Raw genomic sequence first — 248107 nt, forward strand, 5'->3', positions numbered from 1 at the left:
TGTCATAGCATGACCTGGTCTTCCTTCATCCATAGCAGTCCTTCTTCACAGGCTAATCCTTCTGACTTACCACCTGCTGCTTCCCCCCCTGGCCAGAGATGAGTTCTGCTCTAGGCCTGTGAGCTTCCCTTCCCGGCCAATGCCAGTTCCACTCCCTCTAGGCTTGGTCTCTCCAAGGTTGGCAGCTTCTCCCTGGACCACAGTCCCCTGGGGTCTTTTGCAGCGCCTGAGCTCAGCACCTTCTGCTCATAGCTTTCTAACCAGATATCCCAAAGTTAACACTTGTTTCATGTCACGACTGTCAACACCAGCCTTGGCAGCCCCCCTCCAACATACCTCCACCTTGGACCCCGGCAGCTGCTCTCTTCTTTCATTTTCTGGAGCCTGGTACTCAGAAAGAACTAGCTCTGGCATCTCTGATCTGTCTCCCACACAGACCGAGGCATACACAGAAAGGCACTTTTTAAAGGACCCACTGAATCCATGATTACAACTCCAGTCCTAGCAAAGTCATCATTTCTGGCCCAGGGGTGGCCTGGGGAAGTGTTAACAATGACTCCTATTAAAAGCCCATGTCTGAGAGGTCCCAGGACCAGCTAAGAGCCTCTTCTTGCTCCTTTCCCTGCTTCTGTCCTCCCAAGAAAACCCCTCCAGCAACAATGATAGGGACGGCCAACAGGTGTGGATCCTTAGGTAGAAGGGAGGCTGCAGTCAGAGCTGCTGCCTGATTTGCTGCATCTCTCAGCCGCCTGCCAGCTGGGGCAGCGCGGGGGGAGGGCGCTGACCCCAGGAGGACTCACTCTCCAACACACATTTTTAATACGTCAGTTAAATAAATATTTCAGTCATTTAATAGCAACTAATACCCAACCACCCTCCACTGACACCCGCCCTTGAAAGATCTGACCTAAAGTTCAGGCTCTTTCCTCTCTGCCCCCACCTGGGGGTGCAATGGAGCCCCTGGCGGCCTAGCAGTCTTACCCTGAAGCTGCTGGGGTCTCAGGAGCGCCTCTGCGGGACTAGAAAAAGCCCCCCACCCCCAAGAAACCCCCGCTGGAATCCCAGTCTAGGCCACTCACTTGGCCTTCCTGAGAGTTAAGAAGTCAGACGCCACAGCCAAGTGGAATACAAAAATAGAGCCTCTCTTTTGTTTAAAAAAACAACAAAAAACCCAACAGCAAACAATTATCAACAACTAGGGCCCAGGGCTCCCCCAGCTCCTCCCCAGCCTTCAGTAGCGCAGACCTCATCCTGCACCAGAGGAAACCTCCGGCGCTGGGAGCGGCGGGGAGGGGCCGGGCAGGGCCTATCGGGGCTCGGGGGCCCAAGTCCTCTGGCTGCCGCGCAGACTGCGCGTGAAGGGCGGGTAGTTGAGGAACTCGAAGCGCAGGCTCTGCTCTGTGGTGTGATGGCCGCGGGGCAGTCGCTTCATGAAGTGGACCTCGCGCTGGTGCTGCCGAGTCTTGGAGCCCTTACGGGGCCGACCCTTGCGCGTGAAGGCCATGTACCAGCCCTCGTACTTGGCGTTCTGCAGGGCCGTGTAGTTGTTCTCCAGCACGATCTCCGTGAACACACAATCCTTGCCTTTGCCGTTGCTCTGCAGGTAGGGGGGGCCAGACATGGTGTCACCGGGCTCTGTTCAGAACCCGCCCCCATCAGAGGCAGAGGGGAGGCGGCCCCAGACAGCAGGTGGGCACCCCAGCAGATGGCAGGGTGGGCAGCCCCACCCCCTGCCCGGGCACCCGCTCTCTAATCCCTGACAACTCACAGCCCACCCGGCAACTTCCTGTCCTCCTGGGTAGCAGTGACACATGGCTGTCTACCGAGGGGCTGGGCCCCAACACAGAGAGGCAGAGAGGGGGCCCAGCCCCTGCCTACCCTGGCCTCCTGCCCACCAGTCTGGCCCAAGCTGCTAGCACCCGTTTCCCCACCTGCCCCCCTCAGCCCCTCAGGATGCCGGCCTGCAGCCCCAGGGCTGCCACCCTATGGGGGAAGGAAGGCCGGTGAGGAGATGCTGAGCCCCAAGCCCCAGAAGCCCAGGAAGCGGGGAGCTCGAGGCTGTAGAGGAGCCGTGACTAATGGGGCCATTTCAGAGCTCCGCCGAGGGGCTGGGCCTGCGGCTTACTGAACATTCCAAATGCTGGTACCATGTAATTGGACATAATAGCAAAGCAATTTGGCGATTTGTTAAAAAGATATATGGAATTTACCAACCACCCCCCCCCGCCCCTTCCCTAGCCTGCCTTCTTCCTCCTTTGCTTTTATAGCTTTTCATCTCTCAGCTTCCTCCTCCCTCACCTCCCCCACCATCCAATCATTAGGTAAGCCCAAGGTGGCCCTCTGTCTCTGCCCACCTTGTTGGAATCCTGGAGGAGCTCAGCCAGCCCAGCCTGCTCCCCAGGCCCCAGCCGCCCCCTCCCTTCCTTCTAAGACCTCACCTTGGCAATCAGCTTCCCCTTCTTGTTCATGCAGATGTAGAGGCCTGTCTCAGCTCCTCGGACTCGAACCCGGCTCCCAAAGGTGTCCGTCTCCACAATGAGCTTTGCTGTCAGGGAATGTGGGGGAAGAGTGGTTATGAGCAGCTCCATGACCCCCAGTGCTCCATGTCCCCATCCCACCTGGCCCTTCCCAGAAGCAACTGCTCCAAGAGCCAGGTTCCCAAGGCGTGGGCTCTAGCCACTAACATGCTGTGCAACCCTGGGAAAGTCAAGTCTCCTTTCTGGGCTTCAGACCGTCCCCTTACCTGGGTTTACAGAAGGGGGGTGAATGAGATCATGGCATATGAACTGGTTTCTGCAGAGGGGTCTTGGAGCCATCAAACTGAAAAGACCCTCTTTTAAAACCAGACTAATAACTTTTATGTCGAGGCTTCAAGTAAATTTTAATTTGACTAGAATTCTGCTTCTAATCAAAGATCTCTGAGGATTCTTCCAACTCAGAATATTATATGCACATGCCTCACAGATCATTACAAATGTCTGGGGTGCAGTGGTGACCTCCACTCCTGAGGTCAAACATAAAAGCACTCTCTCTTGTTTCTGGTGCCTCGGATTCTAACCCACAGCCTTGGCCACACCACCCTACCCCTGCTCTGCTGAGAAGCTGATAGGGATGAGACAGCTCTCCCTACACCCACAGCCCATGGCCAGCTGCTTTCCCAGAACCAGCTGGGAGGATGCTATCTCTTCCCCACGCTTCCCAGTCACCCCAGTCCCCAGCCCCAGTGTTCAGAAATCAACAACTCAATAATATTTTCTCTCACCCTCCAGCAGCACTGGGCTTCTCACCCCAGTGACCAAACACTTTCTGTAGGTGAGGAGGAGAGAAAATCAGGTGTGCTTGCCTCTCACTGAGAGCCAGGAGACAGGGAGCTGAATTCTGTGCCTTCTTCCCACTCCCCTCTCCCCTTAGACAGCCAGCTTGCCACAGAAGCCCTGGTCCCTGTCCACTCTCTGCACAACTCCTCCCTTTGAGGCTGTCACCAAGAAAGGAGTGGGGACCGACTTAGCTGTTTGGGATGGGACAGAAGGGGCTGGGTCTCCTGCCCTCCCTACTGCAGCCTTTTCCCTCCTTGAGAAAGAAGTTTGGGTACTCCCAGGTCTGCCTCCCAGCCTGTACTGACAAGGTGGCACCTTCTCTGTCCCTGAAACTAATGGGAGGTGATGGGCACAGGTCAGCAAGGCAGCCCTCACGGCCCAGCCTGTGACTACCTGCCCCCCTTCACAGAAGCACAGAGCTGGGACCCAGTAGCCAAGTCCCCAGTCTGGCTCCAAGTCAGCCAGGGAAATGCAGCTGTCACCTCCCCTCCCACCCACCTCCTCTTGGACCCAGCCAGTCTGCTCATCCCTCTCCTGGTCTGCCTTCCAGGGCAAGGAGCAACTATTTTTAAGGGCCAGGAAGGACACCGACTGGAGAAGATGGGAGGGGATTCCATTCTGAAATTCTGGCCAAACAGGGCAGATAGGGATGGAGCCCTCTGTCCCTTCCTGGGGCCCATAAGGAAGCAACTGGGACTTCTCTGCTGTTCTCCCCCAGATTCTTCCTGTCCTGGCTATACACCCTAAGCCTTTGCTCTTGGGCCCTCCAGCTCCTGCTCACCAGGCAGGGACCAGGGAAACTGGGAAGCCTCCTATAATTGTAAGGAGAGAAGTGGGCAACAGACCTCTGATGTCTGAAGAGGAATTCCCCCATGAGCAGCTTAGCCTCTTCTTCCCTCCCCAAAACCCAAGGATGCTGGACCATTTGTTCCAATGGGAGTAAACCCAGGAGGAGCCAGGCATTCATTCCCTTTCCTTGGAAGCTAAGAAGGGCAGCAAGTAGCCAGTTTGGAGGGACAAAGGGACGGTAGGCTGGCCCTGCCAGCCCAGCGGGGGAGCTCGGCCACCAGGCAGGCCACCCCCAGCCCCACCCCACCGCAGAAAGCCCCCACTCTCCTTCCTGGATGGATCTGGGGAGCTGGGGCCGAACTTTACGGCAGCTTTCCCGACTGGGCTTTTGGAAAGCTTAACATTTTCAAACCTATTCTTCCACCCCAGTGACAGATTTATCCCAGGAAAATTATGTCTCCTTCTCCAGCTTTGAAGGGAAGTCAGCTACGTCGATGCAGAAAAAATGCAGCGAGACATACTCGATCCCCCAAACTGGCTCGAGAAGAGGAGAAAGTATTCAGGAAATGTTAAAAAAGGTGAAAGTAAGAAGAGTTTTAATCGCTCTGCCAGACGCGGGGGTCTCTCCAGAGATTCATAGAGAACAATCTTGAACCTCTTTTTTAACATTTACAGACTTGCAACTCCTTTCAAACTCCACATCTGAAAAAAAGCCTCGTTCTTTTTCTGTTTTATATCATTCTTCATTTTTCTTCTTAGCTCTTAAAACGCCTCACCTTTTTATTACATTTTAATAGAGTCTTCCCCTCTCCTTTCATGCTTGTTTAACTTGGTCGTTATTTAAAGGTTTTTAAACTCACAATAATCGCTCTCTAAAAACAACACCAGCAGCCCAGAGGGCTTGCTTTTCTCTTGGTACATCCAGGACTCTGGAAATTGGCCTTGTTTCAAGGAAGGAATATTGAATGCTTTAGAAATCAATCAGTCCTCAGCCTCTCTACCTCGCAGTAGCTCCCTGTACTCACCACCCCACCGGCAGCCAGGAGCCCCACTCTGACTGACCGCCTGGGTTCCTGGACAAGTGCAGAGGGGAGGACCCTTTTCCTAGCCTAGTCCCCATGTGTAACTGACCCTTCTGATCAAAGTATTTAAAGGTTCACAGCAACACCCCCCCAAGCTGGGAGAGCTGAAGGGATTTCTCTCCCTTCTCTTTCCCACTCTCCTTTTGTGGGCCCTGGCGACATATCCTCTTTCAAGAACTTCCCTTAAACCTGGGCCCCCTCCCCCTGAACCCTCTGCCTCCACCTGCAGTGGGGAGGGGTATGAAAGGGGGAGGTGGAAAGGGAGATTCCTGGATTCATTCATCTGCTGGGCAGGGAAGGGGCACCTGTGGGCCGAGTACTCCCCGAGGTCCCTTCCCCAACCCTCTCTTCTCCAGCTGACCCCCAAGATACTTTTTCGCCTTAACTCCTTCCCTTCTGAGCTGGGGAGTGTGCAGGCCTCTGGCCAGCGCAGATGTGACTGGTAGGTCCAGTCATAGCAGGGCAGCCTGGGGAAGAGGGGCCCGTTCCACAGGCTACCTTTACCCCACTGCAGCGCAGCTCGCCTTACCAAAGGGGTCCCCGTCTTCTGCCATGGCGTTGATGCGCTTGTTGGCCAGGACCTGCACGTGCTTCCCGCTGGTGCGGCTGTAGAGTTGGTAGGTCCGGATGAGACGGCGGCTGAGCTGATCCGTCACCAGGCTCTGCTCCCTCACATGCTGTGTAAAATTAGGTGAGGACTGAACAGTTACCTTTAGGAAATTGAAAAATACACAACACGCCATTATAATGCTACTCTGCCCAGGGGCCCAAGTGGCCCCCATCACCCGGCACCTCCCTCCACTGCCCCAGGCAGCCGGCTGGGGTCCCCCCAACATACCAGCTCAGGCCACCCGCCCCCCACCCCCACCCAGGAAAGTCGGACAGACCAGTCCTAGCATGGATGAGCCCGGGATGGAGAAGGATCTGGACCCACCTGTTGGGAAACACCCTGGGACTCCCGGCCAGCTCGGAACAGGGAAGCGAGCTCCCTGCCCAGCGCAGGCCCCCCTCCCGGGCCTTCCTAGAAGAGCAGGGCGCTTTTAAGTCGGGAGGCAGCGCTGCCCGACCCCTGACATTTATAAAGACAAATTCACGGAGCAAATGTTGAGACCGCAGAGGACCTAGGCACCTGATCCTTCGGCCAGTCCCGCCGCAAGCCTCCCCAGAGAGCCGCGGAGAGGGTCCCTGAGACAGTCACCGTACCTCTGACAACGAACGCCCCCGGGCCCCGAATGCCTCCATCCTCGGCGGCCGGGTGTGGCTGCCCGCAGAGTTCCCCATCCACCCCCACCTGGCTGGGAGGCGTTGGAGACAGAGCTGGACTCCGAGACCTCGGGTTCTAGCCTCGCCACTCGCTGGCTGTGTGACCTTAGGCAGGCGCTACCTCTCTGTTCCTTAGTTCCCTCCTCGGGGTAGTTAGGGGTTGCATTTCTAAGGTGCCTTCCAGCCCGCCGCGCGGCCGCAGGGTCGGTCCTCTTGCCCCTGCCCGACCTTGCCCCCCGGCGTCCCCCGCCGGCTCCGGCCCCCGCCTCCGCGCAGCGCGCCTTACCTGGGCTTGGAGGCAGAGAACCAGCAAGTGCAACAGCCTGTGGGAGACAAAAGCGGGCGGGGAGAGAGGGGCGCAGGGTGAGCGGCGGGCGGGCGGGAGCGCGGCCGGGGGCGCGGGGCGGCGGTACTCACAGGCAGCTCAGCGCCGATCGGGGGCTGCCCATGGCGCGCGGCCGGGGAGCACGCACAGCCCCGGCGGGATCACGCCGGTGCGCGGGAGGCCGCGGACAGACGAGCCGAGGGCGGCGGCGGCGGCGGAGGAAGGCTCGAGGGCGGGAGCCCGGGCGATCCCGACGCGGCTCCTTAGGTCCCAGGGAATGTCGAGCTCGCCGCGCCGCGCCGAGTGCCTCTGCGCCGCAGCCGGAGCCGGTGGCCGCTGGCTGCTGAGGAGCCGGAGCGGGAGGGAGGGTAACGGGCCGGCAGGGGGGGGTGGGTAAGTGGGAAGGGAGGGGGAGGGGAGGGGAGGGTGGCGGCGGGGGGCGCCGCACCGGGCGTGAGGGGGGAGCGCGGGGCGGGCGGCCGGAGCCCGCAGCCCCCGGCTGGGAGCGGGGGCCGGGACCCAGCCCGGGGCGGGGGCGGGGCGGGCCGGGGCGGGGCGGCCGGCGGGTATGGGATTGGGGGTCTGGGCGAGGGGAGGGGTCTGGGGACCGTCTGGGGGGGGGCGGCCGGTGTGGGCGCCTCCCCCCAACCCCGGCCTGTCCCCTGGCGCGCTCTTGGGGTCCAGGCGGGCGGGGATGGGGGGCACCTCGGGCTTCCCACCCCGTGGAGTCCCGAGACCCTCGGCTGGAGCTTCCTGGACCGCCGGTGAGCCCGAGTGGGAAGGTGCCCGGTCTCCACCGTGGGACCCTGTCCACTTACGCCTCAGGCTATACGGCGGTTCTCTGAGCCGCCTACTGTGTGCTTCGCTTGGGCCCGCCGCCTGCAAGTGGCTGCTAACACTGGAGTGAACTGCTGTGCGCTCCTCTCTGTCAGTGCATGCTTGCGTCGGGGACCCGACACCCACTCCCATCTTTCGGCTGAGTACCCTGCCTTGCCGGTCTCCCCTGTCTCGCTCAGTCTCCAAGAAGGCCCTGAGATGGAGAAACATCTTCTCCTCCCCTTCCTGCCCCCATTATCACCATCACCCCTGCCCCGTACCCCCCCCGCCCCCATACACACTAGCCTGAAGCTTGAGAGGAACCACAGCCAACTATGGGAGAGCCCAGAGGTCCCTGGTAAGACGCAGAGTCACTGCCACCACCCTCAACCCCCCCACCAAAGAAGCAGGCAGAGGGCGCAAAAATAACTGCTCTCAGCTGCTTTTCCTGGGGAAGGGACTTAGATCCAGGTTGCCCAGCTTTTTCTCTCAGAGTCCCAATATTTGTGCATTGAACAGGTATTTACACACCTACTGTGTACTAGACATGAACTGCTGGCTTTGTGTCAACTGTGGGGGAGGGGGAGTATCAAGAAGGTAAGGAGTCGTCTAAGCCTTTCCCAGCCGCTCGTTTCTTCCCTCCAGGGGCTTTGAGAAACCCTGAGCCATGGTGCTTCTTTGAGAGCAGCCTGGGTGGGCAGAGGTGCCCTGGGACAGATACTTCTGAGGAGCAGGTGGAGTCACTGATGCTTTGCCCAGCTGCTGGCCTCACCCAAGACCTCCCCTGCCCTACTGCCCCGGCCACGTCCTTGGGGATTGGGCTGGAGGGGTTGGGGTGGTCCCAGGAAGCCGTTAGGCCAGAGGCAGTAGGCAGCACAGCAAAGTTCTGCCTACCTCCCCTTTCTCTGTGGCCTACCTTTCCTACTCCCAGCCATAATGCTAACACTGAGTGAGGTCTAGATGGGAAAACAGAGTCAGAAGACTTGTCCCAAGATCTCATCCCTCCCCAGAGAAGTAGACTTCCTGAGCCCACCTGTTACCCACCTCCAGGAGTCTGTTCCCTCAATTGGCTCTTGCCCACACAGACCGCCTGGCAAGGACCATGTCTTACTAGCTCAGAAGCTGCAGCTCATGGCAGAGAGCTGGGCAGGGGTTGTTCTGCAACTAGTATTCGATGAATGAATAATGGGGAAACTGGCTGAGCATTTAGACCTCAGTGCATGTGGGTCCTCTACGGGGAGGCTTGCTTTCACCACCCTCCCAACAGATAATAATCATAAGCACCACCATTTACTGAGCACTTGTATTTGCTAAGGGCTGGGTTTGCACCATCTTCTCTCAACCCCACTGGGAGGTGGGCCCACTGGGGGAAGACAGGTGCCGTGGCCTCCGGTGCCCACAGCCCAGACCAGCACATTTCCTTCATTTGAGCTCCTCTGTCTTAGAGGTTGCCAGCCACTTGTTGGGTGTCTAACTCCCCAGCTGCACTGCTTCAAGCAGGCAAGATGTTCACCATCTTAACCTCATGCCCTGCACATAGTAGGCCCTTGAAAATGTTTATTTGTATGCATTAAACAATGAGTGGAGAGATGGGGAGCAGAGCATGAGAAGGGCCTTCTCCTCACCAGGGACCCAGCCCTCTGAAAATAGTCTGATGAGAACAGCAGGGAGCAGGACCCAGACAGAGGTCAGGGCATCCAGCCCATCCTTAGTGTGCATAGTCCTGGAGTCACAACCTGAGTCACTCTGGGCACCTGTCCTTCCCCAGACTGGGGTGGAGACAGTCCAACCTGTCTCCACCAACCCTGGTTTGGAGCCCCAGAATGTTTTGAAGGAGCTGGGCTGAACCTCAATGATCTTAATCTACCCTCCTCCCTCTCCCCCAGAGGTGAGCAATCCAGGGCCTAAAAGTGTGGAGGTCAGAGTTTGAGTCCTACACCTTAACCTCCATCAAGGGGCCTGCACAAACCAGAATTCCTTTATATTTGGAGAATCTCCCCCAACTGGACCTTCGTCGATTTTGGGGGATTCTTCTCACCTCCCCAAAAGTCCCTGTCTCTAGAAGGAGGGGGGCAGCAATAAGGACACCTCCGCATCAGGCACCGGCTACTGCCAGGGCACACCCCCGTGAGTGACAGATGCAAATATTCCATCGGGGCCCCAGCAGGCCGCTCTCTCCTTCCTTGCTCTCTTACTCACCTCCCGGCCAGCTCGCTCCTTCCTTTATCTTATCAAAGCCCCGTAATTACAATTGCTATTTTGTTTCCTCGAATCTGCAATCAGAGCTCCCTGGCCCTGATGAGGGAGCGCCTGTCAACCTGATCGCTGAGTGACAGCCGGCCACCTTTCCCGGCTGCCTCCACACTCCGCAAACACAAATACACACACACACACACACAAACACACACACACAGTGTCCATCGCCTCCTGCAAGCACAAACACACACCTCTCGCCAACACAAATAGCCCCTCTAAACACACACCTTCAGCCTCTTTCCAAGTGCATCGGTCGCCCCCGCAGCACAACCCCAGGCCCCTCAAATCCACACCAACCAGCCGGGGCCGCCTGGATCGCCGCTCGCTCAAACGCGCGCCTCCTGCGCCCGGCGTTCAAAGCGCCGCAGACCCTCCGCCGACCGTTCAAATGTAAATCGCGGAGGCTGTGTTAAGCACTTTAGGCCCGGGTCTGGGAGTCGTCCCACTTCACCCCCCAAATACAGTCCTGCCCCTCCTCCAAGAGTCTGCAGACCCTGGCGTAAGCCTTCATCCCTCAGCTCTCAGGGGCCAAAGTGAATTGGCAACTCTCCTACTGTGCGCTGAGAGGGCAGAAAGGGGGATCGAGGAGAGGCGGGGGCGGGGAAGGAGAAAAAACAATTCCCAGCTCTGTCCGCCGGGCGCCCCGTCGGGCCGGGAAACTCCTGGACGAAGCAGATGTGGATTGGGCCCCCACCGCGGGCAGGAGAGCGCTCGGCGCCGGCCGGGGCCGCGGGAAAGACCCACCAAGAAACCAGCAAAGGCGTACAATGAGAGATCAGCCGCGTCGCGGGGGGTAAATATTTGGGCGGGGCCACGCACAGGGGGTAGATATGTCTGCTGGGGAGGCTTCCCACGAGGGATGACTCTTCGCTGCACTCAGCCAGGCTACTGCGCCTTCAACCATGCACGTGCCAAGGACTTTGGAGGCTATAGACGAGAGGAAGAAGGGAAGGGTTCTAACAGGAGCCCTTCCAATGCGTGAATGAACGAACGAATGAAGTCGGCCTTAGTCGCCCAGACCACTGCCGGGGCACGTAGGACCCTGCACCGCGGCGTACCCCTAAGAGCCCCTAGAGAGGCGGCGCGGGAAGCCGCACGGCCACAGGCGGTTTCAACCTCGCCCACCAGAGGGCGCCAGCTCCACCTTCCCCTCTACCTCCTGACCCCGTGCCGCGGGTAGGTGAATGGTTCCATTCTGGCTGCCCCCTCCACCCCGGTTCCTGGTGGAAGCACTTCAAGAAAGTCCTGGAGAAGAGAAAGGGGCCTGCGACCCTGATCACCGCAACAGAGAGAGGGATCATCTTCCTTTATCCTCAACTTGAGGAAAAAGCCAGGTTAAAAATCAGACCTGTTTGGTCCTCACCACGGGGAGAAGGGAAACTCCCCCAGGGATGTGTTGAGGAGGGAGTCCTTTTCAGTGTTGTGGGAAACACTCTCCAAAGTTTACCACACCTGCCCCAATACCAGCCTCTTCGGGTTATCTAGGGACCCCTCCCACTTGTTCACTCCTTTGCCCAGAGGCCAGTGTGGGAGAGAGTGGAGGGAGTGGGCCGGGTCCCACCAGGCACTGTTCTCTGTCCCTCCTCAGCATGTCTGGCCCCAGGCTGTCTCATGAGGTAACCCTTTGTTTGTTTGTTTGTTTATGGGGCACGGAGACCACCCCTCCCACCCCCCAACCGACACAGCTGCTGAACTGCTGACCTCAGACTTGGTCATATACACACTCATGCTCACACCAGGTACATCCCTTTCTCTTCCTGGCACAGCAGCAGCCAAGCCCTAGAACCACCTTATTTCAGGCACCAGAGACCGCCCCCCCCCCCCACACACACACACAGACCAGGCAGAGGGCTGGGGGGCAGGAACCCCTTAGCCCAGGAGGCTGAATCCCAGGGGCTCCTCTCTACCCCCATATGCCAGGCCACCCAGGTTCTGGTTTCCCTGTCACCCAATCTGGCCAGCCCCCTCCATCTGGCCCCTGGAATCAGGTTTCTAAGGGCCCAGGCTGGCTCAGAGATGGCCTGCATGCCTGCAAGGAGGAGCAAAGACTGGCCTCTACCCTACCCCTCACAGGCCCTCTCAGGGCTTGAGCCCCCTCATGGGGCTAGGGATGCACATTCCTCGTGCTGCTTAAGCCCCCTTATCTGTCCCCCTGCCCATCAGCCTGAGTGCTGACAGAGGCCCAGACCCCTTGTTTTGATGCTGATAACCTCCTGGGATGGCCCTCCCCCACCTTTAAGGACTGGGAACGAGCTTGGTGTTGGGAGGTCCTCTTCTAGGAAGGCATTTGGGGCCCAGGCCTGGGCTAGTCCCAGGGCCCTGGGAAGAGCAGGATCCCACATTTCCTCACCCTCCCCCAGGCCCAGGGCCACCCTTTGTGCTGCCACAGTGCCACCTGGTGGTCCCTAGGGGAATGCCACCCCAGCAGGGAAAGAAGCCACACAAATGAGCTGCAGAAAAAACTCCACACCACTTTATTTCAACCTTTATCCAAAAATGTAAAAAAATGTTAAAAATGTGTAGTCCTGAGCTTCAGATGCTGACCTCCAACCTCACAGGCAAGTGGGGAGAGAGGGTCAGGATGGAAGTTCAGAGTTCCTCCCACTCCTGAAGAAAAGGGAAGCTCTGGATGTGGTACAGAATTAGAACACCAGGGCACTATGGAGAATGGGACCCCCTCTCTCCTAGCACCAGACCAAACCCCACCCACCCCACCCCACCACTACCCATCCTCTTCAATGGAAAAGACACAAAATTCTTGAAACTTGTACAGGAACCTGGTGCATGGTGCATGTGGCAGGCAGCTAGCTGACCTGAAGAGAGCAAACAAGGGGTCAGCATCTAGGTCCAAATCTGCTCCTCCTGTCCCCTCCCAGGCCCTGGTGGGCATGCCTCCCACCCAACTCACCAGGGAGGGTTAGAACCTGCCCCCCTGCTTCTTGGCAGGCAGGATGGGGCACAACTCAGCTTCCTCCTCCTCACTGCCCTCTTCTTCGCTCTCTTCCTCAGAAACATCATTGCTTATAGTAACTGGTAGACACACAAGCAGTAAAGGGAGGAAGAGAAGTTAAAGCCATACCCCCTTCATACTACAGGTCATTTATTCATGCCCTGTGGCTCTAAGCTTGTAGGGACCCTGACCTCCCAGAACTTATGGTCTAGGTGGGAAAATCTCAGATACTAAACTAGATAACAAAGAGCCAACGGAGTCCACACCACTGGAGCTAAAAAAGCCGAGACAGGTTCCATGAAGAACGGCTTGAGTGGGACACTAAGTGGAGGGCACAGCATACAGAGTCTGTATAGGAACCGCACTGGGAGATAAGGCTGGGGTGGGGTAGGAGTCCTGATGGACAGTCTACTGGAGGCAAAGGAGAAGACTCTCACCAATCTGGTGCCGCCCAGTGATCCGCACAGGGCCAGAACCTGACTTCAGGCGGAAGGTTACAGGTGGTTGGAGCTGGAAGTCATCCAAACTGAGCTGGGAAGAAGACAAGGATGAAGGTCTGGCCCACCCCATCTTGTGAGAAATCCTGAAGTCCTCAATTCCTATCTCCCAATCCCCCAAGGGAACTCACCATGGGTTGGCAGGACAACTTGAGGTTGGCCACAGGGACTGCGATCTCCTGGTGGTCATGATTCCGGGCCACGACTTCTACCACATTACACTCATCTTTGGCCCCCTCAGTGAGGCAGAGCTGGGAAGGGTACACAGGGCCTCAGAGTCTCCCCAGTGAGGGTGGAGACCACAAACGGAGGCATCTACCCTACGACTTGCCCAGCCTCAGGGGTCCCTGGATCACCTGGCCAGGGGACCCCCATGTGGGGGTTAAGCAGAGGAGGTGACTCCCAGTAAAGCGGGGGAGGGGAAGAGACACGCGGGTAGAGGCCCGCTCAGGTCAACCTATTCCCCGCCACTCCCCTTACCCGCCCCTTACCATGGTCAAAGCCAGCACGTGCTCCGCATCATCCTCTTCCTCTACCTTGAAGGTGAAAGAGCGGGTATGGCCTGAGAGCTCACAGCCTGGAAGAGAGAACAGGGTGAGTGTGCGGGGGCGTTTCTCCGAATCCCGTTCACGTGCAGCCATGGGCTGACCGGCCATTCACACGCCCGCTCCTCAGGAAAACCTGGAGCGCTCGGCCCGGACCCCGCCCAGCACGACTAGGGCAGGGGCCTGGCTACCCCCTTCCGCTCCAACTGCCGCGTGTGAGGCCCCCTCCGCCCCCACCCACGTCCTGCACCCATCTGCTTTCCTGTTCTTCAGCCCTGCCTCTGCCCCCGCACCACCCTCAGCTCCTCCTTTCCTCAATACCGAAGAAAAAACTGTCCATAGTGACCGGGGCAGGGACTCGCAGACCGCCGAACCCCCCGGCCCGGGCTCGGCTCTCCTGACTCAGAAAGGCTAAGGCGGCGGCAGCGCCGGCGGCCATGCTGCAAGGGCCGTCTGCGGCTCCGCCCCCGACACGTACAAAGCCGGGGACTCGTTGGGGTTCCGGCCCCGCCTATTAAAGGAGACGCTCGCGAGGCGCCCCCGGTCAGGGGCTCCATCAGCCCAGTCTTGTTCAGGAGCCTCAGACCTGTTGCGTCTGTGAGACCGCAAAGAGAGCAAGTAGCATCACAAAAGCATCAACTTGGGACTAGCGTTAACGTCCTTGCTCACTTCAAGACTTTCTGAGGGCGGTTCCTGCCTCCATTTTCTCTAGTTCTGCACTCTGTCTAGTGTCCCCTCTCCCAATCCAGGGTAAGCTTTCGTTAAAGAAGTATCTGAGAATGGAAACCTTTCCAATTCCCCCAGCAAAGGCGAGATACAGTGCAGCGTTTTTCCTATAAAAGCGAATACGCTCAGATTTGCCTTCCCTTCAAGGGAACCGAGGAGCCTGAAGGAAGACTTTCAGCTCCGGGTACTTTGTATCCCCACCACTCCATCCTCTCCTGGATGTACTCCCTGCTCTTAACAACCCTTCAGCTCACTATCCAGATGGTGGCGTATCTTCACTGAACTTCAGATGCTGGCTGGATGCTGGTGCTTGCTAGCACAGGACGTTAGCTCAAGCGTGGGACTAATTGCTTATCCTGACAGAGGCTGGCTAGTCCAGGAACATCTTTCTTAGACTCCCGCCTCATAATTTGGGCTACGCCCCCAACTTTCACCTTCTGACCAAATTATCAGGCAACTGTGTTCCTTATTCTATTAGGTGGCAGGAACTCACTCAAACTAGCTGCCCTAATTTACCCCCAGGTTATAATTGTGGCAAGAGGGTGGCTTAGCCAAAGCCAGTCTTTTGTTTTGCCTTGAAGAAAATATGGAAAGCAATCTTTTAGTGGAGATGGAAGTGGGAGAGAACTGCCTTCAAGATCCAGTCCCTAACTTGGAACAGCTGTGGAAAGGAGGAACACTTGCTCGGGAATGCAAGGGCAGGAGAAAAGGTAAGAGGCAGAAACAGGAAGGAGGTTTACACAGTACACGACCACACACATTCACTTCAAGTTTTATTTTGCCTCTTGTATGGTCTTCAGATGGTTTTACAGTTCGTTTTCTACAGGAACTGAGCTGTGATCTAAACAATCAATGGAATACCACCCAACCGTAATAAATAGTCGTAACAACAGAAGATAGATAGCATAGCACTGAACAATCCTAGCGGCGTGGACATGTTTCATAGTTAGCTCTGTGACCAGAACACCAGCCAAACTTATTAAAAGCCAAGATAAAGCTGCAGCAAACTTGCTAAAAATCCTGATTCCACAGGATGACGACCATGGAATGAATCCTCCAGATAAAATGCTAGAACTGTCCACTAGTGTACAAAATGTACTTAAAAACCAAATGACAGTAAGCCGTTTTAAACAGTATCTTGTAGCGATCTTCCCTTCATCTCAGCCCTTGAAAACGCAAACTTGGTTCCCCTCGTCCAACATACCTTACATATCCTGCTATCAATTGCAGGTTTCTAACCCTGAATGTGAAGAGGCCTCCTTTGTTCATCTCACCCATTCACACTCACAGGCTTTGGTTGAAAGTCACTAAGTACAATGCTTTACAAGACTCTCTTTTCAAAGCCCACACTGATGGAAATCTATGAAAGAAAATATGTTTTAAATTTCCTTCTCCTTGACCCTCCCCGCTCTCAGCTCAAAGTTAAACTGCTGATACAAAACTGCAGGGAAGCAAGATAACAAAATACTGTTAACCATCTATGGAGAAGCCAGCCAGCCATGATTAAAAAAATGAATCCTGCAGAGATTACCTGCTAGCCTCATGCTCAGAACCCTTAAACACACCAAATCTAAATTAAAATACTTGAAAGCTTTCAGAACCTGTGGTTAAAGGAAAGAGAAAAGGGTAACCGTAAGTCATTGGTTAAAGTGTGCTCATTCTTTTAAATTTGATATAAACATGCAAGAACTAAAGACTCTGATTTAATAAAACCAGTAGTAACAGGTCTCGAAATTAAAGGACAACTGACCTGTGCGCAAATGGGATCAATCAGTCCCTGAACCCTACTTGCCAGAAGTCAAAACTAACATTTCACATGCTGACCTGAATTGAGGTTAATTTCCAGAAGTGACGGCACTTTGCAACAGACTGAGTCCCATGAAGTTAGACTCTGGTACCCAAAGTGGTCATGGCCTAGCCCTAGGTGGGAGGCACTTCGAAAATAATAAAACTTCTAAAAAAAACAAAGACAAAAGTAAAGAAAATACACTTTCCACTGATTTACATATTCAAAGTACCATCTTGAATCACACCCTTTCATTTTCAAAAGGAAAATTACAAAAACAGTAAACACAAAGGATAGTCAGGTTACAGCTAGTTTAGTTTATATACAAAATAATTTACAAGTTTGTCACTTTTAGGCTTTTGCCACAAACAACTGCACATTTGTCCCTACAAAGCACAATATGCCTGAACCAATAATGGTCACGAGACAACTGGCCAAGGCTTTACAAAAAGCAGAAAAACCGCCCAAATTGAAATCATTTATTCAGCTTAAACTATGCCATAACCATTCCACTCAGACTCTCCACCCTGAAGCCTCTGAAACCAAATCTTTCTCATCTTTGCCATGTCCCCAAAGAATGGGGTACATTTCATTTAATAAGCCAAGGAGGATGACAAATGATTTTGATTACTCTTAGGTAAGAAATGCAACCACACTGGATGCAGAAAACAGTGCTGACTACATTTATTGAAGACCCCCTCCCTATAAGCCCACGTAAGAGGTCTCAGCACCTAACACAAGACCAAATAAGGAGGCCCACATCTTTCATACAGGATTTACAGCAATACTATCTTTTTCCAACCAGCGAGTAGTCTCTAAGCATGATGAGTGAGTTTTACATAGTCCTCTTTGTTTCCAATCTGAATTAGCCGATCTGTTGCCGCTCCAGAGGCTGAGCTGTATGAAGACCCCAACCACCACCCACCAGGTGAAGTGAAGAGACTTCCCAACAGTTCATAGTGCCAACAAACGTCACAGGCTCCGACCAAGTATAACCACATCCTTTGGAAATCCTTCCATTTTTGCAATTTCAAAACAGCCTAACTTGCTGTAAAATTCCAAAATTCTTTTATCATCAGGTCTCACTTCACAGAAAGCCCCTCGAGAGCCTAGGGGGGAAAAAAAAAATCAAAATATAAATGTCACTTAATTCGTAGAATTATGAATATGAATTGTAATTAATCTCTAATATATTTCAAAAAGATCATAGTACTGGCTTATCTATACCAGCCTCTAAATTTCATACTTTTTAAAATTTATATCAAAAGTCAATATTTATATTCATCAATACTGCAGTGATAACTACCTTAAAGTGATGGATATGTTAACTAGCTTTAATATGGTGATTATTTCACAATGTATTTCAAGTCATCAAATTGTACACCTTTAAATATATACAATTCTTAATTGTCAAATATACTTCAAAAATTTTTTTTTTGCATGGTAACACTCTTCCCCAGAAAGAAAATCTTTTGGCACAGAGGTTGTAAGAAACCTCAAGGCAAAGGATACCTCTGTTGAATGTTATATTTATGTAAAGTATCTTTGAGGGACCCACAGGGCAGAGACTATTCCAGCCTATGTCGCAAGCCAATACAACCAGAATGTGTTTTATATGTTAAAGACATGCCTCATACACCTGCATGATTCAGTTCCAAGCACAACAGTGAGAATTATACTTTCATCGAACAGAGCTGTTTAAATTATCCCACAAAGGGGACACCACTGAATCAAATGATATAAAGATGCAACAAAAGTGCATCCTCACACATCAAGAACCCTCTAATTAGTGCTCAACAAGCTGCCCATTTTTGTATTGCCAAAGGCTAAAAAGTTGTTTTTGTTTTTTTTACAACTTTAAAAGGTTGTTTAAAAAAAGAACATGCAAGGCTTCCCTGGTGGCGCAGTGGTTGAGAGTCTGCCTGCCGATGCAGGGGACACGGGTTCGTGCCCCGGTCCGGGAAGATCCCACATGCCGCGGAGCAGCTAGGCCCGTGAGCCATGGCCACTGAGCCTGTGCGTCCGGAGCCTGTGCTCCGCAACGGGAGAGGCCACAACAGTGAGAGGCCCACGTACCGCAAAACAAACAAACAAAAAACATGCAATGGAACACTGTATGTTGCCTTTTTAAAGCCTAGAATACTCAATATCTGGCCCTTTACAGAAAAAGTTTTCATACCACTAAGGTACAGCAAAGTATTTTTGAAGGTTTAAGTAACAAACTCAAAAAACATCAGCAACTCTGCATTCCTAAATGAAGTCTTCCCGAGGTTCATTTAATTTTCAACTATCATTTATAAGTTTCCTAGCAAAATAAACGTACACTTCTCATTTAATTGGGGCTCAAAAATAAGCATTCATAGTGTAAAAGAGCAGTATTTTTCAATGATTAATACACATCCAATTCTTGCAGCACTAATAATTCAGAAGCAAAACCATAAATGGTGGAGAAGGGAATGTAAATTCACTTCTTTCTTTTTATCCTAAAATAGAGTCCTGTCCCCACATAACCCAAATACCAGCAACTCTACAAATATGTACTCACCATTAGCCTTCAGTGAAGACAGGAGGCAAGCCATCATGCTTTTGGCTACACTTGGATCAGTTACTTTTTTGTGAATATCCATCTTTATCAGAGAAGGGAAGTTGGCAAGGAAAGTTTCTGGCAACACTTCCTGCTCTTCATGGAAACTCAACATAATTTTCTGTAAAATTTAGGAAGAATCTCTTGACTTTCAGTAGCTACTCATTATGAATCCATATATCCCAACTACAGAACTCAGTAACAGGAAAAGGAAAGCAATATTCAATAACTCTTCTGGTAATTATAAAATTACCACATGCAGAATTAATTAGCTTATAATTCTAGCTGAAGCGTTTTTATTTTTTTAAAAGTTTGTTTAAATGTAATGTGGTATACTGGATTGGATCCTGGAACAGATAAAGGACATTAGTGGAAAAACTGGTAAGTAAGGTGAGGAGTTTATAGCAATGTACCAAAGCTGGTTTCTCAGACTTAGGACAAATGTAGAAAATGGGTGAAGGGTATACTGGAACTCTGTATTATCTTTGTAACTTCTGTACATCTAAAATTATTCTAAGTAAAAAATAAATAATTCAAAATAAAACAATTTTTTAAAAGTTTGTATTGCACAAAAATGTGAATGTATTTAACACTACTGAACTGTACACTAAAAAAATATGGTTAAAACAGTAAATTTTATGTTATGTATGCTTTACCACAATTTTTACAAAAAAGTTTATAAGAGACACACTGGTTTTTCTTCATAGGTTCCTATGCTGAGAACTGTCACATATGGAAAAGCAACACATCAACAGCTCAATCACTAGCATGCTGCAGTCATGTCGATGAAATCCCAAGTAAGGGAGCCTACTCCAACCCAGCCTCCTATTACATAGAGACAATGTCACAAATACGAGTCCAAGTATATTCTCTAAAAGTATTCATTGAAAATAAAAATTATCCTCAAGAAGAAACTATTTTTAAAGTTCATTCCTATTAGTTTTTAATTACCATGAGAAATGCATTATTGAGAAAGTAAGTTAGCTTCATTAGCACACAAATGAGAGATTTTTAATTACCTAAACTTGCCCTGAGTACCCAAAGAAGAGACCATAACATCCTTAAGTTTGGTGCTTCAAAACAGAAAGGGAGGGAGAAAGAAGGTTCTTTAATTGTCTATGTTGTGCTTTTACTTGAGAAAGTATTACAACAACGCTTCCAAATCAAAAACCGTAGAGAACAGTGGAAAATACCATGCTAATAAGAATAAGCCCTAAGAATTCTTCTCTGTTAAGAAATTTAGTAAGCACTGGGATTTTAAGATATATCTGCTTGCTTTTTTAATAAGTATTTTATTTTCTAAAAAACTACCATTGTATAATTCTAAATCTGTGTATTACCTCAGCCTCAGAGAGTTCTTTGTCACCATTTGGTTTGGTATACTTCTCCTGCATGAAGGGAATCCAGGAAATTTTACATTTTTTAATGAAGGGGGTCACATCTACAGTGCCCAGGGCATAACCACATATGCCATCTTCATCTTCTAGGACAAAACAGTAATCCAGGCTGAGGGAAAGCAGCCCTCCTACTAACCTGCTCACAAGAAAAGAGACCAGAGTGAGTTAAGTTACTAACACAAAACATTAGAATTCAGTGATGTAAGGCCCAATATACTCGAATGACAATGCGTGGAAACTACATTCGATGTAAATACAAACTGAAAATATACACATATTAATGCTCAGATTTTATTACAACTAAAGTAGGACTTCTAAAAAACTCTATTTCCAGTCAGCACCTCCCCTCAACCTGATAAACCTGGCTATGAAATGTCTACTCCCAAATCCAACAAATCAGAATACTTCATCACATACTTGTCTCCAATAAGGTCAGGCTGACTTTGAAAAGGTAAACCGACTCCATCGTCATACATTTCTCTGCAAATCTTGTACACGGAAGCCTGAAAATATAATCTAGTTAAGCAACACATCAAGAAAAATGGCAACAGAATTTAACAATATGACTCATAAGTCAGAATGGACTTCTAGAAGAGGGAGTAACAAAACGTTTGGCTTGTCATAAATATCACCTCTGCTTTGTTAAATAGGGATTTATTGAGTCATATTTGTAAAGCTAGTAGAAAACAGCATGGTTATAGTAAACAGTGAGAATTGCTTTGCAGGGGATAGTTTTAGACAGTAAGTAGTAGATTCAAAATCCAGCAAACTATGAGGCTGAGTCTCTCTCAGTTTTCTATACATCCCAAATGTTTAAAACATGTTATTGTCTTTAAGCAGGCATGCTTTTTATTTCTATAGCTGATTATCAAGCAGCCTGTAAGCACTTCACAACTGAAAACTGCAGAAAATATATAGGAGAGAATCAGCTGAGAACAACTGATCATTCAGACATCGTTCAGTAATTCCAACTGTGAATACATTTCATCCGTTTTTTGTTTTTTTTAAAGAACTGACACGAGATGTTGAGTCTAAACTCCTTCAGCTCTTCTTTAAACATCCCATGTTCAATGTTTTAGTTAAACTTTCTCCATCTAAAGTTTTAAGACACAAAACTGATTCTTTTAACCAGGGAGTTCAAAGGAAAGGATTAAGTGTTCACCATAACCATACACCAAGTTGACAGGTAGATGATTACCTCATCTTTAGGAAAGTATGGTCTGATAGTATAAACTTTGGAGGTCGGAGTCAGTGGGGGTGGTTGGAAAAAGAGGTCATTTGCCCCATCAATTGGCAGCAAACGCTGTGGGAAGAAAAAAAAGGGAGATGATCAGTGTTGGGAAGATATTTACTTTTAATGAGTGTGCACTGCAGATTACCAACTTAACATTAACTGGCTACTGCAGGCAGACCTAAAGAAGAGGGGTGTGCTATGCTTTACTAATAAAAACACCTCTTTGCTGGGGGAGGGGAGTGCTTCTGAATAGAAATTACCCAAACTGAGTTACATAGCTTTAGTGACATACTACTGGGGATTTAAATATACAGTAAAAAAAAAAATTCTATTCCAATTATGACAAATCTATCTTTTAAACCAATCTTATATAGACCATCTCTCACTAAAAGATGGCAGAACAGACTGTCAGGAGGAGAGGTTTGGTCTGAAGAGGGTTATCTGTCCAGGAGACGCTTTATCCCCAAAGCAATGCGCTTCAGTTTGCTGTGCGCAGCAGAGCACCTGTTGGGGGGAGAAAAGTAGAGCACCTGAAAGTCCATGAACAAATTCCAAAACCAAATAAACTTCATATTTTGTTCAAATTTTCATTCCTGGACTGTTCTTTCAAGTATTACTTATAAAATAATTGGGAAAATATCCAAAAGCCCTTTCACTGTTCATTTGCATAATCATTCATCCTTTTTGCTCATGGAGTTTCCACTGGCAGACAAGCATGCGCGCATTGTGCATTGCGGGCGCAGATTAAAATGCTGTGCGACCTGCAAAGAAACAATGTGAAGTGTATACCTAGAGCCGCTGCGCTTCGCAGGCGCGGGGGGGAATTGGCAGCATCTCCTTCAGAAATTACTGCGAAAGAGGAGGAAAATTTGATTTAAAATCCAGCTATGTAACTAATTGAATTTGGGACTAGAAAGCCTTCGGCAGACCAATCCTTCCAGCCATCTGATGCGCAACATAAGGTTTCTCATAAGACAAAGAAAACGTCAATTCAGTTGTGAATTCATATTGATACCTGGAACTCTCCTGCTAGACCACCTCTAAAGGCCCAGGGTTCTTGGTCTCCAATTAAGAACTGTGCTGAAGAATGACTACGACACCCTGTTGAGATCAGATCCAAGCGGAGAACGTTACGAGAAAGGGGATTTCCTGGGGTCTCAAACGTCCAACAAACTAACAAACACTTTGTGGAAACAGCTCTCTAACAATAATCCAGGGTTTCAGGACAAGGCTGTGATAATAATTTTTTTTAATTTGTAATGGAATTTCAATACTGATGTTCCTTCCTCTGATCAATGAATAATCATTCTTCTAGTGAAAGAGTTCTACCCTTTCTTAAATTATTGGAAGGAAAAAGTGTCAAGTTTGTCTGGGTCACACTTATATATTCCCTAGGTACAGCTGTAAAAATCAAGGCAGCTGCTTGCTCTGTAGCAAAATTACAGTAACTTTAAAGTTAAGTGAAGTGAGATTGATGAGACATTTTATTATCACAGCCCATGAAGGAATTAAACTTGTCTGAAGTCACATTTTACATTTTGAGGAAGGGTACAGGGAAGGGAAAAAGGGGGGAAAAGGGGTTAATCTTGTCAGAAAACTAAGGTCAGCAGAATAAGTAAAAGAAATTATTCAGTAAGTTGACAATGAAACACAATGAGTACTTTTTCTTTTTTTTCTGACAAGGACAATCCAAATTCAGACTTGGCTAGTAACAGTATCAGTCTGACAGATTCTGAGAACTAAGGAGAGCCAATTGATGCTCCTAATTTGTCCACAGCTAAAACATACTTTCCTTGAAAGTATGACAGTATCTGGCTCCTCTGATCAACCACTATCATCTTTGCAGTGCACTTAGCTCACACATGGAGTGGCAAGCTTTGAGGCCCAAAAGTCAGCATTTAAGGTCACCACTTAACCAACTCCACAGGCAATAAAGGAAGCTAATAATAAGAGATAATTAAAAGCAAATTATAATTGCCTTCCATAGGCAATAAAGGAAGCTAATAAGATAATTAAAAGATAATTTGGAGGCCAAATCAAAATCACCTGCCTAGTCTTCTGACAAGATAAAGCAGCGCAATATAGTTCTTTTCCAATTGAAGACAGCATTCTACCTCCTGTTCAAGTTAACAGTCTCATCAGTACAATACACAGTGTGCTAGTCAGACAGTCCCAAAGCAAACCAATTTTTTTGTTGACAATTCAGGCCCATTAAGAGATTATATCCAGGGTTGTCATTTTTCAGGGGTAGGGGTACTTAAAATATATATATATAATGTAATATTTGTAAAATAAATATGAAATAGGGGGTCAAAATTTAGGTTATGAAGAGAACCTGCCCCATTCCATAGCTCAGTGTAAACTTACACTGCAGGAAAAAACTACACGTCTCAAGCTTTAAGATGAGCCAATTTCCCCTACCCCCCACTTTGAGACTACAACATAACTAGCACTTCCAACTATTACAATAAAAAGCTGCATGTACGAAGAGCTGTATAAATGAAAACATGGTTAATGCCTCAGTCGCTGCGCAAACGTGACTTCAGTTCATGCCTACTGCCCTTAAATCTACCTGAGCTACCTCACAGAACCTTTTAAGTTAAACTAATTAATCATGACGCGCTGTGAACATCTGCCGCTGTCCATCCAATAGTAGTAGAACTTGTGCTGAGGATTCTCCCATCTGTACACAATGGGGAAGAAGATAATAGAAGTCGTTAGTAATCAAAAGTACTGCATAGCCACATTCTTTAAAGGACTGAATGCCAGCTGGACTGGAGACTAGAGGAAAAGAAAGGGTACTAATCAGTAACTCCCTGAAATTACTGTAGAACCATGAAAATACTCTCTTTGTCGTGAGCTGTTGTAAAGCTATGTGGATGCCTAGATGATTATTTAAAGCTTCTAAGATGCTCTGACCTTGAGACTGTACAACAGCTATATACAATCTGGGAAAGCTGCCCCCATAACTGCACAGTACAGAGGTAAAGCCTGAGAGGAAAAAGCAGCAATACTGTATATAATCAAGAATCTTTAGTAATTCTTGAATTAAAAGCTGAGTATCAAATGTTTTAAGCAACACTTTCTCAAACTTAATAATCCAGATTACAGGTTCGAAACTTAAGAACTTCAATCCCTATAAGGGTTAATTTTATCCTCTTGGCCAAAAGCCTGGAAGGCAAATGCCATCATCCAACAATCAATACAGAGGTTTTTCCTAAGCCTAAGGGCAGACGTGTATCATAGAGAAGAGGTATCTTGGAGCCTTTTAACAAGAGGAGGTCAAAATTCTCTTTTACCTGTTGTGCTACATATACAGGAACCCAAAATTCTCTATTTTCTTTTTCCCCAATTCATTTATTCATTTTTTATTTTTGGCCGTGCCTCATGGCTTGCGGGTAGTGCCAGGACTAGAGATCGAGCCCATGCCCCCTGCAATGGAAGCGTGGAATCCTAACCACTGGACAGTCAGGGAATTCCCTCTACTTTCAAATTAACAATGAGAGACTCTATTTTTAGCTGCTAATTAGTTGTATCACAGGAAAAATTTCTTTTTATATTTAAGAGTCCAAAAGTATATATGCAGAAAGTGAGAAATCTCTTTGCTACTACTCCTGAGTTACTCTAAGCTCACCGTGTTTCACACTTCTATCTCACAGCCAAGAGTATGTAACCCATCATAGTATTTGTGACTACTATGAAAACTATGACATGTCAGTTAGCCTTGCTGCCTGCTGTGTGCTATGCATAAGTCCATTAGATATTCCTTATAGCTGGATTGAAAACCTGGAAATGAAATGAGATCCCTGGAGAAACTTGGCCATGCTGGTGCTTTTTACCAAGTTTGAAAATTAAAAAAAATAAAAAATAAAAAAAAAAAATCACTGTTTTCCAAAGAGAAGTCCATTTAATGAAGCAGAGTTTTCAGGGCATTGCAATTTTTATCCCCTGCTAAAACCAATTACTTGGTAGAGACATAAAGAAAAAGCTCTGTGAAATAATACCAAGTAGCACCAGAATAGCCTACCACTAAAGCTCGCATGCGCACAGGGCTGGGAGGATGGCTTCCTCTTTCCAGGCCCCCTTAGGTCATTTCGGCAATTGTTCTGTTAAACACAGCATTGATGTCATCAAGACACAGCAAGCAGCAGAGAGCTTACAGAGTCACAATTCATAGTGTCTCATCTCCAAATCAGATAAAAGTGGTATACATGGTTCCATCCAGGAAGCATTCAGTCAGAGCAAGTTAAAGTCAGTACTTTCTAACACATTTTCAAGATATTTATGCTGAATTAGCCCAAGGGAGAAAAATCAACGTGCTCGGTATATTTACTGAGGCTTGCACCTCAAGTCTGTAACAATGGGTACACCTTTGAAATCTAGGCAAAGAATTTAAACTCCCTATATGTTTTTCTCCCTGTGGGATAATGTCTTTTTTTTTTTAAGGGACAATGTATCTGAGGAGAAGAGATTACTCCTGGAATACCTACCTAACCACTGTACAAAAGACTTCACCATAGACATTATACTCTTGATATCCCAAACATAGGAGTACATGTCATAAAGGATTGTCCTGTTGGCACAATTGGAGAGCCGAGTGAACATGCCCATCACTAGTCCGCACATCTCTTCAAACTTGGCTGCCCGCGACCGCCATTCTTCAATCTATTGAGGATCAATAAAAACACTCAAAAAATTGAAAGTTTAACAACAATCTAAAACACAGTTTATAAACTAAGCTGTTTATGTTATCAGGTACCTGCAAATTTATACTAAACATTAAAGAATCAATGGGCTTAAACTTTTAAAGACAAACAATAAAAGTTTGTCTCCCCAAACTGACAAATATTCCTAATATAATCAATTTTGACTTTCCTTCATTCTTAGCTACTATAAGGTCAAACTAAGAAACTGTATATATCAGATTCAGCAGAGTTCGTACCTACTTTACAGAACACATTCTAAGATGTGGTCAATTCTCATTTAAGACCTCCCCTGTATCAACAGCATGGGGACCATCCAGGCCAGAGAAACAGGTAAATTAAGCATACTCACTTTTTCAGAGTCTTTTCCTTTACAATTGACACTGACAACACTGCTATTTGCTCGAAGCCACTGGAACTCCCGTAACATCTGCGCTCCTTTGGGTCCATGCTCATAAGGAAGGTAGAATAGGTCAGCAAGTAACTGCAAATCCTCCAGAGTTACTGGTTCTGCAGTGTACAAAGGCTTCTCATTTGGACCAGGCACAAACTGCTCCTTGTTTGTCTGTTCATCAGTCTGCATCGGGGCAATATCACTAATGCAATCTTCCTGCATAGACATCTCTGGAGATTTTGATTCAGCTATGCTCTCTTTATCAGTGTCCATTGGTTTCAATTCCTCTGCCATTTTAGCTTCAACAATTTCAGTTAGTATTTGATTGTCATTCTTGTGGTCTGTCTCTTCCTGTTTTTCCACTACCATGTCCATGGGTTCCTCATCTGGCTGTTTCTTTTCTTCTTCCTTGGTCAGAGCTGTAGGCTCACCACTCAAGGCTGCTCCCTGGCTCATAATGGGCTCCTGGTAAACGGTTGTAACTACAGTTGTGGCATTTAAAGAGGGTGCTGCAACTAGAGGAGTCCCATCCACTACATTTGCTTTAGCCCCACTGTGTGCAACTTGCCTACCTATAAAAACAAATTGCCAGAGATAATCAGAATTAGAAACAGAACAAATTAGATCTAGAGAAATGTTTTCTTCTTACCATATCTCTAACTAAGAGCCTCAATTTGAGATTCCAAATAATTTGAGCCCCAAGAAAGTACAATTTCTCTAAACCACTGGGAGGTGGGGAAGGGAAGAGAGGAGGGGAAACACAGATCATAAACATGCCAACACCTATTACTTTCTTCTCTTTTGAAGCTCTGTATTTAAAAACTACTTCAAAAAAAGATATTTTAAAAACAAATTAGCAGGCTTCCCTAATGGCGCAGTGGTTGAGAATCCGCCTGCCAATGCAGGGGACACGGGTCCAATCCCTGGTCCGGGAAGATTCCACATGCTGCGGAGCAGCTAAAGCCCGTGCGCCACAACTACTGAGCCTGCGCTCTAGAGCCCGTGAGCCACAACTACTGAGCCCGCGTGCCACAACTACTGAAGCCCACGCGCCTAGAGCCCGTGCTCCCCAACAAGAGAAGCCACCGCAATGAGAAGCCCGCGCACTGCAACGAAGAGTAGCCCCCGCTCACCACAACTAGAGGAAGCCCACGCGCAGCAACAGAAACCCAACACAGCCAAAAATAAATAAATAAAATAAATTTATATATATATATATTAAAAAACAAATTAGCATTCCATCAAAATAAAAGCTATTTAAGACCAAAAGTAAAATTAAAAAAACCTTATCCTCTAGATTCCTAAATTTCATTTTGCTTGGCAGGCCTATAAGAAGACACATTACAAATGTCCTTTACTTTATGTCGCAAACAATGTGATCCAACCCCCTTACAAAGAAAGGCCAAACTCACTGCTGTACTGATGAGGTACGCCAAACTCCTGCAACCATTCTGTTAAAGCTAACTTTAGAGCCATCTGTGGACTATAGAGTACATCAGTTTCTATATCTTCATCACTGCCTTCATTTTCTAACTTTATCTGGATCGACACAGTACTGTCTTCACTATCAGCTGCAAAAAAGAGAGAAAGAGCACAAAAACAGTTTTCATTACAAAACACTAATTGTTACAGTAAACCCAGAGAAGCAAAGAACTGGAACAAGAACAAACCTTAAGCATAATATGCAAACACAACCAAGACCCTTCACTGAACCACTTCACCCAGAATAGTCATCTAAATGCATTGCTAAATGTAAAATTCCAATTGAAATATTAAACATTAACTTTAGAATCACTGGACAAGACAGTCATAAATGTCCACTTATTATCAATTATTGGGAATGCAAGGTTAAAGGCACTATACTTCCCATAAAGAAGATTCCCTACCCTTCAGGGGTTTATAACTTAAAAAGGCAAATAATTATGAAAAAATAATGGGCACATTAATAAATGCATTGAGGGGAGAAGAGAAAATTGATAGAGAGCCCACATATGAGCACAGATAATAAGCATATAAAAGAACCAGGATAGCGGTAGAAAAAATTAAGTCTGAACTCTCTTTGGCTTGGTATTCAAATCCCACTATTCTTAGCTTTCCTTCTTATTTCCCTGCACACAGGCCAGTCTGGCTAATGTCCACGAGTCGTTAACATGCTTCATGCTCTGCCTTAAAAGAGGTAGATACTAACAATCCTCTCTGTATAGAGAGGATTGAGATTATATCCCTAACTCTGTGTTTTTTACTGGGGAGAGGGGGTGACAATGACTGAGTCTTGAAGGGAAGCATTAATTCAATAAACAGAACTGAAGTAGGGGTACAGAACTGAGAAACAGAACACAACTTTCAACTACATACCACTAAGCACCATAATGTGACATTTCAATACCCCCCAATGGGCCAAAATTCAGGTAACTTGAAATTTTCAGAGTCTAGTATTTTCATCTCTAGCCCACCAACCCTTTAATGCCCTGCAGACTTTACTCATACTTCGACCCAGTGTAAGTAACTCCTCCTCTATGAAATCATTTACCAGCACTTTCGCTTAGCAGAAGTTATCACTGCCTCCTGTGTTCCCCCTAGCACTCTGTAGATAATTATCTCAGCACTTATCATTCTATAGTACAGTTGCCTATCTGCTTTATCTAGCACCAGACTAAATTCTTTCAAAGTAGGGACTATTTTAGTCTTTGCATCCTTAGTGTCTGATAAATAGGTGTTTAAATGTTAGTGAATAAACAACTAGTCAGCATTCTCCTACTTGGAACTCAATTAGGAATTTTTCATAAATAAAAATCAGTAAGCCAATGTCTAAAATGAGAAAATGTCTCATAAATGTAAGCTGAACTTAAATTATATATTAAGTAACTCAGAGAATATTTAGCCATCTAAAATACACCATTTAATAAAATCACCTGAAAACACAAATTCAATCAGAATTATTCAAGGGATAACAGGAACACTAAAAGACTACCTTGTCTAGTTACTCAGACTTGAAAGGCTAAGACACATTTTAAAAACAAAGAACTGAGGCCAAGAAGTTATTAAGTAACTTGTGCAAAGGCAGTCCAAGCAGCCCTTTTTCTATCATATACAACTCATTCACAGAACTAAACAACACCTTAAAAAAATCCTCTTAAATCTTGATGACAAAAGAATGCATACTTGCCAATGGTTCTACTTAATCCCAACTCTCCTCCCAAAGTCAAGAATTAAGTCATCTACTTACTCATCACTACATCTTTCCTCACTCCATTCATGTTTGACTTGTACCAGGTGGCAAGGGTGTGGATAGCAACATAGTTGGCTTCAAATTCACAATTTGGATTAGTCAAGACTCCTTTTAACCGCGGGATCAGTTCTGTAGATCTTCCTTTGTATGGGCCCAGAAATAGTCTCTTCTGATCATAATCATTAGCATGAATGTTATCCCAGATTACTGGAGCTCTCTTAATAATCTTAGAAACCTCTTCAATGGACTCTACTGGAATTTCTTTAGAAACAACTTTGGGACCTAGAAATAATGACCACCATTTATTAAAAGACTCTCACACAAGACAGTGGCATGGACATATATACACTACCAAACGTAAAATAGATAGCTAGCGGGAAGCAGCCGCATAGCACAGGGGAGATCACCTCGGTGCTTTGTGACCACCTAGAGGGGTGGGTAGGGAGGGTGGGAGGGAGGGAGAGGGAAGAGATATGGGGATATATGTATACATATAGCTGATTCACTTTGTTATAAAGCAGAAACTAACACACCATTGTAAAACAATTATACTCCAATAAAGATGTTTTAATAAATTAATAAATTAAATAAATAAATAAATCCTCAGAGGAAATTTTTTTAAAACAAAAACAACAACAAAAAGATTTTTTAATCTTTTAAACAAAAACAACAACAAAAAAAGCTGAGCCTTAACCAGAACATTTTGTTTTAATTCTCTTTCTTTTACAAAGTACACATTCTTCACTTAGTATTAAAAATATCTTTGAGGTTTTATAAAGCAGAAACTAACACACCATTGTAAAGCAATTATACTCCAATACAGATGTTAAAAAAAAAAACTTTGAGCATTTTTCAGTGAGTCTGAGTATCAGTTACTGGTAAACAATAGATCTGTAGAGATCTGGGCTAACAGGTATTGGTCTCAGCACTAGGAGAATGCTGTATTTTATAAAATGAAAGCTGTAATGCTGGATTGACAGTTAGTAATCGATGAGCTGTATTAGCTTTCATTCTAAGAATTAAGGGCAGAAATCCTCCCAGGGTTTAGGTTAATTAGACTTTGTCTAATTGAGGATATATTATAATGGTAAAAAATGGTTAACATGGAAATTTCTTTCTTACTGATGTATCACTTTGCAGAAAGTTACCCAAACCTTAAATATTCCTACCTTTTAACCACTAATTCTATTTCTGAGAATCTGACCTGAGGAAATGTAGGGCAAGGGGAATAAAGCTGAGTAAAAGGACATATTGCTGTGTTATTTTAAAAAGAAAAATTGTTATGAAATATAACAAAGGAAAATAATTATATGCAGCATATTTTGAAGAACCATGTATGAGAGTCTTTTTTTTTTTTTTTTTTTGCGGTACGTGGGCCTCTCACTGTTGTGGCCTCTCCTGTTGCGGAGCACAGGCTCCGGATGCGCAGGCTCAGCGGCCATGGCTCACGGGCCCAGCCGCTCCGGGGCATGTGGGATCTTCCCGGACCAGGGCACGAACCCATGTCCCCTGCATCGGCAGGCAGACTCAACCACTGCGCCACCAGGGAAGCCCAAGGCTCAGCTTTTTAAAAGTATCCAATTAGGGGCTTCCCTGGTGGCGCAGTGGTTGAGAATTCACCTGACAAAGCAGGTTTGAGCCCTGATCCGGGAAGATCCCACATGCCGCAGAGCAACTAAGCCCATGCGCCACAACTAATGAGCCTGCGCTCTAGAGCCCGAGAGCCACAACTACTGAAGCCCACGCACCTAGAGCCTGTGCTCCGCAACAACAGAAACCACCGTGAGAAGCCCGCACACTGCAACAAAGTGCAGCCCCCCCTTGCCGCAATTAGAGAAAGCCCGCGTGCAGCAACCAAGACCCAACATAGCCAAAAATAAAAAATAAAAATAAACTTTAAAAATAAATAAAAGTATCCAATTAACCAGAACAACCAACTCCCAAGGTCCTAGTTAATTAAAAGTTTTACTGTCTAAATCTTTTAAGACTTACCTGTCCACAGCACCTCAATTCCAGGTAGGAGCTTTTCACCCACAGTCCTTAAGTAAGGAGACTGAGACACATTTGGATAACAGAAAGTGCCACAATATTCTGAATGTAGGGGGAAAAATTAATCAGTAAAACAGTCAGGAGTGAAATGGTCATGAGTTTTTGAATAGGGATAAAAATGTCTACCAATTCTAAATTATTTTCATCCAAATGATAAAAGGCCTCCATGTTACGTCCCAAAAGAAGTAAACTCAAGTGGGTAGTTCATTTATGACTCAACTTAAAAAAAAAAAAAGAATCAAATCATAAAATCTGATATTCTTCCTCTAGTATTAGGACAGATCAATCCTTATGGTCCTATGGTCACCAGAAATACAAGTTTACTAAAGAAATAATTAGAATTTTTAGCATTTTCTACATAATTCTGAATTGCCTACATTTCTCAGTTACAATAAGAGGCCAAATAGACTGGATTCATAATATCATAATAGAAAGAATGCAATATTAGGCTCCTGGCTATTAGTACTCAACTACAATTGATTATAATTTGCAGTGAATTAAGTAATTACCAAGTATGATCTTATTAAACACTGAGTATTCACATAGTATCAGACCACTGAGATAAGGTTCATGGCTCACAATACTCTTAAGACAGACATATACACAGTTAAATAAATCAGTCTAAAATTTCTTAGAACTTTTTTAACTCTTCCTGAACAAGAAGTCAAAACTAGGGAAGTTTTCTTATAGGCTGAATTTTGAGAGGCAAAAAAAGAGAAAAAACATTTTCAATGGAAGGAACCAGGGAGAGATGAGAGGGGGAAAAAAAGAAAAAGGGAGAAAAAATTATTAAGCTTTCTATGCTGACTACTGGAAGTTAAGAGCCCAGATGGGAGTGGGAGGAATGAAAAGGGATACAGATATGCAAGGGCAGAAAAAAGGAACAAGTAGGAGGATATGAGAAGTGACTAAGTTAAAAGCAATGTAAATTTGATTTTTTCTAGCTTTCATTTTTATAATACTATCCCCTCCTCTAATCCTGAACATGTAATGTTCATATACTTCTAGTACCAAAAAAAACCATAAAATCTTTTGCCTATTCAGTTGTCATTTATTAATTCCTAAAATCTCTCCAATTTAAAATGTGCAGAAATATCTTCTAGAAAAAGAATTCCTACCTTTATATACCAAAGGGAGAGGGGACAACACAATAAAGCCCATACATGGTCTTTTGAAAGTTATATATTTCAAGAAGACTAGTTAAATATAAAGCTATTATATACAATACCTGTGGGACAGAAGAGGAAAGTTTCTGGCTCTCCTAGGTACTGATAAATTTCATTTGTGATGGAGACCTGGGCATGGGCAAAAGAACTGAATACCTCTTTGTCAGCTGCACACATATTATGGTCAATATCATCAAAAAGCAAGGCAAATGACCTGCATCCAAACTGAGAAACCTAGGAAAAGAAAAAAAAAAAATAAGATGCTTTACCAGCTCATCTTACAGAGTAAAAAACACAGGATTTCAAATATTAAAGTATATACTTAACAGTTATACTTAAAAGTCAAATATTTTCCTTAGTAGAATGTTCAATGCCAAGCCACTGCCTTTATATTTTCTATGTTAAACAGCTAGACAGTTTTGGGACCCATTTTTTCATTTGGGTTTGAATGCAATATGCCAGTATGTCTAACAAAGCTTCTATAATGCAGCTTATCCTTCTACCTCCTTCACTGCCAACTATAGAAAACCAAACAGAAAAAAAAAAAAACCCGTGAACAATAAATAAACTCTAAGACATGACAAACCCAAGTCACCTGTTCCAATCAAGATACACTGATGCTAATTAATTTCTTTGCACATTTGCACATAAATCTAGGCCATCAATCAGAAAGACCAACATAGTACAATATGATCAAATAGGTAAATAACCTTTTAAAAGCTTATTCACAGAAGTTTAACTACTTTAAATTTTTTTTTTTTTTGGCCGTACCACACGGCTTGTGGGATCTTAGTTCCCCGAAAAGAGACTGAACCTGGCCCCAGCAATGAAAGCACCAAGTCCTAATCCCTGGACCGCCAGGAACCTCCCAAACTACTTTAAATTTTTTACCAGCCATTTTAATGCCACCAATAATATATATATATATATATATATATATATATATATTTTTTTTTTTTTTTTTAAAGGCCGCACTGCGTGGCATGCGGGATTTCTTAGTTCCCTGACCAGGGATCGAACCTGCACCCCGTGCATTGGAAGCACAGAGTTGTCACCATTGGACCGCCAGGGAAATCCAATATAAACTTTTGCTTAAAGAAACATATATAGGGGACATCCCTAGCGGTCCAGTGGTGAAGACTCCGCACTTCCAATGCAGGGGGTGTGGGTTCGATCCCTGGTACGGAACTAAGATCTCGCATACCACATGGCCAAAAAAAAAGAAAAAAGAAACATATATATATTTTAAAAATCAGCACACTTACTTTACCAAAAAACATGTGCAGCTTTTATGTTAAGTAGAATTTAGACTCCAATCAGGTTCACCAACAGCTTACACGTTTACCTAGTTTTTCTTCTCATTTTGGGAAACTAGCCAACCATGTCCAAACTGAATTACATCTCTTGTCCATATAACTGAGTGAACCCCTATTTCTATAACCTCACTCAGAAATTGTCAGGCACCCAACAGAGTTTCTGGAAATGTGACTCTGGACCACTCAGAATTTCCTGGAATCTGAGGTAAGTCTCCACCTCAAGTCTATATTAAGAATCTCTGGGAATGGAGCCCATAGAACCCTTTTAAGCATCACTTCTAAGCACTGTTTTAAGGCAGTTCTTATGCAAACTTAAGTTTGAGACGCAATGGTACCTCCAGTAAAGCTCTTTTGACTCACTTTAGAAAATATTCCTCTTATCAAAAAAGTTAAAGTAAAAAAATTTGTACGGAAACAAAGAAGTACTATGAATTTGGTTTCCTTTTTACATCATAAAAGCAACTCAGAAAACTTTTAGTTTCATGTACTGATTCAGGGAAAAATAATGAAAAAGTAAGGAAATTACCTGGTCCAGTTTGCGTTTCAATGTAGATACTTCCTTGGGGTTAGAAAAGGTAATATCCAATCCAGGTGAGATAGCATAGATGAACTCTATCTCATATTCCCGTGCAGCAGAGATGAGAGTCATAAGTTGCTCTAAAGAATAGAGTCCATGATTTAAGAAAGCACCACAAAAACTAAAAGAGGCTTCACCTTCAAACTGAAGGTTATTTTCTCCAATTTTCAATGAGTCAAGGAAAAAAAAAAGTCCCTTAAGTTCTACAAAATTGTCAGGTCCAATGTGACAATACGTAATGGCACAAACCTGATGAGATTTAACGTCACCTTGAACTCAATAAAAGCATTGCCATTTCTCAAAAATACTGAATTAAGCATCAATTCTCTTACTGAATACAAAACATTTTTATTTCCTATAGTATTTCAGAGGTATGCTTTTGTTTTTGCTGTCTCTGTACAACTGGAATTCCTAAATAAATACATCTACATATGGCAACTTTATAATTTGGAAAAAAAGAAAAAATGTGTTCTTAAGAACCCGGGTTAAGTGATGGCCTTAACAATCTTGACATCTTTGTAACTACAAGAAAAATATTCATCACAGTTTTAAGTCTCTAAAATGTGAAAGACAATTTTCCTAAGTAAATTGACATTCCATAATGTCATAATTCCATAATTCCTAAGTAAATTGACTATTCCATACCACAGGATATATCTTTAAATAACTTTCAGTGGTATCTCAAAATAGTCATTTGACTATATTTTGATCATATTAAATTTCATTACCAGCATCACCACAAAATAATCAAGTTGAAGACACTTAAGTTATATAGAGTAGTAAACAACAACACTAGATCGAGTTTTAATTGCTCTTCATATTTTAAGAAAACTTTCTGCCTTCAGTGCCTTGACTGGGCTCTGTAACCAGATATCTTGTTAGCTACCATTTAATTCAAGGTATGAAAATGTTCCTCCATTCACTCAAGTCCCCAAAGAAAAGCACCACTTGTCTAATTTACTTCTCTTATTTATGAACTTTATGTAACTAACTCGACATAAGAACACATGTAACAAGGATAGTTCAGGATGGCTTTTCACTTCAGTATAGGCCCAGACTGAGGTGAGGCCCTTCTTCATTTTAAATAAAGACAGGACCAGTAACAGAAATCAAGTGGTCAAGACCAAGCCATACTTGAGCCTGAAGCAAAAGGATCAGTAGTACTAACCCTATCTTTATTTAAAATTTTGGTATTTTGTTCGTGGATTTTTTGCATTAGTTCTGGTTTAAAAAATGGATAATAAAGTATTATTTAACTTGATTACTGATTTTTGGAGTCCTTTAAAATTTGCACTGCCGGCAGGCCCCTCACTTGCCTTGCCCTAGGCCTAGCCCTGCTTCAGCACCTCTTTGTCTAATGGCCCACTGTTTAGTCCACTGGCAGAAGTTAAAAAGCACAATTTATGACCACAGAACAGGTGAAGTCAGACTGGCATACCTGTAAATCACACCATGGCTACACATTGTTAGAGTTACTCTTTCAATATGCACTAACACACAGAGTAACCATATAAAAGAAAACTACCTACAAAGTGAAAGTGGAATACTTAATTCTTGTACAACTACATTTAAAATTTAGCTGTTTTCTTCATGTACTCAGAATTTATGGATTAAAAAGAAAAAGATTACCAGCTTCCTCCACTGAATACATCTCTCGCCAAAACATCCTATGTTTGTAGTCATCTTTTGGAGCATACAGATATGTATTTAATTCCCATTTCTGGAGCCTTAAGAGGAGAAAAAATTACATGTATATAAACAGGCAACATGTATAACCTGTAAATCTCACTTTTTTTCCTTTTCTTGGAGCAGCTCCGTCTCTTAAAAAGCTAATATTCTGGGGCAGTAGCTTTTAACTTTTTTGTAATCCAGTGGAGTTGTAAAAAATTAAATATTATAAGGAATGTCAACATATTATAAACAGTCTTAAATAAAAATACAACAGTTTTGAGTAAGACAGATGAGCCCAAAACCTATCCAGCTTTCCCAGGAAAGTTTGAGAACCACCGCCTTAGGTGAAGAAGAGGAAAAAGACCAAGGTAAAGTAACTTCTGCAACTCAGAAATCATCAAACTGCACCTGGCCTATTCAGTGTATTTCCTCAAACAAAAGGAAATGTTAAAAAAAAAAAAAAAAAAAGGAAATGTTAATTAAGACTCTCCTTCACATAATAAAAAAATTACCTTCTAAAGAGTTCTTTTCTCTGCTCCATAACCCATGGTCTTCCATAAAATCCTAGATCCAAAGTAAGAATGAAATTATAAGAATGTGATAAACTATCTACTGAGAAAAGCAGGTTACAATACATACAATACCACTTTGTAAAAAATATGTACAATATACAAAGATCTGAAGGATGTTTAGTAAAACATTAAGGTATTTTGGGGTGATATTTTACAGTGATTTTAATTCCCTTTTTGCTTAGGTAAATTTTCTGATTTTTCTACCATGAACACATTATTTATGTGATAAAGTCATCTAAAAATAACTAAACATCATCTCTTTTCACTGCCAAAAAAGACTAAATATATTTAAATCTAACTTTTAAAAAGATTATCTCAATCTTACAGTGGGGAAAGGCGAAGCAAAGTAACCACAAACTGCTAATAATAACAATTACTACCTAGAAGGGGAGTTAAACCACTTTTAGAGGGGGAAGGGGTGAAAACAAGTAAGGTAGGGAAAAAACCAGGGACAGAATTAGAAAAGAATCTGATTCATCTAATTTTATGATGGCTTTTTTTTTTTGGTTCCCAAAATTATAAAAGGGACCCAAAAAATGCCTTAAACTACACTCAACAAATTCAACATTGGAACTGGCCCAAACAGGAAACTCTCAAGCAATCTCAATTCCAGAGCAAATGTATATGAACAACTGAAAATTCAAGAACGTGACTCACTCCAGAGTATCCTAGATGGGGGCAAAGCAATAGTAATGCACACTGCAAGAAACAGAACTGCAGAATGATGACTTAAGTAGTGGTATAAGCACCAAACTGGTATTTTGAGCTGTGGCTTGTGCTAATCACACCTTACAGCTTGCCTAACCTTTATTTTCCACCTGCCTCAGTCTAATCATCTGCAAGAGATAAGGACAACCTCCCAGGAGTATCATAAAAATGGTTCAAATTGTGTTTTGAACACATAATGTTCCTTACATACACACACACACACAGAGTTTAAGAAACTAACTCAAAACCCAAAATTTCTGAACAGTAATAAGCTCCACTCTAGATAGAATGGTTACTCTGCACCACAAAGACAATGACAGGCCAAAGAAAAATTCGTTACATACTAATACATGAAACTGTGGCACTTTCAATCTGGACAATTCAATGGTTACTCTCTTACAGGTGATTTAAAGTATTAGGTAAATTTCACAAGTCTTTATAGCTTTCCTACAACACTCTGCATTATCATTTTTCTCTTAAGTAGTAGGCATTAAACTTTCCTTTAGAGCTGCTTCAACATGAAAAAAAATTTGTTTTTTCAAGTGACTAACACTTTAATCTTCAGGAATCCTAACTTTGCTCTTTCAGAGTAAGGTTCATGGTTTTAGTTAATTGGCACCGCAAAGAGGAAGCAGTGCTGTTACACATGAGTTAAAATCAACAAAGGTCTGTCCATAGAACGTGCAACACTATTCACTTCATTAAACTGAACCTAAAATGAACTGGGGGCTTTGGTGATTATGATGTGTCAGTGCAGTTCATACTTGGTTTAAAAAAAAGTCTTAAAAAAAAAAAAAGAATTAACACTCAGGGTAGATGTTTTTAGCAAAACTTTTGTTTCACTTTTATATATGTATACATATTATATATGTGTGTGCGTTTGTTGGATTGTGATGTAAAATGTACTTTTTAGATCAAAAAAGTTTGCAGGCCACTGTAGTTAAATTATACTGGCAAATAAAAGCACAAATTAACCTCAAAAATAATAAATAAATAAATAAATAAAATCAACAAAGGTTTGTGAGGGAAAGAAAAGCAAAACAAACACCAAAAAAATATCAGGTGCTCAGTCACCAAGAAAACATACTAGGGAATTGGAAGGAGAAAAAATGACAGATAAGACAATTCTAAGTAAACTAGTTCCCTTTTAATACTATTCTGAAAAACAAACCAACTGATCTAAACCACAACTAACTTTTCTCCATAATTACTGAAGGTGTAATGGACAGGCAAGTTTCCTTAGATTCACTTTAGTCTAGCTCTAAAATTTCTAATCCCCCAGCACTCCTTTCCCACCCTCCACCCCAAGATCTTACATAACAAAGCACAGATTCTAGCTCTATATATACATCAATGGATAAATCAAACAAAGCAATCATGTTTTCATAAACACTGACTCCAGTCAAATACACAGGCAGTTTTCCATTCTGTTTTCCCGAAAATTCTGCAAGACAGTTAACTTTGCTGAATCGTTTCATTCCTTATGGTAGCTGCCAATTAGTCTGTTCTCTCCTACAATCAAACTTTATCTAATATAGCATAACCACCACCCATCTTTCAAATGAATACTCCGTGAGTACCAAAGCTCTCAACCAAGAGGAAAATCCTTCTTTCCTTTTCCACATCTTTCTGTTTTTTCCATAAAGACCAGTATTTTCTACAGTGTTACTCCTATGCACACCACATATAGGGGAGAACTAATAAAGTATACAGCTAAGAAACCCTGGGTCAGCCAAAATACTTCAGAAAGTTCAAATACATGCTGTACTCCAGGAAAGAGCAATAATGAAACTGATTCATGCTTAGCTTAGAATGCACAGCCGAACATTTGTTCATTACATTCATGAACTGTGATACAATCTTCTGGTCATTTTCCCCAACCACCAAAAAAGTCCATCATTCCTTTTAAATGGAAATGGGAAGGAAGTGAGAAGGGAACTTTTACACCTCTTCTGCAGTCACTAAAATTCCGTATCTCAGATACTATTAAAGTCAAAGCTTCATCCCTCAGAGACAAGGCAGAGTGGTTGGCAAAGGGCAATTTTCTAGGCTGCAAATCAATCTTCAAAGGGTGGGGGGTTCGGGACTGGCCAGCAAAAAAACAAACAAAAACACAAGTACAAACAAAAAAACACAAGAACAAACAAAAATTCTAAGCAAAAAGGAATTTGTAAAACTGTAAGACGACAGTGCTTCTCTTCACTGCAGGAATACAACTAGCACACCTGTACGGGTAGTCTTTTTTCTAAAGGGTGGGGACAACAAAACTACACACCTCTCTCCATTTGAACACAAACCACCCTAGAGAACAACATACCAAGGTACAAAGACGTAAAACTCAGAGCCTAAGACTAGGCTCCTTACACCGCTTCCATTGGAGCATGCCTGGCTCCAAGCCCGAGGCGGGTGGGGTCAGGCTTGTTAATAGCCAGGAGGGAATTCGACGCCGTTTCAGAACGCGAAAAAAGACCTGCCCATCCTCTCGCCTCTTCCCTCATTTCAGCAGGGTCAAATTTCAGACCCAAGGGAATAACCCCCTTTTAGAGCCCCCTGCCCCCGCAAAAAGGAAAGAACGTATTACTACTGGGGTGGAGAGGCAGTGAGGACGCTCTTGCCCAGCCCGCGCCACAACGCTCACCTTCCACCACGCCACAGAGGAACCTCCGAGCCCCTCCTGCCGCCCCGGCCACCGCTGCTCCCCCGGCCCCGGCTGGGTTGTCTTCTCCAGGGGCTGGAGCTGCCTGCGGCTCCAACGATGCGCCCGCGGAGGCGGCAGGGTTGGAGTTGAGCTCGCTCTCCCGCTCCTCCAGCGCCGCCTGGCTCTCCTTCTGCACCATCCTCCTGCCCCCGGCCGCCGCCACCTCTGCAGATCTTCCTCGGCCTCCGTCCGTAGGGCCGCCGGCCCGGAGAGCCCCAGAAAGGGCCTCGGCTTTAAGCGCGCGCCCCTCCGCTCTTTCCCCTCCCCCTCTGCCCTTCCCCCTCCCTCTCCGCAGGGACCCTAATGCCCGGATGAGAAGGGCGGCGGCACCAGCGCGAGCCCTTTGTCAGCCGCAGCCTCAGCCTTAGCTGGGAAGCCGGAAGCCTAAGCAGAGAGCGAGGCTGCGACCTCTCGTTCCCTGGAGGCAGATGGCCAAGGCTCCTTTTCTCGTTCTCAGTTAGCTTCTGCTGCCCTTCCGATAATCCTCGTACTCCCGCTGCCTCCTCCCGAAGCTCCTGGATCTCCTCTGCAGCTGCCCCTACCTCCCGCTTCCTGTTTATCCGCAGTGCGCCTGCGCCGGAGACCGGCTCAGACCGGTCCCCTCAACCCGACTCCCCCGCCTTCTTTTGGGCCAGCCTATTGAGCTTCATTCGGTAGGGGGAAGTAGAACAGACAAGCCGCGAAAAGCGGAAGGTAATGAAGGCAGTGAAATGTACCATTTGTATGCTCGCCACCCTCCAGAACGAGCCAGACTCCCTGGAACGGACCATTACCCCACCCGAAGAAGGGGAGAACGGGAGGAGGCTGGGTTGGGGCAATAAGGATGTGGATAGGGCGGGGGTGGGTGAAAAAGAGAGGTGTTTACTCTCTCAATGCGCAGGCGCGGAAATCAAGCCTCTAGTTCTTAAAGAGACAGGAAGAAACTGACCTACTTTCTACTGAGATTCTTCTGACAGGTTGGTTCATTACATCAGCCCGACCCAGGCTCGGTTCTATGAAGACAACACTCCAAGAAGCTCAGCTCACTCCTCTGCCGTGAAACATTTCCCCCTACCTCCAGCTTGGCGCTAACCCCTTTTAAAAATTAAATCATTCCTACATTCCTTCATTCAGCTGACACCTATTGAGCTTGCCCCATACTGGCCTCTTGGGCCACTATGAGCTCACAGCATGGTGGTGCAGACTAGCGAGTACACACATAATACCCACACGGTGTACCCAAGTGTTGTGGGAGTTCAGAGGAGGGACCGACTTCATCTTCCTTTGGGGAGAGGCAGCGGCCATGGCTTCACTTTCGGGCTGGGTCATAAAGGTTAAATAGGAGTTAGCCAGGTTGAATAGGGGGGAAGAGAAGAGAGCACTTTAGGCAAGTAGAGTACAAATGTAGGAAGGGGCGAAAAGGCCTGGCCTGTTTGGGAATGGGGAGTATGAAGTGTGTGTAAAGGAGAAGTGGGACCCCTTGGGCTTCAGCATAAACATCATTTCCTTGTGGAAGCCTTCCCTGGGCCCTAGATGGGCTTGGGTCCCCTTGCTATATGTTCTCAGGGCTCCCTTTGGTTCTGTCATAATGCACTTGTTGGCTGAGAGATCTGTGGCTACATGTGAGGTATAAATGTGAAATAAGCATCTCAGTCTCATTCTGATTATTAAGACTTAGCATTGTCCATCTTCCACTTGAATCTCATATTAGACTCCTCCAGCGGTAGCCCAACTTGTAGCTCCATGGACTCTTATAGTCCCTCTTCTTTTTAATCATGGAGTGTTAAGATGGGGGTTAGGAGCAAGTATTTTCTTAGGGGACCTCCTGTGATGACAGTTGGGGGCCATAGCAGCTTCACTGGATATTATGGTCCTTTGGGGGATTTGGGAACTGTCATTCCAGCTGACCCCAGCCCTCAGTCTCATGACACTCTCCTCTCTGCTTCACACTTTACACTGTGGCAACTTCTAGCAAGTCATCAGCCACAATTTCATCTACTCTCCATAGCCAACACTCTAGGGTCTATGACCCAGGCAAGATGCACCTTCCGTATCTGTACTTCTCAAACTTGAAGGGCAATTCTTGCCACACACTTTCACTCTGTACCACACCTCCACCCGCCCAGCACCTACAACAGGAATCAGAGCCTAGTAGGCCTACGATAAACATTTGAGGAATGAACAAGATAGGGTCCTGCTCTCACAGAGCTTACATACTGCTTGTGGAAACAGTAACAAATTCAGTACACACACAGGAACTCAGTTTGTGATAAGTGCTATGAAGGAAGGAAATCTAGTGATATGATGAAGAGTAACCACAGCAAGGAAGGGTCTTCTTCAGATGGATGAATAAGTAATAATCTAGTTAAGCAATGATAGTGGCTTAGACTAGGAACAGCAATGGAGAGAGATGGTGCACCTTTGATGGCGGAATTAGTGATTTTTTTTTTTTTCCAGCCCCACCACACAGCTTGCAGGATCTTAGTTCCCCAACCAGGGATCCAGGGATTGAACCTGGCCCTGGGCAGTGAAAGCACCGAGTCCTAACCACTGGACCCCCACCCCCAGGGAATTCCCCAGGATTGGTGATGAATTAAAGGGGAGTAGAGGAAGAGTGAGTGAGAGGAAGAAAGGAAGACTCTTACATTTTGACCTGAGCAACTAGGTAGTTGGTTTATTGAGATGGCGAGGACTGGGAAGGCATGAATCAAAGCTCCATTTTGAACATGTTAAGTATGACCATTACAGATCCACATGGATACATCAAACAGGCAATTGGATATATGGGTCTTGGAACTCAGAGGAGAATTCTGGGGATAAAAACTTAGGAGTCGCCTGCATACAGATAGTGTTTAAAGCCATGGGATTGGATGTGATATGGAAAAGAGGCTCAGGTCTCAGCTGTGGGGCCCAATGTTTAATATTCCAGTTGAGAAGGATGAATCATCAAGGGAGGGATGAGAAGGGATGGCCAGAAAGGTAAAAGGAAAACCAGGAGAGTATGAAATACTGGAAGGCAATAAAGAAGAGTGTTTTGAGATGGGGCAGCTAACAACATTCAGAATCCAACCAGTGGCCAGAAAAAAATGATCAGAATGCCAACCTCCTGTTTTTTTCTGATTTCCTAGAAATTCTGGGGTACTTCTCATTTCCTAGAAATTCTGAGCTTCAGACTTCAATTTCCCTTAAGCTTGGATCTACCCTAAAATATAGACTGTCTCCATACCTAACCCAGTTATATACATACACTCACCATGTCCACTTATCCAAATCTTACAGTTATTCATACAATTATGGAATGCCTATTATGTGCCAGGCCCCAGGATAGGATGGGGAGGGGAAAAAAAACCTAGTCTGGGTATTCAAGGAGCCCTCAGGAGCTTAGTGTATCGAAAAAGACAATCACTCAAATAAATATACTTAAATATACAGTTACAAACTGAGAAGTGCCATGAAGGAAAAGTATAGGGCAACATGAGAGCCTGTCACAGTGTCACCTTGTCCGGATTATGCATGACATGCACAGCATCCATCTTTCACACACAAATTTTTACTGTGCCCCAATGCCACCCTGAACAGAGACTTGGGGGATTGCGTCTAGTAGTATCAATCACGTATCAATCCTCGTATAAATTCACCAGGTGACCTTGAGCAAGTCCTCTCCTCTCTTTGGGCCTTTTTCTTCTTCTGTACAATGGAAGGCTGAGAGGTAGACTAGATCACAGGTTCTTAACTTAGGGCCCATGGATGGGCTTCAGGGACACAAAAATATATGGAAAAGTGTGTTGGGTTTTTTTTTTTTTTCTAGACAGTGGGCCCACAACTTTAATTAGATCCTTCAGAGGGGTTGTGACCCAAAGAAACCCAAGGACCTAAGGAGCAGACAGTTGTGTGATGATGTGAGCAGTGAAACCAGATGACAAAATGATGGACTCTGGAAGTAAGTTTTTGTTTCTTGGACACCCATACCCTTCCCTTGACCTTGTCAACATGTACAGTGTTGGGAGAGAAGGCCTGATCCCCCTCCTATGGATAGTGAAGCTTAATCACCACATAATGGTGCCCTAGAGAAAGGATGAGAGGAACTTACCATTGGCAGCCCCTCTCCAGGAGCAGAACAAAGAAAGGTTCCCACCCCGCACAGGAAGTTTCTATTACCCTTTGTGTCACCTGCTCCACGGTGACCTGCCCTGGGTCCACTTCATCTGCTCCCCCATCATTCTTGGCTGCAGTATAGACACAAATGTACCTCCGTACTAGAGGCAAGGTTGGGATGTTTATACAAAGGAACTTTCATTAGAAACTAAAGGGAATTCCCCTCTCAAAAGAAAACACTTTGAAATTAACGAAGATGTCTGTAAATTAGAAATTCTGGATTTGACTTGTAAGAATGTTTAGCCAAAAAACAGCTTGCTTGGCATAGTCTTCAGGACATCAATCACCTTTCTCTTCCTTGTCTCCTCTAAGGATGTGGAAGGGAGATTCGGGGGCCTCTCTGAGGTCCAGTAGGTTTCCAACCCTTCCAGAACCTGTGTCTTGATCTCCTGCCAAGGGTTGGCCATACTATAGGAAAGGAAGCATTTTCTCTGGAATCCAAAAGGCTGTATGAATTACGGGTTGTGAGTTATGTGCGGGGTAGGAGAGACAAAAAGGCAGACAGAGCCTGTGCATAGCCATTGTGTTTTATTGGATCCGGTGTACTTCTTATTTTACAAAAATTACAGAGGAACCAAAAATGCAAAGCAGTCAACAGTGTTCTGATAGGAAAGGGGGCTCCCTGGGGACCCTCCCCTCAGATCACAGCTGACTGGGAGAGTGAGCTAAACAGGACAAGCAGATATATTAAGGGGTGGCGGCACGGCAGGGGTGCTGACAGTGAGGTGGGACCTGGGTCCTAATGTTCCTGCCTTCAAGGTGTGCTCAGGGGCATCTCTGGGTAGATTGAATAGAGCAAGAGGAGACTCTGGGTGGGCAATTAGGAGGCTATGTCGGGGGGCAGGAATAGAGCCTGGGTATATCACAGAGTCTAATAAATGCCCCCACACTGGGTTCAAATCTATGCCCGCCTCCTTCCTTCTTCTTCTAAGGCATCCACTGTGTTGTCCCTGACTTACTCTGTGCCTCCAAGTCGAGAGGAAATGGCAAATGAAAACTTAAGTTGTAGCCATCAGAGAGGGTAGGCTGAAACTTTGGCAGGTATCAGCCAAGACAGCTCCCACCTATCTTCCCCCCACTGCCACCACCACTACACAAACAGGAAGGGAGGAGAGGAGGGAATGAGCCAAACACCAGGATCCCAGACTCTCCTGGGATACTTGGAAATTTTCTGGGGTATTTCCAAGGAAACAAGGTCTTCTGAAGAGCCTGGAAATTCATATTCTGACAGCTTTGAATGGCAGACCTGTAGAGCTGAAAGCTATAGCCTGGCATGCTCTCACTGATAATCCCCAGGCCCTTCTGTTCTCTAACCCAGCTACCTCCTAGGACCTATGCACTGGCTCAGGCCCAAGATTACTCCCTCTACATTCTTGTCCACCTCCTACAGGGCTCTCAAAGGCCCTGGTCTGAAAGGCCAGTCAGTGCCAATGACAGAACAGCCTTTCTGTTAAGGGGGTCTTAGGGGAAATGGTTATGAGATCAGGGATGGGGGAAGCACCATAGCAGGAGACATTTTGTCTAGCATTGTGGTTTCTCAAGTGGGAGTGGAAGGGGGAGGACCACTCAATTCCTGTAGCAGGGGCACCCTCAGCACTGAGTTTCAGACAGGAAGGGGGAGCTGTTGGGAGTTGGGAACACCCCACAGATACACTCTGCCCACTCTATAGCCCCCTCAGCTCCAGCAATCTGAACCACTGAATCCCCAGGCTCTTGGATTCCTATAGCCCCCAGGGTAGAGCTAGGATGAGGACAGACCTGGGAAGAGAAGGGTGAGGTCCACCTGGACTAGGGCTACAGCATGGTCCCCCCAGGACAACTGACCCCCCTCTCCTGGGGAGCTAGATGACATTGTCAAAGAGCTGCATGGACCTCATGATGTTCTCGTCCTGTAGCCATGGTGGGAGACAGGCAGATTGGAGAGAAAGAAAAAGAGCTTATCAGAGACAGGGAGAAGGACACTGACTCAGAAATGGGGACATTCAGAGACAGAGAGAGGCAGTGAGGAAGGAGACACCCAGAGAGGTGGCGAAGGGACAGGCCTCCCCAAGTTATGAAGGAAAAAGATTCAGAGGTAGCGGTGAGTTAGGGAAATAGTACTCTGCCCAAAGGAGCCTTCTCTTACATCATTGAATCAGGCCCTGAGTCCAAACCAGGGAAATGTAGAGGGCAGGGCCCTGTACCTTTTGACAAGATTCAATGAATTCCTCAATAGTCACCACGCCATCTTTGTTCCTGTCCATCTTCTGCAAAAAAGTAGTCAGGTAGGGAAAACAGAAGGGATGACAAGAGAGAGGCAGGCAGAACTCGGGTAAGTTCCCTTCTGCGACCTCACCTCCTTCCCTTCACTCTAAAACCCAGCCTACCCAGTCCCAGGCACCTGGAAGAAGCTCTCCACGTGTTCCCTTGGGGCCTCCTCCCGGAGTGCAGGATATGTATACTTGCCCATCATGTCATAGATGGACTTCATGATATCAAGCATTTCCTGTTAGGCCGAGAGAGAAGAGGATCCCTCCTCAGAGCCTCCAGCCTCCAAACTAGAAGGCCTAGAGCCTAGGGCAGACCCCACCCCTTGCTGGTGATGTATATGTGGGTCACATTTCCCTCCTATGGGCCCTTTACACCTCCCCACACACATACAACCCCTCCAGCTGTTCAGTTGCCTTGTACCTCCTTGGTGATGCAGCCATCCTTGTTGAGGTCATACAGGTTGAAAGCCCAGTTCAGCCTGTCATCTGTGGTTCCCCGAAGAATCACTGACAAACCAGCCACAAAGTCCTAGGAAGGAGGCAGGGGAAAATGGGTCTTCTGATACCTTTCACCCAACCCTCTCTCTGGGTCTGGCCTGGCCCTGAAGCCCCAGGAAACATGCTTCCCTGGCCCACAGTCTCCAGCTCACCTCAAAACTGACTGAGCCATCATGGTTGGTGTCAAAGGCATTGAAGAGAAAAGTGGCATATGTGCTGGAGTCTGCAGGATAAGTGTGGATGAGTAAGCTTGGCTTCCAGACAGGAGAGGACTTCCTACCTCCCTACCTCTGTGGGGCTCCTCAAACCCCATTCACTTGGCATTTCCAGCCCTCTCCCCAAGTCAGCCTAGAGATGGACAGCTGCTTCTTCTCAGGACTTGTCCCCTCACCTCCTTGAGGAAAGAACTGGGAATAAATCTGCTTGAAGTTCTCCTCATTGACAATTCCGCTGGGACATTCCTGGGGGTAGCGTAGGGAAGGAAACCAGACTGAAGGAAGAGACAAAACCCCCTTCCACTCACCGCCCCTCACCCCCCAGGTTCCCACCCAACCCTCCCTGTCCAGAGACTCCCAGAGAGAGGGGAAATCTTCGTGTCTCCAGGGGGCTCACCATATAGCTCTTCTCCTGGAGGAAAGACTTCTCCCAAGCGCACAAATAAAAAACACAGAACTGACAGACCAATCTACAGGCTCCGCCCCTTCTCAAACCAGCAGGAACCTAGAAGTTTGGTCTGTGGTGGAAGGGGAGCTGTCCCTTCTCCTCCCCTCCCCTGTCACTCCTCAAAGCCTCCAGGCCAACCTTTCAGAAAAGTCCTGGATAGGCCCTGCCCCTCCCCAGTTTGGTTCTGCTTTGCACTCACGTTTTTGAAACCCCGGTACAGGACCTGTAGCTCTTTGCGCGTGAACTTGGTTTGCTCCTGCAGCTGCTCCAGACCCTCGGGCCGGTGACACACGGTGGACAGTTCAAACTCATCCTCCACGCTGTCTGCGGGGTGGGGGCGGTTGGGGGGGACAGCCGCGCCTCAGGCCTGTCCCCCACGACCCCTCTTCAAAATCACTGAACCATCCATCCCCCCCATATCCGACGCCGGAGACCAGCCTGCCAGTTCCCCGGACCCAGAGCCAAGAAGATGCTGGTCGGCTTCGAGGTATATCAGCGGGCCCAGGCCAAGGCCAAGCCTGGCCCCAGAGCCCGGGGTCTGAGTCAGCGCTGGCCCCTGGGCCCTTGATCCATGGTTGGAGGGGAAGGCCCCCAGCCCAGTCTTTGTCCCAGAAGGCCAGGAGTAGGAAAATTGGGTTGGAGAGGGGGCTTCTGAGGGTTCGAGCTCTGGGCCTCCCCTTACCAACTCAGATCCGCCCGGTCTCACCCTTGCCCCGCCCAGATCCTTCCCTCCAGCCAAGCCCCGCCTATCCCAGCCATGCCCGAGCCATGCCCCGCCCAGCTCCAGCCAAGCCCCCTCCACACCCCACTCCTGCCACAGCACTAGTGTGCCTTAGAGAAGGCCACCACCCCTGGCCCCGTATCAGCCCCGCCCCTGTTCCCAACATCCACTCCCCAGGCAGGTGCCCCCACCCCAGGCTCCCGAAGTCCCCCGCCCCCGCCCCCACCAGGAGAGTAAGTCACCTGGGTCCAGCGGGCGGGGTCTGTGGGGGCGGAGGGAGGCTGGGGCGGCTAATGCTGAAGGGAGCGAACTGTCACCGAGAAAGCGGAGGACCCGGCCAGCTGCACACACCTCGCCCCTCACACTCACAGCAAATCTCACAGACCTGCGTGTTACAGTGCACACACCCCAGCCCCCCACGCGCACAGAGGCACACGTAACGAATGAGCACAGACACACACGAATCGGACCCCGCGCACATCCCCCTGCCCTTTTTCCGAATCGACCCCCATTGTGGGACCCAGCAGAATCAAACACAACGACCTTCTCAAAACCGGGCCTTTATAGCTTGCAAAGATGCAGTATGTATAATCCTGTGAGGTGGGCAAAGCCCAAATGAGGAAACTGAGGCCTACAGACAAAGCGAGGTCACTCAACTGGGGACCAGGCTGGTACTAGGAAACTCAGGTATCCTGGCATCTGGAGGAAGGCGGGCTCCATCATTACACTTGCATCCATCTAGTCAAGGCATTGATGATCTACATCTCAAGGCCCAAAACATGCCCAGGGGCGGGGAGGGCGGCCAGACACTAACCCCAGCTAAGCCACGCACAGACCCTCACAGCCGCCTGGTCCCACCCCTGCCACACTGGTCACGCTCACACAGGCTCAGAGTGGCCTCAGCCTGTCACACTGACCACGCCCAAACACCCAGATCCTGCCCATTTCTTACACCCAGATGGCCCACACACTCAGGCCCCGCCTCCAAACTGACCACGCCCACACATTCCGCTCTGCGCTGCGTAGCCACGCCCCCTCACACTCCTGGTTAGTCAGTGCCCAGCCCACCTCCGCCACATTGGTCACGCCCACACACACTCACGCAGGCCGGCTCCCCTCACACCGGTCACACCCCGACACATACGGGCCCCGCCCCCGGAAGCACAGGAGAGGCACTTGCTTTCACTGACTGAGGGCAGGGCTTGGGGCCCGCAGCAAGGCAGCAGCTTGAGGAACCGCTGCTTCAGCGCTTTTTTAGTGGGCCCTGGAGGGTGGCCTGGGAAGAGAGAAGACCCCAGGAAGGTACATTAACCCCACTGTCCCTCTGTTCCTTGTACCCTCCCCACCATCACAAATCAACCCTGGCTGGGGGCGGGTGTTGGGGGAATATGGGGGGTGGGTAATGGTGAGAGTAGCTGGGGCCGGTTAGGGGAGTCCAGTGGGTTTCACAGGCATGGAAAGTCCACCAAGGTGGCTCCGCACCTTGTATAAAGGGACACAGCTGGGAACAGCGAGGTGGCCGGGAGTGGGGGGAGGAAGTAGCATTGGCCTCAGTCTTTGTTGACCCAGTGTCCTTGGCTCCAGTGCTACAGCTGGACCTCTGAGGGTGATGTCCAACCCGGGGGCTGCCTGCCTCTCTCACACACACACAGTGACAGGTGTGTATACATAGTATGATAAATCAGAGTGATGGATGCCACACAAGGACCGCTTGATACCTAGTACCTCATTCATACCCAGTGGCCTCCCAACACATGCACACACACACACAGACATACACACTTTGACCTAGTACTTCTTAATACAAACATATACAAATGTGACTGACCTGGGAAAAACATGACAGACATACATTAGGAACCATACAGGCCATCTTACACACAGCACGATCAAACCACACAAGAACACACAATGACCCTGGGACATCACATCACAGTGTGGTCACCATGACATATCAAGGTCACCACACACATGCCCATATCATATTGTGACCTAGGTGCCCATGGCACCCAGATACCTAAGACTGCACCTCACCCACAGAACCTGCATTTGCCCTGGGTACACCCCCACCTTTCTTGCCTATAAACCCTCATTCCAAGGCACCTAGAATCTTCCCGCCAGCAGAACAGAGTTCTCAGAGAACTCATCCACCCTAAAAGTGTGTCCCTTCCCAGTCTTTTCCAGTATGGCTTACTCTTTGAAGGTGAAATGATAGCAAACTTCCAGGCAATGACAGACCTTGGAGATGAGTATTTTGTTGTAATGTGGGACTACCCAGAGCCCACTGATCACAGTTCCCCTCACTTCCTCTTATTTACACATGTGTCCTACGGCTCTAATTGTATCCCAGGGAGACCCTCCAAGTTCCTGTTGTGTGTCTATCTCCTGGCTGCACCCACCTCCAGACTCGAGGGCCAGAGCTCACTGGACCTGGCATACTGACTGAAGCTGGCCTCAGTCCATTCCTGGAGGGGCCCAATTTCCTTTAGTTGTAGATTGGCACCCCAGCTCCCTTGCAGGCCCTGCCTTCCAAGCCGGCTCCACCCTCAGGAAGATGCTGTGCTCCCAGAAGGGAACTGCTTGAAGTCAGCACCTCCTCTCCCTCCCATTTGTCCTCTCTCCCCAGGAGCTATGGAGAGGTGGGAGGGAGGCAGTGAGCTGGGTGAGGGATCGATGGCGGCCTGGCCTCTGGCCCAGGGCTCCATTAGCCTGGACTTTGGTTTCCCGAAGCCGATTGTGCCTGGGGCCTCTGGTGGTGTAGTAGCCTCTGGACTGGGGGTTGGCTCCCCCTGCCTCTCCCAACGTCCCCCTCTTCACACATCCCCCCATCTGGTCCCCTGCCTGCTCCAAGGACTCAGTCTCCTCTTGGCTCCTCTGAAGGTGGGAAGAGAAAGGGGGTGCCTTCAGCAGACAGGATGCCTCCCCCCTTCCCACCAATAGTCTAAAGGGGATGGAAAGTTAGAGCCCGACTGACTTCATCTTTTCAGGACTGGATGAATCCCAGTTCACCTAGGACCAATCCCTGCGACCCACCCCACCCCACCCCAATAAATGCAGCAGAGGTTGGAGGGTAGACTAGGAGTTTTCTGCTCTTATGGAATTCTAGAGCAGGCAATTCACGGACCTTCTTCCCTAGCTCCTTTCACATTTTTTCAGTTCTCCCAGGTGTCTACCCTGCAGTCCTCTTATCATGGTTCTTGCCTGTTTTCCTGTAGCCATGCTATGGAGCTGCACAGGTCTCGGCATGAAGAAGAGGGAGAGGCTAAAACTCCCTGGGGAGGCAGAACATGTTCCTCTCTCTACCTCCAGTATCACTCTCCCCACCTGACTTTCGGGTTGGGTGGAGAATTGCCTTCCCACTTCCCACTCTAGACTCTGGAGCCCATTCTGCCCTTAGATCCTGAGAGGACCTGGGAGAGGCAAGGCGGCTTGGGAGGCAGGGTCCCTGATCCGATCCACCCCTCACTGTCCTACCAGATTTGTCTATGAATGTCTCATTCACAGTGATCCCACTCCTGTCCCTCCAGAACCCACCCCATCCCTAACCTTGGGTATGGAGCTGGTATAACATCAGGGAACTCTGGGAATAGCCACACACACAATCAGATGCCCAAAGAGGCTCAGCCACACACTCCATGCCCCTCAGGCACAGTCACATCTGCCATCTCATAAAGCGACACACTCTGTCACTCAGACACAGTAAATCACACCCCTGTCACATACACAGGCTCAAGTAGTCATACGTTTTGTCCTTTCTCACACACATGAACACACAGCCACACCCCCTGTATCTCTCACACACTGAGTTCACACACACCCTGTAACCCACACCTGCAAGGATGGAGGTGTGGTGAGTCACACACATCTTCAGAGCCGTTGTGGGTCCCTGGCTCCAAAAGGGACTCCCCAGAAGTCTGGTGTTATCTCAGGACCCCTGGAACCTCCTTCCTCTATTCCAGATACCCCTGCCTGTCTCCAGACTTTTCCTCATTCCCCCCAGTTTCCCCTTATCCTCAATCCCAGTCCCCCCATGCTGTACCCCCTCATCACCTCCCTGGCTCCTGGCCCTCTCTCACCTCCCTCAGACACCCAATCCCCCAGATTCCCTCCTCGCCTCCCCCAGGTCCACTCCTTGAGTCCCCCTCTTTGCCTCTCCCAGATGTCCTGTTCCCCCAACTCCCCTCCCCCAGATGTCCCATCCCCTCACTAACCTGCTTACCCCTGCAGCCCTCACCCCAGTCATAAAGTCAGAGTAATCTTCTCCCCAACCCTGCGGGCCACTGTCCTTCTACCCAGCGGGCCAGACATGCCCAGACACCTGGGTTACCTTCCAAGGAGACAGGCTCAAAGAGGCCAAACTGCTCCAGCACCTTGACAAACAGGGCGAGGACCACAAGCACAGCGACCATCTCCAGCCCTTCCAGGTTCATGGTGGGCCGGGGGCATGGCCCCACAGGCTGAGGCTGGCCCTCCCTTCTCACACTTCCTCCCCCTCAGGCTCCCCAGCCTGAGTAGGACTGCCCGCAGTCTCCCTCCCCCTCTCGCTCCCCGGATCTCCTCCCTCTCCCCCTCCCCCCGCCTCCCCACAGGCCTCCCAGCCACAGCCTCCAAGCCACAGCCTCTTCCTCTTCACGGGGCCACTCCTGCCTATGGATTGGTATCTCCTCCAGAGCTTTTGGTGTGAAGGCTATGGGCCAGGCCAGACCACAGAAGGGGGGCAGTGCCCTGCCTCTGCCCCTGAGACAGCTTCCCTCAGACAGCCTGTGGCTACTCTGTACCAAAGAGAGGGGGCAGAGGGAAGACCTGTGCTTAGAGAGAAGGCAGGGAAGGGCAGGGTGTGTGTGTGTGTGAAACTAGGAGCTGCCCATGCATAAGTAATAGATGTGTGAGTCAGAATATGTTATGGGTGTCTGAGTGTTTTCTTGTGTGTATATTCCTGTATGTGTATGGAGAGTATGTGTACCTCCTCTTACGTGTGTCTGTGTGTGTGTTTACACATGATTGTGCACCTGTCTTAGCAGTGTGTGTGGTGTATATGGGTATGTAACCTGGGTGTCTGTGGGGTGTGTGCGTGAGTGTATTGGAGTATTTCTGAGTGTGTATGGGGTGTGAGGTATCTGTATTTTAGCAGGGTTGTGGCATGTGGGTCTGAAGATTGGTAGTATGGATGTGTCATATAATTAGGAGTATGGGTCTATGGTGGTTGTGTAATTGTATCTGCATGAAAGTGTATGAGAATATAAGGGAGGAGAAGGTGGTGACCTCTCCAGTCAGGAGGACACCACCACCATCGATTGCGGTTGTCATGGAGACTGAGAGGCGGGAAGCACTCTCTTCCCACAGGCCACAGGGAAACTGAGGCCCAAGGGAGGGAGGATTAGGTCCAGTAGCCTGGGCAGGAAACAGCCCCTTAGCCCTATCATGACCCTTTGGGGAGGGGACTTATTGCAGCTGCCTTTGGGACCCAGAGAATCAAGCTCCTTGGGAGAGGAGGGATGTGCTCTTCCTTTCCACCTGGCAGGGGCCTCACCCAGGAGCTGCCAAAACCCTCCCTGTTCTTTGGGAATCTTTACTGAGCTGAGGGAGAAACCCAGAGTAGGAGGGAAATCTGAACCTTCCAAGGGAGCCACACAGCCCCGCTGTATTCCTGGAGCCCCTCCCCCGTCTTCCAGTCTCCCTCAAAGTGGTGGTGATGGCGGCGGTGGTGTCTGTAGTGGGGTGGGGAGAGGCTTGCAGAACCAGGGAGCCAGAAGATAAGAGCCTCTGGGTTACTGCCACAGCTGGCTAGGGATTGAGCACTCAGTATGTGCTAGATAATGTGCTATGTGCTTACAGACATTATCACATTGAATTTTCACAATAAGCCTGTGAAGGAGGTACTGTTATCCCCACGTTATGGGTAGGAAAACTAGACAAAAGTAGCTTAAGAAAATCTCCAAGATCAGTAAGTGTCAACCCAGCCTGACTCAGCCTGTGCTCTAAACCACCACGCTACACTGGCTCCTTTCATAGACGGCTTGCTCACACAGGAGGCCCAGTTTAGGGGGATTAACCCAAGGGACCCTTGCCACCTCGTCCAGCTCTGGGATGTGTTTCAGCCTCAATTGTGGGGTGGGGGTGGGGATGGGGGCTAGTCCCTACTGCTTCATTTGAGGTTCACGGATCTGCAGTTCTACATGGCCACCACTGGGGGGTCAGGCATTCATCTCACACCGTATCTTACCCCTTCCCTCTCCACCGACCCTTCCAACATCCTTGGGAAGGAGGGTATGCCTCCGGCAGGCTTGGTCCTCTGCTTGTCCCCCCTCTCTCCCCCAGGAAGAAGTCAACTCAGGGACTGTTTTTGGCTTCTCACACCTTTGGAGGTTACAGGTTTACAGATGAAATGAGCAAGCATCTCCCTCTCACCGTCCAAAATCCATGCCTGGGATTTAATACCCTTCCCGCACCCTCATCGGCAGATACGTTTTTTTGAGCCAGTTTCGCCTCCTCACTGTCCCCCAAACACACCAAACCCAGTGCTATCTCTGTGGCTTTGCTCCTGCTACTCCCTCTGCCTGGAATGAACTCCCTTTTGCTCTCCTATCCTACAGTTCTTACCTGTCCTTTAGAGACAGCTTAAATTCCCTTCCCTTCAGAGCCTCCAGCCCTCAGCAGGCTCCCAGCTACCTGAAATTCTACGGTAGCCCATTGGGCCCTCAAAACTCAGCACCTAAGTCTGTAATGTTATCAGTGGGAACAGTAAAAGGAGGCAGCATAGCATGGTAGGTAACAGTGTGGGCCAGGGTGCCAGACTCCCTGGGTTCAAATCCCAGCTCTGCCCCTTGGAATTAACTGGGAAAGTTCTTAATCTCTCTGTGCCACGGTTTCCTACCTCATATGGTTGCTAGGCCCTCCTAAATGAACTAATACACGGAAAGCTGTTAGAATAATTCCTAGCACAGAGTAATTGCTTATAATTGTTTACTGCCACTATTAATAATATTATATTCCCCCCTTACATATCTTAGCAATTTACAAAGCATTTCCACAAACACTGTTATTTCCATGTCTTCTCATGACAACCCCATGAGGTAGGCAGAGTGAAAAGTATTGTGCCCATTTCACTGATGAGGTAAATGAGGCCCAGAAAGGTAAAGGAACTTGCTCAAGGTCACCTAGCTAAGAGGAGATGTTGCAAATTTGAACTCAGGTCTTTCTGGATCAGTCCTGTTTCCTCAATTAGATTCCAAGCTCCTAGAGGGCAAAGATGTTAAAAAATTGCACCTATACAAATTGAATGCCAGGCTCTGAGCTGGTGCCTGTGGAACAAAGGTGAACCAAACAGGGTTCTGGCTCTGCTGGGCAGGGAGAGACAGCCCACTGACAGAACTATAAGGTATCTACTCATTCAAAAAATATTTGTTGTGTGCCTACTATGTGGTAGGAACTGTTCAAAGCAGGCCATGAAATGAGCTCTAGTCTTCTAACTGGGAGCCCAGGAAAAACCTGGAGAGGGTATTTTTTGAGCTGGTTCTTAAAGGATGGCTAAACTGTCAACAGTCTGCCTTAACAAAGGGACCAACATTTATTGAGCATGTTTTGTGTCCTTGATACTTTACACATGTTATCTAATTTAGTCCTCATAATAGACCTGAGGGGTAGGGTCTATTATTCCTGTGTTTACAGCTGAAATGGTCAGATTGAGTAGCAGTATACCCATTTTGCAGATGAAGGAACTGAAGCTCAGAGAAGTGATTGTCCCAAGATAACACAGATGATAAAGGATAGATGGAGACTTGAACCAGAACCAGTGATCTGCCAGCTCCCTCAGGCTGTCTCTCCAACGTGTGTGGAGGTGTCAAGGAATCCTGAGTGACTGCAGCTTAGTTGGTATTGGGGTAGATATGAGTGATAAGACCAGAAAGGGGCAGATTCCATGGAGCCTTGAATGCCAAGCCAGGCTATTTGATTGGAAAGAGGCAGAACAGCAGCATCTCCTTGCTCTCTGCTGCTGATTCACAGATGGACAGATTGACAACCGTTTAGCCGGTTGCCCTGTCTGCAGATCCTCCTCTTCCTTCTCTCACCCTCACCCTCAACCTTCAGAGACCTTGACCCAGCCTCACAGGACTCAAGGTCCTAAATCAACCAGGCCTCTGGTGAGAGGATCTGATAGAAGTGAAAGAGCAAGTTGTTTTTCAGGCTCTCTCCCCACCCCCCACCCCCACTCAGAGACCTCTCAAGTCTCTGGGCTCTGTGAGAAAGTTGCCCAGGTCTGTCCTCCCCAAGCATCCCTGTGCCACCTTGCTCTTCACCCAGAGGAGTGAAGTCTTAATGAAAATACTTCAGGCATAGTGAAGGCTGAAGGGAAAACTATCTTGAAGCATTAAGTGAGCCCTCCCTTAGATCCCTCAAATCTCACCACGGAGATACACCTATCATTTAGTTATTTACCTCCCGAAGTTCAAACCCAGAGAAATACTGCCTAATGAAGGGGGCCCATAGTATGTAACTGTCCCACTTTCCCGTCTGCCCTTGCTCCCCTAGTGAAGAACCCAACCAGTAAAGACCCTTCTGTCAGCCCTCCAGCCCCACTCCATCCCCAACCAGGCCAGAAGACAGAGCAGCCCCCAGCTGCATCAGGTAATTAATGATCTCCTTAGGCCCTGGGGCTATTTTAGGGCCTGGAAGTCATGCCTGCTATGATTGAGAGCTGGCCCCGCCTGGCTCCAGCCATCTGTCACTTGAGACAGGCCCAAGCAGGGGGCTTGGAGGACACATGCTTCCCAAGAGACATCCAAGCATGGCTTTGGCTCAGCCCCATCTCCTCTCCTTCTGGGAGCACATTGTAAGGAGAGGCCTGCTTATACTCCAGGGGCTCAAGGGGATACTGTGCAGACAGCCAGAGAACTACAGATCCCAGAATGCCACCAGGCTAGGATGTTTTGGTCTCCCCAGGTCAGGTGGGGAGGAGTTGCTGGGTTCTGTGGGCCCTGCCCAGGCAGCTCTAAGGAAACCCAAGTGGAGGTGTGCATAATCTCAGCAGTGCCATGATATGACACCCACAATCCATGTCATAAATTGAACAAATCCCACACCAAGGTACAACCTTATGAAGTCTATACAGCTAACTTAGTGTGACTCAGGAACCCCCAACCCAACTCTAAAGCATAGAACTCCAGGTACATGCAGTCTTAAGTGTCACAGAATTCCAGGGATACGTAACCCTAGGGGTGCACAGCCCCAGTGATCACAACCCCATTGAGGCACAAACCCCCTTAATACAGACTCCCAGAGATAGACAAAACGGTGACATACAATCCTTATGCCGCACAAGTCTATCCATCCATCATGCATAAACTCACTAGCTGAGTTCATGTTGGTCCAGTCCCACCTCAGGATTTTTTCCTTCTGCACACTGCCCCTAGTCATCTTAAGATCCCGTTAAACTAAGCAATTCAGTAAAGAGCTTTGCCTTTTCCCTGCTCTGCTGCAAGCTTCCTCCCTTCATCCCTGTGAGGGGCCTTGCCCCTTACATCCACCTTGTTGAGGCCCCCACCTCTGCTCTCAGTAAGGAGCCCTGCCCCCTCTTCCACCATTGTGAGGGACGATGATGCCCCTTCTCCTTTCCTCTTTGAAGACCCCTATGTCCTTCACCTTCTCTTTAAGGGACCCTATCCCAAGCTCCACTTCTGTTGGAGTCTTGCCTTTTAAACTCTCTTCTTTGAAGGATCCTGCCCCTTCCATCTCTGTGAGGGGCCCTTTCTCTCCCCACCTCTGTAAGGCTCCTATCCCACTTCGCTTACTTTTTCAGGGGTCCAGCCCTTTCCTCCCTTCCTCATACCTGGCGACAGCGACCCAGTCACCAGCTGGTAGAGGGATCGCGCTGCCTGCCCCAACGGGCTCCGGAACCTGCGGGGGCATCTGTTCATGGTCCTGCGGTGAGCACAGAGGTCAAGCTCCGCCCCCAAGGCCCGGGGCGTTCTGATCTCCGCCCCCAACGGAGTGGGCCCTGCGTGGGCGGCGCGGGAGGGCCGGACCCATAGGACCAGGATCTCAGGCAATAGAGCCTCGGTCCGCTTCCCGTCTTCTCCCGGCCACACGAGGGGAACTCACCCTGGCCTCAGCGCCTGAAGCACCCGCCCCCCAAATTCCCAGACTCGGGCGGGGCGGGGCCGGGGGGGGAGGGGCGGCACGGACTCTCCCTCACAGCCTTCTCTGGGAATATTTTCTGAATTTCCGGTGGGGAAGGGGGCACCCGCGGTTTTTGAAAAATGAGCTGGGGAGGGAATGAACATTATCTTTCATTGCCCCGCTTCATCCCCTCATTCTCTGCCTGTCACACCCCTCCTCTTCCCATTTTGACACAAAGATGCGAAGGGGTTTAGACGACCTAGTTGTCATGGCAACTCCCCACACTTCCATACTTCCTGGACCAATGGGCGCGAGAGTAGGAGGGAAGAGGAGGAACTGACCAGTGTATTGGAGTGACAAAGGGGCTGCAGGGACGTGCCCCTACTGGTCTGTCTTCTGTCTCTGAATATCTTTTTCTTGTAACTGTTTTGTGTCCCTGTGTCCTGGTGCGGCGGGTTCACACTCTCCCCTCCTATGCCGATTGTCAGCCAGATGCATCGAGGAGAAGCCCCCCTACCCACAGTCCTGGCCCTGGACTCATCCCTATCTGGTTATACCCAAAGTAAACCCTTCCAGGACCCACTAACGCCTTTAAACTTCTGACAGAGCCTATGGGGAATCCCACTCTTCCGACTGGGATCCCGTATTTTTGGCTGAAAATCCTACATTTACGAGGCGAGAGTCACCCCTGAACTCCATGGAACCTTGCCACTTGATTTGGCAACATCCTCATCTGGAATCAGCTCCGCAAGCATGGCTCCTCTAAAACCACACGGGGGCGCGCCAGTCCGGGAACGATATTTATGGCCGGAGGGACGCAACTCCGGAGATCCCAGGCCGGGACCCGAGCTCAGGACTTGGCCAGCCAGGTCCCAACTCTCTCCTCATCTTCTCCAGTCCTTTCCTTGCTTCCAGCTTGGACAGGACCGCAGCGGATCGCTGCCTTTTCCCACCTCGCCGCACTGCCAATAGGTCCTGCCGGGCCCGGAGGTGCTAGATGCGGGGCGGGGCGGGGTGGGGTTCAGATTGTTTTCTCCTGAAAGTCTCCTCCAGATTTTTTTTTTTTTTTTTGCGGTACACGGGCCTCTCACTGTTGTGGCCTCTCCCGTTGCGGAGCACAGGCTCCGGACGCGCAGGCTCAGCGGCCACGGCTCACGGGCGCAGCCGCTCCGCGGCATGTGGGATCTTCCCGGATCGGGGCACGAACCCGTGTCCCCTGCATCGGCAGGCGGACTCTCAACCACTGCGCCACCAGGGAAGCCCCCCAGATTTGTTTTGAGCCTGGGGTGGGAGTGGGTAAGGAAAGAGGCTGAGGCAACCCAGGATGACCTGAGGTATGACTTTAGCGCCCCCTCCCTGTCAGCCTGATAGGCCGGGATGACTGAAGCCAAAGAATACCCCCAGGTCCGATTCCAGGAATCCCGCCTGCACAAGGAAGGAACATTGGGAATTTGGCTGGTCCTGCTGCACTTCCGCCTTGCAAGCACTTCAGCACCGCGGACAACGACTCCCCATCCGGCTTCAGCTCAGGCGTCTCCGAGCACCCACCGCCTTAACACCGGCTTCCCAACCCCATTTATCTCCCGCTGTAAGATAAGCCCTCCTTCGAAAGGAGAGCTCCTGGTAGTCTTATTTCTACTTCCCAAGTCGCGTGTGGAGCTATCTACAGCGAGGATGCTGATGACGTGGAACACGATTCTTGATGCTTGTCAACATTTGAACTTTCTATTTCCCTTGGGGGGCAGGCAGGTGGGAAGTAGTATTTCCCATTTTACAGATGAAAAAAATGAGGCCCAGAGAGCAAAAGTCATACAGAGCTGGTATTCACACTTCTATTCCTGCACCTTCCCGTACAAGGGCTTCCCCACTTCCACCCAATCTCTGATTCAAATAGCCAAGTGGGGAGCAGATGATTCCACTAAAGGGGAGAATCAGTTAAAGCAGGAAGAAAACACTGATTAATGTGGTGCTAATGAGGGCGCTGGGGGCCTTACTACTCTCAAGGATCCTGAGTTGGTGAGAACACAGTCTAAAGCAGAGCTAGTCACCTGGACCTTTGTAATCCATCCAGGCCTGAGGCACATCTAGGGCACATCTGGGGCCTGCCTGAGTGGAAGGGCTCCCCCTTCTGGGAGTCTGGGCATAGGGACGAGAACCTCCCCAGGGTGTGTTAGTCAGGGAGACACTTTTTCAAGGTGTTACAACCTAGTCCTCTCCTCATCCCCAAGTCTTAACCTTACTCTCCTCAAGACAAGGACAAGGATCATGGCCTCCCTTCACCTCCCCAGCTTGTTTCAGACACAGGGCAAACAGTCTCCCTACTCCCATTCTCTGTTGGAGTTCTTGGGCAGGCTGCACAATGAGAGACAGAAACACACGTATATGGAAATGTACACAAGGTGACACAGTCACCCACACAAACACGTGGATCTGCCTACCAAACCCAGGAATATGCACAGGCACAGATGTACTGGTCTCACATACCTCCCCAGTGTGGGAGAGAGAGGATGCCTGAGCAGCAAAGTGGTTTGGGGGGATACTTAGAAGGGGAGGCCACATGGCACCTCCCAGGCCTAGAGCTTCTACCTCTGGGTCTGGAGGGGAGGCTAGAGGGTTTGTTTTCCTCTGGGTTTGGGTGAAGTTCTGGGAGGGTTGTTGGGGGTTGAAGGAGCTTCAGTTGTAAGAATGATCTCTAAATACTTTGTGGGGGGGGTGCTGATCCAGCATTAACCAAAGCCTCCCCACAGGAGCTGGTGACGCTCCTGGAAGCCAGGCTGGGTAGATGGACACCAGAGTCCTTCCTTGGGTCGACCGGGGCTATTTGTGGAAAACATGGGGAAGCAGTGGTGTGCACTAAAGACCCCCTTCTGCCCCAGGAAGCCAGAGAGGCAGCAAGGGTAAGACATGCCATAGACACTCACAGAGCCCCACTGCAGACATCACCACGTGAAAGTACACAATCAGTATCAAACACCAATATAACCCGCACAGTCTCACAATTAAAACACAACACAACCCACTTTAACACATGCTTGTCCCAGGAGGTTCACAGTCATAAAGTCTTACAAAGAGACATACCACCATAAAGTGAAGACCTGACACATACTGGTAGTCACATGCCTCTTCATACAGAAAATCACACACTCAAAGCACAGAGTTGCACACAGAACAGAGATACTTGGTTAAAACAACTTCATTAGTACAATCAGGGTCCTACACAACTTCACTGAAACATCTGACAAGACATACAATTGCACAATCACAGGCAATCACACTCACCCTGGCTGTCACCAAGCCCAGGGCACATGGCAACCAGCTGTGGGAGGCGCACACACATATATACACACAGACACAAAGAATGACAGGCGCTCTCACACGTAACACCTCCCACTATAGACACCCTCCTAGCCTTGTGTCATGCATGCCCACACCTGCTGCCTCTCCCCACCGGCCCACGTGCTCTGCCCCCAACCCTTCCACCACCACCACCACCCCCGCGGGACCCAAGGCTTTGAACCTCAGTGTCCTGCCGCCCAGAACAGCCGGGAGGGTACCTGGGAATGGGTCAGAGTGTGGGTAAGGGTCTGGCAGGGGTTAGAGGGGCTTAAGGGTCTGGGGGGATGGAATCTACCCTCCTTCCCCCGATTCCCAAGCCACTGACTCACCCGTGAGCTGGTCATAGGATCCGTCCAGGTCTCGGGAATCGGACAAACTCTCCTTACGGCCCTGGCCCCGCATGGCCCCCGGCGCCCCCCTCCCGTCCCAACGTGGGCCGTGGGAGGGGGCGCCGGGTGGCTGGGATAGAGAACTCACACGGCGCCCCCTGGCGGCGTAGTGCGCTGCCGGGGGCTGGTGGCTGGAGAGTCAGCGCTTGGGCTAAGAGCCTGCGGACCGCCGTGGTCTAGGGCCCACCTGGGGATCCTGGGGCAGGAGCGGGAGGCTTGGACAGTAGGTGAGCGCAGAGCCGGAGGCAGAGTGGAGCGGAGAAGAGCCCGGAGCTGGAGCCAAGCCGCCTCTCCTCCCGCCCCCTCCCCGCGGCTGTCACCGCCACCTCCCCCCTTTGGCGCTGCCGGGATTGGCTCCCCCTACCCCCGCCCCCTCCTCTTTGCAGTTCGGGGGAGGCACCCGGTGAAAGGGTGAGCTGAGAAGTGCGGGGAGGGAGACGAGCTCTCTGGCAACACTACCCCCTAAACCTGAAGTCCCGGGTCTTGCGGGTGGAGGAGGGAACAGGGCCAGAAAGGCTCCGCTAGGAGGAATCCCCGCCCCCGATTCTCAGCACTCCTTCCCCTACCCTCAGCACTGGCCCGGGTACGTATGAGTCCCCTGTTCGGTCTCCCTGTCAGCCCCTATTTTCTCTGTTGTTCTCCACCCATGTATGAGTCTCTTTGGCCCCCACCAGTGCCCACCCTGCTTGAAGGGGGTTAGGGATGCAAAGGTCAACTCAGCCTCTAACGCAGGCTTATCTCAGGCCAGTGGACTACAATTTTCTCTTCTCTTGGAAGGACCCCTACCCTCACCCACTCCAGGACCCTGTCTCTGGGCCCTATTCACTCTCAAGGTGCCTTCTTCCCTGATCTAATGACCCCCGCTGGCCAACTGGGAAGAAAAAGAAAAGAAAGAGTGAACCAGGTCAGTTTCTCAAGACTTTCTTGTTCTTTTGTTCCTTTTTTTTTTTCTTTCAACTTTCCTGCCCTGCTCTCTTCTGTCACCTGCCCTGTTCTAGATTCCTTCTGTTTTCCAGAAGATTTGGGAAATGATTGAGGGGTCTGGGGATGCAGGCAAGAGTGGGGGAGAAATGCCCTTGTTACGAGGCCCCCTTCCCTTAGACTAGCTCTTTTTTTCTGAAGCTAGCGGCTAGCACAAAGCTCGCCTACCTCCAGCTCCCAGGAATGGCTACTGAACAACTGAGCCTACTAGTCTGACCTCCCCCACGATCCTTCCTGGGCTCCTAGCCCATGAGCTCCCCAACCACCATGAGGATTAGGGGCGGGGGCAATGTCTGATGTGTTTTGATGGTATGGTGGCAGTGTCCCAGGTAATCCTGCCTGCCCAATGGCTCCTCTGGAGGAGTGACCTGCTGAGACGGAAAGCTTCAGCTAAAGTGACCCCAGCACATTTAATCTCTTCAACTGGATTAATTTACAAGCACTTGATTCAATTAACCCAGCAGGAATTGTGGTAAGAGTTCAGGCATGAGAAGGGGATGAGCAGCCGAAGGAAGGATTATCTTTGGGAGCAATGCCCTACTCCTGGCTTTTCCCTGACTCCAGAGGGTCCTCCACAGACCTGGTATAGACATTGGGGCATGGACAGGGCATAGACGGCTCCTTTTGGGTTTAAATTCTAAGAAAGGATGGGATTCCTATTTGGAGTTCTTAGAATAGGTGTATGTAAATGGGCCAAGAGATGGGCTTTTAAAATGGAGGGCAAGGAGTGCTTTGCTTATTGCCTCATGCCCTGGACCTGCCCTTATTCACTTCATATGAAAGGCTGGCAGGAATCTAGAAGCAGCCCAAATAGGCTGGCTGGCCTCCTTAACACCAAGTTTTGAGGTAAAGGGATTTTCTTCTTCTTCCTTCCTTCCACCCAAAAGGCAAGGGAGGCTACAACTTCTGAACTGAACTGGCTTCCACGAGGACCAGGAGACTGAGAAACAGAGCATATAAGGGGTTCCCTAACCAGATGAGACCAGCACCTCCGAGATTACCTTAACTCTGTCATTGAGAAAGGGGTTCTGGGTAACAGAGATTAAGGGGAAATAGAAAAGACACTAAAAAGACTGTCCCATACAAATCAATTTTTAATAACTTCAAATTGCCACCAGCTTCCAGCTCCTGCTCCTCTGGGGTTTATCTGTGGAAAAACTGTGGAAAACACTAAATGCCCCAGGCTGGACTAGCCATCTAGTGATCAGAGATGACCCTGCCCTTGATACCTTAAGAATCTACAACTATACATGGCAGCACGATGGTGGATTCTCTGGAATTTGCTCAATGTCGGAGTTGGAACTCTGGTTCCCAGGGAGGGCGAGTACCCCAAAAAGATTTGAAGCCAAGTGGAACAGCAGCTGGGGAGGTCCCAGACCTGCTCTCACGGCTGGATTCTGATACTTACTCCCAGATTCTTCCTGTGCTGCTTGCCCCCTACCATCCTGAGGGCTTTAGAAAGTGCTTTAGAAAGGGAGGATCTCAGAGCAGCAGCTATTTCAAAGGCAGCTGTGGGGCAGGAAAGCCTACAGTAGTAGTCCCAAGGAGGCCGTCCAGAGAAGGGACCATAGGCCAACTTCCCAAAGGTCGGCCTCTCCATGATGCTCACCTGGCCTGTTTCAGAGCCTGGCCCCAGCAAGTTCTCTCCCTTCCAGGCACCAGACCACAGCAGGAACAGATTCCTCCCCAGAGGAAATTCTCACGCAGGCTGGATGTAAACAACAGCCGGGTGAGGGGGAGGAACATGTGGAGGGGAGCTCAGCAGACACAAGAAAGGCTCCCAGAGGAGGGGGTAGCTAAGGAGGTGGGGAAGCTGCTGGAAAGGGAACCAGCAAAGTAGGCACCTGAGGGCTCCAGAAAACCTGTCCATGTTTATTTCACACACACACCCTAAAGACAATTTAAACCAGATTGAAAATGAAAAGCTAAGGTGGTGACCCTGTAGTGCTGACGAGTCAATGGGCTGGAAGGCAGGGCAACGCAAACAGGTACTCCCGTTGCCAAGAATCAAATCCACAAAGTGGTGGTCAGACAGCAGAGGAGTCAGCTCTGGATTCAGAAAATAGAAAAAACGTATCCCATTCCTACCCCACCCTAAGCCTGAGCTAAGGGTCAAGTGCAGGTGGGGGCTGGGGACACAGATTTCTGGGCACAAAGGAAGCAGAACTGGCTCCCCCTACATCTGAGAGTTAGTCTGTTTTCAGAAGCCTAGGAGAACCACTGACCCCCCAGGTGTTGGCATCACCCTAAGGCTTACCCAACAGCTCCTGAAAATTAGTCAGTAGCCACAACTTGTAATCTCAATTGGAAATATGAGGGGTTGTTCAGAGAGCCCACCCTGGAAGTCTCCACATTTCTGAAGGTGTCTCCCTGTGCCCACCCATCCTCTCCCCAAATAAGATCATCCTTGGCTTGCCCATCCTGGCCCCTGCTGTCCGAGCTCCACTGAAGTGCGGCCTTCACCGAGAGACCTCGGTATCTGTGTTTTTCTCCAGCTTTGGGAACAGGCCCTCTACCCTCGCCCCCGCCTCCAGCCCAGGAAGCCTCATGGGTAAGGGGCAGTCAGTGGCTGCCCAGGTATGCATGGCAGCCTCAGGAGATAGTGGAGAATTCCTTGAGCAGGACTTCCTGGCTGAGTGTGTGGAAGGCCAGGTTCCTCCGGACGTTGGTGCTAATGGATCGAACCTGGGAAAAGGTGAGGGAAGGTGGGGGGGGGGGGAGCACAGGCAGAGAGAAAACAGGAGAGAGTCCGTTACAAACAGCAGAGGGCAGTGCCTGAAGCACAAGGCCAAGATGCAGTGCTAGAAGTTTCTCTCTTAGGAAATGAACCCTTAACATCTATCATCCCTGCAGGTAAATGAGCAAACAATTCCGTGATAGTCGGAAGAAAAGAGAGGTTGAGAGACAGGAATCCTAGTGGATGTGAGCAGAGCGTCTGAGCACCTGATGAGGTAGAAACAAGCACAGACAGGGAAGGAGGGCTGAGGTCAGGCCTTTGTCCTTGCCTCGGCCAGGCAGAAGGGGCCCTGATCTGGTCAGTGGTCTAATGGAGGAGGAGAAACTGAGGCCAGAGGACTCATGCTCTGAAGCTACCTCTCTTTGGATGTGTTTTGAGTCTCCTCAATCTCCTTCTGTATTTATCTACTTTTCTGGGTTGGAAAGAACGGTTAGAGATGCAGCCCTTGTCTGTCATTGGATGGCAGGAGTATGATCCAAGGAGGCCAATAGCCAGGATCAGGTCATACAGCCAGTGAGTCCCAGTTGTGAAAGTAGGACCCAGGTTTCTCAACTCCTAGTCCAGCACTCTCCATACCACAAAGATGCCTCCCCACTTGAGAGGGAAGTCTAGCTGTATCCTTGCTATGTACCCACTGCTCATGCTTTCTACCCACAGACCAAGAACCTTGCAGGAAGTCCCGCCTGTGTCAGCAGGAGAAAAGACCTGTGGGAAAGGGGTCAGAAGGCCAAACTCCCTGCTCTGAGTGGGTTCTAGGAGGAATCCAGCAGACTCTGGAAGGAAATTCATTCATGGGAAATAGAAGTGAACATCGAATGAGAGACAAAGCAGGGGAGGAAGGAGAAAAAGAATGTGTATCTGTCTTAGGCCCCAAAGCCCAGGGAGCTTTTCTTCAATTTCTGCTTTGCTATGGGAAACTTAATGAAGTCATCAGGCAGGAAGCAGAGGAACGGGCAGCATGGCAAACAGCAGGCAGCTCAAGCTCATTAGCTCCAAACCTAACCAGACCCTCTTTGCTTCCCTGTGCCAGAGGTACAGATATGAGGAGAAATGAGTAAGGCACAGGCTAGTGCCCAAAAGCCTCAAGAGAGCTGCTTGAACTCTCTCCTCCACAATCCTCTTCATCTCCCAATAACTTGCTGAACACCCCATAAAAATACTGTACTCTGCTATCTTCTTATTACACTAGTGGCTTCCCTGTTCCCAACTAACTCAGTCCAGAGTATATCTGCCTCACCTTGGGGAAACCCAATAATCCCAGGAATGCCATGTCAGGGTCAGAGTTGGGCTGGGTTTAGCACAAGACAGGTGATCTAAAATCTAGCACCTTCATCATGGACTGGGCATGGGTAAGTAAAAGCTGGGCTGATGCAAGTTCTGCCCCAGAAGTGGGAGGTCTGAGGACATGGGAAGTCGGTACACAGGCCTGTGTGCCCTGGTCTCAGCCCCCAGCCAGGATGATCATGCACAACCAGGCAGGTGGAGTGGCAGGAATACAGGGAGACTGGGCTTTTCCTGAGAGCATCTTCTGAGCACAGGACAGGACAGGGACCACCAACAGGGTAAGTCCAGTTCTGTGGAAATGCTGACTGGGAGGTAGAGTAGGAGGCAGAGCAGATGTTCACTGGCTGCAGGTGACCACGGGAGGGGGCTGCAGAAAGCTGAGTGACTGGAAAGTAGGAATGGGGGCAGGGAGTGAAGACTGGAGAACTAGACTGGAAGGGCACTCAGACCAGGAACCAGTTAGGAACTTAGGAAGAAGTGATTACATAAGGAGGAGAAGAATCAATTACTCTCATTAGTTACCCTGAGGACAGGATAAGGAGTAATGAGCCAGAGCTGCCACTGGGAACACACGTCAAACTCCAGGCCCAGCTGGAGCTGTGCAAGGGCTGTCACCATGGCTGCAGAGGAGAGGTGTGCACTGCTGCCTCAGGCCTCTCAACCTTCCCAGCCTGGCACCAGCACTCTGGGGAATATCTTCGGCTCTCACTGCCTGGTCCTTCCTGGACTGCTTTGGGAGATAAGTTGCAAACACAATCCAAGCAGGCCTCTCCAGTCTTATTCCATCAGCCTTTGCCCACCTGCACAGTAGGACCCAGTGGCTGGAAAAGGGCCCTTAAGAGACACAGGCAGAGGTGGAGGCGGGGCACACTCACCAGCTCTTTGAAGAAGGCGGCTTCCTTGTGCTGCTCGGAGTAGCGCTCATACTGGTCCAGGCCATCTTGCAGCTTCAGTGTGAGCGTGTCATAGTTGGCTCGCACTACCTCTAGCACCTGGAGAAGTCAAGGGCCAGGTGGGGCTTAGTCCACACGAATCCTAGGTCATTTGGCCCCCACGCCCCTCCTGCTGCCCTACTGCGTTGGATTCAGTCTGAGACAACACCCCCAAGAGACCTTGCTCACTACTTATTACCCTGAAAAAAGCCTGGCCACGGGGAGTGATTCCTCAGGTTTCTGGGGCCATGTTTTTGTTTTTGTTTTAATTTTTATTGAAATATAGTTGATTTACAATGGTGTGTGTTTCAGGTGTACAGCAAAGTGATTCAGTTATACATATATATAAAAATATATAGGGAATTCCCTGGCGGTCCAGTGTTTAGAACTCCACGCTTTCACTGTCGAGGGCATGGGTTCAAGCCCTGGTTGGGGAATTAAGATCACACAAGCTGTGTGGCATGGCCAAAATATATATATACACACGTACATACATATTCTTTTTTTTACATTCTCTTTCATTATAGGATATTACAAGATATTGAGTATATAGTTCCCTATGCTATATGGTAGGTGGGACCAGTTTCTAATCTCTTCCATCCCCTGCCTTTCCTGACTAGTCCAGCCTGGTCACCAGGGCTGTTTACTGTGGGTATGGTAAAGAAGCATGAGAAGAGGTGACAGAATAGTGAGTGTCGGAGCCCCTCAGTATCCCTGATACTGAAGATGCGTTCTCAGCCATATCCTGCAGCTTTCTCTGGCCAGGCTGTCAGTTGCTGAGTAAGACTTTGCCAATGTCTCCTTCCTTTTCCTTTTCTGGGAACCACATTTCTTCAGTCCTGGGATGCTCCTCAGCACCATCTGCCACTTGTTTTCATCTCCCAATGCCAACTCAGTCTTCTTATCCATTGCCTGGATGGAACTTTTCGGGCATCCTAGCCTTGGAGTGTAGGAGACACTTTCTAAACTAAGCTAGAGCTTATCTCATCCTTTTTTGTTCTAATGAGGGCTCCCTCTCCTACTATGCCTCTGCTTTCTATGGGGGTGGATTCAGACCTCCACTAATTCCAGGAACCTTGGATCTCTGTGGTTCCAGAAGGAAAGGACTACCAAAGCCAGTCCTGATACGACTTCGGCTTAGCAGACCATAAATCAAAGACAAGGACAATCAGTTACATCATGAATATTTAGAGGTGAACTAGCCCAGCTCCCTGCTGCCCACTGTAATGAAAACTATTTTGTATATATCATGTCTATTATTAGCAAGACCAGACTAGTATTTAGAGAGTGTAGTACTATCTTGCCAGCTTGAAGATAATTATATTTGGGTTATACAATGATTAGTTACATCAGAAGATGTAGATCTTCTACATTAAGTTGGAAGAAGTGAGCTGGGTAGAAAGGAGAGACCAGGAGAGTGAATAAATTTTCACTGTGGCAATCTGTGTGAGAGCTATTTTGCAATTTGATCTGACCTGGGAGGGAAGTGTATGACGTTATGGAGAGCTCCCAGCTCAGTTGGGAGTCTTGGGAGGAAGGAGTGTGATGAGGGAGGCTTAGCTCCAACAGAACGTAGGGGTGAAGGGAATAAGCTAGAGTCATCACTGAGCACAGGGACTGAGAATGGATTCCTGAGGGGTACAAAGGTGCCTCTGGGCTGTTCCCTTCACCAGTTCAGTCTTGTGCCAGAGAAGACTTCACCTAGTGGCAAACACTTCTGCCTGCCAAGAATTCCTGAGGAGAAAGTAGGGATGGAGAACACAGGCTTGTGTTCCTGAGTTTGGGAGGGACAGCTACGTCAAAGGTCTGGTCCAGATTCAGGCTCTTTTCCTCCAGACACCCCACTCCTCAAGGTCACTTTGCTAAACTATGTCCCACAGACTCTAGCATAGGCTAGCTCCTTTGCTTCTAATTCCATTTGTCAGCTCTGTCGGCAAGAGGACCAATACCCAGCAACGCCAGTCACCCACGAAGTAATCTGGCCCCCTCACGCACGTGGGCTGTGCTAGTGGCTGAAATATCTACGGCCAAGGTCTTGGCTCAGAAGTAAATGGCTCAAGCCCAGAAAAAGGCAAAATTCCAGAAAAAGGCAAGATGGAACCAGCTCCCAGGAATCAGGCAGAATAAAATAATACATGCTTTTCCAATCCCTGAACTCTGGGCAGCTTCAGCAATGGCTATGACCCAGCAACCTGGGCTCAGCCTTTCCTAAGGGGTGTCAGGTGCCAAAAGACAAATACCATGCTAAAGCTAACTCCTGAGAAGAAGAAACAGCACATCAAGAGATGCAATGAGAGCCTCAGGCAAGGCCGCCCTGATCACCTGGGCTTTCTCTCTTCTTGCCAGGGCAGACTGGAAGGTATAAGATATCGCTCAGAACAGGGATTTTTTCTTTCCCAATAAAGTCGGCTTTTCCTGTAAGAGCTTAGTTCAGTTTCTTGCAGGGAGGTAAAAGCAGAGAAGGCCCCTGAGCTATCAGCTCCTTGGAAGGAAACCAGAGGCCTGGCTGGACTTTGTGCATGATCTCAGCTCTCCCCTTGTCCAGACATTGCCCAGGGTCATGTTCTCCTTCCCTGGCCCTTTCTTGTGTTCACCCAGCCCCTGCCATTTCCTGCCCATATCACTTCTCTTAAATTTCCAAGAGAAGAAAACATTCTAAGCTCAGGTCTGGGCCCCAGCCCATTCGGAACTTCAGAGCACTAGGGATACACTCCTCGTCTGGGATCTTCCTTTCTGTAGCTTAAGACTTTAGGAATATGTCCATTTGGGCCTCCCTCACACTCAACACTGGCCTGGGACATGGCAAGGGCAGTAGTTAGGCAGAGGGTAATATCCCAGAACCCTTGTACCTAAAGGCCTCAGGCTTTACCATAATTTGCCGCCTCAATTTCCGACTTCCTGGCAACTTCAAAGGCCCTTCCTAGGCGAACATCCCTCCCTAATCAATCAGGTAACAGTCTACACCCTAGCACAGCCCACCCTCTTTCACCAGTTGTTGGGCTTGTGGGCTTCCTAGAATCTTTCATTTTCTCTGAAAGGACCTCATCTGGCCTCTCACTCTTCCTCTACTTTCCCAAAGCAGCTCCTCCCCAGAACTGGTTATGTGTTTACTGTGTTTAATGTGTTTCTTTTCTCCCAGAAGCAATAAAGGTCTCTCCCTAACCTTGCAATCCCACCAGTCTAAGGACAGCCCTTCAGTGGCATTCTCACAATTAAGTGGCGGTCACGTGCTGGACAGCTTGTAAGGGGAATTCTGATGATAGAGAAGCAAAAAGCCAATTCTTCTTCCTCCATAATCCATATTTATTCTTCCAAATTCAGGATTAGTTAAAGCTAAACAAGAAGCACTGCAGGGACTTCCCTAGTGGCAGTGGTTAAGAATCTACCTGCCAATGCAGGGGACACGGGGTCAATAACCTGATCCGGGAAGATCCCACATGCCGCAGAGCAACTAAGCCCGTGTGCCACAACTACTGAGCCTGTGCTCTAGAGCCCAAAAGCCACAACTACTGAAGCCCATGCGCCCTAGAACCTGTACTCCTCAACGAGAGAAGCCACCGCAATGAGAAGCCTGTGCACTGCAGCAAAGAGTAGCCCCCGCTCACCACAACTAGAGAAAGCCCACGTGCAGCAATGAAGACCCAATGCAGCCAAAACAAAAAAAAAAGCAATGCAAAGATGTTCTCCAATTAAAGACATTGGTGGGTCACAGTCTGGGTCTAGTTGTGCCTAGGCCCTGAAAAAGAATCTCAACCAACAGCTATTAATTTTCAAAATAACGTAGTTAAGAGAATGGCTCTAGAGCCAGCCTGCCTGGACTCACCCTAGCTCTACCACATACTAGCAGCAGGGTGGAGCTGGGTTAGCCCGTTTCCTCATCTGTAAAACGGGGATAATAATAACGTTCATCATACAGAAGATTAAATATGGTAATATATATAAAGCGCCAAGTATACCACTTGACACACAAGCAGTACGTAATAACCATAACTGTTATTATTATTATTTTAATTTTACACTGGGTTGAGAATCATTTCATAAGTTTATTTTTTTAATTTATTTATTTTTTGTTTATTTTTGGCTGTATTGGGTCTTTGTTGCTGCATGCAGGCTTTCTCTAGTTGCGGCGAGCGGGGGTTACTCTTCGTCGTGGTGCACGGGCTTTTCATTGCAGTAGCTTCTCTTGTTGTGGAGCACGGGCTCTAGGCGCATGAGCTTCAGTAGTTGTGGTGCACAGGCTCAGGAGTTGTGGCTTGTAGGCTCTAGAGCACAGGCTCAGTAGTTGTGGCACATGGGCTTAGTTGCTTTGCAGCATGTGATCTTCCCGGACCAGGGCTTGAACCCGTGTCCCCTGCATTGGCAGGCGGATTCTTAACCACGGCGCCATCAGGGAAGCCCTGTTATTATTATTATTCTTTCATTTTAAAATGACTCCATGAATAACTGCTTTTTAGGACCTGAAATTCCAACCCCTGCCATAAATGAGCAACCTTTCCCTTCTCCCACTTTCTGGAAGAGATCTGTCTTCTATAGGCTTCCCAATGAGGGATTTCTGGTGGAGGAAAGAACACCCTGCTTTAGGGTTTGTGCTTTAGCAGGTACAGGCAGGCTGAGTGGCAGGCTCTCTCCTGAAGAAACAAACATGCTATTACTACTGATTGCCTCACTGAAATTGCATCATAGTTAGATTCTCAGCACCCTGAAGGAAGGCACCCAGTTTTACATTACAGATTTTCCACAATGCCTAACACAGCCCTAAGGAACAGTAAACATTCAACATGCTTGTGGACTAATTTATTAACACCCAGGCCCAACCAAAAAGGAAAGGAATCTCTCATCAAGGTTGCACAATAGGGGAGTTCCCTGGTGGTCTAGTAGTTAGGATTCGGCTTTCACTGCTGTGGCCTGGGTTCAGTCCCTGGTCAGGGAACTGAGATCCTGCAAGCTGCACACGGCCTGGGGTTGGGGGGAGTGGGAAAGTCTCATGATAAGATTAGAATTAGACAGTACACCCAGCCAGTGCACGGTTCTCAGCACTCTTTTTTTTTTTGGCGGTACGCGGGCCTCTCACTGTTGTGGCCTCTCCTGTTGTGGAGCACAGGCTCCGGATGTGCAGGCTCAGTGGCCATGGCTCACAGGCCTAGCCACTTCGCGGCATGTGGGATCTTCCTGGACCGGGGCACGAACCCGTGTCCCCTGCATCGGCAGGCGGACTCTCAACCACTGCGCCACCAGGGAAGCCCTCTCAGCACTCTTACAGGCTTCTAAAGCCCAAGTCCTGTCTTTAAGAAGCTAACAAGCAAATGGGGAATCAAGATAAACCACCATGTAAAGGCATACCCACATATATAAGCATATAAACAGTTGGGCCAGTAGAACTAAGTGTGGTTTGCAGTCCGCTGCATAACTGACCAGTGAATGGGCAGCCTGGCTGAAACAGTATCACATCTCTTAAGACAGGGAAAATTAAGGAATCCAAAGTCTCTTCTCTTTTGCCTACCACCTAATCCTACTCAGCTAATTCAGATTGCAAAATTCTCTCCAGGTGGACATAGCCTAAAAGAGTCATGATGACCAAGAAGACAGTTAACTATCAGGACAAAATACCAGCCATCCAAGAGCTTCAGTTTCAATTCTTGCTCTTTTAAGAGAGTTGAGGGTTGAATCTTTGTAAAGGATCAACGTAAGGCTGGGACTCTGGCCCAAGAATAGAAGGAAAAAATGCGGAAAGGGAAGAGAGATGTTTTAGTGGATTATCTTTAAAAATATATTAAAATGCTCACTATAACATATTGTTTCCAAAATCCACTCAAGACTCTCCTCTAGGACTTCCCTGGTGGCACAGCAGTTAAAAATCCACCTGCCAATACAGGGGACATGGATTGGAGCCCTGGTCTGGGAAGATGCCACATGCCGCGAGCAGTTAAGCCTGTGTACCACAACTACTGAGCCAGCGTGCTTAGAGCCCATGCTCCACAACAAAGAGAAGCCACCGTAATGAGAAGCCCGCACACCGCAACGAAGAGTAACCCTGGCTCGCCGCAAATAGAGAAAGCCCGCGCACAGCAACAAAGACCCAACACACCCAAAAATAAATAAATTTATTTAAAAAAATAACCTCTCCTCCAGTAACTGAAAAAGGAGGAAGGAAGGAAGAAAGAGAATGAAGTAAAATGGACAATGCATATGAATAGTTAATTCAAGGGAAGTTTCTCTGAAAAGTATATGAATTTAAAAAAATTTAGTTGGGTAACTCAGGGTATACTGTATATTTTAAAGCAGTTCAGGACTTCCACTTCCATTCATGATGGAGTAACTGAAAACTAGGAAAGAAATACCTCTTTTCATACACTGTATAAAAGGCAGTTCAGGACAGGAATTCTGAGAGAAAGAAAATATAAGGTGAGCATGAAAATCTAAAGGAGACACACTAGAGTTTGGAGACGCAGAGGTGGCTAGCACTTGTGAGGCAGGTTACCAGAAAGAAAAGAGTTAGGCAAAGAACAGAGCTTCAGAAATTTATGTAGGGTTCCCACTGAATCTGCTGCTGAATAAGAATCGCACGTATAAGGTAAAATTCAACCAGTTCGAACAAAAAAATGACTAAGGATGTGTAAGCTGAACAATTCCCAGAGCTCACACAGGACTGGGAGGTGTATGAATTTTGACTAAGCAGAATGAAAAGTACCTGTTGCGTATGTATGGCATTCAAAAGAAGCACCAGAACAGTCACACCTTAATTATAGAACTAAACTAGCCCTAGAGTTAAAGGCCGCTATAAACCTATCTTAACAAAGATAAATAGAAATTTCATGGATGAAGGTGGTCAAAAGGTATAAACTTCCAATTATAAGATAAATTAGTACTGGAGATGTCATGTACTACATGCTGTATGGTATGGTGAACACTGCTGTATGGTATATTTGGAAATTATTGAGAGAGAAAATCCCAAGAGTTTTCATCACAAGGAACACCCCATTCCCTGCCGCCTTTGTACCTATAGGAGATGACCAATGTTACTAAAGTTACTGTGGTAAATTTAAACTGTAGCATATGTCAATTATATATCAAGGAACACCCCATTCCCCGCCACCTTTGTACCTACAGGAGATGACTAATGTTAACTAAAGATACTGTGGTAAATTTAAACAGTACTGTATGTCAATTATATCTCAATAACACTGGAAAAAAAGATCACCACATGAAAAGAAGGAGTTTCAAGAGAACATTGGTGTTCCACAAATAATTTGCTTACCTTCCTCAATAAAGTCCAACATTATTTAATAAAGATAACAAAATCCAGCACTTAACTATATAACATTCACAATGCCCAGTATCCAATAAAAAATTATTAGACATGTCTGGGCTTCCCTGGTGGCTCAGTGGTTAAGAATCTGCAAGCCAATGCAGGGGACATGGGTTTGAGCCCTGGTCCGGGAAGATCCCACAGGCCCCGGAGCAACTAGGCCTGTGTGCCACAACTACTGAACCTGCGCTTTAGACCCCGTGTGCCACAACTACTGAGACCATGTGCCACAACTACTGAAGCCTATGCATCTAGAGCCCATGCTCCACAACAAGAGAAGCCACGGCAATGAGAAGCCTGTGCACCACAACGAAGAGTAGCCCCCGCTTGCCACAACCAGAGAAAGCCTGTGCACAGCAACGAAGACCCAATGCATCCAAAAAAAAAAAAAATCAGACACGTCAAGAAGCAGGAAAATGTAACTCAAAACCAAGGAAACATCAGTGAATAGAAACAGACCCAGAAATGAGAGAGACGATGGAATTAGCAAGGACATTTAAAAAGCTATTATAATTATGTTCAAGTGTTTAAAGACAACCATTAACATAATAAGGAACAAAATGGAAGGTATGAGGCACATCACAATAAAACTGCTGAAAATCAATGTTGAAGACAGAATATTAAAAGCAACTAGAAGAGGGATAAACACATTATGTACAGAGGAGCAAAGATAAAAATTCACAATTCTTGTCAATAACTATACAAGCCAGAAAACAATGGAATGATACAGTGCCAAAAGAAAAAAAACTGTTAGCCCAGAATTCTATATCCAGCAAAAATATCTTTCTGAAATGAGGGTGAAATAAAGACCTTATCAAACAAACAATCTAAGAGAATGTGTTGCCAACAGTCCTGCAACTAGAAGAGATGCTTAAAGAAGATCTTCTGGTAGAAGGACAATTATATTATCTGGATCTATAAATAGGAATAAAAAATACTGGAAATGGTAAATACACAGATAAGTGTAAAAAACTTACATAAATTTGAAAACTAGGAAAAAAGATAATTGACTCTTTAAAGCAAAAAATAATAACAATCTAATGTGAAATTCGTAAGAAACCTAGAAGAAAAATGTCTGACAACAGTAGTACAAAGAACAAGAGGGGGATAAATGGAAACACACTATTGCAAGGTTATTATACATTACATTAAGTCCTGTAACATTTTGAAGGTACACTGTGGTAAGTTAAAGATGCGTATTGTAAAACCTAGAGCAACGACTAAAATAATGAAATTAAGAGGTACAGGGCTTCCCTGGTGGCGCAGTGGTTGAGAGTCCACCTGCCAATGCAGGGGACATGGGTTCGTGCTCTGGTCTGGGAAGATCCCACATGCCGCGGAGCGGCTGGGCCCGTGAGCCATGGCCGCTGAGCCTGCACATCCGGAGCCTGTGCTCCGCAAAGGGACAGGCAACAACAGTGAGAGGCCTGCATACTGCAAAAAAAAAAAAAAAAAATTAAGAGGTATAGCTAAGAATATTGGACATAAAATGGAATAATAAAAAATACTCAGAAACCATTTCCTCTAAGATCAGGAACAAGACAAGGTTGTCCACTCTCACCACTACTATTCAATATAGTTTTGGAAGTTCTAGCCACAGAAATCAGAGAAGAAAAAGAAATAAAAGAAATCCAAATCAGAAAAGAAAAAGTAAACTGTCACTGTTTTCAGACGACATGATACTATACATAGAGAACCCTAAAGATGCTACCAGAAAACTACTAGAGCTAATCCGTGAACTTGGTAAAGTAGCAGGATACAAAATTAATGCACAGAAATATCTTGCATTCCTATACACTAATGATGAAAAATGTGAAAATTAAGGAAACACTCCCACTTACCACTGCAACAAAAAAATACCTAGCAATAAACCTACCTAAGGAGACAAAAGACCTGTATGCAGAAAACTGTAAGACACTGATGAAAGAAATTAAAGATGATACAAACAGATGGAGAGATATACCATGTTCTTGGATTGGAAGCAACAACATTGTGAAAATGACTATACTACCCTAAGCAATCTACAGATTCAATGCAATCCCTAACTACCACTGGCGTTTTTCACAGAACTAGAACAAAAAGTTTCAAAATTTGTATGGAAACACAAAAGACCCCAAAGAGCCAAAGGAATCTTAAAGAAAAACGGAGCTGGAGGAATCAGGCTCCCAGACTTCAGACTATACTACAAAGCTACAGTAATCAAGACAGTATGGTACTGGCACAAAAACAGAAATATAGATCAATGGAACAGGATAGAAAGCCGAGAGATAACCCCACGCACATATGGTCACCTTATTTTTGATAAAGGAGGCAAGAATATACAAAGGAGAAAAGACAGCTTCTTCAATAAGTGGTGCTGAGAAAACTGGACAGCTACATGTAAAAGAATGAAATTAGACCACTCCCTAACACCATACACAAAAATTAACTCAAAATGGATTTAAGACCTAAATCTAAGGGCAGACACTATAAAACTCTTAGAGGAAAACATAGGCAGACACTCTATGACATAAATCACAGCAAGATCCTTTTTGACCCACCTCCTAGAGAAATGGAAATAAAAACAAAAATAAACAAATGGGTCCTAATGAAACTTAAAAGCTTTTGCACAGTAAAGGAAACCATAAACAAGAGGAAAAGACAACCTTCAGAATGGGAGAAAATATTTGCAAATGAAGCAACTGACAAAGGATTAATCTCCAAAATTTATAAGCAGCACATGCAGCTCAATATCAAAAAAACAAACAATCCAATCCAAAAATGGGCAGAAGACCTAAATAGACATTTCTCCAAAGAAGATATACAGATTGCCAACAAACACATGAAAGGATGCTCAACATCATTAATCATTAGAGAAATGCAAATCAAAACTACAATGAGGTACCACCTCACACCAGTCAGAATGGCCATCATCAAAATATCTACAAACAATAAATGCTGGAGAGGGTGTGGAGAAAAGGGAACCCTCTTGCACTGTTGGTGGGAATGTAAATTGATACTGCCACTATGGAGAACACTATGGAAGTTCCTTAAAAAACTAAAAATAAACTACCATATGACCCAGCAATCCCACTACTGGGCATATACCCAGAGAAAACTGTAATTCAAAAACACACACACCCCCCAATGTTCATTGCAGCAGTACTTACAATAGTCAGGACATGGAAGCAACCTAAATGCCCATGGACAGACGAATGGATAAAGAAGATGTTGTACATATATACAAAGGAATGAAATTGGTCATTTGTAGAGATGTGGATGGATCTAGAGACTGTCATATAGAGTGAAGTAAGTCAGAAAGAGAAAAACAAATATCGTATATTAATATATATATGTGGAACCTAGAAAAATGGTACAGATGAACTGGTTTGCAGGGCAGAAATTGAGACACAGATGTAGAGAACAAATGTATGGACACCAAGGGGGGATAGTGGCGGAGGGGTGGTGGTGGTGGTGGTGTGATGAATTGGGAGATTGGGTTTGACATATATACACTAATATGTATAAAATGGATAACTAATGAGAACCTGATGTATAAAAAATAAAATTAAAGAGAAAAAATAAATTCTTCCTACAAAGAAAATTCCAGGTCCAGATGCCTTAACTGGTGAATTCTATTAATCATTAAGCAAGAACTAACAGTGATTCTTCACAAACTCTTTTTAAAAATAGAGGAAAGGGGCTTCCCTGGTGGCGCAGTGGTTGGGGGTCCGCCTGCCGATGTGGGGGACGAGGGTTCGTGCCCCTGTCCGGGTAGATCCCACATGCCGCAGAGCGGCTGGGCCCGTGAGCCATGGCCGCTGAGCCTGTGCATCTGGAGCCTGTGCTCCGCAACGGGAGAGGCCACAGCGGTGAGAGGCCCACGTACCGCAAAAAAATAAATAAAATAAAAAATAAAAATAGAGTAAGGAATACTCCCTAACTTATTTTGTAAGGCAACATTACTCTAATACCAAAACCAAAGATACCACAAGAAAACTGTGAACTAATATCCCTCATAAATACTGACATAAAAATAATCAGCAAAATATTAGCAACTCAAATTCTGAAATATATATTATAAATACTATATCATGTGCTTCCCCAGTGGCACAGTGGGTAAGAAGCCGCCTGCCAGTGCAGGGGACACAGGTTTAGCCCTGGTCTGGGAAGATCCCACATGCTGTGGAGCAACTAAGCCCGTGTGCCACAACTACTGAGACTGCACTCTAGAGCCCGTGAGCCACAACTACTGAGCCCACGTGCCACAACTACTGAAGCCCGCACACCTAGTACCTGGGCTCCGCAACAAGAGAAGCCAACACAATGAGAAGCCCGCACACCGCAACAAAGAGTAGTTCTCCCCCGCTCGCCGCAACCAGAGAAAGCCTGTTGCGCAGCAATGAAGACCCAACACAGCTCCCCCCAAATTAAATTAATTAATTAATTAATTAAAATAAAATAAAATAAAATACTATATCATGATCAAGAAGGGTTTTTCCCAGGAATATAAGGTTGGATTAATATATAAAAATCAGCCACCATATTAACAGAGTAAAAGAGAAAATCCATACGATCATCTCAATATATACAGAAAAAACACTGGCAAAATTCAACATTCATCATAATAAAAGCTCTCAGCAAACTCTGGATAGAAGGGTACTTCCTCAACCTAATAAAGAAATCTATGAAAACCTATATCTAACACATTACTTAATGATGAAAGACCAAATGCTTTCTCCTGAAGATCTGTCAAGGATATTTACTCTGACCACTTCAATACTGTAGTGGGGGTCCTAGCCAGTGCAATAAGGAAAGAAAAAGAAATCAAAGCCATACAGACTTGAAAGAAAGAAGTAAAACTGAACTGACTTGTACACAATATGATTGTGAGCACAGAAAATTCTAAGGACTCTAAAAAAAAAAATGAACTTATCCAGGTTGTGAGAAAAAGAGGTCAATTTAAAAATAATTCTAGGGCTTCCCTGGTGGCGCAGTGGTTGAGACTCCGCCTGCCGATGCAGGGGACACGGGTTCATGACCCGGTCCGGGAAGATCCCACATGCCGCGGAGCAGCTGGCCCCGTGAGCTATGGCCGCTGAGCCTGCACGTCCGGAGCCTGCCCTCCGCAACGGGAGAGGCCACAACAGTAAGAGGCCCGCGTACCGCAAAAAAAAAAAAAAAAAAAAAGAAATATTTATGGATAGATTGAACAAAACAGATGCAAAACAGTATGCTAAAAACTACAAAATATTGGTGAGAAAATTTTAAATATCTAAATAAACAGGTATATTATGATCATGGATTTGAATATAATATTGTTAAAGTGTCAATTCTCCCCCAGGTTGATCTATAGCGTTAATTCAATTCCAATCAAAATCTTAGCAGGCTTGGGACTTCCCTGATGGTCCAATGGTAAAGAATCCACCTTCCAATACAGGGGATGTGGGTTCCATCCCTGGTCAGGGAACTAAGATCCCACATGCCATGGGGCAACTAAGCCCGCGCGCCACAACTACTGAGCTCGCGAGCCTCAACTGGAGAGCCCACGTGCTGCAAACTACAGAGCCCGCACGCCCTGGAGCCTGTGCGCCACAACTAGAGAAGAGAAAACCCACACACCACAACTAGAGAGAAGCCCACACACCGCAGCAAAGAAGCCCACATGCTGAAATGAAAGATCCCGCATGCCGCAACTAAGACCCAACGCAGCCAAAAATAAATAATAAATATTAAATAAAAAGAATCTTAGCAGCCTTTTTTTTGTGTAGAAATGGACAAGCTAGTTTTACACTTTGTATAGAAATGCAAAAGACCTCAAATATTCAAAACAACTTTTAAAAAGAGCAAAATCAGAGGACTTATATTACCTGATTTCAAGATTTACTACAGACCTATAATAAGACAGTGTAGGGCATAAATTTAGACATATATTAGACCAATGGAACAGAATTAATATTTCAGACATAGACCCACATATATATGGTGAATTGATTTTTTTACAACTGTGCCAAGGTATTTCAATAGGGGAAAGAACAGTCTTTTCAACAAATGACAATGGAACAACAGGATATTGCAGGGCAGGGGGTGGGGGGTGGGCAGGAAATGGATGAACATTTACCATTACCAAACATTTTACAAAAAATTAAGTTGACGTGGAGCATAGAACTAAATGTAAAAGACAGAACTATAAAATTTACGGAAGAAAATACAGGTGAAAAATTTCACAACTAGGAGTAAACAAAGATTTACTAAATAAAACACAATAGCAAAAAGTGTTAAAAAATTAATAAATTCATCTTTATGGTATTAAATTAAAGTTGGTCTTCATTAAAATTTCTGGACTGTGAAAACACCATTAATAACTTGCAAACACAAGCAACTGACTAGGAGAAAATATTTGCAATACATATATATGACAAATGACTTGCATCCAGAATATATCAATACAAAAACTCATAAATATTATAATAATCAAATTTTAAAAACAGGCAAATGATCCGCTGCTCAACATCACACAAAATAAATTAACAGTAATTTAAAAAACTATGTATGCAGTATTACTAGAGCACTGCCTACCCACTAGAATGGCTAAAATTAAAAACACTCACAATTCCAAGTGTGACAAAGATATGGAGTAGCTAGAACTCTTATTCATTGTTGGTGGGAATTAAAAATGGTACAACCACTTTTGAAAACAGTATGGCAGTTTCTTTTTTCTTTCTTTTTAAAAACATCTTTATTGAGAGATAATTTACATACCATAAAATTCAATCATTTTAAGTGTACAATTAAATGGTTTTACTATATTCACATAGGGGGCAATTATCACCATGATCTAAGTTTAGAACATTTTCATCAACTTCATAACCATTAGCAGTCATTTCCCAACTTACTCCCCAAACCCAGCTTTAGGTAACCACCAATCTATTTTCTGTCTCTATAGATTTGCTTATTCTGGACATTTTAAATAAATGGAATCACACAACATGTAGTCTTTTGTGACTGGCTTCCTTCATTTTGCATATGTTTTCAAGAAACATCCATGTTAGGGCTTCCCTGGTGGCGCAGTGGTTGAGAGTCCACCTGCTGATGCAGGGGACACGGGTTCGTGCCCCGGTCCAGGAAGATCCCACATGCCGTGGAGCACCTGGGCCCGTGAGCCATGGCCGCTTAGCCTGCGCGTCCAGAGCCTGTGCTCCGCAACGGGAGAGGCCACAACAGTGAGAGGCCTGCGTACCGCAAAAAAAAAAAAAAAAAAAAAAGAATCATCCATGTTGTAGCAGGTATCAGTACTTCATTCCTTTTTATGGCTGAAAAATATTCCATTGTATGTATGGATGTATCACATTTTGTTTACCCATTCAGTTGCTGGTTGCTTTGGTTGTTTTAGTTGTTTCTAGTTTTCGGTTATCATGAATAATGCTATTATGAATATTATTTGTATACAAGTCTTTGGGTGGACATATATTTTCATTTCTCTTCGGTAAACAGCTAGAAGTGTCACAATATGGATGAATCTCAAACACAACAGAGTTTATGTGAAATTCTATAAAAGACAAATCTAGGGACTTCCCTGGTGGTCCACTGGTTAGGACTCCATGCTCCCAGTGCAAGGCACCCGGGTTCGATCCCTGGTCGAGGAACTAGATCCTGCATGCATGCCACAACTAAGAAGCCCCCATGCTGCAACTAAGAAGTCTGTGTGCTGCAATGAAGATCCCGCGTGCTGCAACTAAGACCCAGTGCAGCCAAAATAAACAATAAATAAATTTTAAAAAGAAAAGACAAATCTAATCTATAGTGATAGAAATTACATCAGTGGTTGCCTAGGGCTCAGATTTGCAGATAAGACTAACTGTAAAGGAGAACTTTTATGAGTGATGGAAGTAAAATGTTCTGTATCTTTGTGATGCTGATGATTACACAAATATGTTTTATTATATGTTAATTACATCTCAATAAAGTTAAGTAAAAAGTTAAGTCCAGTAAATCATGACTAGACCAAAAAAAAAAAAAAAAGTAGGCCATGGCAGTAAACTTATGTCTTTTTTGGTCTTACCATTCCATTTTTGGTTGGGGTAAGAATGATTCAGACTGAAATATCAGTATCTATAAGCCAGGAGTTCCTAGTATTTCCACAAGGCCAAAGATTCACCTCATTGTGCTACTCCTCCCTACCTCTCCATCCCTGGCAATCCTCCCTGACAAATTAAAGGGACTCCAGGTAGCAATCAACAGTGTTTGAAATAATTTTCAGCTGGGCAGTAGCCACATGAGGTTTCTTTAAGTGGGTGTACTGTAGATGGATCTTTGACAAACTCAATCATTTGCCAAGCTCAGGAACTTACAGAGTCCTACCTTTACCAAGGACATCTAATGAAAGTTCCACTTTTGCCTTTTTTATGAAACTGAGGCAGGGGTGAAAGATATGAGACGATCATGGCTCTCCTTGTGGAAACTCACTCCAAATAAGGGTTATCAGCCAACCATTTACGGATTTATAATGAGGTATTTTTTCACTAGGGTACCTACAAACCTAAACCTTCTTAGGTTTATAAAAGGCTGGCGGATGCTGCTACAAGCACGCCAAATACATCAGCTGAGTGAGGTCTACAGGAGGGCACAGAAGCAAAGGTCTAAGCAAGAAATTAGTGATCCTGATTCTTATACTGTGAGGTCCTCAAGGGCATGTATGATGTTTGCATTTTTATATCCCCTCGCTTGGCACAGAGCAGAAACCTCTGTCCTTCTGTACAGAAAAGAAATAATCTGGGGGATGTGAAGCTGGGGCACCCATTCCTTGTCTTGCTGCACGAACCAAGGACACCCAGAAGCAGAGAATTCTTAGACAAAAGCAGGTTCTGAGAACTTCCTTGGGAGGCAAGAATTGATTCTTTTTCAGAACACTTTAGCTCAAAGTGGCTGAAAAAAAGAAAACAAGCCAACAGTACAGGAGCTAGAACGAATAGTAACCTGGCAACAAACTCATAGGCCTCATTTGAGTGAGCATCCTTCCCCTCCACTAGGGGCTTACAGTGACTTTCTATCCAAGATAACGTGAATATCTCTCCAGGGCACAATCATCCAATATAATTGTTTGGAAACAAGGATACAAAAGGTGGACACAAATCTCTTATGATAAAAAAGATGATGCCTTTTAAAAGATAACTGTTTCCTCTATACAGCCAACTTGTATATAATATGCAGAAGATTTTTTTCCCCTTTCTATTTTCCTCTCATATACTTCAGGACCAAACTCAATTTCAGAACCAATTTTTAAAATTAATTTTAAATTTTTAAATTAATTTTAAATTAATTAAATTAAATTAATTTTTAATTAATTAGGCTGCTTTGGGTCTTCATTGCTGTGCACAGCCTTTCTCTAGTTGTGGCGAGCGGGGGCTACTCTTCATTGCAGTGCACGGGCTTCTCATTGCGGTGGCTTCTCTTGTTGTGGAGCACGGGCTCGAGGCGTGCAGGCTTCAGTAGTTGTGGCACATGGGCTCAGTAGTTCGTGGTTCGTGGGCTCTAGAGCGCAGGCTCAGTAGTTGAGCACACAGGCTTAGCTGCTCCACAGCATGAGGGATCTTCCTGGACCAGGGCTCGAACCCGTGTCTACTGCATTGGCAGGTGGATTCTTAATGACTGCGCCACCAGGGAAGTACCTTCAGAACCAATTTAAGTTGGCCAGTTCTCCAGTCCATCCATGTCTTTCAAGCCTGCTACCAAAGGGCTCTTGACTGCCCTGAAATTTATTGATCTGACAGGCTGGCTCTGCCTTTCAGAAAGGCTGACCAGATAATGAAGCTCATAGTGGGTGATTCGTGAAAGGCCATCAGTTGGTTAAAGGCGTGGCGACAATGACTTTCTTTAATTTCCCTGGGTAGTTGCCCCACCTCCCTGACTTGATTTGGTTGAAGCCCTAGAAACCCCCTTGTTTCCAGGGGTGAAGTTTGTGAAGCTTTTCTTTGCACTAATTACAGATCCAACATGCCCAGGCACAAGCAAGGCATGCAATCACACCAAGAGGCAGCCAAGATAATAGCGGTGGGGGAACATGATACACATGTTTACCAAATATCGCATCAGGCCTTCTCCCTCTCTATGGCTTATTGCAGGCTGGACACTCCACCCAGCTGAAACCAAGAGGCAGATCTCTGTCCTCCCTACTTGAGCTTTCTTTTCTTGGAAATATATCACATCTCAGGGAGGGAAACAGAAAACACCGTCTCTCTGACAATCTGATACGGGGTCTCTGCCTCACTGCCAGGCCTCACTTATCTATCCCTCCTTAAGAGACAAAATTCTTTAACAGAAATCCCATTTGTGGGCTATCCACATTTTCCCTTCTAGCTGGGTGGGTCATTTTTAAGACTGTAACTTCTTTTTAAGCTGGGTCACTGTGAAAGGTCAAAGTGCTGTTATGGTACTTAGCAAAAACATTTCCAATTAACACAGCTTATAACAGAGATAACAGTTTGCATAGTGACACTTCTGGCCTCCAGTGTTACTATCACAGTGGCAAACCATACTCTTCCAAGCACACCTTATAGAGTTTTGAGCTACCTCCTGGGAGAGAGGTTGCAATGGAAATAAAACAAAAGTACACGAACATCTATTTGGAAGGAAGGAGTTGGCTAAAAAAACAAACTAAAGGGACTTCCCCTGGTGGTTCAGTGGTAAAGAATCCGCCTTCCAATGCAGGGGACGTGGGTTCAATCCCTGGTGAGGGAACTAAGATCATGTATGCCACAGAGCAACTAAGCCTGCATGCCACAACTACTGAGCCCACGTGCCTCAACTTGAGAGAGAAAACCCACACGCCACAACTAGAGAGAAGCCCGCGCACCGCAAGGAAAGACCCCGCATGCTGCAACTAAGACCCAACACAGCCAAATAAATAAATAAACAAACTGAAGAGTGAAGTCCTACCTGTACATCTAGTAACTGGGATAAAGGGTCCTTCTTAGCTTAAACCAAGAAAGCAAGGGCTGCCGTCTCCTGTAACCTCTTGAAAAGCTGACTACTGGAGCTCCTACGAGCTCCAAAGCTACTCCTCTCATGCACTGCCAATGAAGTTTCACCGACAATGAAGCCTGACTGAGGAAGACCAGAAAGTTTATGTGATGGGCATTTCAAAATTCATACTTAATTGAAGAAAATGCTGACAGTGGCAGACATGAATAATAAGCTGAGCTCTTCACCAGTGACCTCTGCATTCATCTAGCTTGGCTGTGGGACATTAATTTTGAATCTTAATTTTCCCTTTATTTTTTTAAACAAAATGGAACTACCACTTTAAAAATAATTAAAATTCAGTGTGCTACTTTTTTGGGTTTGACCCACATAAATATATTATCTTTAAAAGAAATAAGTACATAAGAACTTTTTAAAAATTCGTCATCTTCCTTTGGTGTGTGGAAAAGCTTTATTTCTCATACTGACTTTTCTGACATGCTTGTATGGAATAAAGAGACTTTTCCCTCATTTATAAAGTTATCATACTGTGCCAGGAGCCTCTACTTAGGCATTTCTGCCTAACTGGCAGGCAAACTCTCCAGGTCCCTGTTCAGTACTTTTTTTCCTTAACTGAATGGGCCGTTCCCAAACCAGGACCTTTCCCCACCCCTTAGGAACGAGCCCTGTTATCCCCATTCTGTCTGCTTCTCCCTGCACCTTCCTATCCTGACTTGCCTCTTCCTTCAGGATACTTGACAAACTCCAGTTATCTCAGGTCCTTTGGCCAATGAAAAGCTCAGACTTTGATGTCAGACTGACCTACATTCACGCTATGGCTTTACCATTAACAGCTGTGTGATCCTGAACAAATTACTTAAGTCTCTTTAGCATTGTCATCTATAAAATGAGGATAACTGTACCTACCTCAAACAATTGATTAAAGAATTAATTACATAACCTAAGTAAAAGTACCTAGCTCAGAAACTCCTAGTTTTTCCTTTCCTTTTATCTATTTGTGTCCTTTTTTAAATCCAAGACACTTTCTTCCCTATTCAGAGGAGCTAAAATCCAGCTTTCTCCCCTGTCTCTGGTAGTGCAGCCTACCTCTTGGTCCAAGTAAGAGAGTGGACATCCTAGCAGCACATAATCAGCTGACCTTCTTAAGTGGACCTTCTCAAGATGCCCTATGTAACATAAAGTTGATTTCCAAGGTTTATTAGCAGCTTGTAGGAAAATCTCTCTGCCTCTGACTTTGTGTCTTTCTGCTTTGGTGAATCCAGTGAACAAATAACTCATATCAAACTTTTTCCTGCCAAATAGGTCAATTGAAATGTCAGAATCTAAACAAAGACACCAAGAGAGGAAGGGTCAGACAGCCAATGCTTGTGTCACATGCTCGTACTCAGAGTCCCCACAGCAACCATCACTCGGTGTTATAGAGAGGCAGTGCAAAACTACAGGCTGTTGTACAGAAAAAACCACAATGCCAAGTACGGGAAACTGAGTTATGGCTATCGTGAGAGTCTTAAATCTCAGCTCACCAGCATATGTCTCTGCCAAGGCTGCCTTGCATGGTGGCCAAGGCCCTGTTTTAAGATGAGAAAACATCACAGGGGCTCTCAGAATGGGCTGCTCAGAGGACTCGATTGCCCTGGGAGGCAACATAGGTGGCTCCATGGGGAAAGTGACCCACACTCACCTCCTGCTCAGAAAGCCCCACCTCACAGCCCCACCTCACACCCACTTCTCCCAGTCTTCCTCAACAACCAGTGGTATGCTGGAGCTGACTTAACACATGCTTCGCCTGTGAGAGATGATTGTTAAATTTTCAAGCACTGTGAGAGCCACTTGGCTTCACACTGGTAGCCATGGCGGGAGCATTCACCTTTAGCACTACAAATCAGCCCCCTCCAACCACTCACCCCGCTACCAGTTATTAAACATTTACTAGCACCCCAAGGGCCAAGAACTCTAAAGCTGAAGTACCAGGCTCCATTTTCCTCATAAGGCTTGAAGCTTTTAGGATATCTCCCCAAGATCTTTCTGTGCTTCCTCCTACATGTTCACAAGTAACGGGTGCCACCCAGACACCCTAACAATGTTTCGCCCCACAAACTAGGGCTCTTCTCTTATTAGCAGTATCTCACTGTTCTCTGGGAAAATAAAGTTAGGTTTCGTTAGGATCTTTAAACACTCAGCAGTTATTTATAGCGGCTATTATCTTAGGATCAGGAGAAAAGCAAAAAGGGTTAGAAAGATGACTAATAGATGAAAATATATACTCAGCTTCCAGTGCAACTTTCACTCAATCAGATGTGAAGCATTTTTTGTTTCCCTAATTGACTTTAACCTACTCCTACAAATGAATGATTCTCTGTTTCATCATAATACTTTCAAAGATACCTCTTATAACATGACATTATACAGGGCCTCCTCTGAAACCAAAATCCAAAGCCTTAGTGAGAGTGGAGACTTGAAGAAATAATGGGAGGCATCTAGTGACACTGTCCTATAGTCCTGTGGCACATGGGGGTGCCAGCAGACCACCTTTGTGATCTTCCCGGAAAATCCCTAAATTTGTATGAAAAATTTTTAGCAAGCCCCTGGGCCACTTGGTTTAAAGGAATACCAGCTTCCAGATAGGTTTGCTCACGCTTAGAAACAGAAAGTAGAATGGTAGTTGCCAGGGGAAAGGTGGAGGGCAGGAAAAGGGGAGTTGTTCAATACACAGAGTTTCAGTTTTTTGTTTTCTTTTTAAATTAATTTATTTTTGGCTGTGTTGGGTCTTTGTTGCTGCATGCAGGCTTTCTCTAGTTGCGGTGAGTGGGGGCTACTCTTTGTTGCGGTGCATGGGCTTCTCATTGCGGTGGCTTCTCTTGTTGCGGAGCACAGGCTCTAGGCGTGCAGGCTTCAGTAGTTGTGACACATGGGCTCAGGAGTTGTGGCTTGGGAGCTCTAGAACATAGGCTCAGTAGTTCTGGTGCATGGGCTTAGTTGCTCCGTGGCATGTGGGATCTTCCCAGTCCAGGGCTCGAACCCATGATAAATTGCACAACAATGTATATATTAACACTACTGTAGTGTACACTTAAGAGTGGTTAAGATGATAAATTTTGTTATGTGTTTTTTACCAGGACAAAAAAAGAGAGAGAGAGGTTTGCTCAGTAGGTCTAATCATATGCCTAGTAGCATTGAGGCTGGCTCATACTAGGCCTTTGAGATGAATGCTTGTGAACTGAATCAAAGGCAGAACAATTAGGACAGGGATGAGAGTCAGTGCACTAGGGTTTATGGAAGATGTGCTAACAATTTAAATGACTGAATCATATTTCTAAGGCATCCAGCCCCTGGGTGCCCTGGGACCCAAGGACAAGGCATAGAAACTCTGGGACTCTTCTCCACTCTTTCTGTCCTTTTCAGGTCCTGGCTTTGAGTACATTTTACAATCTGTGCCTCTCCATTTATCCAATTCCTACCCTTCTTCTTTCAAGGCCCAACTCACTTCTTCTCTCTTCCACATGGCCTTTCCTGACCACCACAACCTGCAGAGATCTTTCTCCAACAGGAACACACAGATCCTATTGCTAGTACTGGTCGGCTATTGATAATAAATTGCCTTAAGCCATCTTTTGCACTTACTCCATCCTTTGAGAACAAAGGCCCTTTATCATACCTCTGTATCCCTCAAATGCCTGGCTCAATCTAAAGCACAAAGCACTAAATGCTAAAATACTGATAGCTGAATGAAGGCTGAAGAAAGTAAAAGTAAAAGTGTTTTCCAATGGGATATTTCAATGGCACAAAATTGGTCATAAGTATGACTGAAAGCTTAAGGAATCAGGTGCTCAGGGAAGGTTTTGACTTGAATCCTAAATTGCCACTATGTACTCTAGATATTCAGGGCTCTAGAGAATCTTCTGTAAAGTTCTGCTATGAATCCCTCTTTTGCCTACAAGGAAGTTAGAGCTGATATAAATCAATGTCACAGCATTTGCAAACCAAAACAAATAGTGAATAGTTTAAAAGGTGCTTAAGATCTTCAATGGGCATTTTCAAAGGTCTGATGGCTTTGGGGGCAAGGAAAGTATGAGGTACTATTCAAGGCACCTAAGCCAGTGATTCTTTAAAAAGAAATGTGTTGAAGGGGTCAAAGGCTGACTGAGACTTTTTTTTTTTTTTTTTCCGGTACGCGGGCCTCTCACTGCCGTGGCCTCTCCCGTTGCGGAGCACAGGCTCTGGACGCGCAGGCTCAGCGGCCATGGCTCACGGGCCCAGCCGCTCCGCGGCATGTGGGATCCTCCCGGACCGGGGCACAAACCCCGTCCCCTGCATCGGCAGGCGGACTCTCAACCACTGCGCCACCAGGGAAGCCCTGACTGAGACTTTTAAGAAAGATGGGCCCTCTTCAAGAAAAAAAAAAAAAAGGACATATGCATAATTTTACACAATTTCAGTGTGCAGTAACTTTCTAAAGCCTATTCTTGGACTTTGGGTTAAAAACCTGTGAGCCAGTATTCCAAAAAATTTCATGACAGATCTGTTGAGTGTAGACTCAATTCTACTAGGATGCAGCCAGTAATAAAAAAGTCTTTTTCCTAATTTGAAAAGCAGGAATAAAGGACAGGGAGTATATAAGAGTTTAGGGTAGGACAGGATAGGGAGGAGAACCCCCTGAAGAGCTCTTCTATTGCAACATACTTATCTGCAGGGAGCACTGCATCATCAAGACAGTATATCCTCAAAGTATCCAAACCCAAGATTTAGTCTGGGGTCTAGAGTTTCTCTTAAATACCTTCCTTCCACATTTATTTAGTACAAACAAAAGGGTCGTTGGGATTTATCTATGAAAATGCCACAGGTTGTGTGACTCAGCTATCCTCGTGAGAGAATAAAAATCAGGGTGCGTATCACTGGTAGGGATAGGGGCATGCCAAATGATTCTACCAGCTAGGGACAGATGCTTACCAACAAGCCGTACTGAGAAGAGAAAGGAGCTAAATCTCAGCTGAGGGTGGGCAAGGGGCCTGAAGGACAGTTTTTATAAGATGTACTAAAGACAAGCAAACCCAGTAGGGAATAAACTGGGAGTAGTTTCACAGTTCTTGGAAAAGCAAGTTGTACCTTCTCTATAAACTTTATTCATAAAGATACATGAAATACAAAAAGTGGTCAAAGTGCCCTTACCAAACACCATATACAAAAAATTAATTCCAAATAGGTCAAAGACCTAAATGTAAGAGCTAAAACTATACAACTCTTAGAAGAAAACATAAGGGAAAAGTTTCATGACACTGGATTTAGTAATGACGACACCAGAAGTACAGGCAACCAAAGGACAAACAGGACTGCATCAAAATTGAAAACTTGTCCATCAAGGGACACTGTCAACATAGTAAAAAGGCAACCCACAGAATGGGAGAAAATATTTGCAAATCACATGTCTGATGAAGGATAAATATCTAGAATATATAAAGAATTCCTAAAACTCAACAACAAAAATCCAAACAACCCAATTAAAAAATGGGCAAGGGGCTTGAAGAGACATTTCTCCAAAGAAGATAAACAAATGGCCAGTAAACACATAAAAAGATGCTCAACATTAATAATGATTAGGGAAATAAAAATCAGAACCATAAGGAGATACTACTTCACCCCCATTAGGATGGCTATTATCAAAAAAATCAGAAAATGGGCTTCCCTGGTGGCGCAGTGGTTGAGAGTCCGCCTGCCAATGCAGGGGACACGGGTTCCTGCCCTGGTCCGGGAAGATCCCACATGCCGCGGAGCAGCTGGGCCCGTGAGCCATGGCTGCTGAACCTGCGCGTCCGGAGCCTGTGCTCCGCAACGGGAGAGGTCACAGCAGTGAGAGGCCCGCGTACCGCAAAAAAAAAAAAAAATCAGAAACCAACCAGTGTTGACAAGGATGCGGAAAAATTGGAATGTAAAATGGTGCTGCCACTGTGGGAAACACTATGATGGCTTCTCAAAAAATTAAACATAGAATTAACTACCATTTGATCCAGCAGTCCCACCTCTGGGTATATACGCAAAAGAACTGAAAGCAGGGACTCAAAACACCAACATTCATAGCAGCATTCTTCACAATAGTCAAAAGGTGGAAACAACCCAAATGTCCATCGATGGTTAGAAGGATAAACAAAATGTGCTATACACATACAATGGAATATTATTCAGCTTTGAAAGGAATGAAATTCTGATACATGCTACAACATGGACAAAACTTGAAGACATTTTGCTAAGAGAAATAAACCATATACAAAAGGACAAATATTGTATGATTCCACTTTCTGTGAGACGTCTAGAATAGTCAGGTACATAGAGACAAATAGTAGAATAGTGGTTACCAGGGGCTGGGGGTACAGGAAATGAGGAGTCATTGTTTAATGGGTTTAGGGTTTCAGTATGAAATGATGAAAAAGTTCTGAAGATGGACAGTAGTGATGGTTGCACAACAATGTGAATGCACTTAATGCCACTGAACTATACACTTAAAAACTACTCAAATGGTAAATTTTATGCAGATTTTACCACACACACACAAAAGGAGTCAAAATGAGCAAGCTTCACAATCAACTCCAGACAAATATGACACCTGTGTATACAAAATAAAAATGCACACAGGGGCTTCCCTGGTGGCGCAGTGGTTGAGAGTCCGCCTGCCGATGCAGGGGACACGGATTCGTGCCCTGGTCTGGGAAGATCCCACATGCCGCGGAGCGGCTGGGCCCGTGAGCCATGGCCACTGAGCCTGCGCGTCCGGAGCCTGTGTTCCGCGACGGGAGAGGCCACAACAGTGAGAGGCCTGCGTACCGCAAAAAAAAAAAAATGCACGCAGTTTATTACACTAGAAAATGAATGACCATTCAGTCACACTGAGGGTATTAACTGATTAAAAAGCTTTGCCCTCCATGAAGCCAATGAGAAGTAATAAAAAATGTCATCTATCTTCTGGACATCTGAAAAGAAACCCCAGTGTGAAAGACTGGGCTTTGTTTATTAAGCAATAATGGATTTACAAATATCATCTTGAAATGCCTCAAACACACACTAGAATGTGGCTGGGGGTTGCCAGAACTAAACCTCTTGCCAGAAGAAAATGGCAGCCTAGGCAGGCAGATCTAGCAAAGAGCCCTCTCTTGTCTGCTATCTTACTAAGTGCTATAAATCCCAGTTAACGTCTATCCATGGTCTTTAGGCTTTACTTTAGGAGTACTTTAGAATCTAGATGGGGATTAAGTTCCTGATTTTTTCTTTCTACTTAGTTTGCTGCTAACAACTGAGGCCCTATTTTTCTTTTTTTCTTTCTTTTTTTTTTTTTTGGCCAAGTGGCAATGTGGGATCTTAGTTCTCCCACCAGGGATTGAACTCAAGCCCCCTGAATTGGAAGCGTGGAGTCTAAATCACTGGACCACCAGGCTCTATTGCATCCCAAAGCCAGTTCTTTGAGAAGCTGTGAATACACTTAATATTAGTGACATTAGCATTAATGTTCATAACTGAGGGGAGAGAAGTGCTCCAAGACATGTTGGAGATTAACAAGGAGTCAAAATACTTTTAATCTGATATGCTGAGAATAAAACCAAAGTGCACCCTCATGCTGTCATTTATTGCCCTTCAGAGTCAGTTAGGGAAGAGAAGCAACAACTATTTTGAGGGCAGTTTTGAAAAGGGTCCCAGAATAGTTATCACCCTTCCCCCACTACCCAAGTGAAAAGAGTTGTTAAGAGAGGTAATGAATATACAAAAACTCCATGAGAGCAAGGACTACACTTAGATTATTCACCACTGATCCCTACTACCCAGGACCACACTTTGTATACAGCAGGCATGCAATTATTTACTAAGAAAATAAATCTTTGAGAGTGCTATCCCTTCATCATTCTCAAATAGGGCTGTGTACTCTCTCACTCTATAGAAGTCGCCTCATCTCTGGCTTGTGGACTCTTACTGAGAGTCACTTTCATCACTTCATTTAACTTTGAAAGAAGTTGGAGAAGGGTGAGGACACGTGCTTGTTAATCATCCTTTTCCAGATTGCCTCATGCGCCAGAATGGATTTTTATTATTGGTCTGTGGCTGCTACTGCTGTAGGAAGATTTCAGCCTGACCTTCCCAAGCTGCTGAGGGATGAATACTGCACGTGGCTGACTGGGAAAATGTGTCTTCCTTTTTTTTTTTTTTTAAAAAGCTTTTAGGCTAACCAGAGCTCACTGTGGTAAGAAAGTCACCCTTTCTTTCACTATACAAAACTCAAGATGTTGAATTCTTTTGCATAAAAATGATATAATAAAACTGATCTGAACTGGTCCAACAGGAAAAAGGTAGGATCTTGAAGCACCTCACAGAGAGCAGTGGCATCAAAGTCCTATACAGGACTTAGGACTGCTCCATAGGCAGAAGAGGAAAAAAGAAAATGAAAGCCATTTATCAAAGCGGTTTAAATAAGAGGATGGATTCTCACAGCTGGCCTCACAAAAGAGAACAAATATGTCAAGGGGAATAACTGATAGACTAATTGAGTCCTATCCATCTGGCTGAGGAAAGAGCCACTGGTAGGAATACTGAGAAGCTGTCTGTTAGGCAAAAGGCTTGCTTGGTGCCTCATTTGGTGAGCGGAACAGCTTTTAGGAACACTGAACACACAATCACACAACAGCTAGCTGGCTGGCCCTGCCAGCAAGAGGCTCAGTGGCAAAAAAAAGAGAGCGCAGAGCATAGGTGTTTTTTTTTTAATTGGTTTGGAGCCTATATCTGGACTCTCACCTCATGAATACCCAGGCCCTCCAACTTGGGAGTAGGGTGGGAAGGAAGGAAGATTGTGTGAATACATGCCTCATTTTGTGCTTTTAAAAACAAGACTCAAGAGTCTCATTCTGAAACATCAAGTTCAATACCATGCTACGCTAAAGCCCCATCTGTAATTTTATATAATGCAGGGCCGAGTACAGGCATTTTGGGAGAAGAGGAAATCAGGCCAGACTCAAGGAAAACAAACACACAACACTATCTGCATCTCCAACTTGGTCCATATCACAGAAAAACCTGCTCCGAAATAAATGCTCAAGGCAAATTAGAACTCAATTACTAAGGAAAATCTGCCCCAAGGAGGGCTCATGTTTTAAGGAGCCAAACAGCCTCAAATTAAGCTGAACTCAGGGTTTTTCTAATTGGCAGTTTCAACCACTGCTAAGTTTTCATTTCTTATTTTCAAAAGTCAAAATGACTCTCTGCCTAAAATTAAAAGAAGAAATGCCATATCACCCACTCTAAAATAACAATTCACCAAAATTTCACCTACATATCTTCTACATAATTAAGCAAACCCTTCATATGGCACAAAAACAGAAGCCATCATTCTATTTAAAGTACTACCAACAAACCCCTTACTAATTCCTCTTAGCAGCCTAGCTCTTGCCACTCCCATTAGAAGCTCAGTCATAGAATCTCTCTGCCATCAGAGAGGGCTTGATGCTAGCCACAAACTAGGGTCACTATGAGGAAAGTAGTGGCTTACCTGCTCCTCCGACAGTTGGGATATGTGATTCACAGCAGCGTAGGATTCAATTTTGGGGTTAAAGTGGTTGATGATGGCTCTGAAACAAAGAATTAACATTAATATAGCACCAGATGGAATAAGAGGATAAATGAGTTAAAAACAAGTATCGACTACCTTCTGGTTTAGAGTATGAGAGCATGGGAGTAACTGTCAGAGAGTAACTGTCCTCTTAGGAACATGAGGTCACACGGGGTGAACTGATCACTTTAAAATGGGAAGGGCTTAATAATTTATTAGACAGAGAACAGAATCAAGCATCTCTGCTCTGCAAATGAACTAGGGAAAAACCTCACAACCAAACAAAAAACAAAACCAAGCATCCTTTAGACAAGAAACAGGACCCAGGGGGCTGTCCACTAGGGGGCCCTGGTGTTTCAGTCAGAAAGAAAAGTAGTAGTTTGCTCTGATCTTACTTGGGAGAACAGGGCATTCAGTAACACATAGGCTAAATACAGTCTCTGAAGAAGCTAAGCTTTATCAAAGCTTACAACCAATCATCATATTTGTTAGTTAATATTTCAAACCAAAATTTTATTTCCAGCCATTCAAACCAAAATCTGAGTGTTTTCAAACACTCCCTCCTCCACCACTCTGTCACATTCAAGGTCACCAAGTCTTATCAAATCTACATTTTATTTATTTATTTATTTATTTATTTATTTATTTTGCGGTACGCGGGCCTATCACTGTTGTGGCCTCTCCCGTTGCGGAGCAACAGGCTCCGGACGCACAGGCTCAGCGTCCATGGCTCACGGGCCTAGCCACTCCGCGGCATGTGGGATCTTCCCGGACCGGGGCACGAACCCGTGTCCCCTGCATCGGCAGGCGGACTCTCAACCACTGCGCCACCAGGGAAGCCCCAAATCTACCTTTTAAAAACCTCTGAAATCTGAAATAAATTTTCCTGAAACAAATGTCTTAGTATAGGTCTTTGTCATTTCTTGTCTGGTACAGCAGAAAAAGCACAGGTTTTAGACCAGAGGTTAGCATGGGTCCTTAGTGATATAAAAGTGATTAAAGAAATGTGGAGAACAGACAAATATTTCTAACAGAACAATTTCAAATAACATGTGTAGATACTCTCCTCCTTAGGAGGTGGAGTTTAATTCCCATTCCCACTGAGAGTAGGCTAGACTTATTTCCAAAGAAGAGTAGCGAAAGGTAAAAATAGTATCTTGACAGTAAAGAATCCTGGCGAATACTACCTTAACCAAGCGATGAAGGTGAATATCACCAGTGATGTCATGTGGCTGTCATGTAACGCCTGGTATGATCTGATGAGAAGGGCACTTCGCCTCTGTTATATACTTTCAAAAATCCATAATCTCAGAATCTAATCGTGAGAAAAACATCAGACAAACCCACACTGGGGTACATTCTACAGAATACCTAGCCAGTACTCCTCGAGACTGTTAAGGTCATGAAAAACAAAACTTGAGAAACTGTCACAGACCAGAGACCATTGGGGAGATATGACAACCAAATGCAATGTGATAACTCTGAATTGTATCCTGGAACAGAAAGAGGACATTAATGGATAAACTGGTGAAACCCACATAAAATATGAAGTTTAGTTATTAGCAATGTATCAATGCCCATTTCTTAGTGTTGATAAATGTTCCATGGTAATGTAAGATGGGGGAAACTAGGCTGAGGGGCATACAGAAACTCTGGGTGTTATCTTTGCACTTTTTCTATAATTCTAAAATTATTCCAAAATAAACAATTTATTAAAATGTGTATGTCTGGATAGCATAATAGAAATCAATATGTTCTTTTAATATAACTTACTGATAGTAAAGGATTATAAAACCATTTAATCTAATATAAGTATAAACCAGAAACTTCAAAAAAAACCCCACTATGGTTTGGAATTCTAGTTTGGCCACTTGTTTTCCTGAACGATTTTGGGAAGCTGTATGTCTCACCAGAGGAAAAAAACGGGAATAATAATATCTACTTTGGCAGTTAGCACAGTATCTAGGAAAGGTGCATTGTAGGCATACAATAAATGTTTGTTGAAAGAATGAACTAAACCTTAAGAGGATTCTTGCAATATTTATATAACAAAGCAATGTCAAATATCTAGCACAATGCCTGGCACAAGCTGGTGCTCAATAAATATTCAATAAATGAACAAATCAAATAGGACAGAAATGGGTCAGGAGCAAGAGGCAAGTTTTGCTAACTTATTTTTCTAGAGGCTAGGACAAAGGGTAGAGATGTTATCTGCAAGTTAAGGTTGTGGGGCTTGGTCTAAATCCCAAATAGCCATTGTGACCAAGTGGGGTGTCAAATATTTTTCTCATTCAGAAGGCAACGTTTGGGGGTATTGGCAAGGATGACAACAGTCCAGGAGCAGAAAAGAAAACCAGGAGGCTAAACCCAATGAGAAGATGGGAGGGCAGGTTTAGGGAACTGAGAATCCCACCAAACCTAGCAGCAGTACTAACTTAGTTAACCCACTGTAGTCTGAGTCATAGGGTCCAGCATGCAAAAGTGATGGGATTGAGAAAAGGAAATACAATATACAAATCAATCTACAATTAGATCTCAGTTATTTTGGAAAACAGAATCTGCATTCTGTAAATACATCTATTTCATGCTTTTGTAGGTTTGTTTTTTCCTAAGGTTTCCTTTAAATTTCTTAGTAAAAAAATGTTTTTGAAAAAAATCCTGACTCGGACTTCCCTGGTGGTGCAGTGGTTAAGAATCTGCCTCCCAATGCAGGGGACACAGGTTCGATCCCTGGTCTGGGAAGATCCCACATGCTGCGGAGCAACTAAGCCCGTACGCCACAACTACTGAGCCTGCGTGCCAAAACTACTAAAGACCACGTGCCTAGAGCCCGTGCTCTGCAACAAGAGAAGCCATTGCAATGAGAAGTCCGTGCACCGCAGCAAAGAATAGCCCCCGCTCACCACAACTAGAGAAAGCCCGTGCTCAGCAACGAAGACCCAATACAGCCAAATACATAAATAAATAAATTAAATTAAATTATATAAAAAACAAATCCTGACTTGACTGAACTAGGATTTTTTTGTTTTGTTTTGGTTTGCCTAGGTTTGGAAAACAGAGAACTCCAAAAAACCCTAATGTCTGTCTGGGTGGGACGGTAGCAGCCACTGGGGCCCAGCTGGCAATCCAGAGAAGCTGGTGAAATTTGGACAACTAAATAATCCCTGGGAATGGAACAGATGGGGATGCTGTAACTCTATTCCCTTTCTATCTGAAGAATTTTCTTGCCAAGAAATAAAGCAAGGAAGCAAGAAAAGAGAGAGAAAGGAAAAAGAAAAAGAGGGAAGAAAGAAAGAGGGGGGCAGGCGCTCAGAGCAAGAAAAGGAGGAGAGAGGGAATGGGGGAGAGAAAGAAAAAATTGGAAGGTACTATCTTCAAAAAGTACACTTATTGGGACTCCCCTGGTGGTGCAGTGGTTAAGAATCTGCCTGCCAATGCAGGGGACATGGGTTTGAGCCCTGGTCTGGGAAGATCCTACCTGCCACGGAGCAACTAAGCCCGTGCACCACAACTACTGAGCCTGCGCTCTAGAGCCTGCGAGCCACAACTACTGAGCCTGCATGCCACAACTACTGAAGCGCGCGTGCCCTAGAGGCCATGCTCCACAACAAAAGAAGCCACTGCAATGAGAAGTCCACGCACCACAATGAAGAGCCCCTGCTCACCGCAACTAGAGCATGCCCGTGTGCAGCAACAAAGACCAAACGCAGTCAAAAATAAATAAAGTTAAAAAAAGACTCTAGTAAAAGAAAAAAAAAAGTACACTTATTTCCTTCCCTTGTCACCATTATACCTGCCAAGTGTCAGTTGGGTCTGTGGATGCCCTGTGCTTGATACTGCAGGGCATATATGCTAATATTGTTTGGGCAAACTTATCCTGAGGGTATGACAGATTTGCCAGTCTGAGAATTTATATTTGGAACGAAGATAAAATCATCTTCCAACCCGCCCTGTGACATTCTCGTCCCAGAGCTTCAGATCTCAGCAAGTGATGGAAGGTCTCCCACCAGGCAAGTTAAGGGACTGTTTAGAAACCTGAGAGAGGTGGAACACTGTACATCCAGTTAATAATTTCTAATTCAGTACCCACAAAGGACACAGAGTATACGTCCCTGCTTTACTTTTCTTGCTGTTTATTTGGGATTGTTATCTGTAAAATCTGAGTACTAATCTGATCTGAAGATAGCAGGTGCAGGGCACTAGGCCTAAGAGGTAAGACAAATAGACTGACACTGGCTGTTCTCCCTCCATGCTCTTTAGCAGGGTATTTCAGAGAGGGTTTGGAAGCTTCCTATTAAAGTTCTCAGGACTTCATACTGTTGAAATGGAAATATGTTCTGAGACAGCAAAGAGATGACAAAACACCAAAACCAGGCTAAGTCAGCCCACACTGAGTGACACATACCTTTGCAGTGACTGAAATACTTAGTTTCTCCTTCACCAGGAAGTTTGGAGGCTACCAGGGTTCACCTGGGTTGTGATTTCACATTTCCCCACCTGGCCACGGTCCCAGAATTAAACTTATGCCTGACTAGTTCTCAGTAGGAGAAAGATGAAATACCAGATTTATGGATGAAGGAGGAATCTCTCTCTTTCATTAGGCTTTCCTTCCCACTGATATCACCTTAAAAAAGATTTACTATCATCTCTTCTGACCATCTGGGAGAAGGGGGAGGGGTCTACTAAGAGATTCTAAAGAAGCTCTCTCATTTTCACTGATCAACACCTGACAGGTAGCAACTGTCTAGTGCTAAAGTCTAAAATTTGACGTTCCAGAGAAGAAATAGCAATTTTTTCTCTATCAGAAGATGAATGAAGAGGGGTGGGATAGGGAGGGTGGGAGGGAGATGCAAGAGGGAAGGGATATGGGGATATATGTATACCTATAGCTGATTCACTTTGTTATACAGCAGAAACTAACACACCATTGTAAAGCAATTATACTCCAATAAAGATGTTAAAAACAAAAAAATAAATAAATAAAAAGAAGATGAATGATCAAAGTATGAGTTCAAGTCCCTCCCTACCCATTCCATCCAAAAAGGGCAGGTTCAGAGAAGGTGAATACTGCACGAAGGACACAAGTTCCTTGCCCCTGACTAGCCTTGTAGAAAACGAAGGTCAGTAAGGAAAGAAGGTAACTGAAGAGACGAGGGAGAAATGTCTTGTAGGAGCAGGAAGCTAGGACAGGCTTAATCAGGGCATCCCCACTAGGTTTGTACTGAATTGTTATGGACAATATCTGCCCCCACCCCACCAATTCACATACTGAAGCACTAACCTCTGATGTAATTATATTTGGAGAGAGAGTCTTTATGGAAGTAACTAAGGTTAAATGAGGTCATAAGGGTGGGGCACTGAACCAACAGAATTAGTGTCCTTAAAAGAAGGGATAACAGAGAGCTTGCTTGATCTCTCTCTCTCCACCATGTGAGGACACAGCCAGAAGGCAGCTGTCTGCAAGCCAGGAAGAGAATCCTCACCAGAAACTGACCCTGCTGGATTTTGATCTGGGACCTCTAGCCTCCAGAACTGTGAGAAAATTAATTTCTATTTTTTAAGCTGCCTAGTCTGTGGTATTTTGTTATGGCAGCTGAGAAGACAAATACGTGGATATTCTACTCTCCACAGAGACCCTGGCATTTGGACAAAGCAGACCCCAAGCCAGAGTCAGTCTTAGCAAAGTAGTAGAGTGGATAAAATCAGCTTCTCATGCTGCTGGTGACTTCCTCTCTTTATATCCTTTACATTTCAGGTTATTGTATCCTTCTCTTCTAGAAGAGGATCATTTTGAGGGTCCTATGCCACAAAGTTCCAATCAAATGCCACAAATGTAGCCATATGGGTTATCAGCAGCAGGGTTCGTAGCACCATACATGGCAAAGAAAGAGATGTGCATTTTCCCTTTTATTTTCTTCTTTTTTTTTTTTTTTTTTTTGGCCACACTGCAAAACTTGTGGGATCTTAGTTCCCCGACCAGGGATCAAACCTGGGCCCTCGGCAGTGAGACCAGAGTCCTAACCACTGGACCACCAGAGAATTCCCTGTTTGCATTTTGAGATTGGTTTTTATCTAATATCAGCCCTTCAGGTATTTAAACAAAACCTATCTTTGCCAAAGGAAAGCTTTCATGCTAAGAAGTATTTTGGAAAAGGGGACTTGAAAGGAGAGGAGGAATAGGGAAGAAGAGGAAGGTGTGAGTGGGCAATGAATGAGAAAACAGCCATTATAAATAGATTAAGGCTTCTCTTTTACAAAGGTGGCAAAACAATTAAGTTGGAAGAGTCTTTTCAAGAAGTGATGCTGGGACAACTGAAAATCTACATGCAAAAGAATGATGTTGAACCACTACCACATACTGTACACAAAAATTAACTCAAAATGGGACTTCCCTAGGCTCCCCTGGTGGCGCAGTGGTTGAGAGTCCGCCTGCCGATGCAGGGGACACAGGTTCATGCCCTGGTCCGGGAAGATCCCACATGCCGCGGAGCGGCTGGGCCTGTGAACCATGGCCGCTGAGCCTGCACGTCCGTAGCCTGTGCTCCGCAACAGGAGAGGCCACAACAGTGAGAGGCCCGTGTACCGCCAAAAAACAAAAAACAATGGGACTTCCCTGGTTGGTCCCATGGTTAAGACTCTGTGCTTCAGATGCAGGGTGCATGGGTTCGATCCCTGGCTGGGGAATTAGGATCCCACATGCCATGTGGTGTGACCAAAAAAAAAAAACAAAACTCAAAATGGAACACAGATTTAATGTAAGATCTAAAAACTATAAAATTTTTAGAAGAACACATGAGAGTAAATCTTCATGAACTTGGATTAGGCAATGATTTCTTAGGATACCAAAAGCACAAGCTGACAAAAGAAAAAGTAGGTCAAGTTTAAAAACTTTTGTGCTGCAAATGATACCATCAAGAAAGTGAAAAGAGGGACTTCCCTGGTGGTTCAGTGGTTAAGAATCTGCCTGCCAATGCAGGGGACACGGGTTCGAGCCCTGGTCCAGGAAGATCCCACATGCCACAGAGCAACTAAGCCCGTGCACCACAACTACTGAGCCCGCGCTCTAGAGCCCTCGAGCCACAACTACTGAAGCCCGCGAGCCGCAACTACTGAAGCCTGCGTGCCTAGAGCCCATGCTCCACAACAAGAAAAGCCACCTCAATGAGAAGCCCACGCACTGCAATGAAGAGTAGTCCTCACTCGCAGCAACTAGAGAAAGCCTGCACGCAGCAACAAAGACCTAACGCAGCCAAAAATAAATAAAGAAATAAATTTAAAAAAAAAGAAAGAAAGTGAAGACAACCCACAGAATGGGAGAAAATATTTGCAAATCATGTATCTGATGAGAAACCCAGTGAGACACCACTTCACATCCACTAAGATAGCAATAACCAAAGGACAGTTAACAACTGTTGGTAAGGACAGGAAGAAATTAGAACACTCGTACACTGCTGGTAGGATTGTAAAATGGTACAGTTACTTTGGAAAGTGGTTTGGCATTTCCTCAAATGTTAATACACAGAGTTACCCTATGACCCAGAAATTCTACTCCTACATACTTGTCCAAAAGAATGAACCCATTATGTTTACACAAAAACTTGTACACAAATGTTCATAGCAGCATTATTCATAATAGCCAAAAAACAACCCAAATGTCCATTACCTGAAGAATGTGGTAGAGCTACAGGAGAATATTATTCACCCATAAAAAGGAATGAAGTACTGGTAAATGCTACAATATGAATGAACCTTGAAAATATTACGTTACGTAAAAGAAGCCAGACACAAAAGGCCACATATTGTACCATTCCATTTATAGGAAAAGTTCAGAATAGGCAAATTTGTAGAGATAGAAAATAAATTAGGGACTTCCTTAGTGGTCCAGTGGTAAAGAATCTGCCTTCCAATGCAGGGGATGCAGGTTCAATCCCTGGTCAGGGAACTAAGATCCCACATGCCGTGGGGCAACTACTGAGCTCGTGCGCCTCAACTAGAGAGGCTGTGTGCCTCAAACTACAGAGCCCACGTGCTCTGGAACCCGCGAGCCACAACTAGAGAGCCCACGTTCCCTGGAGCCTGCGTGCCACAGCTAGAGAAGAGAAAACCTGCACGTCACAACTAGAGAGAAGCCCACGTGCCGCAACGAAGAGCCTGCGTGCCTCAACAAAGATCCTGCACATGGCAACTAAGACCCGATGCAGCCAAAAAAAAAAAAAAAAAAAAAATGTTGGGGGTAAACTGGTGAGGAAGAAAGAAGGTTCTCCTATTCTCAACACTGTTGACCACTTTTTTTTTTTGAGAGATGGCTGGAGCTGCCCACATTACCCAGAGAGAGCCATCCATCTAAGACTAAGAAGAGGATTTAAAGAAATAAGGCCCAAGGAAAGGGAAAGGAGTCTGGAGGTAGAACTGAGTGGGGAATGGGAATATAATTTCTTAACAAACCTCCAGCTTTCCTCAAACTGGAACTAAATGCTCCATGAAAGCAGGGACCAAATTTATTTTGCTCACCAATATATTCCCAAGCCTTTAGTAAAACTGAATAAATGAAAGTCTAAGAAGGTTTTTTTCCAGTCTTACCACAAGTAAGGAGGTCCATGATCACCAGCTATTCTCCAAAAGTATGAAAATAACAATAAAAATGTTTTATCCCCATCCCAGAAGAAAAAGTGTCTCAGACATGAACAGCTGTCCCCCAATGAAGGAACAAAAGTTGTCACTGAAGACAGTAAAGCTTTCTCTTCCTTTCAAGTCATACCAGGAGGCTAGGGAAAAGCTTTCTGGCATTTCTTATAAAAGTAATCCAATATCTTCTAAAAGTAATCCTGAATTTTTGTTTGTTTATTTGGGGGTAGGGGATGGAAGAGGAGTGGGGGAGTATGTTATACTCTGGTACTGGATCTCCTAATGCTACTGAACTGGAAAGTCCCAAAAAGGAAAAGGAATAAGAAACAGACAATGTCACAGAAAGAGAAATTGCTAAAGTCAGCCACCATAAGGGATGGCTTTGCACCCAAAGCACCTTTAATGGCAAGAATCTGGGCCACCCTCCAATGCAACTGTCAACTTTTGACTGCTGAAGACAGGGGTCACTTACATAAACTGAAGCAAAATGAAGTGGACAGATGGAACAGCAAGGCTGAGCTACAAACTGGCTGAGGATTTCTTGGTCCATTTTTAACTTATTCTCTCTGACTCATGACTCTGCAAAGCAGCTTTCTTTCCCCCAGTGCTGGGTGGATGCTGGCTGAGACACAGTTAATGCCCAGCTTACCCAGGAAATGCATGGAAATGTTACTAGGCAATGTAGCTTAAGAGAAAATGTGTATTCTTCCTCATATCCAATGTGAATCTAAAGTAAATCCTCCTAAGATGCAATTTCTCACAATCCCAACTATCTCCCACAGACAGAAGCCTTTAAGGGTCTTTTATAGAACAGCAAATAAATAATAGTTTCATCCAGAAGCTCAGAACATGGTGATTGTTTCCTTACTGAGACATTTGAAGAAAACCGACTGTCTCTAAAAGCTGCTATGTAAATCCTTCAGGCATAAAGGAGAAAAACAGGCAACGGTTGTTTACAGGCAAAGTTTCTATAAGCTCTGATTCCAAGGAAGGAGGAAACAACTGGTATACTCAACATGGTACATACTAGGAAGATTCCTAAAAGTTTCACCCTAAAATTATTCCTATAAGGCTACCAGATTTACATTAAAGAGTCTGATTATGGGTGAATATATGAAGCCTGATAAAAATACATATGGATTTCAAGCCCAGCCTCATAAGAGCTATAGTCCTGTATTCTCAAATACTTGCTTAAACATGTACACCTGGATGTCATGCTTTTGCTTACATGGTTTTCTTCACATGGAATGCTATTTTTCTTTATCACTAAAAAGCCAAAGCCTTATTTTTCCTTTTGGAAAGCCCAGTTAAAGCACCATTGTTTCCCTGAACAACATGATGTATATAATGTAAAAGGCAAGGCCTTAGAGGCATTAGACCTGAGTTAAAATCCTGATTCCCCCATTTCTAGGCTGCATGACCTTGGGCAAGACATCAACCTCTGAGTACCAGAGAGGTATTCTTCATCTGGTTGGGTTTCCTTTCCAAAGCTTTGTTTTGTGTTTTCCTATATAACCATAACTTGCCCTAAAGGAAACTTTCCCCCCTCAAGCATCTTCTCTTTTCCTAGACCCAAAAGAGCAGTCCAGTGATCTACACTACAGAGCATATTCCCAGATATCTGGAATTAAAAACAAGAAAACCAGGGGAATTCCCTGGCGGTCCAATAGTTAGGACTCCGTGCTTCCACTGAAGGACTGCAGGGGATACGGGTTCGAACCCTACTCAAGGAACTAAGATCCCACGTGCAATGCGGCATGGCCAAAAAAAAAAAAGACAAGAAAACCATCATGTTCATAACTGCTTCAACTTGGAAAACCTTCAAACATACAGGTTACAAGACTGGCCTCTGAGAAAGGGTTGAAGGTATAACTGAGTGGTATGTGGGGGTGATTAAAATTGTCTACCTGAGGTTGAGTTATTTAACTTTTATTTATTTTAATGTTTCATAAACTCTTTTCTCTTATAAATTTATTTATTTATTTTTGGCTGCATTGGGTCTTCATTGCTGCACGTGGGCTTTCTCTAGTTACGGCGAGCGGGGGCTACTCTTCGTTGCAGTGCGCCGGCTTCTCATTGCAGTGTCTTCTCTTGTTGCGGAGCACAGGCTCTAGGTGCGAGGGCTTCAGTAGTTGTGGCTCGCAGGCTCTAGAGCGCAGGCTCAGTAGTTGTGGTGCACGGGCTTAGTTGCTCTGCGGCATGTGGGATCTTCCTGGACCAGGGCTCTAACCCGTGTCCCCTGCACTGGCAGGCAGATTCTTAACCACTGGCCACCAGAGAAGTCCACGTTATTTAACTTTAAACTAACATTTCTTTTCACCTTCAGAATTGCCTCATATATTCCCATTTCATGCAGTAATAAGCTTCCCTCTTCATGAAGTCAATGAATCTCAGCCCATCCAATTCAACAGCAACCAAAAAAGCAATTTCCCTTGATGCCTTTTAACAGCAGTGTATTACAAGCCTCAGAGACTCTGCTGATTAACATTAAACAAAATGAAACCTCAAATAAGAATACCTTTTAACCTTTTCACTTTGACACTATCTAGTCAGAACTTCAGCAAGTGACCTGTTAGGGTTTTCCTCCAACTTATTCCTTATGTACTAGGTTTTAACGCTTTCAGGCCAATTATCCCCTTCCTTATACTGTTGTTCCTGTGGCCATTCTTTTCAGGACCAGAGACACAAAAATGGACCCTTACTATAGAAGGCACTTTGACAACCATCAGGAAGGATGAGCTACTGGCCAATTCCTCTAGTTGCTTGCTTTATTCAATGATCCAAGTCTGTAAATTGGCCAAGAGAACTTGATTTATTTGTACACATAAATTTATTGATTGAAGGAAATGGAATAGAGAATGCCTCATACTACACCATAGTAAATTAGAGAATGATTTAAGTCAGTATTCCTCTTGATTTCTAGGTGAGAAACACATGTGTCACACTAGGTAACTTACAACTACTGGACAATATTTTTCCAGTATCTGCATTGGACAAATGAAAGTTCACAATTCATTAACTGGAAGGAAAGAGGAAAGAGTTAATGTGTATGAAACATACATGGCCTGAGGGGCAGTGGCCTCATTTTCTGAAGCTGTGCACGGCTACACATTTTGGCAGTTTGAGCTTTCTACCTTGATGCATGATTTTGCCCAAAGTAGGTTTCTGCCTCATCACCTGCTAGAAATTAAGCAATTGGTTATAGCTAATTTGCTTGAAAACTGAGCTAATTTATAGTTACTGTGGCCCCAAACCATAGATTTAAGCCAAGTAAGATGCCATGGGCTTTACACTTTGGCTAAATTATCTCTTCCAGCACTGCCATGAGACAGAAACAGAATTCCTTCCTGCTTTAGATACTGGCCTGACATTGTTTCACTGTTTCCATAATCACAATGAATGTAAATGGAGAAGAATGAACCACAGGAGATAAAGGAACCACAGAAGTCAAATGGACCATCTACATTTCCATAAAAGACATCACTTAATCCACGTCCCTTAGAAATGCCTGCTTTTTATCAAAGCTTTCTCTCAATAAATGAACAGAGGCCCCAAAACTTTCCTAGGACAAAACACCTACAAGATTAGCCTACGTCTGCTCAGATCCCATTACTCTGCTACAGATTCCCTTACTCTGTCTCTAGTGGCAGGCCAGCAGTTGCTGGCAGAGTTCCTGGGGCTACAGAATGCAAACCTTTGATAGCCTCTGCAATTAGTAGTTTAGCCCTGGATTTCCTGTCTCCAGAAGCAAGGCCCCTCTACACTCTCAGAAACTAGTGAATATAAAGGAACAAAATGGGCCATGTAAAAATGTCTAATAGATTTTCTGCCCTACTCAGGATACAGGAAAATCCTAATACATACCTGGGAGGACTTCTGGGGCAGTGGAGATAGCTCAAAACCCCAAGAAGTGATCTACTTTTAATTAATCGTGAACATTCCAATCCCCTGAATGTGACCTGAGAACTTTAAAGAAAAAAAACTGACATGTGCCAAAAACTGGAAGTATTTTAATTATACCTCATTCCCATTTGTGCAATTAATCAATTTATTATAAGGCATTTATAACTTTTGAGCGGGGGGGGGGCAGAATGGCAAAAAAAAATAGTAACTGACTAACTTAGGCTTCTTTTCCTATCACTTCAAAAATAGAAGGAAATTAATTTAATGGATCACATGCTAGACTGGGGAGAGAGGGAAATATTCTGTGGATCCCATACTGGTTAGAGAAAAAGATGCACATGGATTCCAAACTAAATGAGAAGAGCTGTGCATATACATCAGTGGTGGAGAGGGAAGAATGGGGATCTCACGTGGATGAAAACAGAAGAAGGCTGTCAAGATTTCTGAGTTGGTCCAGTGTGGGCCATATAGACACCATGCTAGAAAGGAGTGGTCCTGATGTTCATGTAAAGGAGTGAGAGGATACTGGCCATATGGATCACATACTGGTTTTCAAGTACTCCAAGTAAAGAATGAAATTAAAAGACATGAGAAGGGGTTTATGCTCCATCCCAGGGGGATCTTTTAGAACTCCTCAGAAAAGGCAATCAGCAACTCTGCCAAAGTAATTAAGCAGGCGAACATTTACCATAAAGCCCACATCAGTTAAGTGAACAGAGATGAATCTTATTACAGTGCACTGTCAGCTCTGAGCCTGCAGGTGCTAACCACTGAGATGCAGCGTTACTCGGCCCTGACTGCTCGCCCACCCACTGTGACAGAGAGCTTTGCCTTTCTTGTCAGCTCTGAAAAAGCAGGCTGCTTTCACCTGCTCTGTCCGTGCTCTGTTGCCTTCAGAGAAGCCCTAGCACAAGTGATTTACCCTAAGAAGACTGGGTGTAAATAGTAGGGGCAGGTGGTAGGGCTGGCTAGAGAAAGGAGCCTTGAGAGGTAGAAAGGATGGGTGTCGGAGAAAAAGCAGGGGAGCTGGGTAATAAAGTAAGAAGAATAGGATAGTTTAGTAAATCAAGAAGTAAATGAAGAATAAATAAACTGTTCAATGTTTTGAACCATTCTGCTTAGGTGAAGTTGATGGTATCTCTCACTGGAAACGGGAAAAGTTAAAACTTTGTTGCAATATACTTTCTCCACAGGAAAAGAAATATTACTGAGGAATATTGTTTTTTCAATATTAATAGCAGTCTCAATATCAGCATTATTAATGAGTTAGCTCCAAAGCTATTTTTCTCAACAACCTAATCACTATCTATTATTGAACAAAATCCACTGTTTGCTAAAGGAAATGGGTATTTATCAATCATCCTAAGATTTACAAATGGTACCCAATGTACCTTTGGCCCTATTTTTTTCTGCAAAGAATTTATAAGAGTCAAAATAAAAGCCTCAAACTGACTAAATGGCAGCCGACTAAGTCAGAGACCCAGAGAGCGTCTATTCAACAGAAACCCTTACAAGAGGAAGGCTGTAAGAGTCCCTGCGGGGACAAATTTAAAAATCATATACGGAGACAAATTAAAAAATCATATAACACATTAAAAATACTCATCAGAGACCATGTGGTTATCACTCAGAGGAGTAGTTAAGAGTAGACAGGCAAGTAGGTAAGGCCCGTGTGTTTAGAAACCAATGAATCTCTAACTCATTATAGAGAGGAGATCCCAGAGACACTGCTGCGAGACAGACATGACCAACCTATCGAGGAAATGACATGGAATGGGTTTGTGACCAAAATTGATGGAGGTCTCACATCATGTATTTGAGCTCCTCTCTAGGCCTAGAACAAGTGCAAACAAAGAGCTGTGGTAAAAATGATTTACAGCCTTACTTTCTACCATACCTCTTTGTTTGCAACAGGGCCTGCAGTTTCCTTACGTTCAAAGGCAGTGGGAGGTGGGAAAAGGAGAGGAGACTAGATGACTACTACTCAGAACCAAGCAGCGCTGCCCAGGAGAGGACTTAATGGGAGGAAAAATTTGAGGCCTGATTCTTTGACAGCACCTCCAATAAGAGCTAGTAAACCAGGGGGTAAGAGCCAGCTCCACACATTCATCATAATAGTGCAACAAGATGAAGGTCTTTGGGGGAGAGTCTATGAAATCCGGAGTAAGAAGATGAAGCCCATGTGGAGGGTGAGGCGGTCGGCTCTGGCAGACTGCCTCTACGGGAGGCTGCGTTTAATTGTTTTATGCTCAAGAAGAAGTTATTAGCTGCTTTCTCTCCAATATACCAGAAATAATGGTAAGCTTTTCTCCTCCTGAAACGGTGATGCTACGAAAAGGAGAGATTTAGTTTTAAAGTGATTACAGGACTTTGTTTATCCTGTATGCACCATTTTAGAAAGAGAGAAATTCTATATCTTCTCCCCCTCCCTTACTCTGCAAATTGACTGCTTTCTCACATAGTGAAGGAACACTCTGTCCCTAGAAGAAAGTCCTATGGTATCTGAAGCTAAGGGTTCGATAGCACAGCCCAAGACTCGACAGTTCAGTTTGTCTGGCAAACACCTGAATACCTACTAGGCAATGGGGGAGGTGAATGAAATTTGATCCCAGGTAGCAAGGAACTTACAGATTAGTGGACGAGACACATACCACAGACAGACAATCTCATTACGATGTTGTAAGGGCTAGACTGACAAAGAGTAGACCAAAGGTACCAAGAGCACACAGAGGAGGCGCATTAGCCCAACCTGGGAACTTGGGAAAGGCATTCTAAAGGAGATGGTGCTTGAGCAGAGTATTGAAATATGAATTAATTTAATCAGGCAAGGAAAGATAAGAACGTCTTGACACATTTTCTTATAGGGATGAAGACTATTACCCAATTTTTACTAAGTCAGGCTAAAGAAACCTTACTAGATAAGTTAAATTAAGGTTAATGCAACTAAAAAAAAAAAAATAGCCATCCAAGTTTTCCCAGTAAACCAAAGAGAAAAGTTGTAGCTTCCTTTCCTACGATCTTGTTTTGAATCTCTTCCAGCTAAGGGGTAGCAGGAAACCTTAGTGAAAGCCATGAGACCTTTGCCTGCGGGGGTCCTGTTTGCATCTTTTTGCTCAGTGCTGACTCAAAGATGCTCATGGCAAGTTCTGTACCTCCTCTCCCCTAAACTAAACGTAAACACAAAGCAACTAGCAAAGTTGAAGTCAGGCCTTTCAGTCTCATATGGGAGTGGATGAGGTCTTTCACTCTTATATGGGAGTGGATGGATCTCAGCTGTGCTGTGCCCGCCCTCTACAGTGTGTCAGTCTCCAGCTGGTGATGCAGCTGCTTCACTTAAAGCCAGACTGAAGCCTCTAGACTCTGATCTCCACCAAACCACACTGAAGAGACTAAATGGCTCTGCTTTGCAGCTGCCTGTTAATTGTAACTGTTTCCTTGGTTCCCTTTTGGCTTATAAGACAATATACATTTGGGAAGGTCCTCAGTAGGAAGCACACAAGAGAAACTTTAACCTCACAAAGGGCCTGAAAAAAACACCTTACTGCCAAGAGCAGTAAGGCATCCAAACAGCTATAACGTCAGCATGTGAAACACATTCAGAATCACAGATTCCTTCAGCAGGGCCTCTAGCTTACATAAATGACAACAGCCCATCACTCAGCCAATGAGAGGGTTTTTTAAGGAATCCTTAAAATCATCCTTAAAATTCAGTGAATCTGCAAGATAAAAATAGCATTAATTGCCCTGACTTGTTACTTAAAAAAAAGGAAGAAAGACAATATATAATCCTATCAGTAATGCACTTTAAAGTGGCTTTAATTGTCTCAAAGCCCCATTTCAGCTAATTAAAACCTTTCGGCTGTCCTCTTGTTACCCTGGAAGGAATCAGAAGTTAGTAAATTCTACTGTGTTAGGATAAATAGCTCACCTCATCATTGAGAAAGGTGGACTCTGCTAACAATTCCAAAGTGTACTTCCTGGCTATACTAGGTTAACTCAGAAGCTGCTAAGATTGTTGTCTATTAAGATCTGAAGCAGACTTTTGGAAGTACTATGTGTTGGGGGGGCTTCCTACAAGGACTTCTTAGGCATTTCAATATCCACTTCCCTAACTTTTTAGGACCTCAGGTTAGCTGATGATTCTAGAAGACAATGGTAGCAGTATAAAGCCTTGGAACCATTCATTCCAGTCATCTATTCATGCACCCAACAAACATGTATTGTACCATACTGCACTGTGCTAGGGGCAGAGATTCCAGAAGTAAAACAGTCTCTGTCCTTAGAAGCTCACCATCTAGTGACGGACAGACATGTAAACAACTATCCCTCAATGTGATAAGCGCTCTAAGAGAGAAACGTACAAAGTCCTATGGCAATGTACAAAGCGCTATGGCATTCGGCCTCAAAGAATCCAGTAAGCTTTAAAGAAAGGTGACATCTGAGCTAGATTTTGAAGCATTAAATAAGATTTTGCTAGGTGAAAAGAATAGGAAAACATTCTAGGTAAACAGCATGTGCAAGGCACAGAGGTTTGAAATTTGATACTCTGTGGCCATGTCTAATTCAGCCAGATCTTAGGATAGATGGAAGAGTGGTAGTAAATAAGGCTAGAAAGATGTCATTTGAAGAAATTTGGACATTATCCTATCCCTATCAATGATGGGGAATCAACCAAGGTTTAAAATCTGATGATTTTTCTAATGAAATATTTTAGACATAGAAAAGAATGCAGAAAAGAATATACTGAATGTTTGTTTACCCAATATCCAACTTAAGAAAGTGTTACAAATACCTTTCAAACTCTCCATGTACTTCTTCTGGATTGCATATCTGTCTCTTCCCAGAAGTAAACACTCTCCTGATTTTGGCACTTATCATCCCTATACACAGCTTTATTCTTTTACTAAATATGAGTATGTCTCTAAATGGTTTTTGTTTTTAATATGTGCATATTACCTTATATTCTGCAACTTTTCATTCAATATTATATTTGTGAGATTTCTATTGATTTGTGTAGTTCTAATCCATTTTCAGTGTTATATAATATTCCAGTGTGCAAATATATCACAATCCATTCTGTTGCCTGAAATGTAGGTGGTTTCCAATTTTCTTGGTATTACAAACAAGAAACAATACTTAACACATGTTCTTTTTTTTTTTTTTTTTTTTTTTTTTTTTTGCCGCACTGTGCAGCACGTGGGGTCTTAGTTTCCCAACCAGGAATCGAATCCACGCTGCTGCACTGGAAGTGCTGAGTGTTAACCACTGGACCTCTAGAGAAGTCCCAACATGTGTTCTTTTTTTTTTTTTTAAAATAAATTTATTTATTTATTTTTGGCTGTGTTGGGTCTTCGTTTCTGTGCGAGGGCTTTCTCCAGTTGTGGCGAGTGGGGGCCACTCTTCATCGCGGTGTGCGGACCTCTCACTGTCACGGCCTCTCCCGTTGTGGAGCACAAGCTACAGACGCGCAGCCTCAGTAGTTGTGGCTTACGGGCTTAGTTGCTCCACGGCATATGGGATCCTCCCAGACCAGGGCTCGAACCCGCGTCCCCTGCATTGGCAGGCGGATTCTTAACCACTGCGCCACAAGGGAAGCCCCCAACACGTGTTCTTATTTATATATCCTTGTGATCATTTGGGAAAGTTTCTCAAAGATATACCAAGGAATGAAATTACTGTATTGTAAGGTTTGGGCAACTTGGACTTTACTAGATATTGCCAAACTGCCCTCAAACATGGTACCAACATACTCCCATCAGCAGTGTTTATGACCTGCACTTCTGAAACTCAACTCCAGTGACCGAATAAATGTGAGAGGTTATGAGGCCTTGAATTGAAATGGTAGTTGTAGAAATGGAGACTTTACTTGAGAAATATTGGGTTGGCCAAAAAGTTCGTTCGGGGTAAAGGAGTGAGTTGACTTTAAAGCAACCTTGAGAGTTCTGCTTTAGGCAACTGAACAGACGATGATACCACTGAGATAGTAAACACAGGGGGATATGGTTCTTAAATTGGTATATTCAATAAGGCATATTCTTTGGAATGTCAAGTTTGAAGTACTTGTGGGACCTCTAGGTAGGGTATGAAGTTCAAGAGGCAAGACCATGCTTGTAGTAAAAACTGTAAAACTTGTTCACCTAGGTAGCTACAAAGAATCAGATACTCAGGCTCAAAACAGTTAAGAAAATAAATAAAGAGAGCAGCACATTCTACTAGTTAACACTAGTTTCTCATTCCAGAAAAAAACAAAGTCAGTTATATGCCCCATGATACAAGGTAGGTACCCTCCTCTTAAACTAACTCTATATCTGACTTTCCACCTGTTTAGACTAAAACCTTTGGCCTAAGGTAGAACAAACAGGGATGAAAGATGACAGCTTCATAACACTAGACCTCAAAGAGCTACTACCAAGCTGTGCTTTAAATGTTATTAACAAAGGGGAGATGACCTGACATCCTGTTTGACAACGGAAACAAGCCTTAGCTCCTTTAAGTGTATCCTACTCAGGTACCCTTAAACATTTCTATAATTTGCTGTGTTTTGAACTCCTTGCTCTTCCAGATATTTGGAAAGGTGCTTTTTAAGCAAGAAGGAAGTATTTATTGAGAAAATATGATGAATACTTCTTCATTCTCTACCTAATTTCAAAAGTGTGAATAAAAGCTCAGAAAATGGGGTAATAGTTGTGATCCAGCAGTTTCATCCTAGTGGGATATAGGAACAGTTGGGAATCTAAGGTACCACCGGTGTCAGGCCTGTTTTTCAGTGGTAACTGACCTTAGAAAAAATGCAGGGTTAAGAACCCAGAATTATATTCTAATAAAACAATGTGTTGGTCTCTTTATTTTTAGAAAGAAAGTAGAGATATCTAGTGCCCATAGAAACCAGGCTAAAACACCACACTTCAAACCCTAAGGTGAATAAGGAGTCAACTTACTCCTGCCCTATAGTGTGAGGATGGGTGTTAATCAACCTATCATGTCTAATCTTCCAGACCTCTTCTGTTGCCACTAGCCATATGTGGCTACTGACCACTTGAAACGTAGTTAGTGCAACCGAGGAAGTGAATTTTTTTTTTTTTTTTTTTTTTTTTTTGCGGTACGCGGGCCTCTCACTGCTGTGGCCTCTCCCGTTGCGGAGCACAGGCTCCAGATGCGCAGGCTCAACGGCCATGGCTCACGGTGGGGGGGGGGGTGGTGGATGCGGGATCCTCCCGGACCAGGGCACGAACCCGTGTCCTCTGCATCAGCAGGCGGACTCTCAACCACTGAGCCACCAGGGAAGCCCTGAATTTTTATTTTAATTAATTTAAACTAAAAAAACTAAAGCAGTGTAAAATATTATTCCATTAGATACAACACTGTTTTAGAAGGACTTCATTTCATTTTCATAACTGCATGGCATAAGGTATTGCTGCTCTATTACAGTGTACGTCGGGCATGTGTGTCGTTTCTAGTACTACCCATAAACACATCACCAATCTAGCTGATACCAATGTATTGATTCAGTTCAAATGACTTTCTATGTACAGATTTAACAATGTAGTTTATTTTTAAAATATTTTATGCAGACAGCATGAGTCACAGCAGGGTTTCTTAACCTCAGCACTGCTGACATTTTGGGTTAGATAATCTGTTGTGGGAGGCTCTCCTGGGTTTAGCAGCATCCCTAGTCTCTATTTACTAGATGCTGTAGCAATCCCTCACCCCCAACAAGTCGTGATGACCAAAACATACCAAATGTCCCCTGGGGGGCAAAATCGCATCACTTGGGAAGTACTGAGTTACAGTGATACCTACACACATCAGAATTGGTAATTAGAGTAGAATACTGATCAGCTTTTAATGATAGTCAAATTATGTTTCTAGTTTTAAAATGTAAATATAAACAGATTTTTAAGTTCAAAATGAAGGCATACCACGGACGCATTATGGAGCAGAGATGCAAATAACAGTACTACTTCAGAACAGCAAAGAAAGACTGGAAGAAGGTATATTGTACGTTTCATAATGAATGGCAACTGCACTTTGCTTCAGCAAGGCGAAACAAAAAGGCTTTTTGTTGTGTAAACAACTTTTCAAGATAATAAATACTACTAACAAATGTCAGCAAATATAAAATAAATACAAAGTTTATTCCTAACATTAAAACATTAAAAATGAATCAACAAAACAGGTTGTCTGAAATCAGAATTAAATGTCCAAAAAAATTTCAATGATTTTTAACAGGATCTGAGCCTGCATCTCTGGCTACTATACCATTTTTTTTTTTAATGGTTATCAGGGTATTTTTTAAAAAATATTTATTTATTTGGCTGCACCGGGTGTTAGTTGCAGCATGCATGTGGGATCTAGGCCCTCTGCTTGGGAGCACAGAGTCTTAACCACTGGACCACCAGGGAAGTCCCTACTATACCATTTTTTTGATGGAGATATGGTAAAAGAAATTATTATTTCAGTTATGGACAGTTTATCAGACAATTATGAGGAAAAAAACCCTACCTTATAAAAAGTGAAAGATCTTCAATTAAACCACTAAACAACTGCCTATAGAATATGACTTTCTAACGATACCAAAAATCAATCAATTCAGGGCTTCCCTGGTGGCGCAGTGGTTAAGAATCTGCCTGCCAATGCAAGGGACACGGGTTCAAGTCCTGGCTGGGGAAGATCCCACATGCTATAGAGCAACTAAGCCTGTGTGCCACAACTACTGAGCCTGAGCTCTAGAGCCCGCAAGCCACAACTACTGAGCCCACGTGCCACAACTACTGAAGCCTGTGCACCTAGAGCCCGTGCTCCGCAACAAGAGAAGCCACTGCAATAAGAAGCCCGCGCACCACAATGAAGAATAGCCCTCCGCTCACCACAACTAGCGAAAGCCTGTGCACAGCAACGAACACCCAACACAGCCAAAAATAAATACATAAATAAATTAATTTAAAAATCAATTGATTCAAAATGTTTTAAATTACTTTTCTCTAGATTTTAGATGATACTACGCAATTAATAAATATTTTGGGTACATTTTGTCTCAAGTAACCTCCAAATATGTAGAAAATTTTGTCAATTCACAGCCCAAATCTCTGAACTTGTGGCATATTTTTAAATCTTCTACATCTGTCAATAAGGAATTTGACTAGAATTTTTAAAAAATTACAGCACACAAATGGTGCTCACGCTATGTTAGGTTGAAAGTCCAGATTTATTGGCATTTTATTTATTTTTATTTTTTTAGCCCTGCCGCGCAGCTGGATCTTAGTTCCCTGAGCAGGGATTGAACCCGGGCCCTCAGCAGTGAAAGCGTGGAGTCCTAACCACTGGACCTCCAGGGAATTCCTTATAGGAATTTTAAAACAAGACTAAAGTTTTCCCCTCCTGCTTCATCCTTCATGGTACATGTTAAAAATATTTGTCCATAGTTTTCTGAAGCAGACTGTGTATCATGGATACAGTTGTTAAAATAATTTAGTACATACCTGCAAAAGCTATGAACATTGCAGGTTTATGGAACAGTTAAGAGAATTAGAAGACAATGAATTTAATGATCCTGAGTTCTTTGCCAATGCTCACTGGTTGAGTTGTGGCGAGGTTTACAAAAGACTATACTGTTAATTTCAACTCAAGATGTTCTTGAAACAAAAGGAATGCCTGTCAAATATTCAATAATAAAAAAGATTTTTAAATTAAAGAGTTAAATTTGAAGCTCCAAGGAAGGGAAAAGCTTATTTTGTGACCTATCTGGCCAGGTATTTATGTTGACATTGAAACTTTTCATAATATCAATGATAATTAACACATTTTTCTAGTATGAATCAAAATATGGAAAATTTTAATTGTAATTGATAGCACTAGCTAACTGCAAAAACTAGAAGAAATTTTTGAAAACATTTTTTCGATATGGATAAAGTTTGAGTTACTTTAACAATTTACGCTGTACCTTTTTTTTTTTTTTTTTTGCGGTACGCAGGCCTCTCACTGTTGTGGCCTCTCCCGTTGCAGAGCACAGGCTCCATACGCGCAGGCTCAGCGGCCATGGCTCACGGGCCCAGCCGCTCCGCGGCATGTGGGATCTTCCCGGACCGGGGCACAAACCCATGTCCCCTGCATCGGCAGGCGGACTCTCAACCACTGCGCCACCAGGGAAGCCCCTACGCCGTACCTTTTTGAATTTGGTGTTAAAACAAGAGTTTACTGAATTACCTTAACCTGGACAGATGTAGCTCTGAAGTCAAATGAATTCTAAAAACGATGAACCAGTTTTATCAATGAGAATGCAAATATTAAAGAGGAATTACATTTAGGTACGCAATTCAGTTACTGGAAAACTTTTAAGTATGTTTGGAACAACTTGGGTATATAACTCTACTTTTTCAATTGTAAATTTTATGAAATCTAAATATAGATCAAATATTTCCAATGAAAATATATCATCGGAATTGAGCTGTGCTGTAAGTATAAAATAGCCACCTGACTTCAAAGATTTTATAAAATATATTAAGAATATAAAATATCTCAATAATTTTTATATTGATTACATGTTAGAATGATAATATTTTGGGTACATGTGGGTAAATAACATATTATTAAAATTAATTTCACCTGTTTGAAAATAAAGTTGTATGTGGCTGATAATATACTTATATTGGACCATGCTGTCTAGAACTTGTTGCAAATGTTTCCCCTCTTACTGGTCCACCTGCTCTTCCCATGGTCTACACTTCAACATAAGAAACAGTACAATGATGGGGCCCTAGTAAGTTAAAAACACTAAAGGTTGAAATACTCTTAAACGTATCTAGTCTTTGGAGAATAAATGCTGTATCTGACTGACTGTTACTGACACTAGCAGGAAGAATTAAAAGTGGTATAGGTGATCTTATTTGCAAAGCAGAAATAGAGACAGAGATGTAGAGAACAAATGTATGGATATCAAGGTGGGGTGGGAGGAATTCGGAGATTGGGATTGACATATGTACACTATTGATACTATGTATAAAATAGACAACTAATGAGAACATACTGTATAGCACAGGGAACTCTACTTAATGCACTGTGGTGACCTAAATGGGAAGGAAATCCAAAAAAGAGGGGATATACGTATATCTACAGCTGATTCATTTTGCTGTACAGTAGAAACCAACACAACATTGTAAAGCAACTACACTCCAATAAAAATTAATTTAAAAAAATAAAATAAAATAAAAAAGTGAACTGAACTTCACCTCTGGAATTTACTACCAAGGGAAAACAATCTTGCTAAACTCACTTATTCTAGTAACTTTTTGTAGAATCCATCAGGTTTTCTACTTAGACAATCATGTTGTCTACAAGTAAAGACAGTTTGTCTCCTTTTTCAATCTAGACACATTCCATTTCTTTTTCTTGCCCTACTGCACTGTCTAGAATCGCCAGCACAATGCTGAATAGAGGTGGGGTAGACATCCCCACTTTGTTCCTGATCTTAGAGGAAAAGCATTCAGTCTTTCACTGTTAAGTACGATAGTTAAAGGTTTTTATAGGTGCCCTTTATCGGGTAGAGGAAGCTCTTCTATTCGTATTATGCTGAGATTTTTAAATCAACAGATGTCAAATTTTGCATTTCCCAAATGACTGATAAACAAACAAAAACCCCAAAACAAAACATACTTCCACATGTACACATTATCTCTGGAAGGATATCCAAGATATGGCGCAGGGAGGGGATAGTTCTTGATCTAGGAGAAAGCCCTTGCTTAAAAGGTCAGACAGAAAGAAGAACATCAGTTTTGACTAAAGTCAAAGGCAATCAGACTCTAGTGGGCAAATATCCTCAACAGACATGTCCAGTTTAGTGCTTAAAGTGGCTTCCTCTCTCCTGGAGTGACTTCCATGACTGCACAGGAGGGAGGGAACACTTCAGAAACTCTCCAGAAGCAAATAATGAGTGATAAGCAGTAGTCCGTCATCTCCTGGAACTTTTCAAAGGAGCTATAGTGGGAGCACAGCTATCTTGGTCACATTCTATCTTGGGTACAACATGATTGTACCCTGGCCTTCAGATGTCCTTCCAAAGTCTTAACTGCAATCACATTTTATCCTATGAAGTCCTGCCATGTGGTACTGCTGATGCAGGTCAGGAGCTAAGGGCACAGGGTTGGTACACAGAAAATACAAAATAAGTAATTATTGACTAATTAAGAGTTAGCCAAGATGGATCTGCATTTCCCAGTTGGATGAAGTGCTGTGCTATGTACAGTCAGTAAACTGCACATTAGATCCCTTTTGGGTGGAAGGGGCATAAAAATATAGGACCAAGGGACTTCCCTGGTGGCACAGTGGTCAGGAATTCACCTGCCAATGCAAGGGACAGGGGTTCGATCCCTGGTCTGGGAAGATCCCACGTGCCACAGCACAACTAAGCCCGTGCGCCACAAGTACTGAGCTTGTGCTCTAGAGCCTGCGAGCCACAACTACTGAGCCCACGTGCCACAACTACTGAAGCCCACGCACCTAGAGCTTGCGCTCTGCAACAAGAGAAGCCCGTGCACCACAACGAAGAGTAGCCCCCGCTCGCCGCAACTAGAGAAAGCCCGTGAGCAGCAACAAAGACCCAACGCAGCCAAAAATAAATAAATTAATTTTCTATATATATATATATATATATATATATATGTAGGATTAAGATATGATACGCTGCTGACATAAACCTTTATCTCACAGTGTTTCATTATCACCTATTTATCCAGGCAAAATTTTTAAATGTCATCTTATAATTTCTTTCCCTGCTAAAACTTGTCATTTTTTTTACAAAGTTAATTACATCTTTTAAATTACTACTTGCTAAACCCTGCAAGTATAGGTGAACATGCTAAGTCAGAATAAGAAAACAATAGGCCACTTGATATGTATATATGAGAAAATCCCATTTCTGATTAAATTAGTTTTAGTTCAACACTGAACAGAATGATTAGAGTTCTGCTCCAATAGCAGCCTTCATCTAGTATATCTGCGTTATTTATCACACTAGGAGAAGGGACAGATTTTTATTACTAGGGATACAAATCAATGTGAGGTTTTAACAGATGGGGTCTTGGTTGGGGGCACAGCAGCCCCTTCAGGTCCAGTGCTAAAAACCATTCAGCTATAAACACTGGAAGACTCAGAGATATTTGCTTGGCAAATCACTCATGGAATCAGCATCTTGCTAAATGTAATCTGCCTGGTCTGGGCCAGAATGAGGGCCACACATCTGCTCAGGGTAGTCAGCAGTTAGCACACTAAGCTGCAGCCACAGAGCTATATTAAGTATTATTGCTGCAAGTAGTGTAATAATACTACCACCATATAATTTTCCCCCACTGGGCTATTTTTAGAGACACTGAATAGATATTGAAGAGTTTGGCATTCAGGGAAGTGCTTCAAGTTGGACATGAGAAACAAGCACTATACACACAGTTCAGATCACTGGAGACATGGGGGAGGGGAAGGAAAAAGGCACAGCAGCTTTCAGCAGTGATTTGGCATTAGTGGTTTACCTATCCCTGGGTCCCTGACATTCTGCAAACCTGCCTCACAAATCCATAGTGTGATGAAGCTTTTTGTTCCAGTCCAAATGTGGAGAGGTAAAGAAGTTGTCTCTGAGGTTAGCTCTGGGACAGAAATACCCTGGGCTCTATTCTGGGTCTTATAACAATTCAGTCATGGAAGAGCCCAGACAGAACAAATAAACAAAGCTTTAAAACAAAAACTAAATCCACAGAACTCCAATTAATGGGATTCAATCCATAAATTGGGGAAATGATTCGTTTGTCTTTGTCTGATGGCTATCAACAAGGTCCCAAAGCTCCTTAACTGTGATTTTCTTCTTAAAATAACCCTTATATCAGTATACAGGTTTATATAATGCTGACACCTAAAGAAATCCACTGCAACTCACCCTTCCATCTCTGCTTCCACTCAAAAACAAACAAACAAAAAAACCCTTGGAATTTGGATGCAACATGAAGAAAATCCAAATTCTAGCTCCTGTTACTCAAATCAGTTTCAAAAAGTTGCCACATATAAACTACGGTAGTGATACTCAAAAGTTTAATGTCTTACCCTTCCCTGTGAAGATCTAATTTTTAAATTAAGGTACAGTTTGCATACAGTAAAATTTACCCTTTTAGTGTACAGTCTGTAAGTTTTGAAAAATGCATAGTCATGTAATCAACATCACAATCAAGATACAGAACAGTTTCATCACCCAAAAATTTCCCCCATATCCCTCCTCCCAACCCCAGCCCCTGGCTGATCTAAATTCTGTCCCTATAATTTTTCCATTTCCAGACTATCATATACATCAAACCATACACTATAAAGCCTTTTGAGTCCAGATTTTTTCATACTGTGTAATGCAAGTGAATTCATCCATGTTGCTGCATGTATCAGTGATTCATTCCTTTTTATTGCTGAGTAGTGTTTCATTATATGGGTGTACCACAGTTTGTTTATTCACTCATCAGTTGAGGGTCATTTGGGTTGTTTCCAGTTTTGAGAGAATGTATGGATAATGCCACTATAAACATTTATTCAAGCCAGGTTTCCATTTCACTTGGGTAAATTACTAGGAGTGGACTACTTTTGAAAATATCTGTCTGATTCTATTTATGCTATTTCTATACAGCAGATATGCATTTTCCCAATGGAATAGCTGTGATTCTAGTTCTGTGATGCTTCTCTTCCTGGTCCATCAACATCATTTCTCTGCCTCCTGCATATAGGAAACATCTCCAAATCAGCATCACTTACAAACTTCATTATCATTCTGTTTACTTTCAGCCCTAGATTATTAATAAAAATGTTAAATATTCCTGACTTCCTCATCAGCACCCTGCAGCATCCTAGGAAACAACGCTCCTTCCTAAGCCACACACACACACAATTTAACTTTACATTTGTTTAATAACATATGTTGCATCAGTAGTCTCTCCTCTATATTCTTTTTTTTTTTTTTGGCGGTATGAGGCCTCTCACTGTTGTGGCCTCTCCCGTTGCGGAGCACAGGCTACGGACATGCTGGACGTGCAGGCTCAGCGGCCATGGCTCATGGGCCCAGCCGCTCCGCGGCATGTGGCATCTTCCCGGACCAGGGCACGAACTCGTCTCCCCAGCATCGGCAGGTGGACTCTCAACCACTGCGCCACCAGGGAAGCCCTCTCCTCTATATTCTTAATCAGTTTTTAATTGAGCCAAGAATCTTCAGTATATTACCTTTAATAACTACAGAAAAACCAAACAGAGCTTTTCCCAACTTATTCCTAGTGTACTCTCTGCAAATCACAGATACAGACAAGGACCAACAGAAGCACTCTCAGAAAATTTGAGGTGTTACTCCCTAACACCAGCCTAAAAGCAACTCTGGGCATTGTTCCTCCTAAAACAGTGTCCTGTCCTAAAAGCAGTGTTTCAAATAAATGCTGTATTAATTAAACTAGAAGAGAAAAAAAAGTCAGCATAATTAACATATGAAGCAACAGTATGGCCTAATTAATCACCATGAAGAGCAACTGAACAAAATACTATGCATTTTTATGGAGCAATTTAATCTGGCAAGTAATTAATAACAGAAACACTAAGCAAAACAAATGGATTTCCTTTTAAGGAAGTCACATTTATCATCTGCAATGTATCCCAAACTCTAATTTGTTATCCCAACTCAAAATTGTCCAGTAGACAATGAATTGTCAGGTTTAGTAGAACACTGATTTCTTGTAAACACAAACACAAAAAAAAAACCCAAAAAAGAACACTGAGCTTTTCAAATCAAGTTATAGTCCCTGAGCACCCAAAGAGCTGAGGGTAATGAGGCAGAGGTACATGGCAATAGGCATGGAGATCTTAACCTCAAAAGTTTTCAATTGAGGTCAGTTTAGTCAAAACCATAGATAATTGCTAAATGACTCATGAAAAGAAAACGCTTAGCATTGCAAGTGACACTTACAGGTCACAGATATTACCAAAGCCCCAAAGGAAGGACCTTCAATAGCTGCCAACAGAAGGAAACAGTGCTTTTGATCCTCAGAAGGGTGGGGGGCATATTAATGCAGTGAAATTTAAGTCAAAGAAATCTCCTTTACTCCTTCTCTCCTCTCGTTTTTTTTTTTTTTGTTTGTTTGTTTGTTTAAACAATCAGGGCCTTATTTCTTTTTAAAAAAAAGTTATTTATTTAATTCATTTATTTTTGGCTGTGTTGGGTCTTCGTTGCTGCGCGTGGGCTTTTATCTAGTTGCAGCTAACAGGGGCTACTCTTCACGTGGTGCGTGGGCTTCCCATTGCAGTGTCTTCTGCAAGACAAGGGGTTCAGTAGTTGTGACTCGTGGGCTCAATAGTTGTGGCTCGCAGGCTCTAGAGTGCAGGCTCAGTAGCTGTGGCGCACGGGCTTAGCTGCTCCATGGCATGTGGGATCTTCCCGGACCAGGGCTTGAACCTATGTCTCCTGCATTGGCCAGCAGATTCTTAACCACTGCACCACCAGGGAAGTCCCCATATTTTTAAAATAGGAAATTAGTTCAGATTAAATGGGCAAAAGGAACAGATTTTAATTCATCGCTATCTGAATTCCATCTAGTAAATTACCGCATAAGAAAGATGAGATACACTCAAAACCCTGGTAAGAAATCTTCCGCCCCCTTCTACTCAGAATGAGCTCCAACTACAGATGGCTACTCCTGCTGCCTTTTCAGAGGTGTCACCAAGATGAATGCAGGAGAGGAGAGACCAATGAGAACCAACTGTCTCTAGAGCTTCCTTGAGATTGAGAATTTTCATCATATGAAAATAGTGTCAAATAAGAGAGAAATTAATGTCCTTTGGTGTATAGGGTAGTGAAAATGCATTAGTGCACCCTGTGTTTGACATCCCACTCACATGTTACTGGTTTTACAAGAAATTATATAGAAACCAATTAGAACAAAAAACTTCATTAAACCTCTTAGAACAGGAGCCTGCTTTGCTAGAGCATGCACAATATCTAGGCTCCAGGGAAACATGTGTAATCAAGGTAAAATTAATCAAAACCTACATAAAAAGAACAGCAAGAGACAGTTTAAGAAGAAAATCTTTCCTCCGTGTTAGAAACTCCTAAAGTCTGATCACTGAGTACATAATTCTGCTTATTATTGTTTTCTACTATAAATACTATATTTATAATTAGGCTGGTATCACAGTAAAATTCAGACACAATTCATTTAACAATTAATCTACTGGAGCTAAAAATTCTTATCATGTCATTAATTGCCTGCTTAAAACGTTGCCTCAGTTTCAGTTTTAGATTATCACACACCTTCTTTAAGAACCCAGGGGAAATGCAACACACAGGCAAAGCTTGTTTAGGGGAGAAATAGCAGGCAGCAGTGAGTTTCACACTTTTCTCTCCCTATGGACCCCAGGCTCAGAGGAGCCTTTACTGTGACCACCAAGCTTACCAATTAAAAGAGAAAACGGTAAAGAGCATCTTCTTTCTCAGTAAAGCTCTCTCACCCACCCTCACTCCAAACTGCCTTTTAAATCTTCTTTACCTGTATGTTCTCTTTAATTTCTCAATTTAAGAAGTAATTCTTGCTATAATCTTTTTCCTCCCTCCCTCCTTTCCTCCCCCCGCCTTTTTTTTTTAAATTTCAATTGGTAAACCCCTCTGCTGGGGGAGTAGGAGGATAGAGGAAGATTTGAACCACTCCATGAAGGTTGTTGTCCCTGACTTGTCTATAAAAGGATTTATTTTTCTAGCCTGGCCCTGGCTGATGATTCCCCCACCCACAGCTTTTTCTTCACAAATTTATTCTTTACAAAGAGCTTTGCGGTTGATTCTTAAGAAAAATTTTCAGTCTTCAAGGCCATTTTACATAAGAGCAGCAAGTCAAAACCCAGAAAGAGGAGAGATTATTCCCAAATCATCCCCAAATCAGTAGCAGAGTTGGGATTATATCAAAGCATCTGGACAAAAATTTAGAAAGAGTATTTATCAAATATGCCGATGATACAAAGCTACAAAGGAAAACCAATACATAGAATGACATAATCAGGACTCAACTAGATTGATGGGTTGTAATGAATAAAGATACATTTAATAAGGATAAAGAGTTTCATTTAGGTTCGTTTAAAAGAAAAAATCAACTAGATATGTTCAGGAGATTCACCAAAACAGTAATAGTAGCTATCTCTGAATGGTGAGATTTTACTTTACTTTGTTCTTTGCTCTTTTCTGCATTGTTTAAAAAATTTCTACAATAAGCAAGTAGCATTAAAACAAACTAACCAGCACCACAAAGCAAAACAGCACTACCAACCGAACAATTACAGGATGGAGGAGAGTTAATTTGCCTGCAGGTCACCTTAAGCAGATTTGAAAGTTTTAGTGGGACCTAAGCTTGTTATGAACCAACAATGAAATTCAGCTGCTGAAAAATTAATGCAACTGGAGGCTGCAAATGAAATAGGTTCATATCCTGGGTGCTAAGAGTCTCTCTACAATCTAAGCTACTAAGATCACATCTGGATCCAGTTCTAGGTGTCATCTGATCCAATAAACATTTACTGAATGCTTATTTGGTACAAGGCACACGCTAACACCACACTTTAGGAGGTAAATTGAGAAAATAAAATATATCTAAAGGACAATCACAGTACCCCAGAGATTTAGAAACCATGTCATATGAAGAACAATTGAGGGATGTTTTGCCTACAGAAGGGCAGTAGTATAAATGTTAGCCCTCTGAAGAAGTCAACATAGAAGACAGAGTAAAGGGACTTCCCTGGTGGCTCAGTCATTAAGAATAAGCTTGCCAATGCAGGGGACATGGGTTCGATCCCTGGTCCCCGAAGATCCCACATGCCGTGGAGTAACTAAGCCCGTGAGCCACAACTACTGAGCCTGTGCTCTAGAGACCGCGAGCCACAACTACTGAGCCCACGTGCCACAACTACTGAAGCCTGCGTGCCTAGAGCCCATGCTCTGCAACAAGAGAAGCCCACGCAATGAGAAGCCTGCGCACCGCAACAAAGAGTTCGGCTCACTGCAACTAGAGAAAGCCCGCGTGCAGCAACGAAGACCCAGCACAGCCAAAAATAAATAAATAAGTAAATTTTTTAAAAAAGAGTAAATTTTTTGGTGTTGCATCTGAAGGTAGAAATATTAATAGGTTCAGGTTATAAAAAGGAAGAATCAACATGAGGAAGAGATTCTCATCATTTAAAAAACTGAATAGGGACTTCCCTGGTGGTCCAGTGGGTAAGACTCCATGCTCCCAGTGCAGGGCGCCCGGGTTAGATCCCTGGTCAGGGAACTAGATCCCACATGCATGCTGCAACTAAGAGTTCGCATGCTGCAACTAAGGGTCCACATGCTGCAACTAAAGATCCTGCATGCCACAACAAAACATGCTGCAATGAAGACCCCACGTGCCGCAACTAAGACCCAGGCAGCTAAAATAAATAAATTAATTACTTTAAAAACTGAATAGCTATAGCCTAAAGTATTAAGCACTATTTCACTAAGTCTTCAAGCAGAGGCTGGATATTACCCCAACAAATGAGATTTATGCTTTGGGAAGGAGACTGGGGTAGATGGACTCTTAAATTCTTTCAGCTTTTAAGGTTCTGTGACCCAGCACTGCTAACCTGCAAGATCAAAGTCAAATAGATAAGAGAAAGGTATGCAATCTTAGCCATTCTGGTATAATCTGAGAATTTAGAATGATTAAGCTCCTATGGCCAAGAACACTTCTCTTTTTGTTCACAATAATCCAAAGAAACCTAAAGTTTCACCTGCTGAACAGATGCCTGTTTGGGTTTGCTGATAGGATAATATATTGCTACTCAATAGTAATGGCTTCTTCATCCCATCAGCAGATTAACAGTCTACAGTTCAACATGGTTAGAGTACCTGAGTTATATGAACAGAGTTCCACTCTGACTTTTGGAAAAGGTAAATGAAGAAGGAAAAATAAGGTATAAGATGAACTGCCCACAGTTTTAAAAGACTACTTTTTAAAGTATCTTAGATATGGGATGGAAAAGGGAAAGGAATTAGGGACCTAAACTATGCCTACTGATCCCATTTGTGGCTAGGCTTTATATAAGTTACAATTAGAAGCCAGCATTTTGTGAACTAAGCCATGATTAAATATCTACATTTCCTAGCAAGAATTCCTTTTGGAAAACAACAGCAACAACCTTTTCTCAGGTGAAAACAAAATGTTTGTTTTTTTTTCTTTCCTTGGAATCAATAATAATTAGGGAGCAGCCCATCCCTAAAGGACCAGGGTCAGTTGCACCGGCAAAAGCAGGCCATCTCCAGAGAGCCAGAGGATGGAGAGAGCTGTCTGGGAAAGGGCAAAAGCCCAGGAATGATAGGCTTTGGACTGCTGTAGACTCTAGCCCCTTCCCACCCTTATGACCCCATTTTATAATGAGTCAGTTGGAAACACCTTTCTTCCTGACCTGCTAAAATAGAGCAGCTATTCTAGGTCACCCTGACTGCCCCTCTGGTTCTCAACTCCTAGTATTTAGAAAGAGTTATAAAAATAAGGAAGCAGTGACAGAAAGAGAAGAATAAAGAAATGCTCCTAAAACCACAGGCTTTTAAAGAAAGAAGCCCAAATCGATCTCACACAAACATACCACACTTCCTCTCATTCATTCTCTTTCTCTCTCTCAATGTGTTTCTTCTCAGGTTTTTGATGCCTATTTACAGAAACTGGAAATAGCATATGGTAAGTCCTGCTGATTAAAAGACTAGCAGAATGAAGAACATACATCAGATGGCTCATCTCAGATACCCATAAAAAAGTTAATGCTAGGTTTAAAATCTAAGCTAATTTACCACACCATATTACCTATAAAATTATAGGTAGGAAATCCAATGAATAACCAATGGGACAGATACAAACCAAAGGTCTTTGCTATGTAAATACATATTTACGAAACAGAGATATGTTGTGAGACTATGTACCTAAAGAAAGAGGAGAGAATTTGCTCTCCTGCCACATGGGGGCCATTCACTCACACACCTGGGACCGAGGGCTAGAACATTCTGGAGCAAATTGCCAATCATACATTTCTCCTCCAGCGTTCTTAGCAATTTTATCTGCAACTGTCTGCTGAGAAGAAAGCCCTTCCAACTTACCTCAAGACCCTGTACTCTCAATGACCTTAGTCACCAGAAAGCAGCTACTCCATTATCACTGGCTCAGTCACAAAGGCAGTCCCTCAAAGCCACCTCCAAAAGGCTCAAGTAAGTACTTGGCATAATTCATTAAGAAAGAGAAAAATATCAGTGTAATTAACAAGCAAAAAGACTGTCTAAGCATTTGCCAAAACAACATTCAAAATAAGGTCATCAGATCTTATTTGCAAAGCAGAAATAGAGACACAGACGTAGAGAACAAATGTATGGATACCAAGGGGGAAAAGGGTGGGGACGGAGGAATTGGGAGACTGGGATTGACACATATACATTATTCATACTATATATAAAATAGACAACTGATGCGAACATACTGTATAGCACAGGGAACTCCACCTAATGCACTGTGGTAACCTAAATGGGAGGGAAATCCAAAAGGGAGGGGATATCTGTATGTGCATGGCTGATTCATTCTGTTGTTCAGTGGAGGCTAACACAACACTGTAACACAACCATACTCCAATAAAAAATAATTAAAAAATAAAATAAATAAAACAGAGTTGGCATTAAAAAACAAAAACAAACAAACAAAAACAAAATAAGGTCATCAGATACATATAAGATCTCTCCCAACTAACTCACAATTAAGAGGTTCCTCAAGCTGGCTGTCACATTCCTATGGAACACTAGCCTTTACAAAGGGTGAGGCCCCACACCTAGAAGGCCTTAACGGATACTCTCAGAGCGTGCACCTGGAACCCACCGAGGAGCTCCTTCTATTTCATATTCCAGTAGCTGGATTCAGGACAGAGGGCTGGGCTCAAAGTTGAATAAGGGAAGAATTTCACATATTTCCTGAGAAAGGATGCATTAGAAACAGGACCCTAATTTTGTCTACTTTTTCATATCTGGAGCTAGGACTAGGTGATAGTGGGGGAAAAGTCTATATTTAGAGTTTAGATACATACATTTCCTTTGTGAGAGATTTTCTCACAAGTAGATATTAGACACAGCATTCTAGAACCTGCTGTATTGTTTGGTGAACTAATAGCCCACAGCTATTTCTTTTTCTATACTCAAAATGTGAGCAATCAGAGCTTACTGGCTTTTACTGCCTACATGTTGAGCTTTATAACTAAGAGTACAGGTACACAAGTAATAGGACTAATTGGTGAACAGTTGTTTTGGAGGTATATAATTTCTGAGAGGACACAGTACTTTGATACTGTGCACAAAAGAGTTCTTAGGTGCGTCATTTTATGTCGGGAGTCAGTGTTGGTTTGTGGAAGAAATTCTTGTCCTGTGCCATATCTTTTACAACTAATTTTCTCCCAAGCAAGGTAGGAGCTGCTGATCGTGGCCTGTTTTTATTGGCTCAGATAAGGGACTGTCTATGGAGTATGACTCCTAGGAGAAAATTATACAACATATGTTCTCCGACCAAATTTCTTTCTATTGTTGATTTCTAATTTCATTCTACTGTGGTCAAAGAATATACCTTGTATTATTTCTATCATTTAAAACTTATTGAGGTTTGTTTTATGGAAGAGCAAACTAAGCCTAATGCAAGCAGAAGGAAGAAAATTTTAAAAAAACAAGAGTGGAAATAATGAAATAGAAAAAAGAAAAAAGAGAAAAATCGATGAAACCAAAAGGTGATTCTTTGAAAAGATCAACAAAATTGACAAATTTTTAGCTAGACTAACAAAGAAAGAAGAGGAAATTCAGATTACTAGAATTAGATATAAAGGAGAGAACATTACTACTGTCCTTACAGAATAAAAAAAGTAACATTATGAACAACTGTACGCCAATAAACTAGACAACTTAGACAAAATGGACAAATTCCTAGGAAGACACAAATTACCAAAACTGACTCAAGAAGAAACAGACAATCTGAACAGACCTATAAGAAACAAAGAGAATGAATTACAATCTCAAAAAAACTACCTGTGAAAAAAAGCCCAGGCCCTGGTGGCTTCACTGATTAACTGTACCAAAGATTTAAAGAAGAATTAATACTGATCTTTCACAAAGTCTTCCAAAAAAACAAAAGAGAAGGGACCACTTCCCCAACTCATTCTGTGAGGCCAGCATTACCTTGATATCAAAACCAAAGACATCACCTGATAACTGGCAGTTGAGTGAGTGGGTGCATAGGGATCGCTGGGTGGTGGGGACTCATTGCCAGACCTGATTCTCCTGGTGTGCATTTCTCCGCTCCGGGCCACAGACCACGGATCACAGACCAGGGACCCAGCAACACTTTTTTCTGAACATCCCTGGGTGAGGTAAGACTACTGGGGAGGGGACAGATTCCTCCCTCACCAATGCACCTCCTGGCCCACGTGGGGACGGTTCCAGGCACCGGAATTAGCTTCCAAGGTTCCAAGGTTCACCGCAGGCTGGCATCGGCCAGAGCGAGCATGCTGAGAAAGTTTCACCATCATCTTCGGTTAATATCACAACCTTTGTGCATGCGTGAATAAAGTTTCCTTCCCCCCCCCAAATAAAAAACCCAAAGACATCACAAGATAACTACAGAGAAATATCTCTTATGAATATGGACACAAAAATTCTTCAGCAAAATATTAGCAATCTGAGTCTAGCAACATATAAAAAGAATTATAAACCATAACTAAGTGAGATTTATCCTAGGAATGCAAGATTGGTTGGTTTAACACCTGAAACTCAATTAATGTAATATAACCATATCAATAGAATAAGCGAAAACCACATGATCGACTCAATAGATGCAGAAAAAGTAGTTGACAAAACCCAACACCCTTTCAATGTTAAAAAAAAAAAAAGGCAAGAAACCAGAAATAGAAGGGAACTTCCTTAGCCTAATAAAGAGCATCTACCAAAAAAAAAAAACCACAGCTGTTTTTAATAAAGTATTAGAAAGAAAATTTTAAAACACCTATAATCTCTCTAACCAGAGATAAGAACACATTGGTTAGTTTCCTTTCATATTCTTTTTTTTTTTTTTTCCATTTTCATGGCTTTCGGGATCTTAGTTCCCTGACCAGGGATTGAACCAGTGCGCCCTGCAGTGGAAGCTCAGAGTCTTAACCAATGGACCACCAGGGAAATCCCCTCATATTCATTTTGAGGACATTCTCTTTTACTACAATTATAACAAGATGGCAGACTGCTCACCTGAAAATAATAAAGCCAGTTTCATGATCAAACATCTCAAAGGGCTAGAAGTGATGGAAAACATAAACTCTCCATTCAAACTATTTTCCCATCAATGATGCCAAGACGCAGACTAACAGCCTAAGTTTCAGTGTTCCCCTAATGTCAGCCTGTAATAATATCATTTTGATCTCTGGTCCCTTTTAAGTCCACATGAGGTGGGGCCAAAGGAACTGAGCAAATTTGAATATGTTAGGTACTCGCTTGTCTAGAATGAGGTTCTGTGCAGATCATCAGAACCGAGGCTGGTAAGACCCCCAGCTATGCACATTCAGGAGGGCAATTTTTTAAAAAAGATAATAATAATGAACATTTACATAGCATTGACTATGTGCCAGGCACTATTCTAAGTGCTTTCATATATTGTCATTTAATCATCTCAACAATGACACAGGTTCCATTATTATCCTCACTTTACAGATGAGGAAACTCAAGCAAAAAGTAGTTAAATAACTTATTCAAAGTAAGCAGTAGAGCTCAGACTTAAACTCAGACAACCTAACTCTAGAGTCCCTGCTCTTAAACAAGCAGAAGAATGAGCAAACCTAAAAACCAAAAGGAATGAAGAGATGCAGAAAAAAACGTGGAGTCTCCATTTCTATACCTTATCAGTTAAGTTCCAAATTCAGCCTGATTCAAATTAAGAATTCAGAGTCGTGGTTATCTCAAAAAGAACAAAGTGGGTGCTGGGAAAACTGGATATCCATATGCAAAAAAATGAAGTTGGACTCTTACCGTACACCATGTAAAAAACTTCACTCAAAATGGATCAAAGACCTAAATGTAAAAGCTAAAACTATAAAACTCTTCGAGCAACATAGGGGAAAAGCTTCATGACTTGCACTGGCAACGATTTCTTGGATATGACAACAAAAACACAGACAGCAAAAGAAAAAAATAGGTAAGCTGGACTTCATCAAAATTAAAAAGTTTTATGCATCAAAGGACACTATCAATAGAATGAAAAGGCAACCCATGGAAAGGGAGAAAATATTGGCAAACCATATATCTGATAAGAGATTGATATCCAGAATACATAAAGAATTACTAAAACTCAACAACAACACAACCCAATTTAAAAATCCTCAAAGGACTTGAATAGACACTTCTCCAAGGAAGATACCAAATGGCCAATAAGCACATGAAAAGATACTCAAAACCACTAGTTATCAGGGGAATGAAAATCAAAAATCACAATGAGATATACTTCACACCCAAAGGGACGGTTATGATTGAGAAGAAACAGAAAATAACAAATGCTGGCGAGGCTATGGAGAAATTCGAACCTTTGTGTATCACTGATGGGAATGTAAAATGGTGTGGCTGCTGTGGAAAAAGGTATAATGATTCCTCAAAATATGAAAAATAGAATTACTATATGATCCAGCAATCCTACTTCTGAGTATATACCCTAAAGAAGTGAAAGCAGGTTCTCAAATATTTCTACACCCATGTTCACAGCAGCATTATTCATAGTAGTCAAAAGGTGGAGGATGCAAGTGTCCATCGATGGATAAAGAAAATGTAGTGTATATATATGACGGAAGACTGAATTTGGTCTTTAAAAAAAGGAAGGAAATTCTGATACATGCCATGACATGGAAGAACCTTGTGGATGTTAGGCCAAGTAAAAAACCCAGTCACAAAAGGACAAATAGTGTATAATTCCTCTCATATGAAGTTCCTAGAGTAGACACAGAAAGTAGAATGGTGATTTCCAGGGGTTGGGAAGAGGAGGGAATGAGGAATTACTGTTTAATGAGTACAGAGTTTCAGTTGGGGAAGATAAAGAAGTTCTGGAGATGGTTGGCGGTGATGATGGTGGTTGCACAACAATGTGAATGTACTTAATGCCACAGAACTGTAGACTTTAAAAATGGTTAAAATGGTAAATTTTATGTTACATATATTTTCCCACAATTTTTTTTTAAAAAGCAAAATGGAGAAAGACCTCAAGGGAATTTCAGGTTGAGGTAAGGAGGGGTTTTATATGCTAAAGTCACAGCAGCCCCAACAAAAAAAATCTTAATATTTCATTATAAATATCTGAATCTCCTAAACCAAGACTTCTTTACTGCACTGCAGTTCACAAGCTTAGATACAACCTAATGCAAAACCTCACTTTGCAGCATAAACCAAGTTAGGGCAAAAGAGATGATTAACCACATGGGATTCAGTGTTTGGTTTTTCATTTCTAGCTGTAGTCTTAAGAGATTAGGGAACAGCAACTATTAGAATAATATGTAATGTTCCCAGGCATTGGGGAAATGATATTATAGCAGCCTCATTTTGGTGCTTTGTTTTAATCTGCATAATGCTTTTCATTCTCTGTAATGGGAGATCTGCAGGGTCTGATTAACAGAAGAAAGGTCATTACTGATAAATTCTGACCCCGGGGATAATCTGAGCCTGCCTGCCACTTTAGAGCAGACAACTGGACTAGAAGATTATGTTCGTGTACTCCTTGCTACTCAAGAGCCATCTGCCCAATGCCTCTGCTTCTATCATTAGTCACTTTAGTCCATATTTACTTTTCACTAGACGAAGTTGCATCTTTCAGCTGAAATGCTTGGCATCAAACTGCTCCCCCTCTCAACTCGTCAGTATCCATTCTGATAAGAGAGCTGTGACTAAGAGGCAAATTTTGTAGCCCAAACAGGTGCATGGGCAAAGGGATTTGGGGAGATTTTGCCTGGATGAGACCTCCTATGCCCTTCCCAACTCTAACTCTGTGGCCATCAACAGTGGCCTTGATTACTGCCTGAGGGTTTTCCGTACCCCTGACCCCGTGACAGTCAGAATTCTATACACAGCCCACTCCAAAGGGTGTTATTCTCAATGAACCCCCGTATCCAGAGGGTGCTGAGAGATTTTCTTGTTCCTGAGAGCCCCCAGCAGAGTGTATATTTAAAGCATTCCTTTTTTTTTTTTTTTTTTTTTGAGGGAGTATTTTTTAGGATGAAGGAAAATAGCTACATAAGCACATAAGCAGGAGGGAGGAGCACACCTCAGCATCGGAACAAAAAGACCAGTGGAGCAAACAGGGGGACAAGAGGCAATCTCACTGGGGAACAATTAAGAGACTTACAAAGAAATGCACTAAATTCTCATTCCAAACCCCAGGCTTGTCACTAACCCCAGCAGTACCTAAAAAGTCATTCTCAAAGACAAACTAAACTTTAGCTTAATGCATTCCAAATAAAAGGAAAAATTAATATATTAACTATAGAGTAATATCATAGATCAAACTTTATCCACCTTAAGAAAATTACAGATCAGGAGAAAAACCTATCTGCAGTCATTCAGCCACTATTTCTGTGAGCAACAAGAGAACAGGATTGTGAACTTGGTGCTAATAAAATGCTCATTAAGTGAAAAGCAATAAGATGTTAACGTGAAGAGATTCATTAAGGGCTTCAAATTACTTACCTTGAAAGTTCTTTGGTTAGATGAAGGTCAGATTTTAGTCTAACATTTTTCTTTTTCTCTTTTGACTAATTAGGTTAATGGTCAGCAGACATCTTCCCTAAAGTACAGGACCTCACTGGGGTAGCCTGCTAAGTGGTGACAGGAAATATTTAGCATAGAAGTCTCCAAGCGAAACTAAATGTTTTCCTTCCAGCCCTGCACATAGCCCCTCAGGGTATTTTTCCTTTGGGGATCAGTAGATATGTGAAGGCAGCTGAAGTAACAATTATACCAAGTGGAATTTTAAAGGTGGAGCAATACTATTTTATTTTTCTTGTGGCAAAGCAATGGAACAACGCTCTGATACGGAGGAACAAACATAGGGCCCTGTATGTTAATGACATCAGGTGTTTCAGTAAAAATAGCAGTTTCTAAGCAGCTGCATTTTAAGAATCTCTCTGAAGGATCAAGCAGGAAGAGAGAGACAAATTGTTTAAACACAAATAACTTTGACAGTTAAAGAACTAGCATGACTAAGCCACTAAAGACAAGTAAAAAGCAAACACTGACACTTGAGCAAATTTAGGCCTCCAAGCAAGTAGAAGTACTTTTAATTTTCACTGTCACAATCTAAACTCCAAAAAAGAGAAAGGTCTGCAGGCTTTCTGCTGCTTTTCACTGTTGGTGAGATACTGTTAGGGTTGCCATTGCATGCACTGCGTTCCAGAAGATCCCAAAGACATAACTTGTAGCTGTCATCAACTGGCAAACCAGTCTCCGAGGCCCTCCCAGCTGTTAGGTATCTGAAAATTTCACACGCAACCCAATCCCTTGCCGTGATTATCAAAGAATATACATACTACAGGAGAGGTGGCTAAGAGTTTGTTCACTCTGCCTTAGAAATCTTTTCCAGGGGGTTTCCCTGGTGGTCCAGTGGTTAAGATTCTGCACTTCCACTGAAGGGGTTTGATCCCTGGTTGGGGAAGTTCCGCATGCCGTGAAGTGCAGCCAAATTTAAAAGGAAGGAAGGAAGGACGGAAGGGAGGGAGGGAGTTAGGAAGGAAGGGAGAAAGAGAAAGAAAGAAGGAAGGAAGGGAGGGAGGGAGGAAAGGAAGGAAGGAAGGAAGGAAGGAAGGAAGAAAGAAAGAAAAGAAAAAAGAAAATCCTTTCCAGGTGTAGGATCAACAAAAGACAGAAAGAAATCCTTTCCAGGTGTGGGATCAATACAACCTTTACAAACAACATAAGTAAATGTTGCATACCATCACAACTTTACTACTAAGCCTTTATACACTCTGTCGTTGATAATCAATTTGGTGGCCAGAAGTTAAATATCCCATAGTATCCCTGGGAGACCCACAGGTCTAATTTTCAGAAGTTAAATATCCCATAGTATCCCTGGGAGACCCACAGGTCCAATTTTCTGACAGTCTCTTGTTTTCTAAACCACCCAAAGTTAACAGTGTCATGGATGTACAACACAAGGCTCTTAAGAAGCAAAGCTAAGGAGCATAAGGCAGCACTCATTACCATTGGTTCAGTGGAATGCTGACTTCTTAGTCATACCACTTATTTGCCCTCAGCTAAGAGAATATTAACTTGGAGAAAAGAATACTCCTTGGAACACCCTTATTCAAAGCAACACAGCCTACCTACAAAGAAAAGCAAAACATCTTTTACGGGTAACATTTTAACATTTAGAGAAGGGATAAATGAAGACATACTTAGGAAACATTCTAAGGAAGGCTCAGAATGCTAAACCAGAAAAATGGTATGGCATTTCCTCAAAATATTAAACATAAGATTACCATACAATCTATCAATTCCACTTCTGCGTATATTCGCAAAAGAAGTGAAAGCAGGAACTGAACAGATATTTGTACACCCATGTACAAATAACCAAAACCACAACAACCAAAAGGTGGAAGCAATCCACTTGGGGTTTCATCAGTGATGAATGGATAAACAAAATGTGGCATATACATAAAATGGAATATTAGGGCTTCCCTGGTGGCGCAGTGGTTAAGAATCCGCCTGCCAATGCAGGAGACACGGGTTCGAGCCCTGGTCCAGGAAGATCCCACATGCCGCGAAGCAACTAAGCCCGTGCGCCACAACTACTGAGCCTGCGCTCTAGAGCCCACAAGCCACAATTACTGAGCCCGTGTGCCACAACTACTGAAGCCGGCGTGCCTAGAGCCCGTGCTCCACAACAAGAGAAGCCACCACAATGAGAAGCCCACGCGCCGCAACAGAGTAGCCCCCACTCGCCGCAACTAGAGAAAGCCCATGCGCAGCAACAAAGACCCAATGCAGCCATAAATGAATGAATGAATGAATGAATAAATAAATAAACAGTAATATTACTCAGCCTAAAAAGGAAGGAAATTCTGACACATGCTACAACAGGGATGGACTGTACAGACATTACGCTAAATGAAATCACCAGTATTTTATAGTTTACTAAATACTTTAATATATGTTACATTATATGTAATTCTCACAACCACTTCCCTGTAAAACAATTGATATCATCATGACCTCCATTTTATAGATGGTGGAAAGAGGTCCAGAGATGCTAAATAACTTGCTCAAGATCACATATTAAGTGGTAGAGATAAAAATTAAAAACCCAGTTTCTCTAACTCAAATTTCCATGCCCATGCCCCTTTCAATACCTCATACTGAGTTTTCTGTTTACCTCCATAGTAGCCTTTGATGTAACACTATAGAAGGAGGCGTTACTATATAAAAGAGCGAGCCCTGGACTTGTGAATTAGAAGACCTATGATTAATTCTCAGCTTTGCCACACAACAATTGTGGGATTTCTGCAATTCAAATATCCTTAAGACTCAGTTTCCTCATTGGTAAAAAGTATATTTTTTTAAAGTTTATAATGCATGCTATAGAGTTTGACGACTGAAGAAGACAGCAGTTTAAGAAAGAGCAGCAACAAGTTTAGCACTTATTAAGTGAAAATAAATGTTAAAAAGGAAAAAAGTAAACTTTTGCAGGCTCAGCATCACCAGTATTTCCCCCTGATCTGGCTTTAGGGTGATAAGTGATATTCTAACACATCTTTCCAGTAACCTCTTGAAAAAACTGACTGGATCTTTGATACTTTTTACATATACTCCAAGTCTAATTCATTAGCAACAGTGAGGATGATATAATTACTCGCTGCAGCAAGTTCATCAAAGAAGTTTGAGGAATGAAAATGGAGGTATAGGTAGGCCTGATAGAGACCTAAAAAGAGAAGGAAGAGGTCATGGTTATCTGCTCAAAGCTCAGGCCAGTCGTTTCTGGGCTATTGAGAAAAGGGACAAAAAAAAGAAAAAAGAAAAAGGACAGGCCAATAGCTTAAATCAGCTGTTTGATGGCCCTTGGGAAGACTGACAGCAGTCAAGCCAGAAGCCACTGAAAGGAAAAGCAACAAAGTAGGAGATAAAGAAAGCATAAAGGATTGTGATCAAGGAAACAGGCCCCAGATGAAAAGGAACTGCCTGGAAAGCCTAAGTAAATACATGAATAAATAAACACAACATAAACTATACCCATATGCACTTCATACTGTAGCCCGGAATCTAGTGTTTCTTTCAAACACTCACATTTGTCATACTGCCCTTGGGTCACAAAGGGATATTTGGGAGAAAGCAGTTTGTAATTCCTGAATCCTACAGAAAATCACATTTATCATAAGGCCTTACTACAGTATCTGGCTTATTTGCTCGATGCAGTTATGTATTTAGTTGTGAGATTTATAAAACCGTGTTTACTACAAAATGTCTCGCGTCAGGTAAGGCAGATCAACCTTCAATACCTTCAATACAATCTTGTTAGCACATCTCACCCCCATGCTCCCTCATCCCAGCCCTCCCAACACACACATTTCACACTTTTTCTTTTGTTCCCAGATTTGCCAACACTAGTACATCACTGCAGGGACAGGACATTTTACCTTAAAAAAAAAAAAAAAAAGGGCAAGGAAAAGAAAGATATAGAAATAAACACAATCCCAGCTCTGTCACAAATTAGAATCTATACCAAGTTGTAAATGTGCATTACTATTACTGGAAATGTCTGGCAAGGCTTACATCTGGAGCTAAATCAAGTTTCCCCATCTGTTGGGTTTGCCTCTTCTACTCAATGTTAATTTTTCAATTGTTTGCAAGAGCAATATAATAACTGTTGAGAAAATGAAAAATAATAGGCACAAAGGGAGCAAGGCATGAAAGAAAAGTCAGCTTTAGGTTTCATAATACTGAAGGCACATTCTCTCCATTTACAAACAGCTCACTCCTGTGAGTGTGTGCTACTTCCTCAAAACCCTAAACCAACTCCATGTCTGACTCAATTTTATCCAATACATACAGCACTCTATAATTGCCTTGCTGTTTCATAAGAAACCTGAAATGACTTAGCCCCATGAGCTCCATTTGGCTCTGTTTACCACAAACAGAAATAGCCATGTAAAGCAAAACGTCAAAGTTCCAGATCCCCATGAGTCATTCATTCAACTCTTGGAGAATGACAGAAAAAATTGCCACAGAACAGCTTTCAGATGACCTATACACAGAAAACACTTTGGCAACAAAGATGCTGAAACGGGCTTGCAACCATCTCTTGGTAAGAAAATTCAAAGAGCAAACACTGTGAGTTATTTCAATATGACAAAATGAAAGGCACATGCATTCCTGCTTTTCTTGATCAAATACGACAATTTCTTCCACTCCTACAGACATCAGGGCTTAAAATAGTGGTGCTGTTCAACACACTCCACTTAGAAAGGTACAATAAACCTCAGGATGAGCCAAGGAACTCTGAAAGAGATAAATCCTCATTCCTCACCTGATATTAACCAACGCGTGGGTCACCTTGCTAGCTGCTTCTTTCCACTGGCCTGCATTGGTAGAAAGCCTCAGGACTGTAAAAAAGGAAAGAACAAAGATGTGTTAGACCCCTGGTATAAAACACAAATATGAGGAATGAAGACACATCACAGAATATCACTATTAGAATAACCAAACGGAGCCTGGGCCAATCCTCTATTTAAGACATCTTCATCTAGGGAAAAAAGTAAGGGCTTATTCTCAACTATCTTTACCGCAAACTTTTTCCTCTTTTTTTCACCTTCTATCAAAATATTCTACTCCTCCTCTGCCTTGGGCTCCCCTCTCTCCACTCCCTGCTAGTTTTTGCATTCACTTAAAATCTACACTGGGGTGTGATGGGTCACCTGATTGCCACATTTATCATTTCCCTAATGGCTGGGGCTGATTTAGTGGAACTGGCCAGCTGAGCAAGTGACCCCTCCTGCTCCACATACAGTATGTCTTTCTCCTGAAGGTCTAAGCTGGGTCAAACAGGACAAATAACCTTGCAAGATAGAAGATGGTCATGTTTCAATCAAGGAGTAACCTGTTTTAGCTCCTCTGACTTAACTGTGTGACCTGCAACATGAATCAACAGGAATATTCTTCCCTTCTCTGACCAAAGTCTCTTTTCCACCCTTACTCACAGGAGAAGGAATGATGGAAATACAGATCATCATATCCTCTATCAGCTATGAGCTTCATGGTCACACATTACAGTACCTACACTATTTTGGAAAAGAGACAAACCAACACAAGTGCTCCTTGCAAGAGCAAGCATATGGTGGGCACTCCAAGCATATGTTTTTAACGAATGAATAACTAATATGAGCTAAACATGTAGCGAGTTTACTATGTGCCAGAAATTGGACAAAGGTTATATGCAATACAGCATACATATGAGACTCAGAGGAGACAAATAATTAATTGATCAAGTTCATTCACAGAGTTGTAGGTAATGGAGCTAGAATTTAAACCTAGAGGGAATGGTTCTACAGCCTGTACTTACACAGTGAATGGTTAAGAGTGTGAACTCTGAAGCCAACTGTCGGAGTCCCAGTCTAGCCCCTGCCACTTACTAGAGAATAATACCAATACTTACATGAAAGGATAATCATGAAAATCAAATAAGTTACATATAAAGCCTTAGATCAGTGCATGGCACATAGTAAATGTTATATAAGTATTAGCTATTATGAATTTAAATAGACTTGTCTCCCAAACAAATAAAAGAATGTACCTGAGACTTTCTCAAAGGTTGGAAGTCACAGCCTAAGTAACATTAAGAAATGTGTAATCAATCTGCATAGGAACTTTACACCTGAGTACCATCACTACCTACTCCTGACCAGTATTCCTCTAGCAAGAAGAGTAGTAGCAGCAGCTTTACTAGAGGGAGGGCCTGTAAGTGTAATAGGGAAAGAAAGTTCATCTGGCTGCTCTGCATCTATTCTAGCAATACTTCATTTTTATAAATTCATGCAATTTCATGAAAGAGAAGATGGAAGCCTTAATAAAACATTATCAGAGAGCTGCTTTTCTAATTTACAAGATTTAGTGAAGGGGAACTTGGTATAGTTTCAAGTTAGAGCTCTACAGTCTGAACTCAGGTTTCACCTAGTGTTTGTGCAAATTTATTTGCGTAATGAACAAAATTGTTTCAAGCAGGTCAGATGTATTTTTTTCAACTCAATTGCAAAAACTGTTTTGATGCATCTGTTTTTCACTAGACCCTCCACTAAATCATAAATTCTCTGATGGTGAGGACCTAACACTTACGGAATTGAGCTGAATTTTACTCTCCTTACCTCAGAGAGGTATTTAACTCTGTCCATGTATTATTTCTCTGTTAACATCCTGTCACTTCTGTTCTTAGTGAACATGCACCCAGACCTCATCACTGCATTTCCCTTGGAAATGCCATAGGCTTTTACATTCTTTTCTAAGTTACCAAATTTAAACACAAAATTATCTCAAAATGCCCTAAATGCCTCAAGCTAAGGTTATCATTTATGTAGTAAATTATGGTACACAAAAATAGCATACCATGTGGCCATTAAAGAAAGAGAGTTAAGTAATAGCAAAAACTGGAAACTGTAATTTCCATGAAAAGAAGGAATGGTTAAATAAACTCCATCCATACTATGCAAAAAATGAGAGAGAGAGGGAGAGAGAGAAAGAGACCTAAGAAAACTACAAAAAAATAGGAAAATGTTCTGACGGTTTAAAAAAACACGAAATAGGAAAACATAATTACAACTGTGTAAAACTATGCATACAAGTAAACTAATATACAACTATGAAAACAGTGGTCATACTAGAAAGGAGAGATTGTAAAAATGTTTTTTACCTTGCTTTTTCTTTTCTAATTATCTTTTTTTTTAATGAAAAAAACAGCTCAAAATATGGTATCATTTATGGTTCAGGGCAGCTTGTGTCAAGGTCCTTCCTATTCAGTGGATATCACTGCAATAAATTAATGCCATAGGAATATTAAATGTGTGCCTTTATCAAAAAAGTCTCAGTGAGCCTTCCTCTTCTAGCCATGATAGAATATCAAGACATAATTAACCTTCCTACCTCAAACAATAGAAAACTGAACAAAATATATGAAACAAGAGTTTTCAGACACTGGACAACAAGTATATAGAACTGTGATCCCTGAAGAAGGAAAACAAACAAGGTGAACCCTACGATTACCCCAGCTTACTATGTGAAAAAGTTTCTAGCCTACAGGGCAGGGAGGAGGAACTTAAACAGAATCCAGAAGTCGTGCCAAGCCAAAGACATAGAGATAAGCGACTGGGCAGGCCAAGGCACCTAGAATTTGTGGGGTAGAGTACTGTAGAGGAGGGAGTTTGACAGGGAACTATGGAAGTTTGTAGAGGGGTCCTCTTCCATCTTTTGCTGAGCACCGATCTTCACACAGGGAAGAGGAAACTACCCAAAGCTGGCGGTGAAGAACCACTGGAAAAGAGAAGAAATTGTGGCGCTCATAGAAGGCTCCACAAATAAAATAATTTGCATTTCTACCAGCAAGAGTGGAAAAACCTACTAATACATGGGTTATCAGGTAGAGTCTGCAGATGGGTACTGCATTAGTAATGGGGCCAAATTAGTCCATAATAAAAGTTGCTCTCAACCTGCCCTAACAACCCTTAAAAGCAAACCCTAAAAGGATGAAACTGATTCCACACAACATAACTGCATCCCAGAACAAAGTCCAACATTATATAAAAAAACGTAAGAAAATCAAGCACTTACAACATTAACATTACAATGTTATAAATCCAATTTAAAAATTACCAGCATTCAAAGAAGCAATAAAAAATATGACCCATAAGCAGGAGAAAAATCAGTCAATAGAAACAGATCTAGACATGAAGAGAGATGATGGAATTAGCAGAAAAGGACATTAGAACAGCTATTGTAAATATGCTCCATATGCTCAGGAAGATTGAGGAAAATATAAACATGATGAGGAAAGAAATGAACATATTAAAGAAAGAAGTCTAAATAGAACTTCTAGGGAAGAAAATGCTTTATGAAACAAAAAAATACACTAGGATGAAATGAATTGAGATTAATGAGATTAACAGCACATTAGAAAAAACACAGAAGAAGAGATCAGTGAATTTGAAGACTGAGGAATAGAAACTATCTAAAATGAAAGACAGGGACTTCCCTGGTGGCACAGTGGTTAAGAATACACCTGCCGGGCTTCCCTGGTGGCGCAGTGGTTGAGAGTCCGCCTGCTGATGCAGGGGACACGGGCTCGTGCCCCAGTCCGGGAAGATCCCACAAGCCGTGGAGCAGCTAGGCCCGTGAGCCATGGCCACTGGGCCTGCGCGTCCGGAGCCTGTGCTCCGCAACGGGAGAGGCCACAACAGTGAGAGGACACAGATTCAACCCCTGGTCCAGGAAGATCCCACATGCTGCAGAGCAACTAAGCCCACGAGCCACAACTACTGAGTCCGTGCACCACAACTACTGAAGCCCACGTGCCTAGAGCCAGTGTCCTGCAACAAGAGAAGCCACCACAATGAGAAGCCTGCGCACTGCGACGAAGAGTAGCCCCCGCTCACTGCAACTAGAGAAAGCCCGTGCGAAGACTCAATGAAGACCCAATGCAGCCAAAAATAAATAGTATAAATACATAAAATAAAATGAAAGAGAGAGAAAAGACCAAAAAAAAAATGGAAAGAAAGGAAAAAATACCCACAGAGCTTTAGTGACCTATGGGACACTGTCAAGAGGTCTAACATATATATAATTGAAGTTCCAAAACAAGAGAAGAGGAGAGGGGACAGAAAAATATCTGAAGAAATTAACAGCCAAAACTTTTCCACATTTGATGAAAACCAGAAATCCACAGATCCAAGAAGCTCAAGAGACTCCAGGAAAAATAAAGAAAACCATGTTAAGGCACATGATAAACTACTGAAAATCAGCAATAAAGAGAAAATGTTAAAAGCATGGAGAGAAAAAAGATATATACAGAGAAATGAAGCTAAGAATGACAGTAGACTTCTCATCAGGAATTATGCAAGCCAGAAAACAACAAAATGACATTTTTTTAAGTATTGAAAGAAAAATTCTATATTCAGCAAAAATGTCTCTAAAAACTGAAGATGAGACTCCACTTCCAGTGTGGCAGAGTAAGCCTACTTCAGCCTCTCTCTCCTGCTGATTACAGTTAAAAATCCTGTATAAAATATAAAAAGTATTACCTGAGGGCTCTGAAAATTAAACAAAAGCAGACAGATTATAGAGGGGAGTCAAAACTTGGAGAAACACCCACAAAAGTGGGTTTCCAGGGTTTCTTTTTTCCTATTTTTCTTTTGCAGGTTTGCCTCAAGATCCAAACAGTCACAGAGATGCATGATAGAGGAGTTGGGTGGATGGCTAAAACTTCAATAGAAACCTCATCTTTCTGTAGACAGAAACCAGGAAAAGGGGCTTCTGCTACCCAGAGAACATAGAGGGAATCCTGGACAGACCAGGAGAAAGTGTTCCTCTAATTCCGCATATGAAAATTAGGCTCATTGGAGCTGACCAAGCATGGAACAAATACAAAGTAGCAAAGCAAACCCTTTAAAAACTAAACTGCTATTTGAACTACAGTCCAGTCTCCTGAGTGGTGAGTACGTGGACCAGATCCAAAGTAGCACAGAAACGGCTTTGAAAACTGAACTGATATTGGAACCACTACGTACAGAAAGTGAGAAAGAACCTATGGTCTAACTGGATTGATTGCCTACTAATACCAAAAAAAAAAAAAACCCTCCAGATTATAACTGAACCCTGAGTCTACACAACATAAGAAAAATGTCCAGGATGTAATCCAAAATTACTCAACTTATAAGGAACCAGGACATACAAAGAACCAGGATATACAATAAAACAAGAAAATGTAACAAATTCTCAAGAGAAAAGACAAACAGATGCCTGATGTGACACAGATGTTAAAATTATCAAAGAGTTTTAGAGCAACTATTACAAACATGCTCCATTAGAAAAAGGCAAACATTCCTGAATGAATGAATGGTAAGGTAGAACTTCTCAGGAGAGAAATTGAAACTATAAAAAGGAACCAATTAAAACATTTAGAAGTAAAACATATATTATGTAAAATAAATTCTCTAGATGGACTTAATAGCAGAATGGATTGACACAGAAATCAGTAAACCTAAAGACAGAACAGTAGAAATTATTAAACATGAAGAACAGGAAAAAATGGGGGGAAAAACAGGGCCTCAGAGACCTGTGTAACAGTATCAGAAAGTCTAACATTTGTGTTATTGTAGTCCAAGAAGAAAGGGAGAGAGAAATTAAGGGCAGAAAACAATTTGCAAAAGAGAATGGCTGGGGCTTCCCTGGTGGCACAGTGGTTAAGAATCCGCCTGCCAATGCAGGGGACACGGGTTCAAGCCCTGGCCCAGGAAGATCCCACATGCCGCAGAGCAACTAAACCCATGCGCCGCAACTACTGAACCTGCACTCTAGAGCCCGTGAACCATAACTACTGAACCCGCGTGCCACAACCACTGAAGCCTGCGCGCCTAGAGCCCATGCTCCGCAACAAGGGAAGCCACGACAGTGAGAAGCCCGCACACTGCAACGAAGAGCAGCCCCCACTTGCCGCAACTAGAGAAAGCCTGCACACAGCAACAAAGACCCAATGCAGCCAAAAATAGATAAATAAATATTTTTTAAAAAGAATGGCTGAGGGCTTCCCTGGTGGCGCAGTGGTTGAGAGTCCGCCTGCCGATGCAGGGGACGCGGGTTCGTGCCCCAGTCTGGGAGGATCCCACATGCTGCGGAGCGGCTGGGCCCGTGGGCCATGGCCGCTGAGCCTGCGCGTCCGGAGCCTGTGCTCCGCAACGGGAGAGGCCACAGCGGTGAGAGGCCCGCGTACTGCAAAAAAAAAAAAAAAAAAAGAATGGCTGAAAACTCCCAAATTTGGTGAGATTCAAGATCCTCAGGAAACCCCAAACAGGATAAACACAAAGAAAAACCAGGCCAAAACATATCATAATCAAACTTCTGAAAGCCAAAGATAAGGAAAAGTAATTTAAAAGAAGCGGAGAAAAACAACATATTACAAATAAGGGAACATGATTCAAATGAACACAGATTTATCATCAGAAACCATACAGGCCAAAAAAAGGGGAATAACATCTTCAAAGTACTTAAAGGTAAGAACTATAACTCTATATCCAGCAAAAATACCCTTCAGGAATGAAAGAAAACAAACAACAACAAAAAATCTTGTCACCAGAAGCCCAAAAAAATGCTACAGAAAATTCTTAAAGACTGTGAGAAATGATATTAGAAAGGAATTTGGATCTTCAGGAATAAAAAGAGCAACAGAAATGGAAAACATACAGGCAAATATAAAAAATATATTTTTCCCTCTGAAGTTCTTTAGAATTTGGATGATTGTCACAAGTGAAAGTTATAGCATTGTCTGGTGGAGTTTTCGATGTAGATGTAATACATATGACAACTATAATATCAAAGTAAGTGTGGGGGGCTGGTGATTAGAGAACGCTATATAGTAGCAAAGCTTGTATATTTTACTGAAGTGGTACAACACTAACTCTAAAGTTGGCTGCATTTAGTGACTTTCTTCCAAAGAACAGAGCACGGAACAGGAGGAAAAAAGCAATCCTGCAGAGGAGAAACTTTGCAAACACTTCCTTAACCAAGTGATCAAGATTAACATCACCAGTGATTAAGTCATCTTAATAACATACACACTTGATGTGGAAAAGGCCACTCTGACACTGTGGCATTCCTTCTCCAAACGCATAACCCTAGTCCAACCATGAGTAAGTCATCAGACAAACCCAAACTGAAGAAGGTTCTCCTCAAAACTGTCAAGGCCATGAAAAATGAGCAAACACTAAGAAACTGTCAGATAAAAAGAGACTAAGCAGACATCACGAGTAAATGTAGCAATGGATGAGATCCTGGAATACAAAAGGAACATTAGAGGAATTAGCAGAATCCAAATAAAGTCTAGAGTTTAGTATATTTCTTTTTATTGCGGTAAAAAATACCAATCATAAAATTTACCACCTTAACCTATTTCTAAATGTACAGTTCAATGATGTAAAGTATATGTACACTGCTGTGAAACAGATCTCCAGAACCTTTTTGTCTTGCAGAACTGAAGCTCTGTACCTATTAAACAACTCCCTTTGCACCCTCTCCACCACCCCCGGTAACCACCATTCTGTATCCATGAATGTGACTACTTTAGATACTTCATATAGGTGGAAACCTTTTGTGACTGGCTTATTTCACTTAGCATAGTATACTCAACATTCATCCACATTGTAGCATGTAACAGGATTTCTTTCTTTCTTTTTTTTTTTTTTTTTTTTTGCGGTACGCGGGCCTATCACTGTTGTGGCCTCTCCTGTTACGGAGCACAGTCTCCGGACGCGCAGGCTCAGCAGCCATGGCCCACGGGCCCAGCCGCTGCGCGGCATGTGGGATCTTCCCGGAGCAGGGCACGAACCCGTGTCCCCTGCATCGGCAGACGGACTCTCAACCACTGCGCCACCTGGGAAGCCCAGGATTTCTTTCTTTTTAAAGGCTGCATAGCAACCCATTATATGTATATATCACATTTTATTTATCCATTCATCTGCTGATGGACATTTCGGTTGCTCCCATCTTTTGACAATTGTGAATAGTGCTGCTATAAACACGGGTATGCAAATTTTTTTTTAATGGGCAAAAATCTAACAAATCCTTCACCAAAGATATATGGATGGCAAATAAGAATAGGAAAAGATGCTCAACACCATTATTCATCAGGAAAATGCAAATTAAAACCATAATGAGATATCGCTACACACCTGTAAGAAGCCAAAAAAAAAAAAAAAATGCCGGCTAGGATATGGAGTGACTACAACTCTTGCATACTGTTTTAAGTAATGTAAAACAGTACATCCACTTTGGAAAACAGTTTGGCGGTTTCTTATAAAGTTCAACGTACACTTACATAATACCCAAAAATCCCATTCATAGGTATGTAATCAAGTGAAATGCAAACTTGTGTTCACATAAAACTGTGTACAAAAATGTTTACAGGGGCTTTATTTACAATCACTAAAAACTGGAAACCTCCCAAATGTCCTTCCACTGATAAATGGATAAACCAAGCTGGCATATTCCCACAATGGAATATTATTCCATAATAAAAAGGAGTGAACTACTGATACATGCATCAACATGGATAACTTCAAACAAATTACGATGTATAAGAAGCCAGGGCCTCCCTGGTGGCGCAGTGGTTAAGAATCCGCCTGCGAATGCAGTGGACACGGGTCCGAGCCCTGGTCCGGGAAGATCCCACATGCCGCGGAGCAACTAAGCCCGTGCGCCACAACTACTGAAGCCAGTGCACCACAACTACTGAAGCCTGCGCACCCTAGAGCCTGTGCTCCACAACAAGAGAAGCCACAGCAATGAGAAGCCCACGCACTGCAACAAAGAGCAGCCCCCGCTCACCACAACTAGAGAAAGCCCGCGCGCAGCAACAAAGACCCAAAGCAAATAAAAGTAAAATAATTAATTAATTAATTAAAAAAAAAATGAAGTCAGACTCAAAAGACGGTATGATTTCCTCTATATATTTTTTTAGAAAAGGCAAAACCATGCGGACATGGAACAGATCAGTGATTGCTAGGGACTGGGGTGGGTGGAAGAGTTGACCTCACAGGAGCACAAGAGAAGTTTTTGAGATAGTGAAATCCTTCTATATCTTGATTTTCTGTGATAATTACACTTCCATATGCATTTGTTGAAACTCAGAATTGTACATTTAGGGTGAATTTTACCATATATGTAAATTATACCCCAAAAAACTTGACTTAAAACAAATTTTTTTTCCACCAGAAGTTTCCTCATACTTTATACAAAATGGAGAGCACTGAAACATGCCACCTCCTACTATTTGTTGTGTTTCATTTAGTGAAATTCTCACTTTCCTATTTGTACTTTCTTGGTTACCATTTTAATTCCGTTAGCAGATTTGAGCATTCCCAGATGTCCTCTCTTATATTATTGCTGTGGCTACAAGGGTTTATCTCATTTGTGTATATGGCACAATTTAGCAGGTAAGTCAGGCGTCTATAAAATATCTCCCCCACTCCAACTCTCTTTCCTTTCCTCACTGAAAGACATCTTTATTCATCTATTAATGGGTGCTAAAGCCTCTGGGGTAGCTCTTCACCCCTGGAAAATCCTACATTCTTGAAAACAAGGACATTGGTAAAACCAGGTACATGCAAACCACACCAGGGTACTCTGAGCACCTTTTGCCAATGGGAAGTTTGCCAGAGGGTTCTCATGGAAGACTTCCTAGCTCCTAAAAAAAAGAGACGTGTGTCTTGATGTGACAATGGGAACTTAATATTCTGAGGGGAGCTGACCTGATGCTAAAGCTATTACACTGAGAATAAGAGAGCAGGGAAATAGAAAAAATTCTGTCCTCCTAGGCAATTCTTTTCCACGGTTTGCTTCTACTCTTTCTCCAGGTATTTGCTCCAAATCCCCTCTACCTTTCTCATGATACAGGAGTCGCAAGCAAAATATGAACTTTTCACGAATAGACCCAATGAAAGGGATAAAGTAATAATCGACAGTGACAGAAAGCAGGTCACTGGTTGTCCAGGGATGGGGGGTGAGGGACAGAGGTGGTAAAAGGGACATAAAGGGACACAAGGAAATTTTAGGGAGAGGATGGATATGTACATTATCTTGACTGTAATGACAGCTTCATGTACATATACATATGCTAAAACTTATTAAAAATTGTATACTTTAAAAGAATGCAGTTTGGGACTTCCCTGGCGGTCCAGTGGTTAAGACTCTGCGCTTCCACTGCAGGGGGCGCGGGTTCCATCCCTGGTTAGGGAACTAAGATCCCGTAGGAGGCTGCGTGGCGCGGCCAAAAAATAAATAAATTTTTTTTTAAAAACGGTGCAGTTTATTATATATCAATTACATCCCAATAAAGCTAATAAGTTGGAGGTTTTTAATAGACCACTTTATTGAGTGGCTTTCTGTTTCTGGGCACTATAAACACCTTTCAAACTTAGGTAGGTTTGAGTAGCCTCTTCACTCAAACTTACAGGGATACATGACCTCTTTCAGAAGTAAGTTATACTCATTACGGCTACAGAGTAAATTTTCAGTGAGCCAATTACCAAAAGGTTTGCAAGAAAGATTTTTATCTAATGCCCACTTCCTCTTGTGAGTTATGCTAAAAATACCTAGGTACATTGAAACTCCTTAAAACCCTGTACCTTCTCAAATCACACAATGTTCCCTTGGGATCCAAGCTCTTTTGTTTGCTGCTGTCAACTCCCACCCACTCTCATTCCGATCTCACTGGTATTCACTAAATCCACAAGCCTCCCTATTCTCTCTCTTTCACAAACATCAAGAAAGGGCTTACAGGGATGTTAACCAGCTTTCTACTGAGATGAATTCTGAGTTCCTGAAGGCAAAGAAGTCCACATATACTTTCTTATTGCCTGAGAAAAGGAGACTACACAGTTCTGTGCCAAGCAAGGGCACCAAGCAACTAGAGGAGAATCTTATGTAGTCTTTTCATCTCATATACCAAAAATCACAGCTGATGGGGAGAGAGGAATAAAAAGAAGACAGCTTACCCATGGAGTAGAGGTTGTCAAAGCTCTGGTGCATGCGGATAATCTCATAGTAGAGTTCATCATAACTACTGGGGGTGGGCAGGAATGTATCGCCATATGTGATAAACATATTAAATAGGTTCACAATCTAAAAAAGAAGCAAAAGCCCATAAACAGGTATCATACTATGAAGACCAGAAGAGTATTATCAGTAGTGTGCTATAGCCAGCTCTTATTGTCTTGCAAGAGTTAATTGTTAAATTTTCAGAAATTTTGTGAGCTGGTTATTAAAGTCATTATTAAAGATTAACTTATATAAACTTGCAATTCAATAAATTATATTAAAATCAAGTTATAAGTACTCAAAACTCACCACTTCCTAATTATTTTCTACTTTTTAGTATTATCAATGCTCTTGAAATTAATTTACACCTCTTGTATCTGTTTGGTGGGAATATCATATAATGGTGTGTTACCATTATCTCATGAAAGACCCCAGGTTCTCCAAAGACATAGGTGAAAGTGGGGAGCACCAGTATAGAGATTCTGATCCAAAGGGAAAATAAAGGCCTGGTTTTCCCTATGACTTAATCCCTAGAATACCAGCTCCTGTCTCAAACCAGCCCACTTCTGCCTTAGGGTACAGCTCATAAAAATAAATATATTTTTTTGCTACTCACCATAAGGGCTAAGGTAAAAATGTTGTGTTTGGCCAGAAGTACGGTCTCATTTGACATAAGGAACTTCAGCAAATTTATCAAGGCTTAAAAAAGAAAAAAAAGAAAAAAAGAGAAGGAAAGGCATCAATAAGGTAATCAAAGCATAATCAATAAAGTTATTAAATGAAAGCAATGAAAGTAAACTAGCTCTACAGAAATCCAAAGAGGGCTAGAATGAGTACATCACAGCTACTAAGGACTTTTTAAAAGCAGGCAAAGTAGGTGTATTTGAAGAAAGCACTGACCTTCCCAAGCACATGTCTGCTCATCTGCCCACAGGTTTTTAAAAATCTACTTTTTGCCACTTCGTAAACAGCAATTGAGGTCAGAAATTTGATTATAAAATGGACATTTTAGTGTTCCAAATTTATTCCTGCATGGTGATTTCCACATCATATTTGCTCAGTTTACTGAGTGTCCCCTTCTCACCCTAGGATGCTAGCATCCCAAGTCACTAAGTTTTAGTTATGTAACTGTTTCAAACATCACTGCTAAGAAGAAAATGTTTTAATTCTAACTGGTCAACAGATGTGCCAGATATACTGTAGAACCTACTGCTTCAGCTCTGTATAAGAATGGAGCTCATGGACCAGAGGGCAGACACCAGAAGCAAGAAGAACTACAATCCTGCAGCCTGTGGAACAAAACCACATTCACAGAAAGACAGACAAGATGAAAAGGCAGAGGGCTATGTACCAGATGAAGGAACAAGATAAACCCCAGAAAAACAACTAAATGAAGTGGAGATAGGAAACCTTCCAGAAAAAGAACTAAGAATAATGATAGTGAAGATGATCCAGGACCTTGGAAAGAGAATGGAGGCAAAGACAGAGAAGATGCAAGAAATGTTCAACAAAGACCTAGAAGAATTAAAGAAGAAACACCTAGAAGAATTAAAGAACAAACAAACAGAGATGAACAATATGATAACTGAAATGAAAAATACACTAGAAGGAATCAATAGCAGAATAACTGAGGCAGAAGAACAGATAAGTGACCTGGAAGACAGAATGGTGGAATTCACTGCCGCAGAACAGAATAAAGAAAAAAGAATGAAAAGAAATGAAGACAGCCTAAGAGACCTCTGGGATAACATTAAATGCAACAACATTCACATTATAGGGGTCCCAGAAGGAGAAGAGAGAGAGAAAGGACCTGAGAAAATATTTGAAGAGATTATAGTCGAAAACTTCCCTAACACGGGAAAGGAAATAGCCACCCAAGTCCAGGAAGTACAGAGAGTCCCAGGCAGGATAAACTCAAGGAGAAACACACTGAGACACATAGTAATCAAACTGACAAAAATTAAAGACAAAGAAAAATTACTGAAAGCAACAAGGGAAAAACGACCAATGTCATACAAGGGAACTCCCATAAGGTTAACAGCTGATTTCTCAGCAGAAATTCTACAAGCCAGAAGGGAGTGGCATGATATATTTAAAGTGATGAAAGGGAAGAACCTACAACCAAGAGTACTCTACCCGGCAAGGATCTCATTAAGATTCAATGGAGAAATCAAAAGTTTTACAGACAAGCAAAAGCTAGGAATTCAGCACCACAAAACCAGCTCTACAACAAATGCTAAAGGAACTTCTCTAAGTGGGAAACACAAGAGACGAAAAGGACCTACAAAAACAAACCCATAACAATTAAGAAAATGGTCTTAGGAACATACGTATCGATAATTGCCTTAAACGTGAATGAATTAAATGCTCCAACCAAAACACAGAGGCTCGCTGAATGGATACAAAAACAAGACACATATATATGCTGTCTACAAGAGACCCACTTCAGACCTAGGGACACATAGAATGAAAGTGAGAGGATGGAAAAAGATATTCCATGCAAATGGAAATCAGAAGAAAGCTGGAGTAGCAATACTCATATCAGATAAAATAGACTTTAAAATAAAGAATGTTACAAGAGACAAGGAAGGATACTACATAATGATCAAGGGATCAATCCAAGAGGAAGATATAACAATTATAAATATATATGCACCCAACATAGGAGCACCTTAATACATAAGGCAACTGCTAACAGCTATAAAAGAGGAAATCGACAGTAACACAATAATAGTGGGGGACTTTAACACCTTATTTACACCAATGGACAGATCATCCAGACAGAAAATTAATAAGGAAACACAAGCTGTAAATGACACGAGACCAGATTAACTTAATTGATATTTATAGGACATTCCATACAAAAACAGCAGATTACACTTTCTTCTCAAGTGCACATGGAACATTCTCCAGGATAGATCACATCTTGGGTCACAAATCAAGCCTCAGTAAATTTAAGAATATTGAAATCATATCAAACATCTTTTCTGACTACAACGCTAGATTAGAAATCAATTACAGGGGGAAAAAAAAGCATAAAAAACACAAACACATGGAGGCTAAACAATACGTTACTAAATAACCAAGAGATCACTGAAAAAAATCAAAGAGAAAATCAAAAAATACCTAGAGACAAATGACAACAAAAACACGATGATCCAAAACCTATGGGATGCAGCAAAAGCAGTTCTAAGAGGGAAATTTATAGCAATACAATTCTACCTCAAGAAATAAGAAAAGTCTCAAATAAACAATCTAAACTTACACCTAAAGGGACTAGAGAAAGAAGAACAAACAAAACCCAAAGTTAACAGAAGGAAAGAAATCATAAAGATCAGAGCAGAAATAAATGAAATAGAAACAAAGAAAACAATAACAAAGATCAATAAAACTAAAAGCTGGTTCTTTGAGAAGATAAAAAAAACTGATAAACCATTAGCCAGACTTATCAAGAAAAAGAGGGAGAGGACTCATCAAGAAAAAGAGGGAGAGGACTCAAATCAATAAAATTAGAAATGGGGCTTCCCTGGTGGCGCAGTGGTTGAGAGTCCGCCTGCTGATGCAAGGGACACGGGTTTGTGCCCTGGTCCCGGAAGATCCCACATGCTGCAGAGCGGCTGGGCCCGTGAGCCATGGCCGCTGAGCCTGCGCGTCTGGAGCCTGTGCTCCGCAACAGGAGAGGCCACAACAGTGAGAGGTCCGTGTATCGCAAAAAAAAATAAAATTAAAAATAAAAAATAAATAAAATTAGAAATGAAAAAGGAGAAGCTACAACAGACACCGCAGAAATACAAAGCATCCTAAGCGACTACTACAAGCAACTCTGTGCCAATAAAATGGACAACCTGGAAGAAATGGACAAATTTTTAGAAAGGTATAAGCTTCCAAGACTGAACCAGGAAGAAACAGAAAACATGAACAGACCAATCACAAGTAATGAAATTGGAAACTGTAATTTAAAATCTTCCAATAAACAAAAGTCCAGGACCAGATGGCTTCACAGGTGAATTCTATCAAATATTTAGAGAAGAGCTAACACCCATCCTTCTCAAACTCTTCCGAAAAACTGCAGAGGAAGGAACACTCCCAAACTCATTCTATGAGGCCACCATCACCCTGATACCAAAACCAGACCGAGATACTACAAAAAAAAGAAAATTACAGACCAATATCACTGAAGAATATAGATGCAAAAATCCTCAGCAAAATACTAGCAAACAGAATCCAACAACACATTAAAAGGATCATATACCATGATCAAGTGGGATTTAACCCAGGGATGCAAGGATTCGTCAATATATGCAAATCAATCAATGTGATACACCATATTAACAAACTGAAGAAGAAAAACCATATGATCATCTCAATAGATTCAGAAAAAGCTTTTAACAAAATTCAACACTGATTTATGATAAAAACTCTCCAGAAAGTGGACATAGAGGGAAACTACCTCAACATAATAAAGGCCATATATGACAAACCCGTAGCAAACATCATTCTCAATGGTGAAAAACTGAAAACATTTCCTCTAAAATCAGGAACAAGACAAGGGTGCCCACTCTCACCACTATTATTCAACATAGTTTTGGAAGATCTAGCCACTGCAATCAAAGAAGAAAAAGAAATAAAAGGAATACAAATTGGAAAAGAAGAAGTAAAAGTGTCACTGTTTGCAGATGACATGATACTATACATAGAGAAATCTAAAGAGGCCACCAGAAAACTACTAGAGCTAATCAATGAATTTGGTAAAGTTGCAGGATACAAAATTAATGCACAGAAATCTCTTGCATTCCTATACACTAATGATGAAGAATCTGAAAGAGAAATTAAGGAAACACTCCCGTTTACCACTGCAATAAAAAGAATAAAATACCTAGGAATAAAAAAAAAAAAGAATGGAGCTCATGAAGAGAAAAAAAGCCCTTAACTGTACTAAATATTTAAACAAAAGCACAGCTTGCTCTGTCCTCTCTCGACTGTGACAACGTTTACTGAAAAGGTCCCCTTTTTGCCTTGTAATCTTTAATGAGGGGAGACAGTGCTAAAATCCAAGCGATCTCAGTCATGAGACTGACTGCCAAGTCCCTAGGTTAACAGTGCAGCCTAAAGACAGTTTTGCAAATAAACATTAAGCATAAAATAATTTATCAGTTGCCTTATACTCTCTCAACTAAGACTATAAAATAAATTCTGCTTCTCTGCCCATCATGACTACTGCCCCTGTACCTATTTCCCCTGTTTGATGGGGAACTATAAAGAAGGGGTTCAGCAGCTACAAGTATTTGATGTTCCTTTTGTCTTCTCCCCCTCAACCCTTCCTACTTCCACAGACACACAAAAAAAGGCTTGACCTCTCCTTTTCTAAGACCATATCTGCTTCTTTGCCAGCAAAGAAGTCCATTCTCCCATGCTGTCTGAGCTTTGTGTGAAGTTTACTACTCTTAGAAAAGAGATATGAGCTTTGATTTGAAACAGCAGGGAATGATGAGTAGAAGTAAGTCTCTCCAGACACTTGCTGCCTGCCACACAACACCCCTCACTCTCAATCCTCTAAAAGCACAGGTACAGTAAAGAAACAGCAGGCAAAAGTACAATAGCTTGTCTATATTCTGTTTCTAAAGCCTGGACCTTCCCTTCAAATACCAAAAAAAAAAAAAAGAAGGCTTGCTAGGGATGAAGGAGATAGGTATCCTCATTTATGAACTCTTCACCCTGACTCAAGTTCTCTGAGGTTTCATAATGGAAAGGCAAATGATAGGCAGCTGGCCCTTTTGATGTTGTCTGTTAACAAGTGATCTATTTGACTGGACCCCAGAAAAGCTCCATGGGAGCCCATTCTGGATCACACAACCTGCTTAGCTCCTACTAGGAGCCCAGAAAATGAAGGGGACTGGCTAAAATCCATATAAAAATGACTAACCCAAGGGAATTCCCTGGTGGAGTGGTTAGGACTCAGCGCTTTCACTGCCATGGCCTGGGTTCACTCTCTGGTCGGGGAACCAAGATCCTGCAAGCCAGGCAGCACGGCAGCAGGGGGGAAAAAAAAACAAGCACTCACCCAGCCCAAACCTCTCTCCTTAATGAGTAGGGGCTGCCCAGTCCACCCCCTAACCCCAGAGCTTAGAAAAGCCCTATTAATGGATAAATCACCTGACAATAAACTCCTTAAACTCACCAGAGACAAGAGAAAAGGATGGGTAACACACGTGGCACTCTGCAAAACATAATGGCTAGATAGAGACAAAGCTGCTTTTGCACATATCCAATCAAGGAGGGCTTTTGTCCCAGGCACACACAGCACAAAGATGCAGCCTCAGAAGTGGTTATGTGGTAATTAAGGGGTAGAAAACCTGGAGAAAAGGAAGTGAGAGCAATGATTTATTGCTCCTCTGCTAGACTACAGCTAGTCTTGATCTCTGGGATTCAGAGTCAGGGATGACAACGTGATAAATATGAGGGGAGGAAGAGCAATTCTGGCACAGGCCAAGAGGTGGCCTGTGTCCCAATTGCCACAGATGTCAGCAGAGCCAAACAGTATTGAGAAGGAGAGTCCAGCACTTCAATACTCTGAGAGTCAGTGTCAGGGGAAACATGCATTCTGCCCCTGATAATTCAGGTCAGAACCCCTACCCTCTTAAAAAAGCCAGGGTTTTCTTACCTGGAAGTTATCATTCTCTAGAGGGAATTTAATAGGCAGCTAAAATGAACAAAGCAACCTTAAAATTGGCTCCCACAAGCCTCTGACATCAGGGACCACGATTCCTCTTCAAGAAGGAATGTCCCAAATATCTCATAAAATAATGCTTTTTTCCTTCAACATCTGACTTTGCACTCATTCTATCAACTACTCAGTGTTCTATACACATCACTACACACACATTGTCTTCTATCCTCTGACCTGACGTGAAGGGAGTTCAAAGTCTGTGAGGCTTTGACATAGCTGATTTTAGACTTTTAGAGCTAGAAAGGACCTTAGAGGTCATTTAATCCAACTCCCTCATTTTTTGGATTCGAAAACAACCCCCCACCACCATGCCAACTAGTTAGTGACTAAGCAGGGACTAGATCCTGGTCTCCTGGTTAGTGTGCTTTCTACCATTCCATTAACATAAGATTAAACAAATAAAGGTGCTAGATGCAGTCAAATGTTAAAGGGAAGGAAGCTTACGTATAAATGGTGTGCTTAGACTTCCTGACTATACTGTTACCAACACTTCTCTAGACTGGTTTATATAACTTTCTCCACCTACTGGCTGCTCCAAGGTTATTTTCATGTATTTGATCCCCTCCTTTTCTTGGTCTTCAACTACTTATTAGAGTAAAGATGTTTAACACCTCATTATTACCTTTCTTCTACTCACTCTCAACACTAAAACACACCCAGTAGCTTTTCTCAGCATAAACTGCCTCAGCAGGCCCTCTACATCAGCTCTTATCTCCCTCCTTTAAATCTCACCTTTCACACACCTCTATCTCCCTTTCTGTTTCTGCTTCCTCTCTAGTATCTTTAAAAAATAATAATAAATGTCAACTAAAACTGTTCCTATTTCCCTCACTCAGGGTTGCCTCCTTCAAAATAATGTACTGAAGATGGAATATGATCAGATCTGGACTTCAAATGGAGACAAGATCTCCCTTCTTTATGCAAAATCAGAACTGAAACAAACAAACAAAAAACATGAGTATAAACAATTAATATCCAGGCTTATTCATAAGCTATTATGGTATAGTGCTATGAACAAGGTTTAACTGCAGGCCAGAGAATAGCCTTGGGCCAGGGGCAGGTTCAAGGACAGCAGAGATCTGGTACTCGGTGCCAACACACAAGTAGCACAGAGCTCATGTTGGCTGACTCCTGGCTCACCACTCTCCACACACACACATTTTTAGAAAACTGCCCTTGATCCACTTGTCCACTTGGTGCCATCTGGGCACATAACCAACCAAACTGTCACAGAAGTAACAGTACATAGAGGGAAGAGTTAAGATAACTACAAAAGATAAGGGGTTGGTTGTATAAACGTAGTATTGTTAATTAGTCATATGTCTATAAGAGTTTGTTATCAAGTACAATACATGTTGTAGTCATTGTGAAGATAAGAGGGGCAGGGTATGCTTTTTTTTTCTTTTTAATTTAACCCTTCGGTTTACCATGTTTCTAATTTTTAAATAATAGTTTTAAAAGGAAGCAGGGGAGAAGGGACTAACACAAGCTCTTCCTCACCAAAGACATGATCCTTAGTCTGAGAGATTTCCAAAGAAAAAGGGCCTATGTTATAGAAACCCATTACTGTGTAAACAGTTTTGCCCATTAGGTGAGCAATGGCTACTCATCCACAAAACAGAATGGCACAGGGACTTCCCTGGTGGTGCAGTGGTTAAGAATCTGCCTGCCAATGCAGGGAACACGGATTCGAGCCCTGGTCCGGGAAGATCCCACATGCCGCGGAGCAACTAAGCCCGTGCGCCACAACTACTGAGCCTGCACTCTGGAGCCCTCGAGCCACAACTACTGAACCCGTGCACCACAACTACTGAAGCCCACGTGCCTAGAGCCCGTGCTCAGCAACAAGAGAAGCCACCGCAATGAGCAGCCTATACACCGCAACAAAGAGTAGTCCCTGTCCGCCACAACTAGAGAAAGCCCACACGCAGCAACAAAGACCCAATGCAGCCAAAAATTAATTAATTAATTAATTAATTAAAAAAAAAAAACAGAATGGCACAGCTTACTGCAGAATCTTTTCAGATGACAAGCTTGGTGGTTGAGACCTTCCAGGTCTTAACAGACAATTCTCATTGGCCCCCATCCTTCATAGTCCCAGGAGTAGGCTGTCCCAAAACACCAATGCCAGATAGATATATCATATAGAGAAATGCATCACATCTTTCTGCTGAATGACAACAACTACAAGTCAATAACTGTGTCAGAAGCTCACACAAAGTACAGCGGTCCCTCGGTATCCACAGCGGGGATGGGGGGATGGGAAGGGGGATAGGGGGATGGGGCGTGGAGATTGTTTCCAGGACCCTCCACAGATACCAAACTCCATAGATGCTCAAGTCCTTTATATAAAATGATGTAGGCTTCCCTGGTGGCGCAGTGGTTGAGAGTCCGCCTGCCGATGTAGGGGACACGAGTTCGTGTCCCGGTCCGGGAGGATCCCACATGCCACGGAGCAGCTGGGCCCGTGAGCCATGGCCGCTGAGCCTGCGCGTCCGGAGCCTGTGCTCCGCAACGGGAGAGGCCACAACAGTGAGAGGTCCACGTATCGCAAAAAAATAAATAAATAAATAAAATGATGTAGTATTTGCAGTGTAACCTACACACATCTTCCTGTATAATTTAAATCATCTCTATAGATTACTTATAATATCTAATATAATGTAAATGCTATGTAAATAGTTGCCAGCATGCAGCAAATTCAAGTTTTGCTTTTTGGAACTTTCTGAAATTTTCTTTTCAAATATTTTTGATCCATGGTTGGTTGAATCTGTGGATGCAGATATGGAGAGACAACTGTATCTCAAACCTTCCTCTTTTCTACTGTGCTCCACCTGACACCTTAAAAAGAGACACTTAACTACAGAAATCACCTCCCCCAAACTGTATTCTCATCTCTTTTCAAAGGGAGAAACACAAAAGTCATAAATGGCAAGGGAGGTAACATTTATTAGGTGTCTGCTACATGCTAGGCATCATGTAAAGCACTTAAAGTACATCACTCTCACTGAATCCTATTAATTATCCAATGAAGTAGGTATTAGTGGTCCCAATTAACAGATAACCAAACTGAAATTCAGAAAGATTAAATAAGTTACCCAAAGCCACATACTAGTTGATTACATTAAGGGCAACATACCAAGAAGAAGGTCCATGAACTCCCCCTGCTGAGGTCTATGAAACTGTACTGGTTCCTCCTAAACTTCAATTAAAAAAAACTCTTGTTGGGACTTCCCTGGTGGAGCAGTGGTAAGGAATCCACCTTACAATGCAGGGGACTCGGGTTCAATCCCTGATCAGGGAACTACGATCCCACATGCCGCAGGGGCAACTAAGCCCGCACGCCACAACTACTGAGCTGGCGCACCACAACTACAGAGCCCACTCGCCCTGGAGCCCTCGCGTCACAGCTAGAGAAGGAAAAACCTGCACGCCACAACTAGAGAAAAGCCCATGCGTTGCAACGAAAAGATCCCGCATGCCTCAACGAAGATCTGACGTGCCACAACTAAGACCTGACGGAGCCATAAATAATAAGTAAATAAATAATAAATCTTTAAAAACAAACATTTGTAGAGTGTGCGGGAGCAAGCTATCTAGGGCCAATACCTATATTTACCACCCAAAACCATAACTTTAGTCAGAACTCCACTTAATCAGCCCCTCACACATCCAAGTGACCAAAAGAAAAATCATGTAAGTTCAAGTCCATCTCTCTTGTAAGCGTCTCAGGATTTCACTCCACTGACCTAAGACACTTTAACCGGCACACTCTCAAAAACAAGAGGTTGAAAGCAAGGACTCAAGTATTCGTGCATCAGTATTCATAACAGCATTATTCACAATAGCCAAAAGGTGGAAGCAATACAAGAATCCGTTGACACATGAATAGATAAACAAAATGTGGTATATACATACATTCGAATATTATTCAGCCTGAAAAAGGAAATTCTGACACATGCTACTACATGGATGAAACATGAAGACATTATGCTAAGTGAAAAATGTCAGTCACAAAAGGACAAATACTGTATAATTCGATTTATATGCAGAGCCTAGAGAAATCAAATTCATAGAGACAGGAAGTAGATTGGTGGTTGCCAGGGGTGTGGAGAGGGGGGAAGGCAGACTTATTGTTTAATGGATACAGTTTCAGTTTAAGAAAATTTTTAAAATTGTGGAGGTGGAAGGTAGAGATGGTTGCACAGCAATGTGAATATACTTAATGCCAATGAACTGTACACTTAAAATGGTAAATTTTATGTATGTTTTACCAATTAACTAACAAGAGGCCAATGTTTTTCTTTCCACAGACACTAGCATGAGCCCTGCAAACACTCCATCCCAACTTTCTGTAACCTCAGTGTAACTGATGAGCTGAAATCTACATCATGGTACACAATACTGAGTATAGGGCTAAACATACAAAGGTGTTTCCTTTTTGATGGGGAAGAGAAAAGGATCCAAATATACTCAATCAACAGAGAGCCACAGATCTTGAGCAGGAATGCAAATTGAAAATGCACACTGGACAGCCTTCAAGACAATACTATGGCAGTCCTCAGAATAATAATCAGTTTATAATCAAAGCTAACAATGTACCGAAGTACAGTTGACTCTTGAACAACATGGGTTTGAACTGCATGGGTCCACTTATATTTGGATTTTTAAAAATAAATGTGTACTATGGTACTTCATGATCCGTGGTTGGTGAATCCACAGATGTGAGACCGTGGATAGGGAGGGCAGACTGTTAAAGTTATAGGTGGATTTTTGACAGGGCTGGAGGGAGTAGTGGGCGGTGTTAGCACCCCAAACCTTCAACTTGTTTAAGGGTCAACTATACTAAAAATATTCTAGGGAATCCTTAGGGATCCTGGGTTTGCCTCCTAATCTTTTCTATTTCTACTAAATGAGGATCCAGAGACCTGGCTCCAAATACTCTTAACCTACACTGAGTGAAAAACAGAGAAGTTGTGTCAGTGAAACATTTGAAGTATTACATTACACATTCAATAAGTTTAAGCTGTAGGGAAGTGGGTGCTCCATACACACTTGTTTCTTCATTGGAAAGTCTTTTCCACCAGGCACTTTGAAATTTTAGTGTCTGGGTTTGCTTTCAGGAACTACAAATTGGCTGCAACTGCTGCCTCTTTTTTTCCCCTAATTAATTAATTTATTTATTTATGGCTGCATTGGGTCTTCGTTGTTGGGTCTTAGTTGCTGCACGCAGGCTTTCTCGACTTGCGGCGAGCAGGGTACCCCCTCTCAACCGCTACTCTTCGTTGCGGTGCGCGGGCTTCTCATTGCAGTGGCTTCTCTTGTTGCAGAGCTTGGGCTCTAGGCGCACAGGCCTCAGAAGTTGTGGCACGCAGGCTCAGCAGTTGTGGCTCACGGGCTCTAGAGCACAGGCTCAATAGTTGTGGTGCATGGGCTTAGTTCCTCTGCGGCGTGTGGGATCTTCCTGGACCTGGGCTCAAATCCGTGTCCCCTGCATTGGCAGGCAGATTCTCAACCACTGTGCCACCAGGGAAGTCCCCAGCTGTCTTTTGACTCTGTACTAGAGGCAAGTGTCAGGCTCTTACTTAGCTCTGGCGCTAGTTTCTTTCCTTGGAGAATCTTGTGCATCAAATATGGCAGCAGTGTACAGACGTTCTGACTTTTCTGTATGCAGACTCAAGTGGAATAAAGCAGAGTGTGCAGGTTCTGGGAAGCTGCGCCAGGAATGAGTACCTTGATGGTTCCCTGAGTCCCAAGTGAATTCCCAGAGGCAAAAGCAGCCAATCTGTTTCTCAAATGAGAAGAGCTCAGTACCACCCACCTGAGAATCCTGCTGTCTTACACTGGGCCCTCTCACTCCACAAGGAACCTTGTTCACAGAACTGTTCCTAGCATTAATGTACCCCACACAATGAGGACTTTCCCAGACTTTTTCCTATCCTGCTTTGAATTCAAGGGGAGGAAAAGAAGGTAGCAAGTAGTAAGCAGCAAACCATGTTGCCGTGTAGGAGAGTGGAATGAATAATGGATATGGGAACTTCTCCAGAACTAAAACCTGTCCCAGACATTGAAGTAAACCAGGTGCAGAGAGGAACAAGCCAACCACAGGAAGATACAATTAAGTGGTAGCTCAGCGCCTGTCTCAGAGAAGCAGAGGGGAGGTTTAATTACAAAACCAAGTGAATGACATTTAAATAAGATTAAAAACAGGAAGGAGACACAGAGCCTCCAGCAGGGAACAAATAAATGTCTCCAAAGAATCGGGTCAGAGAGAGCTGTCTGTTTGAACAGCTTTTACATGCTATGAAGAGAAAGAGATAGAAAGCAAAGACAGGACTCAACTAGGCCCTATTTTGTGGCCTGGCAGGGAGCTAGGATGAGATGCCACAGATCCCAGGTCAAAACCCGATCATTAGGGGATATGGATAATTTCACAGTGACTGACAGAAGAGAAATATTTAGCTCCTCACTTGCTTAGGAGAGAGGTAGAAGAACTCAAATGACAGGCTAGAAATAGCACTAGTGTAACAAGTCAATGCCTCCAAAACCCCAGAGGCACTATAAACTCTAGCCAATTCTAGCATCTCTGGACAAAATCACCAATTACTCAGGGACATTGCCAGCAATCAGCAGGCTCATTGTCGGTCAGCCAAGTGGCACAGGAAAGACTCAGAAACCAACACTTACCAGCAGAATAATTTAAAAATACACTAGGTGGCTTCTCAGAATACAGGCAACTGTCTGGCTGCAAACCCAAGCACCTCACTGAAACAGAGACCAATGAATCAAACAAGAAAATGAAATGGCTTTGGCTGTATGCTATGAGCCTCTCCAGGTGAACAGAGCACAAAAGTTAGTATATCCAGTGGGAGGTTTCTGGGAAGGTGGCAAAGCATGAAACACCAGGAATCTCTCTTCCCACCTAGGCAATAACTGCACTGGCAGAATCTGTCTGATGTAACTATTTTAGAACTCTGACCTCTGATGAAGGTTTGCAACTTCCAGAGGAAAACTTGGATGGTAAATTTGGTTCATTTTGGTCAATTTCAACTCTTAGTACATTAGCAGCTACCTATCACCCAATCCCAGGCCTGTGGTAAGCAGCTGTGCACCTGTTTCTGAAGCAGCTTGCACACAGCTTACAGGAGATAGGGTGGGCAAAAAGGGCCCTGTCTTCCAAATACTGGGGATCTGTGCTATGATCACTGATTGCTGCTTCTAATCACACAGGTGCAGACAAAGAGGTGGGCAGCCATTTTTGTTGCACCTCCCCTCATTGTTGCAAGCCCTTCCCCCTCCTGATAAGTGACTTCCAGATTTAAGGGGCTAGTGCCCCTTTTTCCCCACCTTCATTTTTTGCTTTTCCCCTTTCAGGAGCCAGACATTAAAAACTAGAATATTCAACACAAATGAACCTATCTAAGAAACAGAAACAGACTCACAGACCTAGAGAACAGATTTGTGGTTGCCAAGGCGGGGGCGGAGGGAGTAAGGGAGGGACAGATTGGGAGTTTGGGGTTAGCAGATGCAAACTATGATATATAGAATGGATAAACAACAAGGTCCTACTGTATAGCACAGGGAACTATATTCGATATCCTGTGATAAACCATAATGGAAAAAAATATACATATGTATAACTGAATCACTTTGCTGTACAGCAGAAACTAACACAACATTGTAAATCAACTATACCTCAATTTAAAAAAAAAAGGTAAATACTAGGATAATATAAACATTAACCAAGAAGGCATTCAGAAGTAAAAAAAACTAGGACATTCAGAAACAACTGCATATTCAGGGAAAATTAGAGAGTGACTGCACATGCCCAAGAAAAGGCTCAGAAGAGACCTAAGAAAACATTAAGTTTACACCTCAGGCTGATCCTCAGCACAGAGACAGCCTACAATCGAAAACAAAACAACAGGGAATTCGCTGGTGGTCCAGTGGTTAGGACTCCGCGCTTTCACTGCCAAGGGCTTGGGTTCAATCCCTGGTCAGGAAACTAAGATCCCACAAGCCGCGCAGTGCAGCAAAAAATAATTATAATAACAAAAAAATAGCTAAATCTGCAGGAAGGGGGAGAATCTGATTTCTTGAACCTTGAGGACATTATAAGTAAAATAAGCCAGTCACAAAAAGGCAAATACTGTATGATTCCACTTACATGGATTACTTAGAGTAGTCAAAATCATAAAGACAGAATAGTTTCAGTTTTACAAGATGAAAAGATTTATGGGGAACGATGGTGGTGATGGCTGCATTACAGTGTGAATGTATTTAATACCATTGAACATACACTTAAAAACGGTTAAGATGGTAAATTTTATGTTATGTGTATTTTAGCACAATAATAAGTCAGTACGTCAACAAACTGCACTGTCTAAAGGCTCCACACCCCTTGAGATGAACTGGAAAAAAGAACAAATCCTTTCTTTAAATGGAAGTTAGGTTCTGTCTTACCATTTTCCTTGCTGTTAAAGTGTATCTGCTAAAAGAGAAAATAAAATTCTCAACTATCTCCAATTCCCCCTTTACTTGGGGACACTGCAATCCTCAGAATTACCACCCACCCTCTTTACCATGAAAATGAGTTTTTATGTGAAAGTTCCCATATGGAACTTAGACTCAGAAATGCAAGATCCCATACACCTCATTCCTGTGCAGCTGCCTCTAACGAAGCATGCTCAGAAGCTACTGGCTTCTTCTAGGGCCCTATACCACCTGCTTATTTTTTCCAACATTGCCCAATTGAAAGGTAGTCAAAAATCACCCTTGAAGAAATCCAGTAGTCAATGAGACCATGTCTCAGTGGAGCCATCTGATGTAGAACCAAGAACTTTAATTTCTTGGTTAAACCAGGAAAGTGGTTTTAGGGAAAACCACTAACAGACTTGTCCTGCTCACTTGAGATCCAGGGAACGATACCTTATGAAACCAAATGATACTTTCCTATACAACCAGTACAGACAGAGCAACAAAAGTACAACTATTCTTTCCTCTGCCTCTTTCAGTTGACAAGATGCTAATGGGCCTATGAGAGGTGACATTTCTCTGGATAGGAAGTGCCTTCATGTGCAGAGAAAAGAACAGAGATTTCTCACTCTTTTAAGGGGTTTTTAGGTGGGAATCTTTTTCTCCCTCTAACAAGCTAAACTTGTTGGAAATTCTTATCTTTTGCTTTTGCCAAGTTTCTAAGAGAAAGATTCAAAATAGTATAAATTTTGGATTTAGCCAAATGTGATGATTTGAAGGAAAAAATGGTTTCCTGGCATTCTTTTTCAATCCTGGGGCTTTGTACACTGCTATACAGAATCTTTATAACAAAATTATGAAAAGAGAGAAATACCTTCTAATGACCCTATATTAGAACATTCTAATTTTGAGAGGAACTGATTATCCACAGAAGAAAGAAGCCTCCATGTTTTTGCACATGGAAGCTAGAGCAGTCTTAATTAGGCACACCAAGCCTAGAATACATCTTGTAACATATTCCCCCAAATCAGAGAAAATTTGGGGGAAATAGGAAGAACAATTTAAAAAGCAATTTTAAGAACAAAATAGCAATAACAGCTGCCAAAATTCCTCTTCCCATATACTCTGTTTACTGCCATGTTCTTTCCCACCTGGATACCCTCTTCAAAACTAAAAGAAACAATATTATAGAGTTATATAAGATATCACCATTGGAGGAAGCTGGGTGAAGGGTACAAGAACTCTCTGTACTATTTTTGCAACTTCCTGTGAGTCTATAATTATATCAAAATAAAAAGTTTAAAAAAGTAACTAAACTAAAAGAAGCAGACAATTAAAAACTCAAAGGATAGTCTCCCCAAATCAGGAGGGGTTGGCAATCTGTCAAAGCTATACCTATTCAAGAACTGCCAAAGAAATCTACAGCTCAGGTTAGTCTTTCTCTTGATAATTTTCAATCCTGTATAAAAACAACTACAGTATAACAAGCTCCCAATGAAAGGTTCTCAATTCCCAGTCTCAAGGTGTACCTAACCATGAAATCATAGGCTTCTGTCAGTGATGAGAGTGCCAGCTGGATCCAGAAAGTTGTGACACCCTCTGGGTTTTCTATTTTTCCCAGTAGGTATCTGAAAGGTCAGGCCATGTACAGTTTCTCTCTTTTTCACAAAGCTGTGAATGCTTTGGATGCTGTTTAGCACAGTAAAGCTGAACAGATTGTTTTGGGGGCTTTGGGGGCCCCTCTTTCTGCAGGGAGGCAAATGTTGCCTAGTGGTCTGCTTCTGAGCTTAGGAGTCAGAAACTCGAAGTTCTAATCATGACTCTGTTTAGTGTCTTGTTCCATGATCCTTAGCAAGTCACTTATCCTTCTATACATTCTCCAACAAATGGTGATAAAAATAATGACTTATCACCCAGGGATGCAGCAGAGGGAAAGGGTAAGGACTGTGAGCCATAGATAAATTGTCAAATATAAAACGCCAATATAAACCTGCCTTTAAATCAACCCATGTTTTCAGACTGTGGAAAGCTACACTATTTAAATGCAGGCTGCCTCCCCAATGCCCCTTCTGCCTGCAGTGGAAGTAAAATAAGCTGACTCCATGAAGTTCTGTTCAAGTATTTCCCTCTCTAACAACTACATGCTTCCCTCTAAACATTCTGCTCATTGCTTGGTTAATGGCTTAGAAACCATCTAAGTTTCCATTTTCACTTGGTTAAAAGCAATCCATCTATCTGTAGGTAAGGAAGAAAGAGACAAAGGAAAGAGAAATTATCACTGCTCCCTTTTACAACAACAACTCAAATAAAAAGGTGGGAAGGGGCTTCCCTGGTGGCGCAGTGGTTGAGAGTCCACCTGCCAGTGAAGGGTACATGGGTTCGTGCCCCAGTCCGGGAAGATCCCACATGCTTCAGAGCGGCTGGGCCCATGAGCCATGGCCGCTGGGCCTGCGCGTCCGGAGCCTGTGCTCCGCAACGGGAGAGGCCACAACAGTGAGAGGCCCGCGTACCGCAAAAAAAAAAAAAAACCCACAAAAGGTGGGAAGAAGTGAGAGAGTAGCACTGACATATACACACTACCAAATGTAAGATAGATAGCTAGTGGGAAGCAGCTGCATAGCACAGGGAGATCAGCTCTGTGCTTTGTGACCACCTAGAGGGGTGAAATAGGGAGGGTGGGAGGGAGATGCAAGAGGGAGGAGATATGGGGATATATGTATACATAGAGCTGATTCACTTCGTTATACAGCAGAAACTGACATAACATTGTAAAGCAATTATACTCCAATAAAGATGTTAAAAAGAAAGAAAAAGATACATGACAACAAATATCCTAATTTTTTTTTGAGGTCCAAACACAACATTGTGCTGCTTTAAGAGAATGCTGATTCATCATTAATGGAAATTCTACATACCCATGCATCCATTCATTTATTCATTCAAATGTCTTCTGAGCCCCTATTACAAGCCAAGTAGTGTGCTAGGAATAAAACAATGATTAAAACACAGGCCCTGCCCTCCAGGAATTTTTTTTAAGAGGAAAGATAGATATTTAAGCAAATCATTGTACAGACATATGCAAACCTAGCAAAACAATGTGATATGCTCAAATAGAAGCCCAAAGTTCTGCAGGAATGTATAGGAAACACACATAGTGTGTTTGTTTCCTGTGTAGGAAACAAAACATAGTGACTAACAAGGTCTTTAGCCTCCAGAAGTTGAGAGAAAATACTAAGCTAAAGTTCCCAGGAGGAATGCAGCACAGTCAGTAAATAAAGAAAAACTATTTAACCAAGTACTAAGATGTTCTGTGAAAACAGAATTGGGAGGCCATGGAACCTAAAATTAAGACAGGATTCTTAACATGGGAACATGGATGGGCTTCAGAAGAAGGTCCATGAACTCTCTGAAATTATATGCAAAATATGTATGTGCAAATGGACATTTTTCTGGATGCAAAGATCATATCTTTCATTACATTCTCCAAGGTAAAGAACTATTTCACTAGGATCTTACCCTAAAACTCAGTTATCTGACTCAACTCTCCTGTCTTATCAGAGGAGAGTTTTAAAACCTAACCTTTTACTCAAAATAGGAGATCTGGGTAGCCTAGAGGTCAGAGAAGAGCTTTTGAACTTTCCTTAACTTGGTGGAAAATAGTGACTGCTGAAAATAGGGCAATGAGAAAGGCAAGACTTCTTCCTTTCTATATTCAAGTTGAGGTTAGTCTAAATATATTTCTGCACGTACTCAGATACCATGGTGACAGGCATCATATAAATAGACAGTGGCAGCAGGGAGTAGGTCACGGATTATATCTATAAAACCAACATATCAGGCAGGATTAAACCCCCAACTAATACAGCTGGCTCCTCCTCATCCATAAAACCAAGCCTGAGAATTCCATATGGGAATTTGGAGGGGGACCTCTGGCTACCTCCCCAATAACAAAGAGCTACTGTAGTCAAACAGTATAAGAATAAAAATCACCACTCAAAGTGCAGTGAGACTAAACGCCCCCATTCCAAATAACAAAAGGCATCTGCACCCCAGTCCACTGCTTCCTAGACACCCTAGGTCTCCCGTGTGTCTTATCTAACAACACATGCCCTACCAGTTTTATTTATAAGTATAATTCAACTAATGTTTGCAGCACATGTATGGGCAAGCATCTGTACGCATAAGCGTATTTGCCATGATGAGTTTCACACACCTCCCTCAAATCCATAAGTCTAGAAGGCAAAGAAAGAGTGAAAACACGGGCAAGCCAACATATGAGGGGCAGTACCAGCCAAGGAGTGGGTGGGTCCTCCACAGCCACATTTATATTCACTGACTGCAATATTATACATTACTATAGGCTCTGATGCATCAGATGTAGCCTAGTATTTTGCAGCTTTCCTTAACACCTGCTGCTCTGCATCTCACTGTATATACTCCATGTATGAACACAGGGAGACAGGTTCCAGGAGGGCTCACCCAGTCTACGTAGGAAAAGGAGCTAACCTCACTTGGCAAAGAACTCTAGTACAAATGCCTATGCCTTAGGAAAAAGCAGCCATCCAACTCTCATCAATGACACTCATATACACCTCTTCTCAAAGTATCAAGGGCCTTAGAATGCCAATCAGTCAGTCTTGAGGTGGCAAATAATTTTTTTTTAAGTCTTTACTGAATTTGTTACAATGTTGCTTCTGTTTTTTTTTTAATGTTTTAGGTTTTGTTTTTTTTTATGTTTTGGTTTTTTGGCTCGGAGGCATGTGGGATCTTAGCTCCCCAACCAGGGATCGAACCCGCACTCCCTTCATTGGAAGGCAAAGTCGTAACCACTGGACTGCCAGGGAAGTCCCAAGATAGCAAATAATTATACACAGAGCTGAACACGACATAAAGTACTCAAAGAAATAAAGTCAACTGACCAACGTAGGATAAAGAATGGTCTCTTGCCTCATAGTTTTCTAGCTAGGTTAGTGAATGCTAAGATCCAGAAAAGATAAATATAAAAGACACTTTTTTATCTCTTTAAAAGATAATTGCCTCTTTAAATAAAAATGACAGAAATGTATCTTGGGGTTCATGACATATGTAAAAGTAAAATGTATGACAACAATAGCACAAAGGACAGAATGCAAGGTGGTGGTAGGAGAATAATGGAAAGCCCTGGGCCCCAGGGAGACAGACCAGAGTGAATGGGAGAATGCAATGGAAAAGGCAACGACAGGACAATGAGGAAGAGGACAACAGATGAAGAGGATAGGAGAAAAGTCAGAGAGATCCCAGGGGCCAGAGACAGGGTGGCTAGCATAGAAAGAAAAGAAAATAGAATTAAATAGAAAATAAAACCAGAAGAGGATCAAAGGCAGGCAGAAATAATAACTACCACCAACTCTTTAGTACAATGCATAACTTCATCCCAGTTATAGACATAAACCATTTGTACTTGCTATAAGTCCTACAATTATACCAATATCCAGAGATTTGCATCATTTTTGTTTTCTCTTTAATCCTAAATTTTTAGAACCTAATAATCATACAACTATCCATAGGCAACCAAATAGTCCTTAATATTAAAAAGCACTGTTCTGACCTAAGAAATTCTACTAACTTTAGTCATTTCAATCTCTTTTGATCTCTCTTTAGCTCTTCTGACATTCCCTCAATTTCAAACTCTCACATAATCATACTCTTCTCCTAAAATATCAAAATGCCACTATTGCCACTTACTGTTATTCTCCTACTCCCCCTTCACCACCATAGGCAGTAACTGCAAAAAACTTGCTAATCCATTAATTAAAGATCTCTACTTTACATTATGAAGGACTAAATTTAGAAAGCCAAATTGGGTTGGGAGGAAACCATGTGTCACAACAAGTGAGATGAATTCCATGGGAGGGTGTGGGGTTACTGACCCATTTCTCATAAAGCCTCTGACACTAACACACCCTTGTCTGCTCAGAATACAGAGAAGCTCTCCCAAGGGTGGGGCAACAATTTACCACTATAATCATCTGGAGAAGACTTTATTGTACCATCAGGTCACAAAAGCCACAGGACCTATCAGCAAGCAAATGCCTCAGGAAAAATGTCTCCTCTGCTTTTCTGAAACCTCCAATTTAGTTGCACAAAAGAAATGGGTAGCAAGCCAGCATTAATTGTACCCTTAGAGAAGAGCCACTTCCCTCCTACAGGGGTGGAGTGACTTTACTGAGCTACCAAATGGATACAAAGACAAAAGTAAACACTAATTTGCTGTTTTTGTCTCTGGCACAGGAGGAGTGGTAAAATTGACACTGTCTGTAAACAGTAATAATGCCAGATATAACACAAAGAACAGGATTCCCCCCATCTCTCCACCCCCTCCCCACCTCCTCTCCCTAAGACATTCCTCCTGAGATTACTCATCCTGAGGAAACACACAGAAGCCTCCCTATAGTCCATATGCTGCTACCAAATGGAACCAAGGGAGAATCCAAGTTTGTACTGACTCCCCATTGGAAGAATCAATGGAACTCAAATATTTGTTTCTACCAGCTGACAAAAATTACAGGGAGGAGAAGGAACAAGACAGAAAGTATGAAATAATGGTATGTGACATGGCCAGGTTTGAATTAGAACAAGGCTGAAATGACAAAAAGAAGAGCTGAAAATAGAAGCATCCTAAACAAACTAAAAAGTTTTTTAAAAAAATTCAGCTTGTGCCCAGGCCTAGGGGTTCATAAAAGATATAGGAAGGGGCTTCCCTGGTGGTACAGTGGTTAGGAATCCACCTGCCAATGCAGGGGACACGGGTTTGAGCCCTGGTCTGGGAAGATCCCACATGCTTCAGAGCAACTAAGCCCGTGCGCCACAACTACTGAGCCTGCGCTCTAGGGCCCATGAGCCACAACTACTGAGCCCGCATGCCACAACTACAGAAGCCCACGCGCCTAGAGCCTGTGATCTGCAACAAGAGAAGCCACTGCAATGAGAAGCCCGCTCGCCGCAACTAGAGAAAGCCCATGTGCAATGACGAAGACCCAGTGCAGCCACAAATAAATAAATAAATTTGTTAAAAAAAAAAAAAAGATATAGGAAAAGAGGATGAATTCAAAAGAGAAAGTTACCTGACCAGAGCTCCCGCCAGGTATAATGCAGGCGTACTCTACACTTCTTCTGATAGCAAAGTAGTTTATGTACTACCTGAATGCAGCGCCTGTAAGAGAAAAAGAGAAAAACTGGAATAAGCCTAAAAATATGGTGCAACTCACCACAGATACCCTTTCTTTAATGAGGCAGCTTTTGCTAAGGCCACAAAAGACACTGGATATGAATCTGTACACATGGGAAAGAAATGAACTTCTACCTGCAGCTTTCTGGTAGATAAATCCCCCCTGCCCAAAAAGGGAAACCTCTTACACTGTTGGTGGGAATGTAAATTGATACAGCCACTATGGAGAACAGTATGGAGGTTCCTTAAAAAACTAAAAATAGGGCTTCCCTGGTGGCGCAGTGGTTGAGAGTCCGCCTGCCGATGCAGGGAACATGGGTTCGTGCCCTGGTCTGGGAAGATCCCACATGCCGCGGAGAGGCTGGGCCCATGAGCCATGGCCACTGAGCCTGCGCATCCGCAGCCTGTGCTCCGCAACGGGAGAGGCCACAACAGCGAGAGGCCCGCGTACGGCAAAAAAAAAACAACAACTAAAAATAGAACTACCATATGACATAGCAATCCCACTACTGGGCATATACCCTGAGAAAACCATAATTCAAAAAAGAGTCATGCACCACAATGTTCACTGCAGCTCTATTTACAATAGCCAGGACATGGAGGCAACCTAAGTGTCCATCAACAGATGAATGGATAAAGAAGATGTGGCACATATATACAATGGAATATTACTCAGCCAGAAAAAGAAACGAAATTGAGTTATTTGTAGTGAGGTGGATGGACCCTAGAGTTTGTCATACAGAGTGAAGTAAGTCAGAAAGAGAAAAACAAATACCGTATGCTAACACATATATATGGAATCTAAAAAAAAAAAAAACAAACTGGTTCTGATGAACCTAGGGGCAGGACAGGAATAAAGACACAGACGTAGAGAATGGATGTGAGGACCTGGGAAGGGGGAAGGGTAAGCTGGGACGAAGTGAGAGAGTGGCATGGACATATACACACTACCAAATGTAAAACAGATAGCTAGTGGGAAGCAGCCGCATAGCACAAGGAGATCAGCTCGGTGCTTTGTGACCACCTAGAGGGGTGGGATAGGGAGGATGGGAGGGAGACATAAGAGGGAAGACATATGGAGATATATGTATATGTATAGCTGATTCACTTTGTTATAAAGCAGAAACCATACATCATTGTAAAGCAATTATACTCCAATAAAGGTGTTAAAAAAAAAATCCCCCCTCCCCATCCCACACACACTGCTTGTGCTAATTCCCCCTATCACTAGGAAAAGGGAGCTATAACCACATATAGGTCAATATTCAATTAGGCACTACTGATACCATTCCCTTGAGTGTCTTTCCTGAGAGGAAGGATGCACCACTAGACCAAAATTAGACTACTCCATTCGAAATTGCAGACATAGGATGCAAAAACATAAAATTAAAGACCTTAAGTCTTTAGATCTATTTAAATTTGTTTTTAATATAAATTAAATTTTAAATAAAATGTAAATTTTATTTACATTAAAAGTTAAATTAAAAATTCAGTTCTGGGGACTTCCCTGGTGGTCCAGTGGTCAAGACTCCATGCTTCCAATGCAGGTGGCCTGGGTTCAATCCCTGGTCAGGGAACTAGATCCCACATGCTGCAACTAAAAGATCCCACATGCCGCAACTAAAGATCCCGCATGCTGCAACGAAGATCCCACATGTGGCAACTAAGACCCAGCACAGCCAAATAAATAAATAATTTAAAATATATATTTAAATATATATATATATATATAAAATATATATATACTGGCTGAATGACTCTAAGCTGACTGCTTAGGGTGTTTCTTTTATGCATGTAGTGGTTTCCTATTTCAACACAAGACAGTTCCATTTGAACCTGAAATCTTCTTGTGGGGTCCACTGAAGTCTCTACCCACAGAGAATCCCTGATTAGAAGGAGTCCAAGTTTTCCATGTAAGAGTAACTTAAAGGAGAGTTTACTCTCCCCAGAGACTATTTCCCCTAACTCCCAAATCCTGGGCCAGCAGTGGAAGTGGCGGCAAGAATCACAGAGTAGACATCCAGAAGAAGAAATTCATTTGTTGGGTTTTCCTACCTCTTACTGCTCCAGGCAAGACTTTTCTCTCTTTTTTTTTTGTATAAGCACCTCCCCCCATTATTACTTTACCTACAGCATTCATACACAGATATGAGACTATTTCGTTTCTGACACAGATTCTGACTTGAGTATTAAGTGTTTCCATGCTCCATATTTCTTCATATTTCACCAGGAAGATTATACACTTATCTGAAATGGTAGAAATTCATTTTGCTTTCAATTTCTCATTGCGCTGTATGTTGCTGAAAAGCAGTACATAATGAGAAGTGAGAGCAGCAAGCTGGCCTGATGCCCAGCTCGGAGCAGATAAGTTCACCTAAAAAGGACTTGATGCTCCAAATGTCAAAAACTGGAAAGAAGACTGGAAGTTGGGGGAGGGAGATATGGAAATATGCCCATGGGTAGTAATGAAGAAAGTGAATTCAGCCTGAGGGTAGGAACTTCTGCCCAGGCTCTGTCAGCTTGTTATCTTCTCCATCTTCCCTAACCTCAGGACATTCAATTAGGAAGCAGGTGGAAAAAGAACTGAGAAAGCAAGGCAAAACAAAAAAAGGCAGGAACTACTGGGGAGAGGGAGTTAAAATATTTAGTGTAGATCAGGTTCACTGGCTGAGATGTGAGGGTTTGGGTGGACAGTGACATACCGTAACTCTAAGTACTGAATACACAGTCTTATCATGCCATCCTCATCTTCAACTGTTACACCCATCATCCACTTAAATCAGGTAACATTTTTTCTACTCTCTTATCCTTCCTCCATGTACCCTACACTCTAATCCTCCTGAATTACTTTCTATTCTCCAAACATGCCACACTTTCAAGTCTCCAAGCTTTTGAACATGCTGGTCCCCTGCTTGGGATGTCCCTCCCCTACTCCTCTGCATAGAAAACTCCTATTGTTTCTTCATAACTCAGGTCAAACACAGCCCCCTTTGATGCCCCAGTGAGCATTAGTCACCCTGTACAAATCTTTCCTTTGTCATTTATCATAGTAGTAGTTAAGAAAGAGTACAGCCTCTGGGGTCAGACAGACTTGAGTTTGAATCTTGGTGATGCAACTCAACTAGGTAGGTAACTGTGGTAGCCGGCCTGCAAGATGGCCCCCAATGGTCCCCACCTCCTGGCATTCACAACCTTATGGAGTCTCCTCCCACATTGTATTAGGCTTGGTCTGTATGACCAACAGAAATGGCATGTCATTTGAGATTAAGTTATAAAAGGCATTATAGCTTCCATCCTGGGCTCTCACTCTTCTCTTTCTCTCTTGGATTACTTGCTTTGAAGAAAGCCAGCTGCCATGTCAAGCAACCCTATGGAGAGGCCCACATGGCAAGGAACTGAGATTTACCAACAACCATGTAAGTGAGCTTGGAAGCAATTCTCCAGCCCCAGTACAGCCCAGTAGAGCCCCAGTAAAGCTAACACACTAACTGCAGCCTCTGCCAAACCCTATGCCCAAACTACCCAGCTAAGCTGCTAGGATTTCTGAGCCACAAAAACTATGAGGTAGTAAATGTTTGTTTTAAACCCCTATGTTTTGAAGTAGTTTGTTACATAGCAATAGATAATACACCTGAGAAGGGGTGGGAACAGCTTAGGATTTACTGTAAGAAACTTTGGGTTCAAGTCCAGGCAATGGTGCTTACTAACAGAACAACCCAACCTCCAGAGCCTCAGTTTCCTTGCCTGGAAAATGAGAAAACTAAGACTATAATAATATACTACAACATAAAGAGCATATCCTAGAACTAGAACATTAGATAAACAAGCTAAAAATATAATCTGTAGCAAAACAAATCTGATCCCTGAGGTACTGATGTTCAGCGATCCTATCTAAAACAAGCAGAAAACTCATCTGGTAAGTGTTATAAAAAAAAAAAGCAGCTTTTCATGGTCTTTGAGTTGAAATAAAGGATCAGACTAACTTTTTTTTTTTTTTCAGACTAACTTTTAAACACCCAAAAGATATGGAAAAATGCAAACCACAACCTACTTACCTAAAAGTAAAATTTGTATCATTATTTCATATCTAGGAAACCAAAAATATGTAGCCTACAAACAGTCTAAAAAGCTGGAGATCTACTCTAGTCAGAGTAAAATCTTTCATATCTCCCTAGATCCCAGGCCTAGCATTGGAATGAGGTACACTAAGCTTGCTGTGCACCAAACTTCCTCTTACTCAAAAAAGTGGAGGTACTAATTCTGTTGTCAGATTGAATTCAGATGCATTTTAAGGAATAAAGATAATACATATATTTGAGATCACACTAACATGGCACAGCTGTTAGGCACTGATGATAAGAAGAATGCTGAAATACCAAAGAAGAGAGAAAGCCTAAAGGCTTAAACTTTATTATAATATGAAGATTTTCAGTCATCTCTAGTTATACTGGTTGTAAAGAATTGTGACAGACAATCAGATCTCCTCAGGAGGCAGGAATCTCCCAGCCTGGCCACTATATAGATAATCTGCCTAGCTAGCAGAGTTCTGACTATGTGGCTAGTACAATGTAGGCTAAGAATGAACCAAAAGATCTATCCCTCTGGCCTTTCCATATCTTTTAAATACTGCTGACTCCTTTGATGCCAAAGCCCAGGGATGACTAAGTGGTCTGCTAGTATTCCATATCCTTGGATACAGGAGTCAGCTATGATCACTGCTTCAACACATCAGCCCTGTTCTTCATGCAGTGTGCCTAAAAGTGATAATGAAGATACATAGTTTGTACTTTTCCCCCCTTCTGGAAAAATGTATAAAACAGGCCATAAAACACTCCCTGACACTTCTCCACACATAAATGTGCTTTTCCTGAAGTGTACATAAAAATTTTGTGACTATTAAACTTCCCATCACTCCATTCTATAAAACAGATTTGCACACATTAAATGAACCACGGTACTTACACATAGAGATCCATAGGAAACTCCTTCATCATGTGTGTTACAATAAACTCTACCATCAAGTCTGAATGGGAAAAAAAGAAAAATTACATCAATCAGAATGAAATTCATTGCTTGCCTTTGGGCTGGGAAAAAAACCTTCTCAGTGCACTTTATTTTATATAAGGCACTTTTTGCAACACTTTCACCACCTGCCACTTGTAAGGTAAAAAGAAAATTAGCTCTCTCCTACTTCCAGAAGGATACTTTGACCTGCCAATAAACTCAGATACAAGGGAGATTTCATTGTACAGATACTTCATACCATGACACTAATGCAAAATGCCAGAAGGAAATCACATTCTGAGAACCAAGTGATGAGGCAAGCAGAGAAAAAAACTATGGATCACATCCGTGTAACCAGACTCAAACTCTAAAGCTATGTCAGTCTATCTCGTCTTCCTATCACACTCAGTTTGACAGGTATTGACTGAAATGGTCTGAGGAGCTTTGGGTCAATAGAGGCTTAATATTATATAGCCTTAATTATTGTTTCTAAAATCAAGTAGATTTAGGAGGTAGGGCTGAATACCCAGGTGAAATGGAATTAAGAGTTCAGATCATTTACCTGAGGAAAATGTAGAATTCTGGGCAGATTAAATTACCTACAATACAGCCCCTTAGCTGTCAGCTCTGTCAGCCTCCTCTCAGCTTAATTTACTCAGAGGAAGTTTTATATGTCTGAACCTTGAACTTCAAGCCTCCTGGCCAGCTGACACACAATTTGGACCAAGAAAGGGAGGGAAGAATTTGATCAAGTGTAAGACAGTTTACAAATTTAAATCATGTATCAAGGTTAGACTTAGACATTTGTCTCCCTACAAAGATCTTTTTCTTTGAACAAGAGCACCCTTTAATTGAGCATTATACTCCTTGGGATTGCTTTACCAAACTCAAAAAGAAACATGGTTTCTTAGGCCAGGGAAGAAACATAACCAGTAACTTCTTCTCTGAGGAGGAAGCACACATCAACCAGGATCTATCCCTCATCTTAATCATGAAAACCTATCGCTGGCCCAGAAACATGCCAATTTTGATGATACTCACCCAGTACTGCACATACCAAAGGACGGCAGGGAAGGTTCTTGTCTGCTGCCTTCTTCCTGTGTCTCATAGGCTTCACATAAAAAAGAAATGAAACTAGTAGACATCTGAACTAACATCCAATGGCTTACCATCATGTTTTTCATGCAAATAAAATCACTACTGGGGGCTTCCCTGGTGGTGCAGTGGTTAAGAATCTGCCTGCCAATGCAGGGGACACGGGTTCAAGCCCTGGTCCGGGAAGATCCCACATGCCGCGGAGCTACTAAGCCCGTGCACCACAACTACTGAGCCTGCGCTCTAGAGCCCGTGAGCCACAACTACTGAGCCTGTGTGCCACAACTACTGAAGCCCGCGTGCCTAGAGCCCGTGCTCCGCAACAAGAGAGGGCACCACAGTGAGAAGCCCGCACACCGCAACAAAGAGTAGTCCCCGCTCACCGCAACTAGAGAAAGCCCGTGCGCAGCAACGAAGACCCAGCACAGCCAATAAATAAATAAAAAGAAATTTATTTTTCAAAAAAGAAAATGTGACTGTGTAAAGGCAGCAACAGTAGCAGTTTAAAAAAAATAGTTTTTTTTAAGAAAGTTTTAATATAAACCTCAATGTGATATTTCTGAACATACCTCCAAGTTTTAGGAAATTCCCTGATCCTTCATACTCTTATTTCCCCCACCTCTCAGATGAATAAATCAAAGCAGGATCTAGCATCAACCAATCAAAGATCGTACTACATTTTGAAAGCAAAAGGCTTAGGCCCATCTCCTTGTTGAAATCTACATTACTGATACATTCTATCTCGTATATACTTGTATAAAAGTATATCTCTAGTCAAGATATACTTTTGAGGGGTTTTTTTGTTTGTTTTTAAATTTATTTATTTTACTTATTTACTTTTGGCTGCGTTGGGTCTTCGCTGCTGTGTGCGGGCTTCCTCTACTTGCTGCAAGCAGGGGCTACCCTTCGTTGAGGTACGCGTGCTTCTCATTGGGGTGGCTTCTCTTGTTGTGGAGCATGGGCTCTAGGCACGCAGGCTTCATTAGCTGTGGCACACGAGCTCAGCAGTTGTGACGCACAGGCTTAGTTGCTCCGTGGCATGTGGGATCTTCCCGGACCAGGGATCAAACCCATGTCGCGTGCACTGGCAGGCGGATTCTTAACCACTGTGCCACCAGGGAAGTCCCTTTTTGTTTTTTGTTTGTTTGTTTGTTTGTTTTTGGCCACGTTGGGTGGCATGTGGGATCTTAGTTCCCCGACCAGGGATCAAACCCATGCCCCCTGCAGAGGAACTGCAGAGTCTTAACCACTGGACTGCCAGGGAAGTCCCCTGATACATTCTAATATTACTGCCATGGGTATATGATTATGGATCTTTCCACCCTCTCTTGAGCAGGTAACACCTCCATGACACACACAAAAAATCCCAACAACCAGTATGGGTCTTCTGAACAGCAGTTAAGCAAGAGCCCTTTAGCATAAATTTCCACTCACACTTGTTCTAGTAGGATCAATTTTGTGTTGGCAGAAAAATTCCTCTAAGAAAAAACAAGAAGCAAAAGTCACACTTACCATTCTATGTAAGTTTACTCGAAAATTCATGTTGTCATCATGCAAAAATGCATTGGCATACTGATCCTAATAAAAATAAAAACAGATTAAAAGTAAGGAATGAGTGCTATACTTAAGACACTCAGTTTATAATCTGTCTATAATCTATCATCTTAAAGCCCAAGGATTTGTAGGACTTAAAGAACTCCTTTCAAGGACCAGTTAGAGAGTAATGGGATGAGCCTAGAGCCTTTATGTCAAGCCCCACTTAAGCCATGAGATTTCACTTGGGTGTAATTTCCCAGTGTGTCTCTAACTGGCCAAAAGTCTCTAAGCAAATTACGAACAATAAAAATTAAGGCACAGGCACTTGAGGCAAATGCTGAGAGGCATGTGTTTTCCTATTCTCTCTTCCTTCCCATCTGCCCAAGGAGCCTGCTCTGTTTGTGACAGCTTGAATGTTTTCATAGGGATTGCAGGATACATGTGCAGGCCCCACATGAGGATCTACGATTAAGAAAAAAGGTCTGCACTCCGCCGGGAACGGGCTTGGCATAGCAAGAGAAAGCTGCTTACACAGGCAACATGGCAGTAGGTAAGACCCCGTCTCTCCCTGGCTTTGCTGAAGACTGATATAAAATCAAAAACCTCTCACCATGAATCAGTAATAAACATCCCTTGGCCCTTTCCCAACATCTCTTCTGAAGATCTGATGTGCCTACAGACTCCAATTCCTAGGAACTGTTACCATTTGTGAAAAACAACTCCTTTGAAGATTTTCTTAGAAAGATTTTTGAAAAGCAATTACACCAGTTCCACTGCTAATAAGCAGCTCTTCTATAACCAGCTACCCCTAACCTGGTGAAAAGCAGGTCATCTTTTCACCAAGAACATAAAAATGGAAAGACTGAGAGAGATCTCTGTTCCACATGGACCACGCCTTAATTGTTTTTCTTAGGAGAGAAAAGATCAGAGTAAGGAGTAAGTGAAGGAAGAGTCTGAAACTACAAATTTAGCTCTAAATTGACTCAATTTCTGCCATACCTGTGTTGCCACCAAGATCTAGGGTGAGTTCAGGCCTAATTAATCCAACCAAAAGTGTCTCCTTACAAAGCCCAAGCATCTCTTCTTTTTTCCCCTCGGGTTCTTGTTCTTCATCAAACTGCAATCAGCCCACTTGACTCAGTTTCCAATGCCCCTCTTCGGCTTTTGTCTCCACCTGTCCCCACAGAAACCTGAGCTCCTTTTTTCATTTTGCTAAATGCAAAAGACCCAACATGAACAGTTTCAAAAGGGCAGGACTGTTTTCTCTGAAGAGGTATAACTCTCTTCAGAGTTTCAAACTCTGAAGAACTAGAATCTTAAAAAAATAAAATAAAAAAAGAACTAGAATATTCCAGTTATAGCAGTTATCACATCACAATTCATTATTAGGTCATGCAGTAAATACTGAGCCTACTATGTGCCAGATGCTAAGAATACACTGGTGAAGAAGACAAAGTACCTCCTATTGCTTACATTCTAGTGGTGCTTACATTCTAGTGGAGGAGATAATACAAAGTGGGAAGATTTTCTCTCCTAAACTTTGGGACTCTAAAAGTCAGGGGACAGGAACTTGGAAGAAGCGCAGAAAGAGACAGCACTTTGTTAAGAGATTCGCTAATACCAGAAGGCTCGTGAGACCTACCTCTGCAATACACGTAAGGATAATCAGACAGAGTTTGCCGCTGTGAAGCCGGTGCTCATCTGAAAAGAAAAAATAAACCCTTCTCTCTAAATCATCCCGACCATGTTTCTATAGAGAATAAAGATGTGTATCATCAAAAAAAACATTCACACTTTCTCTCCCCACAAAATTCATGAATGAAAATCAAGGTTCTACTAGAGTAATCCTTGCTTTTCTTCTAGGCAAAAGAATTCCCCCATAAGATTTTTTTCCTAAGTATTCTGGTAGTCTGATGGATAGCTAACCATCTTCCTGAGAACCATCCAATTATTGTAATGGTCACTAATACCATGGCCCAAGTCAGGGCTATGCCCTTTGTTTCCATATCAGCCCTTTGCTTCTGAATAATCAGACCTATTCCCTTTCCCACCCCTCCTCATCCACTAGCTAAAAGCACCACCACCTTTACCCATCTACCACAAAATCTAGAAAAGTTTTATAACTGTTCATAGCAAACTGGCTATGAATCAGAAAGAAATTAACTGGAGACTAGGGTCAAGCTCATGCTTCTCCTTGCACTGTGAACACTACTTATGCCCATAAGCTGATCATTTTTCTTCCTGCCAAAGCTATTCACTCTAAAATATTTATTTAGTACCTACTATGTGGCAGGCACTGTGCTAGGCAATAGAGACATAGCACTGAACTAAACAAAGGTCTGTGGTCTCCCAGAACTCACATTCTTGTTATTAAAAAAGAAGGCAGGGTTACCCTGGTGGTGCAGTGGTTGAGAGTCCGCCTGCCAATGCAGGGGACACGGGTTCGTGCCCCGGTCCGGGGGGATCCCACATGCCGCGGAGCGGCTGGGCTCGTGAGCCATGGCCCCTGAGCCTGACCGTCCAGAGCCTGTGCTCCGCAACAGGAGAGGCCACAACAGTGAGAGGCCCGCGTACAGCAAAAAAAAAAAAAAAAAAAGAAGGCAACCTCAGTAACAGGGCTCTAAGCCCAAACAAATGACCCAGAAAGAGCTACTCCATCACTGCCAATTACCAGAACCATCAAAACTTCTTTACTTTCCAGGATCTTTGTGGGTGAAGGGGTGAAATGGAGGTAAAAAGAGGGTCATTGGGACTCCCTGGTGGTCCAGTGGTTAAGAATCCACCTTCCAATGCAGAGGACTGGGGTTTGATCCCTGGTCAGGGAACTAAGATCCCACATGCCACAGGGCAACTAAGCCCATGAGTGGCAACTACTAAGCCCGCACTCCACAACTAGAGAGCCCATGCACCACAACTAGAGAGAAGCCCGCGTGCCGACACAAATATCTCACATGCCACAACTAAGACCTGACAAAGCCAGATAAATAAAGAAATAAATATTTTTAAAAAAGAAAAAAAGGTCATACCAGCATATCCAAACCAGAAAAATGGCTTATGATGTTTCAAATTAGCTTTGACGGGACCCAGACTAAAGTTCATTCTGGAGAGATCTATTAACGGATTACAGTGCTGTAGAAGTTAGCTAACAGTACACACCCTGACATTAACCTGTTACTTCCTCAAAGATGGAATCTATCAACTAAAACCTGACAATCAGAAGGCATAATGAGGGTGTGGTCAAAGAAATACATTTGCTTCTCCTCAGTGATAGGCAGTGCAAAAGAGTAATGATGATGCTCCTACCTGACATTCCCAGTAGCTTACAGCAGAGCCCCTAGGCCAGAAGAGAAATGCCTTTGCCTGCAAAATTAGATTCATAAGACTCTTCTACCTATTCCTGGCCAGAGTTTCTCTGGCACTATCCTCCCCTTCCCCTTAAGCTGATAAGCAACTCTTGTAGAAAAGCCTGCAGCTATCTCTCCACTTAAAAGAAATTGTTACTGAAAACAAAAATAAGGCATATTTCATTATAAACATTTTTTTAATTCAGAAAAGTACAAAAAAAGAACAATAAAAACCAAGTTTAATCACACCACCGGGAATTCCCTGGTGGCACAGTGGTTAAGAATCCACCTGCCAATGCAGGGGACATGGGTTCGAGCCCTGGTCCGGGAAGATCCCACATGCCACGGAGCAACTAAGCCCGTGCACCACAACTACTGAGCCTGCACTGTAGAACCTGCGAGCCACAACTACTGAAGCCTGCACACCTAGAGCCCGTGCTCCGCAACAAGAGAAGCCACCACAATGAGAAGCCCGTGCACACCACAATGAAAAGCAGCCCCTGCTTGCCACAACTAGAGAAAAGCCCATGTGTAGCAATGAAGACCCAACACAGTCAAAAATAAATTAAAAATTTATTAAAAAAAAACAAAACTCTGCAACAGTCTTCAATATCAGGGTTGAAACTGTTGGATAAATAAACTATTTATTAAAAATGAAAAAATAAAAATAAAATAAATAAAATAAAATGCTAGTGTAGTTTAAAAGCTATTGGGTTATGGGCTTCCCTGGTGGCACAGTGGTTAAGAATCTGCCTTCCACTGCAGGGGACACGGGTTCAAGCCCTGGTCGGGGAAGATCCCACATGCCTCGGAGCAACTAAGCCCATGTGCCACAACTACTGAGCCTGAGCTCTAGAGCCTGTGAGCCACAACTACTGAGCCCATATGCCACAACTACTGAAGCCTGTGCGCCTAGAGCCCATGCTCCGCAACAAGACAAGCCACTGCAATGAGAAGCCCACGCACCGCAACATAGAGTAGCCCCGCTCACTGCAACTAGAGAAAGCCGGCGCACAGCAACGAAGACCCAACACAGCCAAAAATAAAAAATAAATAAATAAATATATTTATTTATTTAAAAGAAAAAAAACAACTATCTGTTATGGAAAACATTCTGGGGACAATTGGGAAAAACTAAATATGGACTATTACATGATATTAGAGAATTACTGTTGGGAATTCCCTGGTGGGCCAGTGGTTAGGACTCAGTGTTTTCACTGCGGTGGCCCAGGTTCAATCCTTGGTCGGGGAACTAAGATCCCGCAAGACGTGTGGCACGGCCAAAAAAAAAAGAACTATTGTTGATTTTCTTAGCCTTAATGATGGATATCTAGGAAAATGTCTTTAATTTTGAGATACATGCCAAAGTACTTCTGGTGTGAAGGTAGAATGACGTCTGCAACTTACTTTAAAATTATTCAGCCAAAATAAGAATAACACAGAAATTTAGAGATAAACCAAATATGGCAAAATGTTAATGGGTATATGACTGATCACTGTATGACCCTTTCAGCTTCTCTGTTTACTGGAGTTTTTTCATTTACAAAATTGGAGGAAAAATGCTACCTCAGTGTCAGCATGAAATAAAAGGCTCATTTCCAGAGAAACTTAAAACGGGGATATATTCCACTTATATGAGGTAGTCAAATCCAAAGAAACAGAAAGCAGAATGGTGGTTGCCAGGAATTGGGAAAAGGGGAGAATGTGAAGAATAGGGAATAAGTTTTTAATGGGTACAGTTTTAGTTTCACAAGATGAAGAGTTCTAAAGATGGATGGTAGTAATGGTTGCATAACAATGGGATCGTACTTAGTGCCACTTAAAAATAGTTAAAATGGTAAATTTTACTACAATAAAAAATATAATAGAGATAAATAAATAAAAATTGTAAACATATAAATCTGGTATAAAGAAAAAACTAGGTTTTAAAAAAAAAACCCTGAGATGTATATACTGGACAGAATTTGCTGGGCTTCCTCCCAATCCCTTCTTCTAGCCCAACTATTCCACTACCCTACCACCGATTAAAAGATCATAGAGGGTTTCCCTGGTGGCGCAGTGGTTGAGAGTCCGCCTGTCGACTCAGGGGATACGGGTTCGTGCCCCGGTCCGGGAGGATCCCACATGCTGCGGAGCGGCTGGGCCCGTGAGCCATGGCCACTGGGCCTGTGCGTCTGAAGCCTGTGCTCCGCAGCAGGAGAGGCCACAACAGTGAGAGGCCCACGTACAGCAAAAAAAAAAAAAATCATAGAAAAATCATCAACAGAGGAAGAACAGGACACTAGACAGAATAAACTCAAACTTTTCTAACACCTATTTCTCTCCCACTTCCATTCTGCATTTCAGGGATGAGTACTGACACTCCTGTTTTAAGTGTTAAAGAGCACAGTCCCTCTGAATCGCACCTCTTCCTACCGTACTCTGTACAATAGTCCTAATTCTCACTATGAGCTGATGTTTTCAGTTCTTGTCCTCAAAAGGGAATTCCCTGAAACATGCTAATCCCCTCACTTCCCACACACAAGAGTCTGCATCTACTTATCAAAATCTGCTAAGAAGACTTGCTAGTTTTTGTAGAGATCAGTTTTTTTCCTGTTCTACTTTGGAGCACTCCCCCTCCAGCTCCAGGTTTCCCCAACACCATCTAATTGTCATCTGGCAATAAGAAATCACTGTTTGCCAGTAATCAGGACCATCACCTTGCACAGGAGGTCCCAATGGTAAATCTTGTCAAAGCTTCAAAGTATTAATGCTGCTCCTTGCTCTAGCTAAGCAGCTACCTGCCACCTCCTGCTTCCTAAGTCCCCAAAGTAGCATGCCTTACCTTTGGTGTCCTGCATGACAATCGAGCTATACTTTAAGAAGGTTATCAGTAGATTACTGGTCTGTACATCTGCATCCAGTGGGAGTTCCACAGAACTTATAACTGGAATAAAACAGATGAAATGCATTTAGCCTATAACATATTCCATCTAACACTTCTACCTATACAGACAGCCAACTTGCCAGCAGGCAAGGAAATCACGAAATAATCTTTTTACACAACAGAGGAAAGACCAAGTGCTTATCATAAAACCTTTATCTAGTCTTCCTAGGCCTCTACAGCCCTTCCTACCCCCAAGATTAAGCCCAATGCCCTTCTCTCCTACCTAAGAATGTCAGTCTCCAGAACAGTGCTTTTCTCCCAACATCCTAAGAAGAGTTTTTTGTTTTTTTTTTTTTTTGCGGTACGCGGGCCTCTCACTGTTGTGGCCTCTCCCGTTGCGGAGCACAGGCTCCGGACGCGCAGGCTCAGCGGCCATGGCTCACGGGCCCAGCCGCTCCACGGCATGTGGGATCTTCCCAGACCGGGACACAAACCCGTGTCCCCTGCATCGACAGGCAGACTCTTAACCACTGCGCCACCAGGGAAGCCCTAAGAAGGGTATTTTGATTCCACTTTCTAGCCCCAAGTAATCCAAAAGGGTTCAAGGCCCTTCTTAAAAGCAATTTAATTTGTACCTAAGTGAAAGAGCTGTACTGAATATAAATGAGCCTTGCTTTGATGAGTCTACCGCTTAAAATAAATGACAATTCATTCCTAATATGGAGAAATATTGCTCAATTTTGAGAATAAGGTTTTAGGCTGGAAATACCCAAGATGGAAAGGAAAAAAAGTTAAGGCAGAACTACATTCAAATACTATTTTTTTTTTTTTTTTTTTTGCAGTACGTGGGCCTCTCGCTGTTGTGGCCTCTCCCATTGCGGAGCACAGGCTCCGGACACGCAGGCTCAGCGGCCATGGCTCACAGGCCCAGCCGCTTCACAGCATGTGGGATATTCCCGGACGGAGGCACGAACCCATGTCCCCTGCATTGGCAGGCGGACTCTCAACCACTGCACCACCAGGGAAGCCCTCAAATACTATTTTTTAATCCCTTCCCCACCTGAAAGGGAACCTGAAAAGGAATACCAGACTAAAGATAGGTGGACATTACTGATTGGGACAGAGTTTTATATAACTAGCTGCTTGATGTTTCCAAGAGAAACTACCCCTGCTCACATTCTCTGTGTCACAGTCCCAATGAACAGTAAGGGACCAGACTAGGGCTGACAAAGGACAGCCCTAATATAGATTTCCCAAGTTTCTAATACTTTACACGAGACTCAGACATCTTGTTAAGTACTTTTACACTGTCTAAGACATAATATATAAGCAAAAGGAAGCTCATGATAGCCCAGACAAACTAGAGAATCTATAGCTTTCTGTTGTATTTTCACCTACGAAGACTCAGCTGAGTTTGGGATATTATTCATAATATGTATTCATAACGATAATGAATCCCTCTGGAGTTATTACGATGTATGCAGAGAACATTTATTAACAATGGGAAACATTTGCATATTATGGATCCAAAATACATAGCAAGCACAGCAAAAAGCCTTACGAGAAGCAATTAACATGCCTAACCCTTGGCTGTTTTCCCACAGTTCAGCCCCCAAGAACTAATAAAAGACAAATATATTTTTATGTTGAAATACTAAAAGGTCTTAATTCATGTTATGGGTTAATGACCTGAGACTGTCATTTCAATCTACAGCCTATTCTGAAGCTCAGAGCCCATAATCATTCCTTTGTTCAATACAAAGAGGCATCTAACTGGTTAGTGGGACTTTTTTCCCCACTCAAACACAGTAATAACTAAAAAACTGCCTTATATATGTAGAAATATAGAAGTATATGTATTTTTAGTTTACCGGAAAGTCCTCTCATGCCAAGGCTGAGCGGTCAAATGTCAAGTCCGAACTGGAAACAAATGTTACAGCTAAACTGCTGGCTTTTAAAAAATAATGGCTCCAAAAAAAAAAAAAAAAAAATGGCTCCAGTGACATACCTTTAAATATAACTAGGCTATTGAGCACCAGTTATATTAAAAACCAATGAAAAACCAAAACTTGAAAACAGGGTTATAATACTTAGACTCGAACAGAAGGAAATGAGTTAGGAGAGAAGAAAAAGAACAAAATAGAAGAGATAGAATAAAATCCCTCACAAATTAAAATCTCCTTCCTAAGGAAGAGTTTATTCCTTGATCTTTGGCTTCATAATTCTTCCCAGCAGCCTTTGTCAAGGGAGACAGTCACTTGAAAGTGGGCTGACTCCAATCTTCCCACTAGAAAAAATAAAAGCTCACTGGTTGTAAGTAAGCACAAATCCTGCCATTGCATAATCAAGTGTGTGGGTGGAAGTGTTCCCAATGAACAGTTTGAAAGGCATTTCTCTGAAGCATCCAAACCCCAACATTGCATGGAACTCAGATACACACACACACACATACACGCACACACGCACACACGCACCTACATACACGCCTTTTGATATCCATGGTAACCAGGCAGGCTTCATCGTTAAAGAGAAAGATCAGTATTTCCATTGGAATATTTGGTGACCTGAATAAGCAGAGACAAGTAGGCAATCCTGCTACATGTTCCTTCTCATTAAGATACAGGTGTGCCCCGCTTTTCGAAAGCTCATTTTTACATAAGCCACTTTGCCTTTACGAAAAACCTACATTAGTATCTGTTTTCGCTAATGGAAAGAATCCAAAGAGAATTTCCACTTTTAAGAAAAAAGGCGGGACTTCCCTGGTGGCGCAGTAGTTAAGAATCTGCCTGCCAATGCAGGGGACATGGGTTCGAGCCCTGGTCCGGAAAGATCCCACATGCCGTGGAGCAACTAAGCCCACGAGCCACACCTACTGAAGCCCACACGCCTAGAACCCGTGCTCCACAGCAAGAGAAGCCACTGCAATGAGAAGCCTGCACACCGCAATGAAGAGTAGCCCCCACTCACCGCAACTAGAGAAAGCCCGTGGGCAGCAGCGAAGACCCAACGCAGCCAAAAATAAATTTATAAAAAAAAAAGAAAGAAACAAAGAAAAAAGGTGAAGTGGGGAGGGGCAGAATAGGGTTAGGGAATTAAGAGGTACATACTACTATAGAAACTAAATAAGCTACAAGGATATATCACAGGGATTACAGCCTACATTTTATAATAACTATAAATAGAGTATAATCTTTAAAAATTGTGAACCACTATTTGTATACCTGAAACTTACATAATATTGTAAATCAACTATACTACAATTTTTTAATTAATTAATTAATTTTAAAAAAAAACAGACAAGAGAGGGAATACCCTGGCAGTCCAGCAGTGAGGACTCTGAGCTTTCACTGCAGAAGGCCCAGGTTCAATCTCTGGTCGGGGAACTGAGATCCCACAAGCCGCCTGGCCAAAAAAAAAAAAAGAAAAAGAAAAAACAGACAAGTGATAACAAGTATTGGTGAGGATGTGGAAAAAAACGAACCCTTGTGCACTGCTGATTGGTGTAACCACTGAGGACAACTGTATGAAGGTTCCTCGAAAAATTAAAAACAGAACCACCATATGATCCAGCAATCCCACTTCTAGGTATATATACAAAAGAAATGAAAACAGGATATCAAAGAGATATTTTCACTCCCGTGTTCATTACAGCATTATTCACAGTAGCCAAGATATGGAAACAGCTTAAGTGTTCATCTACAGATAAATGGATAAAGAAGATATCATATATATATATATATATATACACACAAAGGAATATTATTCAGTCACAAGGAAGAAGGAAATTCTGCCATTTGCAGCAACATGGATGGACTGGAGAATATTATTCTTAGTGAAATAAGTCAGAAAGAGAAAGACAAATACTGTACTGAATCACTTACATGTGGAATCTAAAAAAAACTGTCAAACTTATAGAAGCAGAGAGTAGAATAGTGGTTGCCAGGGGCTAGGGGTGGGGGAAATATAAAAAGGTTGGTAAAAGGGTACAAAATTTCAGTTGTAAGATTAATAAAATCTGAAGATCTAATGTAAAATACAGGGACTATGTTGGTAACACCATGTTGTATTTCAAATCTGCTAAGAGAGTAGAACGTAAATGTTCTCACCTCCTCCAAAAAATAAAAAGATAAATATGTGAGGTAATGAATGTGTTAATTAAATAGATGGGGGGAATTCTCTCACAATGTATATGCATATCAAATCACCTCAATAAAACTGAAAAAAAATTTAAAGAAAGTATACATGTTCCATTTTTTTTTCCTCACATTTAGACGATGAAAAGTAGAAAAAAAAAATCCTACCACCTACTAACAACTAGAAATGAATGTAACAAGAGACAAGAGTTGGGGGCGGGGGGGAGAAAGAAAGAAAAAAGGCAAAAAATGAAAGTCGTGTTCAGCGTTTGTTTTAGAGCAAGTTGTAACAGAGGCAGCGAGCATCCCAGGCAGTTGAGAGTGGCACCACCAAATTCCTTCCCCAGGAGCTACACGCAGCATCTAAGTATCAAGCCGCCACAGCTTTAAACTGTGAGCATCTGTGCTTTTTCTAGATTTCCTTTGTAAACCTGTTAGCAAGATGTGTCCTCAGGTAATTGCTTCTTTGCTTTACGCCTTTTCGGCTTACAGAAGGTTTCATGTGAGAGCTCTACTTTCAGACAGCAGGGGAAACCTGTATTTTGGAATTTGACTTTCAATTCTAAACAGATCCAATTTGCTGCCATAGACTTGAATATCAGTGGCACCTCCCAGTCATGCTTTTATACCAATAATGCTTGTACTATCTTGAAATGCTAATGCCACAGGTGTTATATGAAACTTTGAAGAAGAAAAAGCAGATCAAAGACAGTCATGTCATACAGACAGGAGGGAGGCACAAAGAAAGGATCAAAGTTAGATTTCCTGTACTTCTTTACCCAAAATGAGGTCAACATTTGAGGCAAAACATCAAATATTAATGAAGATTATTTTTAGGTTAAGTTATTCCATCAAACACACCCAGCTGACAATAGAACCAATTCAGGCTGACACAAAGTTTATCAGGCAAAATTCATTATTTCTTTTCTGTTACCCTTTTCTTAAGTGCCAGTGGTAAGTGGAGATTTTTTTGTTATTTTTTTAGGGAGGGAAGTCTTAAACACCCAGCAAACTCCCAATTATTATGCACTTGTCATTTTTTAACTGGGTGTACCTGGCAGACACATAACAGTGAGCAAATCCCAGGTTCACTTTCTCATCCATTTATTCAACAAATATTTACTAAGCAGTGACCATGCAGGCACTATGCTGGGCAATTAGTGGTAAACAAAACCGGCATGGTCCCAGCCCTGATCCATGTTGTGGTTTTTAGTCTCAACTCTCACTAACCTTAGGCAAACCTCTTATTTCTCTGGCCTCAATTCTCTCATTTGTCAAATGATAACAAGAGATAATATTACTATTTTACATTTATTTTAGCGAGATATTCATAAAACATCTCATCTGAGCCTCACAAGTACCCTGACAGTTTGGCAGGACGGACATCACTGACCTCTGAGCTCCCTTTTAAATCTAGCATTCCATGATTCTACAGCCATTCCCTGAGGAGGACAAGCTGGAGTTATATAGCTTCTTTACAGAAAAAAGCATTTGACTCTCTTTTCCAGACTTTTCTTTGGAGCTTCATGAATCCTGAAGGACAGTTCTTCAGATAATTTCTTAAGCAAAAGAATTAACAATTGTGCTTTTTGTTAAAAAAAAACAAAAAAACCAAAAGAACTATGCTCACCCCTGAAGTTTCAAGATCATATTCGTCAAGAAAACAAAGGAGATGGTGGACTTACCATCAGAGGAGGGCGGCGTGGTCCCCAGTGGTGTGGCTGGGGTTGCTGGAGCAGGGCCGACGGGGGTTGTCACCAAGCCCATTTCTGGATGACTCTGAACGAGAGCACAGATAAGGGTAAGAAAGAGAAAATCCAGTTCTGGGTATCCTCTGCTTATCCTTTCTGGTATTCCTGGCCTCATAATTAGACAGAAAGCTCACTGAGGAGGGACTGCTTCTACATTTAGTTCCTATGAGTACCTGATTACTGTTGATGCTTGCTAAACTCTAATGAGAAGCTCTGCAGGCTAGTTTTCTTTAAGCAACTAAGTTCCCATTACATAAGTTTTTCTGCAGAACCACATGAATAAAAAACTGGGATAGGGGCTTCCCTGGTGGCACAGTGGTTGAGAGTCCGCCTGCTCATGCAGGGGATAAGGGTTGGTGCCCCGGTCTGGAGCCTGTGCTCTGCAACAGGAGAGGCCGCAACAGTGAGAGGCCCATGTAAAAAACAAAACAAAACAAAAAAACACAGAATTATTCCACACACACACAAAAGGGCACTTGCTGTCCTATTTGAACCTATCTGAGAAGGGACTATTCTTATCAGATCAACCTGAAACATATCTACAGACTGTTCTAATGACCACATAGTTGACTAATAAATGCAGGTGAGCCAAGGAGATAACAGGTACTATAAAAAGAGCTATGCAGAGGGCAGCCTTCCCATTTCACAACAAACAAGAGCGTGTGGGGCTGGGAGGCAGAGACATGGGTGAGACATCCACTGGGGACCAAAACAGATAACTCCTCTTTCCCTTACCTTCCTTAGCCATCCCTGCCACATCAGCTCTTGAAAATTGGGCTGAGTGGTGGCTACTCCCTTCTCTTCCCCAACAACTTTACCAGATTTTACCCATCTCACTTCTTCCTTTAAAATCAGTTACAGAATTCAAAAAGCAGACAAGGAACACCCTGAGAATAGTGGGTAAAGTCTCATGTTATCAGTCATGAAAAATGATAAGTCCCTCTTAGCCAGACCCTCAAACCAGCACACTGCTTTTTGACCTTATTTTTTTTGTTACTGAAACTCAGTGGATCCCATACACATCTGCCCTTTGAGAAAAAAGCATAAGCAAACTTTCCTGTAAAAGAAACCTTCATACATATTTTAAACAGTCTGGCTTTAAAATAAAAACACTTTATCAATTTTTTAAGACAGCTTTCATGAGCATCACTCAAGTTTTCAACCTATTTAAGTTCCCTTCTGTACCAACTACTGAGGCTATCCCTTAGGCAAGTGATCCAGCACTCAGGATTCTATGACTTTCTGCTTTCAATATTTGTAAACTTTTTTTCTTTTTTTTGGTTAACAGCTAACCTTACGCTGCATAAGATATTTTGTACTCTTCTTCTTTGGACATGGGTAAGATAATAAGATAAGTGACGTGGCCTATTTTATCTCCGGTTGTAATTCCACAGAGGTTTAGAAAGCAGAAAGCCTGTTATAAAAATCCATATGGGCAGATAATACCAAGGGATTTCCGGTGAGCAAAATGCAGTAATCTCATCTCATTTGTTTAGCTGAATCAGTAAACTGGTCAAGACCATTAACTTTGCATGTTATCAGATCCATTTCAGCACCAGATGGAAACATACATATTTGAGGAGAGCATGAAGCAAAGGCAACTGAGGCAACTCTTTATAACTACCACTCACCAATGCAAAGTAGGGTTTACACGGCACAGCCATGTATGAAATTCAGGGAGAAAAAGAATTGAAGTTTTTAACTTAACCAACCTGGGCTAACACTGTGATAAAGTTCCGATTTAAATGAACAGCTTCGTAAAGTGCCAGAAGGATGGCCTCGTTGGTTCTAAAGAAAAAGAGAACAAATTGGAGAGTCTCTTATAATGAAGAAGTTAAAAGAGTATAACCCTCAAGGTAAGATTTCACTCCAGCTCCTCACTATAAATCCCTTTGAGTTTCTAATGCTCCCTTTATTTCCTTTTGGGGCTTATGTAAAGGGTATACAGTCAGAGCTTTAACTTTAATTCCTTAGAACTAGTTCTTATCTACTTCATTCACTATTTCCCCCTCTCGCTCTTCCACCCCAATCCAGTTAAGTCTTTAACTGGCTCAGACAACAAGCCCTCTTTCATTTCATTCCAGAGACAGCTGGGAACCGTTTTTCAGCTTCTTGGGGCTCGTTACATGTGACTGAAGCAGAGTTTTCTAAGGTTCCATTATTGTTTAAAACTCAAGAAACAGTTGATAAATCACCAAAAAAGTTTGAATCTATAAAAGATTAGCAGATTCACACTTTCATATCCAGTGAGAGCCCACACTAATGTTCAAGTCACCGCACAAGGACGTCAGCCACTTACTGCACTGAGATTTTCTCATGGGCATCTGCTATGAACATGCTGCCCACCTGTGGAAGAAAAGGGGAATTGCAGAGTTATAGCAGGGAAACGTGAGAGGTGCTCTGTGCCTACAAGCCTTTAATCAGTCAAAAAACAAGCTGCTTGGAACCCTGCCCCACCAGTCACACACAACAAAACCAGTTCACTTTGAAGATCTTAAAATAATCATAAGTAATAAATGAAACAATGAGAGCTCCCCTAACTTGTCTTTACTTAAAGGGACTTTAAAAAGCAAAAAAACAATCCCACTACTTTTGTCCAGCTCTCCTTTTTAATGCATAAGTTTAGTAACCACTGACAACAAGTAAACGGCAACGTAAACATCCTCATCACTTTGCATCTGCCCTTGAATTTGCTTATTTGAAGTCAGGAACTAACTCACAAAGAACAAGGAAAGCAGGCTGTTCATCCAACACAGAGCCATCTTTGGGGGAATATCCGGGTTTCAGACCAGAACTGTCTAAATGAAACCTACCATCCATCTTTTACATCATAAAACCTTTTGTTTGTGACCTAGCTAGGGCAGTTGAATAAGTAAATGGAGTAGATTGCCTCCAATATGTGTGATATCAGAGGCACTGAGATAGATGCCCATCCATCTAAGAATATCTTTTCCACCTACTTATTGATGCCCAAAACCATGCAGCTGGAGCTTCATTTATTTGGTAGAAAACCTTTTCTTCTTGGCTAGAAGGCAAAGGTCCCTGGGAGCAATATAATTATATCTAATTCATCTAATCAAACACCAATACAGCACTCACACTGCTCTGACATCTGAGGGATTATCCATTTGTGCTTCAGAGTTAAAGAGTTTATCAAGTCCTTTCCTTGACAGTAGGCTCTGAGAACAAAGAAGGCATAGATATTGTGGGGGAAAAGTTGCCTTTTGGGGGACAAGATGGGGGGACTGCTGTTTCTTGCAATGAACTCAAAATCTGTCTTGCTCTAGGGCTGATTACTTGAATACTAATGCCCAAGAAGACAGACTTTCTGAATCTAAGTTCCAAGACTCCTAGATTTATATCTTAAAAATCAGTCCCAGATTATCTGGCCTAAAATGCCTATCGTGCTAAGGTTGAGATACCTTGCTCAGGAGTCTTGCAAACTGAACCAATAACTTTCCTAAACTATGGACCTCTCAGCCCAGACCTTAAGCCTTTAGATGAGTGGCTCAGATCACTGCACCAATCCCTCGAATCCAGGACCAACTACAAGAGATGAAGGGGCCACTGCAGACAGCCAAGGATCACTCAGGGTTGGACTTGGATCTAAATCCTCCTATTCTGTGTTCCATAGCATCAGTCCTCAAACAGAGCCAACTCTTTAGGAAGCAAAAGTCTGGCTTAATATGAACGCTTTTTTTGTTTTTGTTGTCTTTAAAAAATTGAATTGATTAATTGGAAAAAAAAAAATTCTAACCCTGGTGGTCCAGTGATTAAGACTCCATGCTCCCAATGCAGGGGGCCCGGGTTCAATCCCTGGTCAGGAAACTAGAGCCTGCATGCCACAACTAAGACCCAGGGCAGCCAAATAAACAAATATTAGAAAAAAAAATAAAAATAAACTTCTGGGGCTTCCCTGGTGGCGCAGTGGTTGAGAGTCCGCCTGCCGATGTAGGGGACACGGGTTCGTGCCCCGGTCCGGGAAGATCCCACATGCCACGGAGCAGCTGGGCCCGTGAGCCATGGCCGCTAAGCCTGTGCATCCGGAGCCTGTGCTCCACAACAGGAGAGGCCACAAGAGTGAGAGGCCCGCGTACCGCAAAAAATAAAATAAAATAAACTTCTCAGTCTAAATTTGTCTACCCCTGCAGATCTCATATATTTCTGAGCAGGAGAGAAAAAACAAGTAGGACTTACCATATTTGTTAAAGCAGAGAAAAAACCGCCTTGGTGTTCTTCTTCCTTGTCTTTATACTGCCTGAACAAAAATAACTAAATTCAACTTTAGTATTATTTATCACGTGTCTTTGTCCTTGGCATACCAAGTGGTAATCAGAGCAGCTCACTCGCAGAATTCACTGACTCCAAAAAACAAAAGCGTTATGACAACCCAGCCACTGCAGTTTCCCCTGCAAGCTAAGAGGCACCCATCTGCTCTTGAGGTAGCGTGTACCAAAATGCCCAGCTACTTCGGGAGAGTCTTAGAAAGCAAGCTGCAAAAGTGTGAAACTGCTCTAACATATGGCTGATCCAGTTATTTCCCAAACAGACTATTACTTGAAAAGTGTGACAGTAAAATTAAGGCTGTAACAGTGAAAATCTTGTTTGTTTTTGAAGGAAAAGGAGGGAAATCTGTGAGCTAAACTATTTGTGGAGATGGGACAGATTTGAAATCCCAATACCCAATCGTGTATAAGCAAAGTCTGGAAAGGAGTAAGAAAGATCCTGCCTGGTCCTTGCCAGGATTAGATACACTTCTGGTTTCCATTCACTGAATACCAAATCCTTCCCCATCCCCAGCAAGAGGGAAAGCAAGCATCAATGAAAAGAGCCCCCAGAACAGACAGGGACTCTAGGAAGCTGCAGTTGATTACTGATGAAAAAGAAGTATCTGTCAAACTAGAACTAATTCAGTGCTTTCTTTTCTTTTTTTTAAGCATACAAAAAGCAGTGTTTCACAACCTTTTTTACATAGAAAACGGTATTTATATGATACATTGGGCTAAATGGAAGAGCCTGCTTATGGCTGGAAAACTAGTTAAAATGCTCTGCAATAAAATACCAAAGGTTGCATAAGAATGTTTGAATGTAAGAGTTGCTTAAACAAAAGATGGACACTAACATGGTGGCTACTTCTCCCCAGTGTTAAAAACAACTGCTGATAAAGCCATCAAGCCCAGCTAGAACAAATGTATCTGCCAGCAGCTGTACCTCTAAATACTCTTCTAGGATAGGTAAGAGACGTTCACCCAAGAACTCTTAACAAACCTGTTTCCTACTCAACCAATTCAAACGAAAATTAGACCCTTCCCTTCTGGAAAGGTGGACTTACCTGTTATACTCAGATAAAGCTTGAGCAATCACAAGCCCCATTCCCTAGAGAGAAAAAAAAGATAGCACAGGTGAAATAAGGGGCTGTTGGTGATACTATGACTAGACCACAGAAAACACTAATTACAGTGCCATGGTCCAAGCCCAAGAAGTTCTACCTGAAAGTAGGCAACAAGGACAGGAATTCTGAGAGACATTGTCAAAGGATCAAAAGGAACTTCTTTGGAAAGATTTTTCTGATCTAATTATCTTACTTAAGGGTTCCAGATACAATTAAAATAGAGTAACAAGGGATGAAACAGACCAGCTCAGACCACTGACAATTTCACTGGGATAATTTTCACCTCAAAAGAAAAGAGTGAGTTAGAATCTTCAAACAAAAAGCTCTCGAATGTCTCTAAGACAACCCATAATAAAAGTGACGAGTCCCACATTAAATGAAGGTGCAGGGACTTCCCTGGTGGCGCAGTGGTTAAGAATCCGCCTGTCAATGCGGGCGACATGGGTTCGAGCCCTGGTCCAAGAAGATCCCACATGTCGCAGAGCAACTAAGCCCATGCGCCACAACTACTGAGCCTGTGCTCTAGAGCCCATGAGCCCCAACTACTGAAGCCCGCACACCTAGAGCCCATGCCCCGCAACAAGACAAGCCACCACAATGAGAAGCCTGCACACCGCAACGAAGAGTAGCCCCAGCTCGCCACAGTTAGAGAAAGGCTGGGTGCAGCAACGAAAACCCAACGCAGCCAAAAGTAAAATTAAATAATTAATTTTAAAAAAAAAATGAAGAACCTGTCATTGCTTCCCCAACATTGATTAAAAAAAAAAAAAAAGAATCCGTCTGCCAATGCAGGGGACACGGGTTCGAGCCCTGGTCCCGGAAGATCCCACATGCCGCGGAGCAACTAAGCCCGTGCGCCACAACTACTGAGCCTGTGTTCTGGAGCCCGCGAGCCACAACTACTGAGCCTGCATGCCACAACTACTGAAGCCTGCACGCCTAGAGCCCGTGCTCCACAACAAGAGAAACCACCGCAATGAGAAGCCCGCGCAACCACAACGAAGAGCAGCCCCTGCTCACGGCAACTAGAGAAGGCCCGTGCGCAGCAACGAAGACCCAATGCAGCCTACAATAAATAAATAAATAAATTTATTTTTAAAAACAAAGACAAGCTACTCTCAGGCCACAGGAAAACAGGAATGTAATGGGAAGAAGCATCCAATAAATATCAATTTATTAACTTTCCCCCTAGAAACTGCTAAGCGTATCACAAAGATCAATTAAGGCCACAAGGATGAATCGTGTGCTTTTTTTTCAGAAGAGAAATTAGAAGAATGAAGAGGGCAAGATGGAAAGAGAATAAAGCCAGACACCTGGTCATCTTCTTCCTCCCTATATTCAGAGATCAGATGTTATTTCCCAAACCTCCATGGATATACGTAGCAGATATATATCGTCCTCCATGTTTCAGCTTCACCAAGGCAGGCTATAAATATAATCTGGATGGTTCTACAAGAAGAAATCTCTCAACATTGAGTCATCTAAGCTTTTCTTTTTTTTAATTTCAGCTTTATTGAGGTATAAGTGACACACAAAATTGTAAGATATTTAAAGTGTACATCATGGTGATTTGATATACCATCTAAATCTTATTCTTGGAAATGTAACTTCTTGACTCTGTAGGATAATCAACCTCAGCACACTACAACATGAAATATAACTGACCATTTCATCATGACTAGCAAGCAAATATCCCCTCACACCTTCCTTCCATGATGAGAAAATAGAAAACAGTAAGACAGTAGCACTGATACTCTAAAAAGAAATACCTATTCCCTCTTTATAGCCAGATGAAATTAACACACTAGCTCTCTACTCTCTGTTCTAAATATCTACTAAAAGTAAGGCCACCAAAGGCAAGTAATTAAAACAACACACAAGGATCCAGATACTCACATTGAGCGTGGCTTCATCATCCACAATAGACAGCTTCACAATATAAGGATTCACAGACTATTAAACAAGAGAAGAGACTCCAGGTGAGTGTGACCTAGTTAAGAACCCATTAGCTATTTAACAAAGTGTTCACAAAAATGCTTCCATAAGGTGCTCTCTCTAGAGTGATGCTCCTAATACCTATGCCCAACTATCTTGCCAGGTGACTTCCTCCATTTCCAGTAAATCTCTCAGTGTGCATGGGCATTCACCAAGCATGCACAGATACACACACACACACACACACACACTTCTGTTCTACCCACATTTTCCTCTAGACTGAATCAGCTCAGGCCTATGTCTGCCACTTCTCCCATCTTTCCCTCTTATTTGTTTCTAAGAAGTAAGTGAACACTCCACAACACTCACTTTGTCCTATCTTGCCAATAATTTACTGAGTCTATAGGGACAGCTGTCTTTTGGGGTGCATAAAAGCTCCCTTGCCATAAGGCACAAATTTATAAGTTGCTAACTTACACTCATCCCAAAGGCTCCCTAACCATTCCACAAACTATATCCAAGGACTGATTCACCCACCCGTAAAACAAAGCCACCTTGGGGGTGGAAAGTGGCAGCTGCTTAACAGCCAGAGAGGCCATTTATAGATCCAATACCCAAATAACACTGCAGGGGCACTGAAAAAAAAGATGTAATTACCCAAACTACAATCTGGTCAGGACACTGGGATTTAATGATTGTCCCATCACTTAAAATATTGGAAGATTTCTTGAGTTTTTCCAGATTCAATCTCAGCTGGGCAGCATATGGAAATATATATATATTTAAACTCATTAAGCAACTGGGCCATCTCCTACCAGTGGGATGAGAACCAATGACGTGCTCACCTTGAAAACAACCCCTGCGTAGTATGTGAGGAAAGACCTACTACAGATCAGGCACCAATTCTAACCCAGGGGAAGCTAGAAACAATAGTTCTCAGATTGGCAGTTCTTACAGCAACCAAGAAAACATTACTGAGAAGCTTGGAAACCCAACTGAAAGGTTAACCCCCCCCCACCCCACAGACTTTATTAATCAAGTTTCTAAGGGCATCTTTCGAATGCTAACTGGGAATAGAGAAAGAGAAGCTTTGTTTTTTTAACAGCCCAAATGTTTACAAGGTTTTCTACAATACAATTCAAGGAGGTAAAACTCACTCCATTCGTTACTTGATCTGACAGAGGAAGGCTCTCAATACTTCTTCCTATAACTTAACAGTCAAATCCTGCTGACGCTACAGACTTCAGACAACGTCCAAAGCAAGTGGATCCTTGGAACTGAAAATCAGCAGTAGGCTGACCTTGAGATGCCATCAAATGAAAACAACAGTAGAAAGAACAGGCCACTGTCTCTTGGCACAATTTTTGAAAAGTCCTAGTTATCACCTTCCCAAAAGTAGACTGTCTTAAGTAATAATAAGGACCATCTGATTACCAAGAACAGCCTATGCATTAGCAACAGTTGAGGAAAAGGCAAGGTGGCTAAAATCAAGGATTTGAGTTCTAGATCCTCGACTTATTGTGACAAGTTAGGCACGTTAATAAACCTAAGCTCCATTTTCTCATCTGCAAAATGGGGAAAAATGTTTTCTTCCTTGGGGTTGCTATGAGACTTAAATCAAGTAAAATCCTTAGCACAGTATCTGGCATATGATAAGGGCTCGATTATTGGTAGCTATATTTTTTTTCCTTTGACATTTTTATCACAGTCAAAGGAAGATCTGTAGGGAAAAAAGAGAGAAAGAAAAAGAGAAGGAACAACTTACAACCAGACATAATAAACAATTTTGTAATTTCTGGGAAACATCATGTTCAGGGCAGCAGTTGGGGGCTGAGTCACTTCATCTCAGAAGACCTGGCCAACCCAGAAGGCCAAGATCTTAATGCTGTGAAAATTTCTATTCTGTCAGACACTGATTTTCCTTAACACTATATACCTGTTGTGGTCATGTTTTAAAACTCAAGGCAATCTACTTTTCATCAGCAAGACAGGATTACACACTCAGTCAGCCTTCACAGAATCACTCTAATAGGGTCCAGCCTTTACTTGATCTAAACCATACTTAACAAATTTCATTGCTCTTCCCTAGACCTTTTTTTTTTTTTTGGCCTCCTCTATCTCTTGAGATGAAATTACTAAAATGGAATGCATTATTTGAAGTGAGCAAGAACTACTTCCATTCCTTAAGTCCAACACCTAATCTCTCTTCTCTGTGTTTAGCTGGACACCAAGCCTCTCTGGTGCTCTCTGCACCTTTCTGGAAAGGTTACAACTTACCCCACTGGTCATGGGATCGATTGTGGTGGTAACTAGAATGTTGTTCCCCCTAGCACACCCTCTTGTATTTTGCATAAAACTTCACCAGCTTTTGGTTTTGCTATGTTCATCTGGAATTCCTCATGCTCCTATCAAAAACCTTCCTGCTCCATGGTCACCAGGTTTCCTTAATGGTTTCTGGTGATTGACTTATATCAAAAGCTGCAAAGCCCAGATAAATTATGCCTACCAGCTTGCCCTCACCTACTGTATTAATTCTTCTGGGGTTTCTGGCAGACTAGAGATGCATACCCCACTCAAGAAATATGATTTTCTCCAGTTCCTTGGCCATGTCCAATTTTTCAGGCTGACATTTCAGAAAGTCTTACTGGGCTGAACTAGGGCTCAGTTCACATTTAGAGAAGCCAAGCCATTGCCTCAGAGTGGCCTACATCCAGCAGAATGTTCCAAAAATATTCATTACTGATGATGGCTCTTTCCTTTCACACATAACTCGCTTTAACTACCTTCAGCATTTTTCCTCAGCTATTTTTCCTGCTGTTGTAATAAGGCCCCAGAGGCTATTACACATGACAGAGATCAAAATGGCTACCATGCCTGCCCTTCCAGAGCACCAGCAAAACAGGTGTTGGTGATAAATTACTTATTTATTAGTAGCTCTGTACACCATTTGTCAGTTCCTCCAAGACAATGAAAGCGATCAACTCCTGGGATTTATAACACGTTAACATTGCTCCACATATTCCAGTCCCTCTTTAAGTATTCCTTTCTCACAGCCAGCCTTTCTTTCATATCCCTATTTATAAGAATAAGCTCCATATTTTATGTTACCCATCACTTTTGACCTGGCTAGTAATCATATCAAAAATCACTAAGTGAAGATCCAGAAGCTCAAAAATGAAAACATTCCCTCCAGCTGGCCCATTTCTCATAGTACTGCTACTTATTAAATGAAGAAAGTCAAGTTGCCTCAATGCAGCTCCTGACTTCTGGGTTCAGTAAAGTACTCCTAGTGTCCAGGACCCAGTGCCAAGTGCTCCCTATTCCTACAAAGCAATCCCCAGTGAGGTCCCTGGTCTTCCCTAAGTGGCTCCCTTCTTTTTCTGTGTATTCTACCTTTTGAGGGGAATCAAGTAGATGCACCAATCCAAGTATAAATCTCTGAGTTCACCTCTTTATCTCAAAACCTATAAATCTATCCCTGACTAATTCAGAGGCAAAAAGAACTCCAGAATTAATATGGATAAGGCTCTGTCTTCAACTCCCATCAAAATCAGAAAGAGCCCCCAAACCAACAGTTGATATTTATACAAGTGGATTGATTGCATTGCAGAAATCCAATATATAAGTCCAATATTTCAAAATAGATGCATTAGGTCAGTGGTTCCCAATCCTGGCTGATCATCACGTTCAAAAGGAGATATTAAAAAAAAAAGAAAGATATCTAGGTCTCACCCCCTAAGAGATTCTGATTTGGTGTGTAAAGAGTAAGGCCCAGGGACTTTCGTGACGGTCCAGTGGTTAAGACTCTATGCTTCCACTGCAGGGGGCATGGGTTCGACCCCTGGTCAGGGACCTAAGATCCCACATGCCACACAGCACAGACAAATAAGTAAATAAATAAATAATATAAAGAGTAAGGCCCAGAAATATCTTCTTTTTAAAAAGTAACTACTGAGGGACTTGCTTGGTGGCGCAGTGGCTGGCTGCCTGCCTGCCAATGCAGGGGACACGAGTTCGATCCCTAGTCCGGGAAGATCCCACATGCCGCGGAGCAACTAAGCCCACAAGCCACGACTACTGAAGCCCGCGAGCCACAACTACTGAAGCCTGCACGCCTAGAGCTCATGCTCCACAGCAAGAGAAGCCACCGCAACAAAGAGTAGCCCCTGCACACCGCAACTAGAAAAGCCTGCACGCCACAATGAAGATCCCGTGTGCCGTAACTAAGACATGACGCAGCCAAATAAATAAATAAATATTTTTTAAAAGATAACTAGGTGATTCTAATGACAAGCTGGGTTTGGGAACCATTACATTAAGAGAGATTTACTCACTTTTTTAGAAGTTACACCACAGGATTCCTTTAAACAGCTATATCCTCTACCGCAGGCATCTAACATAGGACTTCTAGAATTGGTTTATCAAAATTAATCTATAAACCATTTACCAAGAACATGTCTTCTACATTAAGCAAAATCCTCTAGGAGTGGCCACATTTAGGAAGATTGTAGAAAGGTAACAGCTCTCCATTAAGGGACCCACTTACCTCATATTTTCTGTAGTTCACCAGCAAAGCCAAGAGGACTACGGCATCATACCCATGTTCCCTACGACTTGGCGGGTGGGAGAGTATCTGTAACCAGAACCAGAAATGGTGAGAGTGCTTGAGGAGGTGGTTTACCCAAAAAAGAAAGAGGTGACAAGGGAACTGACCTACCTGTAAAATTGCTTCAAATATGCTGTTGATCATTACATACTCCAGGATAGTGTTCTGGCTGATGTTATCTGTCACCTGAATATAATAAAAGGCTATTTAAAGTCTATACTAAGACACTCTGATATCTCATGTATATCTCCTCACCTAGTATCTAAGAGAAACAGAAATATTAAAACATTCTACTAGATACTTAGCAGATCTTAAAGCACTCCCAAAGCCACCTGAGCCTGAATAGACAAGACACTAGAAGGGTAAGAAATTAGCAAATTAAAACTTCCTAAATCTTTGAACTTCTCCTTGTTTCTCTCATACCCTCACAAAAGCATTTGCCTAACAGTTTCTTGGGTTTCATTCCCCAGATGCACAGGAAGAACTTTATGATCCAGAAGTCTTCAAGCAGTGGCAGGGAAAGGAAACCACCTGAAGTAAATGAATAATACCCTACCCTCCTCCCACTAGAAGGTACAGGCCAGCTTCCAGCTATAAAATCAAAGTCAGAACAAATAAAAATATTCAGAATCACAAAAACTGTTTCCAAATGAGACCTGATGAAGGGCAAAATCTAACAATCCAGACTGGTACAGGTTAAAAATGTCAGCAGTTGCTCCAAAGAGCAACTTCTAGGAAGCGAAAACCCATACAAATAACTTCCTTCTACACAAACACAACAGAGTGATGTAATGGCCCAGTAGAGATTTTTTTTCTCTTTTCCTTTCTAACTTTGGGCTCAAGAATTCAAATTTGCCCCTGCTGTCAATTTACACCCTTGACAAAGAAACATATAGGTAAGTTACTTACAGTCACTAAGCAGAGGAGAAGTTTCAGACATAAGCTCTTTAGACTTTCAGAACCTTCTGCACAAAGCAATGAATCCAAACTCTCCATCAAGTTCTGAGAAAGAGAACCATTAAGTATTAAACCATATCAAAGAACATCTCCACCATGTCTTTGTCAAACTCAGGGTTACGTTATGTAGGGTAATGTGAATAAAATAAAATGAAGCAACCATATCATTCCCTTAGGCCTAGGCCTTGCAAGACTAGACATAAAAAAGGAAGACTTCTAAGTCTAGCTATTTTGGGAAAAATGCCTTAGAACAACCATACAGAAAAATAAAGAATTTACTATTCCAGTAAATGAATGTTTGCAGCCTATCACCCTCATATAAACCTTCAGATTAGAATGAAATTTTTTAAAAGATTAATAACAGTTAAATAATATACAAATTAAAAACAATAAATAATAAACTAAATAAAATTAAATTCTATTAAACAAATTTTAAATAATAAATTAAACAAATGATTAAGTTAAAGGTTAATAATAATGGTTAAACAGCTAGATATGTTTCATTATTTGATAAGAAAGCATATCACTTGATGCAGGCACACTGAACAAACAACAGAGAGATAACATCACTACTAGCTGTTCACTGGCCATATGCACTATCCAACAAAGCTAGCTCATATCCATCCTGGTCGCTTCTACTAGACAATGTGATTAGAGTTTAACACTTGTACTAACAACCAACTGTTTTATCCAATGTAGTCAAAAGATGAAACCTTTAGATACTACAAGGAAGAAAAAAAGAAATATTTTACATTAAATAAAGGAGGAAAATGAATGGAGAATAAGGAGTTAGCGGGACATCCCTGGTGGTTCAGTGGTAAAGAATCCACCTTACAATGCAGGGGACGCTGGTTCGATCCCTGGTCAGGGAACTAATACCCCACGTGCCATGGGGCAACTAAGCTTGCACGCCACAACTACTGAGCTCTCGCACCTCAGTGAGAGAGCCCGCGTGCCGCAAACTACAGAGCCCACGCACTCTGGAGCCTGCGCGCCACAACTAGAGAGAGAAAACCCGCAGGCCACAACTAGAGAGAAGCCTGTGCACCGCAATGAAAGATCCCACATGCTTCAACGAAGATCCCGTATGCTGCAACTGAGACCCAACACAGCCAAAAATAAATTAAATAAATAAATAAATAATAAATAAATCTTAAAAAAAAAGGATTTAGCGTGCTGGAAGGTCAAGTGAAGGTTCAAAATAAGCTACTTCAGGTCAATTCAACAAATATGTAGTAAGAGTCTACTATACGCTAAATATTGTGCTTTCAAAGAAAATAAGAAAAAAATAAGACAATGACACTTGCTCTCAAGGTGTTTTTAGTCTAACAGGAGAGAAAAACAAATAAACAGTTTAATGGTTACTATGACAGTAATATATATGGAGGAAGGGAATTAGCTCAGAAGTTACCTATTCCAGGACTCCTCAGGGACAGGCTGTATTTTGAAAAATCAGTAGGAATTAATTAAAACTTGAGGAGGAAAGGAATTCTAGACAGGCATTAGCATGATCAAAGACACATGAAGAATGAAATGGCCCTTGGACATGCAGTTTGTTATTATAGAAGTATAAAGAGTGAGGCACAGTGATGAGAGATGCGATTTGAGAAATAAATAGAAAGAAGATCATAAAAGTTTTATACAGCTAATGAGGGAGCTTGGTCTTTATCCTTTTAGTGATAGGAAACTAATGAAGGGTTTTAAGCAAGAAAGATTTGAGTGTTAAGTTACATCACTCTGCTGTCAGCGTGGATGACAGATTTAAAGATGGTAAGGCTGGAGAGAGGGAGACAAAAGAAGACTAACCTATCAATTTTCTGAGGAGGGTTGCCATGTCTTATTTGCCTCTGTATCCCCGATGCCTGGCACAGAGGAGCATAACAAATGTTTGTCAAAAGAATGAAGGCATCACTGCAATAGTTCAGGGATAATGGGGACTTTGGCAGTAGAGGAAAAATAGAAAAAAACAGATATGAGAAGTATGAGCTGAGGTAAAATTAGCTGAACATGGTGATAGTCTGGATATGAAAGATGAGGGATAGAAAAGAGTCAAGGGTGACTCTCAGGTCTTTGGCTTGGGGAACTGGGAAGACAGGTATCCCCATTCTGACACAGAATGAATGAGGAAGAACAGAAGTATAGAAAACAATGAGTTCCATTTTGGATATGCCAAACAAGAGGTACTTAGGTATGTGTAAGTGGGTATATTCAGCAAGTGCTTAAAGAGAACAGGTCTGAGACTCAGGAGGAATTAAGGCTAAAGATAGAGACTTAGTAATCAGCAGTATATAGACAGTAGTGAAAACTGTAAGAATGAAAAAGATATTAGGGATTTTACTATATATATATATATATATATATATATATATATATATATATATATATATATAGACTGTAAAAGGTTAGAATTAAAAACTAACTCCAGGGCTTCCCTGGTGGCGCAATGGTTGAGAATCTGCCTGCTAATGCAGGGGACACGGGTTCGAGCCCTGGTCTGGGAGGATCTCACATGCCGCGGAGCAACTAGGCCTGTGAGCCACAACTACTGAGCCTGCGCATCTGGAGCCTGTGCTCTGCAACAAGAGAGGCTGTGAGAGTGAGAGGCCCGCGCACCACGATGAAGACTGGCCCCCGCTTGCCACAACTAGAGAAAGCCCTCACACAGAAACGAAGACCCAACACAGCAAAAATAAATTAATAAAATTAATAAACTCCTACCCCCAACATCTTTTAAAAAAAAAAAAAAAGGAACTGACTCCAGGTACTAAATCTTTGTGTATTCCTAATTGCATATTCGTAACATTTTTATTTTAATAAATTTATTTATTTTATTTATTTATTTGTGGCTGCGTTGGGTCTTCATTGCTGCACATGGGCTTTCTCTAGTTGCAGTGAGTGGGGGCTACTCTTCATTGCAGTGCACGGGCTTCTCATTGCAGTGGTTTCTCTTGTTGTGGAGCACAAGCTCTAGGCATGCAGGCTTCAGTAGTTGTGGCTCACAGGCTCTAGAGCGCAGGCTCAGTAGTTGTGGTGCACAGGCTTAGCTGCTCCGCGGCATGTGGGATCTTCCTGGACCAGGGACCGAACCCGTGTCCCCTGCGTTGGCAGGCAGATTCTTAACCACTGCGCCACCAGGGAAGTCCCACATATTTGTAACTTTTAAAAAATAAACTAATCACTATAAGGATTCTTTGGCATACAGATTTCTTTATTTTAAATGTAGTGAATGAGAGAAGACAGGTTCTTCAAAGTTCATATTATGAACAACATTCGTTCAAGATAGTGACAAATACTGCAAATCAGATATTTGATAAGGCACTTGTATCCAAAATATATAAAGAACTCTTACAACTCAACAATAAAAAGACAAATAATTCAATGTACAAACAGGCAAAGGATTTGAATAGACATTTCATACACACACACACACACACACACATACACATACCCACATTGCTGGGGAAAATGTAAAATGGTACTGCCACTTTGGAAAACAGTTTGGAATTTCCTCAAAATGTAAACATAGAATTACCGTATGAGGGACTTCCCTGGTGGTGCAGTGGTTCAGAATCTGCCCACCAATGCAGGGCAGACGGGTTCAAGCCCTACTCCAGGAAGATCCCACAGGCCGCGGAGCAACTAAGCCCATGTGCCACAACTACTGAGCCTGTGCTCTAGAGCCCACAAGCCACAACTACTGAAGCCCGTGTGCCCTACAGCCCACACGCTGCAACTACTGAGCCCATGAGCTGCAACTACTGAGCCCATGTGCTGCAACTACTGAAGCCTGCATGCCTAGAACCCAAGCTCCACAACAAGAGAAGCCACCACAATGAGAAGCCTGCGCGCCGCAACAGAGTAGCCCCCGCTGGCCGCAACTAGAGAAAGCCAGCGCACAGCAACAAAAACCCAATGCAGCCAAAAATAAATTAAAAAGAATAAAAATTCAATCATCTATGTCTGAGTCCAAATCTTCTAGTGCATCTAACTGTCTGCAGATGATCCATGAACAGCTGTCAGAAGCAGACATCCACAGGCACATCTACAGCTTATGTCTCACCTTCATGCACAGCTCCGCCTTGTCAAAGCCCATCAGCATGTTGATAATGTCAAACCCAGAGGTAGACTTATTTTTTTGATGGACTCCTCGAATGAGTGCACACAAGGTCTGCAGAGATGAGAGAAAGAATTCTTTCTAGAAAGGAAGTCTCAAAATGCAAAGGGCATTGGATCAGTAGCTTCACACTGCAACCTCAGAACCTTCTCCTTACACAGCTGACATTCAACTGCTCTATTCTCTGAGCTCCAAAACACAGTCTGGGTCTTAATATGTGCAAAATCCAGAAATGAAAAGAGGAACAGCAACTGAAACTGTTGTCATCCTCTTTTTTTTATTTTCTGGCCATCCACTTTTTAAAAATTACACTGCAGACAAAGACTGGAAGGTGATATTCAAAAATAAGAAACAGGGGGCTTCCCTGGTGGTGCAGTGGTTCCGAGTCCGCCTGCCGATGCAGGGGACACGGGTTTGTGCCCCGGTACGGGAAGATCCCACATGCCGCGGAATGGCTGGGCCCGTGAGCCATGGCCGCTGAGCCTGCATGTCCAGAGCCTGTACTCCGCAATGGGAGAGGCCACAGCAGTGAGAGGCCCGCGTACCGCAAAAAAATAAAAATAAAAAACAGTTCTTGAGTTTGAATCATGGGATTGGTGGAGCTTTCCTTTATTTAACATTAGTTTTAGAATTTACATAATAGTTTACCATTTTTAATAACTATAGAGGTCCCTATATGATAACAACCAATCAACTCAAATCTTAAAAATTCATTACAAACCCCATCCACTACTTACTAGCTGTGTGAGCCTGGACAAATTAGTTAACTTTTCAGTGCCTTATTTTTCTCAGCTATAAAATGGGAATGATAATAGCATTAACCTCATAGGGATGTTGTGATGGCTATGTGAATTAATACTGTAAGGCACTTAGAATACTCCCTGGAACTTTGTTAAAGTTCCTGGAATAGTGCCTGGAACTTAACTTTGTTACAGCTCAATAAATATCAGGTATTATAATAAATGTACTATATTTTTATGGGTCACCAAGTGGCTTAATGTCAATTTATTTTCACTGGACTAAAATCAGTTTATAATTCATGCCCCCACAGTAAGCCACTATAATTACAGGAAGTACAATTTCCAACTTTCATTTCAACTTTCAATTAATGAGTCACTACAACTGTGATGCTCGAAATGTAGAATTTACTGTCCAAGGGTTAACAAAGCTACAGGATAAACATGGTCCTTCTCTCTGGGGCATCAACTCAAGAGGTAATTTCTACATTTTACAGATGAGAAAACTGGGGCTCACAAAGTGATCTGTCCAACTTGTAAGTTAGAAACTTAAACCCAATCTACCAAAAGTTCCAACAAAATCCTTTATGCTGTCATCAGTTCTTCATATTCTAAGCTTGTCAATCACTACCCTAAATACTCAGCCCAATCTAGGCTACACTGGAGCTACTAGACTATAAACTCTAGAAATTTTGCCCATCATTCATTCAAAAAAATTTACTTCTAGAATGCTATTTGCCAGGCACTGTTCTACACACTAGGAACAAAGTATTGAATAATACTGTCTTTGCCCTCAAGAAGCCTATAATGTATCCCACCAGCTCAATGCTTAGCACGTAACAGTAATTCAAGAAATAATGAATGTAGTTCAAGAATAATGAATATTCCTCACGATCATGCCACTTAGCATTAAGAATAGTGATTCTTAGGGCTTCCCTGGTGGCGCAGTGGTTGAGAGTCCGCCTGCCGATGCAGGGGACACGGGTTCATGCCCCGGTCCGGGAAGACCCCACATGCTGCGGAGCGGCTAGGCCTATGAGCCATGGCCGCGGAGGCTGCGCGTCCGGAGCCTGCGCTCCGCAACAGGAGAGGCCACAACAGTGAGAGGCCCGCGTACCGCAAAAAAAAAAAAAAAAAAAAGAATAATGATTCTTAATGTTTTTAGAGTTGCAGAACTTTTTGAGAATCTGACAAAAGCCCTCTCCAAAAAAAATGTTCATATACACATAACGTACATTTACACATAAAATATTACATGTAACTTCAGGGAGTCAAGGACCTTCTGAAACCTCACATTAAGAAAATACTGTTTATTTAATTAAGAAAGTCTTCTGATTTTTGCTGTAGACTAATCAACCTTGCCAGAGTTTCCTCTCTCTCTCTTCCTGTCCTCAAGTAATAATAAAAATTCTGTCAAACAATCCTCCTTGGCATTAGATCAAATTATAAAATGGACAAGATAACTACTATAGGCGTCAATTTGTTTAACCAGGAAGATGGCTAAACAAACATGGCATAGATGTTTGATTACTTAAAGAAATAAAGAAAAAACAAAGAAAGCAAGCCTCAAACCTAAGGGCAATTTTAGGTTCCTCAAGTTCCAATAGATGTATTACAATTTCTTTCTCCTATTAAACAAGACTTCCCCAGTCTCCCAGCCTTGTACCTGCAATGCATTGACCACTCGAATTGGATGCTCCTCTCCCAGAGCCTGGATGCAGTGTTGAAATAAGCAATTAATATTTTCCTTGATCTTCATTAACTCCTCACCATCAAGAGATTCCAGCTTGCCTTCTAGGTACTCTAAATTCACCTAACGAGGAAACAATAAGGGCCTGAGTGCATTTTTACTGCAGCACCTAGAACACATGTGAAGGCAATCTCAGTTACCAGGAAAATCCACAGGTGCCACCAAGTCTTACCTTCATAAGGAAGAGCTCCTCCCAAAATCGAGGACTGCACTTACTAGGGTCCTCTGTCTGAAACCGGAAGATAAGTATATTCAATACCCCCAGCTAACACCAAAGCATTAAGAACACATTTGAAAGGGTCACTACACATAATCAACCTTATCTTTCACAATTAACTTTGAAAATGCTTGGTCATTCCAAACAGCTATAATGGGGAACAAGTTTTTTGGGTTCTTTTCCCAAATGGAAGACATTGTGCATGGATATATATTCCCTGCACCAAAAGTTAAATGGCTCAAAGAACCTCCCTCAAATCTTTCTCTTCTTAGCAAGAAAAGAACCTAGCCATCTGAGTCAGTTAGTCATATTATGATATATCCCCACTGTATTTGTATGGTACTCAGTTTTCAAAGCCCATTCACATACATGAAATACAATGGCCCAGTGAGCCAGGTAGGGTAGATATTATCATTATCCTCCTTTTAGGAAATAGAGTCCACAAGACTTACACAAGTGCAGGAGCCAGAACCCAGATCATCTAAGTAATACTGCCATGATTTTTACAACATCCTGCTTCTACTTGCCCTCCCGTATGCATTTAGTCCTCTGTACAGAGCCTGTAATATTCTCTTTTCTTACTTCAAATTGGTCCATAATTAGCAAAATTACGGTGCTAAAATCCAAATTTTCTTAGCAATAATCTTCAAACAGAAATTCTAGGAAGTTAGAGGCTTCTGGTTAGTGAGTGAAATAAGAAAAAGAGAACCGTTACTTCACAGGAAAGCTAATGACATAAAACCAGTATGTCAATTGCCTGCTATCACCTTACCTTAAATTGACCTTTTAAAATTACTACCAAGAACTAATGTCTTCATTAGATAAGAACTTCTGATCAAATAAGAAGATATTATCCTAGGAATCTCCTCTGGCTTTTTAATTGAGAATGACATAAAGAAGCAACATTTCTGGCCTTCTAATAAGGTTCTCATTTAGTGAATTCTTTCTATCCCTTTCTCTCAAGTCCTGCTCCCCAAGAGGGGCCACACATTGACCCTCACACTTCTGTAATATCATTTTGTTGTTTATATATGAAACAGGGAATTCATGGAGCTGGCATTTCCCATGCTCAAAGCTCTCTCAAGCAGGAGTCATATGTATACCAAGCTTATTACTTAACATAGAAAGAGCCCTAATAGGATCCTAATAACCACTCATTTTCTCTGTATAGCCACCTATACTGCCCTGGGCAATTCTGTATTAACTGTCGGCATGTCAAACTTTGTCTCTAAGGCTTGCCAAGAATTAGATGTTTTACTTGATCAAGTTATTTATCCAAGGCCATGTGGCAAAACTGAACAAGTAAGGACTCTGGAGTCAGACACTAGGGTTCAAATCACAGCTCCTTCACTTTCTAGCTGTGACTGCCAGTTTTCTCATTATCATGCTCTTTTACATGGCACATGTAAAAACATAGCCTTCTTGCAGCATTCTTGTCAGAATTAGAGCTAATGTATTTGGTGATGCATTTAGAACAATGTCAGGCACATAGTAGGAACTCAAGAATCTCCCTCAAATTCTTCTCTTCTTAGCGAGAAGTGAACCTAGCCATCTGAATCAATTAGTCATATTATGATGCATCCCCATTGTATTTGTATGTTGCTCAGTTTTCAAAGCCCATTCACATACATGAAATACAATGGCCCAGTGAGCCAGGTAGGGTAAATATTATCATTATCCTCCTTCTAGGAAAGAGAGTCCACAAGATTTACACAAGATATGGTTAACTCCTTTTACAAGTATTACATGTTTTAAATGTTTACATGTACTACTAATGACCAGGATTTCAGAAGTCAAGTACATCTGCAGGGTTTCTAATCACTCTAACCTTCCCTGATAGGGTACATTTTACAACACAGGCTTGGACCATGGTCAATAAGCAGTTCTGAAGACCCAAAGAAATCCCCTAATCTAATTGCTAATAATTCCTCAGTCTTCTCATAGAATTGGAAGATGAGATAGTCTAACTAAGCAATTGTTCTGTCCACTAACAACTTGAGATGGAATATAATAGTGCATCTTTTTAAAATATCTGAATTAGATAGAATTCTAGAGTCAAAAGGAAATTCAAGGGACATCTAGGATAGAAAGGTCCTTATGTCAAATCATAAGGGGACTTCCCTGACGGGCCGGTGGTTAAGACTCCACGTTTCAACTGCAGGGGGCACAGGTTCAATCCTTGGCCAGGGAACTAAGATCCCACATGCCACGAGGCACAGCCAAAAAAAAAAAAAAAAAAAAATCATAAGGAAGAAAAGTCTTATAGATATCAGAAAAGAAGTTTCCTGAGCCTTCCTCCCTCCTTTCAATTGTTTTACCCAGCTCAAGGCAACAGTCTATAAGAACAACATAATAACAATCTATATTAATTAACACATGATCATAATTTCTACCATGAGAGAGCTCACCCTCACCCTTGTTCTCTCTCTTTCTCCCTCTGAAGAACTAGAAGGTAGCAGGCAGAGGTGAGGTTATTTCTCATTTTGGAACAAGAAACTAAGGAGTCAACCTGTGCCCAATGTCAGGGCTCCAGGCCTTACCATGAAGATCTCATCATACATCAGCACCACTTTTTCCTTCAGTGGTTTTTTGTAGGCTGAAGATTTCCTGAGCAAACCCCCTCGTTTCTCTACCTGTGCCATGGTTAGAGAATCTGTGAAAAGAAAGCCACAGTTAGTGCTAGAAATGCTCTCTAAGATGTTGGAGAATCTACTGAAATACCTCTCAATGGGAAATTTTTTAGGAAGAAGAAATGATAAACAACCATGCTATAGGTTTTGTGCATCTGTCCAACGCCCCCTTCTCTAACCAGGTAATTTCAAGGTTTAAATCATTACTTGGCTTACAGCACAACACATTTTACATCCTTAAAACATGCCAGTGGACAAGACTTAAAGAAGATGCAAAACCAAGCAGGAAAGTGTAACTAGCTCCATCTGTAATAAGTCTGGCCACATATCTGACGCTGATGGAAGGAAGGCTGCAAAGCACACGCTGCCCACAGACTGATGATGAAGTTAAATTTCAAGTATTGATCGAGCTTAGGACCATTAAGACAGGAAGTGTGCTGCAGACTGACGAGCTCCATTGATTTCCCCAAAGTAAGCAGGTCCTCCTCACTGCAAAGTACTTGCCCTTCACTGCCTCATAAATCACACTGCACTTGACCATCTTCAGAAATTCCTCTGGAAAGAGACCCAAGGCAGAAAACAGCAGTTAAAAGACCAAAAGTTAAATTTAATTTCAAAATAACCAAAAATAACAATATATTCCTTTCAAGCTTCTATTTTTAATATTTATTTATTTGGCTCCACTGCGTGTTAGTTGCAGCACACAGATCTTCATTGCAGCATGCGGGCTCTTTTAGTTGTGGCATGCATGCGGGATCTAGTTCCCTGACCAGGGATGGAACCCGGGCCCCTTGCATTGGGAGCTCACAGTCTAAACCACTGGACCACCAGGGAAGTCCCTCAAATTTAATTATACATATATTTGTAACACTGTACTGCAGATCAAACTTCAGAGTATTTTTTTAATTCTATATAAAAGCAGTTTCATGAACCATGCTCAAATTTTCCCATCTTGCTTCAAGGAATTCTCAATTTTTTTCAAATGAGAACTTGAAACCCCACAGGTCTCCATGTGGATTTACACATATTCTCTCACTTCCCAGATTCTTTCTATTGTTGACAAAATTCCTCTCTTTCTCTTAAATCCTAGGCTCTAGTTGTGAAACTTAATCTCACCCAGTAGCAAGTATGGATGGTAGTGAGGAGACGGATTTCACTTCCAGACAAATCCAACACAGCAAAAAATTAATTTTGTTCAATGATGTTTGGAAAATATATACTACCTTGCAAATCAAAATTTTGTTTAAGGAAGAGATGCATCCAATAGCATAAAAGACTGTATCTCAAACATCATCTATCTCTAATACATATAGCCAAAAAGGAGATTCACTTTTGAGCACTAAAAGCACAGAAAATTTCAACTGGATGTTAAGCATCCTTAGCACAGAGACCATATCTTACACTTTTTCCATAAGCACGTGGCTCATGGTAAATGCTCAGAGTATGCTTATCACTGACTGATTCTACATGGTGGAGACCTGAGAAGTCCTAGGTCTGACCTAAAATTTTAGTTAGATCTGTCTCTATCAAAGCCTCACTAAGCCCTCAAATTCCTTTACGATCCAGAGAAAACTGAAGGAAAAAATAACAACAAAAAAAGAGAAGATTCTTTCAGGCAATTTATACTATATTGATCATGGCTTTGCCTTAAAGCATGAAATACAGCCTCCATTCAAAACATTCTTGTGTCTTTTAAATAGGTTGTCAAGAGGAAGATGTCCTTATCGGGGGAAAATAAATTGGAAATCAAGAGGATCCTATTAAAATAAATCAAAAGCAATGCAATTCTAAGCTTAGTGGATACAGACCTTTCATGTGCTCAGCTTCAACCAGTTGATTAACAAGAATAGTGGGAACCACAAGTCCCTGGATGTTAAAAGCAAATGTTTACAAACATCTCCCTCTGAGGATTTATAATTAAGTTACTGCTAATCAATGTCCAGCCCAAATCTAATAAACTCACTTTCTCTATTTCAGAATCAATACTTTCTAATAAGCAAAAGGGAATAGGAGACGCAGGAAAAACAATTTCAACCCGAAGTACCAAATTTCCTAAGAAATTAAATTGTTTTCATCACTCTCCTTCCATTTGGAACAGGGGGAAATTCAACCAAGGGCCTCAACACATTACTCTCTGTCATCATCACAGGCACCTGGAATTTACCACCCAAGCTGTCTGAAGTGTGACTGGAAACTGACAACATAAAGTCTCCTCCTTCTGCCAGCACTTCTACCCATTAAGCACAGCAAAGAAGGGTGTTTCTAGGGTAATAGATTGGAAGAAGTGTAGAACTCTTACAAAAGTCTTTCTGGGGTCTCAGAAATTAAGCTTGTGCTTCCAAATTTGAAAGTAAAATATCTGACTGGTAAAGCAGTAAACTGGAATACATCAGTAATGTGAGTGTAATCTGTTTATATCCTCCAGTGTTTCTTTCCTCTTTCACAATCCTCCCCTGCTGTAGAGAGAACGAGTACCAGCTGAGGAGCAGCAAGACATAATGGAACAAACAACCGGCAGAACTGAGACTAGAACACAGCTCTCCCAACCAACTAGATGACACTGAGTAAATCATTGTGCTTCTCAGTTTCCTTACAAGTAAAACTAGGGGACTGGACTAGACATATCATCTAATGATTCTCTTAGCATCCCTGAAATACCACAAACACATAGGAAACACCTAAATATTATAAAGCACTAGTTTAGGCACTAAGGTGTTACAAAGAGGAAACTACAGACCGGATCCTCTAGGAGCTCACAATCTATTAGCGGAGACAGGCACAGAATAACCCACAGCACAAGGCAAATCATGAGAAATAGAGTAAAAGTACAAAGAAAATGCTATGGGACTACAAGGAAGAGAAAAAAGCATTCTATGAGTACGCTATGACCTCTGTTGATCTAGGCTTTTAAATCCTTCTAGCGAAGAAGTAAACACAGCAAAGCCACGGCAATCCCACAGAAATGTCATCTTAGACATTAACACAGTTTCTCAGAAATAAGACATACAGTAGACAAAGTATAAAAAAGAATTAGGCAACTTTTCAATACTACTTTCACCTACCACCAAACTTAGGAATGGCTTCAAATCCCCCAAACTCAATGGTAAATCAATGAAGTCTTTCATTCCTAAACCTCAGGGACTGCTGGTCCCATGACCTGCAGCACAACTTCTCTCTGAAAGACCAAAGTCATACAACTTTTTAAGAACTATATCTTAAAGCAATCCAGCCACACACTTCTTAAATGCACATCAGTTCACATCCCTACAGGATAAAATAATCAAATATCAAAAACCTAAAGCCAAACACTTCCAATGGCTTACAAGCAAGGAATGCTAGTTACACTTAACTAATTATTCATTTATTTTACTGTCTTCTTGAGCACAATACATGCCAACTCTAGTATCAGAAAATTAACCTAATAGAAATTCACTCTGATTTCCAGAGTTACCAGTTAATCTATCAAAAGTCTTGGTATTGTATCTATGTGAGATGATGGAGGTTAACTAAATCTGTTGAGGTAATCATTTCCCCAAATACATAAATCAAACCATTATGCTGTATACCTTAAATATATACAGTAATGTCTGTCAACTATTTCTCAATAAAACTGGAAAAAAATCTAAAAAAAAAGTCTTTGGTTTTAGTCCCAACTCTTATACACTTATTCTATAACCTTAAGTTTCCTTTCCCTTCCTGGCTTGAATTTGCCAATCTGTAAAAAGAAGCCATGCCAAGGATGTGCAGAAAAGGGAACCCTTGTACACTGCTGGTAGGAATGTAAATTGGTACAGCCACTATGGAAAACAGTATGGAGGTTCCCCAAATATTAAAAATAAAACTACCAGGGCTTCCCTGGTGGCACAGTGGTTAAGAATCCGCCTGCCAATGCAGGGGACAGGCACTTGAGCCCTGGTCCGGGAAGATCCCACATGCCACGGAGCAACTAAGCCCATGCACCACAACTACTGAGCCTGCGCTCCAGAGCCCACGAGCCACAACTACTGAGCCCACGTGCCACAACTACTGAAGCCCATGAGCCTAGAGCCCATGCTCTGCAACAAGAGAAGCCACTGCAATGAGAAGCCCATGCACTGCAATGAAGAGTAGCCCCCCGCTCACCACAACTAGAGAAAGCCTGTGCACAGCAACAAAGACCCAATGCAGCCAAAAATAAATAAGTAAAATAAATTTATTGAAAAAAAAATTATATGTGGAATCTAAAAAAAGTCAAACACATAGAAATGGAGTAGATTAGATTGGTGGTTGCCAGGGGATGGGGGATGGGGCAAATCGAGAGATGTTGGTCAAAGGGTACAAACTTCCAGTTATAAGACGAATAAGTTCTGGGGATCTAACATACAACCCAGTGACTATAGTTAACAATACTGTATTGTATATCTGAAAGTTGCTATGATTAAATCTTAAATGTTCTCACCACAAAAAACGAAAAAAAGTGACTATGTGAGGGAATGGATGTGTTAACTAACTTCATCATGGTAATCATTTCACAATATATATGTGTATCAAATCATCGTATTGCATATCTTAAAATTATACAATGTTATATGTAAATTACATTTCGATAAATGGGGGGAGGGCATGGAACAGTTCTCTGTAGGCTTTCAATGCAATGGTCTGGAGTTCTAGGCTCATAGTTGTGATGGACTATTAGCAAGTATCACCCTCACACTTCACTGTCCAGGGACGCTCCAAAACACTAGTGTAGGTAGATGATAAGGTAAACATCCCAAAACATTTCAACCAGTATATAAGAAAAGAAAAAGGAGAAGAGAAAGAAAAGAAGAAGGGGAAAGAAGGAAAATTAATAAAAATAAATGTGCCCATCATCTAGGAAGAAAAAAACATGCACAGATCAGGTGTTCATTCAACAAACATTGATCACCTAAGCATTAGGGATACAGCAGTGAACAAGCAGACAAGATCCCTGCTCTCAGAGTTTTCATTCTAGTAGAGGAAGAAAGACAAGTTAAGTTGAGACAATGATAAGTATCTTGAAGACAAATTGTCTAGGGGTACTACAACAGATTGCAGATTAAAGGCCTCTATGGGAAGTGATATGTGGACTGAGATCAGAATAACAGAAAGAAAACAGCCATGTGAAAATCTTGGGAAAAGTGTTCAGACAGAGGCAATGGCAAGTGCAAAGGCTCCAAGATTTGAACACACTTGGCATGTTCAAGAAACAGAAATGCCGGAGGGCCTATAGTACAAACATTCCCTTTTTGAAAGGTTTTTGTAAAACTTATTCAAGTGGGGCTTCCCTGGTGGCGCAGTGGTTAAGAATCCACCTGCCAAGGCAGGGTTCGAGCCCTAGTCCGGGAAGATCCCACATGCCGTGGAGCAACTAAGCCCTTGCGCCACAACTACTGAGACTGTGCTCTAGAGCCTGCAAGCCACAACTACTGAGCCTGCGTGCCACAACTACTGAAGCCCGCATGCCTAGAGCCCATGCTCCGCAACAAGAGAAGCCACCACAACGAAGAGCAGCCCCAGCTTGCCACAACTAGAGAAAGCCTGTGCACAGCAACAAAGATCCAACGCAGGAAGGAAGGAAGGGAGGGAGGGAGGGAGGAAGGAAGGGAGGGAGGGAGGGAGGAAGGAAGGGAGGGAGGGAGGGAGGAAGGAAGGGAGGGAGGGAGTACAAACTAATGATTTCATTTATGTGAAACTCAAAAAGGCAAAATTAGTCTACGGTGACAGACATCCGAATAGTGGTTACCCTGGGTGGGGCGATGAGTGGGAAGGAGCACAAGGAAGCCCTCTGAGGTGCCAGAAACGTGGTTTATCTTGACCTGAGTGGAAGTCACACAAATATGTACATGTGTAAAAGAATTATCAAGTCATACACTTCACATTATGTACACTGTTCCTCAACCTAAAATAATGCATGTGCTCATATACGTATATGAAAATTTAACAATACCCATGTAGAACACTAGAACAAAGGCTAATAGGGACCCCACCTTGCACACATAGGACACTCATCTAAAATAACCACCAAAGAGTTAACACTTATTTCGTACTTGCTACATACCAAGCACTGTTCCAAGCACTTTATATACATTAATTCATTTCATCCTCACAACAAACCTATGATCCAGGAACTTTACAATAAGAAAACTAAAGCATGAAGTGGTTAAAAAACAAAAATTTAAAAATTTGCCAGGATAAGTGAAAGTAGGGACTCAAACCCAGACAGCCTGATGTTTGAGTTCAGCCTTTAACCACTGTACTATACTGAGGAGGAATGAGCAGAAGTAGAGTAACGTACACATAAACAAAGCTGAGCATCTGCAAAGAAACCGAAGAGGTTCCAGGTAAGTGAGGAGGAAACGTATATGCTCACTGACCTTAATGAACAAACTCTGGAATGTCCAGATATCTTGAGTTTCATCACTAGTTTGCCGGTAGGTAGATGTGCCACAGTAGGAAGTAAAAGATAACTGTCTGATACATGCATATGTATATAAATATTGATAACGGTAAAGTGAAAAAGAGACAAATTAATGAAATAGTAGAAAACTTCGGAAAAACTAGAGAGGAATCTGAGTTTCTATTCAAGTTGACAGATGTATTCAATATGGTAAACAGAAAACAAATTTTAACAAGGCCGAAATACACTGATATCCACTACAGGATTTAATTGATACTATTTTAACTGAGCTAAGTCAGTGCTCTGAGGATAATTCTCCACCAAAACGTCATTATGAATGGAAAGATATTGTAAAAAATGCTTTACCCCTGCAGAGCCGTGATCACATGTTTCAGAATCTCCTGGCATGCCTCCTGGAAAGGTAGACTCCTAAGCCCCCCTCCCCACTACTGAAACAGATTTTTCAAGATAAGGATTAGAGGTCTACATTTTTTTTTTTTTTTTTTTTTTGCGGTACGCGGGCCTCTCACTGTTGTGGCCTCTCCAGCTGCGGAGCACAGGCTCCAGACGCGCAGGCTCAGCAGCCACGGCTCACGGGCCCAGCCGCTCCGCGGCATGTGGGATCCCCCCGGACCGGGGCACAAACCCACGTCCCCTGCATCGGCAGGTGGACTCCCAACCACCGCCCCACCAGGGAAGCCCAGAGGTCTACATTTTTAATAATCACTCCAGTCAGTGGTTCTCAACTGGGGCAATTCTGCCTCCCAGGGGACATTTGTCAATGCCTGGAGATATTTTTGGTTGTCACAACTGGGAGGGAAGGTACTACTAGCATCTACTGGGTAGAGGCCAGGGATGCTGCTAAACATCCTAAAGTATACAGAACAGTTAACACAACAAAGAATTATATGGCCCAATGAGTCAATAATGCCGAGGTTGAAAAACCCTGCCCCAAATAATTCTGATGCTCACTAAAGTTTGAGAAGTACTCATCTGAGCCTTAAATCAGGCCTTCAAAAGAAAGGAGCATCTGGACAGAAGATGATTTTGAGACGATGAATAAAACTTCTGCCATCTCTAGAAAAGGCACTGGAGCAATCCTTACCTACTTCCAGCTCATTCCCCCCATATTAACTCACCAACGCATCCCCTTTCCTTAGGATCTTAGCCGCAGTTTGCCCATCTGTGAAGGATCACTACAAAACACACTGACTATAGTAATCCACAATGCCTAGTGAAGGAGATGAAAACCCTGTCTGCCCAAGAGATGTGGCTGAGTCAGATATTACCATTCCACTGTCTGACAATAAGCCATTCACCCAACACACAAGAGGGGGCAATATGTTTATAAAGCCAGAAATAGCCTCCTCCAAGACTCTCCTAAAAAGAGTTCCCTAGTTCCTCTAGATGCGAGGGTTTTTTTAAATCTTTAGGCAAAAGTTATCTGCTCCGTATGTTCTTCTGCAAGGCATCCCACACTCTCAAGGTAAACACTAGCACTATAATGCAAGGCATTTCTACCTCCAAATACCAACACTTCGTTTCTCAAACTAGCTCCTAACATGCCTCTTCCTTTCTGAAGGCCCCAAGGATTTAGCTCACTTGCTGCATTCATATACTGCTGTTCCACATGATTCCCTGCCATACCTTCTCTCAGTAGCATGGTACACAGGTTCCCTCAATTGCACCCTATAGATTGGCTCTAAAACCAGCCTATAACTCCTTTCCATTTTAATGTATTTTTACTGCTAGTCACTCCAAGTCTTTCATACCTCCAAAATGAAAATAAAGTGAGGCCTGCATTCTTGAAGCCACCTCTCTAAATTCCCTTCATAGAGAGCTCCAGGACAGGCCACCACTCTTCTGTTCTTTTACAGTTTTTTTTATCGAATTTTATTTTATTTATTTTTTTATACAGCAGGTTCTTATTAGTTATCCATTTTATACAAATTAGTGTATACATGTCAATCCCAATTGCCCAATTCATCCCACCCCCACCCCACCACTTTTCCCCATTGGTGTCCATACGTTTGTTCTCTACATCTGTGTCTATTTCTGCCTGGCAAACTGGTTCATCTGTACCATTTTTCTAGGTTCCACATATATGCGTTAATATACAATATTTGTTTTTCTCTTTCTGACTTACTTCACTCTGTATGACAGTCTCTAGATCCATCCACGTCTCCACAAATGACAGAATTTCGTTCCTTTTTATGGCTGAGTAATATTCTATTGTATATATGTACCACATCTTCTTTATCCATTCATCTGTCAATGGGCATTTAGGTTGCTTCCATGACTTGGCTATTGTAAATAGTGCTGCAATGAACATTGGGGTGCATGTGTCTTTTTGAATTATAACTTTCTCTGGGTATATGCCCAGTAGTGGGATTGCTGGGTCATATGGTAATTCTATTTTTAGTATTTTAAGGAACCTCCATAATGTTCTCCATAGTGGCTGTATCAATTTACATTCCCACCAACAGTGCAAGAGGGTTCCCTTTTCTCCACACCCTCTCCAGCATTTATTGTTTGTAGATTTTCTGATGATGCCCATTCTAACTGGTGTGAGGTGATACCTCACTGTAGTTTTGATTTGCATTTCTCTAATAATTAGTGATGTTGAGCAGCTTTTCATGTGCTTCCTGGCCATCTGTATGTCTTCTTTGGAGAAATGTCTATTTAGGTCTTCTGACCATTTTTTTGATTGGGTTGTTTGTTCTTTTAATATTGAGCTGCATGAGCTGTTCATATATTTTGGAGATTAATCCTTTGTCCGTTGATTCATTTGCAAATATTTTCTCCCATTCTGAGGGTTGTCTTTTCGTCTTGTTTGTAGTTTCCTTTGCTTTGCAAAAGCTTTTAAGGTTCATTAGGTCCCATTTATTTATTTTTGTTTTTATTTCCCTTACTCTAGGAGGTGGATCAAAAAAGACCTTGCTGTGATTTATCTCAAAGAGTGTTCTTCCTATGTTTTCCTCTAAGAGTTTTATAGTGTACAGTCTTACATTTAGGTCTCATCCATTTTGAGTTTATTTTTGTGTATGGTGTTAGGGAGTGTTCTAATTGCATTCTTTTACATGTAGCTGTCCAGTTTTCCCAGCACCACTTATTGAAGAGACTGTCTTTTCTCTACATTATATCCTTGCCTCCTTTGTCATAGGTTAGTTGAGCATAGATGCGTGGGTTTATCTCTGGGCTTTCTATCCTGTTCCATTGATCTATATTTCTGTTTTGGTGCCGGGACCATATTGTCTTGATTACTGTAGCTTTGTAGTGTAGTCTGAAGTCAGGGAGTCTGATTCCTCCAGCTCCATTTTTTTCGCTCAAGACTGCTTTGGCTATTCGGAGTCTTTTGTGTCTCCATACAAATTTTAAGATTTGTTGTTCTAGTTCGGTAAAAAAATGCCATTGGTAATTTGATAGGGATTGCATTGAATCTGTAGATTGCTTTGGGTAGTACAGTCATTTTCACAATATTGATTTCCCAATCCAAGAACGTGGTATATCTCTCCATCTGTAGGTATCATCTTTAATTTCTTTCATCATTGTCTTATAGTTTTCTGCACATAGGTCTTTTGTCTCCCTAGGTAGGTTTATTCCTAGGTATTTTATTCTTTTTGTTGCGATGGTAAATGGGAGTGTTTACTTCTCTTTCAGATTTTTCATCATTAGTGTATAGGAATGTAAGAGATTTCTGTGCATTAATTTTGTATCCTGCAACTTTACCAAATTCATTGATTAGCTCTAGTAGTTTTCTGGTGGCCTCTTTAGGATTCGCTAGGTAGTATCATGTCATCTGCAAACAGTGACAGTTTTACTTCTTCTTTTCCAATTTGTATTCCTTTTATTTATTTTTCTTCTCCCATTGTCGTGGCTAGGACTTCCAAAACTATGTTGAATAATAGTGGTGAGAGTGGACATCCTTGTCTTGTTCCTGATCTTAGAGGAAATGCTTTCAGTTTTTCACCATTGAGAATGATGTTTGCTGTGGGTCTGTCGTATATGGCCTTTATTATGTTGAGGTAGGTTCCCTCTATGCCTACTTTCTGGAGAGTTTTTATCATAAACGGGTGTTCAATTTTGTCAAAAGCTTTTTCTGCATCTATTGAGATGATCATATGGTTTTTCTTCTTCAATTTGTTAATATGGTGTATCACATTGATTGATTTGAGTATACTGAAGAATCCTTGCATCCCTGGGATAAATCCCACTTGATCAGGGTGTATGATCCTTTTAATGTGTTGTTGGATTCTGTTTGCTAACATTTTGTTGAGGATTTCTGCATCTATATTCATCAGTGACACTGGTCTATAATTTTCTTTTTTTGTAGTATCTTTGTCTGGTTTTGGTATCAGGGTAATGGTGGCCTCACAGAATGAGTTTGGGAGTGTTCCTTCCTCTGCAATGTTTTGGAAGAGTTTGAGAAGGATGGGTGTTAGCTCTTCTCTAAATGTTTGAAAGAATTCACCTGTGAAGCCATCTGCTCCTAAACTTTTGTTTGTTGGAAGATTTTAAATCTTAGTTTCAATTTCATTACTTGTGATTGGTCTGTTCATATTTTGTTTCTTCTTGGTTCAGTCTTGGAAGGTTAAACCTTTCTAAGAATTTGTCCATTTCTTCCAGGTTGTACATTTTATTGGCACAGAGTTGCTTGTAGTAGTCTCTCAAGATGCTTTGTATTTCTGCAGTGTCTGTTGAAACTTCCCCTTTTTCATTTCTAAATTTATTGATTTGAGTCCTCTCCCTCTTTTTCTTCATGGGTCTGGCTAAAGGTTTATCAATTTTGTTTATCTTCTCAAAGAACTAGCTTTTAGTTTTATTGATCTTTGCTATTGTTTTCTTTGTTTCTATTTCATTTATTTCTGCTCTGATCTTCATGATTTCTTCTACTAACTTTGGGTTTTGTTTGTTTTTCTTTCTCTAGTTCCTTTAGGTGTAAGGTTAAATTGTTTATTTGAGATTTTTCTTGTTTCTTGAGGTAGGCTTGTATTGCTATAAATTTCCCTCTTAGAACTGCTTTTGCTGTATCCCATAGGTCTTGGATCATCGTGTTTTCGTTGTAATTTGTCTCTAGGTATTTTTTGATTTTCTCTTTGATTTCTTCAGTGATCTCTTGGTTATTTAGTAACGTATTGTTTAGCCTCCATGTTTGTGTTTTTCACTTTTTTTTCCCCTGTAATTGAATTCTAATCTCATAGCGTTGTGGTCAGAAAAGATGCTTGCTATGATTTCAATTTTCTTAAATTTACTGAGCCTTGATTTGTGACCCAAGATGTGACCTATCCTGGAGAATGTTCCACTTACAATTGAGAAGAAAGTGTAATCTGCTGTTTTTGGATGGAGTGTCCTATAAATATCAATTAAATCTATCTGCTCTATTGTGTCATTTAAAGCTTGTGTTTCATTATTAATTTTCTGTTTGGATGATCTGTCCATTGGTGTAAGTGAGGTGTCAAAGTCCCCACTATTATTGTGTTACTGTGGATTTCCTCTTTTATAGCTGTTAGCAGTTGCCTTATGTATTGAGGTGCTCCTATGTTGGGTGCATATATATTTATAATTGTTATATCTTCCTCTTGGATTGATCCCTTGATCATTATGTAGTGTCCTTCCTTGTCTTGTGTAACATTCTTTATTTTAAAGTCTATTTTATCTGATATGAGTATTGCTATTCCAGCTTTCTTTTGATTTCCATTTGCATGGAATATCTTTTTCCATCCCCCTCACTTTCAGTCTGTGTGTGTCCCTAGGTCTGAAGTGGGTCTCTTGTAGACAGCATATATATGGGTCTTGTTTTTGTATCCATTCAGTGAGCCTGTGTCTTTTGGTTGGAGCATTTAATCCATTCACGTTTAAGGCAATTATCAATATGTATGTTCCTATGACCATTTTCTTAATTACTATGGGTTTGTTTTTGTAGGTGCTTTTCTTCTCTTGTGTTTCCCACTTAGAGAAGTTCCTTTAGCATTTGTTGTAGAGCTGGTTTGGTGGTGCTGAATTCTCTTAGCTTTTGCTTATCTGTAATGTTTTTGATTTCTCCATCAAATCTGAATGAGATCCTTGCCGGGTAGAGTAATCTTGGGTGTAAGTTCTTCCCTTTCATAAGTTTAAATATATCATGCCACTCCCTTCTGGCTTGTAGAGTTTCTGCTGAGAAATCAGCTATTAACCTTATGGGAGCTCCCTTGTATGTTACTTATCATTTTTCCCTTGTTGCTTTCGATAATTTTTCTTTGTCTTTGATTTTTGTCAAATTGATTACTATGTGTCTCAGTGTGTTTCTCCTTGGGTCTATCCTGCACTTCCTGAACTTGGATGGCTATTTCCTTTACCACGTTAGGGAAGTTTTTGACTATAATCTCTTCAAATACTTTCTCCAGTTCTTTCTCTCTCTCTTCTCCTTCTGGGACCCCTATAATGCAAATGTTGTTGCATTTAATGTTGTCCCAGAGGTTTCTTAGGCTGTCTTCATTTCTTTTCATTCTTTTTCCTTTATTCTGTTCCATGGCAGTGAATTCCACCATTCTGTCTTCCAGACAGAATCCGTTTTTTTGCCTCAGTTATTCTACTATTGTTTCCTTCTAGTGTATTTTTCATTTCAGTTATTGTATTGTTCATCTCTGTTTGTTTGTTCTGTAATTCTTCTGGGTGTTTCCTATTTAATTCTTCTAGTTCTTTGTTAAACATTTCTTGCATCTTCTCTATCTTTGCCTCCATTCTTTTTCCGAGGTCCTGGATCATCTTCACTATCATTATTGTGAATTCTTTTTCAGGAAGCTTGCCTATCTCCACTTCATTTAGTTGTTTTTCTGGGGTTTTATCTTGTTCCTTTATCTGGTACAAAGTCCTCTGCCTTTTCATTTTGGCTATCTTTCTGTGAATGTGGTTTTCCTTCCACAGGCTCCAGAACTGTCCACCCTTTTGTTCTATCATTTCTGTTTTTTTTAATTACTGGGGATGGAATTCATCACTCATTCCTCCAAATCTTTCAGAGCACAGCCTCCCACTCAAGGTGGTGTATAATAATAAATAACACTACTGAGTAGTCACTATGTACTTGGCACTATTCTAAGTGATTTAAATATGCTGTACTTAATCCTCACAATAAACAAATGAAGTAGGTACTAATACCATAATTTTACAATGAGGATGTTACTTTGCCCAAAGTAACGGATTTTAAGTGGTACAGCCACTAAATCTTTCTGTCTGGTAGCCCTTCTCCCTATGAGAATATCTTGTTAGTGCAAAAAAAGCAGGTGCTAACTAGTAGAACATTCAAAATCCAGATTCAGTTAAAATTCTATGGAAACTCCAAACTGATATCCATAATATCAACATTCCCACTTGATCCAAGAAAAGTCAGTCAACTCAGGACATCATCTGACAAGCATCATCCCTATTTTCTAGATGCTAGGATAGAACCAGCCTGATTCAGTAATAAGCACATGTGCCACTATGGGGCAGTGTCTATATCTTGTGTGTGCTCTGAACAGCGCTCACCTCAGAGTGAGTATTTAGGCTACACTTGAAAGTGGAATTAACTCAGGGACTTTCCCAAGACTAAACAGCAAGTGGCAAAACCAGGACTTCTGCAGTCTCTACTCTGGATATCAGCCATAGTCTGTACCTACTAGAAGTGAACTAGCTTCACAGAAGAGAATTCAGTCTGGTCCCATCAGAATCTACTGAGTCTGCCAACTTTCACAAACTAATAATACAGATGAAGAGGTTTAAATAAACATGACCACCTCAGGTTCCCTTTCAAATGATTTTACACAAGAAGGAATGCACTTGCACCTTCAGAAGGAGGAACCAACTTCAAATTGACAGGATTTCAGGAAACTCTGATTGAAAATCACATTTTTCTGACATCTCCGAGAATGAGAATTCATTGTAAGATCCTCTTCTCAATGAGCAGCAGCCTCTTATAAATTAATACTGTCTATCTCCTGCTCATGCCCTGAACTTCCTCAAGCAGCAACACATCACTCATATCTTCTTCATTTCCTTTCCTGTTGACCCATACAAGCCTCATGAATACCACCTAAGTATAAAATGAAATTTATAAGACAGACTCCCATAATCTTCTTAAAGAAAGCCCAAAAGGTAACTTCGACCTGGCAAAGTAAACTGATTTCCTGCTAGCTTAACTAACATTTATTGAGCGCTTATAATAACACAGGCATTGTATAAGGGGAAAAGGGATGCAAAATTATTGAGGTATATGGTCCCTGCCTTGAGAAGCTCACTATTAAGTGGAAGAAGGGCATATTCTAATATTTCCTTATAAAGAAATAAAATAAACATTATTTTCCCAGGATTTTTTTTCAAATATGTCCTCACTTACTCCAAGCTATTGCCAAGATATCAAGCTCACCAGGCCTCCTTACTTCCAGCTGCCTAGTAACATCTCCATGTGCACATCCCACGACAACTTGATCCAGCATACCAGACTAGCTCCCCTATACCTCCTTCTATAGCCACCCAAACCTTAAAAAAATCTGCTCTAGGGCTTCCCTGGTGGCGCAATGGTTGAGAGTCCGCCTGCCGATGCAGGGGACACAGGTTTGTGCCCCGGTCCGGGAAGATCCCCCATGCCGCGGAGCAGCTAGGCCCGTGGGCCATGGCTGCTGAGCCTGCGCATCCGGAGCCTGTGCTCCGCAACGGGAGAGACCACAACAGTGAGAGGCCCACATACCGCAAAAAAAAATCTGCTCTACTTTTACTAATCCATATCCTGGTCAATGAAATTCCCATTTACCCAATTTCTCAAATTAGAAAACTTAGCCCACTGTCTCTCCCCAGTCACTAAATCATATTACAGCTATCTTAGAAATATTTCTAAAATCCATTCCCCTCCTCTTCATTCCCACGGCCACATTTTATTCAGACTCTCAGTCAACTGCAACAACTCTAATTAGTCTCACTGCCTCATTTCTCATTACCTTAATCTGCACTTGTCACTCCCTAACATTAAAACGCTCCAATACCTCCCTACTCTCTTTTCAGTCTCACCTGGCAATTTCCCCACCACACATCCTGTTTTGGACAAATTTCTGACACTTAAACATCATGTTATTTTTTTTTCCTCACACTTTCACCATGCCTTTACTCATGCTGTTGTCTCCATCTGGAATGCCTTTCTTTACTTGTGCAACCTCCTACCCATCTTCCAACACCCAACTCAAGTATCTCCTCCCTACAAACATTTCCCTGACTTTCCAGGCAATGGTAATATTTCCTTCACACCATATAAATTCCTTTTAATGGATATGTAACACACAACACTACAATTTTCATGTGAATATGTCTCTCTGATGTTCTTGAAGAAAGATATTCATATTTCTAACCCCAGTGCCAGTTACATAATAAGTGCTCAATAGGGACTTCCCCAGTGGTCCAGTGGGTAAGACTCTGCACTCCTAATGCATGGGGCCTGGGTTCGATCCCTGGTTGGGGAACTAGATCCCGCATGCATGCCGCAACTAAGAGTCCGCATGCCACAACTAAAAAGTCCGCATGCTGCAACTAAAAGATGCCACATAGGTTAAGAATCCACCTGCCAATGCAGGGGACACTGGTTCAAGCCCTGGTCCAGGAAGATCCCACATCCCATGGAGCAACTAAGCCCATGCGCCATAACTACTGAAGCTGCGCTCTAGAGCCCATGAGCCACAACTACTGAAACCGTGTGCCACAACTACTGAACCCGTGTGCCACAACTACTGAAGCCCGTGTGCCCAGAGCCTGTGCTCCGCAACAAGAGAAGCCACCGTAATGAGAAGCCTGCGCGCTGCAACGAAGAGTAGCCCGCGCTCGCCGCAACTAAAGAAAAGCCTGCGCGCAGCAATGAAGACCCAATGCAGCTATAAATTAATTAATTAAAAATAAAAAATAAAAATGAAAGATGCCACATGCCGCAACGAAGATCCCACATGCTGCAACTAAGACCCGGTGCAGCCAAAAATGCATTAAAAAGAAAACTTAACAAGTGCTAAATAAATGTGTGTTTAATAAATTGTGTGCCCTCATATATCCTGGATCAATTTGTTATTTTGTTATTTTCCCAAAATTTTATGGATTCTTGAACTTGGCTCTATGTAAAAGTCCAACTTTCATAACACTGCTTTGAGTTTTCAAGAGGTTTTATTATTATTATTCAAATGTCGAACAAGTGTAGGAATTATAATGCCTAAACATCCAATGAAAATACGTTAAAGGCTCCCCTATTCATTAAGGAACGAATGAGAGTCCCCCTTCACAATCCTAACTAGAAGGATCCACCTTTCTCTAGACTGATTGATCTGATATCCGGAAAAGCCCTCACATAGGAACTACTATGCACACAAGACCAACTGAAGGTACACCCAAAATAATTCCAATTAACTTGTGCTAAATTAAGAGCAGGGACACAAATCCTATTTGCCCTGGTTTACAAAGTCAGAGAGAGTACAGAATAGCAAAGAAACAGCTCTCACTGAACTCAAAACTTTTTCTGGAGAGGAAGAATTGGTGAGGGTCGGATGATCCACATTTATTCGGGCCTGCCCAAGTTTCTACTTCCCCATGTCGAAAGGCAGCACTCCTCAGTTTCTGATAGTTCTTCCCCAGGGAACCAGTTTTTATCTCCTGTTTCTTCCCTACACTTGCCTGGAAACAGGTTCGTTTCCCAGGTTCACACAGAGTAACCAGAGAAAACACGGTAGCTTCAATGATTGTGTGTAAAGGGCGGGCTGAAGCCCGGCGATCAGAGACTGTAAAGAGGAGACGGGGACCTTCCGGGACGCCTGATGACTTCGGGCAGACAGGGCTTCCTCTAGCCCTTCTCCGAGGTCTTGCCCCACGCCCTCACCCCAGAAACAGGCTGGGAAGAAGGCCACTCGGGTGGGAAACACCTGGGAGGAAAGCTTTCAAGGTAGCCTGAGGGGTCGGAGTCAGCCTCTTGCTGGGTCAAAGGTCGGCGCCTCGGCTGCCAGGAGGGCCCAGCAGGGACCCGGAGCGAGAAGCGTGTGACCGGCACTGGAGGGTTAGAGGGACCGGCAGCTGGAGTAGCGAGCCGCTTCTCTCTCCGCTCCGCCGCCCGCAGTCTCTGCGCTCCTCGGCAGCTGCCCTCCCTCCCTCTCCCCGCATAACCCCTGTTGTGCCCTAGCGAGCGCAGGCCCCGCCTCCAGGGCCGCCTCAGGGCCAAGGCCTAGTATGGCAGTACCCGCAGAGGTTGGCCAGGTTCGGAGACCGGCCCGGGCCGGCGCTGCTTACCGAGCGCCGCTTACCCTGCCTCCTCCTCCACCACCCGCGCCGCTCCCGGACCGGCTCGCTCCCGACGCCACCGACGCCGCAGCTGCTCCGGGCTCACAGACGCGCTCCCGACCTCCCCAGACCCTTCCCCCGGCCCGCCGTGCCCCGCAGGATCCTAAAGCCTGCCGCGTGATACGTTCGCCCGCGCCGACTGCCTGAGGCTGGCTCGGACCACGATTCCCAGCAACCATCACAAAGACTACGACTCCCAAAATGCACCACGAGAAAGAAATTAGCAAAAGAAACATGTATCAAGAGTCTACTGGATGCAAGTTGAATTAGCAGTTTCTTTAAATATGACAGACCCTGAAATCGGCAATTCCACTTCCAGGAGTAAATACATCCTCTAAAAACACTGGCAAAGTTTGGAAAGATATATGTTCCAAGCTCTTTATTGCAACTCTGTAAGTGAAAGATTGGAGACAAACTCATTCAATCAACATATATGTAATTGTGTGCCTGCTATGTACAAAGCACCGTGTAAATCTGTGTCAACTTGGCAAGTTACCTCTCTGAGTCTCAGTTTTCTCACACGCAAAATGGAAGATTAAAAAAAGACATGCAGAAAATAAAATTAAAAAAAAAAAAAGAATCTGGAAAAAAAACCCAAAAAAAAAGACATGCCGGGCAGTGTGTGCGTGTGTGTATGTGTCTCCTTATAATGACTTTATAAAGTTGGTACCTCACAGATAACAAAAAAAAAAAAAAGGTTTTGAGTGATTAAACAGCTTGCTTAATGTTCTAGAGTTAGTAAGAGGTGAAGGAAAGTTTAAACCCAGATCTATCAGGAAAGAGGTCTTAATAGCCCAAAAGCCCAGGTAACTTTTAATTTTTCTTGTCTGTTTACACAGTGGCATAAAACATGATTAGTGGTAAAAAGTTGTACCCTAATAGGATATAAAAAAAGAGTGAGAAGTGGTAATACGAAGGCATCTTGAGGTGAACCCCAAGAACTATTGTTCCTGAACATGAGTTAGAAGCCTCCTGTACAGCTGAAAGAACCCCTTCCATACCTGACTTCCTTTTAGCATATCTTTGTTGAGCACCTACTGAATACCCAATTCTGGGAGTAGTAAAAAGAAAAACAGTTACAATTCTGAGATTATATTGTAAGAAAGTGATAGACAGATGATAGATAGAAAAATAGATATACAATTAAATGTTTTAAATATCAAACAGTGAATTATCGAAGGTAAGCTTAGAAAAGCTCAAGCTGTAAATGCCCTGAAAATTCAGAGAATGGAAAATTCCCTGTCAATCTTCAGAGGCTTTTTGGGGGAAGATGAAGATGAAATTAAGTCTTAGAGGAGAGAAGAAAAGGAAAGGTGAAAGTGTGAAGGTGAAGAAACACAATACACTGGTGGGAATTGAATTAAATACAGATTCAGCAGAGGGTAAGTTTATAAGTCCACAGACTGAGTAGGTAAGAGGGCAACCTCTGGGATACTGTGGAAATGAATCCCAGGCTGGCTACCTACTAGATGTATGACTTTGGACAATTAAATGAGCTCTCTAAGCCTTAGTTTCCTATCTGGAAAATGGGGATAATAAAATGCCTATGTTATATTGGTTTGGTTATCCAGCACTGAGCCCTTTCCCTCCTTTTCTGGGGGCCTTTTCTTTTGGGTAGAGTCTTTTTTTTTTTTTTTTTTTTGGTACGCGGGCCTCTCACTGTTGTGGCCTCTCCCATTGAGGAGCACAGGCTCCGGACGCGCAGGCTCAGCGGCCATGGCTCACGGGCCCAGCCGCTCCACGGCATGGGGGATCTTCCCGGACCCGGGCACAAACCCGTGTACCCTGCATCGGCAGGCGGATTCTCAACCACTGCGCCACCAGGGAAGCCCCTTTGGGTAGAGTCTTGATGGAAAACCAGGCCCTGGGCAACCAAGATAAGTGAGCTCATGTGACCTGGGCTTGGCCACTAGGTGCAACCTCCAAGGGCTTCAGCTCTTGATCAAGAGATGCAGAGATGAAAAGATGGTCAGAACTCATTCATAACAGGTGCTGTCCACAAATGCAGTGACCAAGTCATGCAGCACCAGGGGCTGTGGTGTCCTGGCTGTATGGTTCCTGCAGAAAAATAGTTGTGCTTCCTATTTCCTGGTCTTCAGAGAGTTTGGGTTCCTGCACATTTTCTAAGCCTGTTCTTCCTGTCTCCTGCAGATTCTGTGACCCTCCCCACACCAATGTTCTTCTAGTAAATTTCATTTTTTTTCCATATTTCTGTAACTATTCTATAACTCTTAAAAGGTTCCTAAGTGATATCACACACACAAACATGTGCCTACTCAAGCTTACTCATTCTTTCACCAAACATCTATTGAAGTCTTTCTTTGTGCCAGGCTCTACTCTAAAAGTGAGGATACAACATAATGTACAACACGATAAGTATAATTAACACTGCTGTAAATCCTAAGGGTTCTCATCAGAAGGAAAACAGATTTTTTTTTCTATTTCTTTAATTTTGTATCAATATGAGATGATGGATATTCACTAAATTCATTGTGGTAATATGTAAGTCAAATCATTGTGCTGTACACCTTAAACTTATACAATGCTGTACATCAATCATGTCTCAATAAAACGGGAAGAAAAAATTTAAAATACAGTGGCATATACATACATGCATGCTTTTGTAACCATCAGAAATATGCACGTGTGTATCCATCAGAAATATGGCTAAAGGGACTTCCCTGGTGGCACAGTGGTTAAGAATCCACCTGCCAATGCAGGGGACGTGGGTTCGAGCCCTGGTCTGGGAAGATCCCACATGCCACGGAGCAACTAAGCCCGTGCACCACAACTACTGCGCCTGCGATCTAGAGCCCGCGAGCCACAACTACTGAAGCCCGTGTGCCTTGAGCCCGTACTCCACAACAAGAGAAGTCACCGCAATGAGAAGCCCGTGCACCACAATGAAGATTAGCCCCTGCTCGCCGCAACTAGAGAAGGCCCGTGCACAGCAATGAAGACCCAATGCAGCCAAAAATAAATAAATAAACTTAAAAAAAAGAAATATGGCTAAAAATACTCAAAAAATATGTAGTGTTACACAATACTGTAAATCAATACTTCAATTTTTTAAATGTAGTGTTTTTAAGTGAGGCTATAACAATGAAAGAAATCCCATGGCAACTAGGAACAGCTGGAAGAGGAGCAAATTTGGGGAGGAAGATGATGTTTAGGACATGTTGAGACTGAAATGTCTATGAGACATCCAGGCAGAAATATTTAGTAGACATTTGGATACCTTCACTGGAACTCAGCAGAGATCTCTGGAGTGTAGATAAATATTTTGGAGCCATTGTCCTAGTGGTAACAAGCCATGAGCAGGGAATAAATGGCCTAGGAAGAGGGCTAAAAAAATATTAATAATATGGGGAGGAAAAAAGATAAAAGGGCCCCAAATGGAATTTAAAACCAGTATTTAAAGGATGGTGGAGAAAGAGGAACCAATGGCAATAAAAGTTCTGAAGACAGCACTATTTAAAAAAGAGGAGAATTAGAGGAGAAAGATGCTGTGGAAACTACAGGAGAGACTTTCAATAAGGAAGTTGTCAAATGTCTCAAAAGAGAAAAGGAAATTAAAATGCCTTGAAGACTTCAGGAAAATCTACTTCGGGTAAGTATTGGTTTGAGAAATGAATGGAAGGAGAGAAAGTAGAGGCAACAAATACTAGATCTTTGCAAGAAACTTGACTGTGAAATGAAAGGGAGAGGGAGTGATAGGAGTAAAGGTTGGGGGAGATGAGAATGAAAGAGTGACTTCCAGGACAGGACAGACTGGGGAGTATTTCTATGCTGAGAGCAAGAGGACAGAATGAGGATGATGAAACAGAAACAGATGCTTCTCAGGGAAGTTGCGTGGAAAGGGAGGAGGGGCAAGCTAATGAAGGAGGGACTGGAGGAGGAGAGAGGAATACCACAGCACCTGAGAAGGTTAATCTGGGGTGGAAAGGACTCCTGCATATCAATTTGTAGGTGCTAAAGAGATTACACACAGACTCAGTGCCATTAAAGTATGTGTTCATTTTGTTTTCTAGCAAAATGTTAGTTTGGGTGACCTGTTGATACAGTGGTTTGGTGCATTGACCCTGGACCCAGATTGCCTGTGGTTGAAATCCCACCTGTATCTCTACTGCTTAACAGCTGTGTGATCTTGGTCAGTTTACTTTATCTCTCTGTACTTCATTTTCCTTATCTTTAAAAGGCGGGGTGGGGTGGGGGAGTCACACAGTAAGGGCTATGGAAGTACTAGCCATTATTATTTTTTCCACTAGTTTGTCATCTCCCTGAAGTTGAGGTTTTCTCTTTTGTTCAGGGTTGTCTACTCAGAGCCTAGCACTTAGTAGGTGCTCAATAAAAATTTCATGAATAAACTGGGATGAGAGAGCGAGGCGTGGAGGGAAGGGAAGACTTGGTAGTTGGATGCTGGGCGGGCTGGAAGCCAGATACCTTAGTCATACTCTGTGCCGCTCCGCGGTTTCCTGGGGCCTGAAGCAGCGGGCCTACATCCCGTCTCTGAGAGCTTCCCCAGGACTCGCGAGGTCGGAGCGCTGAGACGATGGTGTGCTCCGCGGCTCCACCCCCGCGAGGCTCCTGCGGCCCCGCCCCTGGTGGGCGGTGTTGTGCCGGCAGGGAGTATACCGGCTCCAGTCGCGAGCTAGCCGTGAGGGGCGGGGCCGGGCTGGGCGGGGCCGACTCAGCCCGGCTTTGGCTCACCTCATCAAAGAAGGGCGGAAGTCTCAACCCCAGTCTTGACCTCCCTTGGGAACCCGGCACCGAGAGCCGGGCCTCGCCCCACGGGGCGGCGGGCCTGGGCGTGCACTGGCGCGGGCGGCACCATGAAGCGTGCGGGAACTCTGCGCCTGCTCTCGGACCTGAACAACTTCAGCGGCGCGGCCCGGCTCCGGGAGTTGTTGGCCGGGGACCCAGCCGTCCGAGTTCGCTGCAGCCCGGACGGCCGCCACCTGCTGCTGCTGCGACCTCCGGGGGCACCGGGCCCGCAACTGCTGGTCGCGGTGCGTGGACCCGGCGCGGAACTGGAACGTGCCTGGCCAGCTGGCCAGCCCTCACCGCTAGACGCCTTCTTCCTACCGTGGCCGTCACGACCGGCGCTAGTCCTAGTGTGGGAGAGTGGCCTAGCCGAGGTGTGGGGCACGGGGGTGGGGCCCGGCTGGCGGCTGCTGCAGAGCACCGAGCTGTGTACTGGCGGTGGAGCCCGTGTGGTGGCCGTGGCGGCGCCCCGAGGCCGCCTGGTGTGGTGCGAGGAGCGTCAGGCCGGCGCTGAGGGCCGCGAAGGGCCTCCCGCAGTGGCTTTCAGCCACTGTGTGTGCGTCCGGACCCTGGAGCCCAGCGGGGAGGGCGGCACCAACCTGGGCCGTACACACATCCTGCTGCACAACTGCCCCCGTTTCGGGCTGTTGACCTCCCGCAAGGACCTGTTCCTGGTGCCCACTGCCACCACCTGGCCTGGCGTGGGCCACATTCTGCTCATCTGGAGCCCAAGCAAGGGCAAGGTGGTGGTGGCTGCCCCATGTCTTGGCCTCTCCCACAGTAAGAGCCTGAATCCTGGAGGAGGGGACCCGTGGGACTTCAGGACCCTGCTCCGAGGCCTTCCTGGGCTGCTGTCCCCCAGGCAGCCATTAACTGTACACACCTGGGCCCCAACTCCCCAGGGCCTGCTGTGGCTTGACTTCAGGGGCACTGTGAGCCTGGTGCAGCCCCACGGTGGTACCCGGGCTGTTGGCACCCTTCAGGAGGCACCTGCCACCCTGGCAGGGTCTGCAGCACTGGGCGCATTTCATGGCACTCTGGCCTGTGTGCTGGGCTCCACATTGGAACTGCTGGACATGGGCAGTGGGCAGCTGCTAGAAAGGAAGGTCCTAAGTACAGATCGAGTACATCTGCTGGAACCCCCAGCCCCTGGCATGGAAAATGAGGAAGAGCTGGAGACCCGAGGGGGTCTTCGTTTGCTTTCAGCCGTGGGTCTGTTTCGAGTAGGCTGGGAAGCCCCACAAGGCCTTGAGCTGCCTTCAGCTGAAGATCTGGTGTTTGAGGAGGCCTGCGAGTACTACCAGCGGCGGAGCCTGCGGGGTGCCCGGCTCACCCCAGAGGAACTGAGACACAACAGCACATTCCGGGCACCTCAGGCCCTGGCTTCCATCCTCCAGGGCCACGTGTCCCCATCAACACTATTGACCACACTGAGGGCCGAGCTTCGGGATTACCGGGGCTTAGAGCAGCTTAAAGCCCAGCTGGTGGCGGGGGATGAGGAGGAGGCTGGCTGGACTGAGCTGGCAGAGCACGAAGTGGCACGGCTGCTGAGGACTGAGTTGATGGGAGACCAGCTGGCCCAGCTCAACACCGTTTTCCAAGCCCTCCCTACAGCGGCCTGGGGTGCCATCCTCAGGGCCCTGCAGCTCCAGCCAGATGGGAATGGCAGGCTGAGGTCCCAAGCTCCCCCTGACGTGTGGAAGAAGGTACTGGGTGTTACAAAAGGTGGAAAGGAGCCACCCAGTGGGATACTGCCCCTCTTTGAACTCCTGTGCCGATGCCTCTGCCGGCTGGAGCCACGATGGCTGCCACCCTTTGTGGAGCTGGCACAGCAGCAGGGCGGGCCTGGCTGGGGATCAGGGGGCCCAGGGCTGCCCCTCTATCGCCGAGCCCTGGAAGTACTAGGTGAGGAGGGGACTAGGCCTGAAGCACTGGAGCTAGACCTGCTCTTGGGCAGTGGGCGGCCCAAAGCTGTGCTCCAAGCTGTGGGGCAGCTGGTGCAAAAGGAAGAGTGGGAGCGGGCTCTAGAGGCTGGCTTGGCCCTCAACTCCTCCAGCCCCCTGCTTCGAAGTGAGATCTTCAAACTGCTGTTGGCCGAATTTGCCCGGCACCGCCGGCTTGATGCTCACCTCCCCCTCCTTTGCCGCCTGTGCCCACCAGACCTAGCTCCAACTGAGCTCCTGCTTCTACTGCGGACACACCTCCCAGATGAGTTGGAGCCCCCCGCCCCATTCCCTGAGCCTGGGGCAGAGCCCCCTCTCACTGTGGGCTTGCTCAGAGCCCTGCTGGAGCAGACTGGGACTCAAGGACGACCCTCTGGCCCAGTTCTAAGCCAATATGAGGACATTCTATGGGACCCAGGCACTCCACCCCCTACCCCACCTCGGGGACCTATGTCAGCCCTCCAGGCATCAGACCACCCAGGCCTGGAGGCATGGGCACCATCTGGAGAGGGCCTCTGTGTGACTGACACAGGCTGAAAATTGTTTCTAGGACACAGTGATCAGGGAAAGGTGTCTAGGAGTTGGAGGGGGCCAGAGTGGGGACCTGTGTGTCCAATACTCACAATACTCTTCTGGAGCAATTTATATATATATATGTGTGTGTGTGCGTATAATAAATATGTTTGGTCTTTATCCTCAGGTTTCTGTCTTGGCGCAAAGCTCCTAAAACACTTGGAATTTCCTGAGTGATAGAAATATCTTTGTTATAACGTATGGACACCAAGGGGGGAAACTGGCGGGGGGGTAGGGGTCGGGGAGATGAATTGGGAGATTGGGATTGACACATATACACTAATATGTATAAAATAGATAACTAATAACCTGCTGTATAAAATAAAATTCAAAAAAAAAAGAAAAACTACATTGCTGGTAGTAGTAATGGTGCTAACCACAGGAGATTCTGGATTTTAAATTTCAAAGTGATAGCTTTAGATTTTATGAGAGTAATAAACAGGAATAGATCCAATGGTTAATTGATGTGCCTTGATTTAGACAAACCTAATAGATTAAAATCCAAGCATACCTCAAAGATAAATTAAGGTCAAATAACTTACACTGCAAATAAATTTACAGTAGAAGCCATTTAAACAGCAAATCCTCACTACATTTTAAATATGATCTGATTCCTATTTTGGGAACATATTTATTAGATAAATTAAGGTGTGCTTTATCATAAAAATGAACACAGATGCAGGGGGAGAGAAAAAGCTAAAAAAAATTACCAGAAAATTTCAGATTTAAACTGCAGATTTAGTTAATATTATATCCAAATATTTTTTAAGTTTTGAATTGTTACTTCCCAAAGGTCAAAGTTTTCATTTTCAACAGAAAAAAGTTGCCTACAAGAAATATTAAAACAAATTAAATAGGGAAACTCTTTGAGGTGGTGGGACTTATTCCAGCTCCCTATGCTTTGTGTTGGAAAAATAAATAAAATTTAACAGTCCATGAGCTTGCTGTATAAAAATAAAATTAAATTAAATTTAAAAAAAAAGAAATGTCTTTGTTATAACAAGCCCCTTTAGACCAAACCTGCATTTACACTAATGAGGTAACTTAAAAGTGGGGACCCCTAGCGTCAGGATGGGGCTGGTCACCAGAAAGACCCGAGTGATGAAAGGGTTGGAACTTTCAGCTCCATCCTCAACCTCCTGGGAGGGGAGTGGGGCTAGAGACAGCTCTACAAAAGCTCCTGAACAGGGAAATTTGATGAGCTTCTGGCTTGGTGAACACATTAAGGTGCTGATGCACCCAGAGAGGGCATGGAAGCCCCATGCACACCCCTCACACCATGCCTTGCCCTATGCGTCTCTTCCATCTGACTGTTGTATCCTTTAATAAACTGGTAAACATAAGTATTTCCCTGGGTTCTGTTAGCCATTCTAGCAAATTATCAAACCAATTTATAGCATGGGAACTCCCAATTTATAGCCAGCTGATCAGAAGTACCAGTGACTTGTGACTGGCATTTGAAGTGAGGGCAGTCTTGTGGGATTGAGCCCTTAACCTGTGGGATCTGTGCTAACTCAAGGTAGTTAGTATCAGAATTGAGTTGACTTGCAGGACACCCAATTGATGTCCACAGAAAATTGATGGTTGGTGTTGGAAAACACTCCAGAAATGCATACACGGTTGGTGTGTTTTTCAATAGCCGAGGGCCTCATAGAGTTGGTTATAGAGGGAGTGGTTAAATCTGAATCTGTTGGCTAAAGTGACCACTTCCAATAATGAAAATAATTTACATTTATGAGCATTTAAAGTATACCAGTCACTCTGTTAGTCTTTAAATAGTCCCTCTTTTAATGTTTCTAATAGCCCCATCCTGAAAGTACTAATATTATCTCCATTTTACGGGTGAGGAAACAGAGATTTAGAAAGATTACTTGACCAAGGTCAGTCAGCTAGAAAGTAGTAGCTCTAAGATTTGAATCACTTCACTGTACAGCCCAATAGCTACTACCGGCTTGGGCTTGAAGCACTTCTCATTCCTGGCTCAATGCTAGCTTCTCTAGCCTGTTGTGAGGAGGGGGATCTGCAGAGGTACACACTTCCTTTCCCCAAGACTCTTCTGTTCCTGAGTAGGAACTGTGCTGGCCCTGAGCCCATGCTTGTCTCCCCCAGGATTTCTGGAGCAGCCACTGGATAAGGGGAAGATTTACCACAGACAGGAGAGCTACCTGCAGAGCCCTCTGGCTTGGTAACAAGAGTCACTGGAGGAGGGTTGCTTGGAGGCTAACTCCCAAAACTAAGAAAAAAGAGCGTCTCCAGAACATACTTCTGTTCATCTGGATTTAGTCAGCAGGACCACCTTTGAAGAGGCCTACGCCCTCTGCCCACTTCTACCCAAGTGACCCCTCAGGCTGGTTCTGGGCTTAGGGTAGGACTCTGGATGCTGCTCCTCAGCATCACCCTGGGCCCCCAGGTATCCCTTGTCCAAGGCTTGGGCCCAAGGTAAGGACTACCTCTTAGCTTTGCCCTCAGCTAGGACCTGCAGCTTGGGTTCTGCTCAGCCTCATCCCGGACTTAAGGTGGCCCTTTAGGCTCATATGGGACTAGGGACAGTTCCTCAGTCTCGAGGAAGGGGGCAGCACCTCAGGCTTATACAGGGCTTGTGTTACTCCTCGGCCTCATGAAAGTCTAAGGATGGTACCTTGACCTCATCCAGAATTTGGATGGCTGTTGTCCTGGCCCTTAAGCCAGGTTGTCTACCAATATCAGGAGTCAAGCTACTGACCCTTAAGCTTCTGCTCCTCCCAGAGGCCCAGAACTAGGGACAGGTCATCCCTTGGCCTCTACCTCAGCCCTGGTTTGGGTGGGGTTCATCCTCCTCTTCAGTCTGGAGGCTGGGCCCATTATGGCCCCTCTGTGGGAAGCTGGGGATGGACAAAAGCAGGAATCTGTTTCCTGTTCATGATCCTGCTGAATCATGGTTGTTGTTTTTTGGGTTTTCTTTTTTGGCCACTCCGGGTGGCTTGTGGGATCTTAATTCCCTGACCAGGGATCAAACCCGCGCCCCCTGCATTGGAAGCGCAGAGTCCCAATCACTGGACAGCCAAGGAAGTTCCTCATTGTTGTTTCTTCTCAGCCTGAGATTGGCTTGGGCCTCTTTCTGTGCTTGGAGGGAAAAGAATTGTACTCAGTGGGTCTCTGGGGCATGGGCAAAAGAAGGGGGCCAGGTTTTTCCTTGGACTTGTTTGGCTCAAGGAATTTCCTCAGGGCCACCCACAAGTAGGGGAGCCACCCAGCCTGGCAGCTCTGAGGAGAGCAGGTGAGCTTAGATGGGAATTTTCACCTGCTGTTACAGACTTGGTGCTTGATTGCTCTTGTCCTTGCTCATGCTCCAGCTCCAGTGAGGAGGGTAAAGTGACCCCCAACCATGTCTCAGGACTTTGGAGAACAGCTCGGGGATATAGATATCATTGTGTGCCTGGGTTCTGGTGGAGTGTGTGAGAGGAACATCAGAGAGCTGGCCCAGTGTGCTCTTCCTGAGTCAGAGGGCTCCAAGTAGGTGAGTGGAGATCCCAAGTCTGAGGTCTTTGGTTGGCAGGGAGTATTCTAGGATCAGAAAGTAGAGAGGGTCCCTAGACAGGATGTTGGGACCTGGGGATATGGGAGATCTGGGAGCTCTGAGGTCCTTGATCTTGGGTGCCTGGGTAAAGGGCGAAGTTCTGGGGCTGAAGGTTTTGAGCAGTGGACAAGATCCCAGGTCCAAAGTCCCTGGGCAGGAGGTGGTAGAAAGGCCTGAGTTCCCTGGGTAGGTGCATTTCCACAGGTATGCCTCATCTTTGGAGCATGCTACTCTCAAGTTCACTTGGTAGTAGTCTCTGGAAAGCTTGAAGGTGAAGCTAAGCTACACAAGACCAGAATGCAGCCTGGGCAAAGGAGAGGAAGCAAATCCTGAGGCTCCTCTACCTGCCTATATGGCCATGGAGCCCAATCCTCCCTTTTTCATCTCCCTACTGCCCACCCATATTCCCTTCCCTCACCAGGAGATTCACTGTTTAGACGCAGACCACGGTTTCCATGCCACCCAATGACTGGAACACAAGACTACAGCAACCCAGGACTTCCCTGGTGGCGCAGTAGTTAAGAATCCTCCTGCCAATGCAGTGGACACGGGTTCGAGCCCTGGTCCAGGAAGATCCCACATGCCGCGGAGCAACTAAGCCCACGAGCCATAACTACTAAGCCCGCGCGCCTAAAGCCTGTGCTCCGCAACGAGAGAAGCCACCGCAAAGAGAAGCCCGCGCACCTCAAAGAAATGTAGCCCCCACTCTCCGCAACTAGAGAAAGCCCGCGTACAGCAACGAAGACCCAACACAGACAAAAATAATTAAAAAAAAAAAAAAAAAGACTACAGCAACCCAAGTCTTCCCCAACCCGCAAAGGCCAGAGATCAAAGCCCACCCCTTTCTCCTGTAGGAAACTGGTGGCCAGAGTGGGCTGTATCCAAACCACTCTGCTTTCCCCCCATACCCTGACCCAGCCATCAAGGGAACTTGTCCTTAGGAAGTGTTCCACACTGTACAAATGTACCAGAACTTGGTTCACACTTCCCCTTGGTGGTCAGGGAAAGAGAGGAAGTTGGAGAGTGGGGAGGGTGCAGCTCTAGACCCCCAGCTCCAGAGGGAGCCCCCTCAGGCTGGAATGCCTGGCACCCTTACTGCCCTGGAAGAAAGGAAGAAAAATCCTCAGAGTGGCTCCCCAGGGCCCCACTCAATCTCTTCTTAGGCACAGGCTCCCCCTGGTGGTTACTGTCATCACCGCCAGCTCCACCATTACCCTTAAACAAGCACACACTTGCCCATTTCTTGACTAAGACTGAAGAAGCCTTTGAAGGTGGTAAATTAAGGTTCTCTGAGGGCAAGAGAGGAGGAGAGGAAGAGGTCAGGGTAGAACTCAGGGAGCAAATCAAGGGGAGGCAAAGTGACCCTGGTCTTGTACTAGGACAGTATCACCCAGAAGAAAGAGGGACCTGAGCTGCCAGGATGCTTCCTCTCCAGGGTTGGAACTCTGCCCTAGCTACCAGACTGATCTGGATAATTTGAGCCAACTGAGGAGGAAGTTGAGGGCACAGCAGAGATTTCTGGGAAGGCACAGTGAGGTCATATTTTACATGAATTTGAAATATAGGAATAAGATGCTGGGCTTTATTCAAAATCAATAGTCTCACTTTATGCACAAAATGTGAAATGAAGGTGAATCTTCCTAAATATAAAACTTTTTGAGAATCACAATTTCAAGGCTAATGGACTGTATGAATTATAAACTGCTTACACTATTACTGCATGCGTCCCCGTTTCTGCTGGTAAACAAAAATTCAGGTGGGGAGGGAGGCTGAATCAGGCTGTGAGGTCAGGGCTGAGTGACCAGGGTCACTCACCAGTTGTAGGTAGAAGCCTTAGAGTGGTTTCTCTACTTCCCAGAGGGAGAGCCCGGGCCTGGCTCCAAAGGTCGCTACACAGGAGCAAGAACAAAGGTGAGGAAAGACAGAGGCAGAGAGATGAGTAAGAGGATGAGGTTGGACCAGGAGAAGAGAGGAGACAGACAGATGGGAACGGGAAGAGGGACCTGGGGGAGGCAGGGAAATGCTCTCACTCTGGAGAGCAGAGGACGCTCTCAAGTGTGATTGCTGGAGGATGGAGGACAGAGCAGAGCAGAGGTCCCTTGGGGCCTCTCACCAGAATTATAGCCAGAGCGTAGAGCCAGTGGGACAGCTCATCTAGATTTGG

At 43.4% G+C, this 248107-nt stretch overlaps 6 protein-coding genes across 12 annotated transcripts; 1 reads left to right on the plus strand and 5 right to left on the minus strand.

Moving 5' to 3' along the window:
• Window positions 1–1306: 1306 nt before the first annotated feature.
• On the minus strand, window positions 1307–6900 carry FGF8 (fibroblast growth factor 8; the record flags this gene model as incomplete). Of its 4 annotated transcripts, none has more annotated exons than XM_082673566.1 (6): window positions 1307–1597; window positions 2439–2545; window positions 5718–5865; window positions 6123–6209; window positions 6738–6774; window positions 6869–6900. In XM_082673566.1, the coding sequence occupies 6 exons, from the start codon at window positions 6898–6900 to the stop codon at window positions 1307–1309; spliced, it is 702 nt and encodes a 233-aa protein (XP_082529692.1). The 4 variants fall into 4 exon arrangements, with proteins under 4 accessions (XP_082529692.1, XP_082529691.1, XP_082529694.1 ...); XM_082673565.1 differs by having other exon boundaries at window positions 5718–5898; XM_082673568.1 differs by lacking the exon at window positions 6123–6209.
• A 5399-nt stretch (window positions 6901–12299) lies between these two features.
• NPM3 (nucleophosmin/nucleoplasmin 3) lies at window positions 12300–14286 on the minus strand. Its single transcript, XM_082673714.1, has 6 exons — window positions 14162–14286; window positions 13787–13872; window positions 13427–13546; window positions 13236–13329; window positions 12757–12878; window positions 12300–12661 (listed from the first exon to the last, which is right to left on the minus strand). The coding sequence occupies exons 1-5, from the start codon at window positions 14277–14279 to the stop codon at window positions 12766–12768; spliced, it is 531 nt and encodes a 176-aa protein (XP_082529840.1). The 5' UTR covers window positions 14280–14286; the 3' UTR covers window positions 12300–12661; window positions 12757–12765.
• A 1036-nt stretch (window positions 14287–15322) lies between these two features.
• OGA (O-GlcNAcase) lies at window positions 15323–41210 on the minus strand. The gene is made up of 16 exons (XM_082673214.1): window positions 40591–41210; window positions 37185–37236; window positions 36631–36728; window positions 34951–35081; window positions 33171–33342; window positions 31886–31984; window positions 29891–30175; window positions 28077–28235; window positions 26623–27236; window positions 26058–26232; window positions 22583–22668; window positions 21532–21636; window positions 20751–20836; window positions 20277–20469; window positions 18898–19057; window positions 15323–17461 (listed from the first exon to the last, which is right to left on the minus strand). Exons 1-16 carry the CDS (start codon window positions 40787–40789, stop codon window positions 17325–17327), a joined length of 2751 nt encoding a protein of 916 aa, XP_082529340.1. The 5' UTR covers window positions 40790–41210; the 3' UTR covers window positions 15323–17324.
• A 4271-nt stretch (window positions 41211–45481) lies between these two features.
• Window positions 45482–62947, minus strand: KCNIP2 (potassium voltage-gated channel interacting protein 2; the record flags this gene model as incomplete). 3 transcript variants are annotated; one of them, XM_082674326.1, is made up of 10 exons in its annotated part: window positions 62697–62947; window positions 50081–50191; window positions 49158–49256; window positions 48394–48518; window positions 47923–47992; window positions 47684–47754; window positions 47455–47562; window positions 47165–47269; window positions 46968–47030; window positions 45482–46673 (listed from the first exon to the last, which is right to left on the minus strand). In XM_082674326.1, exons 1-10 carry the CDS (start codon window positions 62767–62769, stop codon window positions 46626–46628), a joined length of 873 nt encoding a protein of 290 aa, XP_082530452.1. In that variant the 5' UTR covers window positions 62770–62947. The 3 variants fall into 3 exon arrangements, with proteins under 3 accessions (XP_082530452.1, XP_082530454.1, XP_082530453.1); XM_082674327.1 differs by lacking the exon at window positions 45482–46673 and having other exon boundaries at window positions 46911–47030; window positions 49158–49211; XM_082674328.1 differs by lacking the exons at window positions 49158–49256; window positions 50081–50191.
• A 1871-nt stretch (window positions 62948–64818) lies between these two features.
• On the minus strand, window positions 64819–235228 carry ARMH3 (armadillo like helical domain containing 3). 2 transcript variants are annotated; one of them, XM_082673335.1, is made up of 26 exons: window positions 235071–235228; window positions 217311–217423; window positions 214726–214782; window positions 214470–214616; window positions 212013–212120; window positions 207905–207997; window positions 207107–207181; window positions 206936–207022; window positions 202351–202407; window positions 200395–200438; window positions 199260–199320; window positions 197362–197408; window positions 196775–196850; window positions 194997–195090; window positions 189137–189238; window positions 184611–184669; window positions 182945–183010; window positions 181379–181448; window positions 180296–180356; window positions 175230–175318; window positions 153541–153623; window positions 152882–153008; window positions 141664–141739; window positions 96473–96551; window positions 68634–68750; window positions 64819–66422 (listed from the first exon to the last, which is right to left on the minus strand). In XM_082673335.1, exons 2-26 carry the CDS (start codon window positions 217410–217412, stop codon window positions 66330–66332), a joined length of 2070 nt encoding a protein of 689 aa, XP_082529461.1. In that variant the 5' UTR covers window positions 217413–217423; window positions 235071–235228; the 3' UTR covers window positions 64819–66329. The 2 variants fall into 2 exon arrangements, with proteins under 2 accessions (XP_082529461.1, XP_082529460.1); XM_082673334.1 differs by having other exon boundaries at window positions 235057–235228.
• A 4642-nt stretch (window positions 235229–239870) lies between these two features.
• Window positions 239871–242475, plus strand: HPS6 (HPS6 biogenesis of lysosomal organelles complex 2 subunit 3). The gene has a single exon (XM_082673242.1). The coding sequence runs from the start codon at window positions 239940–239942 to the stop codon at window positions 242349–242351; it is 2412 nt and encodes an 803-aa protein (XP_082529368.1). The 5' UTR covers window positions 239871–239939; the 3' UTR covers window positions 242352–242475.
• The last annotated feature ends 5632 nt before the right edge of the window (window positions 242476–248107 follow it).

This window comes from Grampus griseus, assembly GCF_964374135.1.
Source record: "Grampus griseus genome assembly, chromosome: 16".
Taxonomy (NCBI): Eukaryota; Metazoa; Chordata; class Mammalia; order Artiodactyla; family Delphinidae; genus Grampus; species Grampus griseus.

Bases quoted from the DNA above. Each gene is read 5' to 3' on its own strand.
- NPM3 (XM_082673714.1), bottom strand. From the start codon at position 14,279: ATGGCCGCCGGCGCTGCCGCCGCCTTAGCCTTTCTGAGTCAGGAGAGC. The intron at 13,547-13,786 runs GTAAGGGGCGGG...TACCCTTCCCAG, and splicing joins ACGTGCTGGCTTTGACCATG to CTCTGCCTCACTGAGGGGGC. The intron at 13,330-13,426 runs GTGAGTTCCCTT...TCTTCTTCCCAG, and splicing joins AGTTGTCCTGCCAACCCATG to CTCAGTTTGGATGACTTCCA.
- OGA (XM_082673214.1), bottom strand. From the start codon at position 40,789: ATGGTGCAGAAGGAGAGCCAGGCGGCGCTGGAGGAGCGGGAGAGCGAG. The intron at 21,637-22,582 runs GTATCAATATGA...TTCTTCCCACAG, and splicing joins GTCTAGCAGGAGAGTTCCAG to CGTTTGCTGCCAATTGATGG. The intron at 20,837-21,531 runs GTAATCATCTAC...TTATATTTTCAG, and splicing joins CATACTTTCCTAAAGATGAG to GCTTCCGTGTACAAGATTTG.
- ARMH3 (XM_082673335.1), bottom strand. From the start codon at position 217,412: ATGGCACAGGTAGAGAAACGAGGGGGTTTGCTCAGGAAATCTTCAGCC. The intron at 175,319-180,295 runs GTAAGTACCGTG...TTTCTCTTACAG, and splicing joins TTTCCTATGGATCTCTATGT to GCGCTGCATTCAGGTAGTAC. The intron at 141,740-152,881 runs GTAAGCTGTCTT...CCTTTTTTACAG, and splicing joins TGACAACCTCTACTCCATGG to TCCTGAGGCTTTCTACCAAT.
- HPS6 (XM_082673242.1), top strand. From the start codon at position 239,940: ATGAAGCGTGCGGGAACTCTGCGCCTGCTCTCGGACCTGAACAACTTC.